At 46.3% G+C, this 272,334-nt stretch overlaps 5 protein-coding genes, 2 non-coding genes and 1 pseudogene across 11 annotated transcripts in view; 4 read left to right on the top strand and 4 right to left on the bottom strand.

The window, feature by feature from the left end:
• Positions 1-32,447: 32,447 nt before the first annotated feature.
• LOC138171472 (dihydroxyacetone phosphate acyltransferase pseudogene) lies at positions 32,448-41,302 on the bottom strand (annotated as a pseudogene).
• POLR1A (RNA polymerase I subunit A) lies at positions 39,562-123,616 on the bottom strand. Its single transcript, XM_069101069.1, has 34 exons — positions 123,368-123,616; positions 120,717-120,921; positions 118,690-118,839; positions 117,928-118,035; positions 117,739-117,824; positions 117,539-117,651; positions 114,601-114,693; positions 110,412-110,517; positions 109,985-110,168; positions 96,423-96,593; positions 96,182-96,304; positions 93,648-93,878; positions 89,814-90,068; positions 84,117-84,308; positions 75,560-75,709; positions 72,743-72,926; positions 71,924-72,006; positions 71,683-71,841; positions 69,354-69,452; positions 69,017-69,169; positions 68,140-68,222; positions 62,486-62,651; positions 61,052-61,273; positions 60,018-60,232; positions 57,902-58,069; positions 56,313-56,448; positions 55,620-55,777; positions 50,477-50,603; positions 49,481-49,591; positions 47,894-48,175; positions 46,794-46,994; positions 46,011-46,128; positions 42,079-42,243; positions 39,562-41,446 (listed from the first exon to the last, which is right to left on the bottom strand). The coding sequence occupies exons 1-34, from the start codon at positions 123,442-123,444 to the stop codon at positions 41,346-41,348; spliced, it is 5,175 nt and encodes a 1,724-aa protein (XP_068957170.1). The 5' UTR covers positions 123,445-123,616; the 3' UTR covers positions 39,562-41,345.
• A 225-nt stretch (positions 123,617-123,841) lies between these two features.
• PTCD3 (pentatricopeptide repeat domain 3) lies at positions 123,842-148,904 on the top strand. Its single transcript, XM_069101066.1, has 24 exons — positions 123,842-123,992; positions 125,777-125,829; positions 125,941-125,977; positions 128,555-128,600; positions 129,582-129,650; positions 130,415-130,519; positions 131,217-131,340; positions 134,047-134,162; positions 136,812-136,888; positions 137,627-137,714; positions 137,806-137,866; positions 138,089-138,171; positions 138,729-138,873; positions 139,941-139,991; positions 141,358-141,447; positions 142,775-142,803; positions 143,337-143,443; positions 144,104-144,182; positions 144,274-144,364; positions 145,888-145,973; positions 146,388-146,536; positions 147,667-147,708; positions 147,817-147,975; positions 148,726-148,904. Exons 1-24 carry the CDS (start codon positions 123,886-123,888, stop codon positions 148,805-148,807), a joined length of 2,076 nt encoding a protein of 691 aa, XP_068957167.1. The 5' UTR covers positions 123,842-123,885; the 3' UTR covers positions 148,808-148,904.
• Positions 145,534-145,663, top strand: LOC138171563 (small nucleolar RNA SNORD94). Its single transcript, XR_011170916.1, has one exon. It is a non-coding gene; the product is annotated as a small nucleolar RNA SNORD94 (small nucleolar RNA).
• On the top strand, positions 147,014-147,150 carry LOC138171565 (small nucleolar RNA SNORD94). Its single transcript, XR_011170918.1, has one exon. It is a non-coding gene; the product is annotated as a small nucleolar RNA SNORD94 (small nucleolar RNA).
• A 4,333-nt stretch (positions 148,905-153,237) lies between the features above and the next one.
• On the bottom strand, positions 153,238-199,366 carry IMMT (inner membrane mitochondrial protein). 2 transcript variants are annotated; one of them, XM_069101068.1, is made up of 15 exons: positions 199,114-199,366; positions 188,557-188,630; positions 185,008-185,194; positions 180,352-180,454; positions 178,744-178,845; positions 178,234-178,344; positions 175,252-175,388; positions 174,124-174,224; positions 167,638-167,776; positions 164,576-164,705; positions 157,661-157,675; positions 156,850-157,073; positions 155,943-156,074; positions 154,399-154,528; positions 153,238-154,164 (listed from the first exon to the last, which is right to left on the bottom strand). In XM_069101068.1, the coding sequence occupies exons 1-15, from the start codon at positions 199,156-199,158 to the stop codon at positions 153,554-153,556; spliced, it is 2,241 nt and encodes a 746-aa protein (XP_068957169.1). In that variant the 5' UTR covers positions 199,159-199,366; the 3' UTR covers positions 153,238-153,553. The 2 variants fall into 2 exon arrangements, with proteins under 2 accessions (XP_068957169.1, XP_068957168.1); XM_069101067.1 differs by lacking the exons at positions 153,238-154,164; positions 154,399-154,528; positions 155,943-156,074 and having other exon boundaries at positions 157,004-157,675; positions 178,744-178,872; positions 199,114-199,365.
• A 9,368-nt stretch (positions 199,367-208,734) lies between these two features.
• Positions 208,735-218,184, top strand: MRPL35 (mitochondrial ribosomal protein L35). The gene is made up of 4 exons (XM_069101065.1): positions 208,735-208,867; positions 210,943-211,132; positions 213,898-214,042; positions 217,199-218,184. Exons 1-4 carry the CDS (start codon positions 208,831-208,833, stop codon positions 217,385-217,387), a joined length of 561 nt encoding a protein of 186 aa, XP_068957166.1. The 5' UTR covers positions 208,735-208,830; the 3' UTR covers positions 217,388-218,184.
• Positions 218,185-224,439: 6,255 nt separating this feature from the next.
• Positions 224,440-272,334, bottom strand: part of REEP1 (receptor accessory protein 1) — a 146,069-nt gene continuing 98,174 nt past the window's right edge. Inside the window, exons 6-10 of one of the 4 annotated variants that reach the window (XM_069101061.1) lie at positions 267,494-267,544; positions 252,733-252,910; positions 243,378-243,413; positions 231,912-232,072; positions 224,440-225,106 (exon numbers count right to left, since the gene is read on the bottom strand). In XM_069101061.1, the coding sequence (XP_068957162.1) occupies positions 225,035-225,106; positions 231,912-232,072; positions 243,378-243,413; positions 252,733-252,910; positions 267,494-267,544 (498 nt within the window). In that variant the 3' untranslated portion in view covers positions 224,440-225,034. The remainder of the gene's footprint in view (positions 225,107-231,911; positions 232,073-243,377; positions 243,414-252,732; positions 252,911-267,493; positions 267,545-272,334) is intronic. The other 3 variants (XM_069101062.1, XM_069101063.1, XM_069101064.1) reach the window with 3 other exon arrangements.

Raw genomic sequence — 272,334 nt, 5'->3', positions numbered from 1 at the left:
AGACAGAGAGAGGGAGAGACAGAGACAGAGAGAGGGAGAGACAGAGACAGAGAGAGGGAGAGACAGAGAGAGGAGAGACAGAGACAGAGAGAGGGAGAGGGGGGAAGGGAGAGAGAAGGAGAGAGAGACAGAGAGAGAGAGAGAGAAGGAGAGAGACAGAGACAGAGAGACAGAGAGAGAGAGAGAGACAGAGAGACAGAGAGAAACAGAGACAGAGAAAGAGCCAGCTTCACTTTGGCTGGTCAGCCTAGGTCAGCAGCCTAGAAAAGTCTGTTTCTTTTCAACATGGTCAGCGGACAAGAAACAGAATGTTTCAAAGTCTGGAAATAGAGGCTTTCCCTTGTGCTTGCCTGGAAGTAGGCTGACCTAGCCTCCATATGAATGTATAGCAGACAAAATACTGTGCATGCTCAAAAGATGGCACTTCCATCAGCCAGGTCCTAGTCTCCATTTCCTCTATTGTTGTTCATCCTTCATTCTCAAAAAGGACCATGACATCAGGGAGGTGACGCCATGACATGCAAGTGAATTGGATTTAAGTGCAAAGTCACCAGCCTCACTCTCTTCTCTGGAGCCATCTGGGGCCAGTGGCCACATACAGATCAGGATGGCTGCAGATGGCCCTCACGTCCTCTATCACAGCTGCACTGAATTATACTTCAGAGACTTTTGGGTAGAGTGTGGAACTTGGAGTCCAGAAGATGTGAGTTCAAATCCCACCTCTTATTTTCTGTGTCATCCTAGAGAAGTCACATGGCAGCACACACAGCTTTCTCATCTGAAAAATGAGGGTCTAATTGGAGGAGATGGTTTCTAAGGACGCTTCTTGCCTTAAATCTATGTTTCTGGATGGATATGACTTGGTCAATGACAGAGACTGGGTGTGTCTGTTTCTAGAGCTATTGTACCTTAGAATTTTGACACCAGGGGCAAGTACCACCATCTTGAATGCAGAAGAAGTAGCACCAGAATGCTGGGGCAAGTCACTGCTGGGGAGACAGCCAAGCCAGAGGAGGGGGAGCAGAGCAGGGTGAGAGGGAAGAGTTTGTCTCAGCCTGCCAACTGACAGCTTCCTATTTCACATTGTTCTAGTTAACAAAGCTGCTGACGGACTGCAAGGACAACAGGGGCTGCCCTCTAAAATGACCATTCTCTAAATCTGGGACACTAGAGAAAAGCCCTAGTTGCCCCACCCTAAGATCACAGACCTAGAGCAAGAAGGCACCAAGAGGTCAGCAAGGTGGTGCAGTGGATAGAGTATTAGACCCGAAGTCAGGAAGACCTAAGTTCAAATTTGGCCTCAGACATTTACTAGTTGCATGACCCTGAGCAAGTCACTTAACCTATGTTTACCTCAGTTTCCTCATCTGTAAAATAAAGATAATAATAGCACTCAGTCCCCAGAGTTGTTGTGAGACTCAAATCATGACACAGAGAAAATATATGTTATTAAAAAAAAAAAAACTTTAAACACTATATAAATACTGTCTGTTGTTATTATCTGTCCCAGCCTTCCAATTTTTCAGATGAGGAAACAGAGGCTGAGAGAGGACAAATATACAAATATCATGTCCAACAGCTCTGGTATCAACTACATTCAGAGACCGGTTTATTGCTCATATGAAGCAATCCAATACAAAGTTGGCCCTCAAGAGATTCCGGACTAATGAGAGGTGTCAGGGTACACATCTTGAATGTTGGAGAGTCACCAATAAGGAGTCTGTTCCTTTAAATCTCTGTATTTCTCCAGCCTTTCTCTGTCTCAGTGGTATTTGGAAGAAGGTCATGTTCCAGGAAAATAAACAAAGACCTCAAAGAACCTCTTGGTTCCCATGATACTAACCAACCAAGGCAGACCTCAGGTTCTGGAGCCCCTCAACAAAGGAACACCCAGAAACCAATCAGAGAACCTAATTAATTGTACCAATACAACGTTAATGTGGGACTTGCATCATAAATCTGGTGTGTCCTTACCGAAAGAGCACTGAATTCACTGTCAAAGGATCTGGGTTCAAATCTCAGCTCCATCACTTGTAGAATGTTGAATTTTGGACAAGTCACAAGTCATTTCTCGGGCCTCAGTTTCTACATCTGTAAAGCTAGGATGTTGCAATTCTACATAAACAGTATCTGTGATTCTGTGGTTTTAAATCTGTGCTCCTGTGATCAAAGTTAGAAAGGACCCCCAAGGCCATCCAGGCTACCCCGCTCTTCAGCAAGAAGCCTTCTCTAAAATATAACCAGCAGCAGACATCCTTCCTCTGCCCAGAGTCCTCAAAGGATGTGGTCTAGTTCACCTTGGGGCACCTCTCACTGTGTTATGTTGAGTTAACATCTTTCCATCTTTTCCACAAGAATAATATGAGAGACTTTGCCAAATGCTCTGCCAAGACCTACATAAACAGCAACACCAGCAATTCCCTAATGTCTTTGGTTAGCAATCCTGTCAAAGGAGTGACATGTTGCAGTGAAAAAGGACCTCAGAGGTCATCAGGCTCACCCCCTCATTTTACAGTTGAGAAAATGGAGAAGTTTCCTGACTTGGCCAAGGTAGCATGTGCCAGTGCTGGAGATGAAGTCCTGTCCCCCTGTAATGAGAATGGGAATTTGAAGATCTTCCCTGCCCCTTAAGAGACTTAGGGGGGAATTTGAAGACCTCCCCTGCTTTGAAAGTAAACTCTGCCCCCTGATAGACTGAATGTAATCACATGGAGCCTGTGATGGAAGGAATTTCCTGAAGGATGCAGCAGAACCCCCAGGAAGCTTCCCTGCTGTGAAGATAAACTCTGACCCCTAATATGCTGAATGTAGTCACATGGAGCCTGTGGTGGCATGAGTTTGCTGAAGGGAAGCAGAACCCACAGGTAGCTGGTCAGAGCTAGCCAGAAGGTGGGAGAGAGAGGTTTGTGAGTAGATATTGATCTGGTATTGGTTTGTGGGAAGACTGAAGGATGCTGTGGCTCTCAATGTTATTATGGCTTCTGAATATCTTTGGTACTACGATGGAATCGGCTTACTGGTTTTGGGATTCAGTTTTCTGGTGTCTAAATAAATGCTTCAGTTCTATCCTCTCTCTGGAGAGTTTGGTATATTTTGTGATCAATCGTGCAATACTTATAGTCATGGTCTTTATTGTGATCATGGGCACTATAAATATTGCATTGGCACTACACCCCCTTCCTTCAGATACAATACATTTTCCCTGGCACAAGGCTGATAAGCTGGGCATAACCTGTTCTTGAGGCTACAAATTCTTGGTACAGACTGTGCTCCCATGGAACCCCCTGGCAATGGAGATGGGCTTACACCTACCTAGCTCTGAGGGAGACAGGGGATTTGCCAATGTCAATAGCGATATTAATACTACTACTTCTAAAAATAATGATAATTGGAATTTACATGGGTCCTTCATTTTGTGAAATCCTTTACCCAAAACAATCCTGTGAGGTAGGTATTATCATGATACATGTAGCTGCAAGTACTACTCCCAAGTTAGCTTGTGTGTGTATATGTAGATGTAGATATGTGTGTATATGTATATGTATTACATGTACATGTACATTTATACACATGTATGTTTCTACATGTTGTCTGAGAGAATGTAAGCTTATTTAGGAAGGAAACAAGCATTTATTAAGCACCTACTATATGCCAGGAACCACGTGAAGTGGGGTTTTTGTGGGGGGTTTTTTGGTTTTGGTTTGTTTGTTTGTTTTGCTTTTTGGAGGGCAGTTGGGGTTAAGAGACTTGCCCAAGGTCACATGGCTAGTTTTTGTGTTAAGTGTCTGAGGTCAGATTTGAACTTAGGTCCTCCTGACTCCAGGACTGGTGCTCTATTCACTGTGCCACCTAGCTGGCCTGTGAAGTGTTTTTAAAATGTGAGGTGGGTCCCCATTTTACAGTTAAGGAAACTGAGGCAAGTAGAGTTTAATAACTTGCCCAAAAGCATGCAGCTAGTCGTAAGCATCTGGGTCTCCAGGTTCAGGGCTTTATCTTGGGAGAGCTTACTCTACCTGCTTCTTTAGGGCAGGGACTGTTTCATTTTTGTTTTTATATACCCACTACTTAACATATTGCCTGTCATATAGTAGGCACTTAATAAATGCTCGTCAATTGACTCATGCCCATTTTACAGAGGAAGAAACTGAGGGCTGCAGAGATTAAACTGTTGTGCTGCCTCTTAGTAAGAAATTTACAGGACAGTCCCACTGCCTCCAGATCTTTGCTATTTGTCTGTCACAGTGAAAAAAGAACAAATACCCCCTCCAAAAATAAAAATACTCGGGTTCCAACATAGCAGAAAACTCTAATCTCATCAGTGCCTTGGGCAAGAGCAAGAGTCAGCTGCTCAGGCTGCCTCTCCTTGTATGTCGATGTAACGGAATATCCCAGGATCATGAAGACAGAGTAAGACAAGGAATATATATATTGCGAAGCCTGTATTGAAGAGATGTGAGGCAGAAAGAGCAGCACCAGAAGGTTCAGGGCTATGGGCTGAAATGGACTGGAAGACAGGCTGACAGAAGGGCATAAAGGGGTAAGCCATGGATTACCGGGTTACCGGGATAACAATAGCCCACATTTCTATAACGCTTTAAGGTTTGCAAAGCACTTTACAAATATCATTTCACTTTATCCTTCTAACAACCCTGGGAGAGAGATGCTACTAGTGTTCCCATTTTACAGATGAGGCGACTCAGGCAGCCTTGAAGTGACCTACCCAGGGTTGCCCATCTGGCAAGTGTCTGCAGCAGGATTTGATAAGGCCTTCCTGACTCCAGGACTAGTAATCTCTCCACTGCACCATCTAGCTACATGAATGTGTTAAATGGACATGTTAAGTTAAGGTGCATTAAATGTAAATAGTTATAAATCTGTAATACATAGGAGGTCTGTAGACCCAGGTCATATCACCCAACCCTTTTCATTTGAGCTAGATTAGAACCATGGTCTCCTGGACACCAGCACGCCAGACTAAAGCATTTCCCCCTCCTTTGAGAGGAGAGAGGCCAGGACAAAACCAGAGAGAACTGGGCTGTAGGAATATGTATCACATTCCTGGTGCTTCCCTAGATATCAGCCCAAACTGGCTCCTTGCAGCTCCCATTTGCCGTCTCTCACTCTGCTCATTGTGGCCAGAGACCCAGTTTTACACTTATCTGCATGGATTTGGCTGCAGTTCAAAGGGCTGAAGGAGGACAGGAAGCTCAGTGTTGAAGTAGGAATTCAGGAGGGGACTTCAGCAGGAGAGGCAGGATATGAGGGCATTGGCAAACTGACTATTTGACTCAACTTGTCTCCAAAAAGTTTCTGGTCTTTATGATAACTGGGTATGCTTCCTCCCACTCTCTGCTGACATACTGAACACCCATGGTGGTATTCACTCAGTAATGTGGGCCATAGTCATAATGATAACCATAGCTAGCAGTCTATCCCACTGAATGGTTTCCAAAGTGCTTTACATACGTTATCTCATTTGATCCCCTCAGAATTCTGGGAGGTAGGTGCTTGTATTATCCCTGTTTTACAGATGAGGAAACTGAGACTGGGAAGGCTTAGTTGCCTTGCCCAGAGTTACACAGCTAGTAAGTGTCTGAGGCAGGATTCTAAATGGGGTCATTCTGACTCTAAGTCTGGGGCTCAATTAATTGCGTTACCTGGTAAGTCTGTTCATTCAATCAATAATCAATAAACATTAATTAAGCATCTTCTACAGGCCAGACACTGTGTTAAGCATTGGAAGACAGAAACAAATCAGTGTCACTGCATGTCGTTGGAGACTTTCCCTCCTTCTCCTTCCAGCGGAGATGAGCATGTCACTGGTATGGAATATCCAGGTGAAGTGAGACAAAGGGAAGCCATAGACTTGGACTCTACTGCCCAAATGACTAGTGAAGTCATCTGAGCTTCTGAGAAATCTTAAGGCAGAACAGAAGAACTTTGACCACATAGTAAGAAGGCAGGACTCACTGGAAAAGACCCTGCTACTGGAAAAAGTAGGCAAAAAGAAGAGGGGACAGCAGAGGATGAGATGGATAGGTAATGTCATGGAAGCAACAGATATGAGCTTGGACAGGCTTTGGGAGACAGTGGAGCATAGAAGGGCCTGGTGTGCTATGTCCATGAGGTCACAAAGAGAAGCGGACATGACTGAATGATTGAACAACAACAGCCTGGAAGAACAGAGAGGTCTCAAGAAGAAACTGAGAAAATCAGGACCACTCTACGGTGTCTAGGTGGAGGCCTGGGAGAAGATTGGAATTGTCTCTTCTCATTCAAGGGAAGATCAGGAAATAGTTCCTTTTGCCTCTGGCTCTGAGGCCACTCAATCCCTTACCCAGTCTCAGGTGTTGTGTGTTGAAAAAGAAGAGGTTATCTCTTCTTAGACCTTTGATCAGAAAGTAAATGATCAAGACAGAAAGAGTAGACTGGGTAGGAACTTCTGGAAAGACATCATGTTGTGTGAAGGCTGAAGGGGCCAGGAGCTCTAGCCAGACTGGAAGGTCAGAGAAGCTGGGCCCTTGAGCACATGTAGCCCCCTCATTCAGAATCCTCCATCCTTCCATCAGATAGATTTTGGGGTGGCTTCTGCCTTGGACCTAGGTGCTAAATAGTGGCCAATGGGACCAGAGAAGGTGGAATAAGGCATATCCTGACTCCGTGGCAACAGATTGAATCTTGGCCCTCTCATGGCAAGTTTAATAAGTGGGGAAGGGTTACGGAATCACAGAATTTCAAGGTCAGAAGGAAGTCAGAAGGTCATTCACTCATTCAGTCTCATACCCAATATAACATACTTGAGGAGTTGCCATGATTAATTACTTGTTAATTGATTGATCATTCAGCCCTTGCTTGAAGGACCTGAGTGAGGGAGAACTTACTCCCTTCTGAGGCAACTTATTAGCCTTTTGGATAGCTCAAATTGTTAGGATGTTTTTCCTTATATGAAACCAAAATTTTTCTCTTTGAAATGTCCACATATTGGCCCAACAGAAAAAAATCAAATTCCTCTCCAATATGTCAGGTCTTCAAATATTTAGACATCCACCTCAAATCTTCTCCACTGTTAAACATCCCATTGCCTTCAAAAGATTCTCATATAGGGGCGGCCAGGTGGGTAAGAGTAAGAGCGCCGGCCCCGGAGTCAGGAGACCCGGGATCAGTTCTGGCCTCAGATACTTGGCACCCACACAAAATAACTGGCCGTGTAACCTTGAGCAAGTTACTTAACCCCAATTGCTTTTAAAAAAAAGAGAGATTCTCATATACCATAGACTCATTCTAACTGTCTTCCAGCTTCTCAGTCTCCTTCTTAATTGGGGCACCCAACACTGGACAAAATATTCCAGATTTGGGCTGACCAGGGCAGAGAAGAGCCAGACTGTATCCTCCTTATTCCCCTAATGGAACGGAGGTTTCCTGAGGGCAACAGTGACTTTGTACCATCAGCCCTTAGCATAGTGCCTGGCACCGAGGAGACATTTAATAAAAGTTTATTGAATAAATAAATGAAGGAAAACTATGCCTCTCTTAATCATACTAGCTATCTAGGCTGCCCATTATACTATTGACTCATATCACCATTTGTTTTGCCACTGCACCCCTAGGGATCATGGGACCTTTCCACCCACCTTGCTGCTGAAACCTTCTCTACATGTTGTCTTCCCCATTAGACCATGAAATTCGGGGCGGCTAGGTGGCACAGTGAATAGAGTACCGCCTCTGGAGTCAGGAGGACCTGAGTTCAAATCTGGCCTCAGACACTTAACACTTACTAGCCATGTGACCGTGGGCAAGTCACTTAACCCCAATTGCCCTCCAAAAAGTAAAAAAAAAAAAAAAAGAACGTGGGATTCTTGAGAGCAGGGGCTGCCATACTTTTCTGTTTCTATCTCCTTGGCTTAGGTACAGCACTTTGTACATATTAAGTACATAAGAAATGTCTCATTCATTCATTCATTCATTCATCCATTTGAGATTGAGTTTGCACTTTGATAAAACACCTACATTGTGTTCCAGCCTCAGTGGGGCATGGGCTTGCACCCTGATCAGAGAGGGGATGATGTGGAGGATTCTTTCCTTATTCCCCTCTCCTGAGAGACAGGCCTATAGAATTCCTTCGGGAAACAATTCCCTCCCAATTAATCTGTGTGTAAATCACACAGTAGGGAGAATCCTAACAGAAAGGCACAAAGCTTTAACAATCACCTCTTTATGAGAGTGATTTTCCAGGCCCAGATCAAAACTAGATAATTAAGAGAACTCTGCAGAGAAGCTACAGTGTTCAGGCACTATATTTCCTAAACCAAGAACTGGGACTCGGCATCTGACAAAGACTGTTTCCTTTGGAGGCACATATGCTTTTCTTGAAATGCATGTTTCATTTTGCCTTCATACAGAATTTCCAGTGGCAAATGCAGCATATGGGTCATTTCTTTATCTTCGCAGACGTCCATAAGAGGACTTCAGCTCCCTTTCAGACACTGAAGTTAATAAAGCATATGTATGTACAACATCTTTAATTTCACCCTATCAGAATTCTGGAAAACACAAAGGCACTTTCTGTTGATAGCTGCTTCCCCAAGGTCCCGCCCCAAGGACCCATTCTGGCTTCCAGTCATACAGAACCACCCTTAGGGTTGTTGTTGAGTCATTTTTTAGTTGTGTTCAACTCTTCATGACCCCACTTAGGGTTTTCTTGGCAAAGATGCTGGAGTGATTGGCCACTTCCTTTTCCAGTTCATTTTACAGATGAGGAAACTGAGGCAGGCAGTGTTGGGTGACTTGCCCAGGGTCACATAACTAGCAAGTGTCTGAGGTCAGATTTGAACTCAGGAAGATGAGTCTTGCCAACATTCTATCCACTGAGCCACCTAGCCTTCTCACCCTAAGGATTAGGAGTCACTTAAAAGGGTAATGAATTTCAGGCTACCCCCTAACATTCTCCTGGGTCCCACCTTCAACCAGAGGGTCCTATTCAGTTCTCCATCCATAAAGTACCACCTTCAGTAGCTCTTAGAAAAAAATAAACTTGGGATCACAGATTAAGAGTTGAAAGGGACCTTTAGAGTTTATTCCAATCTCATTTTATGAGGGAGGAAACTGAGGCCCAGGAAAACCATGAATTGCTTGAGATCACCCAATAGGTGGGATTTGAACTCAGCTCCTCTGACAGTCTTTCCACAGTACCATGCCACCCCTTCCTTGCTTTAGTATTGAAAAATTCAAGTAGGTCTTTTAGCACTGAACTACATGAATTGCTTCAAGTGTCTGTGAGTGGCCAGCTTAGCTCTACAAATACAGTACTCTCGCCAGCAAAGATTAGGGAGGGCCTCGTCAATCCCACTATAAATATATGCTGTGTGTGAAGTGGCACTTGGCATCATTTTCCTTCCCGAAAGCCGCCACTCCCTCAATGTGGCAGCAAACTGGATCGTTAAGTCAAACAAATCTGTCCTCCTTCTGCCCTTTGGATCCATCTTTGCATACATATGCATCTTTGTAGGAAGCCAATGGTTTTCAGCTAATAGTCACACACAGCAATCAGCACAGATGTGTGTGACTAGTTAAAAAAAAAATCCTCTTTTGTTGATGAGTCATGGCTGGCTCTCTGTGACCCCACTGGGGGCTTTCTTGGCAAAAATACTGGAGTGGTTTGTCATTTCCTTCTCCAGCTCATTTTACAGATGAGGAAACGGAGTCAAGCGGAATGACATGTCTTGCCCAGGGTCACACAGCTTGTATGTGTCTGAGGCCAGATTTGAACTCAGTAAGAGAAATCTTCCTTATTCCAGACCCAGCACTTTATTCACTACTTCACCTCGTTGACCCCTAATAAATATTTATACATTTCTGTATTAGAGATGTCACATTCCCCTTCTTGCCCACTTTGTGCTAGAAAAGTAGAATCAAACCAAATAATGCCCTTTGTCATTGTATCCTCTAGCAATATAGCTGTAGGACAGTACCATGTTCCACTTCTGTGAATGTAAAATATTCTGTACCCCCTTAGGATATGTAGCAATGACCTGCCATTCAAGAGATGATTTCAATGATGTTCTTCTAGATAGACTTTTGTTTTATCTAGATTAAGATTGAGAAGCTAATAAAAGGCAGTAAGTACCATGTCAGTAAGAATGTTGTTTTGGGGGATTAAAAAAAATCTCTTGAGGGGAAGGGGATGTTTTTATGGATTTTTGTTTTGTTTTTGTTTTGGAAACAGTGAGATGAAGGCTAACATATATAATTATGTTCAGAGACTGCAGCACCTGGGAAGGCTGTTACTGCTATTGATGCCTAGTAAACTGTCTTTGGTTACCTATCTCTCCATCCCTCTGTCTATACATATACATATATGTATGTGTATATATATTATAAAATTCAATTTTTGGAAAGTCTAGCGGTGATATATCATCTTTGGAAAAAGTATCCCACTTGTACTTTACTGAGTTGCCATTGTACAGAAATTAATGGCCATATTGTCTAGAAATGTTAAACTCATTTCCCCCCTATTTATACAGGGCTAACACACTGTATAAATGTGCAAGGTCTTATTTACATGAGCTTGATTACAGAAACTAATAAACTATTCCTTAAACAATGTAAAAAATAAATGTATGCTATACAATTTTGAAAGACTTGGGAATTCTGACCAGTAAAATAATCAGCCACAGTTCCAAGGGATTTATGATGAAAAACAGTCTACTCCCCTCCTCTTAGAGAATTAATGTATTCAGAGGGCAGATGGAGATGATTTTTCTTTTTTTTAAATTAAATCTTATGTTTATTTTTAGTTTACAACATTCATTGCCACAAGATTTTGAGTTACAACTTTTCTCCAAGTCTTTCCCCTACCCACCACCCCAAAACAGCAATCTCACTGTATACCCCCTCCCCGAATCTGCTCTCTCCTATATCCTCTCCCATTTCCCGTCCAACTTTCCAGTATGGCAAGATGGATCTCTATACCCCAGTGCCTGTATATCTTATTTCCCAGTTGCATGTAAAAAAAATATACATATATATTAAACATTTGATTTTAAAACTTTGGATTCCAGATTCTTTCCCTTCCTCCCTCATCACCCACCCTTACTGGGAAGATAAGCAATTCAATATAGGTTGTACATGTGTAGCTATGCAAAACATTTCCATAGTGGATATATTGTAAAAAAATTGACTATATTTCCCTCCATCCTATCCTGCCTCCCACTTGTTCTATTCTCTACTTTGACCCTGTCCCTTTTCAGAAGTGTGTGCTTCCAACTTTCCTCCTCCCAACCCCTCCCCTCCATAATCCCCTGTCTCATCCCTTCCCCCCCCTATTCTCCTGTAGGGTGAGATACCCTATTTAATGTATATTTCATTCCCTCACTAAGCCAAATTCAATGAGAGTAAGGTTGACCCATTCCCTTTTGCCTTCCTGTTCTTACCCTCCATTGTAACAGTTTTCCCTTGCCTCTTCTGTATGAGATAATTTACCCCATTCTGTCTCTCCTTATCTCCTCTCATTACATTCCTCTCTCACCTCTCAATTTCACCTTTTAAGTATCATACTTTCCTATTTAACTGGTCCTGTGCCCTCTGTCTATGTACACCTGTACACATATATACACACACTCATATATGTATTCATATGCGCATATTATACCCTCCTATATAGACATATGTATATATGTATACATATATATATATATATATACATTTATATTCCCTTCAACTATTCTCATACTGAGAAAAGTTTCATAAGTTAGAATGATCGTTTTTTCCCTGTAGGCATGTAAATAGTTCAACTTTGATAAGTTCCTTATGATTTCTTTTCCCTGTTTACCTTCTCATGCTTCTCTTGCTTCTTGTATCTGAATGTCAAATTTTCTATTCAACTCTGGTTTTTCCATCAAGAAAGCTTGAAAGTCCTCAATTTCATCGAATGACTATATTTTCCCCTGAAACATGATGTTCAGTTTTGCTGGGTAGGTGATTCTTGGTTTTAATCTCAGCTTCTTTGACCTCCAGTATATCATATTCCAAGCCCTTTGATCCCTCAGTGTAGAAGCTGCCAGATACTGTGTTATCCTGATTGTGTTTCCACAATATTCAAATTGTTTCTTCCTGGATGCTTGTAATATTTTCTCCTTGATCTTGGAACTTTGGAACCTGGCTATGATATTCCTAGGAGTTTTCTTTTGGGGATCTTTTTCAAGAGGTGATTGGTGGATTGTTTCAACCTCTATTTTGCCTTCTGGTTCTAAAATATCAGGGCAATTTTCCTTGAGAATTTCTTGAAGGAGGATTTCCAGGTTCCTTTTTTGATCATGGCTTTCAGGTAGTCCAATAATTTTTAAATTATCTCTCCTGGATCTATTTTCCAGGTCAGTGGTTTTTCCCATGAGATATTTCACATTGTCTTCTATTTTTTCATTTGTTTGGATCTGTTTAATAGTATCTTGATTTCTCATAAAGTCACTAGCTTCCATTTGCCCCAATCTAATTCTGAAGGATTGATTCTCTTCAGTGAGCTTTTAGGATTCTTTTTCCATCTGGTAAATTGAGTTTTTTAAGGCATTCTTCTCCTCATTGGCTTTTTGAGCCTCTTTTGCCATTTAAGTAAGCCTATTTTTTAAGGTGTTATTTTCTTCAGTCAGGTTCTTGAATCTATTTTCATGATTTTCTTGCATCATTCTCATTTCTCTTTCCAATTTTTCCTCCACTTCTCTTATTTGGTTTTCAAAATCCTTCTTACGCTCCTCTATGGCCTGTAACCAATTCATATTTTTCTTGGAAGCTTTTGGTGCAGGAGTTCTGACTTTATTGTCTTCCTCCTGTTCCATGCTTTGATCCTTTTTTTTCCCAAAAAAAGGAGTCCAAAGTCAAATTGCTGTGCTTGCTTTGCTTCCTTTGCTTGCTCATGTTGCCACTCAGTTACTTGACTTTTAAGCTTTTTGCCACAGTAGAACTCTGCTACCAGAGAGGAAAGCTTTGTCCCAAATCACTGGGGTTTTCTCAGCTGCCGGAGCTATTAGTTGGGTGCCCTCTCTGAAGCCTCCACATACTCTGGCTCACTGGTCACATACCCCAAGACCTCTACCCAAGACTGAGATCCAGATCCAAGCAGGTTAAAGCAAGAGTGATTACCCCTCAGAATGGTCGCATGGTCCCCCTACAATCTGCAGACCAGGAGCTCTGAAGCAGTCACGCGGCAGCTACGTGGCACAGCACCTCAGCTACTTCTCCCTCCAGGGGCAGAGGCCTGACCACACTCTCAGACTCTCTGTTCCCAAAGTCCACTGACCTCTCACTTTGTCTTTGGAATTTATGGGTTGATAATTCTGGAAACTGCCACAGCTGCTGGTGATCTACTCTCCAGGAGTCCCTCCAGGTCAGGTTGCCCTGGGGCTAAAACTGTGGACTCACAGGCCTGGGCTCGGCTCTCAGAGCGCAGGGATAGACCCTTCCTGCCTGGCTGCCAGGCTGTCTTCAGCTGGAGGTTTGTCACTTTGTGGGTTCTGTAGCCCTAAAGTTTGTTTAGAGTCATTTTTATAGGTATTTGAGGTGGTTATGGGGGGGAGCACAGGCAGTCTTCCTGCTTCTATGCTACCATCTTGGCTCCCCACCCCCATGATTTTTCTTTTTTGGACTTGGCCAATGTGGAAATTTGTTTTGTTCAACTGTATGTGCTTGTATTAGGGGGGTTGTTTTTCTTGATTTCTTAAACTGGAGAGAGGGGTTGTAGGTAAGAGGGAGAGAATGTGGATCTTCATGAAAATAAAACTAAATTTAAAAATCTGTAGATATGTTATGTATATGTTTTCTCCCCTAATAGATTATAAGTTCTCTGAAAGTCAAGACTATTTTTTCATCTTATGTTACTCTTATTTTTTAAAAATAATTTTATTCAATTTTTTCAATTTTCAGTAGAATTTTCTCCTTCCTTTTTCCTCCACTTCCTTTCCCCATTGAGAAGGCAAGAAAAACAAAACTTGTTACAAATATATATAGTCATGGAAAACAAATTCCCTCATTAACCATATTAAAAGAAAGAAAAGGAAGGAGGTATAATGGTACTGGAAATTTGAAGATCTTCCCTGCCCCTTGTATTTGCAATCAAACAGGTACTTAGCACCTTGTTCCAAGTTCATTATTGTGTCAAGTATTAAGACCCAGAACTTTTGAATCCCACAGTGGGATGGACTTTTTGACATAACAGGAAGGGGCAGAACAGGGAGGAACTAATACCACATATAAGGAGAAGCCCAAGCTGAGAGAGGTCAGAACTGCTGGGAGCGAGCATATGGAAGCTGGGCTGCTACTGCTGGAGAGAGAGAAGAGAACTGAGAACTGAACTGAGAAGAGAAATGAGAACTGAGGACTGAACTGAGAATTGAGAAGAACTGAGAAATGAGAAGAGAGGAGAATTGGGAGGAGGCATGGCTATGGTGTTGGTACTTTATCTGTCTGTTTTGATGTTACTTTGTCATATTGGTCTGCTGATAGTAGACGGTACTGTTGTTACAGAAGCCCTGGGACCTTGCTTCTGGTTTAGAAGCCCTGAAAGAGGATTTTCTTGTTGTATGTTTACAGAAATCCTGGAGGAGAGTCTTGCTGACGATTTCAGAGGTGCTGGGACCATACTGATGATTTGCATTGATTCCTCAGACCTTATTGTTGGGTCTATGTTGATTTCACAGGCAGAAAGTGAATTGATGAGGGTGCTGGCAATGTGCATGAATGTTATTGTGGCTTTGTTAAGCTTTGCATTCCCAGGAACAGAAACTGTGAAGGCCTTGAGGTGGACCAGATACTGTGAGCTTCAATATGGAACAGGAACTGCACAAGAAGCTGGACAAAGAACTGAGAGCTATCTGCCTTTGAATTCAGGTGTCAGTTGGATAGATTTGGGCAGGAGCTGGGACCATGGAAGAGGAACCATGGAAGCTGAGAGCCTGCCTCAAGTCAAGATGAAAAGACCTCTCCTTGGGTATTTAATGCAAACTGAGAAAATAATGACTCACTGTGGCCTAGGGGTGGAGAACTCTGACCTTTATATTTAGATGATTGAGTTAAGGACTTCTCCAATTAAGAGGAAAGATGACTTTTTTATTGAAGAGATTAAGACAATATGACCTAGGGGTGGAGGACTTTGACCTTTGTACTTTGTGTCAGTTAAGGAGGCTTGCCTCCTTAAGGATGATTGAATTAAAGGTTTATTAAATGATTGTGTTACTAAATGAATGTTATCTTCTGCTTAAAACTATGCAACAACTTTGGTGAAAACTATGTGGCCATTTTAGTGATGAGTTGTTAAGTTATAACATTGTGAATGCTGTACTTTGATTTCTGTGAATGTTTTGTCTTAGTTTGTTACTGAATAAATTGACAGTTCACTATACCATGTAATCAGAACCTTGAAAGCTGTTCACAACAGCAGTATTCTGGAAAGCTGCTTGTGCTTGGCTTTACAGGAGGGAGGGAGGGAGGGAGGGAGGAAGGAAGGAAGGAAGGAAGGAAGGAAGGAAGGAAGGAAGGAAGGAAGGAAGGAAGGAAGGGAGGGAGGGAGGGAGGGAGGGAGGGAGGGAAGGAGGGAAGGAAGGAAAGAGGGAAGGGAGGGAGGGAGGGAAGGAAAGAAATAAGGAAGGAAGGAAGGAAATAAGGAAGGAAGGAAGGAAAGAAAGGAAGGAGGAAAGGAAGGAATGAAATAAGGAAGGAAGGAAGGAAGGAAGGAAGGAAGGAAGGAAGGAAAGAAGGAAACATGTCTCAGCCTGTATTCTAAGTCCATCATCTCTCTTTCAGAAGATGGATAACGTGTTTCATCATGAGTCCTTTGGAACTGTCATTGGTCATTGTGTTAATGAGTTTCTAAGTCTCTCAAAGTTGTTTATCTTTACAATATTTTTATTATTGCATAGATTATTCTCTTAATTCTGCTCATTTCACTCTATATCAGGTCATACAAGTCTTCCCAGATTTTTCTGAAACCATCCCTTTCATCATTTCTTACAGCCTAATAGTATTCCATCACACCCCCACTCCAAATGTTCATGTGGACTATTTGTGCCCAACCTGTGGTAGAGCCCTCTGAGCTCATATTGGTCTGATCAAACACAGTCAGACACATGGTACCTTGACCCCGACACAATGATGTCATTTTGGTCCTCTTTAAGAATGAAGGACAGGGGCGGCCAGGTGGCTCAGCGAGTAAGAGCACCGGCCCCAGTGTCAGGATGACCTGGGGGATCGAATGCGGGCTCAGATACTTAGCACCACAACCAGAAATAACTGGCCGTGTAACCTTGAGCAAGTTATTTAACCCCAATTGCTTTAAAAAAAAAAAGAATGAAGGACAACAACCAACCATCACATTCATTATATATCATGACGTATGCCATTCCCCAATTGATGGGCATCCTCCCAGTTTCCAAGTCTTTGCAACCATGAGAAGAACTACTACAAATGTTTTTGTACGGATGGATCCTTCCCCTCTTTTATTTCTTCCTAGTAGTGGGGTCACTGAGTCAGAGATTACATAAACCTTTATAGCTTTGGGGGCATAGTTCCAAATTGCTTAACAGAATGCTTGGACCAATTCATGGTCCTCCACTGACAGTGCATTAAAGTACCTGTTTTTCCACAGCATCTCCCACATTTGTCATTTTCCTTTTTTGTCAAGTTAGCCAATCTGGTAGGTATGAGGTAGTGCCTCAGAGCTGTTTTAATTTGCATTTCTCTAAGTATTAGTGATTTAGAGTATGTTTTCATATGGCTATTGAAAGTTTGTATTTCTTTCTCTGAAACTATTTATTCACATCCTTTGACTATCAATTGAGGAATGGCTCTTATTCTCATAAATTTGACCCAGTTCATCTGTCTATTTTAGAAATGAGACCTTTATCACAGAAAACTTGCTGTAAAGATTTTCCCCCCTACATTCCTATTTCTCTTCTAATTTGTTGTTCGAAGTTTGTCAAAGGCCTGCACTTGAGGACCTAGAGGGCCACTGGTTCCTCACCCCTGCTATATTCTAATCATCAATGAATCAACAAGCATTTATTAAGCCCTTACCAGTGCCAGTCACTGTTTTAATCACTGTGGATACAAAGAAAGCCCCATCACCTCGAACCCCGATCTTCCTCTATCTACTATGCCCTCACCCCTATATAAAAGTATATTTTTCAGAGTGACATCATCTATAATTCCTCCACTCCCCCCCCCCCATATAAAACAATTTCAAATCCCTGCTCTCAAAAAAGTGCACGATCTCATGGGGACAACAATGTGCAACTGTCTGGATACATAGCAGATGTCTGGGGCAGATGAGGGCAGGGGCTGTTTCCCTTGTCTTTGTAGTTCCAGGGTCTGTATGTAGTAGGCACTTGATAAATGCTTGCCAATTGATTGATACCATAACATTCAGAAGTTGGAAAGCACCTTACGGACCATCTACTCTTGCCCCTTCTCCAGATCACTGAAGGGAGAAAGAGAAACAGGACCTGAACCCAGATTTCCTGATCCCCAACTATAGCCCTCTTTACACTGTATCAGCCAACATCAGGAATGATGCAGATAAGGGATCTGTTTCCCCCAAAGCACTTCATTATTCCTTTGAACACACTTCCTTCTCGGTCCTTTGCTTAGGCCCAAGATTTGCCTACATCAGGACAGTGGTTAGATTATTGTCTCTATTTAGGATGCAAATCCATCCCTCCCCACCCCCAAACCCCAGGACTGGAGGACCCAGTAAACCATTTGTTTCACATTCAAAATCCAGGTGCTGTGGCAGAGAAGGGTGGGGAGTGGGGGGGAGGATGGGCTCCATTCTCTTTGCCCCATGGAAAACAAGAAGGTGGGGCTGGAGACAGCAGGTCTGTGATTGTTTCATGGACTCAGATTCCCCTTGAAGAAGTCACTCTGGGTCTACGCTATTCCAGGTACCAGTAGCCCTCAACGTAAAACGAGAAATTAAGTCCCTAGCACAGAGCCTGGTAGAGGGTTGGGGCAGTTTCATAAATACATTCACCCAGCATCTGGTAATTCAGCTGAGCTCAGACAATAAGGCCCTCAGGGGACCCACTCAAATTACAATTGCAGCAGCTTTCTTTCTCCCTAAAATATAATTAACCTTCCCTAAAGTGGTAGCTAGAATCTCTGCTGGGAAAAAGAAAAAAAAAATCAGCCTCTGCCTCACCTTCTGTCCTCTACAGCCTTGAGGCGTAGATCTGGTTTCAAATCCTGCCTTTACACTTCCCCACCTGGCTGGCCACCTGAATGTCATGGTCACCAGAAACTCATCATTCTGCAAAATGAATTCCCCTCCCTTCCTCACACCTCCTCCAATCATTTCCCACCCCAGCTGCAGGGCCTCCTTATACACATAAACCAGGTACCCATTGTCTTCCCCCTATTGGGCTCCTTGAGAGCAGGGACTGTCTTATGCCTTTCATTGTGTCCTTTGGCACATAGGCACTTAAAAAATGTTTATAGACTGACTTTCACAGTGCCCTGTGGTTTGAAGGAACTGGGTATACCTCATCTCAAAAAGACTGAAGTGCGGTGGGTAGCTGTCTTCAAGGGTTTCAAAGGCTTTCAGGTAAAGGGATTAAGTTTTAGGGAAAAGAATAGACATTTGTTAATACAGGTTCTGTACTAAGTACTACACTAAGTGCTTCTACAAATACTACCTAATTTGATCTTGGAAGGTGTTGGTTGTCATTGTTCAGTCCTCTCAGGCCTGCCTAACACTTGCTAACCCCATATGAGGTATTCTTGGTAAAGATACTAGAGAGTGGTTTGCCATTTCCAACTCATTTTATAGATAAGGAAACTGAGGCAAACAGAGTTAAGTGACTTGCCCAGAATCATACAGCTAGGAAGTATCTGAGGTCAGATTTGAACTCAGGTCTTCCTGACTCCAGGCCTGACTATGGATACCTTGTGCCACCTGGCTTCACCCCTGGAAAACAGATGCTAATATTATCCTCACTTTACAGTTGAGGAAACTGAGGCAAACAGTGGTTAAGTGACTTTCCCAGGGTCACACAACAGATAAGCAGTTTCTGAGGCTGGATTTGAACTCAGGTCTCCTGAGTTTGTAGGCCCAGAACTCTGTCGATTACACCCATAGCTGCCTACAGATTTGAGACCACAGATTTAGAAGTGGGAGGGACATTAGAGCAATGAGTTGCAGCTTCAAAAAGGTAAAGTGAAACTTGGTGACAAGAGAAAGGCCCCCACTGTGGGAGCTGTCCCCAAGTGCCATGTGCCCCCTGGGAAGTACCAGGATCTCCCTCCTTAGAGTAAGCGAAGGCTGGGGCTGTTTGAGTCTGAGGTAGAGGAGGTTTCTTTGTATTTTCAGGTCTGAATCCTCTCCTTCCTCCTAGGAGAGAGGAAACCACCTAGAGACCACAACCTTGGGAGTCTCTAACCGTCATCCATTAGCAACCCAAGATTCAGGAGTCTGGGAGCTAAGGCCATACTGGGCTTCAGTCAGGCCATCACTGATGCTCTGGGGAGCAAGAAACAGAGGGCCTTTAGGAGCCAGTCCAGCAGTAACTAGATAAGGCCCCATTGGATAAAATGGTGCATTTGGCTTTTTATTGGGTGGGACCAATATTATGTGGAAACAGCATTAAATCTGATACCACTCTCCCAAATGACAGAGGAGGTCTAGAAGAGGGTGTGTCCCCAAGGTGGAAGGCTTCGGTTCTTGCTATAACTGAAGTAAACATCTCTTGTAAAAGTTAATTGATACTAAAAGGTTAAATGTAACTGGGGTACACCTTCCTCCAAGCATATCCAAAGGAAAGTGGATTTGGTTTATAGGATTTTAGTTTATAGAGATATGTGGGCAATGGTTAAGCGCTTTAGCTAGAAGACTTTTCTCCCTTTCCTACGACCCTTGTGGAATTCTCCTTAAATATGGCGGTGATTTCTGCTTTCCTCATACAGTCCTGGAGCTACCTTTTCTCAGTATATCTAATTGTCCTAAGTGACTGGTATAAACATTGTCATTAGTCACTGATGTTCTGGGGATATGGCTAGGACACCCATGGGAAGTCTGAAGCCCCCAAACCTTCAGAATTCACCAGAAATAAAAGAAAAAAACCCACCAGGCAAAGAACTGAAGCCCACATTTACTGGCTCATAAGTTGACTTTGGATAGGAGGGCCCAAGTCTTCTTCCCTCACAGCAGTGTCTAGTCAAAGGGCAGGAGGAAACTGAGCCCCCCCCCCCCAAACCCCTCCATCCCACTTCCAACCAATGACTCCATTCCAAGACCTTGGTTGGACTTCTCCTCTAGGTTGCCCACTGCTCAAATGTCAGACTTGTGAGCCAGTCTGCTAATTTATGCAAGCCCCACTAGATGTAACTAGTCTTCTCAACAAATCTCAATGTTACTTCCTTTGGACCATCATTTCATCAAATGGTTCTCACTCCTTTCAAATTAAGGACTTATCATACCCAGTTTAATGCCTTTTTCCTATTCAATAGAGATGTCCTCCCCCAAATTGAGGTAATTATTTTTCAGTCTGACTCTTTTTAAGACCCTGTCTGGGCTTTTCTTGGCAAAGATACTGGAGTGATTTGCCATTTCCTTCTCCAGCTCATTTTACAGATGAGGAAACTGAGGTAAACAGAATTAAGTGACTTCCCCAGAGTCACCCAGCTCGATTTGACTTCAGGCCCAGGGCTCTGTCCACTGCACCACCTAGCTTTGCCAGTTAAGGGAGTTACTTCCATTTGATTGATTCAGTCAAACCCCACCCCAGCTTAATGTTAGCTGTCCTTATTTAATCTACTAGAGTGTTTGTCAAACTCCTGGATATCCTTCTAATGACTTGGGGACATTCTGCCTTCCCCAATGCCTCACACTGAAGAATGGTTGGAAAAGTCTATGAGACACAGCTCACAATCAAATCTACTGATTAATATTCTTCCATACTTCCAAATAAATGATAATACAATCTAAGGAACAATTAACCTTCTACAAAGTGCTTTAAAAAAAAAAAAAGCCCTTCTAACAGTCCCCAAACAACAAAGAACAAGACAAAGGAAAGGAAAATCAGGCTCCCCTTCTCAGAGGGAAAACCTGGTTTCTACAGAGCTCAAGGGCACATCAAGATCTCCCCATAGGGATTAGGGACTTGAACTTTACTGAGTCACTCCCTTATCTTTCTAGGGAGAAAGCAAACAAAACTCTTCCAGGATTTCCTCAACAAATAAGGCCAAGGAAATCTGAAACTCAAGGGATTGCGGAACTGAGTGTTGTAAACTAAAAGTAAATAAATAAATTTTCTTTAAAAAAGAATAAAAGATAAACTCTTAAAAAAAATTGAATAAGGCCAACCAACTAGGGCCCGGACCAAATTCTAGATGTCCCTTCTTAGAAATTGTGGTGGTGTTTCTGCCACGCCCAACTCTTTGTGATCCCATTTGGGGGTTTTCTTAGCAAAGATAGTAGAGTGGTTTTCCATTTCCTTCTCCAGCTCGTTTTACAGATGAGGAAACTGAGGCAAACAGGGTTAAGTGACTTGCCCAGGGTCACACAGCTAGTAAGTGTCTGAGGCTGAAGTTGAACTCAGGAAGATGAGTCTTCTTGATTCTAAGCCCAGTATTCTATCCACTGTGCTCCCTAGCGGCCCTTTCTATAAATAGCACATCAAAATTTCACCAGAGGACCTTCTACCATAGACAATCCACTTGTTTTTGGTTCAATTTCCTCTGGGTTCTTATACCAAAGGGTAAAAGAATTGGAAATTCCTTACTGAGTTCTCCCTACTGCAAGGACATTCCAAACAGAATTTCTAACTCACCCCCTCTAGGGCAAGGAGATAAATTTAAAAACTATATGCTGATAGAAGCCTTCCAGGGGTGTGGGGTTCGCAGAAAGAGACAAAGCATCTAGGGTTGACCATTGGGTGTCTCTAAGCCATCAGACAAATCATATTCAACAGGCCTCCAGCGCATAAGGGATTCAGACAAACTGTGCAGATGCATGTCCCAATAAATGAGCAGCCTAGGACTGCTTAAGGGAAAAGAAGGGGGAAAATGAACATTATGAGCTAGGCACCAATCTCTCAGGGATGCAAAACCCATTCTTCACAAGTCAGCACAAAATGTTCATACTGGGTAAAGTAACACAGCATGTATTTACTTCTATAGAAGCATTCAAACAAGTAAAATGATCCAAAGAAACTGGTCCAAACAGAGGACTTTATTTCTGATCCTGGGGGTAATAGGGAGCCACCAATTTATTGAGAGGGAAGAGTATCATGATCAGGTTTATGAGGGAGTAAAATCGAAGTGTTTGGTATCAATGTGGAGGAGGATGGCTTGAAGTGGGGAGGGACTTGAAGCAGGAAGATCGGTTAGGAAGCTATTACAGTATCCCAGACAAGAGAGGAGGAGGGAGGGCTGGGCTAGTGTTGAAGGTGTGTGAACAGAGAGGAGGGGAACTATGATGAGGGGGAAAAATAAAAAGATTTGGCAGCTTGGACGGGTGATGGAGTCAAGGATGGAAGCTGGGTGAATGGAAAGGGAAGAAGGGTGTGGTAGGACTGCTTGTGATCCCTGTTACTGGGGAGGCTGGTGGACCACTTGAGCTGAGTCCTGAGGTGTAGTAGGGTTAAAGACTATCAGGTGTCCTCACTAAATCTGGGACCAGTCTAGTGAGACCCCCAGAGCAGGCAGGGCAGGAGGCTACCTAAAAAGGAACAAACAGACCCAGGTCAGAAACTATATTTTGCATTTTCAGTCTAGGTAAGATAGGAATACCCTATATGCAAAAACAAACAAACATAAAACAAGAAAAACAAAACAAAAAAACCCAAGAATAGAGAAGTCCAAAAGAGGGTGGGTCTTAGGGGAAAAATAATGTAGAGATTCATTCTTACTCATTCTGTGACTCACTCTGCTCCCCCCCAAATGGAAAGGGGCTCTTGCTAGTCACTGCTCTGCAGCACTGAGCCCACCCTCTGAATGGGTCCTAGGTGATCTGGGGGCAGGGGATGGGGAACCATGCGGGGTCTGGACTTTTCCCAATGGCACCTGCCCACTTATTGCTATGGGTGTTCCAATTAGGTCATGACTGCTTGGGGATCAGCTCATTAAGAGCAAAGATTGTAGAGGGAGTAAGAGGTGTTGGGACACAAGGGGAGGTGTGGTTAAGTTGGAGATGCACCAGTTGTGGCGAGGGTGGGGTGCCACCCATCTTCCCACTCTGTTATTAATCACACAGCCCTCGAGGAGGCCAGGCCACAGCTGCCTCTAGGGAATTCCCATTCTAGGAGATGAGCACCTGCAATTTGCAGACAAGGGTGCCTGTCTCTGAATGGCCACTACGATCTGCTCAAGGGGTGTATGGGAATTCAGGGACGAGCTACACATGGAGTGTGAGGGCTTGCCGAACAAACCCTTTTCAGGGCTGTTCATCTTGAGTGTCTGCCTTTCACCCAACTCTCACCTGTGGCTCCAAGAAGCTGCAGCGTGTACAGTGGCCATAACTGGGCAAAACTGTCCTAGCAGATGGGCTAAGCCAGGCCGAGGGTAACCAAGGGACCTAAAGCCCATTGGTGAGTTAGGGAGGTGTCTACCCCAAGCATGTGAAAACTCCCCCCAGTGCAACAGGTGGATGAGAACAATTTATTCCAACGACCGTGAAGGCAGCTGAAGCAGGTGCTGTGAACCCAGGGCCATAATCAATTGTCCTGACCTTTGTCAACAAGGCCACCAGACTTCAATGACTCAGAAAGAGAGAGTGAGGCTGATGACTTTGCACAATTCTGCCCACTTAGATCCAATTCACAAACAGGTAAAGATGTCACTGGTCTTCTTTGAAAACAAAGGGCAATGCCCAAGCGGAGAGAATCCTTTCGATTTATTCACACATCAAACAGAAAAGTAAAGTAAGTGACTGGCGATTATTAGTGCCCTGTTTATCCAGGAAAGTGCTGCTGAACCCAGAGGCTCTGAAGACTTGGGCTAGTTCCCAATGGGTAAGAGTGCATGGACCCAGTGGCTTGGTATGCTCTGGGAAGCCCTTCCAAACTCAGCCAGATCCAAGGATCAAACAATCTATCAATTGGAAAATATCACCCGCTATGTTCCAGGCACTGTGTGAAGGCAAAATAGTCCCTGGCCTCGAGAAGCTCATGTTCTACTCGGGAAGCAACAGATGCATCAATAATTAGACATGACATCTATAAGATGAATACATACGAGGTAAATCTTGAGGAGGAGACGACACTAGAGACTCAGACATCAAGAAAGGCTTTCTATAGAAGGGGCAACCTGCACAGAGGCTTGAGGGAAACGAAGGGCTTCCAAGAGAGTTATATGAGGAGGAAGTGTGTTCCAAGAACAGGGGACAGCTTGTGCAAACCCACAGGGACAAGAAGAAAAGACACACACATTTATGAAGTGTCTACTGTGTGTGGTATCGCTCTGAGCACCTCACAAATATTGTCTCATTTGATTCTCACAGTAGGGGCTATTATTATCCCCATTTTATAGATGAGGAAATGGAGGTTAAGTGACTTACCCAGGGTCACACACCTAGGAAGTGTCAGGGGCTGGATTTGAACTCAGGTCTATCCTGACTCTAGATCCACTGCACCCCCTCAAGTCAAGAGTGTTACTTCTGAGGAATAGGAATAAGGGCAGCTTGGCTAGACCCTAGTGTTTAGAAAGCTAGTGCTGTATAATAAGGTTGGAAAGGTAGGAAGGGGCTAGGCTGTGAATAGCTTTAAATGCCAAACAGAGGGGTTCATATTTGATCCATAGGGAGCCACTGGGGTTTAGTGAGTAGGAGTGATCTGCTTTCCTTCTGAGAGGAGCCCCAATGATGGGGGGGGGAATTGTATCAACCCTTTGTAGGCTACTATGCATTTTTATGTATTTTCTGAGATGTGAAATAAAGACTGTCCTTTACTGTTGCCTTGATGACTGCATGAGCTGCAGGGACCCTTTCCCTCCTCCCTGTGATGACCTGGAGATAAGCTAGACTCAAGATTTCCAATAGAAAACTCTAGACCACTCCAAGACTGAAGTTGATCCATTATAAGTCTAGACCCTGGAGTGCTGGCCCATGCGTGATTTGCACTGTGGTCCAATCACTTCATTTCACTCAAGCAGTCTATCTACAAGTATTTTTTAAGTACCCTACTACCTGCCAGGAAGAAGAGGAAATTGTGTCCCAGAGAAGGGATTCAAATCCCTGCCTTCTGTCTCCACATCCGAGACCCACAGCAGCTGGGCCTGGGGTGGCAAGGAAGCAGATCTCTGGCTTGAGAGATGAAAGGAAGTGCAGCCATTTCCACCAGCTGGAAATGCTGGATCTTTATACGCTGAACTCAAAGGATGTTCTTGTTAAGTTTGGGAGGAACAGAGGGCAGTGGCTTGTTGTGGAACCACACCACAGCTGGGGATGCACAAGGTGGTCTTGCCCCACTGTTTAACTGTTTCCCATGCAGGGTCCATAGAGCGATTCAGGAACAGCTGGGCTCCGATCCTTCACTCTCCCAATTCTCAGTTTCCCCCATTGTAAAATGGAGTAAGGATAGCTCTAGCACCTTCCCTGCAGGGTTGTTGTGAGTCCCAGATAGGACCATGTGTGCCAAAAGCTTTGCAAAAATTACAGCACCATATGATATGGCTATCGTTAGCCTTTTGGTGCAGTCTTTCCTCCCCTAGAGACCACAAGCTCCCAAGGAGAAGTCAGACCATATATTCCTCTTCTGGCTCTCACAGTTCCTAGCATTAGGGCCCAGCTCAGAAGGGGCACCAGGATGGGGTGACTGGAACTTTTACCCACAGGGCCGACACTGAGAGGGTGCCACCTAGGCTTCAGCAGCGAGAAACAAAGGAGTTAGCACCTTGTGATCGACATTAGTTCATTAAAATAGCAAGCTGCCTACTGGCTCCTCTCCCCTGTGGCTCCCCTGGCTCCTTTGCTCCCTCCAAGCATAACAAGGGCCTCTGGCATTCCATGCAACTTGGGTGTTTGTGCCAAAAAGAAAAAGAAAACAAATAAATAAGCAAAAACAAACAAAAAAAAATGCCGGCTAGTTATGGTTCTGGCTCAGCCTTTCAGAAGTCAGTGACTAAATACATTGTTGGGAGGGATTAAACTGAAGGAGAAGGGGATGGGGGTGGAATTGGGCAGTGAAGTAAGGTCCGGAGCTGGTAGTACATCTTGCATGGGGAAGGTTTTTCTCGGTCAAGTTGTAACCAAATATTCTTGTTCCATCAAGAGCTAGAGATAGGGTTTAAATTGCTGGGCAGTGTATATTTAGGCCAAAGATAAGGAGGCACTTCCTGAGGCTGGTGGCTGAAAGAGACTGAAAAACGCCCAGAGCTGGGTCTGGGGAGAGAGGGAAGGAGAAGGCCATTCACCAGGGGAGGGGGAGGGATGGTGTATTCTGGGAGGCAGCTGGCTGAATGAGCCAGTCTCTGAAAAGCCTTTCCAGCCTGAGGAAACTGTGGTCTGCTTTAGAGCCAGACCATCTAGGAGGACCCAGTGAGTCAGACTTCTGGGGTCCAGGGAAAACACCACATTCTGGGCCTCAGGCCAGAGATAGCATTGTGGGCTGTGAAAAATGATGGGGCGCCATCTACAAGCTGAAGGACTCCTTACCACCCCTTTCTCCTTTGCCCCCCTCTGCCTCCTTGACCATGCTCCCCGTTCCTGCCCCCCAAATAGTCATGGGGGAGCAGAGAACCTGAGCAAGGAAAGTCGTTGCATGGGTCTGTAGTGGGAAGATGACTAAAAAAAGAGAAAACACTTGAGCACATCCCCAGAAACTGCTGTCCCTGAATTAGGAGAGGTAATGTAATCCATTGGAAAGAATAAAATAACGGATATAGATGGAATTAGACGACCTGGTTCGAAGCCATTTCCTGTCCATTTGACCCTGGGAAGGTCAATTCAACTCTGGGTCTGAGCTGACTCATCTATGAAATAAGAGGATTGGATTCTATAAATTACAAAGGTCCAAAAAAGTGCCAACTCCACAGGCAGAGGATCTGGGTTCGAATGTTGGCTGCATCACTGACCTTTATTTCAACATGTCTTTGGTCCTATCACATCCAAAGGGGAGAGTGACTCAAGGCTCAAGACAGTGATTCAAATGGCAGGTGGCCAGGTGGCTGAATCAGAATGGGCTGAGCCAGGGCCCTGACGCCACCCCTTACCCTGACCTTGGAGAGGCTGAGAAGGAGGCAGGGGATTTGGGGGCAGTGCCATGCAAGGGGTGGCTGAGGCTTAGCTGGCACCAGCCCTTTGGATGAGCCTGGAGAGTGGGCTGGGGGAGGAGCGGGGCTCCCATCCCCATTCTTCCTCATCCCTTTCTCTCTCTCTAGGGAGAAATCCTATGTCCACATGAGTTATTAGTCACTTTGACTTCCTGCCTCCTCTGTTCCCAGGCTCCTCCTAAAGGGCAGCTAGCAGTTTGGAAGCATTGTTTCTTGTTGTTGTTTGCTGTTGTCCGGTCGTTTCAGTCCTGTCCAGCTCTTCGTGACCCCATTTGGGGTTTTCTTGGCAAAGCTACTGAAGCGGTTTGCCATTTCCATCTCCAGCTCGTTTTACAGATGAGGACACTGAGCAAAATGGTATTTAAGTGTCCGGGGTCACACTCCTAGTAAGTGCCTGAGGCTGGATTTGAACTTGGGTCTTCCTGACTCCAGGTCCAGCTCTCTGTCCACTGTGCCACCAGCACAAAAACATGAGATAAAAATATTGGTCAACATAAACCCAAGCTGTTTGTTGCATTTTACTTATTGCTTATGTATGTAGAAGGGGGAGGGTGGACAGAGACAAAGATAAAAACAGAGAGACAGAGACAGAAAGGGAGGGGAGAGAGAGACACAGAGAGAGAGAGAGACAGAGAGAGACACACAGAGAGAGAGAGAGAGAGAACATTAACTGTTTCAGGTATGAGATATTTGGTTCAGATGAAAAGGGTTAGACCTTAGGGCTAGAGATATTAGGGAAAGGGGGGGAACCAGTATTGGATGAGCCTGGCAAAAGAAACACCAGGCGGCAGAATAGCACATGGGAATAAGAAGACCTTGACTTGAGCCCCTCCTCCAGCACCTGCCACCCATGTGGCTGTAGGTAAGTCACTTAGCCTTCCTATGCCTCAGTTTCCACATCTGTAGTGGAAACTGTAACCCACAACTGAGTGGGTTAGCCTAAATGACCTCTGCGGTTCCCTCCTCCCCCCCCCCCCAATCCTAGATCTATGATCCAGTCAATCTGAAGCCCAGCTATCCCTAGCAGAGAGAGACTATTAAAAAGCCATGGGGCTAGCCCAGCAGAGATGGCCATTTGGCACACCGGGTTTGAAGAGACAAGTGATGATTGGCAGAGGAGGAGGGTGTGAAATGGCCAGGGAGCCTTCACGCCCTCAAAGGGCTGGGGCTGGGGGTGGGAGGTGATTTCCCTGGACATGATCTCAGGCCCTCAGGTCCTGCCATGCCGGACAGCTCAACCTCTCTTGCTCAACAGTGCCACCTGGTGGTCATGTTATAATTGTATACAATAAACTCTCCTGGATGATGTTAATCAGGTTTTTTAGGGATAGAAATCTGTAAGTCCAAGACGGAGGAATCTGAGAGCAGAGAGGGGATTTTGTGGATGTTATAAATAGAATTAGTCCTAAGCAAAAAAAAAAAAATGACATAGCTCCTGCCCTCAAGGAGCTTACAATCTAAAGGGAGGAGGTGAGAAACTGGTTATACAACACATGCATGGATAAGCAAATGCAAAACACGTGCAAAATAAATACTACATGATTTTAAGGAGTCAGGAGCATTCGTGACTGGAGGGATAAAGAAAGGATTCTCGAAAGAGGTGTCATCCCAGGTAAGTCTTGGCAGGAGCTCAGGGTTCCAAGAAGTGGGGGCAAGGTGGATGGGGAAGCATTCCAGGCACAGCCACACAGAAACAGATGAAATGTTACACATGGGGAACAACCCAGCAACATTTATTACTATGTGCCAGGTACAGCAAGCAGGCCAATTTGACTGGAGCATAGAGCACATGAAAAGTAGTAACTTGTAACTAGCCTGAAAAGCCTTCAAGTCAGATTGCAAGAATGATTCAATGGATGGATGGATGGACGGACGGATGGATGGATGGACGGACGGACGGACGGACGGACGGATGGATGGATGGATGGATGGAAATGCATTGTATTAAATACTCACTAGGTGCCAGGCAGAGTGCTAAACACCCAGGAAATAAAAAGAAGATGGTGCCTTCCCTCAATTTTTAAATACATTTTAATACAATTTTAATCTGAGACATTTTAATAGCAGACAGCACATGAAGTCGGGTAACCAGGGCTAGGCAAGGAGTAATGCTTTGGATAGAGAAGTCGGAGGGATAGCTGCAAAGTTGGGGGCGGGGGGACGAAGGGTACTCCAACAGCACCATGGCATGGAGACATCTTGGAAGTGGGAAAGGCTGAGACCAGGGTGACATAAAGTGAATGCTCGCCAATCACAGCCCAAGGTCAGGCTGGAAGGACACAGACATTTAAAAAATGGTGCTGTCCTTGTTCTTTAAGGAACTTACATTCTATTGGAGGGAAAGGGATTAAGAATGTGCGAGTATGAGAGATTTCAATTCAATAAACATTTATTAAATGCCTAAGCCAAGACCACAAAGAATGTATTTGTCTGGTGCCTGGCAAACTTAATTAAAAGAGCTTTAAACTAAAAGGCGTGGGGAGGGAGAAAATGGCTTAAGTTTAAATAACAATGTAGGGAGAAGAGTTGGTGAGGTAAATCCCAGGTCCCGGGGGTCATATTCAAGAAAGGAGTCTCTAGTAAAACCCCTCACCTCAAACATCTACACACAAGCAAGATGAAAGAGAGCCAATTCACCCTCAGAGGTATCATTGAGACTGGGTGGGATGAGACCCAGAACTTGAGTGTGGTTTGAGATGAGTATACTTAGTTCAAAAGCATAACAAGATAATTAAAAGAAAGCTGGAGTGGAATTACACACTAGGAAAGTATACTCACATGAGCAGATTCAATAACGGGGGGGGGGGATCATTTTGTCCTTAATAAAGATATAATAATAGATAATAAAATTATAACTAGTATTTATAATAAAAAATTAAAATATAACAAATGATAAAATAAAAATATTTAGGTGAAAAGCAATGGAGGAATAAATAAGCAATTTTTATCTTTGATTATACTATAGATTACCAAGGCATAAATAAGGAGATGAGTTTTAGAAACAGGTCCCAAGTTTAGCACGAGACAAATAGTGAGGGGCACTCCGGTTACCCTGATTTCTCTTGAAGCTAGCTCTCTTCTCTGCCAAACGCAGAGCACCTAATCATCTTTGGACCTGCCTTAAACAGTAGTTTCATGCTTGGAAAGGTAAAGAAACAAACCAATGAGAATTCTATTGTCGTGACGACTATGGGCTCACTCTCCCAGACCAAGGTCAGCGAAATAAAAATAACAATAGTAGCTAGCATTTATATAGTACCAACTATATGCCAGGCATAGGCTAAAAGTGTTTTACAAATATATTCTCAATTTATCTTCACAACAACCCTGGGAAACAGGTGCTGGTTTAATCTCCATTTTATAGTTGAGAATACTGAGGTAAATAGAGGCTAAGTGACTTGCCCAGGGTCACACAGCTAGTAAGTGTCTGAGGCTGGGTTTGAACTCAAGTCTTCATGACTGCAGGTCTAGCTCAGGGTTCTAGGAATCCCCTTGAGAGCTTGGAGTGACTCTGTTCTGGTGTGTTCTTCCCCCCTGTCAGTCATCAGTAATTAGCACCCCAGATCCATTTGACTAATTGACATCGATTAGCTTTTACAAGGGGGTACTTACTTCACAGATACAACAAGAATGAAAAATGCAAACACCTCCTCTTCATTCCTTCCTGTATCCCTGGAAGGGCTGACTCAGACTTAACAGTTTCTGTATTTGCCCCACCAAGATCATTTCCAAATGCCACATGGCTGGTGGGTTTTCTCCTGCTGCTGGGCTGGTCACCAGGGACTTCACTCCTCACTGTTTGTCTTCCAGTCAATCCCAGCATAGACTCCAGTACTCAGACTCCATCTTCTGTCTTCCTGAGGCTCACAAGGACATGACCATCTACAATCACCTTCGCCTAAAATAGGAAAAAGGCAAAGAACTGCTTCCCACTGGCCTCCAATGTGGGAGTGCCCAAATTTCTCCTCTTCCCTCTGTGTCTCTCTATCACACTAACAACAGCAAAGCAGGAAAGGCAGAAAGGAATGCCCCTGGCTGATGTTAGTACCTTTGGAAGATGCCCAGTTGTCTATTCAATCATCCAAATGACTTTGTTTTTTCAGATGACCAACCCCCTTTCCCTATCTTTCTTTTATTATTTAAACATTTTGTTTTCTAAGTTACCATTAATGAAGAAATCTGCAGAAACAGAACCGCCTATGTAAGAAGCTGAGAATTGGTATTGAAATAGTAGCTGTGTTCTGCTTTTCCAAATTTGTATCAAAAACATCATTGAGAAATGCTCAGGGAAGATGGTACGAATGTGATTTTTAGCATCAGAGTTCCAAGGCTCACACTATTACTTCAGCTGAACACTTTTTTCTCCTTTATTAGATACTTCCAAAGAAACTGAGTCAGAGGGATGGAAGGTCATATATTTTCTTTTGAATTTCTGCTTTGTTTTTAAATAGTCATTCTGCAACATTCTTCAATTGCAGGGAAAGGTTCAAGTCTTGCTGCCACTGATTTTCCTATGGGTGTTTTGGCACCCAGCATTTCTTCTAACGTTATGGTGACTTCATTGTTCACCTTCAAAGTATCCTCATCAGTTGCCTTGTTTTTTGATACCTCACCCAGTAAAATAAGAACTGCTAGTGAGTTTTTGTGCCCATCAGAAGAAAGCATTTAGGGGCGGCCAGGTAGCACAGCGAGTAAGAGCACTGGCCCCAGTGTCGGGATGACCTGGGGATCAAATCCGGGCTCAGATGCTTAGTACCACACCCAGAAATAACTGGCTGTGTAATCTTGAACAAGTTACTTAACCCCAATTGCTTTAAAAAAGAAGAAGAAGAAAGCAGTTGGTCAGAAAACACTGACAGTCTCCTGATTCAGGAAGATGGTAGGTCTAGTTTCTGAGTCCAGTTAAACACTGCTTCTCAGTAAAACACTCATTTTCTTCTTTCAGGAGATACTGACAAATTATCTGACAACCTTCCCCAAAGGGCTTAACAAATAATGCTAAAAAAACCAATACCACAATATCTCCTTTGTCTGTAACTAAAATGTCTTGTGGAGTCGCTTGAATGGTTTCATTTTTAATAAGCAGGTAACAGTCTTCTTCAAAGTCCTTCAGGGCATTCCCTGGAAAGAAGATGAATGTCTGAAAACACATCACGTAGAAAGTCATACATCTGTAGATGTTCTCTTTCCTGTCATGTGCAGTGCTATCACACAAAAGGACTGACAAAAATGTGAACCAGTTGATTCCTGTAGGCCACACCCATGAGCACAGTAATCTGCTGGAAAAGGAATCCTTCAGTGAGCTCTGGTTCTCCACTTTCCTCTTTCAGAACCAACTGATCCCTGATAAGATTGACAATGTTAGAGTGCAGAAAAAGGGAAAAATGTATAACTTGGTCAGCAGCTGTATTATCAGGCCAAATTAGAAATCCTCCAAAGGCCTGTGGCAAACCTTTCAGCCAGACAGTCTTTTCAACCAAAACATCAAAGTCCATCCTTGGTAAGCTCTGTAGGAATACAGTGGCTACAAGATTCCATGCATTCAGAACCATATTTTCAATTGCAGACATTTCGATTTGTACACAACATGATTGACAAATGCATGCATATCCTCAAATGTTTCCTGGGGGATGTGTCTGGGAATTATAGGGACCCTGAGTCATTTTCCCATTTGCCATGGATCTTGATGTATCTGTGAAGTTAATTATCCTTTGTAAAAGCTAACCAATGAAAATGAGTAGAACCAGGTGAACACTGTACACAATAACAGCCACAATGTGTGGTGACTGATTTTGATAGACTTGGCCCTTCTCAGCAATGCAAGGACCTAAAACAATTCCAAAGGACTCATAATGGAAGATGCCATCCATATCTAGAGAAAGAACTATGGAGTCTGAAAGCAGAGTGAAGCAGATTATTTTCTTTTTTGTTTTGTTTTTCCTTTTTCATGGTTTCTCTCATTTGTTATAATTCTTCCACTCAACATGACTAATGTGGAAATAGGAATGCTTAATAGGAATGTATATGTAGGCCCTATATCAGATTGCACGCCATCTTGGGGAGGAAGGAGAGGAGAGAGGGGGAGAAAATTTAAAACTTATGGAAGTGAATGTTGAAAATTAAAAACACATATATTTAAGCAATTGGGGTTAAGTAACTTGCTCAAGGTTACACCGCCAGTTATTTCTGGGTGTGGTGCTAAGTATCTGTGCCCAGATTCGATCCCCAGGTCATCCCAACACTGGGGCCGGTGCTCTTACTCACTGAACCACGTGGCCACCCCAAAAATTAAAAACATATTAATTTAAAAAAGAAAAAAAAGTTAATCGATGTTAGTCAAATAGAACTGGGATACTAATTACTGATGACTGACAGTGGAGAACACACCAGAATGCTTTTTCATGGACCCCACAACTTGTTTTCCAATTTGCCATGGATCAGAGAGATAAAGGCTCTCCAAAATACATGTGAATGCTTCTGTAAATTTTCAGTGGGTACCTTCCTTGCTTTCAATAGGCCAGCTGTTGATTCCTTGGGTTTAGGAATACCTAATAAAAGTTCATGTGCACATAGGGTTTCTTCTAATAGCCTATCATAACTGATGATCATTGGCACAAGGTAGTTGTCAAAAACTTATCTCTTAAAAAAAAAAGGTTCCATCATGATATTGAAAAGACCAAATTTGGGGATCACGGTTTTACACAGAAAGGCTTCTTGTTCCTTCAAGGGAAAATTAAGCTGGAGCATAACCACAGCATGTTTTTTCAGAGAACACAGTCCAATAATTTATTTCCATCAAATGTTTGCTGTTGCATGAAAAAGGCACATGACATTTGCAGCAGCTCACCCACCAATGTCATTCCCAGGAAGTCCATTCCTTCTGCACCAACAGGTACAGGTAAAATCAAAGGTTTATAAACAATATAACTTCTATGACTAGGCAGCAGAATGCCCAGATGCCCCTGGACAGCCCAATGTAGACTCTAAATATCCTCTTCATTCACACACACCTTGTTGATACCTTTAAACACTTTACTCAAACTAAAAGCAAAAAATACAATTTGCATCTGGGAACCATCTAATTTCTGATGATATCAGCAGACTCGTGTGTTTCCCTGGAAATCTGCTTGATGATATTCTGAACCCCCTCAGATTTGGGAACGGTGCATTTAATTTTATCTGGCTTGCAGGAGCAAAAAAACAGTGCCTGCCTTCAAGGAGTTTCCAGTCTAATGGGGGAGGCAACAAGCCAATAACTATGTCCCCATGAGATATAGACAGGATAAGCTGGAGATAATCAACAGAAGAAAGATACTAGCATTAAGGGGGACAGGGACTGTGTATCCCCTTTTCTCCCCCATATATTATTCTAGACCTGATTCTCATCACCAGGGAGGAAGTGGTGGTTGAGCTTATGTAGCAGCAAGCACCCCAGTGTCCCCAAGAACCTGGTGGCTGTCAGCACAGGTTCTTGAATCTGCTTTGCTAAAGGAAAGCAACTCAAAATGGGTTAACAAGCTTACTTTAATCAGTCAAATATGTATCATTTACCTAGTTCAGGGGGAAAAGGTCAGCACCCCAAACTTCAGAGTATACAGACAGAATTAGCAAGATAGAGAAACAGATCCAGCAGACAGGTTTCCAAACTGTCCAACCATTATATCCATACCAAATCACAGTTACCAGGGAGGGAAACATCAACATCTGGGTTTTTCAAAGCTGGGGAGGGGGGACTCTCAACGGCTGCCCAGAGTCTCCTCTGATCAAAGAACACAATGTTTCTCAAAGTGAGCCCCAAAGCAAAGCCTCCCATCAGGGCTTATATAGCCTTCTCCTGGCTCAGAGAATGTAACAACCTTCTGGACCCACTGCCCAATCACAAAGTATCTCCTGAGAAACAAGCCTCCCACCACAGGCTCCAGGTGCACTTAAGCCTAGGGGCAGGGAAGATCTTTAAATTTACATTCCCAGTACAGTTTAGCAGTGTGGCTGGCTTGAAGCAGGTGCTGAATAAGTGTTGATTGTTTAATTGCTGAAGAGGAGGCTGCTGTTTGTTTGTCCTTTGTTCCTGAAGAGGACCATGACATCAGGAAGGTGATGCCATGACTTGCAAGTGAATTGGATTTAAGTGAGGGAGGGCTGTGCAGAGGCACCAGCCTCACTTTCTCCTCCAGAGACATCTGGGTCCAGTGGCCAGATATAGATTACTGAGGTGGAAATGATGGGAACCTTGGGGGAAAGTGACCATTCCATCCTACAGTTTGAGAGAAGAAATCTGGGCAAGGGCTGACATGGTTTTAGGGATACCACAGAGGGTTTGGGGTGTTTCTTCCCTATTCCCCAACTGTCAATTAGATTTCAAAGGGTTCACAAGGAAGGACAGGCAGGATCCCACGGATGAAAATTCTCCTGGGGAAGTCAGTTGAGGAGAGACAGGCAACTCTGCTGAATAAAGCTCTGAGGACACATTCTAATGAAATAAGAGAACTTTATGAAGAGATCAAGGTGGGTTCACAGAGAACCCACCTGCCAACTCGGGTCTTACAAAATATGGAAGCAACTGAAGATGGAGCGGGACAAACACACAACTGTGACGGAACCCTCCTTTTTAAAAGAGTCAGGCCCAAGCTCCAAGTCAGAGAAGAGTGGGGGAAATACATCTAATTCCAAACTTTGCAGAGGTAGAGGGCTATGGGTGTGAAACATCCCATATATTGTCAGATGTGATCAGTTTGTCGACTGCTTCTGCTGAACGGCCTTTATTTCTCTTTTTAAAATCTTGGGGATGGCTCATGGAGTAGAGGATGTGGGAAGGATATATTCAGAAATAAAGGTGATATGAAAACAAAAGATGCCAACAGAAGTCACATAAAGAACAAGCAAACAGAAAGTACCAGAGTGTCTGGAGTGATAAAGCTTCAGAACGAGATAAGCCTGGCCAAGAAGCCTAAGGACAGGGGCCTGGGGTCTTGTTTTTAAAGCAGAGCCTGAGATACGCATAAGGGCATTGCTGGGAGATGGGGGGCAAGTGGTTCTATTCTGACTTTTGCTTATTTTTTGTTCTGGAAGGAGAATTGCTTTTGGACTAGAAAGAACCCAACCCAGTAATCATTCCATGAGATCCTGCCTCCCCCCTCCCTAGATCCCTTAAATCCCAACTCTCCTAAATTTCTTCCACCCCTAAAAGCCCTTCCTTCAGTCAGCAGACAGTCTGTCCACCTAAAGGGCAATGCAGTGAGCTACGCTTCTTGAGACACCCTCGCTGCCAGGGTTTTCCTCTCTGACACCAGCTCCCACTTACACTGCATAGACCTCCTTTGTACAATCTGTGCCTTTGTGTCTCCCCTATTAGAATGTGAGTTTCCTGAGGGCAGGGACTATTTTTTTTGAGGGGGGGGGGGAGGTGGAAATGTCTGTATTCCTCAGCACTTATCGATGTGCTTGGAACAGAGAAATAACAGCTATCATTTATGAGGACTTCAGGGTTTGCAAAAAATTACAGGTATTAATATTTGTAGTCATTTACAAATATCATTGGATCCTCACAGCAACCCTGGGACATAGGTTAGTATTATTTCTGTTATTATTCCCTATATCTTATTGCCATTACTATTACATTTTACAGTTGAGGAAACTGAGGCAGACAGAGGTTAAGTGACTTGCCCAGGGTCACACAGCTAGGAAGTATCTGAGGCTGGATTCAAACTCAGGTCTTCCTGACTCCAGGTCCAACACTCTCTCCCCTGCACCACCTACCTGCCTTAGAACTGCTTGTCAAATGCAGAGATGGGATGATCAATCATAAAGGCAGAGGCAGTATGCTTGGGACCTTCTTGCAAGCCTTTGACTCATGTGCGCTGCCTCTGTTCCCTGTTTTATTCTCCCTGCTTCCCCTTGTCTAGAACCTTGGACTCTGCCTGAGCCTCGGGCTCTGATGGGCCTCAACACCCTTTCCAGGACATCTATATAATGTCCCTGTGCCATGTGTGTGTGTGTGTGTGATCTAGTAAAGACTTAATCATTATTTAATTAATAATTAATTAATGCTGAATAAATGCCTTTTCATTCATTCCCCAAGTACAATTTCCTTGAGGGCAGGGGCTGTCTTGTATCCCCAGCTCCTAACACAGTGTCCAGCACATCGGTCAAGGCCTTAGGATGCAGAGTAGACAAATCTAAAGAATTCTTTCTTGGGCAGCTGGGACAGTGGTTAGAGCACTAAACCTGGAGTTGGTAAGCACCGAGTTCGAATCCAGTCTCCTACACTCAATAGCTGCATGACCTCAGCAAGTCATGAACCTTGTTTGGTTCAGTTTCCCCAACTGTAAAATGGAGACACTAATGGCAATAATAAATAGGGATAATATATCAATTATTAGATGATAATAACATAGCAACAATAACTTGTCTCCCAGAGATGTGAGCCTGAGCAGAGTGCCTGGAGCACCTGGTGTTTGCTCTCTCCTCCCCCTTTCTTAGAGGGCTCCCCCACTTACCTCTGTAAAAACCTTGTTTCCCTATGAATGCGTTCATCATGAAGCCCTCTTAGGGTCTCTGTCCCACCAAGAGATCTGCCCTGTCTTTAACAGTCTCTATCTATGGTTTCACTCATTGCTGCCTGCAAATTTGTCCAGTTTCTCCCTAATTCTTTTAAAAAAAACAAACCTTCATTTGAACCTACCTTACCCCCAGGTCCTATACCTCTCCTCCCTTTCATAAACTCCTAGAATTGTCTACACCTGTCACCTCCTCTTCCTCACCAAGCCCCCTCCTACCACTCCAGACTTCCTACACCTCATTTCCCAATGCATCAACCCAGGGACAGCAAGTCACACAAGACCCAGGCAAGACCTTCTGGCTGTCCCTTATGCCTGGGATGCTCTCCCTCCTCCTCTGATTACTGACCTTCCTGGCTTCCTTTAAGTCCCAACTACAATCCCACCTCCTACAGGAAGCCTTCCCTCTGTGAATGACCTCCTTATGGATCCTGAACATAGTCTGCTTTATTTCTAGATTGTCTCCTCCATTACACTGTAAGCTCCTGAGGGTTGAGACTATCCTTTGCCTGACACACAGTCAGTGCTTAATAAATGTCATTGAATATGGAATTCTCACTTCTCAACCTTTTATAGTCTGGCCTTTGACTTCATCACTCAACTGAAGCTATTACCAGTCAATGCCTTAACTGCCGGATCTAAGGCTTCTTCTCAGCCCTTATCCTTAACACAAACAGCAAGGTGGTCTAGCTGGCAGGACGAGTCTGAAGGTAAATCCAAAAAAGTGAAGTTAGATTGCAGAGGGCTTTAAATGTCAGGTTCCCAAAGGCAATAGGGAGACAGAGAAACTTCTTGAGTACAGGAATGAAATGGTCAGACTTCAGATGGAAAACGTAGCTGGCCTAAAGTCAAGAAAACTTGGTATCCCACAGTGCCTCAGACACTTTTAATAGCTGTGTGATCCTGGGCAAGTCAATTTTCCTCTGCCTGCCTCACCTGTAAAAATAGGGATCATAAAAGCACCTACCCTGCAGGGTTGCCGTGAACATCACACAGGACAGTAATTCTATAGCACTGAGCAGTGTCCAGCCCACAGGAACCACATAAATATTAGGGATTACTACCAATAAGTATGATGGTAAGCCCAATCGATGAAGAGCTTATGTTCTAGGAGGGGGAGCCACAGGGAAGTCATTGACATGTCCTTTCCAGAAATAACAGCAGAATCGATTACTGTTCTCAGAGCCAGGGCAGGGGCACGGCTGTGAAGGGTGGTGTGGGGCCAGGGGCATCTGTGCTGGCTACAAGCTCGTCCCGGGGGCTTTCAAAGCTAGGTGGATTAAATCACCCAGGGCATGGTCTCAAGGGGCCTGGGGGTCCAGCTGGGAAGAGGTGATCGCATTTGCCTATCTGTATAAATGCATCGTGCACCACCCCCAGTAAAGTATAAACTCTTGTCAGCTGGGACTGGTTCTGGCTTGAGCCTTTGAGTTTAGCATGTGTCACAGTGAGGATTAATGAGTGTTTGCTGAATTTAAACAATCTGAAAACGGATGGCCAGAAACAGTCAGAAATGCTGGGAGTGACATGGGCAGCCTCGAACTTCAAGCCGTGTGGAAGGCAGATCACTGAGGGGGGGTGGAACTAGAAGGCAAGGGTCTCAGAGGAGGACGCCACAAGAGTTCAGATCACAATGGAGGGGAAAATTGTGGCCCTGGCCTCAGTTCTTGCCAAAGTGGTCCCTTTAGCTTGGGACCTCCTCACTGGGGGTCCCCAAACTACTTTTTCAAAAAGATTTTGAGAACTATCCATTGGAAATGACATGTTTCCTTTGTAATTGTTTTTTATTTGATGCTTCTGAGGAAGGGCCCACAGGCTTCCCCAGACTGCCCAAGGGTCCTAGACCCCCAAATGCTTGAGCCCTTTAGCACAAGGCAAACATGGTTCTGATACTTATTCCTGTTAACTTCTCATGCTTGTCATGCCAGTGACAAGCATGTGAAGGACACACTTGGGGTCGACATCTCCCCCCTTGTCATGCCAGGGTTTGGAGCCTCAAGACAAGGAGGGAAACCCCCACCCCATGAGGCTTCTCAGGGTGATTACTCCGTCCAGGCCAGAATAACATGAGACCAAAAGAGAAAGCAAGCCTTTAGCCCAGGGGTGGGGAACCTGTCGCTTTTTAGGTCCAGAAGTGCAGCCTTTTGACTGAATCCTTAGGATCTGCTCTGTAAAATCTGGATTTTGTTAAGAGGCCTCACTTAAGGACCTAGAAGGTCACATGTATGAGTCCTAATGAACATCCCTATTCATAACCAACAGTCAGAGCCGATCTAGACCAAAGAAAAGGCAGTCAGGCTGGGGTGGGGGACATGTTTTGCTGTTTGAAACAATGACTGGAAGCAGGGAAATCCACAGTCCCCTCATTCAAATGCCCCAGCCAGGTGGACGAGATGTGACTGAACTGGTAGGGAAGGGAGTGGAGAAGGACACTCGTCTAGCTGGACCGCTGCCAGGCACACAGGTGACAATGAGGCAACGGTCCAAGACCCTCCCGGCAGTGGGGGCCTGGAAACCCTGAGTGGGACGCAGGACAAAGGTGCTCTAGCAGAAAACCAAAGCGCACAATGTGGAAAGCACCCTGAAGTGCCAGAGGTCCCTGGTGGTTCTCCCCCTCAGCCTGAGGCTGACCTCCCCCACCCAGGCCCCTCCCCTGCAGCCCGGCCCAGCCCCGGCGCCAGGCTGAGGCTGTGGCTTCAGACAGAGGGCAGGAAGCTGAGTCACTTGAGGGTCAGGGTTTTTTGAAGCCTGTGGTTTCATCTGCTCCGAAGGCCTCCTGGAATAACTGCTGTCACGGTCATTTCGTGGTCGGCAGATTCCATCCCTGCTGACTCAGAGCCCAGGCAAACACAGCCCGTGGATCGCAGTGTCCTTCCCTCTGCCCACATGCATGGTTTCCCCTCACCCCTTCCTGGACTCGGCATCAGCTGCTACTTGTGGATTCCAAAATCCAATCACTAAAAATACCAGGAGAGGCCACAGGCAAAGCGTGTGCCACTTCCAGGAAAGACAGGAGCATCTCCTCTGAGGAACGGGACACACTTTTCCCACCACTTCTGGCCCACAAGTTTATGGGCGTCCTCCACTCCCCCTTAGAGGCACAGCTCCTGCTCCCTGCCCCCATCACCCGCACTAAGCCACCCAGTATCTCTTAAGCTTAGGTTTATTCTGAATATCCTCACACATGGAGAGGGTGTGTGCCCCACAGAATGCAAGGTCTCTGAGTCCCCAGGGCCTAGCCCTGGCTGGGCCTGGCGGGCCCACAGCTGGTGCTTGGGATGCTCTGGGTGAGCACATGACCGACCCACGCTCATGTTTCTGGACAGAGTCAAGACAGCAGAGGTCAGAGTTTGCTCCACAGTAACACAGCAAACAGGTGGGAGAGCCTCCATCAGGCCAGCAGGAAGGTCATGACCGTGGCACCGGGCACCGGTCTTCCCAGAGTGCAGTCCAGGTGTCCTTCCCGTGAGGAGGTGAGGTGGGTCCTGCGTCCACGGGGCCTCCATCTTCCCAGGCCACCTGCGCACACCAAGCAGGAGGGAGCCACGGCTATCTCAGCGGCTGCTTGAGGTCGAACAGGCCTGTTCCTCCCTTGACCACCTTCCCAACCACCAGGCAGGCCGAAGGGGACCTCAGCTCATCGTGGGCACCTGGCACAAACAGAGGGGAGACACCAGTTAATCCTGTTTGTGGACAGGACCCACAGGGCAGATGCAATCTAAGTCATGATTCAGTCGGTGCTCCTGCCTGGCTTCCCATCCCAAATGAAGAGCTGGATCCCCTCATGCCCTTTTGGAATTTCCACCTAGGGTGGCTCTGCTGGACCCCAGGGAGATGCTGTGAAGTAGACCAAGGATGGAGAGTGTGGCCAAGCCTTGGGAGAAGGCCAGGCAAGGGAGTCACGGCCCAGGAGAGGCCACTGACTCCAGTCAGGAGAAATGTTCTCCGGGTGAGGTCCCTCCCACAGAAGACCCTGGGGGCAAGAGGCCACTGGGCATTTTAGGAATGGCCAAACAAGCCCCAAGATGTTCCCTGCCCTCTGGCGGGCACACCCGGCCCGACATCAACATGTTTCATAAAGATGAATGTCACCAGCAAGATTTTCCTCAGACAATCCCATTTCTGCTTCCTTCCCACCCTACCTGCCCAAAGGAAAATCTAACTCATTTTATTCACCACACAGCTGAGTGCAGCCCAGGAGACAGTTAGGAGCCAAGCCTGGCAGGACTCCAAGCAAAGGGCAGGGGAAGCCAGTGAACCCAGAGCCCCTCCAGCCACTGACCCATCATGGTCGCCTCCTTCAGGAACTTGAAGCTGGTCTCAAACGTCATCTGCTGCAGAGGGGAGGAGTTGGACTGAATGCCAAACCGGTTCAGAGGTTTGTAAACACCTTCAAAGCACATGTAATCAGCCACCAGGGAGAGGTGCCGAGGATCCACAGCTATGCCTGTGGGGAACGAAGAAAATGGGGAAAGGATTATCACAGAGACTGGAGATGGGGGGAAGGCTTAACAGGACATGGACCAATGGCAAGCAAGATGAACGCCCTCCTGGCTCTTCACTAATTCTCAGGGTTTGACCACACCAGGTGAAACACCTGGTCACACTCAGGTTCACAGCCCTTCGGTGGCTGGCTCTCCATGGCCTCTGGGGTGAAATGTGAACTCTCCAGAATGCTGTCCTCTCTGGAAGCAGAGTTCTACTGTGGCAAAAAGCTCAAAAGTCAAGTAATTGAGTGGCAACATGAGCAAGCAAAGGAAGCAAAGCAAGCACAGCAATCTGACTTTGGATTCCTTTTTTAGGGACAAAAAGGATCAAAACATGGAATGGGAGGAAGACAACAAAGTCAGAACTCTTGCACCAAAAGCTTCCAAGAAAAATATCAACTAGTTACAGGCCATAGAGGAGCTTAAGAAGGATTTTGAAAACCACATAGAAGTGGAGGAAAAATTGGGAAGAGAAATGAGAACAATGTAAGAAAATCATGAAAAGAAAGTCAACAGCCTGACTAAGGAAAATAACACCTTAAAAAATAGACTAACTCAAATGGCAAAAGAGGCTCAAAAAGGCAATGAGGAGAAGAATGCCTTAAAAAGCCAAATTTGCCAGATGGAAAAAGAATATCAAAAGCTCACTGAAGAGAATCATTCCTTCAGAATTAGATAGAAGGAAATGGAAGCTAATGACTTTATGAGAAATCAATATACTACTAAACAGATCCAAAAGAATGAAAAAAACAGAAGGCAATGTGAAATATCTCATGGGAAAAACCACTGACCTTGAAAAGAGATCCAGGAGAGATCACTTAAAAATTACTGGACTACCTGAAAGCCATGATCAAAAAGAGAACCTAGAAATCATCCTTCAAGAAATTCTCAAGGAAAACTGCCCTGATGATTTAGAACCAGAGGGAAAAATAGAGGTTGAAAGAATTCACTGGGGGTGGCTAGGTGGCACAGTGAATAGAGCACCAGCCCTGGAGTCAGGAAGACCTGAGTTCAAATCTAAGCTCAGACACTTAATACAAAACTAGCTGTGTGACCTTGGGCAAGTCACTTAACCCCAACTGCCCTACCTTCTCTCCTCTAAAAAAAAGCAATTAATTAATTTAAAAAAAAAATCACTGATCACCTCTTGAAAAAGATCCCAAAAGGAAAACTCCTAGGAATATTATAGCCAGGTTCCAGAGTTCCCAGATCAAGGAGAAAATATTACAAGCAGCCAAGAAGAAACAATTTGAATATTGTGGAAACACAATCAGGATAACACAGGATCTAGCAGCTTCTGCATTGAGGGATCAAAGGGCTTGGAATATGATATTCCAGAGGTCAAAAGAGCTGGGATTAAAACCAAGAATCACCTGCCCAGCAAAACTGAGCATCATGTTTCAGGGGAAAATATGGTCAGTCAATGAAATTGAGGACTTTCAAGCTTTCTTGGTGAAAAAATGAGAGTTGAATAGAAAACCTGACTTTCAAATACAAGAAGCAAGAGAAGCATGAGAAGGTAAACAGGGAAAAGAAATCATAAGAAACTTATCAAAGTTGAACTATTTACATCCCTACATGGAAAAATAATAATTGTAACTTATGAAACTTTTCTCAGTATGAGGATAGTTGAAGGGAAGATAAATGTGTGTATATATATATATACACATATATATATGTATACATATATGTCTACATAGGAGGGTATATGGGCATATGAATATATATGTGTATATATGTGTACAGGTATACATAGACAGAAGGTACAGGACCAATTGAATAGGAAGGGATGATACTTAAAAGGTGAAATTGAGAGGTGAGAGGGGAATATAATGAGAGATGGGGAGAGACAGAATGAGGTAAACTATCTCAAGGCAAGAGAAAACTGTTAAAATGGAGGGGAAGAACAGGAAGGCAAAAGAAAATGGGTCAACCTTACTCTCATTGAATTTACACCTGGGATATACTCTTTTTCCAAGATGTGAAATAGAAAGCAAAGGACAGGGCATGCAGTGAACAGCATCACAAGCACAGAAAATGGCTAAATATTAAGCGTCAGCAGCATGGGCATCATTTCACAACCCACTGGTGTTAAAGGTCAGATTTATCACAGCTTGGAAGAATGACACATGTGATAACAGAAGTTCCTTTCTTCAGTGATTCACTGAGGATTAACAGCTACAAAGTGGCAAACAGTGGTGCCCCTACCCACCCCAGGACGTCCTGCACAAGAGGACTACTCGAGGGGCGGCCAGGTAGCACAGTGAGTAAGAGCACCGGCTCCAGTGTCGGGATGACCTGGATCAAATCTGGGCTCAGATACTCAGCACCACACCCAGAAACACCTGGCCGTGTAACCTTGAGCAAGTTACTTAACCCCAATTGCTTAAAAAAAAAAAAAAAAAGGACTGCTCGAGGGTCAGGGGGCTCAGCAGATGTTTCTAGGGCATGCCATGATTGTGGCTGGACTGACCCCCAGGATACAGAAGGGCTGGTCTTCCCTCTCAAGGAGATCCCAGGGACCTCCAGACCATCTATTACAACCTGGCCTGGACAGGCAAAGGACAGTGGCCACAACATTCCCTACAGGCGTCATCCAGTCTTCATGTGAAGAGAAAGAGCCCAGCCCACTTGCTAGCGTGATCTTTCCCACTTAAGGACTGATCTCTAATCATTACCAAGTTCTTCACACTGAGTCCATCCAGTGCTCTTGGTTCTGCCGGTTGAGGCCAATAAGAATGAGAAGAAACTATCTTACGACAGCCCCATGGACACAAAAAAGCTCTCTCCTGCTCTGCCCCCCAATCTCCTGAGTCTCTGAAAGACCCTGGCCTGGTCATCAACATATGAAAAACCACCTGAATAAATTAATCAATCAATACTCATTGATTATGAAAATTTTAAGAACAATAATTCATATGGCCCAGGCATGACGTGTAGATGGATGGGCAACCAAGCAGCAGCTTTGCTGCTACAAAGACCCATCTTTGGGGTGGCACAGCGAGTAAGAGCACTGGCCCCAGAGTCAGGATGACCTGGGGATCAAATCCGAGCGCAGACACTTAGCACCCACCCAGAAACACCTGGCTGTGTAACCTTGAGCAAGTTACTTAACCCCGATTACTTAAAAAAAAAAAAACAAAACAAAGACCCATCTTTTATATGCTGATTTTCTAACTAATCCTATGGAAGGTTTACATCCATGTCCTGGTGATGCAGGGACACTGTGACCTCAGGAGACCGAAAGGCCGGGAGGCACAGTGGGCGAGAGCTGGCGACCATATCTCACCCATGACGATTCTGGGTAAGGACACATGCAGCCAGAGAAAAGATGGCCTGTCACACAGCACAAGGGAGGGGAGGAGATGGGCAGCCCTGGGGGCAGAGCACCCATGCAGGCTCAGAACCCTGAAAACTCTGGACTGAAGGGCACAGGGTGAAAGGTTATGGATGTGCTGCCATTTGTCCTGGGGGAGGGAGCACTATGAGACGATGGAGTCTCCTGGGGACAGTCCCAGAAAGACTGCCCTGGTGGCAGCCTGTCAAAGAGGCGCAAGGCAGGGAACTGGGGTTGCTGCAGACCCGCAGCACTGCCGCTCCTCCCAGGGCACTTCCATGTACCCAGAGTGACGAGCTCCCTTCACTGAGCTGGACAGGCAGCTCTCCACACCGCCATCCCCGCCTCCACGGCCCCACCGTGCACTTTTAGAGCAGGAAAGCCCCTCACCATACACAGCAAACACGTCTCTGATCTCCTTCTCAATCACCCGCAGAGCAGCCTCGATGCCATACGTGTTAGCCATGGCGTGGATATCATTGGAATAGAGACGGCGAAGGTCCAAGACCTACCGAGAGGAAGGAAGGAAGTTATCTGTTCAGAGCAACCAGCCTCAGAGACCCTGCCCTTGGACTCTGCAAGGTCATGAGGCCAGGGAGCGTGCCAGAGCCGGAGGGGCAAGGACTGGAAGGAACACACACAGCCCTCTCACTGTAAGCTAGCCAAGGCCCCAGAGGCTCATCCCCATTACAAGAGTAGCAACATGGTTCAATACCCAGAGGGCTGCTGCTTTTTTAACCTGTAAGAATGACTAGTCTCAAGGACAGCACAAGCCAGGCTCCCCGACAGAGGTGTTCCCAGCTCCCCACCACCCGCTAGGCCCCAGGCAGCAGGGCCTTGATCCCAGGGTCACCTCTGCTCTGGCTTCAGAGCGGCCCCGGGTGGTCCTGGGCTGAGCACATGCTGTGACCCTGGGTTTGGCCACTGAACTCACACAAATCACCCAAGCCAGTGCCCTTGCACCGGCAGCCACCCTTCCTTCTGGGGCTGGAAAGCTTTTAAAGAAGGGAGTCTTAGGGAGAAGCTGCTGGCTGGCTGCAGGGCCACCTGGGGACATCCTCGGGCCTGAGGCAGACCTGCAGCAGAGGCGCCTGGGGCTGGGTGGGGTTGGGGGACCCAGCACTGCTTGTGCCAGGGTCAGAAAGGGCAGCACAGGGTGGGAGCGTCACGTACATCTGCATACTTGAATAGCTCAGGCAGGTTGATGCCCTCTGTATTCAGAACGAGCTCCTTCTCCTGCTTTTTGTTGGTGGTATCATTGAGGAGGCAGCGGGTGATTCCCCTGGTCTCATAGACGACGGCACTGTGGGCCAAGGAGACCACCAGCGAGCACAGGTCAAAGTGCACCTTCATCAGCGGCAGCTTCATTGTTACCTGGAGAGAAGGCAGGCCCCAGGGGTGCACGATGAGGCCTCATGTTCAGACACGGCCTCTGTGCTGCTCGGGAAGTAGACTGTAGTCCTGGCTCAGGCTAAGAGGACTGGGGGGTGGAAGGAGAGGTGGGCAGGTGTGAGATGTCCAAGGGATAGTGGAGGGCGTAACCAAGGCCAGGCGAGCCAAGGGCCTGCCACTCAGCTGCAGCTGGTCCAGGGGAGCAGGGCGGGCACCCACTCCTGCTCCTGGTTCTGGGGTTTGGGAAGCCTGGGAGAGGAGATGCAGGCAGTGGACGGGGAGGCATCAAGATGGAACGCATGAGAGTGAGAGGCCTAAAGACCTCAGAGCAGGAAGCCTCTTCTAAGCAGCTAGCCAACCAGTCCCTTGCCTGGGGCTGTCCCCACTCGCCTTGCCCAGTGCACTCAGGATGCCCTGGCCTCCCATCCCACACTCCAGCCCCTGCTGCCCCAGCCCTCGCTACCTCTGTCCCTCCTCCCTCCCCAATCAGCTCAAAGGCCTCTCTCAAAGCGTCCCCCACATCCCTTTGTCACTGAAGGCTGTGGCCTTTCTGAGCCCTCTGGAGCAGCCGCACATCCCTCGCCCTGGACACTCTGCCTGCCTCTGCACAGCCCCTCTCTTTTCCTGCTCCCTAGGTGATTACACATCAGACCATCCAACGTATTTCTAACTGAACAGAAGAGGTCCTGGGTTTGAATCCTGCCTCTAGAGTTGACTCCCTGTGTTATCCTGGGCCAGTCACTTCCTCCTGGGTCTGAGTGGTTTGGACTGGATGGGCTCTGAGCCCACCTGGCTCTAGGGCTGGGACCACCGTTCGAGGTCTACCACAGAGCTCGGCCTGGGGTCTCTGTTCTGTCTTCCCCAGCCCCCAGCGCTCCTACCTCACACCACAGGCCCTCCTCCATGTCGAACGTGTAATCCTGGATGTACGAGTGGATGTTCTGTACGGCCTGGACCCTCCGCTCCACTTCTGCCCCAGAGCACCCGTGCCTGTGTGCACGCTTCTTGGTGGGCGCTGGTGAGGGAGGCTCTGAGCCCTGGCCACCCTCCCTGCCTGAGTGCCCTGGCTCAGGGCCTCCCCCTTCCGGGGGAGCGCCCTCCTCTCGCTCATTCTCCTCTTCATTCTCTTCTTCCTGCTCCTCCTCCTCACTCTCATAATCCACCTGAGTAAGAACAGAGGCCGGGAAGGGGGAGCTGAGGGAGGGGGTCCAGTGTGCGAGCCCCCACGCCCCAGGCCGGCAGACTGCCCAGCACCACGTGTGCCCAGCATGGCGTCTGAAGCACCGTCACCCTGCACCCCTGCAGGAGGCAGCTTACCCCCCGGGGGCTCTGCTCCTCCCATCCCCTAGCACTCCTCAGTACCTGGAGTGTCTCACCCCTGGGTTCTGAGGGCAGGGTCTCAGGCGCCCCCCAGCTCTGGGGCCCCAGGCCCGTCTCTGAAGCTGTTTCCTCACGTGTACAGTGGAGATAGCCCTCGCACCCCCTCCCAGGGCAGCTGTATGGAGAGCACTGAGCAGAGTCAAAGCCTGACACACTTCTCGCAAAAGCTCTACCCCGGGGGGACTGCAGGCAAGTCAGCCAAGATGGCCCCATGCTCCCCTGCACCAAGGTGACCCGTCCTCAGCTTCCTGTGGCCTGAGGGGACGCTGGCCTCTGGTTCCATCCCTCCCGGCAAGGGTCAGCCGTGCTCAGCCCCCAGGCTGGGGCGAGGGATGTGCGGCCTGTGTGCCTGGGCCGTGTCCTTTCTTCTCACACTGTCCATCAGCCCTCCCATGCTCCTGACAGATCAAAGGCCAGGCTGGGCAGACAGATCTACCATTTATACTGCTAGTGTGACCTTGCACAAGTCAGGCCAACAAGCATTTATTAAGCACCTACTATCTACATGCCAGGCACTGGGCTAAGCTCCGGGGATTCAGAGAAAGGCAAGCACAGTCCCTGCCCTCAGGCAGCTCCCGTCTAACGGGGAGACAACATGCAGACAACTCTGTACAAGAAGGTCATCTGGCTTTATGGGGCTCTGACTAAGCTTCCTGTCCATGGGGGGCTTTAACTGGGAACCGGAGGAGGTCAGGGAAGCCGGGGAGTAGACATCGTCCCAGGCCTGGGGGGGGGGGTCCCCCAGGAGGCCAATGATGCTGGATGGTGAAGGACATGGGGGCGACGTGGGCCTGCAGAGGGAGGAGGGGGCAAGGCCATGAAGGGCTCTGCAGGCCCCCCAGTGTTCACGGAGCGGGGGTGACTCCGTCAGATGTGTGCTTTTAGGGCGGTGGGTGGGACGGCTGATGGAGGACGACTCCCTGACCCTCCCTGGCCCCCGTTTGCTCCTCATCCGTATCATGAGGACCTATTTCCAACTAAAAGCCTAACAGCTGACAGGGCTGCCGCCCTCATGTCAGAGGACAAGAAAGCAGGGGCCCCGAGCGGCCGAGCCCCCTGCCCAGCAGGAGGGCTCCCAGGACCCTCACCTCCTCCTCCTGCTTCTTCTTCCACTTCTTATCTGTGGCATCAGTGTCTCCTTCGTCAGCATCATCATCGACGATCTGCTCTTGCCCTTCATTGTCACCGTCCCGATCCTCCTGCGGTGGGGGCAGGAACCTCTAAGACCAGCGCTGCCCCGGGCGGAGGGGCTCCCTCCTCAGCCCAGGGCCCCTTTTCCTTCCCCCCACCCACACACATCCCCTTGCATCAAGCACCCTCCAAAAAGCAATGCCCCTCCCCAACAGAATCTGGGGAGATGATATCTGCCCCCATAAAGGCTTCCAAGGCGCCCCTGGGCCAAGCCACATTCCCTGGGGATGACAGCCCAGCCCCTCTCCCAGCTGTCTGGGTGAGCCAGTGAACAAGCCCCCACACCAAATGAGGGCACTGACACCCTCCCTACACACTGCCACCCCCCGAGCTGGCACATCACCCTCTGGCCCAACCAACCCAAGCCCAGGCCTGACTGCGAAGAATGACCAAGGCAGGCCTCGGCCTTTCCCACCCGCCATGGCTCTCCCTCCCCGCCTCTACTGGAGTCCCTCCCAAAGCTCAGCTCATCTTGGCTGACCCTCCTGTTCGGTGTGCTCTCTGACCACCCCCCGAAGGCCTTTCATCTGTCTCTGCAGACACTGTTGATCTGATTAACTGTGTGAGCAGCTGTACTCCAGTAGCATGGAGGGTCTTTGAGAATGGGGACCATCCAGTACCCCAGTGACCAGCAGGGACCTGACACATAGGAGGCGCTGTCTGAGTGCCTATAGAGCAGGACTGAGCCTCCCCTCTCTCCCCTTTGGCCAGCCCTGCCTCGGACAGCTGGGGTTCTAGTCGCTCAGAATGTGGGGCAGGGATCAGGCCAGGAAAAGACCCCAGCTGAAGGCAGCTCCTCGTTCTGGCTGAGAGGAGATCCCCCAGATCTAACCACAGCCTTGCCTTGGAGGGCCCTCCACCTCCAGCTCCTCAGAGGGGCCCTGTCCACTCACCCGACTTCCTGGCATCTCCTCGCTGCTGTCCAGGTCCTGCTGAGTTGCCCTCCGAGTGCTCACAGCCTTGAAGGACGATGCCTTGCTGCTCTTCCTTTTGATGGCCTCCAGCAGGAGCTTGATGAACCTGAGGAGAGACCAGACAAGGGCCACCATCAGCACAGGCCCCTAGTCTTCTCTGCCTAAGAAGCCCCCAGCCATCTGATGAACAGTCAGCCTTAACCTGGAGTCTACAGTCAAGGAGGTCACATGCAGCTGTTAAGGGCCAGGCTGCCTGGGGCTCCTTGGGACCCCCTCGTCTCGCCAGTGCGGAGGGCCCCGTCAGGCCATCAGCAAGCTGCCCCTGAAAGCCTGTTCCGCATCACGTGGTAAGGGGCGGCGTGGCAAGGAGGCCTCTGCCCTTGGCCAGGCCCAGCCTCTGCTTGGGGAGCTCCACGGCGGCTCCTGAGTGTTGCACTTTTCCTCTCTGCTCCAGTCTAACTGGCTTTCTTGTCGCTCCTTATCCACCATGTCCAAACCTTCGTGCCAGCCATGCCCCTGGGCCTGGAACGTGCTCCCTCCCAGCGTAATCCCCCTTGCCCCACGCTCTGGGATCCCTCAGCTCTGGGTCACTTCCCCAGACGTCAGCCATCACTCAGCCACGTCCAGCTCTTCGTGACCCTACAGACCACAGCACAACAACGCTGTCCACACGGCTTTCTTGGCAAAGATACTGGAGGGGTTTGCCATTTCCTTCTCCACTGAACTGAGACAAACAAGGCTCAGTGACTTGCCCAGGGTCACAGAGCTAGTGAGAGTAGGATGCAAGCATCAGAAAAGCTCCGTGAGAAACAGCGCACGAAAGAGACGAGCCGAAGTCAGAGCACGCGTACGCGTGTGAGCGCGGTTATTCCTGGGGAAATGTGTCCGGAAACATGGTGGAGCACATGAGCATAAGACCAGCAGGGCAATGAGACCTTACTGATGGACTCTGACGCACACGCATCATACACTGAGACGGCCTGTCTACACACTTCACGGGACCATCTAAAGGGCAGTCTTCACAGGAGGCAGGGCAGGACTGGCTCTCGTCATGCAGAGATATATGCACACACACACACACTCTCTCTCTCTCTTTCTCTCTGATTAAACAAATTCCCAGGAGGCACAGCTGGTCTCTCTGATTAGCTGGACAGGCTTTCACTAGCCCACCCGACATGGCTGGGGCTGTGCTGGATGATGGGACAGAAGTAACCAGTGGCAGCACTTCTGAGCCCTGGAGGAAGGAAGGGACTGCAAGGGTGAGGCAGGGGTGGAGAGGGGGACAGGGTGGGAGACTCTGCGATTCCACTGAGAGGTTAATACTGGCAGAAGCCTGGGCCACACATGGAACACCATCAGCTATGTGAGGCTGATGACATGACCGGACCGAGGGGCTGCGAGCTCTCTCTTGGACAATCCGAGGAGGGCTCAAAGCCAGCAGTAGCCATGCCCAGTCATAGCTGGCACCCTCACAGGCTGGGCCCAGTGGGGCACAGAAGGAGCAGGAGGGCTGGCAGGAAAGAAGGACATGTAGTAACCGGCAGCCAGTGGGCAAGCGCCACGGCCCAGTAGAGTTCAATTAAGCTAAAATGGGGGCGAGCCCAAGAGCAGTCCTGGGTCGGGGAGAGATGGGGAGCCTTCTCACAGGACATGTGACGTCACAGCTGGGTCTGGAAGCAGGAGGCAGAGGAGGGGCGGTCTTCACGGTGGGCAGAGACAACAAGAGGAGGCGGGAAAGCCTGGCATGTGGGCAGCAGCAGACAGCATCACTTGGACAGGTTAGTTGGAGCTGCTAGGGGCAGGTAAGGAGGGGAGGCTTCTGGCTCCCTGGGGCACCCACAAAGGATCTCCATGCAGGCGAACGATAGGAAGCAGAGCTGTGTCTCAGGGAGATGACTCTGGCCATGATGTCCAGGAGGGACGAGAGGAAGGCACAACAGAGATCAGAGGAAGATCAGTTTAGAAACTCTTGCACAGGGACAGATGAGAGATTGTGGGAACCTGCCCTGGGAGAAGAGAAAAGGAAGAAGGAAAGCAGCAGATGGGAGGGTTGGGGGGATGGAGCTGGGGGGAGCTTGGTGCTGGAGATGCCAGTTGGAGGGCGGGGTGCAGCTGTCAAGCAGGCAGCTGGAAACGTGGGCCTAGAGTGAAGGTTCCAGGAGTCATCAGCACAGAGGAGGCAGCTGGAGTCAGAGTGGAGAGGGAGAAAGTGACTGGCAGAATACCTTGGGGACCCCACATTTAGGAGCAGAAAGAGAAAGTTCCAAGGGGGAAAGGGCCGGGGTCGGGGAACGGTGCTGACCATCAGGACCAAATGGAAGCTGAGGTCTGGATTTGGTGACCGGGAAGTTGCTGGTGCTTTAAGGGGAGCAGTGTTAACACCGATGTCAGAGAGCTGGGGGCCATGGTCAGGAGGCGGGGCATCCAAACCAGGAAGCTCCAGCGGAGAGTGTGGATCTGGAGCGGGAAGGGAGTGCTGAGGTGACTGCAGACGGGGAAGCTGAAGGGCATCGTGGCTCAGGGGCCAAACTCAGAGTCTGTAACCAAGCTCAGCCCTCTGCAGGCTGAACAAACAACATGCCTGCCACCTCTTGGGGTGACTGCTCACATACACGATGGTGCAGCTGTAGTTAGTAAAGCACAAGTTCATTTACAAGCCAAAAGAGGGCAAGTCCCAGGTCCTCAGAACAAATGATGAAAGAGGAAAGCCCCTCCCAAACAAGCAGCCAATCTCATCTGGGTTGGGGGGGGAGCTGCCATGGGCTGGGGCACCAAGGAAGGGCCCCTGGTTCTGGGGCCAACGCTGGCCTCTGACAACCCTTCCCCATGTGACTGGAGACAAGCCCCTTCAGCCAATGGGCCTCAGCTTCCTCCTCTACAAAATGGGAGGGAGAGAGGGCAGGACTGGATGGGCCCAAGTCCCGGCTCTAGACCTGGGACCCTGAGAACTACGTGGCTGGCCTGGGACTCAGGAAGACCCGTGGAACCTGCCCTTCTCTGTGACCTTGGGCAAGTCTGGGAACTCTCTAAGATGATCAGTAACAGGAGCAGCTCTTCTGCATCAGAGGAAGGAATGCCCATGCAGGCTACCACCTCCCTATGCAGATAAAATCACCTCCGGACCTGCCTGCCCCCACCCCACAGCCCCTAAAATTCCAGGCACTGTGTCAGGCACTGGGGATACAAAGGCAAAACTGAAAGTCCCTGCCCTCACGAGCAGAGAGGACATTCCCATTAGAAAGCAGGCACAGAGGAGACGGGCTTAACCTGCGGTGTCCCATCTTGGCCCCATCCCCTATCACAAAGAAAGACACAAGCCAAGCCTCGTGCACACCAAGGCCAGGACACCTGGGGCTGGTCGCCCTGTCTGAACCCCCAATGGGGAGCTGCCATCTCTCTGAGAGGACTGGTGAGTGCAAGCTTATGCAGAGAGGCAGCTGCCATAACTGGCCCCTCACGAACACCGTTCTGTTCTTAATACCCTTCTGTGCTTTCCATACTAGAGGAGAGCACTTGGTGGACAGTAAGCACTTAACAAGGGCAGGGCAACGGCCGGGGGGCAAGGGGACCCAAGTGCTTCTCTAGGGCGCCAGGATCTAGGAGGCACTTGCAAAATTGTCAGTCCTCCAACTGCCCCCCAAACAACTGAACTTAGCATCTGCTTAGCAAAAATAATTAGCTAAGGGTCTGAGCCTTCCTCTTGGCCCACCCTCCTTCCAGCCCCAAGCTCCCAAGTGAGCCCTCTCTGGCTCTCTACCCCCACTCCCCAGCAATGAATGAATGAACAAAAAAAGAGACAGTGTCACTTGGAAAGGTTAGCTGGAGCTGGGGACACACAAATGAAAGCTTGGAAAGCTTCAGGCAGGGTAAGTGGAGCCCCAAGTAAACAGGCATCAGAATGTCCTTTCCAGAAGCGACACTAATGTAATTATGGGTCGGGAACTGAGCAGAGGGTTCTGGGCAGGAAACTGATGACCGGAGCAGCCCTCCCACTCACATGGGCCCCACACGCAGCCAGCCCTCGGCTGCTCCTGGGAGCACTTAGCAAACCACACTTACTGAGGCCTGGCAGGAAACAGCCGAGCAGAGCTGATCAGAGGCTCTCCTAAACCCAGGTAGACAGAGACTCTGAGCCGGGCTGTGACCAGCTCCTCCAACAGCCAGGTCACTGTGCAAAGCTGATCCACACCCACCCCTGGGCCAAGAGAAGGAAGCCTATGCTCTCTCCCCGTTAGACAAACAGAACAGTCTTGGTCCTTCTTGCCAGGAACAGGCTGCTAGACTTCCCTTTAAATGACTGGCTTCAGGAGGTCCCAGAGCTGGGAGACTGGAACTTGAAGAACAAAACTCAGGAGTTCATGGTGAGGGTCAGAAAGCCACAGGCTCTCAATCTTCAAACAGGGGAAGGACTCTCCCATAGGCTAGTGATGTCTGCTTTGCTAACTGACCCCAAGGGACAGGATTAGAAATAAAGGTCAGAAGCCATAGGGAAGGAAGACTGGCCCTCCTGACGGGGCAGCTCGTACTCAGAGGTGCTTATGTTGGAGGGGTCCTACAACGTGGGGCACTCCAGAGGTGCCTCTGCCCTCCCCCAGCACTGTCACTCTGCGACGAGCTTGAGGACCGCAGCGATCACTGAATCCCACCCTTCGTTTTATACAGAGGAAACTGGGACCCAGGGTCGCACAGGTGTGACAGAGGCTCCCCCTCAGACTTCTGTTTCATCTCATTCGTCTTCCTCTGACACTGAGGGGGCAGCACGGGACAGGCCAGAGGGGCTGAGCTCGGACCCTGGCTCTGACACTTCCTAACTCCTCTCCTCCCCTCCCCACCTCTCACACCCCCCCGCCTCAAGATCACCTTCTGCATCCATGGCAGGCATCTCAGACATTCACTTTTTTACCTTTCTTTGTACCCTCAGTGCTTGGCCTGGTGCCAGGCATACAACAGGGGCTCAATAAATGCTTGCTGACTAACTCCTGAGTCACAGTTTCCTCATCTGTGAAATGGGAGTAACAATATTTGCATTATCTCCCTCACAGTCTGCAAATCTTCCAAGCCACATAAATGGGAGTTATTAATATAATTATAAAAGAAAAGCAAAACCAGCTAGAAATCTGACCTTGTTTCCACAAAATGCAGAATGTCCCCGGGCCGCAGGTACTTCTCCTGCTGGTAATACTTGTAGGGGAGGAAGTCAAAGTGAATGCAGTACACTCGGTATTTGTCTCTCTTTTCTGCCATGCACAAGGACTCCCGGACATCAACTTTCTGCAATACCTGCAGCCACATCGAAAGGAGGACACACGCTAGGGCAGGGCTCTGGAGGAACCACAGGCAGTGTGGCTGGTGGCCCGGGGCCAACCCCGACCACACCAGGAAGCCCTCCGGCCCTCCCTGTGCATGCACCCCCTGCGGCAAGCACCAAGCGCCACGTGCACCCCAGCAGCATCTGGGACCTGCACCACAGCTGAGCGGGAAGGGAAACCCTCTGTGAAGCAAGTCCATCCAGGAGGGGAGACAGGCGCAGGCCCTGGTCCGGTGGCTTCACCTGCCCCACCTCGGAAGGCGGGCTGGCTGCCCATGCTGCCGGGACAGCGCCTCCTGCCTCTGAAGCCAGCTCTCCAGCTGCTAAGGCCCTCCTTGCCTCCTGCCTGACCATAACCTGAGAAGCTGATACGCCCCCTAAGAACTCAGAGGCCGGGGCTGGTAGTGTGTGCCATGGTGTGAAACCCCAGGCCGCGTAGCCAACCTGTCAAGGTGTTCTCGCAGAGGATTGCGGAGAGCGGCGCCTAACCAGCCCCCAGGTAGGTACCTCGCCCAAGCACACTCTGGTCAGTTGCTTCTTCAGGCTCTTGACCCTCTTCAAGGCCCTCTTGGTGTTGAGCACAGGCACACGCATCATGGGTGTCTTGATGTTCGAGCTGGCCACCATGAGGATCTCCCTCAATCTGAAAGAGAGGGTGAGGGCTGGGCCTGAGCGCCCGGTGGGACACTGGCAGGACCTAGGGTGTCCCTTCTCAGGGAGTGCCCTGCTCCGCATCTTCTTTCAAAACTGCTTAAGCACCACCTCCTCCTCTGATCCTCATGCCCCCCCATAAATGTGGCCAGTGTTTACTCTGTACATAGTTGGTCAATATGCATTTATTAAAAACTCACTACAGTTCAGGCATTCTGCTAAGTGCTTGGGATATAACAGAGGCCCAAACAGCCGCTGCCCTCGAGTAGCTGACGTTCCAGTATGCTGGTACACATAAGCTGTCCACATATAGAGCAGAGGGAAGGTGGCCCAGCAGCAGAGGTGAGGGGGCAGAGAATTCTAGGCAGGGGATATGCGTAGGCCACCATTCCTGGATCACAGGGAGTGGGGTGTCAAGAAGGCTGGAGAGAGAGGAAGGGGTGATGTCAATAAAGCCTAGGAGTTCCTAGTTGATCCTAAGGGTAATGGAGGGGGGGAGGTGACCAGGTCAGGAGAAGACCCTGGCAGCTAAGGGAGGGGAGTGGGAGACTTACAGGGGAACATGTCTCCCCAGACTCTAAGCTTCTGGGGTGCAGATGCTGCTGCCTCCCCAGGGTCTAGCAGTGCTGGGAACATGGCAGGTGATAAGGAGAAGCTGTTCCCTGCCTGCCTGTGGCAGGTTCAAACGCATTGATCCTATGCCTCCACTCTCATCACCTTCACCTCCTTCAAGGCTCCTCTCAGACCCAGCTCCCCTCATCTGTCAGACACTGCTTTGTACTTGCTGAACTCTGTGCTGTTTGCCCAAAGGCAAGGTCACCTCCAGAGGAGGCTATACCATGGACAGGAGCTCTGGGTCACACGTCCATAGCTTAGATCCTATGCCAACAAGGGTAAGGACAACCCAGTCTATAAACATGAAAAAGCAGGCTTAGCCCCAGCTGACATCAGGTAACAACGTTCAGAATGACAAAGGCACCTCCCACCTCCTTCTGGTCAGAACAGGGCCCATGGATGCTGGGGGCCACCAGCCATCTCTGGCTGCACCTGGAGAGGGCTGTTAGAGGGTATGGCCCATACTGGTACTATTACCTCACCTCACAAAGGCCCTAGCGCACTGCTGTATTTAGCAGACAAAGAAGGAGAGGCCCACCCTCAGTCACACAGAATGAGAAAAACCAAAGAACCCCCCCCCCCCCCCTCTACCTCCACCCTGCAGAATTCCACTGGGCCTACGTCCCCGAGGATCCAAATGCAGACTGAAGTCATGGCAGCATGTGCCACAAAGTGGGGGTGTCCTAGGCCCCTCCAGGATACCATGTGGGGCCACAGGTCAGGTGATGGTACTCACAAGCTCCAAAAGGCTGGGGAGCCTCAGAGGGACCAAAGACCCCTCCCCTCCAGCTTCCTCTCATTCTCTTTGCTAAATGCCACCTGTCTCTCACCTCGGAATTCCCAGTGTCACATTCATCTCTCCTCTGCCAGCAAAGTGGAAAGTGTTCAAGGTCATCTGTGTGGAAGGCTCTCCAATGCTCTGGGCAGCCAGGAGGCCCACTGCTTCTCCTGGGTCACACAGTGCCCGCTGCCACTTCAGATGGAGCAAGGTCCTCAACCTGGGGCAGAAGGGATGTGGGCAGTCAGGAGATACATCTCAGAGGGTTCCCCACCCCCAGTCACAAGGATAGAGCCTTTCCTATACTGCGCCATGGGCATGAGATGGATCCTGTTTCCTCAGTAATCACAACCCTTCCTGCCTTCATTGTTACCCCCATGACACTCTCAGGCACCAAATCACTGAGGCTCTAGACACCGTGCCAGGACCTGCCTCAGAATCCCTCATTGCCTTCAAAGGTCAGCTCAAGGACTGCCTCCCACCTCCTGCAGGGGCCCTTCCTGATCTGCCCCTGACTAGACACTAGGGCCTCCCCACCTGAAGCACTACTTAGAAGAGCACATGTTGTCTCCTCTGATAAGAACAGAAGATTCCCTAGGGCAGGAGTTAGCTCACTTTTGAGCTGAGGGTAGGGACTTACTAGCCCTGGAAATCCTGCCCGTCATCCTGGGCCGTTTGTACAACTGTAAGCCACTCAGGAGATGCTGTCAATGTCTGCCTTCCCTGGAGCACCTAGTCTATCACCAGGGCTCAGGAACCAAAAGGTGGCTTCCCAGTTTTACTCACCTGGACACAACTCATTCACCTGGTAGGTGGTAAACCTGGGCAGGGGTTAGAGCTCAGGCTAAATGTACCAACCACAAAGGGTTTGCTGAATGCAAGAAAAGTAAGACAAAACCTGTCTGTCCTCTTAAGTTTAAACTAGTCTGGCCCAACACCTGAGAAGCAGTCAGCATACACAGTATCTTTATTACAACACTCTTAACGAGGAAAGAAAGTCCTCTGAGCACGTCAACTGGACAACACTTTGTCAAATTAGTTTCAGTGAACTAGTGTATAGAAAGTTAAAAAAAATGTAAAGAACTCATTTATAATCCAAATTTTTTCCTAGATCAGATTAGCTTTGTGCCCAACTGGCTAAAATAACTGAGGTCTGAAAACATCTGAATACACCTGAGAGACAAAAATGGAGTGGGGCTTAATCCTGCTGGATTTCTCTGCTTCAAAAAGAGTTGGCCCCAGGCCTCCCTGCAGAAGGCAGTTAATGGGTTCTTCTCAGAGCCAGCCATCTCTTCCTTGTTTCCAGGAAATGAGCTAGCTGCAAACTGAATGCCTCTGCTCCCTCTGGCCCTCCGGGAAGGATGAAGAAGCTGGGTGAAAAGGCCACGGGCCCCTCCAGATTCCCAGGAAGAAGAGAAAGGAGAAGCAAGGAGAGCAGGCTGTGGGCCTCACACTGCCAGTTGTGGCCTGGAAACCACTGCTCCTAATGCTCCATGCCAAGTCCCCAAACTGAATGTTCTTATATGATGAGCCGCTGGAGAGCTAATAGGGAGGGACTACAATAAAATAACGGTCAGTTATAACAGGCAGAGTGGATGCCGTTTTATGAGTGACAATCCCACAGTTCATCAGAAAGCCCTCTGGGCACACACGCTCGTGGAAGACCCCTTGACCATCTTGGGTCCATGCTGAGTTCATTACACTGTCAGCTCTCTGGGCCTCTCCAAATTCTCCGTGCCTGTTATCGGCCCCCAACACTGGACCTTTTCTGAAGGATGGCTTGGCCAGTGATGAACATGCTGCCTGAGTTCCTATGAGTTCCTTGTTTTTCAGCTGAGGAAAGTGAGGCCAAGGAAGGTGACATGGGCAAGTGACAACGGCAGCACGTGGCTTCCTGGGGTCAGAGCTTCAGGCCTCTGCTTGGTAACATTCCTGACTACACCCCAGTACTGGTCTCTAGTCTTAGACTGCAGGGGAACTCCCAGCTCCACTCGCTACTGTCTCCTCTGGATCCTTGTCCTCAGAGGCCTGACACAGAGGCCACCAGCTTCTTTGGACCCCAACTCTCTTGGATCTTCATGCAGAAAGACCCCATCATGTCCCTCACATACACCTTCCCTCTCTCCCCCCACCCTAGCCCCTCCCCTGATTCACTCCCAAACTGTTACCTATCAAAAGAAAGTTCTGATTTTTCATAGCTCCTCTCAGCCTGAGCTGCCCACTCATGGGCATAGGCATCAACCTGGCTTTCAAATGCTTCTGACACAGACGCAAAGTGGATATCTGGACGCCAGACGCACAGGCTGGGATCAGGGCAGGGGAGGGCTCTCTTCACATACTTTCTCTGGCTCTTCTCATCTAACTCAGACCACATTTCCAAAATCTGGAAGAGAGAAGAGATTATGAAGCCACCAACCAAACGGTGACCCCCAGGTACCACTGTTCGGAGAATCCACGGGCCCATCTCAATGCCCCTATCCTAGGCAGAGGATAAAAAGGCTGCGCAGTGGCACAGGGGCCTAGTGCAGAGTCTATACGCCTTCACTTACTGTGTGACAGGGAGCAAATTCCAGCATCCCTCTGGGCCACAATGCCTCCACTGGAAGAGTGGGATTAATCATATCTGCCCTCACTTCCTCTAGAGTTACTGTGAGTATCCCAGAACGGCAAAGTTGGGGGGGGGGGCCCTCAAAGGCCAAGTCTGCCCCACGCCTGAACAAGACTCCCGTCTGGAACGAGAACCCATAAGTATGTGTGTGTGCACACGCGCATGTGTGTGCATGTATGTGTGAGTGCACATGTGTGTGTGTGCGCATGCGTGCATGTGCCAAGCCAGCCTACCCCATCATCGGAAATCTCTTTCAGGAATTTTTTCCTTCCGATAGGAGGATATTAAATGAAAACCAGCAGTGTCACTCTAAAACTCTATAAACCTGAACTACTATTGCAATGATTTTTAAAATTAAGGTGATAATGTTGTTAGAGTTCATGAATGTCTCCCACACATGAGAGGCTGGAGGAGGACATGTGGAGTTCAAATCCCAGCTCTCATGCTTCAGGGCAGGATGCCTTCCCTGCGCCTCAGTTTCCTCATCTGTAAATGGGGGGGTGGGGTTGAGCCTGATGACCTCAGGTTTCTTCCACCCTAGAGCTGGCCAGTCTGTGTCTGAGGCCAGCTGAAGGCCCCACGGGGACTGCTTACCTTCTGTGCTTTGGGGTCCCGGCCATTCTGGCTCTCCCCGGTGAGGTTCAGGGCCTGGACAGCCGCCTGTACTTTCTGGGAATAGCTCAGAAAGGCCCCCTGTCTGGGACATGAGGGAGGATGCTTGGCGCGCCACTTCCTGAGGGCTTTGGAGTGCTGGTGGGCCTGCGCGGGGTCCATTTTGGATAAAACTTCATCCAGATGCTTTGATTTCCGTATTGCCTAGAAAAGTAAGTCCAATGAACCAAAATGTGATAACCCCTGGGTCCCTGCCCAATCTGGAGCCAGGAGGCAGGTGGGCCCAGCAGAGGGGCAGGGAAAGCATGGAAGTCATTCCTGGCCAGGCCTGAAGAGGGAAGAAGAGGAGCAAGGGGCAGTCCACAGCTCACCTGTAGGCAGCATGATCACCTGGGGAAAGTGCCTGACCCTGAGTCACCAGCCATGGCTGCTAGCCAGGTGCCCTGCCTGGAGTCCAGAGGGCCCCAGCTGAGCCTTGCGCCTTGGACAAGTCACTCAAATCAAGCAGCATTTATTAAGTGCCTCCTGTGTGCCGGGCGTGCCCTCAGGGAGCTCCCAGTCTAACAGGCAGACAACACAACAACCGTGTAGGAACAGGAGCAGATGCGATACTGGGGTGGGAAGGCAGAAGAGCAGAGAGCCAGGACGAGCTTCTTGCGCAAGCCTCAGGATTGTGGGCAAGGCCTGTGACAGAGCAAACGTCTACGAGACTGAGATACCTGGGCAAAGCACTCTACAAGGACGGTGCTGTCACTATTATGTCTGACAGAAAATGGGGATCAATACTGTTCTTCTTGCCTCAAAGAATTATCATGAAGATCAAGGGAAGGGAAAATCAGGGCAAAAGCATTTCTGCAGCACCTCCTACGAGCCAGGCTCTGTGCTTTAGAACTCACTCGATCCTCCCGACAACCCTGAAGGGCAGGTGCTGTCAGGATCCCCATGTATAGTGGAAGAAACTGAGGCTGGCAGAGGCTAAGTGACTTGTCCAGGGTCACACGGCGAGGACGTGCCTGAGACTGGATCTGACTCCAGGCCTGGAGCTCTATCCACCCCCCACCTAGCTGTCACATAGAGCTATGTCTGAATCTGGACAGATTTAGATCTCGAGAGATACAAAACAACACTCAGAAAAGTTTTGGGTGCCACATGCAGACACAGCGTGTGATTACTGCCACTGTTCTACGGCCCAGAGATGATGAGGCCACACAAGGGAGGATCCTGTATCTGGGCTCGACACCGGCTCTGGCGCTGCCCTGGGAGGCCGAGGGGCCTCACATACTCACTGAGGCCCTTCTAGCCCGAGGTGTGGGACGCTCTCAGTCAGTGTGTGTGGACCCACCTCCCTTTCCGGCTGAGAGGCTGCCTCCCTCTTCCACCATCGCAGACCCCAGATCGCCCTCCATCCCCAGGTACCTCGTAGTTGCTGAGGAGGAAAGGAAACTGCTTGGGCTGCAGGAACTGCGTCTTAGGGATGTCCAGCCCATCCTCCCCGTACAGGAACTGGACCACACTGCCGTCGCTGTCCCGCACAGTGAGGTCGTACTGAACCACCAGGCCTTCCAGGTGCTTGATGATGCACCTGCGAACAGAGGAGAGCTCAGGCCTGGGCAGCCGAGGCCCGAGGGAAGGGGAGGGGCGCACAGGGAGCAGAGCACGCCTGGGCTGCCAGGGGCTGCTGGGAAGGAGGCGGCTGTGTGCCTGCGGCACTGTGGCCCGGTCTGGAGAAGCTCAGAACCGGCTTGAGAAGTGAACAAGGAAGCCCTCAATTAGACGACGGAGGGGACGGTTTCAGGAAAACCTGGGAAGACTTGTATGGACTGATGAAGAACCAGAATTTGGAAAAGCCACAGAATTTGTGAGTGTATCATACATTAATTAGCTATATAAACCTGTAACTGTATATGAGCGCATGATCTGTTAATTTATAAATATACACCGCTTATAAAATAAAATATTGTAAAGAGAAACAAACAACTTGGAAAAGCTTAAGGATTCTCAATGACACAGTGACTCCCCCCATCCCAGAGGATTGATGTAAGCATGTCACCCACCTCCAGACAGCCATGAGCCTCGGGGAGGTACAGATAGAGGCACTTTGGGGGAGCTGACTGCTTTGCCTGACAAACAGACATACTTAATAACTAGGTTTGTGTTCTTTATTTCTCTCTCAACTGGGGGAGGGGGAGAAGAGGGCAGGAGAAACAGAAGGCAAAATTTTAATTAAAAAACCAAACCAGAGGCAGCTGGGTGGTGCAGTGAATTGAGCACTGGCCCTGGAGTCAGGAGGACCTGAGTTCAAATCTGGCTTCACACTTGACACTTACTAGCTGTGTGACCTTGGGCAAGTCACAACCCCAACTGCCCTGCCTTCCCCCCTCCAAAACCCCAAACCAGCCTCATCCTAGAGCATCTTTCCAATAGCATGAGACCCACAAGATGGCCCTTCTCCTAGCACAGGCCAAAACTGGACTGCCCGGCCAAGGCTGCAGGGCCCACACTGAACTCCAGAGTTCTCCTCGGAAGAGGGGAACAGGCCACAGAACCAAGAGCTGCAGCTGCCAGTGGCCAGATGTGCAGCTCCCCCCTCCCCCCTCCATCACAGCTGCTGAGGAAACTGACTGTCCTTTCATGCTTCTCCAGGGACCTATGTTCTCTGGATCAACAAGAGACTTGGGATACGGCAGGCATTTCTCAGCTCTGGTGAGCCCTGAACTTGTCCCATCTGGCTCTTACTAACCCATCTTAAGCAGATGAGGAATTCACATTGGAAAGGAAAATGCAGGCATTACCCTGTCCCAGATCCAGTGGTTTTTGCTCAGCCTGCATTTGCTGTCTGCTCTCGAGTGACTTGGGTAAACAGCCCTTTCTCTGGGAAACTCTGCCCTCCCCCAGCCTCAGACAGATTTGCTGGGGATCCCCTGGGGGTCTCAGACTCCTGTGGGTGTCATCTGTGGCCTTCTCTTCTCTTCCTTCTCCTGCCAACTGAGTCCTAAACTCTGCTGTTTTGGGCCTCTGCTATTCTCTCCCTGGAGGGCTCAAACTACTTGGGCACATTTCTATCTGACTATCCTCTCGTCATCTCAAACAATACCAAATTCACCCCGTCCTGGAAAACCACCCCCTCTGATATCCTTGTAGAACCAGCACTCTGTGGCTTCTCCCTCTCTGCTTCTTTCTCCATAACCCTCTCACTTCCCTTCTATTCCATTCCTAACCTTCTTCAGTTCTGCACAGAACCTGTGTCCTCACTGCCTCCCACACACCCAGGCTCTGTCCCTCCCATGCATGCTAGGTACCATGAGATGGCCCTTTCCAAACCACTGCTTCCACCCATCTCTCCTCTGTCCAAACCTTCAGTGACTCCCCTTTGCCTGACATTTAAGGCCTGCCCCAATCTCAGGTCCGGGGTGGATTAGAGAGGGGACAAAACAGTTCATAGATCACAGCATTTTTACAGCTGGAAGCAATCTTGGAGATGTTCCATGTCTAATGCCCTCGTGTTACAGAGAGGTTAAGTGACTTGGCTGCTATCTTGGAGTGAGTGTTTGTATTTCTAAGTGTTTAAGAAAATCTGGGTGTCTGTGAGTGAGCTGATCTGGGTGTGGGTCAGAACAGCAGCATGGGTGGGGATGAGGAGATTTTCCTGGAGGCAGGAAAACCAGTTAGCTATTGTGACATCCCCATGTAAAGAGGAGAGCGTGGAACAAGCCAAACAGCTGGAGAAGAGTGGGGCAGATGGAAGAGATGCCGAGTAAGTCTGCCAAATGACTGGGCAGAGGAGAGGGGCAGGAGGGGGCCAAAGGCAACAGCCCCTCTCCAACTGGAGATGGCAGCAAAGTGTTAGAAGAAGGTACAGGAGAGCTTGCCTGACCACCCCTAATCCCAAGGCACCTGTCTGCTGCCCACTCTCAGGGGTCACCCATCTGGCTCGGTGCACTAGGCCCAAAATACAATTAGCCCACCCACTGGGCCTATGGCTTGCCTATCCAACCAGACTACAAGGCCCATGGAGTCTAGTTTGGGAGTGTAAACAAAGACTTGGGACGGAGAACCGAAGGTTTATCAATAACAGCAAGCTCTGATGAAACACACTCTACACCTCCAGACAAAGAACTCCCAGACACAGACAGAAGAGAATTTTCTCTTTCTCTTAGGACATAGATAATGTGGACATTGGTTTTGCACACCCAAAAGTATCCCTAATGAGTTTTGAAGGATAGGAATTCTGGAAAGAGGGAGGGGGAGGCAGAGAATCTGAACTGAAAATGAAATACAACTGAATTTCAAAATTTAAAAATAAAATAAAAATAAGTAAAATGTTTAAAATGAAAAAGTAGGAGGGGCGGAGCCAAGATGGCAGAGTAAAAGCAGGAACCTGCTTGAGCTCTGGCTCCAACTACCTCAAAAACCTGTAAAAAAACGACTCTAAACAAATTTTGGAGCTACAGGACCCACAGTGACAGAGAGACAAATGTCCCACTAAAGGCAGCCCAGCAGGCAGACAGGAAGGGGCTATCGCACTGGGCTGGGAGCCGAGCACAGTCCCATGTGAGCCGCGGGGGTCCAGACTTGTGGCCCAGATGGGCAGCAGCAGACTGCAGGAGAGTAAATCACCAGCAGCTGTGGCAGCTTCATTCTTCTCAACCCATAAATGCCAAAGAGAAAGTAAAAGGTCAGTGTGGAACTCTGCTGGACCTGGGGGGGGGGACGGGACACTGAAGAGTGTGGTCTGGTTCCTACCCCCAAGGAGAGAGGTGGCTGCAGCTGCCACCTCATGGCTGCCTCCAGATCAGAGGGGGACCAAGTGACCATTCAGAGGATAATCACTCTTGCTTTGACCTGCTTGGATCTGGGGTTGCTGTCTCAGGTGGTGAAAAAACTCCTATGAATATTATAGCCAAATTCCTGAATTCCCAGGTCAAGCAGAAAAATATTACGAGCAGTCAAGAAGAAACAATTTGAGTATTGTGGAAACACAATCAGGATGAAACAAGATCTAGTAGCTTCTATATTAAGGGATCAAAGGGCTTGGAATATGATATTCTGGAGGTCAAAGGAGCTGGGATTAAAACCAAATATCACCTACCCAGAAAAACTGAGTATAATGCTTCAGGAGAAAATATGGACATTCAATGAAAAAGAGGACTTTTAAGCACTCTTGATGAAAAGACCAGAGCTGAATAGAAAATTTGACTTTCAGATAAGAGAAGCATGAGAAGATAAACAGGAAAAAATCATAAGGAACTTTAAAGTTGAACTATTTATATTCCTACATGGAAAAATGATCATTGTAACTCATGAGACTTTTCTCAGTATGAGGATAGTTGAAGGGAATATATATGTTTATATGGATACATATATATATGTATAGGAAGTTGTATGTGTGTATATGTGTGTGGGTTCATATGCATGTACATGTATACATAGACAGAGGGCACAGCATCAGTTGAATAGGAAAGGATGATATCTAAAAACTAAAATTAAGAGGCGAGAGGGGAATATATTGTGTGAAGGAGAAAGGGAGAGATAGATTAGGGCAAATTATCTCATATAAAAGAGGCAAGAGAAAACTGTTACAAATGGAGGGGAAGAGCAGGAAGGTGAAAGGGAATGGGTCAACCTTACTCTCACTGGATTTGGCTTAAGGAGGGAATAACATACACACTCAACTGGGTATTTTACACTACAGGAAAGTAGGGGGAAAGGGGATAAGAGGGGTGATGATAGAAGGGAGGACAGATTGGGGGAGAGGGTAGTTAGAAGCAAACACTTTTGAAAAAGGACAGGGTCAAAAGAGAAAATAGAATAAGTGGGGGGCAGGATAGGATGGAGGGAAATACAGTCAGTCTTTCACAATATAACTACTATGGAAATGTTTTGCATAACTACACATGTACAGCTTTTCTTCCCAGTGGGGGTAGGTGAGGAGGGAAGAAAGGAAAGAATCCGGAACTCAAAGTTTTAAAAACAAATGTTAAAAATATTGTTTTTTACATGCAACCAGGCAATAAGATATACAGGAAATGGGGTATAGAAATCCATCTTACCCTAGAAAGTTAGTGGGGGGGGAGGATGGTGGAGGATATAAGAGAGAACAGACTGGGGGAAGGGGCATTCAGTAGGCTCACTATCTTGGGGTGAAGGGTGGGGCAGAGACGGAGAAAATTTGTAACTCAAAATTGTGTAGGGGTGGCTAGGTGGCACATTGAATAGAGCACTGGCCCTGGAGTCAGGAGGACCTGAGTTCAAATCTGACTTAACACAAAATCTAGCCATGTGACCTTGGGTAAGTTACTTAACCCCAATTGCCCTCCTCCCCCCCTCCAAAAAGAAAAAAAAACTTGTGAAAATGAATGTTGAAAACTAAAAATAAATAAATAATCAAGTTCACCACACACACACAAAAAGTAAACAAAGAGGTAGGTGTTCAAAAGTGTGGGGCTCAGGCTTCTCCTTCCCTCCCCAGCAGACAAGGAGGAGGTCTCTTGAGAATGGAGGCAGGCCCAATACCACCCCCAGGGTGTGAGGCATCCCAGCTGAATGGAGACGCTTTTCTCTTTTTCCTGTTAACTCCTGACCTGTCCACACAACTACATCTCTGAGGGCACTGCAGACTTAAAACACACTGCGTTCCAGGGGCTCCACAAAAGGCAGAGTCTCACACATGGCCTAATTCTCAGGGTCCTCCTCCAAGGAGGGAAGCCATTTCCCATAACACATCGCATTGGTTCCCTAGGCATGAGGAGGACAAAGGGCTGAAGCCAGAGCCCTACCCACAAGGCCACATCCAAGAATCCAGCCAGGGCTCCCCGGGCTCCCCACAAGCAGGTCGCTCCTCCTTCTTCTAGCAGCAGGACTGAAGGCAGGCCAGCCAGCCAGGGCTTCAGCCTAAAGAGCAGCTAACCCTGAGGCAGAAGCCTGGAGAATGGTCACCAAGTGTGGGTGGGGGAGACGGTGCTGCCTTCTGACTCAGAGACTCAGTGAAATCCAGGGTTCTCCCCCAAAGTCCATGAATCAACTTTGTGATTCCCTCACAGGCAGAGGAGGTATCCCCTCTGTTCTCTCACCTCTGCAGGTATCCTGATCGACTTGTTTTGACAGCTGTATCTACCAGACCTTCTCTCCCAGCCATGCAGTGAAAAAAGAACTCCTATGAGAAAAGAAAGGTAACAGTTGGTCTCGAACATTACATGGCATCTTCCATGATCTCTAGACAGGGCCCACCCTACCGCTGACAGACGGCTGGCTAGAACCACAAAACAGGCTGTGGTCATGTAATGGAGCCAGGGGATCCAATCCTTGGCTCTGCTGGATCTAAGCGGACAGAGCTACAGGAAAAATAACTAGCCACCCAAAGTCCATGCCCACAAAGGGTAAAGGGGGAAATGACTCCCCTCCCTCAGCTTCATCCAGCCTGGGTCACAGGCAGAAGGTGAAAGGGTGACTGAAGCAGACCAAAGACAAACCTGTGCCTCCTTGAAAGCTCTGCTTTTCTTTCTGTATGGCTCAGTGGGAAGGGACTCCCACAGTCCCTTCCATGCCTCCCTTTTGATACTACCAGTCGGTAGGAACAGGGTGAGAGGGTGGTTTAGCCTGCTTCTCTAGTGATGACAGTGTTCATCACTACCAGGGACCCTTCCCTTAGATAACATTGTGCTGATGCATAGCCAAGCATGTTAAACAATCTGAGGGCTTTTCTCTTGACAATGGGGAAATGCATTCCCTTTGCCGGCCAGCATTTTAACCTGTCCCACCTGTTCACCAAGGGGACTTTAAACAAAGGGGCCACTAACATCTTGGGATCTTTTAGCTTACTGCTCAAACTTAGAAACCTCTAGCACATCCCCACCCAAGCAGGAAGTCACCCATTTTCAAAATAACCCTGCATGAAGATATGAAGAACAGGGCGCAGAGTCCCTGAAACAGAAACTTGAGAGCACCTACGGGAGGCTTGATGCCTGTGAGGAACCTGCCGGTGACGAAGCCTCCAGACCGTGGAGTGACTTCATAAGGCTCGAAGCAGGGCAGTGATTTCCCGGATGGCATCAGTGGGGGCCTTCTCCCTTCCAGCTCGATCTGACCGAGCAGACAGGAAATCTGTGGGGCACAAGAAAACCCCAGGGCGTGAGACATGCAACAGAGCCCAGGAGGGAAGACAAGGCCTTCCGAGAATTGTTGGGGACCCTCCAGTGTGTGGCTACAGACACAAGAGGCCTGTGCCGACGGAGATGTTGTCAATGTAGTGACAAAGTCTAAGCGCAGACAAGCCCCGGGGTCAGACCTGCATCGTGTTGACAGTCGATCCTTTGGCTCCTGACTGCACCATCATCTGCAGGTTGTTCTCAGGGAACCTTCTGTGGAGACCGAAGGGCATGCAGGCCTAGGCAGGGTAAAGACACAGTCAGGGCAACCCAAGAGGAACAGAGAAAGTGTAAGTCCCATGCCTGGCGCCAACCCTCCCAACCCATGCCGGGGGACACTGACCGCCTTCCCCCCAGCAAGCCTTCAACCAGAGCTACAAACAACAGAGCAAGCTGGGGTCTAGGACCGGGGTCTCCTCTGCCCTGCACTGGCCAAAAGTGGCCAAAGGAAAAGGGAGGAGAATAAAGAAGAGGACATTCAGAGGGAGGGCTCAGGGTACAGGGGGCCAGCCAGCCCTGGCTGCAAACCCATCCACTCCAAAGCATTTCCTCCACTCCCAAGACCACTGTGTTCCATCCTACTTAGTCACAGCCCTAGTTAGTGTGTGTGTGTGTGTGTGCGCATACAGAGATGTAGATATGTGTTTGTGTACAGATGTATGTGTCTGTGTGTGTATACACATACAGAAACAGATATGTTTGTGTATATATATATATATATATATATATATATGGATGTACACACACACCCCTAAGTATTTTAAGCTGTGTGTAATAAAGACAATAGAGAATAAGTATATGTTAACTGAAAAGCGAAGAGGGGAACAGAATCTGGGGAACATTGTACACAGCAACAGTAACACTGCAATGATCGGCTACGAATGACTTATCTATGCCCAGCAATACAGCAATCCAAGCCAGTTCCAAGGACCACCTCTTGAGAAAGAGCCGAAGAGTCAGAATGCAGATGGAAGCATGCTACTCTTTCTTTTTTTGGTAGCTTTTTCCCTTTTTGCTGTTTCTTCTTATACAACATAATTAATATGGAAACGTTTTACAGCATTACACATATACAACCTATATCAAATTGCCTGCCATTTTTGGAAGGGGGAAGGAGAAAAATTTGGAACTCAACATTTTTTAAAAAAATGAATGTTAAAAATTAAAAAAAAAATAGGGGTGGCTAGATGGCACAGTGAATAGAGCACCGGCCCTGGAGTCAGAAGGACCTGAGTTCAAATCCAGCTTCTGACACTTAACACAAAGACTAGCCCTGTGACGTCGGGCAAGTTGCTTACCCCCAATTGCCCTATAAAATACAACAACAAAAACAAAGACTAGGTATATCTGCACAGTGGCCTGGGAGCACAGTGCACAGGGAGAAGCTAGGAGGCCGACACCCTGGATCCCAGACTAATTCCCAGAATGCTAAATGAGGTCCTCCCTCGGCATCTTTCCCAAAGTGAAGGCACCAAGGAGGGCTTGTGCAGGAGCGTAGGCCCTTCCCCAGGGAAGAAGCAGAGACGTGAGGCCCTAGAAAACCAAAGAACAAAGCCAGGTGCAGATTTCAGGAGTCATTTGGAGGGCCAGCCGAGGAGGACACTGGATGTTCTGACAAGCACTGCGATCCCTGCCCATCGGCATCAGCTTTCCAAGGGGATGAGCATGTCTGCTCCTCTAGACAAAAGTCTCCCATACACAGCCTGAAATCCCTTTACTGGAAGAACTGGAAGCCTCTGAGACATGGGAAAGGAAGTCTGAAAGGGAGTTCTGGGGGGGAGGGTGACAAAGAAGAACTTGGATCACCTTATCCCAATGAGAGCCCCAGCCTGAAGCCCCTAAGACAGATGGTCTGAGGTCAGAGCTTCTCCCCCAGGGTGAGCTTGCCTCCGAGCCCAATGCTGCAGGACACGTCCCCTCTTCTCCTCTTCAGTCTCTCACCTGCCTGGCAAAGCAGCCTGAGAAACCCCTGAAGGGACAAGGCTGGGGGCAGGTGAAGCCAAGTGCCTTTGGTGGGCTGTGCAAGCCAAAAGCGTGGAAGCTCACCTCCCTGGCCCTACACAGGTATGCATTTATTCAGGCATCTGCTAATCAATTTGCCAAAATAACCCTCACAGACTGCACTTGAAATGAGATCAGCGAACAAAGACTTTCCCCACAGCTTCAAAAGAAGCAGACTTCTGGTCCTCCGAGGCTCAAGTCAGATGCCCTTCCTCCAGGAAGCCTGTCTGAGGCCTTATCTCCTTTCTCCTCCTCCTATCTCACAGATAAGCCTGGCAGAATGCAAGCAGGGGCTCTTTTGCCTTTGTGACCCCCGCTCCATCATGTGACTGGAACATAATAGGCCCCTAATAAATGTTGCAAATGGAGAAAACTCCTGAGTCTGGCAGGCCAAGCCGAGGGGCCCTGGGTGACACCATCCTGGCTATCCCTGGGGACCACAGTGGGTGATGAGGAGCCTGCACTAACCTTGTTAATCTCATTGCTGTAATGATTCACTTCTTCCTTGAACTTGAGATCGACCATGTTAAAGTCCCTCTGGTCTTTGCTGAGATGGGCATCTTGCCACTTTGTCTGGATGTCCTCGCACGACGCTGTGTCAGGGAGATTAAAGGCAGCCCTGACAGCCTGCAGACAGAGAAGCACATAGATCAGTCCCACACATGCAGAGAAAGGCCATGACCCCCTGCCTTCCGAAAGCCCGCCTTACTCGGGAGCCACAGTGAGATGACTCTTCTATGACCGCCCGCCTCTGGGTATCTGCCCGGGGTCTGACCAGAATGTCTTCCACGCCTATGGGAGAAGGTGGACAAAACAAGGGTGAGGGAGAGTGTGAATGAGGGGCCGGTCCAAGGGTACAGGAGCTGGCTTAAATGCTGGACACACACATAAGCCGATGAAACAGGTCCTGCTCTCAAGGGACGCACGTAACATGAGAAGAAACTGATAAAGGGGAGTAGGAAGCTAGGCCAATGGCAACCTCCTCATGCGCTTGCACAGATGGGACAGCCCCTGTCCCCTTCTGTGGGAGAGGGGCCGGATGCTAAGGAAGCAGGACGAGTGCCAGGGCACAGGAGAAACCGTCAGGCCTCAAAAAAGGCAAGCAGACTCCTGACCACACATTATCCACTGCATCTTCTGCCTCTGATACAAAACACTACTGAGGAGCAAACAAAACCTGCTGTGTTTGAAACATCATTTCTCAAGTTTGAAACTCCTGGGACCCCAGAGACCTTTAGGCCCCAAGTGAATTAAAGCAGAAGCAGCATCTCATTGGCTAGGAGAAGATCTGGGTCCCTCTTTGAGGTCAGTGTTAGGTGTCTCAGACTCTCTGGTCTGCCAGGATGGCCCACCCTGCACCCTCCTCCGAAGCGCTGGAGCCCATCTCTGCTTCTTGGCCTCTCCCCATGTGGACAGGCCAGAGAAGGAGAGTTCAAGCAGCCACCTCCCTCTGGAGCCACCACCACCTCCAGGTGAAGGGCCCACTTGGATAACCCAGGGTGGGCGTCCAGGGGCACTGGGGCCTTACCCAGGGTGAAGCCCTTGTAGAGCTGCAGGTAGGCTGTGAAGAGGCGAGCCAGGCACGTGAGGACTTGGCCACTTGTCTCCCCGCCATAGACTTCATAACAGCAGTGTACCAGGCCATAGGCAGAGCTGCCATAGTGGGCCTTGTCTAAGACCCCACACAGCAGCTCCCCTTCTCGGATGATGACCTACGAGGAAGAAAGCGGGGACAGCAACGGCCCCGCTGGTGACTATGTAGCATGATGCAGGAAACTCAAAAATGGAGGGGGGGACTCCTCCTCCCAGCCCCAAAGCACAGTTTCTGGGCCACTGAGAGGTCACCAATGCCAGTCTGGGTCAGGGGCGGGTCTTACACCCAGGCCCTCCCAATGCCAAGGCCACCTCTCTACCCACGATGCCAGAACTACCCCTAAGCTCTCATGTGCACCTCACCCATCCACCTGCCAGCATGGGCTTATGTGCACACACATACACACACACACACACACAAACACATGCACATACACATAAAATACATATACACTCACACACGCAGCACACACACAATACACTCACATATATGCATGTGTGCACTACAAATATACACGTGTACACACATATACGCACTCATACACATTCACATATGTACACGCACATGCACATACACATGTAAACTCTCACCCATATACACTCTCTCATATTCATACAGATATACTCACATGCACACACGCACACTCTCAGACACATACACACATGCGCACTCATATGCACATACATACACATACATGCACACTCTCACACATACGCACAGACTTGCACACACGCATACTCTCACACGCACACATGCAGACATGCACACACACGCATGAACACTCACATACACACTCACATGCAGACATGCATGCACACACTCATATGCAGACATGTACGCACATGCACACACATACACACTCTCACATACACATGCACACTTGCACACATATACACACACCCCACCTTCCCCCCAAACAACCACCACATCTATTGTGTGTGGACTTGTGTGTGAACATGTTGTCTCCCCAGAGAAAACAAAAGCCTCCTGAGGGGAGGGGTGGCTCCATTCTTATCTACATCTCCTGTGTCCATCTAGCACCCAGTAGGCTCTTAATAAATGGCTGCTGTGCTACCAGTCTCCTAATCAGAGAAACAATGGGCCAAAAGTGTAGAACAAGACGTGTATTTCCATACTTGGTGGCTAAGGTGTAGAGAATGCTGAGCCTGGAGTCCGGCAGGACCCGAGTTCAAAGCCTGCCTCAAGAGACTGACTCCCTAGCTGTGTGACCCTGGGCAGGTCACTGAACTGCTTGCTGTCTGCCTCACTTTCCTCAGCTGCTAAATGGGGATAAAAGTACTTACCTCACAGGTTGTTGTGAGCATCAGATAAGAGAATATCTGTAAATCACTCAGCACAGTGCCAGGCAGGTACTTACTAAACGTCTCGCTCCCTTCCCTCTTTCCTTTCCTTACAAGGACTCTATGTTCCTTTTTTTCATTTGGGAGGAGGGATTTGGAAAGTAGGGAAAAACAGTATTGCCAACAAAAGAAGCGTTAAGAAAGAAGAGAGTCACTGAAACTTTTTTAAAATGCAGAGAAGAAAATAGAAAGACATTCAGAGAAAAACAGACAAACCAAATGGCTTTGGGAACAACGCTGATTCTATCATGTTTTTTTTTTTAAAGGAAGCAGGGAATAATAGAGATTTACAGTCCCATGCCCAATCCCCTTTTCCTGATCTCCTTTGTATATGGGATACCTTTTCTGATGTTTGTTAAATTCAGAATAAAAAAACATAACCTTTAAAAATAAAAGTAGGGCAGCTAGATGGCACAGTGGATTAAGCAGCAGCCTTGGAGTCAGGAGACTTGAGTTCAAATCCAGCCTAAGTCACTTGACACATACTAGCTGTATGACCCTGGGCAAGTCACTTAACCCCAAATGCCTCAAAATAAACAGACAGATAAAAATAAATGCTTGTGGACTGAGTGACTGATACAGAACCCAAGCTGGTGGATATCTAATACAGGGAGGCTCTGGGTACATATGGATCTGGTATAAAATCCCACTGTAAAGCCTTTCACTATACACAGATTCCATTGCCTGGGTGCTAAATCCCATTTCCCAGCACCTTAGTACTGGACACTGCATCATCCTCATGAGGACCAGAAAACCCTGAGCAGGTCACTGGGAAACCCTCAGGGCTCCCAGCAACTCTCTATGGCTGTAAACTGCAGGACAGGAGCTGATCTACAGGGTTACAAGCTTCTTTACCAAGATTTTCCGTGACCAGTGAAATCCCAGGTCTGATAAACATACCCATGGTGGTTCTGATTCTGTTTGCTGACACAAACAGGGTAAGAGTTTGCCTTGACCTGAGGACTTCTTCCAGAGAACTACAATTCCTCAAGCTGAGAAGCTGAGGGGGAGTATGAGAGCCTAGCAGAGGGGTAAACAAGCCTACAAGACTCATGAGGTTCTCACTCTTTTGACACATTCTGCTTTGCCTCTTAACAGTATTGAGGAGCAGCTGTGCAAACAGGAGGACTTGATGGGGACCTGGAAGTCTGAAGGCCTGTTTTGTACATCTTCCTGTGGTACATTCAGAGGCAGCATGCTGGAGATACCAGCCAGGTTCCTTTGTATCTTAACACTCGACGCCAGCTTGGGCCCAAATTCTCCTTTTCCTCTCAGGAGTCACTGCCTGGTTTTGTCTGTGTCTGCCTGCCTGTCCTCTTTCATTCCTCATCAACCTGCTCCAGATGAGGCCCGCTCCTAGACCTGGAGAAACAAGAAGTCACAAACATACCTGGGACTCGCACATAGCATCCAAGCCACAGCCCGGTGCCGCTCGGGAACTCTGCTTCATCCAGGCTTTCCCGCTGATTTTTGCCTTCCCAATCAAATTCAAGGGGATGTGGTTCTCTGGGATTATGTTGATTAGCAACGTAGAGACCACCTGTAAAGAAGCAATGACAGCACAAATGTGTGAGGAAGCTTGGCAGCCCCTTTCCCACCTACCGAGGGCGATGAAATGGCTCCCCTCCCGCACGGTGCCAGTGTCCTCCACAGAACAGGGTCAGGTCACTGGCCTGCAGGGCCCACTCCAGGCACCTCACTCCCCACTCAGCCAGGCTCGCTTCTCATTTAAGTCATGTTCCAAGACACACGCATGGGGGAGAGATCAGAAACCAAAAGAGGACACGTCATACAACACGGCACAAGAGAGGCCAAGGCCTAGGGAAGCCTCATGTCTACACAGCACATTGTTGTTCGAGAAGAATCGGGAGCTACTAGATGTGGGAACAACAGAAACACAACAAAACCTGAAACAAATTATGTTTTGACAGACGGGAAACAGACTGTCGAGGATCTGGGAGTCTTTCCCAAGCCAGCTGTCTGTGTACAGCCAAGGCCAAGACTTGTGAGCGCAAAGACCAACGTTAATAAGGAACCAGAAGAACGGGCACGAGAAAAAGGCCTGGCATGCAGGTGAGCTCCACAGGAACCTATTAAAATGACGTTCTCACACCTGCCCCATGGGAAATAGGACAAACACTGGCACATTTTAACTATTTCTGAAAGAAATTTTAAGACTGCTGGGAAAGCTGGAAATCAGTCTGGCAGAAATTAGGTTGGGCCAACGTCTTGCACCACACATGACGAAGGTTTCAGATGCACATAGGACCTAGTTAAACAGTTGTATCATAAAAACATTTAAAAAGTAGGAAAAGAGATAATTTTTACAATTATGAATATGAAAAAAGGGTTTGGACCAAACAAGGGATGGAAAAGATCACAGGAGATAAAACAGATCATTTTAAATAGAATTTAAGAGAGAAAAGATTTTGTACAAACAAAATCAACAGAATAAAAAAGTAAACAGCAGGGGGCGGCTAGATGGCCCAGTGAATAGAGCACCGGCCCTGGAGTCAGGAGGACCTGAGCTCAAATCCGACCTCAGACACTTAACACACCAAAAAACTAGCCATGTGACCTTGGGCAAGTCACTTAACCCCAATTGCCCTACCTTACCCCCCAAAAAGCAAAAAAAAAAAAAAAAAAAAAAAACATAAAAAAAGTAAACAGCTAAACTAGGGTCAAAAAAAAGCCTTTTGAGTTCAATTTTTCTGACAAATGTCTAATATTTTAGGCATACATGGAATTAATACAAATATATTAGAACAAGAGCCATTCCTTGAGCAGTTCTCAAAAGAAAAAACACTAAAAATGTTCTAGATCATTAATAAGAGAAATAAAAATTTTAAGAACACTCCATATCCATCAGATCAAAGGCCTGATAATAAAAGGAAATCACTGCAGAAGGAGAGAAGGCCCAGAAATGCACCGCAGGGAAAGTGGCAAAATGACCCCACCATTCTGGACAGCAACTAGGAACCAGAGCCTGAAAGTTACTAAGCCATGCACACACCCTTTGACTCAGTGTTACCACTGTTAGGCTTACACTGCAAAAAGATCAAAGAAGGAGGGAAAGGTACACAGGTACAAAAATATTTATAGCAACTACTTTGTTTTAACAAAGATAGAACCAAAGTAGATGCCTATCAGTTGGGCAGGTGATTGGCTAAACAAATTACAGCATATAAATGTAGTGGAATCTTCCTGTGGCATATTAAATGACGCATGGGCCAGATTCAAAGAAAACTGAGAAGAGTCCCGAGAGATGCAGGATGAAGTGAGCACAGCACCACACAGGACGAACTGTGCAAGGCCTAAGAACACTGACAGATGCTCCAGAGTGAAGGGGGGTGAGCCCAGGAGCACGTCTGCCATCCATGATGCATTAAAAAAGAGCAGAAAGAGCTATTTCCAGCCTCTCTCCTGCCCCCCAAGCTTCATGAGGGTCGGTGAAGCCCCAGAGGGGAGATGCGTCATGTCCCATTTTTACTGGTATGAGGAAATGCTGGTGTTTGCAGATACCTGTCAAGTTCACAATAATAAAAAAGAAATTGAAATAAACGTAATCAATAGAACTGCTTCAGTCAGAAGGCGGACCCCAAGAGTCCACAAACAGCGTTAGTTTGCTGTTCTAGCCACACAGCAGCCAGGGCCACAAACGTCTAGCATTTAAACTCCTTTGGAAATCTGATGGAGGACAGAGGAAGATCATCAAAAGGATAGTGAGGAGCAAAGAAAGACTTGTGGAAAGAACATCTGGCAGGACACCCATCCCCGCTAAGCCACATCTTCCTGAGGGCACCTGAGGATGCAGCCAGAAGGAAAGAACCAACAAAAACCAGAAAAAGTGTCTACAAACGCTCCCATCAAGGGCAGTGGGGCCCCACACTGAGATTCTGACATCAGTCTCCACCCTTTGGTCCCGAACTCTGGTCACAAGGCTCAGGGAGATCCAGAATGGTTAAAGATTAGGAAAGTATAAGAGAATTCTCAAGTTCATGCACATAGAAGTCTAACACACACAATGACGGGATCAAGGATTTGAATGTCCCTGACAAGGTGAGCTTGAAGAGGGCATAGCCAAGAAAACTCTGCAGGCTATTTGAGGGAACATCGGTATGTGCGGTGAAGTCCCTTAGTACAACAGCAGAAGATGGGGAGGAGAGGGAGCCTGGGAGTCAGGTCCTGGGCTTGCTGAGGAAGGAGGAAAGTAAGTATGTGGGGGGGTACATGGATAAGAGCCACCAAGATCTGAACTGGGTGACAGTCAGGAAATCTGGAACCATGGAGGAACAAAGGTTGCTGAGGAGAGACTGGAGGTGACAATGGGGAGGAAGGAGAATCATGCCTGTCACCGAGAGTAGTGACTTAAGACCATAAGCGGTCCTGGGAAGGGTGGCCCGGAGTGAACAATCATCCAGACTGTGGGTCCCAGAGTCAGCCAGGGAGTGCCCAAGATGGAAGATCAAGGGAGGAGGAGGTCTAAAAGAAAAGGAAGGCTGCTGAGGACGGAGCAGGGTAGGGGGAGTGCCCAGCTGGGCCATGGTGGGGGGCTTCAAAGTCATCTCTTCAGGATGTGCTGTTTCACCTTGTGAGGCGATTCAGGCACCATCAGGCACCTGGACGAGCTGTGGGAGCCTCCAGGAGGCAGCACCCCCAAAGAGCCAGGAGGCAGCCTCCTAGATGACATCTCAGAAGACTTCCCCTGCCTCCTGGCCAGATCACATGCAAATGACCACAGCTCACAGAACTCAATTAGCAGCCCGAATAAAGCTGCCACCAGGCTTACAATAACACAGATGCTATGAACCCCACTTTACAGATGATGAAACTGAGTCCCAGAGACTGGCCTGCCCCATCACTGATACAGTAAACAGCAGTGTCGGCATCTGAACCCAGGTCCTTCCAACTCTAGCTCTGCCCTGCATTCATTAGCTAGAAAATGAGGACACTGACCCCAATCAGGGGCTCTTAATGCAGAGTTAGTGAACGGGCTTCAGGGGGTCCATGAACTTGAATGGGGAAAAACAGCACACCTTTTCTTCGTGAACCTTTAATATTCCTACTGCGACTATAGAAAACAAACATGAAACTGCCAACGAGGTAAGGATGCAGAAGATGATTAAGAACCCCTGGCCTCAGTGGCCAAGAAGGTCACTTCCCCATCTGTAGCCTATCATTCCAAGAGCTAGGCAGCGACCCCCTTCAGGAGCTCTGTCTGACTGTTACAGCCTTTAGATATGCCCAGGGGGCAGCATGGCTGTGTTCTTCAGTCACACTGAAGAAGGCTCTTCTTTCCCAAAGAGCCACAGAACAAGACAGGAATAGAGAGGGCCCTGAGTGAGGAACTCTGAGGAGCTGATCACCAATGCCTCTGAGGCCAGGACCACAATGGTTCAGGGTGTGCTCTGTAAGGCTGCATTTCACTGAAACACGAGGGGGGTGTGGACACGGCTTCCCTATCCAATGACAGACAGCCCCAACAAACCAGGGGGAAAGGCCCCCACTCATGTACACTTTCCTGAGAGACTAGAGGTGTCTGGAAAGGACTGGAGAGGGGGGAAGAACAAGACCTGAGAAGCCCCTGCTTGGGGAAGGAGACGAGGTGACTAGGGCCAGAAAGATGGGCAGGAAAGGCCCTAAATGCCAGGCCATCAAGTTGACCCCTTACCCCAAGGGCAAGAGGGAGCCACTGGGGGTAATCTGACCAGAGGGAGGGACAGGGTCAGATGTGTTTATTAGGAAAATGACCTGGATGGCAGCGAGAACAGATAGATCTGTGAGAAGAGACTGGGAAAAGGTAGAAAATGTAAACAGACCAGGAAATGGGAGTGAAAGGGAGAAAAGGGATATACGGTAAGAGACAACTGATGGATGTGGGGCAGGAGCCCAACAGCTGAGTGCCCCCTCCTTTCAATGGGGGTGGGTGGGTGTTTGACTCATTAGACTGGCTGAACTCATGCAGTCCCTGCCTGCCCAGAAGTGACCACAGGCATTGAGGGGGGCAGAGGAGAAGGAGGGAGGATGGGTATGAATCAGTGCGATGAGAACACAAACATACACGGCAGCAGGCAGCCCATACGACCAGAACCCCAGGGGAGGCCGCAGTGCACAGGACCCCCTCCTGCCCCGGGCGGAGGCTCCTTGAGGACCTGCCTCCCCAGTTCCGAGCACACTGTCTGACCCCGAGCAGGAGCTGACCAGCAGCTGACCAGGGGAGCTGAGGGGCTGGGAGGCTGAACAACATGACAGGGAGGACCAGGACAGGGGGATTAAGTAATGGCATGAAAGCAGCTGTGACTGTCCTTCCCCAAGCTGTGATCACCCTTCTCAAGACAAAGCTCGATTCCGACTCTCCAGACTTCCTGCCCTCTTCCCCACCCGCTCCGACCAGCTCCTGAGGGCAGGGACTGTCCTTAGGCTTCTGTGTATATTCTCAATGTGTGGCACAGTGCCTGACCCAGGCCACTCCACACCTCCCAGGCTCAGCGTCATCTACAAACAGCACAAGCCCACCCCTCACCACACAAGTCCCTGGCTCGTGAGAGGCCCTGTCCGACTCGTCCTTCCTCCCCCTGAACTTGGGACCCATTTGACCTCTGGAGCTGCACCCACATTCTGGACCTGCTGGCATGCACACAAGCTGAGCCCGGCTGTGAGAAGGCAGCTGAACTTGTGAGGCCTCGCTCAGACGCCGCCTGCTAGGTGCAGGCTCCCCTGACCCCCCATTATGGGCATGATATCTCACGCCTCTGGACCCAGGAGCGTTCTGTTTGTACCTGTGTGCAGGGGATCAAATGGCCACTTTCTTCCAGAACAAGCACTTCTGTACGCCTCTGAGAGTCTCCATTAAATCACCGATTATGCTGCTTTGACAGCCCCGGCCCCAGGCCTTGGTTTATATCTCTCTGTCTGCCTGTCTCTCTCTCCTCCATTAAATCACTGTTTTCTCACTGTAATGATAATGGCCTAGAACAGAGCTGAAGGGGAGCACGTGCCTTCCTCCACTGCAGAGACGCAGGGACTGAGGACAGGAATGTCCCACGCTGTCAGACAGTTGCCAGGCTCGTACACTCCTCCTCAGTGACCCAGTGGATGTGGGGCTGACAGCAAGTCTCCAAAGAAGGCCAGGAAACGATACGAGTAGCTGGAAGAACCAGGCAACCAGAGAAGAAAAGGGGGCAGGCTCCCACGCCAGAGCTGCTTTGGTGCGCCACACACCTCAGACTACGTGGAGGCCACAGATGCCACGATAGTGGCAGGAAGAATGCCAAGGGTGCAACGTGCATGGCTTTCCTGGGGAGCTCACTATGTGGAGGGCAAGCCTGGCTCCCTCACCGTCCTCCTCTAGACTGAAGATAACGTGCCCCAGAGAGAAGTGAGGCCCATGGCCAAGCCTGGAGGCTGCCTCAGGGGCTCAACCCAATGAAGGGGACGCAGGGAAGACCCACAACCAACAGCCACTTATTTATTCCCTGCCAAGGTCATGTGTGTTCACAGAAGCAAGACACGCTGCCTCCTTGCCCAGCATGGCCTCAGAGAGTATCCTGTACCTTACGTTCCAATGACAAAGCAAATATGAACTCACTATCCCCAGGCCTGGGCCTCTGAAGCAGCTTACATGCGGACAGTTCAGGCGTGGCAGAGCCAGGAAGGACACAACCACTCTGACATTGGGCTGAGCACCGGCTCTGGAGTCCCGAGATGAGGCTCACTCCCACTTAGGACAATTCCCACCCACGTGACATGGGGCATTTCATCATGCTGGGCCTTGGTTATCTTCTCCATAAAATGAGGGGGCTGGATGAGCTGGCCCGAGGATCCTGCCAGCCAGAAATCTCTGCTCTGCTGACATAATGAAGCACAATCCTCCCCACCCCCTTGGAGAAAAGGATTTCCTCAAATGATGGGATACTTCATCTTTGGCTGTGTACACAATACAAATCAAAGGATGGCTGAAATCACCAACTTCACAGCCAGAATGGGGCATCACGGTCCGACTCTCAGGGACAGTGCCTTGCAATCAGAAGGACCTGGCTGAGCCGTGCCCCTGCCCCTTCTCAGGAAGGCTGACTGACCTCGCAGCAGCCCCAGTGCTCTCAGCCAAAGTGCCAGATGAACTGGTGCTCTGTATCAGTGGGGGAAGTTTCCACACTGGGAGTGAAAGACCAACTGAAGAAGGTTTTAGAGGCAGCACTGCCAAGGACGGGCCTATGGCGCAGGGACTTCCTTTCCATGTACAAGGCAGAGGCAGGTCTGACTAGTGGGGGTGGATCTACCTACTCACTCGCGCCTGGGCATCAGGTGGTCCCCCCTGGGCTAATAAGAACAGAAGAACTCTTGGAATCCACCTCCTCAGGTGGCACACGCCCTGAGGCTGCCCTTGTGGTCTCATTCTCACTGAGGGGGCAGCAGCAGCTGCTTTAGGACATGGGACATTAAGCCATAGGAAACCAGCCTCGGGAGCTGAGAGAGCAGGGCCACCAGCCATGTGCTGCCTCGCCGGTGCTGGCCTTCCCAAGGGCAAGGCCATTCTTTCCAGCCAGAGTCTGGCTGCACCAGAGACATCCGCTTCCAGGCCAGAGGGCAGCGCTCTGCATGCAGCTTTAAAAGGCAAGCCATCCTTCCTGGCACAGGATTTCAACCATTACTAATGATGACAAAGACTGATGACTTCCAGTGGGAAAAGAAGAGCTGGGGAAACAGTAAACAAACTTCCCAGGGCTGGAACTTGCTTTTTAAGCAGAATCCTGTTTCAGGACCAGAAATTGCCCCATCTCCAAGGTCAAAGGGCTTGACCTGGCTGCAAAACTCCCCACTCTGACCCTTTACCCACACAAGGGCTCTGCCTCCCAAATCCTCCCACTAACTGCTAGCACTTACAGAGCCCCTACTGTGTGTCAGCAACTGTGCTAGGCACTTACAAAAATTATCATTCCTGTCCTCGTCAGCTCTGCTCAGCCCCACAACTAGTCCAACCTCCACCTGGGTTCTGACCCACTCCATAGTGCCCCAGAGAACCCCTGTGCGAAGGAGTGAGGCCACTCCTCAGCCTCTCTTCTCACTGCACACACAGACTGAGGAGGGCTGGGCCCACTCCATCGCTTCCACCACTGTCTCCAGATCACTCCTCTGTGGACCACCACCACCAGCCTCTCCTCTTCCAAGGCCTATTTACATCTTTGGTGCTACTGTCTGCTTGCCCTGATCCAGGTCACTCTCCCAACTTTCTCAGCCCAGTCTCCTGCTATCATCTCCAGAGACTCGTGCTGAAGCCCTTCCTGCCACCCAACCTCTTAATTCCTTAGTGCCAGGGGCCTTTTCCTCCTGTGCTGCATTTCAGGCACACGCCAGCAGGCCAGCACATTAGGCCTCACCAGCTCTCCAAGGTGCACCAGCTTCAGAATAACTCACCCTGAGACTGGGCCCAGCCCCCAGCCTCTTACCTTCCACCCTGCCCCCACCTCCACTCAGAGGGACAGTACGCTTTACCCTTCCTCAATCTATTTATCTTTGTAGATTAATATCCTATAGAAGAAATCACGTCAGGGCAGAAGAGACTGTAAAGAACAGCATTCTGAAGAAGGAAAAGAAGGAATCACTAAGGAAACGGCTGGGGCGGACCGGAAGGCTCAGTAATCAACTTAGAGCTTTTAAACGATAAATACGAAAGACAGTGGCGAGGAGGGTGAAGGACGACAAATACCAACGTGGGGCACCCTGTAAAATGGACCCAGCCTGGCCAGGAAGGCTGATGGGAAGAGAGAGAGGCATTCCCAGAAGGCTCGGGATGTGGGCATGACGCTGATGGGGAAGGAGACACGAGTCCGCCTGCTTAGCTTTCATCTTGTTTCTCAGTTGTTGGGGCTTTTCTGTTTGTTTTTGGTTTTTTCTGCCAAGGAGAACATTCTTGGACTGAAAAGGACAGAAGAATGGCTGATTTTTACCTGTTTTCCTGTCCACAGGGGGTAGGGCTTGAGAATGGCAGGAGGAAAGATTTTCACTCGTCCGATTTTGTCCGTCAGTCCTCGGTACACAAGCTCCATGTACTGCTCCCGTGTGAAGAAGCAGCTCCGGGTGGTCATCCTGGCACCAGAGACCATGTGATCCTGGATCAAGCCAGCCAATGGCTGGCCATCCTGACAGACCAAAGCACAGAGGGCAGGAGAAAGAGGAGAAGACACTTTTAGAGGCAAACTTAAATCTCTAATCATGCGTTTCAAGGCTCTCCAGCAAGCGTTTCTTCCAGGACACTCTATCCTGGACTAGTCTGTTCCCCTGCCCCCGCAAAAAATACCCTGTAGACTGCCCTGGCCCCACCAACTCATGTCCACGTTTGCTGTCAGCCCATCACTTCCCTGAAGGACCTTTTCTCCTCCATCAAACTGCCATGCCCAGCTCAGGGACTCTTGAGGGCTGTCCCACCGGTCTCACCAGGAAATACTCTACACACACTTGAAGATAAGCTGTGGCCACTGGCCATCAGACAAGCTGCAAGTGTCCACAGCATTTCCCATAGGTCAATCTCCTATTTACAGGAGCTCAGACTAGAAGCTCTCTGCGAGTGTGGGCTGTTCTATTCTTTGTATTTATAATCCCATGGCTGGCCTAGCAGGGTGCCTAGAATAGATCAGGTGCTTAATAAATGCTTGCTGATTGACACAGTCCCTTGAAAGAGAGGATGACAGCTCTCTGATGTCACTTCTCCACAGGGGTCATCACCATTCAAGGCTTATCATAGACCCTGGGGAAATGTAAGCTATCAGGCTCCAGATCCACCAATAAGCCAGCAGGCATTTATTAAGCACTCTGTGCTAGGCACCGGGGATACAAAGATTAAAAAAAAAAAGGGAAATTATTCCTGCCCTCAAGGAGCTAATGATCTATCCAGAGACAACACGTGGGTATGTAAGCACACGCAGAATAAATATGAGACACAAGGGAGTTAAATACAAGACAGCTGGGGGGGGGGGGGGGAGACAGGAAACAAGATACATCATAGAAACCTCAAGATGCAAACTTCATTTGATGCTTCCAACCTCAATCACTTCCTGATTCCTAATTAACTTAGTCATGACTCTGGTGTTTGCTTGTGGCAGTACATAAGGTATTTAAATGACTTCTAAAAATTAAAAACTGTGGCTGGAGTGACTAACATTTGTTAAAAAACAATTTGCACAAATGATTTTTTTGGATGGGCATTAGGATGGGTGGGTGGGGGCAGTTCAGATATCTAGAGATGGCATTTTTGTTATTTTTTAAAAACATGTTTATAATCATGTTTTATAAATGTGGAACTAATAACCACCATGCATGTGGTATATTAGGGTTTGCAAAGCAGTTTCCTCAGGGAGTAATAACACTCATACAGCTTAAAGATGAAGAGACTGTGGCACATACAGGGCAATCTTACTAAGAAGGGGAACGTCAGGGTGGGGAGCCTGCGGCCTCGAGGCCACATGTGGCGGCTTTCTAGGTCCTTGGGTGCGGCCTTTCGCAGAACAGATCCTTTTATGGAGGGGATTTGTTCTGTGAGGTCTAGAGTCTGTCCGAGGGCCGCACCTGAGGCCCTAGTGCACCACACATGGTCTCGAGGGCGCAGGCTCCCCCTGGACAATCTGTGGCCTATGGGCTCACGGCTCTGGAGCTGGCAGGGGCCTTGGATGCTCAGTGAGGAATATGAGAAGGCCTTGCAGGGAACCAAGAAAGAAGACTCGAGGGACCGTGGAAAGAGCAAGAAGCCAACGGAACCAGAAGCTGCGAGGAAACAATCATCAGCAAGCCCGGCCCCAGGAGAGGGGAGGGGAGCGGAGCCCGGGAGATGCTGCCAGACACAACTATTTTCTCACCATTTTTATTCTCTGCTGTAAGGGATGGCTCTCTGAGAGGGGGAGGAGAGTGATGCCTTGGGAAATGTAGACGATATAAAATATATACCTCCATATACATCAATAAAGCTATACATAAAATTAAAACACTGGCTCCACAAAAAATAGTCGACTTTTAAAGCCCTCTCTATACAGTGTCTACATGACTGCTGCAGAGCACCATGGGAGGCCATCACTTAACCTCTCACTCCCTGGATAAGCCATTTAATCCCTGTGGGCCTTGGTTTCTTCAATGATGAAGGGAGGGGTCTGGAATAGCTGCCCCTGAAGGCCCCTCCTGGCTCTCAAGCCTATGTTCCTAAGTGGCAGGTGGGAGGCTGGAACCCAGGACCCCACAGCACACTCACTGAGAACCACATAAGCAGACAGCAACCCCAAGGTCGAAAAAGCTTATTCATGTGACCCCTGAATCCTGGGGCCACAGGAACAGCACAATTCCAGCAGGGGAAAGGACATAGGTGTGAGGCCCTCCTGCCCAGATGAAGCCTCAGCTGTCTGTACGGGAGGAAGTACAAATTGCTAACAGAAGTAAGAGCTCAGATTGTGTGTTCTGAAAACCCGCTGCAGGGTCTTGTTAGGCAGGTCAAGTCAAGCTGGCATCCAACATTCTCCTGGTCATAGACCTTCTGCCAATAAGTGTGACTTCCCTCCTTCTTGTTGGGCCCCCCGGGTGGCAGCCAGGTAGCACAGCCGTGGCTTGGCAGTTACCTTAAGGGCCAAACTAAGTAATGCCAATCACTTGCAAACAATAATCAGGGCCCCTGGGAGGGACCCAGAAGGACCTACAGAAGATGCTGCCTGTCACAATTCCTGTATGAGACCAGAAAGATGCCTGAACCAAAGGCCAGGCAAGTCCACCTGCTCTCTGGTTTATGCTGCTGAACACAATGCTGGACAACTGTTACTATCAAAGTTCAAGATTAATCAGAAAAGAATTTTCTGGTCAAGCCAGTGTGCAACAGGGAACCTTCTTTGTGCTGTAACACCTTCCAAAGGGCCCCTTCAGTCCAGGGTCAGCCAAGGAGGCTGGACACTTGGCTCCCTTGGACACGGGACCCAGGCAGCTTACCCCCTGTCGAGAGAGAGACAGAGACAGAGAGAGAGTGTGGGGGGGGTGGGGGGAAGCATTGAGCTATGAAGCTCCTTCCAACTCCAAATCTAAGATTCTACATCTACCCCAGAGGCCCAAAGGAAGGTGGCCTCCTGACCATTAAGTGAACTGAATTGTTGTTTACCAAGTATTAAGTTGGAGGGTCTTCATATGACTCGTCTATTCAACAATGAGGCCCATGCTGGGGGTGAGGGGCACATCTTAGCTACATTCCATAGCCCCCAGGGCCCACCAACGGGGAGCTGACCTATGTCAGCCAGACTGAATTCACTGACCCAGAACGGACAAAGAACCACTGCCCCACAGAAAGAGAACAGCAATCCTGGGAATGGACACCACCAGGTGTTCTACTCTGCCTCTTTTTAAGAATGAGAGGCTTTATTCAATAAATGGAAAAGGAAAGACAAGTTGGGGTAGAGAAAAGGAGAAAGATTTAGAGAGAGAGAAAGAGAGGGAGGGGAATGAGGGAGAGAGGAAGAGAGAGAGAGAGGAAGGAGGAGAGACAAAGAGGGAGGGATGGGAAAGAGGGAGAGGAGGGGCAAATCCAAATTCTCATCTTTTTACCTACAATTATAGAATAAATACAGAGCCACCGGCCCCGTCCCTTGACAAAAAAAGGTTAATGAAAGTTTTACAGCATATGATGAACAGAACTCGCCTACACTTAGGTGTTGGTCTGCCACTTAACAGTCACTGAGCACCTACTATGTGCCATTCGGAGCTGGGGATACAGAAAGAGGCTACACAAGGGACTCATGGTCTGAGGAGGGAGACAGCACACAAACAGAGCTATACACAGAGCGACTAGGGAGTGATGGAGAGAAGGCAGGCTCCAAGGGGGCTGGCTGCTGAGGAAGCCAGAGACAGGAGGGCAGGAGTTCCAGAGAGTGTGCCTGGAGCCGGGAGAGGGAGACAGAGGGTCTGGCTCCTGGAATGGCCAGGAGGCCGAGCCCTGGATCTGAGCACAGGTGGGGCAGGGGAAGGCCTGGGGAACAGGCGGGCCTGAGCTCAGTCTGTGCTCATCCAGTGCTGACAGCTTTCTCCCCACTACCCCTGTGCCCTAACGGACCAGATGAGGAAGGGAGAGATTACTCTCCTGACCAGAGGAGGGAGCAAATTGAGTAACTCGTCCAGCGCTCTAGCAAACGACAGAGCTGGGGACTGGACTCAGGCCCCCAATCCCAGCCCAGCATCTGGTCCTGGACCACACCCCTTCAGCTCCCTAATCTCCTCCAGCCTCTGCTGAGCCCCGTCCTGGTGAATGCCTCATGTTTGTGGGCCCTGGGCCCCATGAACGTGGCTCTGGGGCCTGCTGGCTGGTTCGGCCAGAGGTGCCCACAAGGTGATCTCAGCTGTGCCTCCCAGTGCTCACAGGACCAAGCCTGCGAGCGATTCAGGGCCACAAAGGGTCCAGTCCCAAAGGCGTGGATAAGAAACACTCCCCACTCTGTCCATTTTTAGCTAGTTCTGAAGACTCATTCTTCTCTGCTGTCCAAGCTTCAGCTCATCTGACTTCCCCATGACCCTTCAAAGTCACAATGAAAAGGCTCTTTTCAGATGAAATAAGGCTATTTCCCAACCTAAATCTAAATGAGAGGGCTCATTCTATCATGTCCTCAAACCCTTTTTTAGAGTGTTTTTTTTTTCAGCTTTATTTTTTTTCCAATTACATATAAAAATAATTTTTAACCCTTGTTTTTTTTTTTTAATTTTGAGTTCCAAATTCTCTCAGACCCTTCTGTAAGAGACTACTCTTAAGGAGTCCTGGGTCACCCCTCCCAAGTTGCCTGATGGATACAGGGACAGAGCAAGGACTTGTCATAGCTTTTGAGAGACCTGGGGAGCTAAAGAGATTCTATGGAGATGGAGAGACCCGGTGAGCAGACATTCAGGACTGCCCGCCTCAGGGCAGGCTGGGGGCACACAGGGCGTGCCTTCTATTTGTACATAGAAATAAACATACACATGCATTTCTGTGTGTGTGTGTGCACACATGCTTGAACAGAACACCATACTGTTTACCTCAAGGTAGTGTCTTTAGCCCTTCTGGTGTAAGAAATCATGAAGGGTCCTTGCTCTGTGTTTCTATATATATATATGCCCATGTCTGCACACACGCGCACACACACACACATACACACGCACACACACATGCACACGGGCACACACACATGCACACACCCTCTGTACCACAAGTCTGAACAGAGAACAGTCCCTTGGTAGCTCTGAGGGGTTCTGAAGCTAGAGAAGAACAAAGACCAGAAGTAAGAAAAGTAAATCACGTAGTCATGCTATGTTCTTGGAGCTGCCCAGAGGAATGCCTGGTACCAAAGGTGGCTACCACTTCAGTCACTTTCAGGCTGTGTAATCCTGGACCAGTCACTTTCCCCCTGGGCCTAGTCTCTTTCTCTACAAGGAGGGAACTGGCTCAGGTGGCCTCCAAACTCCAAGCCCACCTTCACCACAAGCCCTTTCAGACCCCTTCCCGCCCTCCCACCCTGCCCCTCCTCATACGGCACCAAGCCTGCGTATAATTCCTGATGCACATGCTGCCTCTCATGAGGACAAGGACTGTCCACTTTATCCCTGGGTCTCCAGGGCCTGGCCCAGCGCCCATAACACCAATGTGCCTCAAGTTAACCTACCTTTGGCACCAGGTACTGCTCATCAGTAGAGGCCAGCACGCAGGCCTCGGCCCGGCCCAGCTCACTCTGGGGGAAGTGAGCATTCATTTCATCTCCATCAAAGTCGGCGTTGTACGCCTTGCAGTTGGCGTAGTGGAGGCGTAAGACTTTCTCTGAAGGCAGGATTCTGGCCCGGTGGGCCTGGATGGAGGGTCTGTGCAGGGTGGGCTGGCGGTTCAGTAGGAGCACATCACCATTCTTCACATGACGGCACACCTAAGTCAAATACAGAGAGTGTGACAGGGACAGGGCGACGTCTGCTGGCCTCTGTGGCTCAAGAAGTCTCCTGAACCATGCATCCCGCCGAGCAGACTTCTGTAAACTAAAATCCTTGGCACCCTCTCTTAATTTCTGTGTGTGCGCTTCAGAGCATTGTTGTTTAGTGGCCTCGGTGTGTCTGACTTGTCGTGAAGCCACACATGTATGACAGTCCGTGTATATCCTCACTCCCGCCTCTTGACCCTCCCAGCCCTTCCACACTGCCCTCTGGAACGTCCCTGCAGTCTAAATCTTGTCCTCCCTCGCTCCTTCCGTCCGCAGGCCCCACCTTGTGACAGCCTCCCTGGCCTCCCGTTCCAGCACTGGCTGCACCTTCACTCATTCCCCTCAAGCTCCCTGCTCCCCAGCACCATGGCCAGTTTCCTCCTCTTCCTCCATCATTCAGTGGCCTCTCCTCTGACAGGCTCCTCCTATCTGCCACTAATCAGAATCCTGGTAGCTGCTGTCTACAGATCCCTAAGTCACTCCCCATCCTGGCTTTTCATTTTTCTCACCTCTCCAACTCCTACCTTCATACTAGCAGACTTCAATAAACACAATAAATCTCCCTCAAATACCTTAACCTTTCAGGTCCTCAACCTATCCACCTCCCATGAGCTACTTACTCCTCCACCCTCGCTCAGTCACACACAAAGACAGTCAAACCTTGGTGGTCTCAAAAAGAGAAGAGCCTGCAGGGGAGTGGGTGAGGAGAGGGTAAAGGCTGAAAAGGGGAGGAAAGACGGGAGAGACAGGGTTTATTGTAGGCAGTACGGAAGCAGTGGGTAGACAGGGAGAGACTGAAGACAAGAGTAGGGATGATAAGCAGAAAGCAAGGTACCAGAGAGGATGGAATGGAATGGGATTCCTTGTACATATGGAAAGCCTGACCTTGGCAGAACCCAGGGGTAAAGTGGGGTAAGGAGGAGGGAGAAGAGGGAGCTCTCAGTGAGTGGCGTCAAATTTTTCAGTGACATATGAGGTAAGATTCAGTTGAAAGAGTATAGGCGGGCGGGGGGGGGGGGGGCGGTGTTCTAATTTCTTCCCATACTGAGGGCAAGTCCCCAGGATATGATCTAGGGATGAGAACACAGAATGAGAGGCACTGCTTCTGCCCACTAAGGAAGGCTAAAGCACAGGCAATCGAGTTCAGTGGATATAGGTCAGTGTCCGTGGACTGTTTTCTTTGGTCCACAGAGGCTGGGGGATACAATAGGTTATTTTCTGTGCCTGATTCAACTTTTCTTGGTTATTTTCAACCTCAGAAGCCAGCAGGCAGCTCTGAAAATCACCTTCCATAAAGGTCAGCCCTCTGTGCTCCCTGGAACTCCCCCACATGAATGACAAAATTAGCTAAAAATGTCCAGGTTTCCTAGGAGACTTGGACTCCACAAATTCCCATGAGCCCTGGCCAGGGTTTTGGAAGCTCAAGTGCGTCACTCGGCCTGAAGTGACCTAGAAGGTCTGGGTTCTTAGCTTCTCAGGATAGAAACTGCTCAGTACTGTGGCCCCAAACCACATATCTCATAAGCACTGCCTAGGAGCTTGCTTTCATGGAAACAGAGATAGAATCACAGCTACACAAACATTATAGGCAGCTGGGAATTACAATGGGAAAACACGTTGGCCAAATGGGCCTGCAGCTATAAAGCCCAACAGGAGTCAGAGATCATCGGGGCAAGGGTCAAAGTGCTCACAGCAGAGCAGTTCACAGGCTCCATGGCTGACCATCTGTGATGGGTCAGGGGGAAAAGGTGATGGGCCACTATTCCCTTTGTTTACTAAATTCCATTCCATATTCTGCCTATACAAAGGAACTAGCCCAACCAAGCCAAACATCAGAAGCTGCCATACATCCAGCCTTGCCAATTAACATCACTGATCCCCCAAAGAGCTTTAACCAGCTAAACCCCCGACTCTGCCCCATCCAGGGACATTCATATAGCAAAGAGGGATGAGACCTATGAGGCCCTCCCAGGTGAGGAAATGCAAGAGAAAACCTCTCAAACTTAGAGCGGTCTAGAGCAGGGATTGGATGGATCCCTGTTGGCCAGAAACACTGAGAAAACCACAAATTAACATTATCTGTGCTATACCATACTTTTCTTTACTCTCTTCAACATTTAACAATGATATTTAAGTCTGGTTCATTCTGTGCTAGAGAGAAGTAAGTCTAAGAGCTCTGGCCTAGAACACTGAGAGATTACAGAAGTTACAAAGGTCACAGAGCCTTGAATTCAGGCTTTCTTGACTTCAAAGCCGACTACCCATCTTCTAGGCCATGCCGCCTTTCACATTATATTGTTGTTTTTCAGTCCTTTCAGTCATGTCTAACTCTCTGTCCCCCTTTCAGAGTTTTCTTGGCAAAGATACTAGAGTGGCTTTCCATTTCCTTCTTCAGCTCATTTTATAGATGAGGAAATTGAGGCAAAGGCAAAATGACTTGCCCAAGGTCACAGAGCTAGGAAGTATCTGAGGGCAGATTTGAACTCAGGTCCTCTTGACCCAGGTCTGGCTCTCTATCAACTGGACCACCTAGCTGCCCTGTATGCCTTTCACAGAGGAGCTTTAATACATAATTGGTGTAACTGAACTGAACTGAACAGCTCCTGTCAGTCACACTGGGTGCCTCCATCACCAGCAACGTCAATCTGGCCCCTCCAGGACAAGTTCATCCCACTCCCTACATGCCAGGCTCTATGCTCAGTGCTAGACAGACAAAAGTAAACAGCAAATAGGCCCTGTCCTCAGGAAGCTCGTGTCCTCTATTCCCTTTCTCTGCTCCTACTCCCAGTTCCAACACTAGCCTGCAGCTTCCCTTATGGCTAAGCTCACTCCTCCCTCTAAGCCAGAAATTCTTTTTTTTTTTTTAAAGCAATTGGGGTTAAGTAACTTGCTCAAGGTTATACGGCCAGGTGTTTCTGGGTGGGTGCTAAGTGTCTGAGCCCGGATTCGATCCCAGGTCATCCCGACTCTGGGGCTGGTGCTCTTACTCACTGTAGCCAGAAATTCTTAAACTGGGAATCTGTGAACTTGTTTTTTCTTTTTTAATATTCTGATAACTGTGCTTCAACATGCTTGGATTCCTTTGTAATCCAACGTATTTCATCTTATGTATATAAGTATTTATTGAGCTTCCACAATGTGCCAGAGATGGTCTAGGCCCATGGAAAAAAGAAAAGCCAAGTACAACTGAGTGCCAAGTGTTATGGTGGTCCTGATCACAAGGGAGACAGGGGATGAGAAAAGGCAAACAATATGGGTGGTCCTAGAAAACTGGATGGAGGAGGTGGCAATGGAAGCGAGATGTGTCTGCATCGACTTTCTCCCCTCCCACCTGCCATACTAACTGAGTGTAAAAAGCACATCTCCCCTCCATCCCATAGATCACAGGGAGCTAGCTCCCCATGGAGCAACATGGCCAGGGAAAGACAAACCAAAGACCACACTGGTGTTTCAGCAGCAGCTTGCTAGTATGCCGACGACCCTGGAACCGAGGGGAGGTGTAAGGAAAGGCTGAGCTCAGACGGTACTTACCACTTTTGCTCCTTGGGGCTTGAGAGTGCCAGTGACAGGGGTGAGGAGCTGCTTGGCCACAGCCTCCCTCTGGCTCACATCAGTGGTGCTGAGAGCTGTGCGGCTGCCATCCTCATTGATGACCATCGAGGCTCCGGGGTGCACGTTGGGGCCATTGATGACCGCCTGCCTCAGCTCCTGGACGTTCCACGGAGTCACTGGTTGAGGGTAGGTCAGTTTTGTGGCAAACACCTGAAAATTGATACAAGACTTATGGCATTGGAAGAAAAGCTAAAAAAGCCTTCTTCACCTGCTCCCTCCCATCTCAGCTCCCTCCACCCCTGCACCTCACTGTGTGGATGGCAGACCTGTGGCTTCATTAGTACATGGAACATCCAGCTGAGGAAACCCCCTGCACCAATGCAAATTAGAGGCACCCTGGAGTGGTGGATGCAGCAGTGAACTCAAGTTTGGGAGACCTGGGCTCAGACCCTACCTCAGACACTTACTAGCTGTGCCCCATGGTAAATCAGCTCCTCTCTAGGTGCAGACAGGTGCTAATCTGCATTGGCAGAGCCCTTCCCTCTAGCAAGGAAGCCCAGTCCAGCCCAGTCCAGTCCAGTCCAGAGATGATCAAGGCTGCCAAGGTGCTGCATACTGCACTGGAACACCACCACAAGTGTGAGGGAGTTGCTGCAAGGACTGACCTCAATTGCTACATGGGGGAAACAGGCTCTTGGAGAGGAAGTGACTGGCCCAGGGTCACCGAGCCAGCATGAGCCGGAGGCTAACTTCACATCCAGAGTCTCAGCTACAATCCCACACATGAAGCTGAACCAAACCTGTCCTCTGGGATGCTCGGCATCATTCAAGTCCCTTGGGACGGTGTGCCAAGCTGGCCTGGGGCTGGCCTTGCTGCAGAGAGCAGCGGACCAGACTCAGGAAGGTTTCCCTGGGGCTCCCCACTGTCTCTTTACTCAGCTGTCCAGCACTGCCTACAGAGGATGCTTTTCCCCAGGGGTCTGACCAGCATGGGACCATGAATCCCTTGCTTAACTGTCCCAAGCTTCCCCCATGGAGCCTAAACATCCCCTGGAGAGACGAGGCAGCCGGCATCCAAGCAGCAATCTGAGGGCTTCAGCTCTGCTCATTATCAGCACTCCACAAGTCCCAGAGAGTAACCTCTCTGTGGAGAGAATTAAACTGTCGGCTCATTAGTAACCCAGAAGTACAGAGAAACCAAAGTCCAATGGCAGGCAGCTGTTAATGACTGATGTCACTAGCCTGACAAAGCATCTCTGAACAGAGAGCTAGCAGAAAGAGGAAACGGGGTAAGTGGATGCCTAGGGTGGCTCCTGGAAGGAGCTGAGGGGCCGCTCCTTTGTGCCTGCCTCAGGCCTCTCTGGCATAGGGTGCTGCCCTGGGAGGGCAGGTAAGGGGATCTGGGTTCAAATCCTATCTGTGGCATTTCCTACCTATGGGACCCTGGGTAAATCCCTTAACCTCCTCGGGTCTGTTTCCATATCTGCAAAATGGGGGGAGGGAGGGGAGTCAGACTAGATGGACTCTCGGCTCCTTTGGGCTCCAGATCTAGGTGCCTCTGATCCTCTCTGCGACCTTTGGAGGGTCATGTATCTGTTTCTTCATCTATAAAATAATGGGGTACAACTAGGGAATGAGCTGTGCGGCCTAGGGCAAGTGACTGCATCAAGAGGCTTCCACTGGTAAGACAGGAGGCCTGGAAGAGGCAACCTCAAGGATACCTTCCAGTTCTGCCCTCTAGGACCTGGAGAAGAACTGGGCCCAAGGCTCCGCTCCGTGATCAGTTTCCTCATCTCTAAAAGGGGTAGGGACTGACGCTACTGACCCCCCTCCAACAAGGTCACAGGGTTACTGTGAAGCCAGATGATAGAAAAGAGGGAACTCAATGCATCCCCCTGAAAGCATGTGCCCTCCGGACAGAGCCAGCACAACATGCTGGGTGCAAATAAGGAAACGCTTGGGGAAGCACCTACTCTGCACCAGAAGCTGGGAACACAAAGAGAGCCGTGCACAACACACCAGTTCTCTCCAGCTGGACCCTGGCACGTCTGGGCTCCGGCAGCAAAGTGAGTAATGATAACTGGTATTTATCAAGAGCACTGATGCTTGCAAAGCTTCTCACAACCACAATCTCGTCTGAGTGTAATCGTCCCACTTCATGGACGAGAAGGGCTCAGAGGGAGAGGGCCCTGCCCAGGCCACAAGGAGAGGAAGGGCTAGCAGCACACCAGGAGACCTGACTGCCAAGTCTGCACACCATCCCTCAGAGGTGACGCGGGACAGGCCGCCACACGCACAGGGAAGTCACCCTTCTGGGAGATGGTGAGTGGGCTGTGACCGAGGAGGAGCTAAGAGGGACGTCTCTGTCATAACTGGCCAAAAAGTCCTTGGATACAGACCCCCTGCACGGAAGTGGGCAGACACTCGGACTTCCACGGCCTACTGAGGTCCGCCGTCCCAGACCCTCTGCAAACGACTCCCACCCCTGGCTTGTAGCAGCCCCCTTGACTCACCATGGGGATCCCAATTTCATTGGTGTTAATGTACATGTCCGGGCAGATGACTGAGCGAGCGGCATAGTCAACACGCTTCCCCATCATGTGCTTCCGAAACAAGCCTTCCTTCTTCTCCAGGATCTTTTGTGGTAAAGGAAACAAAGGAAGCGAATGAGAACCGGGCAGCTGCCTCACTGTAGCTGGTCCTAGGTGGGCTCCTCCTCCTGCCTTGAGGTGGGGGAGAAGAGCTGCCACTCACCTGCCGGATGCCAGGGTACTTCTCTATCATCAGCTTGTCCATATCACTGTCAAACACAATATTGACATGGCTCTGGAGGCGGATCCAAATGCCATAAAGTTTTTCTGTGAGAGACTGGCCTGGTATCATGGCAAGAAAGGAGCGGTCCATTGGAACAGTAGACTCTGCCTCCTGGGGGGAACATCAAAGACAACAGGTGGGACCACAAGCCTGAGCCCCTAAGTCAGAGGACCTGGCCCCACCTTCCCCCACATACCAAGAGCCACAGCATAGCCCAGACTGTTCCAGCCTCCTAACATTAAAGTGAAGCTGGGAGATGAGCAGAATTTTAGAAAAGTGAGATATGACAGACTTCAGGAGAAAACTGAATGGGAACAGAAAGGAATATACCTTTTATTCAACTCTACATGGCACCTTCACAAAAACTGACCACGTTACAACATAAAAACCACACAACCAAATGCAGAAAAGCAGAAATATTATATGCATCCTTTTCAGACCATAGTGCAATAAAAAGTATATTCAATAAAAGGCTGTGGAAATATAGATTAAAAATTAATTGGAAACTAAATAATCTAATCATAAAGACTGAGTAGGTCAAAGAACAAATCACAGAAACGATCAATAATTTCATTAAAGAGAATGACAACAATGAGACAACATACCAAAATTTATGGGATGCAGCCAAAGCAGTACTTAGTACTCTAAGTTACATCAATAAAACAGAGAAAGAGGAGATTGATGAATTGGGCATACAGCTAAAAAAATACTAGAAAAAGAACAGATGAAAAATCCCCAATTAAACACTAAGTTGGAAACCCTGAAAACTAAAAGAAATTAATAAATTGAAAGCAAAAAACCACTTAACTAATAAATAAAAGTTGGAGCAGATTTTATGAAGAAAAAAAAAACAGAAAAACCACTGGTTAATTTGGTTTTTTTTTTTAAAGAAAGAAAACTAAATTATCAGTATCAAAAACGAAAAGGGTGAATTCCCAACCAATGAAGATGAAATTAAAACAATTACTAGGAGCTATTTTGCCCAATTATATGCCAATAAATTTGACAATCTAAGTGAAATGGATGAATACTTACAAAAATACAAATTGCCCAGATTAACAGAAAAGGAAATAGAATACTTAAATGACACCATCTTGGAAAAAGAAACTGAACAAGCCCTCACTCAATAAGTTCTCTCAGAAAAAAATCTCCAGGACCAGCTGGATTCACAAGTAAATTTTACCAAGCATTTAAAGAACAATTAATTCCAATACTATATAAACTATTAGAAAAATAAGTGAAAAAGGAGTTCTACCAAATTCTTTTTATGACTTAAATATGGTGCTAATACCAGGACGGACAAAAAAGCAAAAATAGAGAAAGAAAACTATAGACCAATTTCCCTAATGAATATTGATGCAAAAATTTAAAATAATATATAAGCAAAGAGATGATAGCAATGTATCACAAAGCTCATACATGATGACCAAGTGAGATTTATACCAGGAATGCAGGGCTGGTTTAATATTAGGAAATCGGCATAACTGACCACATCAATAACAAAACCAACTAAAGTCATATGATTATCTTAAGAGAAGCAGAAAAAAGCTTCTGTCGAAATACAATACCCATTCCTATTAAAAACACTAGAAAGTAGAGGAATGAATTGAACTTCCCTTAAGATGGGAAGTGGTGTCTATCTAAAACCATCAGCAAGCATTATCCGCAAGGGGATAAGCTAGAAGCCTTCCCATTAAGAGCAGGGGTAGAACAAGGATGCCCACTATCACCACTGTTATTATTCTTTCAGTATTATTCGGTATTATTTCACTAAAAGAAAGTGAATTAGAAAAGGTAACGAGGAAACTAAACTCTCACTCTTTGCGAACAATACGATGGTATACTTAGAGAATCTTAGAGAACAACTAAGTAACCAGTTGATATAATTAAAACAATTTTAGCAAAGTCACAGGATGTAAAATAAATCTACACAAATCATCAGCATTTCTATATTACCAACAAAGCTCAACAGCAAGAGATAGAGAGATTCCATTTAAAGTAACTGTAGATAATATAAAAAATTTGGGAGTCTACCTGCCTAGACAAACCCAGGAACTATATGAACATGATTACAGAAGACTTTTCAAACAAATAAAGTCAGATCTGAACAAATGGAAAAATTTTAATCACTCACAGGTAGGCTGAGTCAATATAATAAAAATGACAATTCTACCTAAATTAAATTATTTAGTGTCGTATCAATCAAATTAACAAAAAATTGTTTTACAGAGCTAGAAAAAATAACAACAAAATTAATCTGGAAGTAAAAAAGGCCAAGAATAGCCAGGGAATTAATGGAAAACAAAATGTGAAGGAAAGTGACCTAGCTATAACAAATCTCAAACTGTATTTTAAAGTGGTAATCATTAAAACAATCTGATACTGGCTAAGAAACGGAGTGGGGGATCAGTGGAATAGATTAGGTCCATAATACATAGTAATAAAAGACCATAGTAATTTAGTGTTTGATAAAGTCAAAAGACTCAAGCTTGAACTCATTTTTTTACAAAAATTGCTAAGATAACTGGAAAACAGTTCGACAAAAACTAGGTATAGCCCAATACCTCACAACATATACCAAGATAAGGTCAAAATGGATAAATGATTTAGATGTAAAGGGTTTATAAATACATTAGGGGAGCATGTAAAAATGTACCTGTCAGATTTATGTATAAGGGAAGAGTTAGTGATCAAACATGAGAAAGAGAGCGTTATGGGAAGTAAAACAGTTAATTTGGTTACAAAGGGCAGAGCCAAGATGGCAGAGTAGAAACAGGACTTCCCAGCGGCTCCAGCTTCTACATCTACCAATACGTGTAAAAAATGACTCTAAACAAACTTTAGAGCTACAGAACCCACAAAGTGACAGAGAGAAACAAATCTCCGCTGAAGGCAGCCTGGCAGGCCGGCAGGAAGGGTCTAGCACACCCAAGCTGGGAGCTGAGCCCAGCCCCGCTGTAAGCTGTGTGGTTTTGGCCCCAGGGCAGCCGCAACCAGGGCTGGAGCAGACTTTAGGAGAGTGAATCACCAAGAGCTGTGGCGATTTACAGACTTCTCAACCCATAAACGCCGAAGAGCAAGGAAGGTCAGTTGTGAACTCTGCTGGAGTGAAGAGGGGGTCCCAACTACTGCCCCATGGCTGCCTCAGAAGCCCCTGGCCTGCAGATTGTAGGGGGACCAAGTGACCATTCAGAGGGTAATCGCTCTTGCTTTGACCTGCTTGGATCTGGATTGTGGTCTTGGGTGGAGGTCCTGGGGTGTGTGGCCAGCAGATGCCAGGCTTGTGGGGGCTGCAGAGAGGTCACCCTCCTAATTGCTCCAGGAGCCGTGAAAACCCCAGCTATCTGGGACAGAGCTCTCTCCATTCTGAAAGCAGAGTTCTATCATGGCAAAGAGTTCAAAAGTCAAGTACCTGACTGGCAACATGAGCAAGCAGGGGAAATGCAATCCTACCACAGATTCCTTTTTGGGGACAAAAAGGATCAAAGCCTGGAAAGGGAGAAAGACAACAAAGTCAGAACTCCTGCATCAAACACTCCCAAGGAAAATATGAACTGGTTACAAACCAAGTCAAAATGGAGGAAAAATTGGGAAATGAGAATGATGCAAGAAAACCAAGAAAAGTGAGTCAACAGCCTGACTGAAGATAATTTTGATTACATGAAATTAGAAGGTTCTGTGTACAAACAAAACTCTGCAACCAAAATTAGGAGGAAAGCAGAAAACTCTGAAAACATTTTCACAGCAAGTTTTCTGGTAAAGACTTCATTTCTCAAATATATAAAGAACTGAGCCAAATTTATAAAAATAAGAACCATTCCCCAGTTAATATATGGTTAAAGGATATGAACAGGCAGTTTTCAGAAGAAATAATAGCTACAGTCACATGAAAAATGCTCTAAATCACCACTGACTAGAGAAATCCAATTTAAAACAATTCAGATATACCACCTCACATCTATCAAATAGGCAGAAAAGGAAAATGACAAATGATGGAAGGGATTTGAAAAAACTGGGACACTAATGAATTGTTGGTAGAGTTGTAAAAATAGGCTCAACATTCTAGAGAACAATTTGGAACTGGTTTATAAAACTGTGCAAACCCTTTGATCTAGCAGTAATACTACTAGGTTTATGTCCCAAAGAGATCATAGAAAAGGGAAAGACTTATCTGTGCAAAAATATTGATAGCAATTCTTTTTATGGTGGCAAAGAACTGGAAATTGAAGTGATGCCCATTCTTTGGGGAATGGCTGAACAAATTGTGGCACATGAAAATGAGGGAATACTATTGTGCTATAAGAAATGACAAGAAGGATAGTTTCAGAAAAACCTGAGAAGACTTATATGAACTGATGCAAAGTGAAATGAGCAGAGCCAGACTATTACACAGTAACATCCGTATTTTAAGGATGATAAACTGTGAAAGTTTATTCTATCTATTCTAATCAAAATGATCCAAGACAGTTACAATAGATTCATGATGAAAAAATCTCCAGAGAGAATTAATGAACTCTGAATGCAAATTGAAGCATATTTTTTTTACTTTATTTTTATTTTGTTTGTGTTTCCTTTTGCGATATGGCTAACATAGCAACGGTTTGCATGACTTCATATGTATGATCAACATGAAATTGCTTTTTCAAGGGTGGGAGGGACTAAGGAGGAAGAGAATTTGGAAATAAAAATTTTTTTCCTTTTTTTTTGAGAAGGTAAGGCAGGGCAATTGGGGTTAAGTGACTTGCCCAAGGTCACATAGCTAGTAAGGGTTAAGTGTCTGAGGTCACTTTTGAACTCAGGTCCTCCTAACTCCAGGGCTAGTACTCTAATCACTGCGCCACCTAGCTGCCCTGGAACTCAAAATTTTTTATAATTTTTGTTAAAAAAATTTTTTACATGTAATTAGGAAATATTTAACAAAATAAAAATAATTTTAAAAAATACTTTGAGTTCAAATCCTGCCTCAGCAGCTTACTAGCTCTGTGACCTGGGAGTCATTAAGACTGTGAACAGGGCTGGTTTTATTTGCTTTGGTTTAGCTTGCTTGTGTATCCTCAATGCTTCTCATGTGTCTAGTACACAGTAGGCACTTAATGAATGTTGTCTATCTGACCTTGGGCGAGTCACTTACCCTCTGTTGGGTTCCATTTTCTATGAAAGGGGGTGATAACAGCACCTGCCTCGAAGTGTTGTTGCAAGGATCAAATGAGATCCTATTTGGAAAGCATTTTGCAACCTTGAAGCTCTCTACAAATATGCTCAGATGTGGCTCCAGTATCAGCTGATTTTTCTCAAGCGCTTTTTACTAGAGACAAGGGAAGGCTCTGTGGGGGGAGGGAGGGGCTATCTAGAAATGACTGACCTAAAAAAGAAGCTTTGCACTCACCAACCTGATCAAGCACAAGACAAAGGCAGGCAGCCTGGAAAAAAAGAATGATTCTGGCCCAAACCTGGTAAATTAGAGAAAGCTTCGATCTAGGAGGAAACATAAGGACACGCAGAAAGGAAGTCTCTAAGGGAGCAAACACAAAGGTGGGTCTTAAGGCAGGAAAGGGCCACTTGTCTTTAGAAGACGGGGAGAGAACTGTCGTAAGGCCGGTAGAATACCCATAGCAGCCTCTATGAATACGCATGCGTATTTCCAGGGTAGACTCACAAAATATAAGAAGCTCTCTTCCTCAAAGCCAAACCAAAATATTTATTTGGGACATCATTAGGATACCAGGAGCTAAGATTTAACAAGGCACTTATCACTCACCCAGGAAGTGCTGACATCTTAAACCCTCTTTCTCTTAGGCCTCCCCACAAAAACAAGTTCCCCTAGACAAATTCCTCCCTCTGCCCATTCCCGGCTCACTTTTCTCTCTCTCTCTCTCCCCTTCCCCCTTCCTTGGGCAAGCTCCTCCCACACTGAGCTCCATGTGACTCAGACTCCATGTGTTAGGCCTATTAATGGCTGGGGAAGATCTTCCTAGTCTATTAATTTTACGACTATCATCCCATCTCTGCCACATGCCATTGTGTGACCTTGGACAGGTCACTGAAGTAACCAGACAAGGTGATCTGTGAGGCCCCTTCGGCTCCAAATCTGGCATCCAGTCCCAAGGTTAGGCCCCACAACCAAGCTTTTGTGATAGAATAAGTACAAAAACTGTACCAGTCCAACACAGATGTAATCACCTATCTTCCTCTTGCTTAAAGAAAAGGGTGGCAAGCAGTAACATGAATTCTGTGGGAGACACCGAGGTCTGGTCTACATGGTGTCGAAGCCCATGCCAGGCAAGGAAGCTGCTGTGTGAGACCAGGGCTTCATCCCCTTCAGACAGTTCAACCCTATGCCGCCCTCCAGCACCACCTAGTGATGCTGAGGACAAGGAGCTGGGCTGCTGGTCAGCAGCGTTACTCGATGAAATATGGGGGGAGACGATCCCTCAGGATCTGAGGCACAGTGGAAGGCAAAAGCCAGGGCCTAGTTAATGGAGACCTAGACATCTCAGCAGCAAGTGAAAGAATGCTCCCCGTTATTCACACAATCAGCAAATATTCACTAAGCACCTCCTGCCTCGTTGGGGAGAGTCTCAATGGGCTCTGTAGGGGAAGAAAGGGAGGAGGCAACAGGAAAGCTTTGAAAATCTCCTATCTGCCAGGAGTAATGTTAGCATGCCATTTGTTTTTTGGATAGGACCTATAAGTCTATGAGTACTGGGAGATCCCAGGAGAATTCCTTCTACCAATGCAGATAATTTACAGAGGTTAAGTGACTTGTCCAGGGTCCCACAGCCCATATATAGTAGAGGCAGCACTTGAATCCAGTACACAAGGGCACCATTTCTCTGTATAAAAGGGAAGGGATGTGGGGGTGGGGGGAGTATCAGGTTAGTGAAGGTGCTAAGAACCTTAATAGTAAGGGGAGCAAAACAGGCAAAATGAGGCGTCATCCAGTGACAGGCAACAGCAACAAGACTGCACCCTAACCCCGTCACCGATGGACCTGAGATGGGGGCGGGGGCAGTTACTGAAGAACAGAAAGAACCTCGGGTAAAAAGTGGGCTCTGCCCTTGCCAGTGAGGAGACAGAGGAAGGACAAGACCACAGGGCAGCCTGTGCTGGAGAATCTTCCTCAATGCCCCCTGTGCCCGTCACTGCCACGTCATTAAAATGTTCATCGTGGGCAGGGACACCTGGGCTTGTCAAGGGCTTTGCTCATTGCTGGGCTGGGGAGATGTAGCGCCTCATCTAACTGACATTAAGGAAGGAGGGTTTGACCTTTTTTTAAGTATCGTTCTAAAAGGATGTCTCACCAGACTTTGGCCAAATGAGAAGGACTTCACTGGGGAAACTTTGGATGTTACACAAACAGTATCCTCTTTTGCTTCTGTTTTCCCTACCAAAGGGAATGATCTTCAGACAGGGAAAGCCAGAATGAGATGGATTAACAGGGAATTAATTTAGGTTCGTGAGAATGCACCCTAGTTGCCATCCTCAATGATTTCAAGTCCTCAGCTTGAAAGAATTAGAAACAGATGTGAAAGCTGAAACATCGTTATGACCTCTAAAAAAAATCACAGAGAAATGCTGACAGACCAGAGATGGACAAATATAAAATTTTCAAAAAGGGGAATGAAGGGGGCGGCTAGGTGAATACAGCACAGGCCCTGGAGGCAGGAGAATCTGAGTTCAAATCCAGCCTCAGACACTTAACACAAAAACTAGCTGTATGACCTTGGGCAAGTCACTTAACCCCAACTGCCCTCCAAAAAGCAAAAAAAAAGGGGGGGGGGGATGAAGGGAATTACTCAAAGTGTAATCCAATGACCTTGATTTCACTTCAAGGCAAAATTATGTTACATAAATATTAAAGTACTGATTTATGAGCAATTAGAAAAATAAAGGGTGATCACAAGGAGGGTCAGACTCCTACTATGTGCCAGCCACTTGGTTAAGTGCTTTATGTCTCTTATTTGATCCTCACAACAACCTTGGGAAGTAGGTGCTACTACTATAACCACTTTACAGTTGAAAAAACTTGAGGCAGATAGAGGTTAAGTGACTTTCCAAGAATCACACACACATCTAGGAAGTGCCTGAGGCTGGATTTGAACTAAGGACTCCTGACTTCAGGCCCAGCAATTACAGGAACACCAAGAAAAAGCAACAGAATATGTTTATCAGAGAGGCTCTAGAGAAAGTCTTGCAGGCTATTCCTCTGGGTAAGATGGAGAGACACAGGCTAAGGAAGATGGCATGAGATGGTCAAATGACCAGATCCAATGAGTCAAGATTAGCAGATGCACGTCCACCTCAAAGAGCCCAGAGCTCTCAGTCCCTGTGTCACTAGTGACCCAGATAAAGGCACAGATGGAAAGCTTATCAAGTCTTTTGAACCTAAGGCTGAGGGGGATAGCAAACTCATTTGCTAATGGAAACAGGGACCCAGAAATCTGAGAGCCCAGAACAACAGGCAGATTCCAAGATGCAATTAAACAGCAGACATAAAGACTCACATTTACAAAAGACAGAATGAAGGAGGTGCTGCAGGACAACAGCTGGCATTTAACAGACTGATCAGACTTCAAACTCAGTGAGTCAAAAGTGAGAGGTGACAACCAACCCCCAAAGCCTCACATGATCTTCACACCACTAGGCCAAGGACCAGGGTAGGAACGCCCTCCACCAAGGCAGAACACAGCCCATCAGAGGGCCTGCTCAGGCTTAGAGCAAAGGCCTAGCTCCAGGCCCCTCAGGCAGCTAATGTCAGGGCGTCCTCATTCCACACCCAGCCCTCTTTCCCCTAAGCCAGGCTGCCTTCCCCAAGGCCACAAACCAGAGAAGGGATGGCCTGGCTGCCATCTGTGCTGGGAAACCACATCTAGAGAACTCTGCTCTGTTGTGGGAGTCACATTACGGGAAGGACGTTAGTCCGTTCAAAGCAGGGCAGCTGGCACCAGGAGCAGCCTGAGTGATAGAAAGGAGGAGGGTTAGGCTCAGCTTCAAGAATTACAGAGGCTGCCCCTGAGGAACTAGAACAGGCTTGTTCTGCTTGGCCTAAAGGACTGGACCTGGAACAGTGGGTGTGTGTTATAAAAAACCCCTGTCGGGGTGGCCGGGTGGTGCAGTGAATAGAGCACCGGCCCTGGAGTCAGGAGGCCCTGAGTTCAAATCCGGCCTCAGACACTTAACACACACACAAAACCCCAGCCATGTGACCCTCAGGCAAGTCACTTAACTCCAATTACCCTCCAAAAAGGCAAAAACAAAAACAAAACAACAACCAAAAAAACCCCACTGTTATCTCCAAAGCAGAATGTGCTACGTGTCCCCTGACAGCAGCAGCCAAGGCCTGGCCCACGCTCAACCAAGGCCTGCGGATGGGCCGAGGCATCCCTCTGGGGCAAGGTACTCAACGGACCTCACATCCCCAAAGGCTCTAGGAGGCCACAAAACAATGGGCTCCACCTAGTGGTAAGCTGGCGCCATAATAATTAAAATCCTTCAAGAACACTTGAAAGGTTCACCGAAATATGGTACCAATTTTGCTACTGCTTGTAGAACAAGAGAACATCGCTACTAAAAGGAATCTCAAGGATCACCAAATCTGAGAGTTCTTAATTGGTTCCACAGACCTTCCCTGCTGTGAGAGTCAATGGATACATTCAAGGGGGCCTGTGAACTTGGATGGCAAAAAAATGAAATAAACTTTAGATATCAAGAATTGCATCTTTAGCTGATACTGTAAGCAATACGGGAGAGCAAGGAATAGTTTACCTGTCAGATTTATGGAGAAGGGAAGAATTTATGTCCAAACAAGAGGTAGAGAGCGTTATGAAATGCAAACTGGATAATTTTGATTCCATTAAATTGGAAAGCATTTGTACAAATAAAGCCAATGTAACCAAAATTAGGAGGGAAGTGGAAAATTGTGAAAGAATTTTTACAACCAGTGTCTCTGATAAATGCCCCATTTCTAAAATATACAGAGAACTGAGTCAAATCTATAAGACTACAAGCCATTCCCCAACTGGTAATGGTCAAAGGATATGAACAGGCAGTTTTCAGAGGAAGAAATTAAAGATGTCTATAAGCATATGAAAAAATGCTCTAAATCACTACTGATTAGAGAAATGCAAATCAAAATAACTCTGAGGTACCACATCTCACGAGTCAGATTGGCTAAGATGACAAAACAGGAAAATGACAAATGCTGGAGAGGATGTGGAAAAATTGGAACACTAATGATTTCCTGGTAGAGTTGTGAACTGATCCAACCATTCTGGAGAATGATCTGGAACTATGCCTAAAGGGCTATATAAAAAGTGCATACCCTTTGATTCAGCAATACCACTTCTAGGGCTGTATCTCAAAGAGATCATAGAAGTGGGAAAAGGTCCTGTATGTACAAAAATATTTATAGCAGTTTTTTGTGGTGGCAAAGAATTGGAAATCAAGGGGATGCCCATCAATTGGGGAATGGCTGAACAAGCTGTGGTATATGAATGTAATGGAATACTATTGTGCTATAAGAAATGAGGGGCAGACAGACTTCATAACAACCTGGAGAGACTTATATAAACTGATGCTGAGTGAAGAGAGCAGAACCAGGAGAACTTTGTACACAATTACAGACACATCATATTTGTGATGACTAACTTTGATAGACCAGGCTCCTCTCAGAAATGCAAGGTTAGAAGACAACTCCAAAAGACTTGATGGAAATGGGTATCCATATACGGAGAAAGAACTACAGAGTCTGAATGCAGACCAAAGCAAACTACCTACTCTCTCTCTTTTGTGTTTTGTTTCATTCCTTCTTCTTACTGTTCATTCCACTGATTATAATTATTTTTTACAACTTGACTAATGGTTAATGCGAAGATATTTGTAGAACCTACATCAGATTGCATGCCACCACGGTAAACTAAAAGTAAACAAATAAATTAAAATTTCAAAAAAAAATTGCATCTTTATTTTCACTAACTTCTAACTGAAATTCAGCATTTCCTTCAACTAAGAGGTTTTTTTTAAGTCTGAAAAAGGGTCTGTAGGCTTCTCCAGACTGCTGAAGGGACCTAGACTAATCAAATTCCTAGTCTAACCCAGCCCCTAATTTTATAGATGAGGCCAACTACCACCGTGACCATACTCCTAACAATGTTATTGGGGAGGGAAAAAGATCAACACATGCAAAAAATTCCCTAGCAGTACTATTTATCACAGACATGCAGTGGAAATAGCACAGATGTATAATATTTGGGGAACAAGTGCTGAATGAAATGGAATAGGGTTATAGCATAAGAAATGATCTACCGTGTTTCCCCGATAATAAGACCTATCCCAAAAATAAGCCCTCCCCTTACTGTGTAAGATTCCTCTAAAATAAGCCCTCCCCCCAAAATAAGCCCTATTGAGATTGCTACTGTAGTGAAAGTGATCCCCTGCGCTACACGCTACATTATGGTACCCTCTGTATGCACCGCCCCCCCGCCCCGGGTGAAACGCACGCCGCGCTCCGAGCTGCATCCAATCAGAGCTGCAGCAGTGAGCGCGTCATCCTGTTCTTTATTGAATTCATTATTGAATAAAGGTACATTTTTTTGTTCACATTTACCTGTTTATTAAAATTGCTGTCAATGTTCATTAAAATAAGCCCTCCCCTGAAAATAAGTCCTCTGGTGTTTTTCTGTCCAAAAAAATAATAAGACAGTGTCTTGTTATCAGGGAAACACGGTACAAGAATACCCAGAAACATGGGAAAACTTGTATGAAATGATGCAGAACAGAGGAAAACATCAGAACCCAAAGAACAAGGGTATGGTGGAAAAAAATCACTGACTCCAGACTCAAAGGCCTTGATTCACATCTCAGTCCTATTGCTTACTAATTGTGTGACCTTGGGCGAGTCACTTCGCATCCTCCTCCACCCTTGGGCCTCAGTTTCCTAATTTGTAAAATTATAAGTTTGGACTCGATGGCCTCTAAAGCTCCTTCCAGCTCCAAACTTCAGTTGCTATGGCAGCATAAATGGACACAGCGTAAATAACAAAATGACAAACAGAAAGCATGCTCCAAGGGGACCCACCCACCCAGATGCTACTACCTTGGTAAGAGTTAATACTAACTTAAAATTTTAAAATTAAAAATCTACAAAAGACCCAAGTTTGGTTTTGTGTACTTTCACAATCTTTCTCTGGTTCATGTGAACATTTGTGTTTGCTGAGAGATGTTAAGAGCTTAATTTTTTTAAAGAAAAAAATTAAACTGATATCATTTGATCCTCCTGAGAGACCTTTGGCCTCCAGAAGAGAATCTGAATTGTGGCCACAGAAACTAAGGAAACCATCTGCTATGGCAAGGACGGTGTTTTAGCTGAACCTAGGACCTAGCCCAGTGTTTTTTGATTGGCAAATGGGAAGGAGGGAAGGGAGAGACAAAGGATGGAGAGGGAGGAAGGTCAGGATTAAAACACAAGTAACCAAATGTCCAGTGGAGTGATGATTTTTCACCATACCATGTTGATTTACATTATGAGAAAACGACTGTTAGAAAGCTGTTGAAATAAAAAAAAAAATTGAGGGCCTGGGCGGGCTGTCCTTTCCTTTGTGAAATGAAGGGGTTAGACAAGATGACCCCAATAGACCAAATGATAGTGAATATAAACAAGTTTCAGACTTTCACCTGTTATATAAATGTTAGTTGCGATTAGTATTATTTTATTCTCATGCAATGCAAAATCCTTGATTGTATGATCGACGGTAAATAGATTTCTGAATAGCTAATTTCTACTGAACTCAGGAAAGAAATTCTTAATTATTAAAATAAAATGGCAGGCAACGCCCTGGAGCCTCCCTCCCTCCCACCCAGGGACACTGTCTACACTGTCAGACTTAGTGCGGGGGCTGCTTTTGTGTGTCTTCTTTTTTCATTCTTTGCTATAAGAGAAGACTTCCTAGGTAGGGAAAGTGAGGCAGACTCTATCTGGGAATGAAGGTGATATAAAAACAAAAGATGCCAGGAAGCATTTTTGCTTTTTTCCAAAGGAAAAGTTGGTTGGTACTCTCCCTGAGCTCATGCAGGGCAAAGAAGTACCCCAGCCCCAGGGTCGGGGACAACATGGATTTAAAATGGACCCAATAATCCACACACTGGGTCATTATGGGATGCAGAGCTAGAAGAAATTTTCCAGGAGAATCTAGCCTAAACCCTGATTCTCTAAGCTGAGCAGAACGGGACTTGCCTTACCCAAGACAACACAGCTGGCCCTCACCCTGCACAGATGCTCCGTAAACATCAGTCCAAGTGAAATAGCAAGACTGGAACTGCAGCCACATCGTCTAACACTAGGCTCAACTCTTAGGCAAAGGTCCTCAAAGAGAGGAACAAGCAAAATTCAGGTCAGTTCCAGAGAAGGCCCCAACATCTTTCTCACTGCACAATGAACTTTTTTGTCCCGAATGTTCACTGGCCAAGCCCTGGGTTAGTCTTGAACACAGGCGTTGTCACAGTACCTCTGGGGAGCCATTCTGGATCTCCTTTCCCGTCACTTCCATCACCTCACTCGGCAGGGCCTGCTCTTGGGCCATCAGAGCCAGGAGCTTTCGGATCAGCACCACATCCTTCAAAACAGCCTGCAAGTTCACAGTCTGGCCGTTGGTATACATCTGGTCGCCCAGGCGGTTGACTGGGCGATACCTACAATGCGACACAAGGGTTAGCACACCAAGGAAGAAAAGCAGAAACTTCCCTCTCACTTTGTTACTGAAAAAGCAACTCACCTGCAGAGCCCTCCCCCACCCCCACAGTAACCGAGTCCAGAGGGGAAGAATCCTTTATTCTAACTCCCTGCTGACTTGCTGAATCATCCATCATCCCTCCTTCCAAGTGAGAGGGTATCATTCAATTCTCCTTCCAAGCTGTCCTGTCATTAGCTGTTACCTGGAAGGTGGCACCACTACCAGATCCAAAAAGAAGATGTGTGGATTGAACTTGGACTCTGGGCCAGTATCCTCTAATCCCGAGAAAAGGTAGTTCAGAAAGAAACCTGTGATTGAAAGCAAGTAAACTTGGTACAGCAAACAGACAAGCAGCAAAATGAAAAGAACCGTTCAGTAATCTCTACACAGGAGCCCAGTGAGGAAGGAGACTCTTGGTGGTAAATGAGCTTAACGGCCACACACTTAACCTCCCTGCTGTAACATAAGGAAAGGTGTCTACATCAAATCATCAATATGAATTTATAACAAGAGGAAATAAAAAGAACTATCAGAAACTACAATACAAATTAATATAGTAGGGACGGAACCAAGATGGCGGAGTAGAAGCAGGACCTCTGCGGGGCCCCGGCTTCCACCTTCCCCAAACCATGTAAGAAGGGGACTCTGAACAAACTTTGGAGCTGCAGAACCCACAAAATGACAGAGAAGCTAACCTCCCACTGAGGACAGCCTGGCAGGAATCGGCCAGCGCAGAGCTCTGGGAGTCCAGCCCAGGCACCCATGAGCTGAAGGTTTTAGCCCCAGGGAGGGCCAGGTCAGCAACAGCTGTGGCCATTTCCTGATTTATCAACACATAGATGTCAAGGACAAAGTGAGAGGTCAGTGCAGTGTGGACTTTGGGACCCAGTAAGTGGGAGTAAGTGGCTTTTGCCCCCAAGGCGAGAAGCCGCTGAGACGCTGGCACAGCCAGCCAGCACCACGTGGCAGCTTCAGCTCCTGGCCTGCAGAGTGTAGGGGGACCAAGCACCAGTCTGAGGGGTAATCACTCTTGCTTTAACCTGCTTGGATCTGGATTGCAGTCTAGGGTGGAGGTCCTGGAGTGTGTGTCCAGCTTGCCAGAGCGTGTGGAGGCCTCAGAGAGGGCACCCATCTAATACCTCCAGCAGCTGAGAAAACCCCAGCATTTGGGACAAAAGCTCCCATCTGGTGGCAGAGTCCTACTGTGGCAAAAAGCCCGGGGGTCAAGTCACTGAGGGGCAACATGACCAGGCAAAGGAAACAAAGCAGACAGAAGATTCCAACATTAGACTCCTATTTTGAGGACAAAAAGGAGCAAAGCATGAAACAGGAGGAAGACAGTGAAGTCAGAACTCCTGCACCAAAAGCTTCAAAGGAAAATACAAGCTGGTCACAGGCGATAGAGGACCTCAAGAAGCAAATAAGATAAGTGGAGGAAAAATTGGGAAGAGAAATTGAAACGATACAAGAAAATTACAAAATGAGAGTCAACAGCCTGACTGAGGAAAATAAAACCTTAAAAAATAAACTAACTCAATTGGCAAGAGAGGATCAAAAAGGCAACGAGGAGAAGAATTTCTTAAAAATCCGAATTTGCCATTTGGAAAAAGAATCTCAAAAGCTCATTGAGGAGAATCATTGCTTCAGAATTAGATTGGAACAACTGGAAGCTAATGACTTTATGAGAAATCAAGATGCTGTTAAACAGATCCAAACAAATGAAAGAATAGAAGGCAATGTGAAATATCTCAAGGGAAAAACCACTGACCTGGAAAATAGATCCAGGAGAGAGAATTTAAAAATTATTGGACTGCCTGAAAGCCATGATCAAAGTAAGAACCTAAAAATCATCCTCCAGGAAGTTCTCAAAGAAAACTTCCCTGATGTTTTAGAACCAGAGGGCAAAATAGAGGTTGAAAGAATCAACCGATCACCTCCTGAAAAAAATCCCAAAAAGAAAACTCCTAGGAATATTATAGCCAGGTTCCGGAATTCCCAGATTAAGGAGACAATATTACAAGCAGCCAGGAAGAAACAATTTGAATATTGTGGAAACACAATCAGGATTACCCAGAATCTGGCAGCTTCTACACTGTGGGATCAAAGGGCTTGGAATATGATATTCCGGAGGTCAAAGGAGCTGGGATTTAAAACCAAGAATCACCTACCCAGCAAAACTGAGTATCATGTTTCAGGGGAAAATACGGTCATTCAGTGGAATAGAGGACTTTCAAATTTATACAGTAACAAAAACTAAGAATTCGAAAGTAGCTGATAAGTAGTCCACAAAAAATGAAAAAAATTCTAAAACTAATAAAATAATGAAGATTTTATATCAACTTCAGAAAAAACCAAATAAACCATAAAGTGCCAAATTAAAAAAAAAAACTCAGACCAGAGAAATTTATAAGTGAATTCCATTAGACAATTAAAGAGCAAGTAATGTCTATGCCACAAAAATTATTCTCCAAGAGAATGAAAGCATTTACCAAAACTTTTTGGGTTCTGCTACCCAAACAAGGAAGAGACAAAATAGAAAAAGAAAGCTATAGTCCAATCATACTCATTAGTACTGATGTGAAAATTTTAAGTAAAACCATCACAAGAAGACTACAGCAATATAGTCAGAGAATAATTCACTATAACCAAGTTGGATTCATATGAGAAAAACAAGAATAGTTCCACATCAGGATTAACATGAGCAACATAAACAAGATATTAAAACCACAAAACTATTTCAACAAATGTAGAAAATTCTTTGACAGGACCCAAAACCCATTTAATATTCTGGAATCCTAAAAGAGTCTGTCTGATGTAATGTGAACCAGAGCTTTAAACTGGAAGTCTAATGATCAAAGGGCAAAATACTGGAGGTCTGTTTAAAACTGGAAATGTCCTATTCAATTAAGTGATCTTTTGTGTACGACTTCTGCCTTAAGTGATACTGAGAGCTGGACATGACCTTATGTGTCACCTAGTCCAATTCTTACTTTAAAATGAGGAAACTTGGGGTGGCTAGCTAGCACAGTGACTACAGCATCGGCCCTGGATTCAGGAGGACTTGAGTTCAAATCCAGCCTCAGACATTTAACACAAAAACTAGCTGTGTGACCTTGGGCGAGTCACTTAACCCAATTGCCCTCCAAAAAGCAAAAAATAAAATAAAATGAGGAAACTGAGGCCCAGAGACTGGAAGTGACTTGCCCAAGGTAACACAGTGACAGCTAGGATTTGAATTCAGGAATTCTCTCAGTCTAAAGTCAATGCTCTCACTCTGAACTGCCAATTAAAAGGCCTTTATCTCTCTTTTGTCTGCTTTTTCTTTGCTTCCATATTGGTCTCATTCATTCACTAGTTCTACAAAAGCATGTTAAGAGAAATTCTGTTAAGGAGGCACAGAAGAATAGAAGATAAGCCAAATAACAGAGTATAGCAGGGTTTTATAGTTTCTTTTGTCTTTTTTTTCCTGGAGGGCAGTTGGGGTTAAGTGACTTGCCCAAGGTCACACAGCTAGTTTTTGTGTTAAGTATCTGAGGCTGGATTTGAACTCAGGTCCTCCTGACTCCAAGGCCGGTGCTCTATTCACTGCGCCACCTAGCCGCCCCTTAAGGGTTTTATAGTTTCAAAGAAGTTTGGTAAACAGATATTAATAGCAGCACTGACAAATGACTTGGTAAGGACAATGTTATATCATGCAAGCTAAGTATATCTATATATCTCTCTCTATATATAGATATATATATATATATATATAGACATAGATATAGATATATATAAATGTTTTCTTTTTCTACATCTTTAATAGTCAACTGCTAATAATTCATCTCTAAGCACTTTTCCCAGAGTAATGGGAAGAGCAGCTACTGAGTTCCAATCCCAGCTCTGACCCTTACTGGTTATTTCATAGACAAGTCAAATATTTAACTTCTGCAGGCCTTGGTTTTCCCATCAATGAAATGGGGATAATGCTGCTTGCACAAACTTTACCTCAGAGTGATGTTGTAAGAAAAGCACCTCTCATGGAGCTAGAGAAACCCCGAGGTACTATTGAGAGCACAGCCTCCCAGAACACAGTGAGCCAGCTGCTTTGGCTGGTTCTGACTAGACCGCAGGCAGAGGATGGAAATAACCAAAGATGCTACTTACCCCAACTCGTACAAGGAATCACTTAGGCAGCTAGAGAAAATCACTGAGTACAAAACAGTTTCAAACAGCATGTTCCTCAAGGGCATGGCATTCAACTTGTCAGAAACATAATCACTGTGTAAATGTCCAGCTCGGGGTGATTCAACATGAGGGCCAGACCTCAGTAGAGGACAGCAATGGTCGCCGGTAAAGAAGCGAGCAAGAGAGCACACAGAACTTAAGGTTCCTCAGGTAGAGGACGTTACCTTCATTTTCCCACAGGGCCAAGACATGTTCTCGGGCAATGCTGGGGGTAAAGTAGCCCCTTCTCCCCAAATGGGCTTCATCAGTTTCTGGGACTGGAAAGAGAAAACCAAAAACAGACAATAAAATCAGTGCAAGGAGGCCTAGGGATGACAAGCCCTTACCTTTCTCTCTAAGTACAGCACCTCCCTCCTTGTCTCAAGCACACACATGCCACTGGGCCGTCCACAGGTTTAGTCCTTCCAAACACACTCCAACAGTGGCGCCCCAGCTGAGGGCCACTGGGCGATTCCCAAGGTGTCCATCTCATTAAATGACTCAAGACGATACAAAGCAAACACACCTTCTGTAGACTAAACAGATCTCATTTCATACATATCACACAAATATGCAAAAGGATTTGTGATCTCTTCAGCCTGGGAGCTGCCTCTACCCTTGCAGAGATCATAGCCTAGCACACACTACTACATAGCCTCCTGTCACGTCACTTCAACCAAGAGATACTAACAGGAAAACTAACAAGGGGTCCTCCAACTCAAAAAGGATGGCGCCTATGGTTCCTTTGCCCATGGTATACAGATACTGCAAATCAATCTGCACTAAACATCTGGCTTTAACCGCATTTCCCATTGTTTTCTTTATAAGGAAACAAGTGCTTTCTCTTGCCCCTTATTCTTCCATGTTAATGTCTTCCCAGTTTCAGATGGGATATGCCAGGATGTGGCTTCCAGAGAAATGCCCACCCATCCTCCTGGCAGCAAGGCATGCTTCCCTCCTCCTGGCACCAAAGTCCTTGGCACTGTCAAACAGTTCAACCTCATAAACTGACAGTTTATCAGTAAACAGACATCACCACCATCTTTGCCCCTGAACACTAACAACCATCCAACCTGTATCTGAAACCTTCCCTGTGTCGCTGCCCCAACAGAATGTGATGTCCCTGGGAGCAGGGATGGTCTGACTTTGCCATCTGTATCCCTCATGCTCACTATGATGCTTGGCACATAACGACTGCTTAATGAAGGCTCTCTTTATTTGTTCTTCTCCACAGAAGTCTAGTGCAGAGTCTATACAGATAAAAGGCGATTTCATGATCAGACATTGGCCCACAGGTCTTTATTCTGCTTAACCATCTTTTTTAGGACAGGGAGGGCTCTGCAGGCACATACGGGGCCTCTGGGAAGTGAGGTCAGTCACCCCACTCACAGACCAGGAACAGCAGGACAAACTAGGGCACAGTTAAAGTTTCCTGTGTCTGGAGACCTGTGAAATCCACCCCATGGCCTGAGACTATGCTGATGGGGACGGTGGCATTCATAGGCTTCAGTGTTGGGTGTTAGATCTTACACATGCACATGCTCATGCACACTTTGGGGGAGAGAGGTAGAGTAGGGGGTTCAGACTATGGTTCCACTGATTTTGGCAGTCCCCCCCATGCAGGTAACATTGCCCCATGATTTAAGAAGCTGATCCTACAGCCTTCCCACCTCATGATCATTCTCTTACCCTCTGCCATGAAATCTCATCCTGGACCTAGGAATAATGTACTGTCTTATAGCCTAGGGTCCTAAAAGGCGACTTGGCTGGGGTCACTGACCCAGGATGTGTCTGAGCTGGGATTTCACCCCAGAGGTTCACATTCTGTCCACCCCACCACTTCTCCACAAAAAACAAACATACAAACAAAAACCCCCACAAACCAAGAGATTCTGAAATGTCCAGCTCAGGGCAATTGAACATGAGGGGCAGATCTCAGTGGAGGACAGCAATGGTCACCGTTAAAGAAACTAGCAAGAGAGCGCACAGAACTTAAGGTTCCTCAGGTAGAGGACGTTACCTTCATTCATTTCAGAGATTCTCAAAACTATGAGGGATAGTCTTTCATACTCTGGCCAGAAACAGTGCAAAGGAGGAAGGAGAATGGGTGGAAATGTGTAAGGAAAGGCATCTGTGATACAGGACTCTGAACACTGCCAAGAAGCCAGTGAAGAGGGAAGACAACACACAAACTAAGAGCAAGTATCTAGAGCGAAATTTAAGGCCGGCAAAGCTCTCTGACACTTCTCTCTTCTGATCCTAGATCCAGAGCCGGCACAGGCCTCTCCATGGTCTTCAGGCTCATTCCCTCGTTTTACAGATGAAGAAGGTGAGGTAACCTGGATAAGCAGTGGAGGCAGGATCTGAACCCAGGTCTTCTAACCCCAGAGCCAAGCCCCTCTGTCACTGGATGGTATTTGGAAAAGCCCCAACATCACCCTGGTTATCAGGTTCACAGAGCTGCACACCATGTGCCCCACTCTGGGAAGAGGGCACTCACTCACCCTCTATGGGGGGAGGCGGGGGGCAGCAAGTGCAGCACACAGATGACAAGCATGGATTTGGGGTGGAGGGGGATGGTTCTGGCCAGCAACGAAGAGGAGACAGAGGAGATAACAGGGAGCTGAACCCCCAGACACATTCGATGTGCTCCCACTAGACAGCAGGGAGGAGTGAAAGGAGAAAGGAATCTTCAATTTGAACACGACCTCCAACCCTTCCTGGCGGGGTGAGCACTATGGAGAGCGAGAACCTGTCTGGGCCTCCACTGTCTCCCCATACCCGCCCTCCTCATGTTCTAGGGCTGAGAGAGCGCTCCTGAAACAGGCCAGCAGCAGCAGCCGCTGCCACCACTGGCATGCAGCCCCTTGTACAAGGCCCACAAACGCTGCATGGTCTCCTGACTCCTGAACATTTTGCTAATGCTTAGAGTCATCCCAAAATAAAACCGATTAAACAGAGAATTTTCCATCACTGGGGAGCATCAACAAGACTGATGCTTACTGCCAGCTCAGGGATACCTGGGGCTCGTCTTAAAAGTCTGCAAATGTGAAACTGTCCAAACAAAAGCTCCGTCAGGGGAGATGAAGCCCCTGCCCCTGTCAGAGCAGCCAGACACCTGACCTGCCGTCTTCTTGTCCTTGTCCTCTTCCCCACTGGCCTTTTTGTGAACCACAGCCGGGTAGATGACGGTCAGTTTGCTGTTGTGCTCCTTCCGAACCATTGACTTCCCAGCTCTGGGGAGAAAAAAGGAGAGCACCTTCAATGTTGGGCAATGAAGAGACTTACAATTGTGCAGACAGCCCAGCTGCCAGGCCACTTACTTGCAGTGGGGGCATCTCTTAGAAGACATGTGTGCCTTCCAGAAGTGGGCAATCAGCCTGCTCTTACTCTCACAAACATTCTTCACCTGTAACACATGAACAAGGCTGTCAGAAAGAGCCCTTTCTGAGGACCTCCTGCGTGGTGGGGCGGGTCTGGAGGGCCAGGCCCCACACGGGGCTGAGGCTCACCTGTGAGCCCTGGGCTCCCAGCAGGTTGTTTTCCAGGATGGCCCGAGTGTGCTGTTCTAATTCTTCCTGAATCTCAGGGATGGAAGCATTAGGGTTTTCTTCTAGAAACTGAAAAATAAAATGAAGACTAGTGACCCTCCTGGCCCCCGTGACAGGGCCCTTTCTACTACTCCACGAGCCTTCTAGAGGAACCACTCAGCATGCTTTTCCTTGGTCCCTCTGGACCAGGGCAGCACAGATGCTCACAAGAATGACCTTTTATACCATGAATGAGCACAGATGCGTCAAACCCACATGTCCCAGACTAAGAAGGGCAGAAAAACGTCAAGGGCTCTGGACTAGCCCTGTCTCTAGTGTCTGAAGAAGGGATGAAGAGAAAGCCTCACAGGCTTATTCTATGAATCCAAAGGTCTAACCATAAAGTGAAAAGACCCACAGCCTCCCTTAGTCTTCTTTGAAGCATTGGTTGGGACGTGAACAGTCAATATTTCAAAGTCTCAATAGGAAACAAAATGAAAGCAGGAAGAGTCTTTGTTCTACTTTGGTGGTCTGGTGTTCACATACCCATGAGTCACTTCTCACTGAAAGCTGAACTATCCTTTATTGACAGATTGGCAAACACAAGGGTGGGACACAACACACATTCCTACTTTCCTCCAGACCCAATCCCTCTCCCTTTCCCCAAAGTTTCCCCTGCAGTCCCTGCTCCTTCTCTAGCCTGGGATTTTCCTCTGACTTCTGTGACAGCCACACGACACCTACCCTGTTCAAGGTACTCTCAAGTTCATAGATTCCCTGAAGGGCCCCAACTTCAAGGACCCGCAGTTGGCAGTAGAGCAGGTGAACCACAGGCCGGGGACAGGTTAGCAGGTGGCAGTTTAGACAAGAGCCCCGGATCAACAGGAAGAGTTTCTGAAGAGAGAAGAATACTGTGTTAATGGGTCCACAGACAACACTAAAGGGTTAGCAGATGCTAGACACACATGTCTGGGTTTGCCAGACTGAATACTGAATTATTACCATGACCATGCCTGTCTCCAAAGAGAAGAGGAGACACCTTCTCATGCCAGAAAGGAGCTGGGGGACTCTGGGTGCACAGCACAGCCTGCATGTCAGACCTTGGTGGAGATTCTGGCTGCTCTGATGAATGACCTCCTTTTATTTTGTCTTTTACTACAAAGTATGGGTAGGGTATGGGGTGGGTGGGATCAGTGGGATACAGAATCAAAAGAGATTAATTTTGGGGCAACTAGGTGGTGCAATGAGTAGAGCACCGTCCCTAGAGTCAGGAGGACCTGAGTTCAAATCTGGATTCAGACACTTAACAATTACTAGCTGTGTGACCTTGGGCAAGTCACTTAACCTCAACTGCCCTGCCATCCCCTCTCAAAAAAAAAAAAAGATGAATTTTTAAAGCAAAGAGCAGATCACTTCCTCAGTGCGAGGGTACATTCGAGGTACCTCCTTGTGTCCCATCTTCTCTTCTTACAGATGAGATCACACAAGGGCCAGAAAGAGGGTTCTGACTACTCTCCTCTTACTTTAAATCCAGCACACCTTTCACCATGCTCAGATGTCTCCTGATGGCGTCAGAGTGAAAACCAAAGAGCCACAACAGTATTATACCCAATGATGACCAAGATTTGGCTGCAAAGGGACACCTGACTGACCCTTGACTGAGACTTAGATACTGTGTGACCCTAGGACAGTCACCTAGCTTGTTTGCCTCAGTTCCCTCATCTGTAACACAGGGATAATAATGGTACCCACTAATTACCTCCCAGGGTAACCATGAAGACCAAATGAGATAATGTGCATCTAACTCTTGGCAAACCTTAAAGTGCTACATCAACATTACTAGGACAGGATCCAGGTGGAAAGGGACTGGATCTGTGATTTCACTGGCATGTAGGGAACTCCCAGTGAGGAGACTCCCTCAACGGATGCAGAATAGCACCTTCTCTACAACTTAATCTTCAAGAGAGACCTAGAACACTAAAAGGTTCAGTTACTGGACCAGAGTCAACTTGAAATCAGGGCCTACGGGCTTCAAGGCCTGCCCTCAACAGCCTTCTGAGGCCAACGCCCCAAGAAGAGCAAACTTCAAAAAAAGGAAAATCCAATGAGGGTGTTCCCAGTGTGCTTTGTGCCAAAACACAACAGAAGCCTCCCTCCACGCCAATGACAGCAAGCAGACCATCAGCAACAACAGGGAAAGGCAAAGCCAGCAAACAGAGAATGCCAGCCACTTCTCCAACTACAGCTCTTGCCCTCCATTTGGCAGCTGAATAAAATCATGGAAGTTACCAAGGACGAAACACACTTTACGGGGTATCAGAAATTTAAGATGGAACCATTCAATGAGCATTTGCCAAGGACCTTCTATGTGCCAGGCAGTGAGGGGACAAGGCAGGACAGGCAGTCCTGCCCCAGGACCCTACATTCTACTGGGAGGAAATGGGAGAGAACGGGGTCAGCACAGTCTGCTCCCCTCCTCTGCTCGGACTGCTCCTTCCACAGAGGAGGAAGGCCTCTGAACAAAAACTGCCCAAGACATCTTCAATGCTATTTTTCCCAAGTGAATGGATTCAAACAAACTGACCAAGAGCTGGAAATGGATGAGAATCAGTTCCGTTATGGACAAAAACCCCAGGGAACTTTTACTCCACTGAGGATCTGACCCATTCTAAAGGATCCTTTAGCCCAAAAGGCTTTAGTGCTCAGCCAAGTCTACTGTTCCGTTGATGGCCTGCCCTGTAAAGCCTGAGAGCAGAGCTGGACATACATACATCAAAAAACAGGGGATTGTAGACAAGCAAGGGGAGCTCGATGTGGCCCAGGTGCCCAGGGCAGCTGCTAAAGTCCTGTACACAGGTAGAACAAGCTTCTTTGGAGTCTGCTGGTCCCAGGGATAAATCATACAGGCCGTTCACTGAGGGGTTCCCCACGCTGTCCACATAGCAAGGGTTTGTGATGGATTTGACACTCAGTTTCCTGAAGGGAAAGGAAAGACCAACATTTTCCAGGTCAGACGTGAAAGATGTTCTATGTATTATTTAAAATACAGAATGAACTTAATTAATCGTTACATTGTGTAAGTTAGTAGACCATCTGTAAGGGCCTACTCTTAGCCCCCTCCATGCCTCATTTTAAGGAAAATCATAACATACAAATTACAAAATCGGCAGCTGTCATTCATTCCACCACTATTTATTTTCCATATCCCACATGTTAGCTGCTGGGAAGGATACCAAGAATATAACTCAGGATGGTAGAACTGGGAAAAGAGTATTGGGTTAGGAGGACCTGAGTTCAAATTTTACCTAGACTACCTTCTAACTTGGGGCAGGCCATTTACCACCTCTGGGCCTCAGTTTCCTCAACTGCAAAAAGACAGTAGGATGCATACTAAATGGCTTCTGAAGTCCCTTCCAGTGCTACAGCCATAAATCTATGATGTTCCCAGTTTATAGCAGATTAAGACATCATTCTTTGCTTTGCCGAGATTCCAATGCATGGTGATTTTAAACAGAGCAAGCCCCAAGGCCAGCAAACTATGCTAAAATAATCTGCCTCTGACCAGGCCATGCCCCTGCTCAAAAGCTTCCAAGGGTGCTCTGCTGCCTACAGATTAAAACCCTCCTGGGCCTGGTAGGAAGGGCCTCCTATGCATACTTCCAGCCTCCTTTTTCACCACTCCCCTTTATGACTCCAGACTCTTCCCATCCCTACCTCCATCCCTCATCCCTATCATTACTGTAGCCTCAACACACAAGCGTGGGGGCCTCTTCCAAGGCCTCTCCCTTCCTCTCTGTCTCCCCCCCACCCTTTTCTCTCTATGGACATGGGCCCACAGGTAGAATGCAAGCTCGTAGGGAGTATTTCCTCCCCTCTGTACAACAGTAATAATAACCGCTAATAAGGAAATGGGGTTTTCAAGATTTTGCATTCTGCAACAACCCTGTGAATTTTGTTGTTTTTTTTTACAGATGGTAGGTGATTTAGACTTTGCTTTATAAATAGCATCATTCAATTCAACACACTCAAACGTAGGCCAAAGTTGCAAAGGGAACATTATTAATTGTGGGCAGGAAGTGACACCCGCAATCATTTTTCATACACATCTCTCTCCTCCCCATTTTCCTGTAAATGCCATTTGCAGAGGCTGACCTTTAGTCTGCATTCCCTGGGCCTGACCCCCACCTTGAAGGTGGGGCTGTTGCGATGTTGTTGATGAGAGCAAAGCGTGCCAGCCACGTTGAGAGCCAGAGGCCAGGGGCTCAGAATCCCAGCTCTGGCACTTACTCCCTGTGAGGACCAGACTGACCTGTCACTTGGCATCATGCTTCTTCAGCTGTGAAATGAGGGAGGGCGGCCTGGAAGGGGTCAGAAGAGCCCTCAGCCTACGATCCATCAATCATCACTTCAAAAGAGACAATTCACAAATGGCATCATCTAAAACAGACCCTTCTCTAGGGTCCTCGTTTTTAAAACCCTCTGCCAATGCATACTCCTTGTTGATGTGCGTTTTAGGAATGACACAGGGCTAAGAACGCTGGTGCCACTCTCGGGAGAAAAGGGTCAAACCCTGACTTGGCCCCTGCTGGAATCACGCCTCAGGACCCAGGAGAGTCTCAATAACCATCACCGCGCTCTGATGGGGAGACAGAGGCGGCCCGGCTCTGCCACAACCCCTGAGTCTGGCCCTGCAGGCATCATTCGGCCCTTTACAGATGAGGAAACTGAGTCCGGGCCCGCAGAAAGGGTCAGTTTGGAGGTGAGGGCTACTCCCATGACGCCGCCCTGACCCTCTGCGCACTTCATGGGACGTATTCCAGGACACGCGTGGGAAGCTTGCACGGACGTGCCCAGGGCCGGTGATTACTGCCGGATGCACTGGACGCTAAGTGGGGAGGGAAAGGACAAGGCAGAGTCGAGGGGAGCCCTGGCTGGGAACTTCCCATCGGGGTGTCCAGCTGCGGGTAACTGGCATTTTTTATTTCTCTAGAATAACTATTTCCAATCGATAGAAAGCTCTAGGGTTTGCGAGGTGCCCGCTTTCCTCACAGCCATCCTGGGAACGAGGGTCTGTATCTATGCCCATTTCACAGATGAGGAAACTGAGGCAGGCGGACAGATCCAGATCCAGCCACTTCGCCGGCTAGCTGTCCCCGAGGGAGAGATGTCTGGTAAGTTGTCCAGCCGGGTCAATCCGACCACAGCCCACGCGGCTGGCTAGCTCTGAGCCCACGTAGAGCGGTCCGCGCCGGCCGCACAGCCCCCCCCACCCCCAAGGCCGCCGAACTGCCGCTCCCAGGAGGCCACGCGCGGAGCCTAAGTCTGCCCCGGAGGACAGCGGCGCGCACAGCCTGCCGGGAGCCGTAGTTCCCCAGGTCCGCTTAGCCCGGGAACCGGCAACGTCCACCACCAAGCCTCTTACCGGAGCTCCTCGGCCGAGTACATCCCGAACGAAATGCCCCGGAGGCGCCGCCAGGGAACCTCCTTGGAGACCAGCATCTTCGTACCTCGCCCACGTTCTATCTGCCGAGACGGGCGGCCGCGGCGTTCCGACACCGACTCAAAACTACCTCAGCACCGCAAGCACCATGCGACTCAAACTACGCGTGCGCAAAAAGAAACGTGCCTAGGGGAGGAGCAAGTGGACTGTACTATTATTTTCCGGGGGGGGGGAAGAAAAATAATTTTTAGACCCTAACTCTCTGTACTAATTATCACAATATTTATACATACGGAGTTTGCTATGTATTAAACACATGTTTTGAGAACAGGTGAGCATAATATCCCTTGAAATTTGTAATGAAAAATTTAAAACTATGAACTTCCTTCCAGACTAACATTGAAAGCCTCCCCTATCTCTTCGCCCAGTGGTATGTCTCTCTCCACTTCCTCCTTTCCCTGCCATATTTCTTCCCAACCTGCTCTGCGCGCGGGCCCAAGATGGCAGCGGCTGCAGGGAGTCGTTTTTTGCGCGTAGGTTACTGTTTGTCCCAGCTGCCTTTGACCGGTAGACGAGCCGATGCACGGAGAAGAGTTACAGGAAACAGGTATGGGGCCCGCGAGGTAAAGTGGATCTCGGGGTCGGTTCGAACCTGTGGTGGGAAAGAGAAGAATAGATGACCCTCAGTCCTGGCTGCGAAAGCTCTGGGTTGCGCATGCGCGCCGGGACTTGGCACGTGGGTCGGGGAAGGCGACCTGGCGGTCTTGAAGGTTACGCTTTGGGAATCTCTTGGCTAGGATTTGAACCCAGGTCCTCTTGTTGTGGTGTGGAGTGTTTGGTAACCCCGAAATGTCAGGGTACAGGGCGAGTCCGCATGGGCGAATTACTGGTAAATCTTCAGTGAGATTGATTCACATAGACAAAAAAGACTGAGAAGGTCTGGGTGCGATTAAGGAGTGGGCTAGATACCAGATGCGTGGGTCCGGGTCGCATCGCCCAGACCCAGTGCGCTCCAGTCTCATCCTTGCTGGATATCCGCCTCTTCAGCGCAGCAGGCACTGTTGCATTTAAAGAAATAAGTATTTCAATTACTTACTAATTAAAATTAATTGCATTTCAATAAATAACGTATTTAAGCAGCTGCGGTGTACCAGGCGCTGTGCTGAGCTCTGGGACGTAAAAAGAGACAAAAGACCGTCCTGCCCTCGGTGTAGTTACTCATCCATCCCATCTTTTGTTTCCATCCTCCTGACCTTTTCTCCCCCCTCCCAGGACCGAGCCCAGCACAGAGTAGGGCCTAAGGCCTATTAGTTATTTATTAAATTGTTTATTATATTATTTTTATTAAGTTAATTATCAATTAAATTGTGAGCTCTTAACATTAATTTTGTTGACCTGGAAAGGGAAAAGATTCTGTCAAGGTCATCCCGAATTGACGGCCCTCTGGGCTGGGGAGGAGGAGGAGAAAAGACACCTTGTGAGATTGCCTTCCCTCCTCTGCCTCATGCTTGTATGTCACTGTTTGTGTGAGGTCTCCTCCAGCTGCCTGGAAAGACCTGGAGCAAGATCTGCACCCGGACCCTGCCTCTTTGTTACTGCCCTTGTGACCTGGGAGTCCCCAGGCCTCCCATTCTTTATCTGTAAAATGAGGGCAGTGACCTAGACAGAATGCTGGACTCTTAACTATGTGGCTGGGCAGCTTCTCCCAACCTCAGCTTCCTCATCTATAAAGTGGGATTAATAGCAATGCTGTGCCTATTTCATGGTGTTTTTGTGAGGATCAAAGGAGTAATATATGTAAAGTGTTTTACAAACCTTGAAGTACCATATAAATTTAAACTTTTAATTTTGGCCTCTGAGTTATCATCTAGCTTTAAATCTGAACTAAATAAATAGTATTTTCATCAATTTATTCACATCCCAAAAGTAAATTTGCCATTTTCACCCACTGATTAAGTCATTCTACTGTCATGTTAATAAGGCATTCTTTGGTTTTATTGTTAGTCTAATGAGATCACCTTTCCAAATTTTGAATAGCAAGATTTATGTCAGTCATGCTGATAACTCAGAACATGTGGGTTCTGTGACTACAGCACAAAATAAACTGAAGTCGGTGTGGTATGTACCAAGCTGTTTTAATAGAAGGGGCTTAGAAGAGCAGAGTTCTTGTCCAGGCTCTTCCATGTGGGAGAAGGTACTACTCCTTTCTGGGCATGTGGTGGGAGTGGGTCAGGGGGTGTGGATTAGAGACTTTGTTCAGGTCTGTTTGGGTACTAACATTCCAGGAGCTGAACAGTTCTGTTATCCACATTAACTTCAGACTGGAATATTTGGCATAGTTGAACTCAGTACTTGGGTGATGAACAGGTCAGCCTTGTGTCTTTTATACAGGCTTTATTCGGGAAGCACATCCCTCCCAGAAGCAGCAGGAGGTGATCTTCCAGGTATGATACCTTCAGTGTGCCAATGGCATAAATTTGGCTTTGAGCATTTTGAAATTGTAATTAGCTATTTTATTGAGAAAAATTAAACCACTGGTTTTCATTCTGTTTAAGGTTCTGAAGAAGTGGTCATTCCCAAGAGAAAAACTTGGTAAGTGATGGTATTATCTCAAAATAGTGATTATTCTAACTTGGAAGAAATGACAACATCATCTGTGGAATCAAATATGGTATCACCATTTGTGTAGTATTTGTTGCTCTGTGGTGATTTGCGTGATAAGAAATCAGAACAATTGGGTTCTGGTGCTGATCCTGATATTCATTGACCCAATGTTTCTCTGAAAATAAAGCGACTGGGCCACATCTTGCCATCTTGGGCACAGGAGGATGGCTGTACAATAAACCCAGTTTAAAATATCTTGAGAGGCCAGTTTTTTTCCGGGAATGTCCTAATGATTCAGGTTCCTTCTGGTCTTTCCAGGCCAGACCTGATGATATTCATTTGACCATCACCTGCCTTAGGATCCCTGTCTGTCTTCAAAACACAGGTTGAAGCATAAGCATCTTTCACTCTTACCTGGTAACATTAAAGTAGTACCAAGTTAAGCCCCAGCTGAGTGACCAGTGCTGTGCTTGGTCCTGTCAGCCTGTCAGATGGCATCCAGGCTAAGGTTTCATGAAAAAGATATGGTGGGCAGGAGGGTGTGGATTAGAATATGGATTGTTATAGCACAGTAGAAAGAGGAGTGGCTTTTAGAGCACAGTGACATGGGTTTGAATCCCAGCTCTGTAGCCTTGAGCCAATCACTTATATTTTCTGGGCCTTAGTTTACCATTTTGTAGATGAAATCCATACTGCTTGAACTACCTACCTTACAAGGTTATTGTGAGGTAAGCATTTTGTAAGCCTTGAAATGTGTGGTTACTGTTTTTGTTTTTATAAGGACCACAAGATCTTTTTATCTTACTTGAAGCTTAAACCTTCTATGTGTGTGTTGTCTCCCTGTTAGAATGTCTTAGATTTCCTTTTGTATCCCCAGCCTTAGTAAAGTGCTTTGCACACAGTAAACATATAATAAATGCTTTTTCCATTCATTCTTAAAGTCCTCGAAAGTCATGAGCAAAGCCATGGAGGTAGGAATTGGAGTGGGGGTGGTGGGGTGTGGACTAATGAAACTGAGCTGGCCAGAGAAAGTCAGTATGTTAGAAAAGGAAAGAAGTGAGATTAGATAGGTACAGTAGGGCCTATTGATGTCAAAAGTGAGGGCTTGTGACTTGGGGTCTTAGCATTTTTTTTAGGAGGGCAGTTGGGGTTAAGTGACTTGCCTGAGGTCACAGCTAGTTTTTGTGATAAGTGTCTGAGACCGGATTTGAACTCAGATCCTCCTGACTCCAGGGCCATTGCTCTATTCACTGCACCACCTAGCCGCCCAGATCTTAGCAATTTTGACCAATAAAATACCAGAGAAGTAATTTAGTTCAGTCCTTTGTTTTGCAGATCAAGAAGTTGAACCCTAGAGAGGCTGCAGCTTCCTCAGGGTCACAAACCATTACATGATGCTAGTGGGTTTGCTCTTAACCTTAGGAGTTGTGGGCTTCCAGGCAGTTATAATGAAGGCTGACTTCGGAAATGACTAATTTGTTAATGGAGTGGGATCGAGAAGGTTGGAGGCAGAGAGACTCATTAGGCTAGGGTTGCAGTAATCCATACCTTTCACTATCTGTCCCATCATTGGCTGCAAGCATATCCTTATGGCAACCTGAAAAAATGACCCGTTTGCTTTGATACTTGTGCTGAGAAAACACTTTTCAGTTCCCAAACTGAAACAACATAGAAGTGACTTTTCTTGAGAAAAGGATGATGAGATGTAATGAAAAGTTAGTAAACTGAGAGCTGATTTAAAGAAATAGAGTTTATCTATAATTATCTACATTTCTTAAACCTTCCTCTTAGCCTGGTGTCAAATTCGTAAACAGCTTCTTTAGGCTTACAGTTTGAAAGGGGATATCGAAGGAAATTAGAGTCAGATTTCATATCAAAAGCAAGGGCAGTTAGTTTAGTTTCTTCACCTGGTGAAATCACAGGTCTGATCCCTTTCCCTTTGTGTATGAGATTGCCGAGTCCATGTTTGGCAGAGAGGCAGTGGACAATGTCAGCTACCTTGCTTGATACGTTTATTTTGCTTGACTTGAACTTATTAGTTACAAGGGTAGTATAAGTCATTAATTCTGCTGTGCCTTAAGGTGCTTGCCAGCTCAGTTGAGGAAGGAAGTAATCATGTACCTCTCTATGTGTGTCTCACAATTTTTCCGGTATTAATAATAATGTAAAGCAGGTAGTACTCTTATCCCTATTTTACAGATGAGGTAACTGGGGCACAGAGTGGGTATGTGATTTCACCAGGGTTACACAGCTAAAAGAGAGTCTGAGGCAGGATTTACACTAAGTTCCTCCTGACTCTGGGTTCTATCCTCTCTGTTACCTAGTTTCCCACAGAAATTGTTTTTAGATTGTTGGTGGTTCCTTTCACTTACTGTGTACTCTGCCCTTTTTTGTCATGTATTGCTGCCAGATGAGATGTGACTAATTCAGAGAGTGGGTTTATACTGTGACCACTTCTGCCAAACGAATGGGAGCAGACCCAAGGCCAGACTCCCTTAGATCACTTGGTGAATGTACAAAACTTTCTTATGTCACATCTTTCCATGTTTAAATTCTTATTTTTAGGGATAAAGTAGCAGTTCTTCAAGCTCTGGCATCCACCATCAAGAGGGTGAGTAGTCTTTTTTGGATGCTTCATCTAGCTCACCGGTAATGTCTTTAGTAATAGTAAGATTTCCATTTCATGAGCTTATTTCCACGCAGTTATTATATCAGAATTCCCACAACTAATAGAGAATCAGTCCCTTTTCTAAAGCCCTTTCCCCTCATCAAGCCTGTGAGGTCAGTAATCAAAGGATCCTCATCCCCATTTCAGTGATGAGTGGCACTGGAATGTGGAGAAGTCAGGGTCTTTGTGCGTGGTCTTTGACAAGCTCTTGGGTTGGACCTTCCGAAGGAGCATCGCAGCAACTTGCTGCTTTGTACTTGTTGTGAAGTGGAATTGCCGAAACGTGATGATGAAAAGTTTTTTTGGACGAGGTTAATGCTTTATGTCCTCACATTAAAAATTCATAAACTAGGCGTCTTTTGAGTCTCACCCCAGAAAAAATACCTAATGTTCCAGACTAGCCTAGCCTAGTTCGGAACTAGTTCCACTGTGGAAATGCCCAGTGTTTCCCAACATAACAGAGTCTAGGCTTCCCTTGTTTCTCACATAGCGTCAAGAGCTACACTGTACCAGGGAAGCCAGGTCTGTTTTGAATTCCTGAGAAAGTTCATGCCCCAGACCCTGGAAGGGAAGGAATAGGAATCTGGTTTCCCAGGGAACCCCAGTACTTGTCCTATATTGAAGTTTCTTGGCCTCTCCAGTGAAGGAAAACATTTAGAGATTATATGCCATCTTTTCTTAACTGCTTGAATACAGTGCCTCAAAATGTGTCCTGACCTTGAGCTGTTCTTAATGCTTGGCTTAATGATTGCCAATTTTTAGGCCATACTCTCTGACTTTGCTTCTTATTGGGAATTTCCACTTTGTTGAGTCTTAAGCTCTCTTCTTTAAAGTATAGAGTAGTAAAAATTTCAGCATCTTCCTTCAGAGTGATTCTTTACCATCACCAGAATGATAAAGAAGCTTAAACTGTCTTCTCCCCAGGATCCCACTGCTGCACATTATACATTCCAGGATGATCCTTTCCTCACTCCAGTCACATCTTCAGAAGCCGTGAGTGTTTTCACTTATTATGAAGATTCTGATTGTATCCCAGTCCTTGGGGTGCTGACCGGGCTGTGGTATATACGAAGATTTGTCACTCAGCCTTATCTACGTGTATAGGTGCTGACTGGTAACATTCTAGATAATTGATTGATTTGGAAAGGTGTGAGAGGTAGAGGAAGTGGGGAAAGGGACTGAGCAAGAAGTCTTCTTCATGATCAGGTCAGCTCTCACAGGGTAAGAACATTGACTGAATACTGGACTATGTTTGGAGTCAGCTAGAAAGGAGGAATGGGGAAAGTGATGATTATAAGGTGGGGAGGATCAGTGTGTGTTAGTATCTTAATGCCAACATTACACTGATTTCTCACTATAGTTCCTAGTCTACCTCCCCAGTCTCCCCACTTCATCTGGAAAGCACTGAGTTTGTTTTGGGGTTCTTTTTCCTAAGGGGACAGACTGTGCTTTTTATCTATTTAACTTTTGGGGTTTTTTACTGTTTTTCTAGACAAGTCTTAAGAATTTGCCTTAACTTCAGAGAGATTAAAATGTGAATTTTAAATCCCACATGCAGATTTGTTTGGTTGAAACTTTGATGGGATAAGAATTACTTAAATAAAAATTAAGCTAAGCTAAAAATGTCTTCATTCTGCATTACAATCAAAGTGGTCCTGTATTTTTTTTCTATCCTGTGTTAATAATAATGAATGATAGAAAAAAGAAACTAAAAATGCAATTAATTTCTCCTTAATCTGCTTCCTTTTTTTATGCAGCATATGTTTTTATTGGCAAAGGCTTCTGGAAAGAATGCAGCGAAATATATTATTAACACGTATCCCAAATTTTTTGAGAAGGACATAGCTAACCCACATATACCAGTAAGTGGAGCTTGGTCATTTCCCACTCTAGATGAAGTATATTTTTAGGTTTTCTCTGAGGTAATCAACATTTGCCTAGCCATTGAGGGATAACCTTCTAAAAGCATTGTGTGACTTGGATAGCAGAGAGAACAGAAGAGAGATTCTTCCACCATTAAATACTTTATTCTCCTCTTTTGTATTAAGAAAAAACAAGAATGGAGAGAATCTGGAACTCAAAAGTTTTAAAAACAAATGTTAAATTGTTATTGCATGCAGCCAGGAAATAAAATATACGGGCAGTGGGGTATAGAAATCCATCCTGCTCTACGGGAAAGAAGGGGACGGGGAGGGATATATGAGAGGGCAGACTGGGGGAAGGAATAATCAGTGTGCTTGCCATTTTGGGGTGGGGGGTAGGGGAGAGATGGGGAGAAAATTTGGAACTCAAAATCTTGTGGAAATGCATGTTGGAAACTAAAAATAAATAAATTTTGGGGAAAAGAAAAAACAAGGGGTTAGTATGATTATAGGGATACATGGAGTAGTAAATAACAGTTACTTTTAGTAACTTCTCAAGAAATACGTGGACCTGAGGTCCTTTTCCAAGGTACTTGTCTGGTGGAGGAGAGGGGGAAGCATTGACAGTTCTTGGAGAACTGAATCCCCAGGCCTGACTGGACAGTTCTCTCCCTCCTAACATCTGGCCTGTTGTTAGTGCCTGATGCCTGAGTACTTGGACCCTCAGCTGGAGGAAATAAGTGAGGCTGCCCTCCAGGAGCGTATCCGGCTTCACAAAGTCAAAGCCTCTGTGGACATGTTTGACCAGCTCCTTCAAGCAGGTAACTTTTTAAACTGACCTCAGCTCTTAAGGAAATGGGCCCCAAGTTCCTCCTCCTGACCCTTCTCTCACCTGCTAAGTTAATGTACTGAGATGGTTTTCTGTAGAAGTCTGATTTCTCCTGTGAGACCTGCTTCTCCAGGGCACGGATTGGCTTTTGCCTTTCTTTGTAACCCTCGGTGCTTAGCATGATGCCTGGTACACAGGAAGCACTTAATGCTTAGTGACTGACTGAAAGGTAGCAGAACTACAGTAACAGACCTCCTGTGGTGTCACAAAGTGGCATTCCTGTGACCCGCGCTCTGGCAGTTTGCTTCATATGGTTCCAGAATGCCCTGTGTCCTGCAACATTTCTGGACAATTGGTCCTATTGTCTGGGTGGCTGAAAGGCTTTTTAAAAGTGAAGGTAGAATTCAAACAGAAAATCTCATCTGACTCTCCCTTGGCTGAGTGGACATTGTTAGCCAGCATGAAGAGGGACGATGGCTTTTGAAGGGGGAGAGAAAGAACTTGCCCTCAGATTCTTCTAGTCCTCGTTCTGTCTTTGTGACCCTAGATAAGTCGCTTAACTCTGGGCCTTAGTTTCCTTACTTGTAAAATCAAGAATAATAAGACTTCCCCTTCGTATCTTGGAGGATTACTTACAATGAATATCAAATGATTCTGTCGCTATCATAGATCTTAGGATTTAGAGCCAGAAAAAGCCTTAGAGAGCCCCCTTCTTTTACAGATAAGGAAACTAAGACCCAGAAAAATGAAGCCATTATTTTCACTACCCTTTTTTACGTCTAGAGCACTATTGTCCCTCCAGTTGCCCAGGTTTGCAGCCTTGGAAGCATTTTTCCACTAGTCCCTCTTCCTCCCCAATCTCTTCAGTTGCCAAACAGAAGTGTTCTTTGTATTTGTACCTATCGGTCCCAGTGGATTCATTTACCATCTTTGTACAAAGAGCCCCCAGATCCATGTGCCTCTCCTGAGCTCCGGGCCCCCTTTGCCAGCTACTGTCCATTTCCTCATCTGTGTCATGCAGGCATCCCAGCTCCTGGTGTTGACTTGAGCAATACTTAGCTCCTCTGTCCCCCCAGTCTGCATTTGGGGGGGGGGGGTCCCAAATCATTCCCAGACGCAGATTGAGCCAGATTAAAATGTAATTGGGAAACAGTGTGCACCCACCAGAATTCCTACGTACTGTTCAGAGGCTGCTGTTTCTGTTTGAGTTTGACGCCATTGGACTAGATGACCTCAGAATCCCTTTCAGTTTTGAAGTTACATGCCTTCATCCAAAATGGAATCTATTTACCTTCCCCCCAACCCAGTTCTCCTTTTAAGATGATGATGTCTGTTGTGGGCACTGCCATTCTTCCATATATTGAGTTCCTTTCCAGTTCCTCCCTCTCCCTTACTCCCCATACATTTCTCACGTGCCTTCCCTTCTCCACCCCTCAGCTGCTGACTTACTTCAGGCCTTCTCACCTTCCCCCAGCATTCTTATCAGCCTCTAGCCTATCCCCTGTTCTCTTCACCTCTGCCTCTTCCTTTAAAATGTGGCTCAGAAATCTACTTCACCAGGAAGTCTTTCCTGCTTCCCCAAATCCTGGTGCCCTCCATCCTTGGGTTTATTTTGCATATACTTGGATATTTTTTGTCTCCCCCATTAGACTCTAAGCTCCTCGAGAGTGATGATCATTTCATTCTTTGTATTATAGTAGGCTATTAATAAATGCTTGTTGGTGATTTGATTTTCTCTGAACTCATATCCCTAGACTGGGATCTCTGGGTTAAAGTCTATGGATGATTTTTAGTCACTCCAAATTGCTTTCCAGAATGGTCTGACGATTTGAGGGGTCCTTCAGTATATTAGTGAGCCTGTCTTTCTGCAATCCCCTCCAATGTTGTCTATGGGCATCTTTTGTCAGTTTTGCCAATGGGTTAAGTTTTGGGTGAATTCTTAGTTGTTTTATAGTAGATTAGTAGATTTCATGTGGTTACCATTTCATAATTCTTACTTTGAAAACTGTTCATTTGTATCCTTTGACTATTTAATTGCTGGAGATTAGTTCTTGGTCTTGTGTAATAATTCCATCTATGTCTGGGGTGCCTTTACCAGAGATAGGATTCCTTCTCTTATCCTGGGGGCTTTGATTTTGATCTTGCCTTTCAGTTAATGTAATCCAAATAGTCTGTTTGATCTTCCAGTTTCCTTTCTCCCTTCTTCATTTAAGAAATGCTCTCCCAGCCCTAGCTGCGTGGCTAGTTTTAGCCAATAATAATTGATATGCTTTTTGCACATCACTTGACAGATGTGTCCTTCTTGAGCCTCACAACAGCAGCTCTGTGAATGAGGCTCAGCACAGAATTGTGGGGGGGGCTCCTGTCTCAGAACATAGTTTGAGCTCTGGAGGGATGCTTTTCAGGGTCTTGTCTCTTCCCATCATTGCATGGCCTGCTTCTCGTTTGTGTCTTAGCTAGCACCATGCTGAATTGGAGTCAGAAAGACAAGTGTTCCAGTCCTTGCTCTGGGACGGATCATTTTGTGACCTGAATAAGTGGTTTTGGCCAGGCCTTCTGTAGGCTGGAGTGGCCGCAGCAGCTTCCCGGGCCTGTTGTTCCACGAACGTTAAAAGGCAGCATAGTCATTAGCACACCTGATTGGTAGCAAGGTGCTTGGGTCCTTTCTCCTTTCATGGCCCCTTTTGTTTGCTTCTAGGGACTTCTGTGTCTTTGGAAACAACAAACAGCCTCTTAGATGTGTTGTGTTATTATGGTGACCAAGAGCCCTCAAGAGAAGAGCAACCTCATCAAGTTGGTGAATCAGAAGAACTGGTAAAGACGAGCACATTGGGGGCTGGGCTAGCTTGGGGGATGCTGTTACCTGCAGTGAGGAAACCTCAGAAATGCTCCTAGTAACCATAGGAGTAAAGCCAGGATGCCGCTTCCCCCACACACAGCTTTTGTTAGTGGTAACAGTAAACTAAGAGAAAAGGCTGAAAAGAACAGACCAAATGAGCCCTTTTTGCTGATGAGCTGAAAGCTTACTCAGACAGTCACAGAATCAGCAAAGAAACTGGATGAGACAACTGATAGTTTTCATAAACTAAGATAATCTATAAAACCACAAAAACCAATAGTGTTTCTGTGTGTCCCTAATAAAATCTGTGAGAAAATAGAAAAGGAAATCTTTTTTCCTGTGAGAAAATAGAAAAGGAAATGCTTTTGCAGCATTTTGTAGTTATTCTGAGAGGCTACTATAAATGATACTTAAATATTACATGAGTACAATTGCAAATATTTCTTTGGAATTGCTTTTCGAATTTTTAAAAGTTTTTAAGTAGGGGCGGCCAAGTAGCACAGTGAGTAAGAGCACCGGCCCCAGTGTCCGGATGACTTGGGGATCAAATCCCGCTTCAGATACTTAGCACCACACCCAGAAATAACTAGCCGTGTAACCTTGAGCAAGTTACTTAACCCCAATTGCTTTAAAAAAAAAAAAGTTTTTAAGTAGGGGCGGCTAGGTGGCACAGTGAATAGAGCATGGGCCCTGGAGTCAGGTGGACCTGAGTTCAAATCTGGCCTCAGAACACTTAACATTCACTAGCCACATGACCTTGGGCAAGTCATTTAACCTCAATTGCCCTGCCTTCCCCCTTCCAAAAAGCAAAAAAAAAAGTTTTTAAGTAGCAGTGACTCCCTTCTCTGCTTAGTCTTTGAACTTAGCCATAAGGGGCTCAGGCTCTTACAGTGGCCCTAGGCTTGACTAGCTGGCCTGGTGAAGGCTTAGTTGGGCAGCTGTGTGAAGCAGGGCATCTTCTGACTGCAGGTTCTGATTCCATCTCTGTGATGAATTTGTCTCAGGGCTTTAGGTCACATTTCCTCCCTGTGCTTCAGTCTATATACAGGGTGTCCCAGAAGTCTTCATGCCATTTCAAGCATTTAAGGCTTTAGTCTGTAGTGAGACTTTTAGGACATCTTGTCTTTATAACCAGAAAAAGCCACTGTTTTCCCTTACCTTATATCACTGCTTTGAGCAATTGAGAATTTTTTTTAAGCTGTCCCAGCGTTAATTATAAGCTTTATACCCCTGAACAGTTGGCTTTTGACCAGCTTGTGCTGGTTACTCTGAAATAGGAGGCTTCCCTGCCTGCAGACTCCCTGTCACTGCCAGTGCCCTTGGGACTCAAGCAGTAAGGAAGTCCTCTTTCACTTTTTCCTTTTCTCCCCCCTCCAAAAAAAAAATAAATTGAACAAAGCAAAATATATCTCCCTCTCCCTAGAACTTTGTCTTAGCCTGGAGAGATTCCTTTGTCTTCTAAAGATGTAAATTGACTGATTCTAAATACAAACTTAGTTTAATCCTTTTACCTTGCTCTTGACCCTTGACTGAAATGGGGCCTGAGCTACATGAGAAATTGCAGTAGGTGGTAAAACAGGGTTTGTTTTGCATCTGTGACCCTGGGGAGGAGGGCTGCTTAGCGGTGGCGGCAGGTGAGGGCAGAGCTTTGGGCAGTTGGGCCTCTGCGACATGGATGCCAGACTGGTGCTGCGAGGCAGTCTGAGGCACGGAGGCCACTCCTCAGCTGGCCAGGCTACACTCTGCTTGTCTCCTGTCCTGGAGGTGTCTGCAGGGACATGCAGAGGCCATGCCTGGGTCACTGGTCTCATGTGGCCCTGCAGTGGCCTTTGCTGGCATATTTGCTTTGGCTTAGAACCTAGTTTGCAAATAGAAGATTGCATTATTTAAAATGTTAAATTCTCTTTTCTTTTGAAAGTAACAGAGCTTAAACAATCAGGAGATGAACTTGCCAGGTAGTTTGGGGCACAGAACTGATTCAGAGTCACTCTGCGGGAGCCAAGCTGTTGTCAGCTCAGACCTCCTCACACCCACCATCTTAGATATAGGCCTTCTGCCCTCCTGCCTCCCAGCCAACAAGCCAGAGCTTCTCTGTGCTCAGGACAGTCTTGGCCTTGGTAGCTTGCCCTCTGGGTGGCCAGCATTGCCAAAGCTCTGGGGTTTTCTGCCCCTTCCTCCTCCCTCCTTAATCCAGCATCTTTCTCTCCTTGCTAGCTTGACTGATTTGCAGTTTATCACTGATATTTATGACTGATTTGTCACTTATCTCTTGGTCAGCTCCATGAGAGTTAACCCAGTGGTGTGCATTAGCAGCTGGGACCCTTTTAGTTTGATAGTATGTTCAGAAAAGAAGACAACAGAGGGGTCATTTTATGACTCCTTTTCCCCCTTGTTTTGGGTTTTTTTCGCACTTTAACGGAATTCAACTTGAGATCACACTTTAAGATTTAGAAACATCTCTCACAACTTGTAGTGAAGGAAATACAGAAGTTTTGCACCCTCTTTACAGGCAAGGAAGTTTGAGGCCCAGCGTGGGTCTTGTACTCCCCCAACCCTGGGCCTGGGCTCCTCACCCTCCATGTTGGCTGTGACCCGCACTTTTATTTCTGGGGCGTCTGTTTCAGGAAGAAGCAGAAGAAAAGCCGGCATGGAAGGGGTCCAAACAAAAAGTGGCCGCATCACAGCCCAAGATTACCTGGAGGTGGGTGACTGCTCGTATGTGTGGAGACGACTGGAAACTTAGGGGATTGCTAAAGACCAGGAAAAGTGCTTTTGGTGTGCCTTTGGGAGCCTTTGCACTCTGCTGTAGGGTGCGCAGGTCTAAATAGAGGTCTGTGTTCACGGCTGAAGTGCCAGGTAGCCTTTTTTTTTTTTTAATGATGAACTTTAATTCCTCTCGTACTGTTGTCTTTGTTCTCTGTCTGTGACAAAGCAGCACCACTGGCTTCTCTAAAGCTCCCTCCCTTCGTCTGGGAGAGTTTGAGGCCTTTGTTCCAAACTGTGCTGTCCGCCATTTGCCATATGATCTCAGCCCCAAGCCAGGGCACGTTGGTGTCCCCCTGCAGCTGCGGCTTCTGGGTTAGCCAGTGAGAGCTTCGTTAGTGCCAGTCAGTGTGACACACGCTTCCTCCCCTTGGTCCTCATCCCTGCTCTCAGGCAGCTGCCGTGGGAAAACAGAAAGGGTACACATGGCATCATCTCCATTTGATGGGAAGCCACAGAATCACTTAGCTGATCACTGTCAGTGCTGGGATCCAAAGCCCAGCCCTGGTTCCCTTAGAGAGCTTCCTGCCCTTGCAGACCATGGGCCTGGCGTGAGGCCTCAGGGGCCAGAGTCATCAGGGAATGTGGGGGGAGGCCTTGGAGCATCAGTCCCACTGCTGTCCTGGGTCTGTTTGGGCCTGCTCAGCCTCTTTGTGTGATTTCTTCTTTAATCCAGAGCGAACAACAATGCAGAAAGAATTTTCAACCTCATGCCGGAGAAGAATGCGCACTCTTATTGCACCATGATCCGAGGAATGGCCAAGGTAGGCCTGGGGCCTCCCCTGTCCTCTACTCCCGAGGCTCCTGTCTCCTGTCTCCTGCTAACTGTCTCCCTTTTCTCATGCCCTTGTCTAGTATCACGCCTACGAGAAGGCCTTCAGCACGTACACAGACTTACTGAACAGCCGGCTCCAGGGTGAGTGCTGTGTCTCCAGCCCAGAAGCCTTTGCTAGAGAAGTGCTTGTCAGGCCCTGGGGGAGGGACTTGAGTGGGGCTGGAGGGGCTTCGGAGGAGCTCCCTCCTCAGCTGACATGTGGTCACAAGAAGACTGAGTCAGGCTGGAGCGCCTGAGCAAGGTGGCCCTCGGCTTCCTCCATCTCCCCCTCACCCCCATCATCTTGTTTTCTGCCTTTTGCAGCTGATGTTCATACCTTCAATGCCCTGATTGAAGCTTCTTTCTCAGTGAGAGACAGATTTGAAGATAAATGGAATCTTATATTGGTAAGTGTTTTATCTTCCACAGTTTGTGAAATACTGTAGGTGACTGGAAAATCCCATTTCGATTTCTTAAATTGTAATAATGATGAATTCCATTGCAAGTGAGGAAAAGCAGATGATGATGACAAAGTTGGGATGGTGATAGTAGAACAGGAATAACTCATGAACAAAGCAGTAAACTGTGACTCAGAAAACCTGAGTGTTTCCTCTCACCTTGAATGATGGAACATGTGCCATCCTGCACATGATGCCCTTCCTTGGGAAAGCCACATGAAGGGGGGGGTGGCACTGCAGCTGGCTACGGTAGCCTGTTGTGTTCTGATTGACTGGTGGAATGCTGACTTTGAGACATGCTCACTCAGCTGACTTGTAGTGTAAGTGAAAAGGGAATGCCCCAGGAAATGTAAAAGAGCAAAGTGAACCAAAATCCAGTTTTAATAAAGGAGGTTAATTTGGCTCCCTAGATTGTTAGAGTTATCACCCAGAGCAGTACGGATAATGCTTAAACATAAAACTCCACTCTCTCTCATTTGCAAACTTCTTGGCCTTTATTCCACTAGGATTTGTTGAGACAAATGGCTGAACAAAAGGTGAAACCAAATCTTCAAACATTTAACACCATTCTTCGGACCCTTAAGAAAATGGGTTCTTTTGGAAGAATTCCTGCTTTACAGACCCTATGTGAAATGAAAGCCCTCAAGATAGGTGAGTGGGAGTCCTGAAAGTTAACCCAGAGAGCCCAGGTTTGGGACATAGTGTTGACTTTGGTGGCCAGGTCTGGTTATGAAGTGGTCCCCTATGAAGTAGTGTGGTGTGGTGGGCTCTCTGGTGCCCTTGGCAGGACTCTGACTGGACTGCCTTGGTGGTGAGGGTTCCTCTTCAGGAGCTTTTTATACCAGTGAAATTGCAGGTCTAGTCTGGAAGAAACATGGCCACACGTCTCCCAGGGCCTGTCAGCTTCTGGAAGACCAGCCTCAGTGTGTGCATGTTTGTATTTTCAGGGTTCCTTGTGGCATTAGTGCTTCAAGAGCTAGAATGAGCAGGTTCATACATCTGGATCCCCAGAAATTCTGTGTTGTAGCAGATGGGGGCTCCTGGGTATGTGGGGATTGCTTAGAAATTCTCTGATCTGGAAGCTATAGTGACTTCTGTCTTGATCGGCTACTTTGGCCAGAACAGCATCTGCTTCTCTCATTGCACATAGAGCTCTTTGGGCCTGGCATTGACCCAGAGGAAGTGTCAGCCTAGCGTTGGTGTCCTCAGAAGAGAAGCCCCCCCCCCCCAGCTGTGCCTCCCTGATGTCATCCTGAATTGTGTCTGCTATCACACTACCCAGAAAGACTTGTGCTGTGCACAGAGCAGCTCAGCTGTTCCTTTTGTCCCTGTGAATTGCTGCTCAGAGTACTCATATTGAATAAAAACTCCTCCCCCAACTTTCCATTTAAAGACTAGAACCCTGTAACTGTACATACTTGTTTGTTAACAGTTAAGATGTACCTGTGCCTAGCTTCATGGTATGCTTAGTACAACCTAGACTTTGTGAATAGGAAGCAGTAAATACTGTGGAAAGAATACTAGACTGGAAGTGGAGAAGAGCCTCGGCCTTGAGTCTTCTCCCTCCCACTGACCCCCCTTGTGACTGGGTGAGTCACAAGACCTGCCACAGTCATCTGTGAGGAGAGCATTCTGTGAAATGTAAAGTGCCCTAGAAACGTCAGTTATTACAATTTAATTCTTTTTTCTTGTTTTTGTCCCCTTTTGGCAACTTTGAGAACCTTCACTTTCAACATATCACTATATACTTGAGATGTTTTACAAATCCGGTATGTACAACCTTATGGTATAATCTGTCTGTAAAAACTTTTTTTGTTTTTTGGAGGGGAGAAGGCAGGGTAATTGGGATAAGTGACTTGCCTAAGGTCACATGGCTAGTAATTAAGTGTCTGAGGCCAGATTTGAACTCAGGTCCTCTTGACTCCAGAGCTGGTACTGTATTCACTGCGCCACCTAGCCACCCCTGTAAAAACTTTTAAAATGCTATGAATATAATTAATTAAACAGACTCGGTGGCTTCTAAGCATGGGTTGCTTCTAGAGCAGTGTGTGATGTCAGACCATTGGCCATCGTGTGCATCCACTATTTGCATCATCTGTGTTGGGTCAGGGGGAGCTTTCTTCCTGTCTTTGACCTCTTAGGGTATGTGCGCAGTAATGAGATCACTGAGCCAAAAGTTGTGAATAGTTTCTTGACTTTACCTGTATATGAATTATAATATTAGATCTGCTATTAAAGTAACTTTTGTTCATGAAAGTTTTTCACTTTGCATTCCATAGAACACTACCTTGTGCTTTATGCGCCTTTGCAAAGTCTCACTCTCTTCCTGCTGCTCCTTTTTGATGCTGCCCAGAGCAATACCAGACTGTGTGGGGTTTAGTGCCATTGGGGTAAAGGGGGAAGCCCACTGTCGCTGCTTTAATTTGTTGCAGTTCTAGAAATACTTACAGCCATAGGACAAGGAAGAGAAATTGGGAGAATGAGCATAGGCAGAGAAGAAAGCAAATGACCCCTCATGGCAGAGGACATGACTGACTTAGAGAAGTCTAGAGAGTCAATGAAAAAATAACTTCAGTAAAGTAGGATCAGAACCCACAGAAATGATTACATTATTGTGCATTACTAGCACAATCAGGTATGAAGGAGATAAAAAAAGAAATCTTGTTCATGATAACTGCAGAGTATCTTAAGATATCGGGGAGCACAGATGCCAAACACACAAGAATCATAGGAACAGACCTACAGAACACTCCGTAGAATTAAAGATAGACCCAAATAACTGGAGAGAGATTAATTGCTCGTTGTTGAGCCATGCGAATGTGATAAAAATGACAGAATTACCTGGATTCAGTGCCTTACCAATTAACAGTACCATGTTAAATTTTAATTACACAAAAAACCCAAGCTGCATATTGAGGGAGGAAAAGACAAATGCCTAACAGAGGTCCAGTGTTTATATCCCATCTTTTTTTGTGTTTTCCTCTACATATTGGAATGCTTGGTTTTTTGTGTTAAGTTTGTATTTCTTCAGAATGAAAAAAGAACAAATAACATCCCATTTTAATTGGTGCCCTGAGGTTGGAGGGACCAGCCAGAGTTCTTGAAAGAAATTCTTATACTTCACTTACTCTGCAGGCCCAGCTGTGAAGATGTCCTCTAGTTATTTCTCTAACATCATCAGTGAGCTCCAGGGCAAGAAGCTGTGTGTACAGGACCTGGATGATGGTAAGTACATACATGTGTCAGGCTGACCTCCCTCTCTGTTTGCTTTCTCTCCCCACTTAGCGATGTTTGCAGCGAAGACTTCACTAGAGCATTTCATCTAAGGAAGTTCCATCAGGGTGGAATTACTTTTTTTTTTTATTTTAATTTTTAATACTTTTCAAATTTTGAGTTCCAGATTCTCTCCCTTCCCTGCCCACTGTGAAGGCAAACAATGATACCTGTTATATATCTGAAATTGCGCAAAGCCTTTTTCCATATTAATCATCGCAAAAAAAAAAACAAACAATAGCCAGAAAATTATATTTGCACAAGTCTGTCAGCTCTCTCTGGAGGCAGAGAGCATGTTTTCATCGTGAGTCCGTCGTGCATCATTAATCAGAGTGGCCAGGCCTTTCACAGTTGATCACCATTACAACATTGCTCTTACTTTGCACAAGGGTCTGCTGGTTCTGTTCACTTCACTTTGTATCAGTACATATAAGCCTTCCCAGGCTTTTCTGAAATAATCCCCCTTATCATCTCTTATAGCACAACACAATTGTGTCAGTCATTCTCTAATTAAGGAGCATCCCTTCGATCTTCTAATTCTTTGCTACCACAAAAAAAAAAAAAAGTTATTGTAAATATTTTTGTCCGTGTGGGTCCTTTTCCTTTTTCTTTGATCTCTTTGGGACACAGACCTGGTAGCGATGTTTCTGGGTAAAGGAGCATGTATGTGCACAGCTTTGTAGCCCTTTGGGCATCTTTCCAAACTTCTGTAGAATCGTTGGGCCAGTTCACAGATCCACTAGTTGTGCATTAAAGTACCTATTTTCCCTCATCCCCTCCAGCATTTGTCATTTCTGATAGGTGTGAGTTGTTTTAATTTACATTTCCCTATAATTAGTACTGATTTAGAGCATTTTTTTCCCTAGGACTATAGATGGCTTTAATTTCTTAGCACTGCCTGTTCATATCTTTTGACCGTTTATCATTTAGGGAATAGCTCTTATTTTTAAAAAGTTGGCTCAGTTCCCTGTATATTTGAGAGATGAGGCTTTTATCAAAGAAACTTGATAAGAATTTTTCATAGTGCTTCGTTGTCTATGGTTCCCTTTTAGCAAAATGCAGTTTTCATGATTATCTCCGTCAGGCCTCTTTTTGCTTTTGCTTTATCTCAGACCGTGATTACTGGGGAGGAATTGTTTTTAATAAGCTGAATTAAAATATCTTGCAGCTTGGGCTGCTCTTCAGTAGATTCCTCAGCATTTTTTGTTAAATAAAGATTGTAGAGGACATTTCATCTGTGCTGACCAGGGGTTAACACAAGCCCTACATTTCTTTTCAGACCAGTTTTTTTCATCTGCTATGAAGGTGGTAAGTACGTTTCTCACTAGTTTCCTGTTTCCAGACAAGACCCTGCTCTCCCTCAGACTCACACCCTTTCCTGCCCTTTGCTTCCATTCCATTGCTAGTTTTTCTTCCATACTTGTCTGTTTCAAATTCTGAGAGTCAGATTCTGGTGCATTGTCCCCCACTGGGCAAGCATTGGTTGGTACAGGGCCAGCTGTGCCCTGTCTGGAGAAGCTCAGCTCCAGACTGGCATCAGCAGGGCACTGTCAGCACTGGTGGGAGGGGCAGTGCCCTCCAGCAGAGGCCATCCTGCCTCCCCCAAGCTGGGGGTGCAGCAGCTGCTCTAGATCTAACAGCATTCTGCTGAGTGTGGTGCCTGGGGCCTGTCCCCTTCCTAACTGGCCGGGCTGCCCACCTGCCCTCCCTCTGCAGCCTTGGTGTTCGGCGTAGCTCTGGCGAGCTCTAGATTGGCCGGCGTTATAGACACGTGCCATCGGCCACAGCTGAGACGGACACTTGCCTGCAGCTCCGCGCTCATCACCCCTGCTCTGTTGCAGTGTGTCATGCTGAAAGACCTTGACCTTGCCTACCAAGTCCACAGCATCCTAAGGACAGGCGACAATTGGAAGCTGCTTGGGGATTCCTTTCAGAATTCGTTCTATTAGTAAGTGAGCATTGCTTCTTGTGTTTCCTTTATTCATGTGTTTGCCTCTGCTGCTAAGGCCCATGGGCTTGCAGGGCTAAAGCAGACTGTTGTAAGTCCTGCAGATGGGGTTGGGGCAGACACACTGTCCTCCTTGCCAAGAAGACAGAGCATGAAGGGGGGATTCAAAGGCACGGTGAAGGAATAGCCAGTGAGAGAGAAGCATGAAAAGCCTGCTGAGAATGCTCAGACCACGCCTGCGGTTGTTCTGTGTGTTTCTGGTTCTTTTAGGAAAGAGTTGGGCAGGCTGGAGCTGTTCAGAGGGTGGGCAGAGAGACTGCCTCATATGAGTGGTTAGCCTGGGACTGGTGGGGGGTGGGGAGAGGGCAGAGAGGCCACAAGTGTGGGAGTACGTGGATTCTCTCACCCCTGCAGGTCTTCCTTCGTGCAGAGGCTCTTTGGACCATTTCTTGGGGAGCTTGTAGAAGGCTTCCTGTACAGCAGCACAGCTTCTGGGCCTCCTCCCGGGCTTGGTAGTGAGCCCAGAGTACACCACACATGTGTCCCAGGTGGCGGGCAGGGACCTGGTAGCTTCAGGTGGCTGTTGTCACAGCTGGGGACCCCGAGCTCACATCCTGTAGCATTGAGCACCTAGAGAAGTGTGTTGTTTTCTTCCTACAGTCACCAGTTCTTCAGTTTGTTGTGCCTGATGGAGCAAGTGGACGTCACTTTGAAGTGGTACAAGGAGCTGATCCCTTCTGTAAGAGTGTCTCGTTGGTCATTTTTCACTCTGTCTTTACACATTCACATCCCACACTCATAGAACATGAAGGTGTGTTCCTCTTTCTCAGGTCTGCTTTCCTCACTCATACATCTTGATGAGTCTTCTCCGAGCCCTGGATGTGGGGAACCGATTAGAAATGATCCCTGAGATTTGGAAAGGTAAACAAGGCATGGGTGTTGTGCTGCGGCCTGTCCCCAGGCAGTGACCTGGGACCTGCAGTTTGCACTGCGTGAGCTCCTGGGGGCTGGCCTTCCTGGCCTGGCCTGAACAAAAACCAGCGGAGCCTCTGCTGCCTTGTCATTGATGAAGGGGAAGCTCGTCCTTCAGTTAGGATGTCTAGACACAGGGACCTAAAGAATTGTCTCCCTAGATGGGCATGTGTTACTGTGCGCCTGGCTCTCCTCCCTGCTCTCCAGCTGAGTGGTTGGGGAGCTGCAGGCTGCAGTGAGGCCTGGGATCTGACAGCTATCTTCAGAGAGCTGAAGTTTTGGATTGTTCTGTTTGGGCCTTGGGGCAGAGCCAGAAGCCCTTGGTAGAAGTTGCAGAAGGGCGGGTTTAGGCTTGATGTTGGGGAAGGCTGAGAGCTGCCCTCAGAGAGTAATAAGCTCCCCACTGGAAGCTGGGGGTGCTTGGCCAGAGTTCTGTGGGCACAATATATTGAGCTCCTCTGGGCTTGTCTTCTCCTAACGTGATAGGGTTGGGTTGGACGATGGCCCCGGGCTCTTCCAGGGTGACAGTCTTACTCTGATGCTCCCTGACCACCAAGAGTTACAGAAGTAACATGGCGGCTGTGTGGGACAGTGGGGAGAGCACCAGGCCAGAAGTCAGGAGGCCTGGGCTCAGATCTGGCCTGGACTAGCCCTGCTCTGCCTGCCTCAGCCTCAGCCTCAGCCACAAGAGAGGGGTGACAGTGACACCTCCGTCCCAGGCCAGTGATGGGCACTAAATAAATGTAGCTGTTGTTGGGCAGCTAGGTGGCACAGTAAAGCACTGGGCCTAGAGTCAGGAAAACTCATCTTTGTGAGCTCAGATCTGGCTTTGGGCACTAGCTATGTGACCCTGGGCAAGTCACTTAAGTTCATCCAGTTTGCCTCAAGTTTCCTCATCTGTAACATGAGCTGGAGAAGGAAATGGCAAAACATTCCAGTGTCTTTGCCCAGAAAACCCCCAGTGGGGTCACAGTCGGACACGACTGAAACAGCTGAACAACAGTATTGTCATTAGCATCGTTGATGCTGTCCTCACAAGCGTCTGGCAGTGTTACTGTATGAGGCTGGGGTCTTGGCTGTCGAGTCCATGGGAGGGCAGCCTGTGTGTTCTGTAGATGCAGGCTGTGATGATTGGCGCAGGGGTACGGACCTCAGCTGAATCATGGGAGCTGAATGTACGTATGGCTCTGCTGGGGGCCCAGTCCAGAACCGTTCTGCCAAGTGGTGCGGGCACATCGCCAGTGCTTGCATTCCTCGAGGAGCAAGGGGAGATTTGGGGCGTTTGGTTCTTTTCAGTTTTCCCCCATCCCTCCTTTTTTTTTCTGGAAACTTAAGAGGCCGGCTGTCAGACTGACCTTACTGCCTTGTGCCCTTTCCCACCTGAGAGTAGTGGTGCTGGGATTTTGCGGGTGACTGGTCAGTTCTCCCCGAGCAGTTGTTTTCATTTCTGCTTGTGTCTCTTTTGTTCCAAGATTGCAGAGAATCCGGTCTCTCCAAAAGGAATGATCTGAGGGAGGAAATCCTGGAGCTGATGGCCAGAGAGAAGCATCCCCCAGAGGTAGGGCAATGGCCAGCTGTGCCTTTCATCCTCTGCTTTAGCGTTCTGTGTCTCGTCATGGGCTGCCAGCTTAGCTTCCATCTTCTCTGCGTCAGGGACACACATGGCAGTGTTGAGCCCTGGGTGTCCATGTGTGAGGGCGGAGAAATCTGGACCTTGCTGTCCCCTAGGGAGTAACAGGAACAAGAGAAAGGAGATGGCCCAGGGTGTCTTGGGCCTTGAACTTTCCTGGCTGCAGAAGCACTTTGGGGAACATTTGTGAGATGCTGGCCTTAAAGCCAGTGGAGCCCACGGTTCAGGCAGCCTGTAATTGTTTTGTGCCTCAGTTTCTCCCTCTGTAAAGTGATTGTGAGATAGAAGGGCCGTCTTAGTGTGAGTTGTGTGGTGGTTGTGCTGATGACCGCTTATTCTCAGCTCCAGGGAGCGTTTGCCGACTGTGCTGCTGATATTAAATCTACATATGAAGATGAAGACAGGGGCAGGGTCTCGCCAGAGTGGCGCGTTGGCCCCATGAACTGTATTGCTCTCCTCCTCCTGAGAGGGGGCAGGACCCAGGAGGCCTGGTGAGTACAGCCCTGTCTGTCCAGCTGCTGGTCTTCTTTGTCCTGGAGGCACACCTTCCATCATCGTGTTTGGGGGCTTCTAAGGGTCTGAGATGCAGGTGTTGGGGGAGTACCATCTTTTTCAGAAAAATGGTCCCTTTGGTATAAGCACTTCTGCCAGAGAGAGGCATCCAACAGCTGACCTTTGTGTGTCTGTGACACATGTTGGATGTCATGGTTGCCTACCAGGGTTCCCCCCACTATGTCACCAAACAGTAGCCACATGTGACAGCTGGGGAGACCGAGGCTCAGGGCGGGGAGGGATTGGCCGCACAGGAATGCTGGGGCCCTTTGCACTGCCCTGTGGTGCCTCTCGTCCCCTGTTGTCTGTGTATGTCTGCATGTGCAGAGGGGAAGGGTCTGCTCGTTAGCCAGACTTTGGCGTGAAGGGCCGGTTAAGGCTGGTCTTAGACGAGCTCAGCAGGAGCTCCGTAGACGCAGGCTGTGATGATTGGCGCAGGGGTACGGACCTCAGCTGAATCATGGGAGCTGAATGTACGTGTGGCTCTGTCCTCCCGCATGTGGCAGGTCGATGGAGAGCACTTACATGAGACTGGTGCCTAATTCTGAGCCTCGTCCTACGAATGTCTCGTGCGGGCTGCAGCAGAGCCCAGGCTCTGCCTCGGTGGGCTCTAGCCGCAGGGTCCCCGGGTGCGCAGGAGCTGCTGCGAGCGGTGCCTTACAGAGGAAAGCGGGCCGCGAATCCTGGTGCACACTGACTCAGTTTCAAAGTGCTTGTTATCTGGCTTTTGGTGTCCTTGTCTACTGGGTGAAAGAGTTCCCAGTTTTGTCCCGATTGGATTGTGCTGCACGTTTGGCAGCTCTGATCTAGCCCAGGAGTAAGGATTGTTTCCTTCATTGTACTTGTTTCCCTGGTGCCTGCTGTAGAGGAGAGGCTTGATAAATGTTGGGTAATTCTTCAGTAAAGAAGCTATTCTGACTCAAAATAGAGTGCCCAGCCTGGCCACCTTTCTCTTCCCATCCCCATCTGTAAGTGTTGAAATACCACTGCAGACTCCTTAGGGACCCACCGGGCTGGGCCCTGGAAGGATATTCTAGCCCTGAAAGAACCCTATTCTTCTCTCAAACAGGCAAATATTGGAGAATTTCAACAAGCATAGCAGAATCCCCAGGTGAGTTCAGTGACCTGGCCAGACCTGTCCTCTAGGGATTTTCTGCCATCTCCAGTGGATGGGCCTGGCAGGCACGAAAACAGTTCACATCAAGCTTCTCTGTTTCAGAACTGAGCTGATGAATGAATTCATGAACAGTGCAAAGGAAAACCACAATTCTGGCCAGGCTGTGCAGTTGGTGAAGATGGCCCACGCTCTGAGCTTAGCCATTTGTGAGCCCCTCACCCAGAGGGTGCTGGCTGAATTTGACATCTCTGAGGAGCAGAAGTAAGGGCTCCCTTTCCTCTTGTTCCCCCAGGGCCAGCAAGTAGTTATTAAGCCCCTGCTGCAGGGAGCAAGTGTGTGGTGCCTGTTCTCAGGCTCTTAGCAGTTGAGGAGTGACCGTCCTGAGCACAGTCAGAACTCAAGATCAAGTCCCCTGGCTAGAGTGGAGGAGTGTGGACCTAGGCTCTTGTCCCCACCTCTGCTCTGACGCAGGAGTTTTGTGACTTTGTGAAGTTGTTAATGAACTGAATAGCTGAATTAGAGGGAGGGACTGACTCCTGGCCTCTTGTGTATGCATGGATAGATGCCTTGATTAGGACCGGGATTAGTGTAGAATCTTGGACTGAAATGAAACTGCCAGGGAGGCCCCTGGCTGTAATGGTGTAGGGCCTTCTACCCTGCTGACCTGCCATTAATGGCCCCTTGGTTATTCAGTTAATTTTTTAAATACAATTTTATTGATGTCTTATTTCTTATAACAGTTTCTCCCAATATCTCTCCTCTCCCTTCACATCATTTAATAAATAGTATTTTTTTTTTAAGATAAATTTTTAATTTTAAAAATCCAATTTTAATATGCACTTGAGTCAGCCTGGTATGCACAGGGTTCCAGTCTTAGCACTGTTCCTGACCATACAAAGTTCCCAGATCGCTGTGATTTGTCACCATATTTGAGGACAGCTCACACATAATTGGGGGTGATGAAAGCCCCCAGAAAAGAGAGTAAGAAACTGCTGGTTTTATTTCTTGCAGAAAAGCCCTGGAAGACTTCTCTGGGACAACCAGTGACAGTGACAGCAGCAGCAGCAGTGACAGTAGCAGCGACAGTGAATGAGGGTCAGCAGCACTTCCTGACCCTTAAAGCTCCGCTGGCTCCAGAGCTCAATCAGGTGGGGAGGGGTGCTCGGGAATAAAGGCCCATCCTGTGCCCAGCCTCTGTCTGACCCCCTGGAATGTCACTGCTGAAAGGAGCAGGGAGGGAGGAGAGGAGGAATGAAGCCTTTGTTAGTGTTCAGTGGTAAGGACGGGATGACCAGTGTTCAGTGACCGGTTCCTTCAGCTTTCACTTTCCAGAAGCTCTTGTGTCCATCGAGGCTGCCCAATTGCTAAAGTTAAGGCTGTGTGACAAACTGGTCATGAGTGTGTATGCGTTTCTTTGAAGTAGAAAGAAGATTCTGGGAGTCTGGCTGCATTAGTCAGCCTTCCTCAGGCTGTTTTGTTAGTAAATGTGAGTTCACTGTGTGTTCATCCCTAGAAAGCAAGGAAAGCTGTGAAATATAAGAGGAAATACACTAAAACTTTGCCTAATTGGACCAGCCTCCTCCCTCCTTGGGCTTCCCTGAAGGGACAGTGCTGGGGTTCCTCCCTTCACAGCTCCTTCACTGGAGGCCCCTCTGGAGACACTGTCCTGCCAAAGAAATGCCCACTTCCTCCCATCAGGGGTGACAGTGTATTGAAAGAATATTATGTAAGAACAGGGGGCTGGATTTTAAAATGACAGATTCTTAAAGGAAGTTGGACTAAATTTTTCCAGTAGTTATTTGTGACATTCCCCTGACATACACTAAGCCCCTTCTACTTCTCCGAGAAGACCAGCAGTCCATCAAATTGGTCACAACCTGACCTGTGCCCTTCTTTATAAATACTTGACCCCCACATCTTTCTTCACTTTCTGCTGTGCACATCTTACTCTGGATTTCAAGAAAGGAGCTGGATGGTGCCACAGTAGCACTGACCCAAATCTCAGTCCTCTCTATTATTCAGCACAGTTCCCTGGAGCCCCTTTGGGGTGCAGAGCCTCCTCAGAGATCCACAGCCACTCGCAATGAGTTTGGCAAGTGACAAAGTATAGAAAGATGAAGGGATGAAGAATTCATGGTGCCCAGATCACAAAAGGCTGTCTGGTGGGGCCTTTGGGTGGCAGTTATCTGGGTGTTTTTGGACAGGCAGTGCACCTGGGTCCAAAGCTGAACAAGAGGGAGGAGAGCTGGGAAATGGTGTGTTTTTAACCACGTAAGCTGGCCCCAACCCACAAACCCAGCTTTCCAAGGAAGGATGGGACTATAATCACCAAAGAACCAAAACAGTGGGTGACCCAGTGGGCCATGGAGGGACACGGTGGGTGTATGACTACATTTTACCAAAACTAATGCAAAAAAATTTGGGAAATAAATGTATCAAAAGAGTTGGGGTTACAAGAAGGAAGTTGAATGTTTTGCCAGAACCCTTATAATGTAGGGAAGGGAATAAGCATTTACTATATGCCTGCCACTGTGCTAATTTGATTAAAAGACCCATGGGAAGGCAGTATTTAATAGACCTTAGGTGGAGTCTTAATGGGAGGGCACAGATGATTGGCAGGCATGGATGGGTTGTGATCTGCACTGGTGGAGAGTGAGAGCCAGTGGACCGAGTCGCCATCACTAGAATCTTCGGTCTGTGTTGGCATCCCACTTTCTTCTACAAACATGAACGTTCTTAACTCAGAAGCAATACTGCTCCTCCCATCTAGCTGCTGATCCAGTCCTGAGGAATGGCCTTACACTCATCCTCCCCGCCATGTTAAGCAGCCTGTAATGTCTGCCACTTCCGTGCTTCCTCACCATCCAGTATCTCTTTGTAACTAAGTCCTGAATCACAGCTGCCTCCATTAGGCACCAAACCCAATAGCGTTTTTTCTGTCCTGGTGTGTTTCGGGTATTTGCAGTTATTAACCTCTCAGCCCTCGTAGAAACTTCTTCCCTTCATTCTCTTGTCTTCCTGGAGCTCTCAGAACTGTAGGGGAACTCAGGGTGTCCAGTCCAACCCACTCCCTAATCTACGGTTATCTGAAAAGGCTCACACTCAGGCTTTGCTTGACTTCCTCTAGGAGAGGGAGCCCACTCTCACAGGGTTCAGGAGAGATCTCCTTTGTTAAGAGTTTTCACATTTATCAAGCCAAAATTCTGTTTATAGCTTCTACTCACCACTCCCAAGTTTTGCTCTCTGGAGACAAGGAAAGCAATCCCCCTTCTTCGGACATGGCTCTTAACAAGTGTTAGAAGGGCCATTATGCCCCCATGCCCTGCCATCTCCCCACCCCCAAGCTAAACAGGCTAGTTCCTTCCGTCAAATCAACCATGGCAAGATCTTGACTTTTAGAAGAGAGAGTATTACAAAATACAATCTGAGTACAAAAGTATGTTTGCCACTGTCGTGGATTATCCAGCCAAAGCCTCCCAAAAAAGTGTCCTCTAGCCAGGGAGCTGCTCTGCATTCTGCCATTTTGTACCAGTTATAAGAAACTCAAGAATACTGGATGGACTGCTGTCTACACTGCTGGAGGGGGAGTCCCCGTGTCGGTGAGGTCACAGATCCAGGCCGCTGTGGATCCTGCTGGGATTCACCTGAGCAGTCGGTCACTTGCACATCTCTATCTCATCCACAAGGAGAGCATTACGAGATTATGTCAAATGGTCAATGAGAAATGTTATTTTGCTTGACGATACACATTTGTAACAAGGGTTTTGTTCTTGCTTTCTCGAGGGGCTAAGGAGGGAGTGAAGGCTGTTCTTTGAAAATGAAAAGCAATTTTTTAGAACAACTTTGCTAAATTCTTACTAAAATCCAGCTTAAAATATTGGTCTTGGAGAATAAATGCTAAAACATTTTCCTCTCTTCTTGGCAGAAAAGTGGGGGGCTAGGGAGCAGAATGGCAAACTGCTAAACAGTCATTCCATTGGTCAGTTTTGGCTAATCATTCAGGGAGTGGGGTATTGAGAATCAAGACATGAGTAAAACTTAAAAACAATTTTAAGAAACTACAGCTACAGTACTGCCCTGATATACCAGTCCATTCCTCCTAGGGAAAATGCAGTGAGGTCGACCCACTGAATGCCTTCTTCCTCCCCCACCCCCAAATGCAAAAATTTCCAAGGGGCTGCCTCTCAAAGTGGGGGAAGGATGCAGATATTTCATGCAAGCAAACCTCTTACCCATTTCTTTGAGCCATGGCTATGCAGACATACTTCAGCAAACCCAGGCTCCATGCTGTCTTCACCTTGGAAAGCTGTCAGGAAGGTGGGTCAAGCAGCTTGAACAGGTGATGATAGAGTGACCAAAAGCCTGGGAGACACTGCCCCAGTCACCCCAGAATTTCTCAAAGCAAAGGAAGCGGTAATGGTGGATCTAGAAAAGATCTTAAAATGTGGCCTAGGAAAGTGGTTACTGGATGGGAAATGCTGACTCTATATCCAGGGGTGAGCCTATTGGAGAAGGGGACCATGAAGCCCAGCAAGATTGGCACAGCCCCTGGGGACCCACAGGCCTTCACTGCCAGGCTCCTACTTCCCTGGTCCCTCCCCACAGTCTGGCTCAGATGCCTCATTGGCACCCCCGCAAAAGGAACTCAAATGCATTCAGTCCTTAAAAGGACATGTGCAAGAGACACAAGAAGGAATGTGTGCTGTTGTAGCCCCAAGATTGCAGAAAGGTCCTTCTTTCCCTTTGAATCTCTCCTGTCCTATGACGATACCCTGTGTGCAGAATCTTAGGAGCACTGACCTAGAGCAAAGGACCTTACCTTGGAATCAACCAGCCTGATCCCCTCACTTTACAGATGAGGAAACTAAGGCCAGGAGAGTCAGTGACCTAGCCAAAGTCATGCAGGCAATAAAGGGCAGAGTGGATTCAAACCCAGGTTCCCCATTTCCAAATCAGTATTTTTTCACCACGCGTTTCAGATCACAGGCCAACATCTCATTTTACAGGTAAGAAAACAGAATGACAAATTAAGTCACTTGCAAAACCTCATGCAGAGTCAATGGCAGAACAAACTTAAGCCTGGGTCTCAAAGCAGTTCTTCATGATAATGAGTTCAAGCCTTTAGGCCCCATGAATTCATGCACACGGTGAGGGGACTCCCATTCCAAGTGAGGTGGGTGGAATGATCAATGTTGAGGCCCTGAGTGATCCAGGATCATACAGCTGAGAAGAGCAGAGGCAGGCTTTGCACTCAGGACTGTGGCTACCAGGAATCCCCCTCAGCACTGATGGGCCTGTGCTTCTTAGATTCCCCAAGTGTGACTGCCCTCCTCCCCTTCCTGTGCCCAGGTAGGTGAATGCCTCTTGGGGCCTGGACTGTTAAGAGTGCCAGGAGGGATGGGATAAAGCACAGGACCCAGGATGCTCACATCACCACCTCCCTGTGTCTCCCCCTCCCCCAGCCCCAGTTCTCCACAGGAAGCCCAGACAGGCCATTTTGGGAAGAGTGACAAGCGCAACATGGCTGTTATCATTGTGTTTTATTCAGTTTGCTCCAAAGTGGCCAAATCAATAGTGGTCGGGATCACAAACATTATCTTGATTGGATCGAAAGCCCCATCTGTAAAACCCGAAAACGTCCAATGTTACACAAGATGTGAAAAGTGCCTGGAGTTGGCTGACATGATAGTGATCGGAAACAGGGAGGCCGCAGCAGACGGCAGGTGACAGGGGACAGTGGCCGCCCTCACCCCCGCCCCCAGGAGCCTTGCCGCAAACCTCCCAGGAGACGACAACTACTGCACGGAGAGCGCGACAAGCTGCGCCCAGACCTCTGCCCTCACTGCTGCACCTGGGTGGTCCCGATGCCCACGGCGCTGGCGTAAGCAGTCAGGATGTCCACCACCTGCTTCGTCTCGAGGGTCACGCGAGCCTCGTTCAGCCAGTCCTGGGCCACCCGGCGCGACTCCCCTTTCAGCTGGTTGACAAACTTGGCGGCGAGCTCGAGGTCGCCATGCTCCATGCTGTACGAGGCGTAGGACAGCAGTGTGAACGTGTTCAGGTCTTCCGGGATGAGCTTGGCCGGGGGTTTGAGCTGCTGAGGTTGGAAGATGAGAAGGGACTGCAGGTAGGAGAGGAAGTACTGGTACAGGCTGTTGCGGGTCTCGTCGATCATGGCCACCCTCCGTGCCAGCTTCTGCACATGCTGGAAGCGGGCTCTCAGGGCGTCCTCACTGTAGATACCGCGGCTCAGGGACTCGGCCGGGATGGCCGCGGTCAGGGCTTGGGTAAACTCGTTGTCTGAACAGTTGGCGCGGATGGCCTCCACCGCCGTGCCCAGCGGGATTGTGGGGCCGTCTGCCGAGGCTGTCTTCAGGCTGTACTTCAGGGCCTCGACCGAAAGCCAGAGCTGGTGGGCCTTGCGGGCCTCCTCCTCGGCCGACAAGTGACCTGCCAGGGAAAGCCGAGGAGAAGCCACGGTCGGCAAAGAGGGGCAGGGAGAGAGGCCTGCCTTCCATCTCCACCACAAAAGCACAGTCACACCCTTAAGGGCCCTTGGACCCCAGCGCTTCCTTCCACAGGGGAAGGCGCCCAGCCCAGGTCACAAGGTGAGCAGTAGTCAGAGACCGTGCCCCTGCTCGCCCCCCTCTCCCTCTGCCCTGCAGGCATGGCTGCACCACTCACTCTGGATGGCCTGCTCGATCCCCCGCAGCCGGGCGTAAGCTGTGTTTATGTCCAGGGTGAAGTTGTCCACCTGCTCCTGACTCAGACGCTTGAACTGCAGCTCCTGCTCCGCAAGCTTCTCAGACATGCCCTGAAACAAGTGCAGAAGAGCCCAACACGAGGGTGTCACCCCTCCCCCCACAGTGCAGGCGCTCAGGGACACCGTGTCCCCATGGGCCAGCAGGGCGAGGCTGGTGGCAGTGACAGACCAAGGGCCAGCCCCACACACGACGGGTGCTGTGAGTGGGAAAAAGGGAGGAGGGGATTCTGACCATGCTGCTGATGGGGGGTAGCAGCTGTGGCTCTGAGACAGGCTGGCCTGGCAGGGAAGCCCTGGCACCTGCCCCTCAGAGCCATTTTCTCCATCACCTCCTGACATCTTGGCCTCCAACCACACACCAAAAACCCAGCCCAAAGCATTGGCCTGCCCCACCAGTGGCACACTCTACTAGCAGCAGAGATTCTCTGGAGCTTTCAGGCCAAGAGCAGCCACATGGCCCAGTTAGGTGGAGTATGAGGCAAGATCTGAACTCGGGCCTTCTGCTGCCAAGCCCAAGCCTACCATGTACCTGTGAGCAGCACAGGGAAAGGGAGGCGGCGCTGACTTTGGCTCACGCCTCACTGAGCAGGAGAGGAAGTGACCAACACACGAGGTAAACAAGGCCAGTATTGACAGGCGTCCCCCACCTGCCCAAGCCCAGACGGTCAGAATGAGCACATCACACCCAGACCCTCAGTCACAGGGTCGGGAATACCGCGTTCTGCTCACGTGAGTGACAGTCTGGAAAAGTCACTCTGGCCCAAGGGGCGCAACACGGGTAGAGGTGAGGAGAGGGGCCCCCACCAGCATCCACCACATGAAGGGACCGTCTGCTAAGGACTGGCCAGAGAGGGCAAAAGCAAGCCCAGTGAGTGGGAGTTCAAGAGCAGGAGCCTTGGGCCAAGGATAAGGATTAACTCCAAGGAGGCCTGAGGATGGGCCCGGGGGTCTCCCAGCAGGACCTCAGGGTCAGGCTTGCTGTTCTACTAAAGACATAGCACGGGACTGGAATTACCAGAAGCACATTCAAAAGGGGGCACTGGCCTCTTTAAGTGACAATGCATTAAAAGTAAACCAGTAGGGGCGGCTAGATGGCCTAGTGAATAGAGCACCAGCCCTGGAGTCAGGAGGACCTGAGTTCAAATCAGGCCTCAGACACTTAACACAAAAACTAGCTGTGTGACCTTGGGCAGGTCACTTAACCCCAACTGCCCTCTAAAAAGCAAAAAAAAAAAGAAAAGAAACCAGTCAATCTCTGACTGCCCAGAACATTCCAGCCCTCATCTCTGCCAGTACACACCCAGTGGCATTAGAGAGGAGCCCGCTGACCATCCAGGGAGGACATGGGAGCAGTGTAGGGGCCCAGGAGCCCGCTGACCGTCCAGGGCAGGGGCCTAGGAGCTGCCGACTGTCCAGGGAGGACACAGGAGCAGCTCAGTGGCCCTGCCCTCCCCAGAGACATCACCTGTTCATATTCGTATTTGAGCTCCTGCTCCTGGATCCGAAGAACATCCCTCAGGTGGTCAGTGTGGGCAGCGGCCTGTCGGCGGAGCTGGGTCCTCATCTCTGATTCCATCATGTCTCGGACTTCTTCAACCTGTAAAAGCCCCATGGTGGGGGCCGCTCTTATCACAGATCTTTTAGGAAAAAGGATCCTGTGAGGAGCCACTACCCTCTCAGGCACAGGACAGACAGTACAATTCCTAAGGAGGTCAATGAACACTCCAGACCCGAGAGAAATAATCACAAAGGACTGGGATTGGATACGGCACAGAAGAGGTCCTAGCTCTCTGAAAGAAAAGGCAACCCCCCCAGCCCCATTAGGCTGTGAGTTGTCTCCTCACACCAGCAGTTTTCCACTGTGTGGGTGCCCTGACCTTACGGATGAGCGGTGATCCAAAAGTTTATTCTTTTAAGTAATCAGAGCATTAACATATTGCTTTAAGGTTTCCAAAGAACCTTTCGATGATCTCACTGGATTTTCATGATGAGTCACTTCTCAGTCATGTCCATGGATGGACATAATAATAATAATATTATTCTTCTTCCTATTTTACAGATGAGGAAACTGAGGCAAAGGTTATCTGTCTAGCCCGGAGTCCTACATCCAGAGTCTGATGTGATTCCTTGGCCACCAATTTAGGCCCTTCCTAAGGCTGATGTTCGTAAAGTTCATGGAACATTGGCATTACCCATTTCTAGAGAAAACGACCCCAGAGCCATTTTTTGAGCTAGTTGTATGTGTGTATCTCTATTTACAGGTATCTACATATCTACACACACGTGCACACACATACATACAGGCATGCACACACGCATGTGCACACATGCACACGCACGCACATACACGCACACGCACACCCCGCTCTTACTCTTCTGTCCTGCTCCAGCTGGATCTCGCTCCGGTGATGCTCTAAGGCTTTGGCCACTGCCGACTCAAACGTCTTCTCATCCTCCAGCTTCCGCTTTTCCAGGGCGGCCTCGATGTGCTGCTGTTCTCGGACCTTCTGCTCAGCCAGCTCTCTGTTTAGCTGGTCAATACGGCGATGGGCATGTGCAATGAGGGAGTTGAGATCATCAGTGGACAGTTGCTCGGCTAAACAAGGAAATTTAAAAATGGCCAATGGAAGATAAGCTTCACAACAAACAGTTATGGGGTTGCTAATGTCAGTTCTGAGGATCAGGCCCTAAGGGAAGGGTCTGGGCCTTGGGGTCCCCCACTTAAGCCACAAGCCTGTGGTGCTTCTTGGACAGGAATTCCAGCCCTTCCATCTTGGAGGCCTTTCTGGCTCCTTCTCCAAGAGCTCATGTTACACCTTCCCAGATACAAAGGTTTATTAACGGCAGCTGCCTTCATATGTTCTTTCATCAACACTGTTGATCAAAACCCCCAGGTCCACAGAGCCTTCCCTTCCCTCTTTCCACAGCCTTGAAGAAAACCCAAATTTCTCCCCTAAGTAAAAGCATCAAGGGACTTTGCTGCCACCCGGATGATTATGGGTATCTGAGAAGCAAGCTTAGCATGTGGCCCTCGTGAATTTCCAGAATATCCCAGTGAGACTTAGAATCAAGGCTGGACCCAAAAACAAAGTGAGCTTTTCCAGAGGTCCAAACTATCTATGAAAAGGTAATTTAAGACTTCAAACTAAGGTCTTTAAGGGCCCCAAACACTGAATTACTCACCTAAATCTGAGATCTCTGCAAAAGAAAGGAAAAATTTGAAAAATTAATGCATGTTCATTTCAATAAATTAACTATTAAACCTATGTAAAAGAGAAAAGGAAGTGCCCCTGGTGGGTGCTGCACCAAAACAATTCACAGACGAGCTGGCTTTTTAACATGTTTATTACATTATATCATTAAGCAGCTTTTAGCTAATTTTTTTATTAATGCAAAAATTACCTTTGTTAGAAGTTTGCCATTTGGATTGAGTTGTTTTAAATTTCAAATAACAGAAACACTGCTGTTTTTGTCAAAAAAAAAAAAATATTGACCTCTATATAAAAATGATTCTCAATTAGAGCTCTCTCATTTTGCTCCCTTAAGCAAGAAATGGGATGTTTAGAAAACAAAGTCCTCCAAGCTCACAGAGAATACCTTTCACCATAATTGTGGCTTCCTCATTTTCATTTTAAAATAGAATCAAGCGGGGTGGCTAGGTTGCACAGTGAATAGAGCACTGGCCTTGGAGTCAGGAGGACCTGAGTTCAAATCCTGCCTCAGACACTTAACACAAAACTAGCAGTGTGACCTTGGGTGAGTCATTTAACCCCAATTGCCCTGCCTTCCCCCCTCCAAAAAAACAAAAACAAAACAAAACAAAAAGCAATTACATTTAAAAAATAAAATAAAATAAATTGCATTTCAATTCAGTAAACCTACTATTTGTAGAAGTACACTAAGCTCCATACAAGGAGGAGTTGCCTAACTACTGATGGTTAACAGCCAGTGTGTATATCAGCACTGTAAAGTCTGCATGTCTCAGTCACATCATAAGTGCCCCCATCTGGGGTCTTCTTAGCAAACAGACTGCAGTAGTTTGCCATTTCCTTCTCCAGCTCATTTTACAGATGAGGAAACTGAGGCAAACAGGGTGAAGTGACTTGCCCAGGGTCACACAGTTAAGAAGTGTCTGAGGTCACATCAGAACCCAGGAAGAAGAGTCTACCTGACTCCAGGCCGGCGCTCTGAGCACTATGGCGCTGCCTACTGCCCTTACATACGTTATCTGATACAACAGTCCCGAGGGGTCGTTGCTGTTATAATCCCCATCTTACAGACAAGGAAGGAGGCTGGGAGAAGATTCCCTGACTGCTGAAGGTCACACAGCTGCTAAGTGAGGCAGAATCTGAACTCAGGTCTTTCTGGCTCCATCAGCTGCCCCTCTGTTCTTTCTTACACAGTAACGAGTTTTACTGATTCCTATTATGTGCAAGCAGTGGGTATTAATGAAGACAAGCTGCCTGCCCTCGGCTGCTATTTCATGAGACTGAGAACGACACCACCAAGATGACGTGATTCTTTAAGGACAGAGTCGATAATCTGCCTGACCATGCCGAACAGCAAACCCCTCGTCCCATTCGCCTTCACTGGGCCGGCCCTGACACCTTTACTCAGAAGGCCTGATGTGTCCCAGGCACCAGGATCAGGTTCAGGTTCTGATATTTAACAAACGGGTTTTTTTTCTATTATAGGGAAATGCAGACAGCCCGTGCCCACGCCCATGCCCTCTCTAGATTTCAGCTAGACATCTCTCAAGGATCAGCGTCCTTCCCTAGGCAGACCTGTGGGCACCGTCTCTCACCGTGTGCTGCTGACAGACTCCCATTCCTGCAGTGCCCCTGTGACCATCATCTCTTCTGCTTAATACTTTTCATGGCCTCTGACCACCCACAGAAACCAAACCCCCAAGACGCACCTTCACTGAGCATTTAAAGGTGCTGAGCAACTGTATTCCGGGGCAGGATGGAGAAAGAAATGGAAGCCGTGGTCCACGCCCGGCTTCTGAGCTAGCTGGAAAACAAAATGAAGGCTCTCTAGGGCTCCTCCACTCTGTCTCCTGATAACTTCCCCAGCTCCCAGGAGTCTGCTGCCCTCTAGCGTCCACGGGGACTGATTCCACATTTCTAGATGCAGCCCCACTCTCCCAGGGTTCCAGTCCCACATCACCAGCTCCCCACCGGACACTTCCAAGTGGGGGGCCCAGACAGTCAACTCACCACGTCCAAAACAGAGCTCACTGTCTTTTTCCCCTAGACCTTCCCTATCCCCTTCAACTCACACTGGGCATCAGCTGCCAAATCTTGCCATTTCTGCCTTTACAGAATCTCCCCATCTCCTCTTCCCCAGTCACACTGCCTCAGCTCTCTACAACTATCCCTGTGCCCATGGGCTGGGCTGCCCTGCCCCCACCTCCCCTGGCAGTGCCTTCTCTTCCTGGGGATGCACACAGATACCGCCTTCTGCACCAAGCCTCTCCAGACCCTCCACTAGTTCCTATCTACCCCCTCCCTTACTGAGGCAGCTATTAATCCTGTCCTCAGACTGCATCCACCCTTCCACACACTCGTTCCTCCCAGTAGAGAAGGGCCTTCAGTCCAGTGGGTGCTTGCAAATTATGTGCCAAGTGAGGAGTGCAGCCACACCTTCAGCTGGGTACTGAGGATTCCACAGCTTCTGTCTCAGACCCTCCTCCCCAGCCCCCTCCCAGGCTAACCCTAACTTGCCACCAGGCAGCATGAGCCCAATGGGTTCAGCAAGTAGAAGAAACAGGAAAGAGACAGAGATTTCCCCTCATCCCTCGTCCCCTCCCTCCTTTTCTAGACTCATGCGGTTTCAGGCCTGAGACCAGGGCCTCCTTCCTGGACCCTTCCAGGCCACAATCCTCTTCTCTCTCAGCAGCTTCTACTTATCAGCCACAAACAGTGTCATTTGGGAAATGCTTTCCTGAGATGGGGGGACACAAAAGTGGAGGGAGGAAGGGGATGCTTGTGTATCCATAAGCAGAAATGCTGGGGCCTCTGTGAGCAGCACAAGGGGCTCACAAGCAAGGGGAGCTGAGCAGGGAAGCCCTCACACCAGGCTTCTAGACTCACAGTCTCTAAGTGGGGGGAGGGCCGGAAGAACAGGGGACTGTTATTCAATGGCAGGGCCTTATCTTCCCCAACAAGACAGAATCCCAGAATTTCAAAGCAGGAAGAAACTTCAGGAATTCCCCACCATCACCCACCTTGGTCATCCATTGTCTGCCAGAAGACTCCAGATGGGGAGAAACCCACTACCCCCATCCCACTTCTGAACAGCTTTAATAGAAAATAAGCATCCTGAAGGCGGGGAGAATGTACTTCAGATGCTTTTCTATCACACTCCAATGAGGGACCATCCCTACATCCTCTGGGAGTGAGGGACAGAGCACTGGGCCCAAGAGTCAGGAAGAACTGAGCTCAAATGCAGCCGGAGACAATCACTGTGTGACCCTGGGCAAGTCATTCAGATTCTGCCTCAATTTCCTCAACCATAAAATGGGGATGATGACAACATTTACCTCCCAGGGCTCTTGTGAGGATCTGGTAAGATCATATTTATGAAGCACTTGGCATAATGCCTGGCATACAGTAGTCACTAGATAAATGCTTATTCCTTCACCCCCAAGGAGACGCTCATTATTTAACAGCTGTATATGTTCAGAGTATGTTAAAGCTTCATGGGCAAAGAGGCCGACTGCATCCCAGGCTCCTGGCTGCAGCTCACAGTGACGGGTCTTGGCCCAGCCGCAGGCCCTTGGCCTTCTTGCCTGGCCTAGATGAGAATCCGTTCAGCACAAACATAGAGGAAGCGGATGAAGCCCTCGGCCTCCTCCATGGTGCCAGCCTGCCCTCCCCGTTAGAGGGGAAGCTCTAGGAGGGCAGGAGAGGGCGGCGTTCTGGGGCCTTTCTCTGTGTGCCCAGTGAGGCATAAGCCTGAGCAGGCCCCATAAACGGCTTGACAGCCTAAGAGGAGAAGGGCTGAGGCAGGGCTGGCCGTCACATGGCCAACGACCAGCCCTGTGAAGCCAGGAGAGGAATCATCACACGGCTGACAACGCGGTGGTAAACGTTCCAAAGAGCATCTTTCTATGGCATGGAAGGACTGTGGCCTGCGCTGCTGGAGAGCGTCTACACCAGCTAAATTATGGAAGGATGAATTCCAGTTAAACAGATGACAGAAATACAAAGAATATGCCCAGCTCACGCACGACTGCACGAGACGGGGAGCCAGGAAGGCATCTTGCAGAAGGAAGCCCTGCACGAATGCATGAGCCCTAGCAACAGAAAAAGGGCCCCCAGCCCCTGCTCTTCAGAAGCTCAGGTCCTGATTGGGGGAGACAGCCCACGTGGGAGGCACCAGCTGGTGGCCCCACTGATAACCAACGCCAAGTCTGCTTCTGAGGGAGAGCCATGCACAAGGGTCAGGGAGGGCTTTCTGGACTGAGTCCCGATCACAGCTTTACATAGTACATGGTACATGAAGGTGATCCACACACAAGTCGAGCCGTGGGGGAAGGCAGGAGGGAGCACGAATGGCCAGTGACGTCTACGCCTCCTCTACAGCCCACACTCAATTTCAATTGTTCTAGACATCCTCAACCAGAGCATTAGCAGAGAACAAGCAGGCTTTTCTCCAAGGGATATTCAAAGCACCACTGCCATTTCACAGGTGACTGAAAGTGCTCACTTCCAGACGCCACTGTGCTCTCGGGGTCTCTCCTCTCTCTGTAGCCACAATCACAGAAACATCCCTGTTTAATGACTCTGGGATCACCAACCTTAGGGGAGGAGGCCCCGCAGCTGAAGTCCCGCAGGAGCTGCTGCCTACAGGTGACCCAGCGGTGACCACAGTGGTGACCGTGGCAGTGGCCCTATCCAGCCACAGGGCCTTGTGGAAGACAGCTGTCACCACTCAAAAAAGACTGGCCTGCCCAGCCACGACAAAAAGACAAAGCAGAGGGACAACGTGGGAGTGGATCTTTAGTCCTCAAGCTTATTTATGTATCAGGATGCAAACTGGGACCAACAATACAGAAGCGGGTCCACAGCTAAAGAACAAGGGGGAGCAGACTGGAGAGCCTTTAACTCTCTCAGGTTTCCTATGAAAGCAAAAACCCGTTTTATTTCATGGACTTTTACTGGTACCTTTTCTTTCTACATCCCCTACACTTCCCCCACACAAAGCCACCCCTTAAGGAAAATCTCTAAGAAATAAAAATCAGTAAAAGTGATCAATACATCAAGTGTGTGACATTGATCCAAACCCACGAATGCTCAAAAGGGAGGGAGACGGGTGTGCTTCTCTTTTCTTGGGGGCCACCTCTGTTCGTTTTAACTAAGAATTCAGCGCTGCTTGATACAACACTGTGTATGTTTTCTTGGTTCTGCTGACTTCACTCTCCATCTGTTCACTCAGCACTCTGTCTCTCCATGCTTCTCCAGATTCATCACACCCATCATTTTTGGCAGCACACTGATATTCCACTATATTCATGGACCATAATTTGTTAAGCCATTCCCCAAATGACCTTGTTTCCAAGTCTTTGCTATCACAGACAGGGCTGCTTCAAGTATTTTGGCAGGAATGGGAACTTTCTTTGTCAATGACTTCCTTGGAGTAAATGCCTGGCAACTGACAAAAGACCCATTAAGAAAAGCCCCAAATGAACCTGCATTGCTCTATGCCAGACAGACATGAAATACAACTGTCTCCAAACGATTAAAAATGCATGTTCCACATAAGGCGAGAGAAAAGTGCACAGCGTGTGTTAGCAGGCAGCGGTATATGATCAATGGGCTAGTCAGAGGAGGGCGAGGGAGGCCTCCGGGCCGCTGGTAGACTCCCAGGGACGAGAGTGCTCCAGGCCAGGGTCTACACCGCAGGAGGCCCCTGAGCCAAGATGACAGAGCCATCTGCGCATAATCAGGTGTGACAGCAGAGGACCCATGATGTCTACCTGGAAGAGACATCAAGTCTCACCCAGCCTCGTGAGAATCAATCATAAGGCTCTTGCAATGGCCCAGGTGAGGAGCCACCAAGGTTCAAACTAGGGTGGTGGCAGTGGAAATGGAGGAGAGGGCAGACAGAGGGCGATGCTACTGTGCCAGATGGGGCAGAGGGCACCAAGAAGGAAGCATGCTCCATGGCCCCCAGTCTTTCTAATGACTATACTTGACATAGATGGGGACGTCTGGGCCTCCTCTCCTTGCCCGAGGCTGACGCCATCCTCTACAAGACAGTCTTGGCGCGGGCCTAGGGCTTGTAAGCCTCTCTAATCAGCCTGACACCCACCAGCCAAAGGAGCCTTCCTGCTGAGGCATGTGTCTGGTGCCTTAGTCATTGTGAAACTGCTAATTCCTCCACCATCACACAAGGCCCTGCATCATCTGGCTCCAGTCTCAGCAACTTCTCCTCAGTCGCTTTGTGGGCTCCAGGCTCAAGTCCAAACCTCGCGGCTCCTTAAACTCCACACGCCCTCTCCTAGTCCTACTTCCTCTTAGGCTTGACCCCTCAGAACCCTAATCTTCCTCTTACGTGGAGCCTCCCATCTGTCTCTGTGGTTTAGCCCTCTTTTCTCCCTTGAATGAGCGCATATTTACTTGTCTCAAAAGCTCTTGGAGGGCAGGGAAGACGATTTCATTCTGGTCTCTGTATGCCTTAGTGCCCCGCATACAGAAGAGGCCTAATAAATAATCACTGGCCAGCTTCCAGGATATGCTTTGTCTCTGCCTCCTCTTCCGGTCTACGGTTACCTCATTTAGACCTCGTGGATGTGCTCCACACGCCCTAGTCTGGACCTTCCTTAGGGCAAACCTGTCTAGTAACTCTGATGGCCCTAGGCCTAGCACACCAAATCCCATGGCCCCCAACTCCCCAGTAAAGTGGCATTTGATAACAACAGGTCATTTGTTGTTCACTGAACTCATCACAAGGGGATCTTGACAACTGCTGGGAGCATCAGGGCCAAATCTGGCATTTAAGCAATGGGAATGACGGGACCCCAAAGCACACGGGTTCAATGCCACTACAACGCACTCGGAGAAAACACTCCAATTTGCTGGTCATACTTACTGAGTCCCTTCCAACCAGGAAGCACCTCTGGGGTGATACTGTTCAATTCCCTTTGGAACTCATCGCGGGCTTGGGCCACCAGCTCATGGTACTGAGCGACGACTTTGGCTTCAGACTGAGCTGCCTGGACCTGAACAAATGCAAGTGTCTCATGTTTAAAAAGAGCAAAGGGATAAATAACCCCACAGGGTTAACCCAAACAGAAGAATCAGTCAAGGGTTAACTAAGCACGCCCAACGCAGCAGGCCCCGGGGGAGACAACAAGACACAAACCCAGCAAGACAATCGCTGCTCACAAGGAGCGTCTGTGCTAGCAGGAGAGGGAAGGACTTACTTAGATACAGATTAAATGAGAAGAGGCCAAAAGGCAGATAAAAGGCACTGTGAAAGGGAGGGTATCAGCAGAGAAGGAACCAGAAGAGGCTTCGGGTAGGAAAAGAGGTATCTGAAGGAAGGAGGCAGGCCATGGCAGGCATGGAGGACTGAGGACGGAGTACCGATGCACCAGCATTTATTAATTGCTTCCTCTGTGTACCTACCAGGCATTGTGCAAAATGGTGTGGCCACAAGAAAAGGAAAGAAGGGTTGGCAGGGCCACAAAGTACAAAAACAGGTATAACAGAGACCATGAGATGGGGTGGGTGTGAGGGATGGGGGTGTGGAGGGCTTTAACAAAGGAGTTTATATTTAATTCTAGAAACCACTGAAATTTATTGAGTGGGGAAGGCCCATGGTCCAATATAAACTTAAGGAAAATGGCAGCAGTGTGGAGGGCAGATTGGAATGAGGAGAAACCTGAGGGAGGAAACCCAAATGGGAGGCTACTCCAAGAATTTAGGACAGAGGTGATGAGGACCTTAACTCATGTAGCAGCTGTGTGAGTGGAGACAAGGGGCTGGAAGGAGAGATGTGGTAGAGGCAGAAATAGCAAGATCTGACGACTAAGACTTGATAACACATATCCAGTCAGGAGAGCACCCAAATGGCAGCCAAAGGATGTCTGCACCTCCAACAGAAAGAAGAGAGTCTGGAAGAGGGGTGGGTTTGGGGGGAAAGAGAAGGAGCTCGGTTTGAGATGTCTCCAGAACATCTGGTCTGAAAAGTCCAACAGCAGCTGGTGATGCCGGATCACCAGGGAAGACAACAGGGGCTGGGCATGCAGACCTGGCCATCACTGACAAACAGGTGACCACTGAAGCCAGAGATGTTGAAGTTACTGAGAGAGAAATCATAGAAGGACGGTCCTAGGCCAGAGCCTTGGAGCACAACCACAACCAGCAGGCATAATGTGCATGATGAACCAGCAAGGAAGGCGGAGAAGGAGCAGTCAGATATGCAGGAGGAGAATGAGGAAAGAGGGCCGTCACCAAAGTCCAGACAGGAAAGCATCCAGGATGAGAGAGTGGCCAAGAGGGCCAAAGGCAGCAGAGATAAAAGATGACTGAACAGAGAAGGGCAGATTTGGCAATAAGGAGGTCTCCGGTCACTCTAGAGAGGTGGCACAGTCATGTGACGTGGTCAGAATCCAGACTGCAAGTGGCTGTGGGGTAAATAGATGAGAGGAATGAAAGTAGCCAGTGGAGACAAGTGGAGGCAGTTTTTCAAGAGGTTTGACTGAGAAAGGAAGGTGACAGCTAAGACCAGAGGTTAAGAGGGTGGTATTGCTTCAGTGAAGGCTTTTTGAAGCATGGGGAGCACTTGGACATGTTTGGAGGTAATGAGAAACCAGCGAGAGACAGAGCTTCAAGATTAGAGAGAAGGCAACACACTACAGAAGTCAGAAGGGGACGGGATGTGGAAGGCCGACTCTGGTAAGGAGAAGAGGTGCCTCATAGTCAGGCTAAGGGAAAGCAGCAGAGTGTGGGGGATGACTGATGCCAAAGGGTGTTTAGACAAAGAGGAGAAAAGGAAGCTCTCACTTGAATGGCCCCAGTTTTCTCAACAAAGAAATAGACAAAGTCCTTAGCTGAGTAGGGGGAGAGAAGGAAAGGTGTGGAAAGCTTGAACAGAAGAGAAAAGCACAGACAAGCTTTTGTGGAGCCCAGAACAGGGAATCAATTAGGAGAGAATCAAAAGGCTGCCTTGGATTGTCAGGCTACAGTGAAAGCTCAGGTGAAGCTTTAGAATGCGCATTATTGTGTAATTTCTTTCACTCCGTTCATCATCAGGCAAGTAGAAGTGAAGGAGGAAGATGACAGGAGTAATCCAAGCCTAGCAAGGCATGAACAGTCACAAGAAGAAGGGACAAAAGGTTCTGTGGGAAAGGACTGTGTCACGTTCCTATGGCTAACTGCACGGTCAGGAAGAGAAGTGAAGGTCTGAGAGCATGGAGAGGTACAGGGATTGGAGGTCTCAGTGAGGGAGACAAATCAACCAAACAGAGACGAAATTAATCCATCAAGAAGTATTTATTAAGTTCATTCTATGTGCCAGGAACTAAACTAGGCCCTTGTGATTCAAATAGAATGGCTGAAATCTAAACTCTGTCCTTTCTATCTTTTTGCCAGGTATTTTTCCCTCCATGACATTAAAAGGATTGTTTTAAACTAAATTCTACCCACTTCCACGTTCTCCAAGCCAAGAGGAACCAAACAACGTGGGCAACAAAAACGGGGAGTGGAAAGGAAATGAACTAGAGATCTCTCTGCATTGTCATTAACAGCAGAAAGCACCCCTTTATCTCATTAGGGAATGTCGGTCTCCTCAGTTAAATGACAGTCTACCCTGAACGCTGACCTGCTCATCGTGTAAAGCTATTCGGTGACCCCAGAATACAACTCCATACACAGAGCATGCAAGTTTTCCTGTCTTTTTGTTTTAATTTCACTAATGGTAATTCAGAGATCAGATAACCTTCCTTACTGGAGGAAACTTAAATCTATGTGCATCCAAAGGTTCTTTTTTAATCAGCAGCTTCACCTTGACTGGTTATTATGGCATAAAACTCTAGGCGAATGAAGGAAGCAGGTCAAACATACTTCGGCATCACAACCTTCTCCTGGAAGTCGCCAAAGGCATGGTCAAGCCCAGACAGCTGAGTGCCGTGAACAGTGAAAACTGACCTTTTTGACCACATTATCCAGGTCCACGATCATGTTCTGAAGATTCTCCTCTGCAGCAGATATGTGAGCCTGGGCCCCCGCGAGCTCAGTTCTTTTCTTGGAGTTCTCAATGATGCTCTTTGTTTTCTCTAACTCTTCTCTGAAAACATGAAAAAGAAACAGGGAACGTTTGTGTCGTGATGCACTGTAGTGTACTACAAAGGAATCTGCCACATGGCATGACAGATGATTTCTATGACACTCAGGGTAGAAACTGGAGTTGCCTGCCATCCGCCTATTAAGGTACAGGCAACTGTGGTCATTTATGGTCAGCTGAAAGAAGCCACAGCAACGATAACTGTCGCTTCTTTAAAACCAAAATCTACTTCATACCCCTCATCCTACATCCCCCTTCTATACATTAGAGAATGAAACAGGCCTGATGGCCTCTTCTATGAAGTACCTGCACACACCAAGAATACCTTATGAATGCCTGGAAGGCATTATTCAGGGTAGGCTGAATAAACACTGAATAACACTGACTGAAACATGAAAAGGAGTCAACAACTTGTCAAAGGAGGCACAAAAAAAAAGACTGAAGAAAATAATACCTTAAAAAACAGAATAGGCCAAATGGTTAAAAAAAAAAAAGTATATAATCCACTAAAGAGAAGAATGACTTAAAAAGCAGAACTGGTCAAATGGAAAAAGATATACAAAAATTCACTGAAGAAAAAAAACTCAATGAAAAGTAGAACTAGCCACATGGAAAAGGAGGTACAAAAGCTCAAAGAAGGAAATAATTGCTTAACAATTAGAACTGGGAAAGTGAAAGCTAATAACTCCACGTCAAGAAACAAAAAACAGAAGCAAAGGAATGAAAAAAATGGAAGAAAATGTAAAATATCTCATTGGGAAAAGTTAACTGGCCAGGAAAACAGACTGAGGAAAAGTTAGGGAGTTAAAAATTATTGGACTACCAGAAAACCATGATAAAAAAAAAAAAGACCCTAGACATCATCTTTCAAGAAATTATCAAGGAAAACTGTCCTGATATCCTAAGAAGGAGAGGGTAAAAAAAAATTTATGTATAAAGAATCCACCAATCACTTCCTGAAAGAAATCCCAAAATGAAAACTCCCATGAAGTCAAATTCCAGAGCTTCCAGATCAAGGAGAAAAGATTATAAGCAGACAGGAAAAAAAAAATTCAAACACTGTAGAGCCACAATCAAGATAACATAAGATTTAGAACTTCTACACTGAAGGATCAGAGGGCTTAGAATATGATATTCCAAAGGGCAAAGGAGCTAGAATTATAAATAAAAATCACCTACAAACAAAACTGAGTATACTCCATTAAGGGAAAAAAAATGGATATTTAATGAAATAAAATGAAGAGGTGAGAAAGAGGGATCCAATGGGAGAAGGGGGAAAGGGAGAGATAAAATGGGGTAAATTATCTTATATAAAAGAGCTACAAAAGAACTTTTACAGTGGAGGGGAAGACTGAGGGGGTGGGGGGGTGGGGGTGTAGCTTGAACCTTACTTTCATCAGAATTGGCTCAAAGAGGGAATAACATACACTCTCAGTTAGGTATGAAAATCTATCTTAACCTTACAGGGAAGTAGGAGGGGAAGGGGATGGGAGAAGCAGGGAAGGGGCTGACAGAAGGAAAGGTGGATTGGGAGAGGTGGTGGTCAGAAGCAAAACACTCTTAAGTAGGGTCAGGATGAAAGGAGAGAAAGAAAAATGAACAGAGAAAAACTAGGGTGGAAGGAAATATAATAGGTAGTAAGTACTCCTCTAACAATGGAAAAAAATTTACAGCAAGTTTCTCAGCTAAAGACTTCACTCCTCAAATATACAGAGAGCTAAGTTAAATTCATAAGAATACAAGTCATTTCCCAATTGATAGTCAAAGGTTACAAACACGCAATTTTCAAACAAAAAAAATCAAAGCTATCTATAGTTCTATGAAAAAATGCTCTAAATCACTACTGATTAAAGAACTGCAAATCGAATCTATGAAATGCTGCCCCGTATCTATCAGTCTGGCTAATATGCACAGAAAGAGAAAATGACAAATATTGGAGATGTGGGAAAACTGGAACACTAATGAACTGGGGTTTTTTTATTCTTGTTTGTTTTTCACTAATGAACTGCTAGTGAAGTTGTATACTGATTCAACCCTTCCTGAGAGCAATCTGGACCTGTGGTCAAAGACTATAAAACCACGTATACCCTTTGACCCAGAAATACCACTACTTAGATTTGTAGGCCAGAGAATTTTTTTTAAAAAAGGAAAAGGGGAAAAAAAAGACTTATATGTATAAAAAATATTTATAGCAGCTCTTGTGGTGGGAAAGAATTGGAAATTAAGGTGATAGCCATCAACTACAGAATGGCTAAACAAGTTGTGGTATATGACTGTGATGGAATACTACTGTGCTATAAGAAGTAATGAGCAGGGTGCATTCAGAAAAACCTGGAGAGACTTCCATGAACTAAAGCAAAGAGTGAGCAGAACCACAACACCACACACAATAATAGCAGTGCTGTAAAATGATCAACTGTGAAAGACTTAGCTACTCTCATCAAGACATTGATCCAAGACAATTACAAAGGATTTATGATAAAAAAAGATTATCACCCTCCAGAGAAAGAAATGATGAAATCTGAAAGCACATCAAAGTACACTTTTTTTTTTTACTATCTTTATTTTTCTTGGGGTTTTTTTTGGTCTGTTTTCTGTCACATCATGACTAATATGGAAATAGATTTTACATGACTGCACACATATAACCTATATCAAAATGTTTGTCTTCTCCATGGGGGAGGGAGAGAATTTTGCACTCAAAATTTTTAAAAATGGATGTTTAAAAATTGTTTTTACATGTACTTAGGGTAAAACTTTTTTTAAAAGAGTATGACTGAAAAGAACATTAGATAGCACTAAACCAAAACCTCAAAGTATTTAAATGTTTACAAATAAAGCAATTTCTGAAAGCAAATGGCACCACATAGCTACACATACATGGTATGAAGTTATATGGTTGGTTTTTAAAACACAACCCAACTTATATATCGAAATGACTTTGAAAAAGTGTTTTGCGCAACAACAACCTTCCAAGAGAGACTCCTAGGAACAGCCTTTTGAATGCTGACATTCAAGTGAATAGCAAGAAAGCTCCAACTCATTCCTCACCATGAAAAGAGGCAGCCTGTGCCTCTCAGGTCAGCAGGCAGTAGGAAATTCAAGCCGTGGATGCCAAGCTATTGTCAGTGAACTCTGAGAGACTGTGGAAGAATACCATAGGGCTGAAGGGTCAATGTTTTGATTTTCAAAGAAAGGGTAGGAGAATGAAGGCTACAAACTAGGCCAGTGAGCTTGCTCCAAGTCTAGAATATATTCTTAAAGGAATGATTAATGAACATCTATCAAAGAAGCAGTGATCACAAAGATGTCACACAGCTCCAGGTCAGACTTCTCTTTTTAACACAAGTCTCAGACTGGTAAATCAGTGGAATAAGAGAGCTAAGCATCAGCATCAAGTCAGTCACACAGCAGTTCTTATAAACGAGGTGATAAGATATACTAGTCTATACAGTACCGTTGGGGTATTTAGAACAGGCTGAATGAATGCACAACTCCGCCCCACACCCCCCTCCCCCGCCCCAGGGCTGTCCAGGGATCCCTAATTGTTAGCTGGACCGCTGCACATTTCTACTGATGATAAAAGCAAAAGTGACACGCTTGAAGGGAGCATATTATTTGCTCTCCTTTTGTTTTGTTTTGTTTCTTCTTTCTTGTGGTTCCTCCCATTGGTTCTGATTCTTTACATCATGCCTAATATGAAAATGTTTACTACGAATGCCTACATCAGACTGAATGCCATCTTGGGGAAGGGGAGAAAATGTGAAACTCAAAATCTTATGGAACTGAATGTTAGAAACTAAATGGCATGCTTAACAAATCTACAGGTGGAATGGTTACCAACGGGGTTAAAAGACAATTTACAAGCACAAAGGGGGCTAGATAGTTGTTCATTAGAACTGAGACTCTACCGGGTTGGTGGACCACAAGCTCCATGAATCTGTGGTATGACAGCAAAGTCAAAATATTTCATTCAATCCTAGGCTGCATAAAGGGACAGAGTATACAAGCTCAGGGAGATGAGCGACAGACCCACCATGTTCTGTTCTAGTCAGATCTGACCTTGTGGATTGTGTTCAATTCTGGGTCCTCTATGAAACAGGATATGGATAAGCTGGGAGGGAAAGGCTGAGGGTGAATAGCATAACTTTATGCCGTGAGGCTCTACTGAAGAGAATGGAGCCATTTAGCCTAAAAAAGACCCTTAGAGGGGTCAGGAGAGCTGTCTCCAAGCAAGGAATGATGGGCAAGAGGAAGAGGTTAACAGTTGTTCAGCCTGACCTAAGAGAGCAGAACCAGGAGTCATGTCAATTATAGGAAAAAGTTCAGCTGTATCTGAGGAAAGATTTCTAACTAGTAGATGTCCAAGAGTGGAAAAGCATTGCTTGGGGGGATGGTGGGTCCCTGTCATTAGAGGTCTTTAAATGACAACTGGATTTCTGCTCAACAGAAATACATGACATTACACTTACATTACTGTGATTCTAACTGGCTTCTGGGTCTAGTCTAGGGTGTTTTCTAGTCTCTGACAGCTCTCCAAAATTTTAACTCTGAATCCCAGAATGCCATTGGTACACCTTCATGCATCCCTAGCAATTCCAAAAGTGCTATGATGTAGCCAGATGGTAGCTGCCTACAGAGTTGGTTCCTCAGTCTGTGTATCTCATACAGGCATGACTGATGGACGGTTCACTGTGCCCAAGATTTCAAAGTTTTTCTCAATGACCCTAAGCTGAACACAACTGCAAAAACTTAGGGCCACTTTTCTCTTAATGATATTTGGCTAAACATTATAAAATACCACAATGTAAAAAGAACCAAAATTAGTAACCCAAAGGGCAAAGCCAAGATGCACAGAGGGTGAACATAATTCATCATATTACTTCACACAACTTGAACATCTGATTGCAAGGTTAATGAAATAGAAAGGTCTTCCCTGGCCATTGATAGGCTTAACACATGGAGCCTGGGTCACATGGAGCCCCGTGTGGAAGGAGCTTGCCCAAGAAGGAGAGAGAGCAGAGAGTAAGAGTAGAGAGAGAGAGAAGCAAGCTGTGAGTGGGTGGAGGGAGGAACTTGCTTAGGGGAACCTTTTTTTGTGGGGAGGCCCAACAGAAAAGAAGGCTTGGGATGTGGGCTCTCTCTGGATTAGTGATGAGTACCTTGTTAAATCTTACCTCCTGGTATCCTAACGATGTTCCAGATAAATATTTTGGTTTGGCTTTGAGGAAGAGAGCTTATTATATTTTGTGAGTCTACCCTGGAAATACACATGCACATTCATAGCGGTTGCTATGGGTATCACATTGGCATTATACACCGATACAGCTTCAAAGACAATGAGGATGCAACAAGAAAATGAGGATGCAAGACACACTGGTATCTCTGAGATGGCTAAAACAGAAAAAAAGTGGTCTCTGGATTACCTATGAAACACTTACAGAGGAACACAAAAATGCCTCACAAAGATTGTATCAAGGGAAAAGGACCCAGTGATAAAATCACAGATCCATGAAAATAAGTTTTGGGGCCTGTGTTGGTCTTGGAGCATAAGAAGTCTGAAATTAAAATCTTGCTGCAGACATTTACTAGCTGTGTGACCATTTGCCTCAGTTTTCCCATCAGTAAAATGAGCTGGAGAAGGAAATAACAAATTACTCCATTATCTTTGCCGATAAAACCCCAAATGGGGGTCATGAAGAGTCAGACATGACTGAAAACAACTGAACAACAACATGGTGTATAAATCAAGGAAGGCAGCACAATCTCGGGCCAGATTTGGATTCCTCACAGATGATGAGAATCAGAGGGCGTCTGTGGAAGTTTCACTGGTAGACAAACTGGTTTTCTCCAGGTTCATCATTAAGCCAGATGAACAGTCCATCATTTCTTACATTTTATAATGTGCATTCCCAAGCCATCGAAGTGGGAGACACCTTCAAGGCTCTACTTTGTCTTCCCAGCCACTGCACAATATCCCTGCAAGCGGGTCACGGTGCCCAGAAACACAGCTGAGTGTCTTAGGACAAGAAGCAGCTGGTACACTGCGCTTCTCAGTAAACAAATAGATGCCAATTTCTAGGATCCCAGTTAATTTTCAATAAAGTCCACATAAAATATACTGAATAAAAATAAATCTATTACATACAACTCTGATTGTCTAGTAGGCTCAAAAAGCTCCCACACCTGCCCACATGGTCAGAGAACAGCCATAGTAAATTTCAGCTTTATAATAGAACTGAGGAGCAATCCAAGGAAAACTTCAATTCCCTCATCTAAATTCCTCCATTAGGAGTTTCAGGCTGATTTCTTAGACTTATTTCCTCCATAATGAACGAATAATTAATTACTTGGCTTTCAGAAGGGCATCGGCAGCTTCGTCAACAGCCTTTCTGCGATCCTTCAAGGCATCTTCCACTGACCGCCACTGCATTGATTTTCCATTCGCGATCTAGAAAGCAAAATCTTTGTCATTAGGCAGATTTGAGCAAGAAGTAACAAGTGCCCAAATGGGCAAAGACACAAAAATGCTAAATGGTCTTGACTGAGTATGCAGCCATTTACTGATTCCAACCATCTAAGCACCCTCCTATAAGCACGGTAGGTATTTGACATAGGTAAGTATGCTGTAATCAGCACAGGCTGAGTCATAAATAAGATGTAGACCAAAAAAAAAAACACCCTTGGGAGTCAACCTCGTGATAAAAGGTTCTCCTTAGATCCCAGCCACAGTCCTTGGCCAAGCCCAAACAGGATGCTTCTCTAACTAGTCTGCCAGCATTCCATGGCACAGGCACAGAACCCCAGGGGCACCCTAATGCCAGAGCAGAAGCTACATGTTCCGTGCTTTGCAGCACTGTGCGTCCTTCCAGGCTTCCTTGTTGTAACTCCCTAACTATACCATGATCTAGGGATGAGGACAGCAGCTAAGATGTGTATAGAGTCCTTTTTCTTGCTCCAACATTCTTTTTAAAAAATGATTGCCTTTAAAAAAAATGGCCCTCTTTATCCTTAAAGGAAAACAATACCCATCAGGGTCCAAGAGCCACCTGGAGACATACTTCAATCAGGGGAAACTAAAACACCTTGGCCTAACAAAGGGGCGGCCCTGTGAAGAGACAAGAGCGCCATTCAATGCGTGTGTAACTGTAATTTCTAATTTCTAAGCAGTAAATTACAAAATGTTACGCATAAGTCATTGCAATGTAACAAGGAAGAATTTCTACAGCCAACCCTCTTAAAGAGATCATCAATCCATATCCACAAAGGTTCACTAAGTATCTATTCCATGGCAAGGTATGTTGTAATCGTACTTGCGCGGGCTATCATCAACACTGCAATGACATTAAATTTAACTTCAAAAAGGAAATGAGATGATTTCACCCAAGGTAAAGACAAGCGCTCAGCTGTCCTCGTGTTCAGAAAGAAGACAAACTTGTTGTCCAGTCTGTTAAATTTGAACCACAGCTCTGGCTTACCTCTGAACTGTCCATAGCTTTCTTCAACATGCTTGAGTGAGTGTCGATGGCCTGGACGGCGGCATTCTGGGCAGCTATTGCCTGCAGGGTGATCTGAGCTGTGTGGCTTAAAGAATCTTCCAAGTTTTTGGCCAGAGCTTGAAGAAACCCAGAGTTAAAATTGTCAGGATCCTCCCATCACAAGGAATGGATTTCTTTTCAATGACATAGTGACTTTTCTTCCCTCCCACACTAACTTGCCTAAAGGGCTTCCCTATGACAATATTTCTGGTCCTTATGAAGCTGTGACTTAGAAGACCAGAAATAATCCACATCACAGCTAACTAGAACTGGTGTCAACACAAATACCAAGCCTAAAGGCAAAAACAAAACAAAAATCTCACTATATATCCACCACCAAATGAAGACAGTTAATAAAAATGACAATTATTCAACCTAAGAGGAAAGAGATATCAGAATAAAAAAATGCATAAAAGGAGGAATAACCATCAAACTGAAGGTAGAAGAGAGGAGGAGTTCTTCCTACAAAGTTTCAAAGCAGAGACAGCTAAGGTAGGAAAAGATCCTATTGGTTTAGGATAGTTTTAGAGATAATGCCAAAGAATAAAAATGTCCCCCGATGCCCTAAGATGGCACCAGCTAAAAATGACCAATACTATTGCCAAATATTTTCTGCATGAAATGATATACAACAAGATAGTACATTCTGCCCACATACTGACTCATGACCTAAGTTAGCCCATATGAAAAGACCACCGGAGACAGGCCTAGAAAGTGAATGGGAAAAGACAGATAACACAAAAGATTAGGAACATTTATATTTCATCATTCATGTGCCATCATTATCAGGGGTCCTGAAAAACCCTGTGACTTACAAGTCTTGAGAGAGGATTTCAAGGCCTCTAAAGAGGAAAAACCTTGCCAAAAGTAATCATTAAGGGAACATGGAAAGAATGGAAGAATTCCCCAAAATGGGGGCTGATGAAGAACTTAAAGGAAGTCATGCTTAACTGAAATATAAACACCAGGAAAGCAGAAATTTAAACAAGCAGCGATCCTTTTAAAGAAAAAGATCGGTGATTTAAATTTAATATGGAAAATGTACAGGAGCCAGAACATGCCTAAGGAAAACAGTATTAGCTGACACTTATACAGCACCTGAAGGCCTATCAGACTTTAGATACACACTCTCTCATGTGAGTTTCACAACATCCCAATGAGGCACCCAAATTTTACAGGCAAGGAAACGGAGGGTGAGAAAGGTCAAGTGACCCGGCCATTGTCCCACAGCTGGCAAGCATCAGAACTCGCACCAAGGCTCTGTGTGCCAGGCCCCAGCCCTGCTCTCAGCCTACCAGAGGCAGTCTGCACCCAGGTCACTGCAGGGGTGAGCTTTCTCAAGGCCCCTCTCCCAGCCCACCTTTAGTCACACTCCCTGAATTACTTTGTACACAGACCCTTAACACTCCCCCCCCAGGAAAGAAGTGACAGCCCCCGCCACCCAGGACAGTCAGTGGCACAGAGTAAAGTGCTCACTAAATGATACTAATGATACTAAATGAGGGCCGAAGTGACTGGATCAAGCCCTAAAAGCAGAAACTTGTGTGATGGGCCACGAAAAGGCAATCTGAAGCAACATAAGCGTGAGCAGAGCTTGGTGACAGCTTCCTAAAAAAGAAAGAGCTGAAGCTCCAAAAGCTTCCAAAAGCCCCAGTGACACCTCCAGCGGCCAGACGGGCAGACTGGGCAGGAGGCAGGCTCGGGACAACAGGCCCTCCCTGAGGCTTTGACTCTAAATGAAAGAACCAAAGAGAGAAGGGGCTGCCAAGGGGAAGTTCTGGGCCCTAAGCTCTAGGCCTCCTAGTGACTCACCCAGTCTCCGAATGGGAGAGGGCAGTGTCAGAGGCAAATACCCTTCAACCGGGAAGCCTGGCAAACTCTAAAAAGCAGACACAGTCACTCCAAGAAGCCCCAGAGCCTCCCTTGAAGATCCCAGGAGCAACTTAAGAGGCAATAAGAAAAGCTGATCACGGTTTCACACGTTCTGTTTTAATAGGCAGGGAAGTGTGGAATGTACCTGGAGAGATATGCGTTAAAATTCTTTCCAAGTTTTCTCACTTAAAGGGGCCTCAGTCACTTGGAAAAGTCCCTCCTGTGGCAGCCCAGGGCCAAAGGCATGAAGGCCTGCAGGGTAGGGGGGCTACTGCTCCTCATTCCCATCCACAGGGAGTGATTATGGGTAAGTCCTTTACTCTCCAGGCCTCAGATCCTTGCACTGTTTCTTTCACAAGGTGGTTATGAGTCTCAAATTTAAAAGTGAAGGTAAGAGTGCTTGGTAAATGTGAGCTATCATCCCCATTAGCAACAACAACATTTCTGATCCCCAGCACTAAATGCTGTCCCAGGCACACAGAATCACAGATGCAGAGGTGGAAGTAGTCAGATGAGAATTCAAATCCAGCCTCAGACACTTATAAAAGCTGCAACATTGGGCAAGCCACTTCGCCACTGCCTGCCTCAGTTTCTTCATCTGTAAAATGGGCTAACAAGACCTCTCAGGGCTGTTGTGAGAATCAAACGAGATAAACATTTGTGCCAGGCACCTTACAGCATTCTATACCTGCTAGCTAGCCACAGTGATAGTGGCTTACAAGGCCCAATCCCTTCATTCTACGACTGAGGAAACTGAGGCAGGCGTCACATACGCCACCAGTGTGTCACAAACCCTCCCTGAATTTGAATTCAGCTCTCTGCCTGGCAGGCACTTTCCTGGGGATGAGGAGAGATGGTAAGAACAAGGAAAATGAGATGAAGATGCGTTAGAGCACCTGGCTGGCCACAGACTGCCTCACCGTCAACAACAAGCAGCCTCTTGCCACTCGGGGCAAGAAGGAAGCAAAGAGTCAGTGAAAGACGTCAGCCCTGGGCCAGGCAGCCACCAGAGAGGACCCCCCATACTTAGAGCGAGGCTTCTTCACATACACTGGATAGCTCTGTCCCGCTCCTCTGCTTCCTGCTGGGCCCAGTGAGCTGCAACCTCTTCTGAAACTTGCTCTGTTCTAGAAGACGAAGTTTCATGCCCATGTCTCTCCTCTTGCAACAGAACAGAAGGAACCACATTTCAATGCAGAACTGACACATGTGATGGGGCTTAAAACACCATGGTTTCTTACCTGCCAGGGCACAGGTCTGGCTAGCTATAGCAATGGGAGACTCTAGGACTCTGGGGGGAGGGAAGAGCTCTCTGACATCTGCCCAAGCCTGCTCCAGAGGCAGACATGGAAGGGCCCTGGCTGCTAACCCCCGCGATCTCAAGAAGATGTGCTCAGGATCAAGACACAAGTCTTCTCCAAAGGCCTTCTTGAAGAGGCCCAAATGCTTAAAAGCGACACAATTCAAAGAGGGCTGAGGTTAGCACCAACCCAATGTGTCTAGTACTCCATAAGCACACTAGAGTTTCCAAGAGACAAAATAAAAAAGCAATTGTACTACCTGAAATATAAGGCTTTTGTTTTCCTTCTAGCAGTTCAAGCGGAGGTACTTGGACAAAATTTTCACGCTGCTCATCAGGAGTTGGGGTAGTTGGGTGATCACCTGGTGCAAAAGTAATTGGAGTTGCTTCTGTAGGTGTTGCAAACAGATGTTAGCCAAGGCAAATTCATATCGACCTTGCTTGTCCCTCGATAATACACAGATATCTGCAACTATTCAAGATCAATACACTTGGCAAACATCTTCAACTACAGAGAATGTTTGAGCAGAACATCTGCACTCCAAGAACAGACAAATGCCCCTCACGGTGGATTCCTTCCCAGTGAAAAGAATGCTGGACAAACATGTCAAGTGGGCACAGCACCTGCACTGTCAGTGCTTAGCCAGCAGGGCCTGGAGGAAGACTGAATGAACAGCGCCAGTCACTCAGAGTCCCCAAGGGCAAGATGGAAAAAAAGAATGTGGAATGAGGAAGGTGGGGAAATGGAAAAACTGCCTGGAGAGATGAGAACAAGTGGGTGAAATGGTGGGAGAAGAAAGGAACACAGGAGCACATTGGAGCCCAAGGCTGGGAGGCCAATGGCAAGTTTGTGACACACCAGATTCTCTCCAATTCCATCCTGTCTGGCTGCAAATAAAGGAAGGTAGGGAAGATGATCAAAAAGAGGAATAAGGTTTGAAGAGGAAAGGACATAAGTCTAGGAGTTATAGGACAAATAGCAACACAAAGAAGACAGAAGAGTTAAGGAGAACCTTCTACCCCCAAGACTGCTTAGAAGACACGGACCCCATCAAGGACTGAAAATGGGGGAAGAAGCATTCGGAGATCTGTTTCGGAGGTGGGAACGTACATCCACAAAAGAAGCAGGTACCAGGAGAGGAATTGGAGGTGCACCAGTGAAGGCAGTTGTCAGGATGGAAGAAGCTAGGTTTACAAAAACAGGCAACATGAGAAAAGGAAGTTTTAGGACCTAAAACCACCTTTCAGTGTAAAATACACCCTAAAGGGACCTGACCCACTGTAAGCTTTGAGGAGAAGGAGCCTGAGGGTCACCCTGCCAAAGGACAGCTCCTGCACTCCTCGCCATTCTGATCATATGGCTAGAGTCTAGGAATCCAAGGATCTCAGGCTTCTTAGACACCGACAGCTTAACTGAGTCGATCTTCTCCACAAACTGAAGAAAGAGGGGCCAGGTGAGCACTGGCAGCAGGAGGAGCTGAGAGCTGAGGGCAGGCAGCTGGGCAGAAAATCAAATGGGTTCAAGAAAAAAAAGAAAAAGAAAAGGAAAAAGAAGAGCAGCTTCCTGGGGAAGGAAAGCAAGCAGAGGAGAGCGGTGCCAAGCTCTTGTGAGCCAGGCAGGCCCAGCAGCACTTGCTCTCCTCCTTCCGGGCCATCCAGACTTCACTTGAGAGCCTGGGGCCAGACATGAAATCCAAAGGATCATGAAAGGGTCTCCCCGGCCACTGTCAGGAGAAGAAACTTGTGGGGCCCAGCTACCTCTCCGACTCACGGAAGGGGCAATTTGCTTTTGGGTACAAAAACATCAAAGCTATCCATGTACTGATTTCTATGCTTAACTTTAAAATATCAGGATAAAATATAAGTACCTTCTTCAGCTGCAGGGCTTGGAGTGTCTCCCTTATGTTTTTGGAGTTTAGAATCTTTCATTACTTCTGACATACTAGAAATTTTTAGCGGACCAGGCTGAATCTTGGGAACAGAAAAAACAGTTCAGTTTCAGAAAATGTACAGAGTCCTGAAGTAGCATGCACAGCAATTTCCTACTGAAATAAACAACTTTGAGAAGAACAAGAAAAGTCAAACACACAATGACTACACGAAGGAAAGTGAATGAAAAATAACAAAAAAATCACGCAACTTTGAATGGCTAATGGCCTGCTTGCTTCCACTAGGAACATGAGCTCTGCTGTGACCCAGTGTCTTTGGGCCTTAGGGTCTTCCCATGGGAAATGAAGAGGCTGGACCCCATGACTTCTCAAGTCCCTCCCTAAATCCACAAGCACAGGATCCTTTTTGGGAAAGGGAAGGGAAAATATGAGCACAGAATACTCCAGATAACGTCAGTCAGGTTTCCATGGACTGGTTAGTTTGGCTGAACTGTTTTTTTTTCCTCTTCTTTATTCTTTGTTGTAAAAGGTGACTCTTTGGGAGAAGTAGGAGAGAGCTTTGGGAAATGGAGGTAATACAAAAACAAAAGATCATCAACAAAATTTATTTTAAAAAAGGTAAAATAGGGGCGGCCAGGTGGTGCAGTAAGTAAGAGCACCGGCCCCAGAGTCGGGATGACCCAGGATCAAATCCGGGCTCAGACACTTAGCACCCACCCAGAAACACCTGGCCATGTAACCTGGAGCAAGTTATTTAACCCCAATTGCTTAGGGGCGGCCAGGTGGCACAGTGAGTAAGAGCACCGGCCCCAGAGTCGGGATGACCTGGGATCGAATCTAGGCTCAGATACTTAGCACCACACCCAGAAATAACTGGCCGTGTAAGTTACTTAACCCTGATTGCTTAAAAAAGGTAAAATAAAAATATCAAATCTTTTAGGAAAAATTTTTTTTTAAAAGCCAGAAATACTAGCTGTAACAAGAAAAAAAAACCCATTAGTGTCTTTACTATCAATAACATACATACATTACAAAATGAGAACTCAGCTTAGACAGAAGGAGAAGCAATCTTATGTAGGCTACCTACTCTTCCTGACAAAGAGCAGCTTAACAGATTCAAAATGCAAAAAAGGACCCTATGTTACTGGACATGCCCCATGTAAAAATGGGCTTTTCTTGATTATTTGTTTGTTACAAAGGTTTTCTTTTACTGTTGTTGAAATGATTGGGGGGAGGGGAAATAAATGGCTGCTTATTGAAGAAAAATTAATTTAAAATATAAACCAAAAAAATTATCGTTAAATTATTTCAATTTTAGCTATAGGGTTTTTTTTTAATTCATGTTTCACAAGAAATTGATATTCAGTCACAGTTCCATCGTTCAGGAAATGAGCCACGTATGAATTATCCAAGGTCTTTCTCTCTCCCCTCTTCCGTTTGCTGCTCTATATGCAGTTTCTAATGTCAGAGCTATTCACTAGCACCTTCCGCAGCAGGCACACTGGAGAAGATGCTTATCAGGCCTTACACACATTTCTCTTTCCCTCTCCCCATCTGCTGGTGTCCGAACTGAACAATTTTAGCTCTTGGAGGACAGGGATTTGCATCCATTTGTAGTGCCTACAAGTGATCTGGACTTCTATATAGTAGGTGCTTAATAAATGTCTGCTATATTCAATTGCCTCAAATGGATATTGAATCATGATGTAATGAAAAGATGACTATACTTAGAGTCAAAAGAGTGAGGTTCAAGTACCAGCTATGGTCAAGTGACAACCTTTCTGAGGCTCATTTTTCTCATGAAAAATATGCATCTTGTGGGGATGTTGTAAGGTAAGTGTTAGGGACCATTTAAATGTGAGTAGCTGTTATTCCCATTATCAAACATCAGTGTTAGTTCTCTCATTTCAATTACTCAATAGTGACCAGGTACCCATTAATAAGGAGGAATGATACATAAAAAGTGGTGGTGTGGGAGCAAGGTCACAGGACAAGAGGCTGATATGTAAAGGAAGAGCACAGCAGATCTCCCCAAAGTCCTTTCCAGCTCAAATGACCAATAGTTTCTATGATTCCTGACCTAAGAATCTCATTTAGTGGAGAAGGGAACTAGCAGTGAAAAGGATCAGTGTCTCAGAGCTAGCATGGATGTGAGCATCTACCAAGGCTAACCTCCCCCTTCCTTTCTCCACTCCACCCCACTTCTGACTTAAAGTAGAAGAGGAAACAGGAGGCCAGAGGGCTACTTGCCCGAGGTCACAGAGCTACTCATGGATGTGGATCACAGCTGCTAAAGACATTGGCCCAGAGCAGCTGAGGCTTTGTCCAGTTGTCCCTGGGTGGACATGGAGCAGATCTGAGTTTGACACTTGGGTCTTGTAATTCCGAGGATAATGCCGTTTCCATCACTTAGAGGCCAGAGTTGGGATTAAGAACGTTGCTGCCTCCCCAAGGCCTGATCCTCCAGGCTCCTCTTCTCTCCACGATTCACTAAAAAGATCCCCATAGCATGTGCTTTTGCATTTATGATACTACTTTGTTTTTATAACATTCCACTGAGGAAAGAATCAGTGCTCTATGAAAAATAGCGTGGAAGCTATACACAGAGCTGACAGTAGCTGGGGCATGAGGGCATTAAGAGCCAGCACGAGGAGGTATCAACGGGAACTGAAAGGGAGGAGATGCAAGACGCACCGTCAAGGAGAGGATAGGACTTGGTGACTTGTGAAAAACTGGGGAAATGGTGAGGCTAGTCACACAATGGAAACAACAGCTAGCGGAGTCTGAAGTGATGCTGGGTCGCCCAAGTAAGCACGGCACATGAGGCCTGGCAGGTGTACACAAAGGAGGTGAGAGCAACAACCAAGATCCAGGAGAAACAGCACACAGAGCAGAGGATGGACCCACTTTCAACCTGATCTAGGCTCATCCTTTCCACCAGCCATTCCCTGGGGCCATGTACCTAAAAATAGAAAGGCAGCAGTGGGAGTGGGCTAGCCAAGGCCAGCCCAGCCCTCAGGACAGCTGAGCAACTAGGTCTCCAACTGTCATAAGCTCGGCTATTTTAAGCTGCTGCTAGTGGCCTATGAACCCACTAGAGGTCACAACGGGTCATAATATGAGCTCAGATTTATATAGTTCTTTAAGATTTCCAAATGCTTCAAGCAAACTATTTCACTGGATCCTCACAATAATCCTATGGTTATAATTCATATGTGGCTCATTTTCTGAATGATGGAATGGTGACTGAACATGAATATCTCATGAAACATGAATTTAAAATAGGTGCTGTTATTAGTATTAGTATTTCATTTGTACAGATGAGGAAAATGAGGCTCATGAAAATCACATGACTTTCCCAGGGTCACATAGGTAGTAAACACCCAAGACAAGATTTGAGGCCAGACCTTCCAGTCTCCAAATCTGAATGGGCTCTGCTGGGCTGCTTCTCTGCAGAGCAGGCATCGCCCAGTAAGGCCAGCTTCCAACAACCCAAGAAGTAGATGGGGATGCCCATCCCAGCATGAGAGAAGAGCCTACAGCTGTGCAGCATTCCGGGAATACGCCGTATTCCTTAAACATTTTACAGGAAGATTGTACAAAGAAATACAGAATGCTGATAAATACATTTTTTAAAGTGTTTGCTTTTTAATCTGGTGACAAAGGGGGCTGACATTATTGACAATAAGGTTTCAGAAGGATCTATGGATTAAGAAAGTAAACTACATAGTAGAGACCTGAAATTTCATGTACAACTCTTTTAATCTGTTCTACAACGTACATGACCAGGCTCACTTTATTTTGTGTGCGTTAGGCTCCAAATAAATTTTCAGAGTAATTTTTTAAATCGTATGCATTGTCTACTTGGAATACTCCCTTGTCTCCTTAATCCAGAGATGGAAGAATTGAGTGTATTTCTGGTTGTTTCTTTCACAAGATTCAATTCTCCCAACCCCACAATCACCTTCCCACACTGTAACAATTGTTATTGCATTTTCTTTAGCATGCTAAATAACTGTGGAATTTCAAATACAAACAACAGCATAGTAGAGCAGAAATAAAAGTGAAGTAAAAATCAGAAGAACAGGGTTTTTTTCCTCCTACTTCTGCATTAGCTCATTGATTGATACAAGATAATTAATAACATCTCATCTGTAAAATGAGAGGCCTGGGACTATGGAATCTGGAAGGTGCCTTTCCAGCTCTATGATTCTATGATTTATCAATAAAAACAGAAGCCTATTCAGAAAAATTAGGCTAATTCAAAGAGTCTTGGCAAACACAAATCTGTTATGAACAAAATTTTTCCTGTGAAAATCTCTTTAATGACATCTTAGCAATGTGGCCATAAACGACCAAAAACCATGAACTGTACAAGGAGCCACAAAAGGATCAGAAGCCAAATGCAGCCGCCCAGCCAAGGCTGGCCACACATTAACAACAAGCTACAGGAGAGGAGAAAGTGAAGGTGGAGACAGAGAGGCAGGCAGGCCACCTGTCTTGGCCTGTTTCTTAATTCATTTGGTTCTATCTTGTTAAACGTTAATGTTTTATGTAGGAGCTGACCCCTCATTCTGTTTATTTGCTCATGTTGATCATTGTTCATCTTATTAAAAATTTTTTTATTACTCTTACCGGCTTCTTTGGCAATGGTACTGCCTGGGGAGAACCAAGGACCATCTCAAAGACTTTGTCAGAAAAAGGGATGGTCTTTTCTATACTGTCTCGGAAACGTTGGTCCCACTTAGCATACAGAATAGTTCCACCAACACCACCACCAATAAACAAGAGGCCTGCTCCAGCAATTTTGCCTGCAGAAAGCCTAAGATAAAGAAATAGCAAATAGTTAATATTTAAAAGAAGGAGGTTCTGAATATTACTGGATAAAACAAAATACTTGAAATAATTAACATTTTCAGAATACTATTTTCTCCACTGCAACCATCTCCAAGTTCTCTAGCACCATTTTCCTATGATCAATTCAGAAACCGTGAATAATGAAATCCGTTATCTTCACCTTAATCCTGATACATTTAATGCTCTATGGCAGGGATCAGTTACCTGCTTAGCTCCCGAAGAATGGGGACAAGAAAATCCCAAGCTAACAAAGATGTGGTCATTTATGAACCTACTCCTTTCCTCCTGAGCAGAGAAGAGGTTGAGAGATTTGCTTTGAACCCTAAGGAGAGTCAATAAAATCAACTAAGCAGGGAATATTTTATAAGTTTCTCCCCACTTAACGATGCCTCTCCTCCTGTGGCTTAGGAGACAGCACTGGAAGCATTTCACGAGGGCCTGAAACCAGACCCGATGCCTGGTACACATCAACGGTATAATAGAGACTTTTTCACTGCTTTCTGTGTCAAGCAGCATGCTAGCCATCGTATTTGGAACCTGATTCATTACAGAATAAACTTTCTCATAAGGCAGGTCAATCTCAGAAGCCCACAAAGAAAGCTTAATTAGTAAAGAACCAAAAAAGCTTCAGTGGGAAGGAGATTTCTTCTAGAGTCAATCTGAGAGCACAGAACTTAGGCCATCACTGCAAGACTCCGGTAAGTATGTTGATCTAAAATAGGGAAAAAGTCTTTAGATAAAGATTATGTGTCCCCACGTACATACATACGTACACACGTGTACGTTCTCTCTCTCTCTCTTTCTCTCTCTCATTTTACAAGTAAAAGACTTTAACCAGCACAGTAATAATGATGATGACAGTGAGGGCTCCTACAGGTCAGGCGCTCTGCCAAGTTTGGCTCTATTGATATCTCGTTTGATTCTCACAATAACCCAGGGAGGTAGGGGCTAGTCTTATTACTATCCCCATTTTACAACTGAGGGAACTGAGGCAGAGCTTAAATGACTTGTCCAAAGTCATTAACAGATGGTCACATGTCTGAAGTCAGGTCTTCCTGAATCCTGGCCCAGAATTCTACTTGCTGTGCCACCTAGTCTGCCTCTGAAAATCTCCCTCTACCCTTCAGCAATATCTTCCCAGGTTTTTTCTCTACAAACTTACCCTAGTCTCCCCCATCCATCCAGAACCTTCCCCAGACTTTCTCATGCCTGCTGGCATCCCTTCTCCCCATCTTAGCTAAACAGGAGCAGGCTGTCCCCACCTGGGCCTCGCCCCTCTTCCCAGAGGCTTCCGACCTCACTGAAGTGGCTGAAACTCACTGACCTGCCCAATCCAACGGCCCTCCCTCAGTCCTCAACGCCTTTCTCCTCTCTGGACTGTCAGGAGTTTGCTCCTGCTCCATCTCCCCCACCGGTCTGACCTCTCATTCTCCTCAGCCAGGTTCCCAACTACATCACGCCCACTAATCATGAGCATCCCCCCCAAGGCTGTCCTGGGCCTTCGGGTCTCTTTTCTTTCTCTATTCTTTCACTTGGTGACTTCATCAACTCCCGTGGGTTCAACAATCAACTCATGGAATGACTTCCAGATTTCTATATCAAAACTTTGTTTTTCTCCTGGGCTTCAGTCCCATGTCACCAAGTACCTACTGGGTAATTAGAAATGGGTGTCCCATAGGCATATCATACTAAAATGTTCAAAACAGAACTTTCTCACCAAATCTACTGCCCTTCTGAATTTCCCTACTGTATACTATGGTGTCATACACAATGATGCCAAAGCACCATCATCTTGCCAATTAGATGTCCAAAGGGCAGAGGTGAGGAAAATCTCAATGTGAATCTGGACTCTTCACTCATCTCCCCCCCAGTCTGCTGGCCAATCTGGCGACTAATCATGTCACCCTTCTCACCTACATCCCTGTGTTCCTACTCACACAAGCCCCAAAACCACTCACCTGGACTGTCAGAGCCTTCAAACTGGTCTCCATTCCCATCCCTACTCCACAAAGTAATCACACCATGACTTTCTTCAAGCGTAGGTCTGACCACATCCCCTGACCAAGAGGCACTAAAAATGCCCTCTGCTCCCTTAAGGAACTCCTGTTTGGCAGGTGAAGCTCCTCCTGACCTGCCCCCTTTGCAGTCACCTTCCAGATACATGTCAGAGCTCAGAGACACCGGCCAGAAATCTCTCTCTGCTCACTTCTACCTCAGGGAAACCCTGCTTTGGGGCAGTTGGCTGGTGTAAGAGATGAGTGCTGGGTTGGGAGGCACAAAAGCCTGAGTTCAAATCCAGCCTCAAACCCATTAACCCTGAGCAGATCACTTAACCCTCACTTGCCTGAGGAACTTTATCTGCAAAATGGAGATAATAATGGCAGCCCCAAGCTCCCAAGGCTGTAGTGAAGATCACATGAGATAACAACTAGAAAGCACTTAGCACAGTGTCTGGCACACAGGAAGTACTATACAAATGGCAGCTATTACAATAATAAGAGTAAGAAATTCTATTATTATTATTTCCTTAAGACTCAACTAAATCGAGCAGCTAAGTGGCACAGTGAACAGGGCACCAGCCCTGGAGTGTGGAGGACCTGAGTTCAAATCCAGCCTCGGACACTTGACACTTATTAGCCGTGTGACCTTGAGCAAGTCACTTAACCCCAACTGCCCTGCCATCACCCCTCAAAAAGACAAAAAAAGACTCAACCAAATCTCCCCTTTCTAGCACAGGATTTCCTGAATCCTTCCCATCCTGCCCTCCCACACCCAGTACCTCATGCCTTCCCTCCACCCTCAATGCAGATTTTTTTAACTTGGACCCATGAACTTGTTTTGTTTTTTGATATTTTGAGAAGAGCATCTCAGTAACAGGTTCCTTTGTAATTCTTTTTTTTTTTTTTGGAGGGACAATTGGGGTTAAGTGACTTGCCCAAAGTCACATGGCTAGTTTTTGTGTTAAGTGTCTGAGGCAGGATTTGAACTCAGGTCCTCCATAAATGCTTGCTGAAGCAATTCTGATCAACACAATGACCAACCATGATTCTGGAGAAATCCCAAGGAATGATAGCTTGTGAGTGAGGCTGGATTAGAGGACAGCCTGAAGCTTACCCAGCCAAGGCAGGGACTTGTTCTGCTTGATGATGCATGATTTTAACAAGGGATTTTATTTCCGTTGGTTTCTCAATTGGGGGGAAGGGGAGGGAAAGAGAATGCAGATCTTAGTTTTTTAAAAAATAATATGTTATAAAACAAAAAGTTAATAAGGCATGCTGATTATTCATAATTGCAAACATTTGTAATGATGCATATTCATCTACATACCCAGAATTTCTTGTTGTAGAATATCTACGGCATGGTCTCAAGGGACGGAGTATAAATTTTCTGCAGAGGCAATTCTAAGGAGGAATAAGAACATACAGAATGAAAGCTAAATTTAAAATATACGTATTCTCAAGCTTATATATACCAGAAGCTTATCTCACAAATGTCTGCATTTCATAAAAATGAATCTTAAAAATTCAAATGATTTTCAATAATGAGTTTGACCCCAAACATCCCTATGAGAAAGAACATTTAGCTGAGATTTAGGAGGCAAGAGTTTCTAGGACCAGGCTGAGCAATCTTGGTCAAGACGCAGACAGAAGACAAGAGTTGGGGGCAGCTAGGTGGCACAGTGAATAAAGCACTGGCCCTAGAGTCAGGAGGACGTAAATTCAAATCCAGCCTCAGACACTTAACACTTATTAGCCATGTGACCTTGGGCAAGTCATTTAACCCCAATTGCCCTGCATTCCCTCCTCCAAAAAAAAAAAAAAGAAAACAAGAAATTGGAGACCTCTGATGGCACTACACCCAACCTGCAAACAGGCAAGTGGCATCCACTTTCCATGACCTCCTATGGCAGCCCACTCAGCTTCTTCATATTGATATGTGTATACATTTTTATTTATTAATACATTTTATTTAAACTTCTATCAGTCATTAAAAACAAATGTATTAATGTATCAAAGAGCTGAAACCAAGAATGCAGTCGTGAATACAGACATGTAACATTTGTTGTTCACTTATTCATTAAAAGAAACAAGCTGTATATATTAGCTTTACAAGGTAGTAACAAAGTCATCCAACTAATTTAAAATGGATTTTGTTGTTATTTGATGTCTTTCTTGGAGATGTCAAATTTCCTTTCTAAATGCTCACTGATCTTCCATTAATAAATTCTACATTTTTACCAGAAATCATGATCAAATTCATGATCCCACTTTTCTGAAAATTGGAACACTTGCCTTTCTCTAGTCCTAAGCATCACCTAAACTCTTCTAATCAAAGCAATCAAAAAAGGTTCAAATAAGTCCTGTCTTAGGGCTCTCAGACAAACGGGAAGTCAGGTAGGAAAGTATTATGACCATTCAGATTTATTCATACCTGTCAGCTTGGAATTTCTAACACTAATTTTCCCCAAAACAAAATTGAAGGCAGTGAAGATAAAGCATATTTCTTGGCTGAACTTTCAACATAGGAACACGAGAAAATTACTTTTATAAGTTCCAAGTGAATTTTTCCTAAATGTGCCATTTCACCAAGGGAAATTCTAAACTATCCTGTAAGCCTAGATCCTTGGATTTCTGGAATATCAGATTCCAACTTCTCAACTCCTTTACTTGGAGCTGATCCTCCTGTGGCTCCTCAGTAACTGAATTCTTACTTCTGGGTGGTTGTAGCACTTTTTCTTTGACATTGAAGTTCTGGATTTTGGCTAGATTGTTCTTGGGAGTTTTCATTTCAGGGCTTCTTATAAGAGATGACCTGTGCATTCTATTTCCACTTTGCCCTATTTCCAAGAGATCTCAGCAGTACTGAGATTCCTTGAAATATGACATCCAGGTTCTTTTTGATAGTCCAATGAGTCTTACATTTTTTTCTCCTCTTTTCAATCTGTTCCAACTCAGCAGTTTTTGCTAAGAGGCCCTTACATTTTTCTTCTATTTCTTTCAGTCTCTTGACTTTTTTTTGCTATTTTTGGTCTCATGGAGTCACTGGGCTTTTTTTTGGTCCATTCTACTTCACAGGAAGCTTGTCGTTTGGTTAAGGTTGGTACCTCTTGGGTCAAGCTCCTGATCCCCTTCCCAGTTCTCTCTTCCACAGCTTTCACTTCTTTCCCAATTTTTTCCTCAAGCATCTCGTTTCATTTATGAAAATATTTCTAACTTTTTTTTTTAATGCCTGGCATCATCTTCCCTAGAAATTGAGCTTGTGCCCAAGCTGTGTTTTCCTCCGGGGCACTGCTTGTAGATGTCATTTCTTCTCTCTGTCTGGAGCATCCCTGCCTATCATAAGAGCTCTTGATGGTAAAATCTTCTCATTCCTCATTCCTACCTTCTACTACCTCCTACCTTCAGACTTGATGTTGGAGCTGGGCTCTTCGTAAGGAGAAAAAGGAGGCAAAGTCTGGGGCTGTCCTGCGCATTAAATATCATGCTGTTCCAGGACAGGGTGGGGAACCTGTGGCCTTTTGACCACATGTGGCCCTCTATATCCTCAAGAGTAGCCCTTTGACTGAATCCCCGTAATAAAAGGATTTGTTCTGTAAAACTCAGACTGAGTCAAAAGGCCGTACCCAAGGACCTAGAAGGCCACATTGTGGCCTTGACACCACAGGTTGCCCACCTCTGTTCTAGGATCTCGGGGACAAACTGGGGACCTACAAGCTGTCATTGCTCCCAAAATATTCTGATCCAGGGCAAGATCTGATTCCTGCAAGTTCCTGACCTGGGTTTGGGTCTAAGCAACAGGTGACTGCTGCTGGACTCAGGCCCTATCAGCCAGCTGGAAATCTCTGTTGGATCCAAAAGATCAAACTACAGGCTCCCCTTTGGCTGGTGATTTAGGTCTGGTTGTTCCACATCTAAAGGCTGGGGAGCAGACTACAACTGAGTCCCTGCTTTGCTCCTGAGATCCAAGCCGTACCCCACCAACTACTTTCTGAACTTCCTCCTTTTAATTCACCACACTGGGCTTCTGGATCTGGGACGTGGCTTGGGTCGGGGAACACTCCAAAGCTGCCAGCCAGCACCTGTCTTGGTCCCAGCCTAGGACACCATCTCTCTCTGAGCAGGGTACTCCTGGCCTGCCTCAGGCCCCAGGGTCTGCAGACCTTTCTGTCCATCTCCCTAGGTCAACTTGTGATCAACAAATGGTTGACAATGTGACAGTTTCCAGATTTCTCTCTAAGAATTTAGTCTTCTAACTCCAAAAGGCTTATGATGGAAAATGCTATTCACATGCAGAAAAAGAACTAAGGAGTTTAAATGCAGACTGAAGCACACTATTTGCTCTTTTTTGATTCTTCTTTCTCGTGGTTCCCCCCATTGGTTCTAATTCTTCTTTACAATATTACTAATATGAAAATACGTTTAATGTGAATGTATATGTAGAGCCTAACTCAAATTGCATGCTGTCTTGGGGTGGGGGGAGGAGAGGGAGGGGTAGAAAATTCGGAACTCAAAAGCTTATGGAAGTGAATGTTGAAAATGAAAAATAATTTTTTCTTAATTTTTAAATTTTTAAAAAAATTCATTCAGTCTTGGTACATTTCTAGGTGTCTGAAGGAGTATTTGTGAGAGGAATTCACTATCCTGTTCCTGCTTGCTCTGCCCTTTTGGATTTTTAAATGAGAAGACAGATATCTAAGTTCCCTTCCAGCCCTAAATACCTATGATTGAATGAGATTGAATTTCAACAAAAACTAAGAACCTATTATGTGCAAAGCATATCAGGAGGCAGTACTGGGAATACAAAGATATATAAGGGATAATAAAGGTAAACATGTTCTCCCTCCTGTCCTTGCCCTGGCTTCAACTCGAATCCTATCCACGAGAGCTCTTCTTACAGCCTGCCTCAGCCTCTCAGTCCTGCCCAGGGCCTTCCTTCAGAGAGGAAATTCCACTTAACTGATTTCGTCTATATACCTGCTTATTTGCGCATTGTGTCCCCCATTAAAAATGTGATGCCCTTAAGTGCAGAGACTTTCTGCCTCTCTGCTTTCCCAGATATTAGCACAGTGCCCAGCGCACCATAAACACTACACAAATGTTTCTTGCCTGCCCTGAGTCAGTTATCATTTGCTGACAAGGTAAGTTTTAGGTGTGTGCTATGGCTAGAGCCCCCAGGACAGCTGTATCATTAAAGGGAGCACTTGTTTAATGTGACTCCCTCTAACACACGGCGCCATCACTGGCCTTGCTAGCATCTCAGGCCAGTCCTACTGCCATGACCTTTTGAAATAAGAGAATCGGACTCATGGAATATCAGAGTTGGAAGGCCCACAGAGCTCACCAGGCCCAAAAGCAGGCACTCGGAAATGCCCCGTTCTGCAAGAAGCCTCTCCTGACTGGGCGCACTGCTGCTGTGCTTCCACCTCTATTTCTGATTTCTCAGGTACATAGCTTGTTTGTACACAGCCGTCTGCACACTTCCTTCCCCATGAGACTGTGTACCCTTTCTTTGCATCCCTACCATCCAGCACAGTGGCCCAGCCCACAGCAGACACTTCATGACTGGGAGCTGCTGGAAGGCACAGAACATGCTTTTGCCTTTATTTGTATCCCTGGCACACAGTAAGCACTTAATAAATGCTTGCTTGTTGACTTAAGGGGGAAAAACTAGATAAAGTCCTTCATTTTTTTTTTGCTTTTTTGGAGGGCAATTGGGGCTAAGTGACTTGCCCAAGGTCACATAGCATGTGTGTGTGTGTGTTAAGTGTCTGAGGCCAGATTTGAACTGCAGTCCTGACTCCAGGGCCGGTGCTCTATTCACTGCGCCACCTAGCCGCCCCTCTTCATAATTTTTTGTAACCTTCAACTGATTATTATGAGTCCCTAGCCCTAGAGTGGCTGGTTGTGTCCTCTCAGCTCCAGGAGGACCACAACGACACCACTATGTTGGGGCTGAGGTACAGTGGGTCCAAATGAGGCTGATCAGACTGTAGGAGCTGGGAAGGCTCTATTTACAGGGCAGCCACAAAGAGTCCACATGAACTTCGGGAGTGGAGAGGGCTCTAAATTTGCACATTTCGTGTTTCTTTGGAGCTACTGCAATTCTGCTTTGCTCACAGAACCTAGATAAAAATTAGGGAAAAAAATCAGATAAATACGAAAGTTTCTAAGTTTATGGAAAATGTTTAAGTGTTACACAGATGTGGGACTTAACTATTATTTAATCTTCAAAACAGTTGCTATTGTAAATAAACCACGCTTTTTGCACTGATTTCACTCTGATCACTGGAATAGGATTCGTATCTTTAGTTAGGGCTACCACCAGAAAAATTATGTCTCAGTCATCCAGGCAAGAATCTCTGTGAATTACCAGGAAACTCCACTTGCTCTGGCAGGCCAGATCCCAGCTTTGGGTGGGTGGACACTGGATTCCCAGAGCCCTCATTATATCCATAACCCTTGCAGCTCTAGAACAGGGCAAACCCACCAACCTCTGCCAATGTTTGCTCCTGCTCATCCCATACTGAGTGGAGAATACAGAAACCGACTAGGACTGCAATTTGGTCAGGCAAACATGGCTACATGTATGGAATAACTGGATAATTTCATATAGCTTATAGGAAAAAAAAGCAGCAATGGGTATGTTTAGGTCAGTAAGTGCTATAAGCTAGGGAGGAAGGCAAGAGAGACAATATTAGTTAAGAATTATCTGAGAAGGTTGTTGACTAACTCCTCCCCAACCATCAGGTGTTCCTAGGAGTTACCTTTCATGTTTGCTCTAAACACATGTTTATAAACATTAAAGACAAAAGAATGTTCCGGTATTTAGGGGAAGGGGTAAGTATGGAAAAGGAGGAGGAGAAAGCAAATTCTAAGCTGATTAAGTTCAGTACAAGGATGCTAAGAGCTCTATAGGGCTGAGGACCCTAAGGCTATAGAGTCCCCTAACACTAAGGAATACTGATTAAGCATCTGTACAAGTGCCAGGGAAATTTAATTCAACAAGCATTTATTAAATGGAGATGGAGTTAGAAAGGAGGAATAAAAGTCAACTGGTCTCAGATCTCAGGAGGCCGGTGTCATTGCATCTCCGAATATGGAGTGAAGGTTTCAGGTTGAGAAGGCATGGAGGAAGAAAGCAACACATGTGCATGCTGCACAGAAAATAGATTGTTCACAATTTTGTTAGAATTTGGATTTGTTAGATTTAGAATTTGTTAGAATTAGAGAATGAAGAATTCCAGACTCTGAATAGAGGGATGACAGAATGAGGCTTAGAAAAATTCAGGTTAATGGGCCACTTTACCTAAATCAGGAAAGGGCCTGAAAACCAAGACACAGACTGAAAGCAGAATGAAGTCAGGAGGAGGTGATGGTAATATTTAGGGTGGTTAAGGGAGTGGGGGATGAGGAACATTACAAATAGTGAAGAGAGGAATCCACAATATACTAAGGAAGAATTGAAAGAAAAAAGGGCAGATCATAACCTCTCTACAACACTTAGTACAGCAGACCAGGGTCTCATTCTGGCTTTGGGGTCAAGGCTTCTGGCCAAACTAACTAGTGGAAAGATGTCCCAATTGACGGAAGTGGAAAATTTGGGAAAAGACATGGGATAGTAACTTAAAAGGGCAGCACAGTAAAATAAATCAAGATATTTCAGTTTCAAAAAATGGGATAGGCTTGTACCCGTTTAAAAGTAGAATCTGATGACTGGCAAAGAGAAAACAAAAATGTCAGACCTAGTGTGAAAACAAGGTTTCTCAAAAGCCGCATCTAAAACACAAAATAGGCTTCCAATGTGGAAGAAGGAAATCCCTATTGTTTTTGACACTGAAAATGAGAGAGACAGAGATACATGCTGGAGAGAAGAGGTAGGAGCAAAGAAGAGAACTCCTGGCACACAGCTGTAATTTACAATGACCAATATAAGAACTCTCACTCTCAGTGACACAGAAAGTCAGAACCACTCTCCTGTGTACAGGAAGACTAAGAAACTATCAGTCATTTAGTCATAAAAATCAGACTTTTTTTTTTTTCTTTTTGGAGGGAGGAAGGCAAGGCAATTGGCGTTAAGTGACTTACCCAAGGTCACATGGCAAGTAAAAAAAAAAAAATCATACAATTTTGAAGCTAGAAGGCACCACCATTTTGTCTACCCATTTTCATTTTGTAGATGAGGAAAATGAAACCCAAAAAAGTGATGCAGTGCCCAACATCTCATAGTTAGCTTAAGACAGAGGAGGCTGTGATTTTCCAAGAACACCAGACCTCTGGTTCTTTTCAGCAGAGGATGCTGGATGTGAGGTGAGTGTCCAAGGCTGAATTTGAACTCAGGAAGATGAATCTTGCTGGTTCCAAGCCCACTGCTCTATGCACTACGGCTCCACCTACCTGATCTAGTCCATACACCAGAAGAATTCACACATGATCAGTGACTGATTATCTAGCCTCTGCTTGAAGACCTCTGTACTAAAGGTCTCATATACAAGATATAAGAGGAAATGATTCCAAATGTATAAGACAAAGTACCATTCCCAAATACATAAATGGTCAAAGTATATGACTAAGCAGTTTTCAAAAAAAAAAAAATGCAAATGCAAACTATCAACAACCACATGAAAAATCACTAATTAAAGAATGCAAATTAACACAACTGGGAGGTTCCATTCATACCTATCCCCTGGTAAGGAAACAAAACAAAAGGACAAATGCTTGGAGGCAGCAGACTAATGCACTCACTGTTAGTGGAGCTGTGAATTGGGCTAATCATTCTAAAAGGCAATTCAGACCCAGCCCCAAAAGGTGCTGTTTGCCTTTTCTATGAGGGCCATGCTACTACCTATGCCCCAAAGAGAGCAAACAAAAAAGAAAAGAATTCTTATTTACAAAAATATCCATAGAATTTCTTTTCATAGTAGCCAAAAATTGGAAAATCAGTGAGCACCTACTCATCAGGGAATGACCAAAAAAATTATCGTCTATGAATGTAGTAGAATATCCTTGAGCCACAAGAATGGCAAAATGGGTACTTTCAAAGGAAACTGGGAAGAGTCGGATTTGAAAAGGAGGAGTTTGGTCTGGGTTGCCTTTTGATGATAGCTTTTGATGAATTTATGGGAGGACAAGAAGGAGAATCACACAGAATCAAGAGATGTGGATGGTAACAGGATACTATTATAAAATGACTCAAGAAATTTTTTTAAAACTTAATCATTTCTCTATACTGTAACAGAAAATCGTCAGGATCATTAAGTCCATATTTATATTAGAACGTCAACAGCCATAACCTGTCCACTGTTTCCTCCCACCCCACTCAAGTGAGGAAATAGTTATGGAAGTTCAGGGTGCCAAGATGGGGCCATGAACTCCAACATGCCAAGAGATCTATGTCAATTCACTGTTGTGAATATTTCTTTGAACAATGAAGAATTTCTTGATTAGGGGACAGGAATGCTCCCAGTGATAGCATGGGTGGCAGCAAATCTAACAGTAGGCATCAATTAAGTGGGTGGCCAGTTGCAACAATTCAAGGCACATGACTGGGCTACTAAACCTTGAGCTCCATTATTTAGTAGACTGCTGTCATGACATCACAGACAAGGGTTCTGAAAGGTGATAGTCAAAGTCCTCTCCGTAATGAGAATTTCAGTAGAATTTTAAAATTAAAATTTTTTAAAGTTGTATAAGCAACATTTACTAAATGACCAACTACATAAACTGTATGTTACAAAGAATGCAAAAAGCTAAACCTGAATATACACTAACTGAAAACATGAAAAAAGCAACAGTTTTTAAAAATTATACATAAGAAAAAATCAGAAGAGAACCAGGAATGAAACAGTATTAGAACATTTTATTTTTATAGGTTACTCTTAATGCACACCTTTTTAAACATATTGTCAATAACTGACTTTAGACTTTTATGGACCTTTTTGTAATTCTGTATTTGAACGTTTCTGTTGAAGGTTTCTAAGCTTAGAATAAATTTTACAAGTTAGTGGTCTAAAAGGGTAGGAAGAACAGTTAGGCTGATGGCTTGCTCAGCTCTGTCAAGACCAGGAACTTGGCTTCCAATAAGTCCATCCTCCAATCAAAGAGGGGCCCAGAGACCTTTTCCCAATACAGTAAAAGCCTTCTGGAGTAGTATTCTGGCCTGCCTCTGAGTCAGGAAGACAGGAATTCAAAACCTTCCAGTGACATATATCAGATGTGTGACTATGGGCACGTCCACTTCATCTCTCCCTGCCCAGGCACAGGGCATCTCTCTAGGACTAAAAGTTATATACAGCTAAATTCCCAGGTCTGCAAAAGACTGGAGTTTCTATACCAGGTCACCACCCTGATGAAATAAAAGTTCTGGCCAAAGACAAGAAACCTCACCAAGGAAAAAAATTAGGGTGAAGGTTTTGCCTATTAAGTTCCAAAAACAGGGTGTGTGCGCAGGCCTGGGAAGTGAGCAGTTGGAAGGAAATCCAAGAGCTGGCATCTGACAAGGATTTCTGGAGTCAGCTGCAAGGAGGAAAAGAGAAAAAAGAACAAAAAGGAAGCTGTTCTGACTACTCTCTCAGCAGTGCCCGGCCTCCCTGCCCCAAAACACCCAAACCAAATTAATTTCTGCCAGTTCCTTTGATTTAAGAGCACTGAAGGATAAAGGAAGCTATAAGTCTCAGCCAGGGCACAGTAGAAGGGAGAGAAGGAGGAGGACTAGGTAGGACCAACCGGACCTCAGAACCTGGCCGAGGAGCAGTCCTGGCCCCCCACGTCTCCTTCCCTGGTAACCAGAGCGTTGGCAGCTGAGCAGGAGACAGACGATCCTGAGAAGGGCCAGGCCTGGCTGTGGTACACGGCTCAGAGACAATTAAATGATCCCCACCGAGCAGCACCTGCCCACAAAGAGGGGCCATTTAACCAGCAGGTTCCAGAGCCATCCTCTCTGCGCACACGCCCCCGTGTACACTCCCTTTATGATGCTGGACCAGACCTTGCCTCGCAGCATTTTGTACAGGGTCTTCCCAAAGTCTTGGAGCAGTTTTGGCCGATTAGGGCTCACTAATTGAATTAACTAAAGCTTAATTGATAATCAGCTCTACTTGCAAAGCCCGAATTCTTGCCAGGCTCCTTGTGACCGTGGGCACGGGGCTCCCTGCCATCAGCCCTGGAAGGGTGTCCTGGCACAAGGTCACGACAACTGTCCCCCTCCCCCTTCTGCAAGGACCGCGAGACCTCCTATCTTTGGGGTTTCCCACTGGTTAGAAGCTCTAGGTAAGATCAGTAAGAAAAGGGCAGACCCCCGGCCCAGTAATAAACCGGGCAGAGAGAAGGGACTGGAAAGGCCAGTCGGCATTGCCAGATAGCCACCCTTGCTTCCGACAGCCCCCGAACTACCGCTTCCAGCAGCTTGTGCGGCCTCTCCCTCTCGCAAGCTAGGCTATGCAGCCGCCTCGGGAGCCCTGAAGCCTGCTGGGAACTGTAGTCCCCCGCTGTCCGCCTCACTCGGGGCTCCTGGGCCCGCCCCTCGACCTTCAGCCACTGGCTGAGGCCACCCGGGCACGCGGCGCACCAACCACCCCGGCGCCGGCAGGCCTCCATTGGCCTTTGTCAGAGAACGGCGATCGGGGATTGGCGGAGCGCCGCGAGACCCCGCCCCCTCTGCCGTCAGCCCGCCTGGCCGCCACCTTCTCCCTCTCCCCACCTAGCAGTCTCCCCTAATTCATTCTGCTCCGGGAGCTCTCCTCGAGTAACGGCCGACCGCGCCCCCCGAGCTCTCGCGAGGTCCCGGAGTGGGAGCCCGGGCCTCGAGAAGCGCGCTCCGCTCGGGCCTCTCCAGAGTCTTCCCTCCCCTCGCCTTCCGTTGGCGGCCCCGCGCGCTCCCCGCGCTCACCTGGGCAGCGGCGCTCACGCCCGTTAGCTGATAAACCCGCAACATCTCTTCGGGCCGGCGGGACGCGCGCGTGCGGGCGAGCTGCCGTGAGCACGGGAGGGCGTGCGTACGTGTTCCCCGGCCGCCCCCTCAGCGCCAAGCCCGACAGCACGCAGAAGAGGGGAAACCGGCGGAACCGCGCAAGCGCAAACGGCCCACTGCCCCGCCGCCCCGCCAGACTGACAGAGTCCGAAAGGGGCGGACTGGGGAAATGCTCTGATTGACTGCCTGCGTCAGCAAATAAGGATTCCGGCGGCCTAGAGGAGGATTGGTGGGATGGGGGAGGAGGCGGGGTGATTCAGAACCAGCCTCTTTGGTTGGGCCGGAGCCCCGTAGCTCTGGACGTAGGAGAGCGTCGGGGGGCGTGTCCCATAGGGCAGTTTCCAGCTTCCGGTTTCCGCTCTGGGGCTCCATAGTGAACCTCTGCAGTCGGAAACCTGAGTTTTAAGGGGAGTTAGTCGTTAGAGTCCGTGCTTGCTGTTCCTAGTTAGCTCTGGAGTGTGCGCTTTAGGGCGGCAGTTGTTAGTCATGACATTGACACTGGAATGGGCTCCCCCAAAATTGAGAATAGACTGAAATCCAGGCCACGCTCGTGGGGGCGCTGTGTACTCGGGAAGTAAAGCCGACAAGAGAAGCTTAAGGGCGGACTTGTTCAGTCTTTAATTATTCAGACGAGGGGAACGTGGCTGTCCGCCCTACATTCCCTGCTCTTGAGGGGCTCACGTTGTAATGAGAGAAACAATATGTAATTCAGCACACATATTCATATATAAACACATTAATTACATAACGTTAACGTTATGACTGTAATTCAGTATAACCAAGAGTCAGCCTGGCTTAGTGGGCAGGGTATTGCTCCCTCAATTAGCTTTGGAGACAACCAAACAAACCAGTATTTCAGTTTCCTCGTCTGTAAGATAGAGATTGGATTCATTGGTTTCCCTTTCGGATGTAAATCTTATGATCCAGCATCTCATCTGAGGCAAGCTTTGAACCTAGGTTTTGTTAAATCCAGATGCCACGCTCTTGTGTTTGTGTAAATGTTTCGCCGGTACAGAGTGAATTTCTTGACTGGAAGGAGAGATTGCTAGCACAATGCTTAGCACATAGTAGGTGCTTAACTTATATGTCTAATTGAGTGTAGAATTCTGCTTGCCTCCAAGGGAATAACGGGTGGAAGCTCTCCAGTGATAGAAGTTAGTTCAACGTAGGAAATTCATGAACCCTCGTCTCCACCTCTTAGAAGCAAAGGTCGCTTCCTACCTTAGGCTTTCCCAGATTACCTCCAACTGCTAGTGCCTCCACCACCTCCCCAAACCACAATTACCTTATAATTGTATTTTCTAACTTAACGTATATACTACGGTATCTCCTATTGGATGTAAAGTTTCTTGAGTGCGAGAACTTTAATTTTTTTTCTTTGTATTCTTATTGCCTAGTCTGTATTACTTGTTTAGTAAATGCCAATCTAACTAACAACACTGCCTGAAAGTGAAAGTCTCCTGACCTTGGAAGTGATCGATTGGAAAAACTTCAGTTCCCACATTAGTAAGAGATGTTGAGCCATATGATCTTCCAACAGTAAGAATAGCTCTCATTTGTACAGTGTTTTGAGGTTTGCAAAGCACTTTGCTCACAATGACCCTACGAGGTGTGTAGTACAAGAATTATAAACTTGTAGCACTTTGCTATAGCATGAACTGTAACATTTTTGAGTATATGTTTTGTATGTTTCAAGCAAAGTAAATTTCTAACCCATATTTTCTGCATGTCTTATCTGCCTTTTTAGGAGAGAACTACCCACAGGTTACCTAGTTGTAGGTAAAACCACACTCAGGAACAGCTGATGACCTTTACTGGAGCCCATAAAGGATTTTTTTTTTCAGATTAAAAGGAAAAGCACAGATACACTCTCATCCCTTTGAAGCCATGCATCATTAGTGCATAATTTAGATACATTAAATATTTATAAAAATCCGGCGTATAAAACAGTAAGAGTATAACATGTCCTTTCTGAATTTCAGATAATTTCAAATCTAACTAGATTAATCACAAAACAGTATCCTTCAAGAGAGGTAGTGATATTCTCTGGAAAAATCTGAGATAAAGTGATAAATGTTTTATGTTTTATGCTAAGGAAACATTTCCAATAAGTATTAAGCTCATTTTTTTTTTCATGAAGGATTTTTTAAATTAAATTTTATCTTAAATTGATTTTTAAAAGAAATTGTTCTTTTTCCCATAAAAAGTGTGATTAAATAATATAAATGAGGATGGGCATAAGATGCATAAAATAAAATCAATTATGCATTTATGACATGAACCATTTTGGGCCTCCCATCACCTGAGCAATGCCTAAAACCTATATTGGCCAATCAGGAGGAAGACATTTTGGTCCCCTCTTAACATAGCCTGTCAGAATGCTTTGTGTGCTCTGGCATAACAGACATGCTTTGCTTCACTCTCTGAGTGAAACCAAAATGCCCCTTCTTGTGTCAGCAACTACAAGGCCAAATGAAGCTGACCATGAGCATTCTTCTGTTTATGACTGTCCAGGGCAAGGCATCTTGAACTGGACATTATCTTGAATAATGGGACTTCTCTTATGTTTTATTATGTCAGTGGTAAAAAAAAAAACACAGACATCCTGGATCTGTAATTTCAGTTGACACATTGATATTCTCTTACCTTATTTTATTTATAACATATTCTGTTAAGAAATTTCTTTCTCACATTATGGTTAAACACATATGGAGACTATAATTTTGTGTTGACAGAGACAACCTGAGTTGATATTGCTCTAAGTGTATAAAGGGTTTCCTTCAGCTTGTTTACCTCTGAGTTCAGAATTATTTTCTGACTCCCTGCATGCATGATTCTCTGGCTTAGAGAGAATAAACAAGCACATTACAGCACATGTACAACCTGACTGGTCAATCCTTTGGTAAGGTGAACCCCATTCTGTTTGTTCTTGAACAAACCTTTGGTTAAGGGGAAAAGAATTCTGTTTGTTTCTTTCAACCAAATCTTTAGTAAATAGTTGACAATATACAAACAAGGATCATAATTGTGACTGTGGTACCTTATCCTGGCTTGGTGACCCCCATTTTCTTGAATATTAAATGCGCCATCCTATGTTTCCTAATGTGAAATTACCCCTTTAGTTCCTCTCTGCACTTGACTTTCCAGACAAATTAGCCTCCTGTTCCCCATTGTGACAAATAATTCATTTAGGCTGGAGAGGGGTGAAGATAAAAGTTAAGTTTATTAGAGAACTCAGTGGCCTGTGTCTTGTAAAATAGACACACCCTATAGAAACAAAAGCAAGCCTTAAAAATCTATGCCCACCACAAAGTCCCTCTCCTGTCTCCCTATTGACTGGGTAATACCGGGTATACAACTTTCCAATAAGCCTATTACACAGTTCCCCTTGATATGTTCTCCCTCCCACTATATGCATTGTATGACCATTAAAATGAACCTTTAGTCCTTCCAGAGGAGAAGTTAATATTCATAAGCTTATTACAAATGAGCATTCCAAACTAGACTTAACTTTTACTCTATTTAGCTGACTTCTAACTTCAAAACAAGATGAAACCATTTGTATTCTGCTTTGCCCCTTATCTTCTGTGTGAGACACAATTCCTTATGTCTCACATTCTTCTGATATTCTGAATTTATGGAAACAAATTTTTCCATTATATCTCTCAATTTCCCTCTTCTGATGGAAGATGATCTAGTAGTAATCTATGTTGATAATGTCCCTGTTTAAATGTCTCATCCTTAATAGCCATGGGCAGAGAAGTTCTCTTAAGTATACTGATTAACCTGATGAATGAAAATGTTTAATCAACATCTCCCACTGCTTTCTTTTACAATCAATTTATTTTCTTGCTCTTGCAAATCACAGAACACTTCTCAAAGTGAGCCCCAAATCAACATCTGGGTTTTTCAAAGGGGGGGGGGGCTCGCAACAACGGCTTCCCAGAGTGTCATCTGATCAAATCACAGAACACTTCTCAAAGTGAGCCCCAAAACAAAGCTACACATCAGGGCTTATATAGCCTTCTCCTGGCTCAGAGAATGTAACAATCTTATTGACCCACTGGCCAATCAAAAAGTATCTACTGAAAAACAAGCCTCCCACCCCAGGCTCCAGGTGCACTTTAGCCTAGGGGCAGGGAAGATCTTAAAAATTTACATTCCCATTACACACAGTGAGTAGAGCTCCAGCCCTGGAGTCAGGAGGAGCTGAGTTTGGATCCAGCTTCAGACACTTAACACACACACACACACAAACTAGCCGTGTGACCTTGGGCAAGTTACTTAACCCCAACTGCCCTCCAAAAAAAAAAAAAGAAGTGGAGTTCAACCTAGCCATCAACTGCAAGGGGTGAGCACAACCCAAATCAAGCAGCCCTGAGATGCATATGCTCGGGGCTTATATAGACAAAAGCTACAACATAACCGTTACCAAGGGGAAACTACAACTCAACAGTTCTTATGAGCAAGTGGGGAAAATACAGAAGCCAAAAGATAGCAATCACTTCATTGCCTAAAGACCCATTTGTTGCCCAACTGGAAAGTCCCCAAGTCTATTCTCAGAACCAGGGAGGAGGGGGCTATGGGTTCCAGGTGGTGGTTTTGGGCAGGTCAGGCTTTGCTGGCAGGTTCAGGCAAGTCTCCTAGGTGGGCTTTGTTTGGGCAAGTCTTCTAGGAAAACTTACCCAAGATGGGGAGAGATGGGGGATGTTCACAAAATGGTGGTAATAACAAAATGAGTCAACAGCTTGCTAAAGGAGACCCCCCAAAATTACTGAAGATATAACACTTTAAAAAATAGACTAACCCAAATGGCAAAAGAGGTCCAAAAAGTCAATGAGGAGAAGAATGTATTAAAAAGCAGAATTGGCCAAATGAAAAGGGAAGTCCAGAAACTCATTGAAGAAAATAATTCCTTCAAAATTAGAATAGAGCAAATGAAAGCTAATGACTTTATGAGAAATCAATAAATTATAAAACAGAACCAAAAGAATGGAAAAATAGAAGACAATGTGAAATATCTCATTGGAAAAACCACTGATCTGGAAAACATATCCAGGGGGGATAATTTAAAAATTATTAGACTACCTGAATGTCTTGATCAAAAAAAGAGCCCAGGTATCATCTTTCGAGAAATTATCAAGGAAAACTTCCCTGATATTCTAGAACCAGAAGGTAAAATAGAAATTGAAAGTATCCATTGATTGCCTCTTGAAAGAGAACCCAAAAGGAAAACTCCTAGTGTTGAGGTTTAGGCTTAGGGGTGCTTAGGACCCCAAATGCCGAAATGCCAGGTTTTGTCAAATGAATTCAACTCAAGCCTTCTCTCAGCCAAAGTAAAGAAAAGTTTATTAAAAATTCACCACAATAAGTAGACTCTTAAGGAGCCTGAGCATTTGTGATGCTTATATTGATAAGCAGGTCAGAACACCTTCATGGAGATAAGATGGATCTTATATACAGAAGCACTTGTGAGAGGATTTAGGGGCAGTCTAGTAGTTTGGAGGGACTAGAAGAAGGGTCCAGGATGGATCTTAAGGAAGAGCCTAGGGAGGATCTTGATGGGACTGAGGTCAGACTTCAAGAACCAAGAGAATGGAATTTTGATGGGATCAAGGGTAGGAAACAATAGGAGTTAACAGACAACGGACAGCTAGGCTAGGTTAAGGGTAACAGAGATTCAGTCATAGTGATAATGGAAGGCTTATGGCCTTAGGTGAATGTTAAATCCAGTGGGAAGATTCAAAGAGAGTTGAAGGGGGTTCCTAGAGCCTATACCCCATCACTAGGAATATTATAGTTAAATTCCAGAGTTTCCAGGTCAAGGAGAAAATATTGCAAGCAGCCAGAAAGAAACAATTTGAGTATTGTGGAAATATAATCAGGATAACATAAGATCTACAAGAAGGGATCAAAGGGCTTGGAATATGATATTCTGGAGGTCAGAGGAACTAGGATTAAAACCAAGAATCACCTACCCAGAAAAACTGAGTCTAATACTTCAGGGGAAAAATTGACACCCAATGAAATTAAGAACTTTCAAGCATTCTTGATGAAAAGACCAGAGTTGAATAGAAAATTTGACTTTCAAATGCAAGAATCAAGAGAAGCATGAAAAGGCTATATTGGTACTTCTCTGACTCCATCAAGCTCCAGGAAGCTCATTATTGGAATAGCCTTATCAATGGGTAAACTATGAATCCCAAATCTCCATTTAAAGAGAGATGTCAGCTCAGAAATCTACTCATTTCTAGTTTGTTTGCACCACCTTGAGATTTTTTAGACTGACTTCTCCACCATACATTCCCCACCCTCCTCTCAGCTTTTTTTTTTAATGTTTTGTCTTCCTCTAATAGTAAACTCCTTGAGCACAGAGACTGTCTTTTTTTTTTTAATTTGTATCCTGCAATACTTAGCACAGTGCCTGACTCATAGCAGGTGCTTAATAAAAGTTTATTAACTATCGACTGTGCCTGTACACCAAAGTATGATCACAGCCAGCAAAAATACCTCATGAATTGGTTTAGTTTGTCTGCATGAGCTGTCCTAAATTCAATCAGTGTTCATAAATCTGTCTGAACAAGGGGAATCTTCTAAGTACCAAGGAATATATTCCCCTTTCTAGAATGACAGAACATTGGAACTAGAAGGGATGTGAAAAAAAATAGAGTCAAAAAGTCCTGCTTTGTATATGGGAAGACTGAGACACAAAGAGGGCATGTGATTTTTTTTCAAGGTCACATGGCTAATCAATAATGAAACTTGGGCTTGAACCGAGGTCTCCAGATTGGATTGTCCACCACTTTTTATATTATTGGAATGCCTCATTATGGTCTTATATTGTTATGAAATAGAATTGTTGACAGGAAATAAAAAGAAATTGTAAAACTTATGTCTAAAATTGTTACCAGTAATTAGGTAGCTTATTGGAAAGACTGGGGTAAACCTGAGTATGGTATGACTTCAAAAAGTAAAACCACTCAAGAATAGAGTAATTATTATCTTATACAAAAGAGATACAAGAGGAAGAACCAATATGGAAAATTTAGATGGGGAGAGGGCTGTTAGTTCTGGAAAACTACTTTAATTGGGAATGGGTTTAAGAGAGGAAAATATATATACATCTAGAAGAATATAAAAAAGTCTTCTAAATTTAGAAAGAAATAAAACTCTATGGGGATAGGGAGGGGGGAGAGGGTAAAGGAGGGATCTTTAGAGAAGAGGGTGAAGGAATGGGTTAAAAGGGGGATATAGAGGGGTCTTCAGATTTAGGGGAACAGGAGGGTAAGGGAGAGAGCTTTAGAAGGGAGAAGGACAGAATAGGTCAGAGGGGTGTACAAAAGAGTGTTTAGATTTAGGGGAATGGGAGGATAAGGGAGGGATTGCTGGAGTGAGGGTAGGTTAAGGAATAGAAAGGCAACGTAGCAGGTAGAAGTAAAGTAGCAGAGTTGGAGATAAAGGAAAAAAGAGATACGTACGCATAAAAACAAGAGTGGGGGTAGAATCTCTTAGGGAAAGTATATGTTAATGTATGTATGTGTGGATATATTTACATGTATGTACATATCAATACCTATATATAAATATATCCATGCTCAATTGTAGACTTGGGGTGGCAGGTAGGAGGGAGGAAGGGGGAAAAAATCAAAGTAAAAAGTCTTCAACAGAGAACAAAGGAAAACCTACAAGGAAGTAAAGAAAAGGACAGCTTTCAACATATCACACAGTATTTAATATATAGACTTATTTTTTTTTTTTGCTTTTTGTAGGGCAATTGGGGTTGTGACTTGCCCAAAGTCATCCAGCTAGTAAGTGTGTCAAGTGTCTGAGGTTGGATTTGAACTCAGGTCCTCCTGACGCCAGGGCTGGTGCTCTATTCACTATGCCACCTAGCCACCCCTAGACTTTCTTAAAATGGTAAGTTATTGCAATATATAATCTTTTCTTCTTTTATATTTAAGTTTATAGTTTCTTTTTCTTTTCTTATTATGTGTTTAAGTTCTAGTATTTTCTAAAATAAAACATTTTTTAAAAAGAGCAAAAAATCAAATAAGAGAGTTAGAGGAAAAATTGGGGAAAGAAATGAGGCTAATGCAAGAAAATCATGGAAAAAGAGTCAATTGCTTGGTAAAAGAGGAAAGAGAAGAGATGGAAAAAGAAAGGCCATTTAGGAGTCTATTGAATTAGATTAGGCAAACGTTGAGAATGTGGTGAGCTGCATGAGTGGAGAAGAGGGGATGGATGTGAGAGAAGTAGAGACAGAATCAACAAAATTTGTCATCAATTGGATCTGGAGCACAGTGGAAGTGAGGAATAGAAATGCATGGCTGTTCTGCCTAAGAAAGGATACCTCAGTCTTTTATACCTAATTTAGCTTGTAACAACCTGGTCCCATTACATTTGCCCCTCCATAATTCTTTTTTCTTTGTTTTATTTTTAGTTTTTAATATTCATTTCCACGAGATTTTGAGTTCCAAATTTTCTCCCCATCTCTCCCCTACCCCCATCACAAGATCGCAAGTATACTGATTACCCCTTCCGCCAGTCTGCCCTCTCTTCTGTCACCTCCTATACCTCCCTTCCCCCCTTCCCCCTTACTTTCCCGTAGGGCAAGATGAATTTTCACACCCCACTGCCAGTATATCCCCCTCCATAATTCCTGACGATGCCTATTTGGCTCTCTGCCTAATTCTTGATACAGCTTCAAACCCATCAAGTTCACCAAGTGAACAATCTTCCTTAATTCCCAATGGTCTTGTCGTTCTCTCAGAAGGCCTGGCAAGACGGCAGTTTACCTAAAACTGTGATGCAAAAAATTGACCAACTCTCTCTGGATGTTTATTAGGTGATAGTTCAGACTTTGCATCTTATGCTCCTTCTTCCCTTAGCCCAGGAGCTTCTAGAACACTGATGCTTTAGGACAAATAAGACAGTATGACCTAGTGGACAAAGTGCTGGACCTGGGGTCGGGAAGACCCTAGTTGGTACCCTACCTCAGAAAAGTACCAACTGTGTCACCTGGAGTGACCCGCTCCTTCTCTCTGGGCCTCAGGTTCATAATCAATAAATTGGGTTAATGATAGCCCCGAGCTTAAAGTCAAGTGAGATCGTGTATTTCTGTACATTGGCTGCCCTTAAAGAGCCGTGTAAAGACCAGTAATTATCACAAGATATTTCCAGAGGCAAATTTAATAAAAGAAGTTGGAAGGATAGATGGAGCTTTGGACCGTTTACGTTCATAGGGCGTAGGAAGAACCCAAGGTCTCAGGAGTCAGACATCCTGAGTTGGAAGCTGGTGTCTGGACACTAAGTGAGGTCCTGAAACTGGGAAATCTCCAGCCCGTGTCAGTTTCCTCAGCTGCAAAAGGCGGGGGCAGGGCTGCACTGCCTCCAAGGGCCATTCCTGGTCTCCAGCCTATGTTTCCCTCTCCTGGCTTTCCCCCCTCCTCTCTCTTCTCTGCTCCTTTCCCCTCTCACCCTCTCCTTTACTGTCCTTCACTCCCTTCTCCCCTCCCCTGCTCCCTCCTTCTCCCTTCCGGTAGCACAGGCTCCACCCCCGCTCCCTCTCCTCCCTTGCCTTCTCCCCACCCCCTCGGTATTTTGGTCCTGAGTAGCCTCCGTAGGCGCAGCGGGAAGATGGCGGCGTCCACTTTGGCGGCACGGGCCGCTGCAGGTCAGTGAGAAGCCCCGGGCTCCGGGGTGGGAGCACCTTGCAGGATGTGTCGGGCCCCGCGGGTGCGGTGGGGGCGAGCAGGCCGGGCTGGGCCCCCCCAGAGTCACCCCGCTTCCCCAGGACCGGAGGCCCCCGTTTCATCGCCCCGCACCTTTGCGGAGCGGACCGCGTCCTCCACCCCTCCTCCGCATGCGCAGTTTGTGCCGGCTCCGTCTCCTCCCTCTTCCCCCCCCCCACGTTTTTAAAGGGGGCGGGATGGGGAGGAGGAAGCGTGATTATGTTTTCTGTATGAATCCTGCACCTGCCCAGAAAGATTGGAAGGGTAATTAGACACCCTCGTTTTACAGATGGAGAAACTGAGGCCAGGGAGACAGGAAGTGTCACGCAACCACGAAAGAGCTTATCGTGTGCAGGGCCTGGAGGCAGAGGGCCCAGAGGGCTCGGGTGGGAGCAGCCTCGAGTAGACCGTCCCATCCCCGGTGCCTGGAACACGTCACTGCACCTTCTAGAGCCCTTAGCTCCCTTCACACCCCACCCCCTGGCGCTCACTTTGTGCGTAGTTATACGTGACCATTTGGTTTCCCCGAATAGAATGTAAGCCTCTTGAGGGGAGGGACAGTTTCACTTTTTTGTTACCTTTTTTTTGCTTTTTTGGAGGGGGGAAGGCAGGGCAATTGGGGTTAAGTGACTTGCCCAAGGTCACACGGTTAGTAAGTGTTAAGTGTCTGAGGTGGGATTTGAACTCAGGTCCTCCTGACTCCAGAGCCTGTGCTCTATTCACTGGGTCACCTAACCGCCCCCACTTTGTAACTTTTGTATCTGGCACACAAGTTCATGATAAATGCTTTTTGGTTAATGGGGAGAATAATTCAGCAGAATGAACCAGACCACTGGCCACGTCCCAGGACAGATAACTTATTCCACACATTTGCACCCATCCTCTGACGTGGCCTCTATACTGCTTGGAGAGGAATACCTTTCAGTCGTGTGAATTGTCCTTGGTCTTCTAAGTTTCTCCCAATTCTTTATATTCATCATCTCTTCGATACTCTGTAGTGTGGGATGTCCCTAAGTCCCCAGGCTATGGGGACTCTTTGCTCCCCGTTCTTTGCAAGCACAAATGTGTGGAGCGACAGCACCTCCCTCCCAGGGTCGCAGTGCGGGTGAGATGAGGCCATACCTGTGCAGGCTTTGCCAGCTTTCAAGTGCTCCAGCATGGCAGCTTGTGTGATTACCCTGGCCTCCATCCTCGGGCTCCCTGGTACAGGTGTCCACCATGGCAGTGCTGGTATGCTGGGTTTGGCCAGGGCCTTGGGGGGCCATTCCAAATGGTTTTCCAGACTGAGTCACACAGTTCCATCAGCAGTGCTCTGGTGTCCTTGGTCACCGGCCTCTCCACCCATGGCCATTTCTAGGCTTGGTAACCAGGTAAGTGGGATAGCCTGAGCTTTGAGTCCGTATTTTTCTTATTTCGCCCTTTGGGGTGTTCTGTCACATGGTTGTTGGTAGTTTCATTTTTTCTTTGAAAACTTCTCAGTTCAAGGGGCAGGTAGCTATCGCTCCCCTCAGTAAAGACAAAGTTGTCTACAGCTGGATCTTTTCAAGAGGGCACTGAGCCATCCTGTGAAGCAGTGTGTTTCCTTACTGCGGTGTATGTGGATGGCACACTGGCCCTGGAGTCAGGAGGACCCGAGTTCAAATTTGGCCTCAGACACTTACTAGTGTTGGGACCCTGGGCAAGCCACTTAATTGCAATTGTCTGCAAAAAAATAAAAAAAGAAAGAAAGAAAACTGCCTGTTTATGTCCTTGGACCCCTTATCTATTGGGGAATGTTGCATTAATTCTCCAAGTTATGTTGTAGGCTGCTTAAGGTTAGTGACCATGCATCATATATTTCCTGTATTCTCCACTCTGCTAAATAACCATAGTAAGAACTCAGTAAACTTTAGTATGATGGCTCTTTGGCTGCTTCCCACTTTCTTGTAGCACTTGGCAATTTTGAGCCACAGTTTAACGTAAATACTTTGCACAGTATTATCTTGAGGATCACCTCTCTGTCTGTCTCTGTTCACAGGGATCATTCGACCGCTCAATATTTTGGTTTCATCGGCCCTCCAAAATTGCTCCAACTCCGTGCGTCTGATTTCCACGCTGTCTGCACGGCGGCTTAGCCATTTTCAAACACCACTTGTTTCTCCTGCTGCCAAACTAGTTCCACCTGTTAGAAGTCTTGCGTGTGGACACCCTTCAGCAATCCTTAGCAGGTACAGTCTATTTCAGGAAATATCAGTTAGTTAAGCAATAACTAAATCAGATAAGTAAAATTTTAAAAGAAAAAATAATTTAAAAAAGTAATGGGGGGACAGATAATGATTTTCTCTATTATTACCTGCATTGTGTTATTTTAGGCCTTTTCTTAGCATAGCATATGGAAACAGGGAGATGTCAGTCACAGAGCAAGATGCCCCTTCCAGGGCTGGGGCACGTGTTGTGGAGAGTGCAGGCGGTTGTGACACATGTTGTCTTCCCTTCAACACTGGTGCTAAAAGTGGACGGTTGACGAGGCCAGCTCATGGATGTTTGACACTTCACAAAATCATGATAGAGTCTCTTGTCCAACATCCCTGACAGTGGCTTATTTAACCTCTGGGGAAAGTCTCAGTGATGGGGATCCCACTGCCCTCCTAAACAAGCTTGTCTCCTTTTACACAGCTCTGGTTTTTAGGACATTTTTCTGGCCATCAAGCCATAATCTGCCTCTCTTGTCTTTTCTTCCCATTGTTCCTAGTACTGCCCTCTGGGGCTGAGCAGAGCAAGGCTCATCCCCTTGCACGTAAGCCCTTTAAACACTTGAAGACAGCTCTCACACCCTCCCTTCATTAAGCTCTCTCTTCTCTGGGCTAAACACCCCCAGCTTCTGTAACTAATGTTCTGGGTACACTGACCAGCCCTCTCTGATCACCCTCCTTCAGACACGATCCAGTCTGTCATTGTTGCCCAGAAGGGGGAGCCCCTACCTAAGGGCAGGGCCACCAAGACAGTCCAATCAGCTGAGGCTGCCACAAGGGAAGTCATTAGCAAGCATGCATTAAGTGCCTGCTGTATACCAGGCACTGTCCAGGGTGCTGAGGGTAGAAAGGCAGAGATAGAGGAGCTGCCCCCCATGCCTGGCCTGTGTGGTCTCTTGCTGAGCCTTACTCTGCTCACAGGAGCTGCGTTTCATTCACACTTCTCCCACCCCTGGGCAGCAGCTCATTTTGTGAGCCCTGTTGGATCGCCTCTTTTAGATGTGGTCTCCTGTTCCAGCCTGTCAAGATCTTTTTGGAACCTGACTTTCATGCGGGTTACCTATCACCCTCTTTGCTTTGTTATGCTTTCAACCAAGGCATTAATAAAAAATACAGAGCCCTAGAGGGCCCAGGGCAGATCCCAGGGCATTCTGCTGGAGAGCTGCCTCAAGTGGACATCAGTCCATTAACGGCTGCTCGGGTAGTCATTCCATCATCTGTCAGCTGTCGTCATCCAGTCATTCCATCCCGCCTGGATCCAACCACTTCCAACTCCACTTGCCTACACTGTCCATCCCAGATTGTCTCCATCTTATTCACAAGAATCCTTGAAAAAAATCAAGTTTCCTTTGCCAAAGCATTTCCTTGTTCCAGTCTAATAGCCTTGTCAAAGAAGAAAGTGAGGTCAGTCTGGCACATTGTTTATTGGTTGTTTTTTTTAACCAGTTCATTTCTTTTGATGCCAGAAGGCATCACGCATGGCCCATCTGAGACGGTGTGTCTTTGAAGCCATGCTGATTCTGAGTGATCATTGCTTTTCTTTCTAAATTAGATGCTCACTGCTTCATAATACAGTCTAGAATTTTGCCAGGAATCTAAATCAGGGTCACTGGTCTATAGGATGAAGGCTCCACTTGGTTCCTTTTATTAAAAATCAGTGCAGGATTGGCCCGGCTCTAGACCTCAGAACCTCTCTAGCTCTGCACAGGTTTTCAGACATCATGGACAAGGAGCTCAAAAATCTCTCACTTAACTTGGTTTCAAGGCCTTGTTAATTCTTTTTGTTCTTTCCTTCTAAATCTAAATAACCTAAAGATCATTTTCCTTAGTAAAGAAAAACCAGAAGCAAAAGACGTTGAGCAGTCCTACCCGGACGGTGATGCCGTTCCATTTTGGACCATCCTCCCACCCCAAACAGAGCTTCAAAAAATCCCCTTTGTCTTCATCGTTCTTTGCAGCTCATCTTCCATTGCCTATCGTCGTTTCTGTCTTCTGTAAGTCTTTCACAAAAAATTAGTAAGTTGGTTGGTGAATTTGCTGAACAGCAGCCTTGCTCTCTTTGGAGAGTTCTTTCTTCCTCATTGAAATTGTTTGTACCTAAGAATTCCATTTTTAAGAACTTTCCAGCTTTCTTAGTCAGGCTTTCAGTTCTACCTAACTTTTTTTCTGAACCCTGTGAGATGTATGCTCAAAATCTAGCATACATGTTATTCCCAGTTTTCCTCTTCTGTCATGTACTCTCAGGATGGAGTGACTATTTCCTCGAAAGGTTCCTGTCATTTTGATTTATGTGGCTGTTTCTACCTTCCTGATCAGAATCAGACCCTTTACCTTTTGAAGACTGCAGTTATTAAGGCAAGTCAGAAACGGAGCTGCATCAGTGCTTTTGCAGAGAGCGTGCCCCCCAGGTGTCTGGAGAGTGAGGCCCTTGTTATAGCCACGTTTGTGATCCCAGCTGGGAATGGTGAGAACCACTTGCCTGTTGATCCAGGACATGTGGTCATTATGACTGGAACAACAGAAGAGATGGGTTGGTCCGTCCATTCTCATCATCCCCCCTTGCTTTGGACGGTACACGTTGTGGATCGCGGGATTTGGGCACTTGAGACGGCTCCTCTGGGCCCACAGGTCACCGTGCAGCAGGGCCAGAAGTTCACTCTTGTGTCACATAAAGCACTTGCTCATCTTGTCGTTTGAAATGCTGGTGCAGTTGAAGGTGTTGGTTTTCTTTAATCTTGTAGTGTCACCCCTTTGCTCCCAGCCGTCCTACGACTGCCCGTCAGAACCTTAACATACTGTAGTCTAAGAAAAGGAAAACGGAAGTCTGTGAAAGCCGTGCTCTTCAGGTTCCTGCGCCTGCACTGTGGTCTTTGGGTGAGGAAGAAGGTGAGTGCCCCCCTCGTGCCTGCGTAGAGCAGCGTGCTCAGGCCGCGCCTGAGGCTGCTAAGAACGGAGGAGGCTGCCAGGCCCCGTCCACTCACTGTACAGATGAGGAAGTGGCGGCCACCTGCCTCACATTCCACAGAGGTGAGACTTGAACCCAGGGCCTCAGACCCAAGCCAGGGCTCTTTGTGCTGACAGTGTTAATGGAGAGACCGAGCACTCATTCCTCTTGAGTCTGGCCGTCCTTCCAGATGTATTTAATGCATGTTGCCTGTGTGTAAAGCACAGTTCCAGTCACTGCATACAGGCGTTTTAGAGAAGGTTTAGTCCCTGTCTTCCTGGGACTTTACTGGCTGGTGCAGTGTTTAGGCACAAGTGCACGGAGCTCCTCTAGCAGCCCGCCCTGTGGCTGTGACTGAACCTTTGGTCCCCAGAGCCAGCTGGGCCTATGGAAGGGTGGCAGGCTTACCGGGGCTCTGCCCACGGGGTCCCTCAGAGGCCAGTTTGATGTGGCCATAGCACATCATACCACATATCAGATGGGCAGGGCTTGTGTGTGCGCAGAGCACACACACACACAGAAACACATACACACACACAGACACACACACACACACACACACACCCTCTGTCCATCTAGGTCATTGTCACAGCTGAGCTTTTTCAGACCTTCTTTTGAAGTACAAGATGAGCAAAGTGACGAGTCCATAGGAACATCCTTTTTGGCTGTGGTTCTACCTGAAACCCCAGCTGCCTGCTGGGGAGGCCGAGGCTGCAGGGCCATGTGACCTGTGCTGGCCTTGAGCACATGCTGAGCCCTGGAGCAGGGCGTTGGCTGCCCTGTGGCCCAAGAAGGGGCCGACCAGCCCCGGCCAGAAGGTGCAGTCAGTTACAGCTTCCCTGCTGATGTGAGAGGGCCCAGGCCCTGCCTAGGCGTGCCTGAGTGAGAGAGGAGACCCATCAGCTTCTACACTGCCATAATGCAGCCTCCTCTCCTCCCCCAGCACCCCATTTCTTGTCCCTGTATCTGGACTGTGGTTCTTCTTCCTCCCTTCTCCCCTGAAGGACACCCCCTGCTCCCATCCCTCCTGCAGGGCTCCCCCCGCCGGCCCCCCCTCCCCCCACTATTGGTTGGTTGATTTGATTGTCTTGTGATGATCCTGCATGTCTACATATGTATGTTGTGTCCTTCCACGAGAAGCCCCTTGAGCAGCCCCTTTTGTTCTTGTCTTTGTACCCCCAGTGGGAGCGTGTATAAGTTCTTAACACACATTTTTGGGAATGAATGGAAACTGCAGAGCAGTGTGTAAATGTGAACTCAGTAATTACTGTTTAACTTGTTGTTCCCTTTGCTGACCTCTGCTTTTATAGTTAGTGACTTTAAGAAACCATTTCTTTGTATAAAAGTCCAGATTTAGGAAGGAGATTAGAAAGCCGATTCCCCTTAGTGCTGCAAGATTCTTTACAAAAGATTTGCCATAGGGTTGATTCATGTAAGTGCCAAACTTTTCTGAGTGCTGCAGTCAGAATATGCAATTTATGTACCTCCTGTCAGGTTCCTCAGGTACAAAGGCTTATATGAACTGACACAAGCCTTGGCCCACTTATTTTCCTCATTTATTTAGTATAAAAGTTCTTAGAACCCAGACATTGACTCAGCATCAGGCAAGGTTTGAGGGCATCAGCCACCCTCTTTGAGGCCAGTGCCATTGCCCAACACAGGGCCCCTCAAGGATATCGAATGCACTTGTCTGATTGGATTGGGAGAGAACTTCCAGGTTTGGGGTGGTAACGTCAGAGAGGTTTATCAGCCTTCCCTCCTGAGCCTGGGCTTCAGCATGTGGATTCCACAGCTTGTCGGGCAATGTTGAGTCCCAGGATAATTCTTTTGAAGTGGTCACATGATCCCCTCTTTGGGTTGATGGTTGCCAACGCCCCTTCCATCATGGCCCAACGAGCACTTGTTCTTAGTTAGCTTCGAGGTGGATGTCGTGTGTGGCCTTTTGCATTTAGCATGGGGAAGGGAAGCATTGACCCTTGTGGTCACCAGTTTTGGCCAAAGTATCTTTGGATCTGTATCCTTGCTCTTCACACACTAGAGCAGCTGATAGAACAGTAAGAATTTGGTGAAGCCACTTTGAAATTTCAGTTTTGATTCCCTTTTACCACTTGGAAGTTAAGCTACATTTTCCCATAAAGATCACTTTGGCCAACAGGGAGGGAGCTCCCCAGTTGTTGGAAAACCGCAGAGAAGAAGCAGAACTTCTTGGGGGCCACGCAGGCAGCACCCACTTGATACACCCCTTGTGCCCAGGCCTGGCAGCTCTCCCTCATGTCACCGCCCTGTTGTTTGTTTCCTGGCCTTCTGGCTCTATTCCCTCACCCTCTGACCCTGGCTTGTAACCCAGCCAAGCCAGTAGCATTTCCTAGTATTAGACATGTCTCAAAAAATTGTGTGTTGGGTTTGGTTTTTTCACTTCAACAAACATTTGTTAAGATCCTTCTGTGTGCCAGGTCCTGTACGCAACCTGGAAATACAGAAAACAGCAGCTGCCCTAAAGGAGCTTGGGCACTGTGCCGGAAAGTCACTCCCCTTTCAAGGCAGATCGAGAGAGGATGTTCTTCTAAGTAGCATTCACCTCCAAAAAGCTTGGAATAGGAGAATGCAGGGGAGTTGAGGGAGTGTCACATGCAGGACTCTACCATAGTCGGCATTCTGTTAGCCCAAGGTCTCCATTCATTGTTCCCTCTCTGATTCACCCCCGTGGCATGTGTAGGTCACAGGCAGGGACGCGATGATACTTCAGGATTCCTGAGCATCCGCTGGGTCGTCACAGACTGACTCGCTGTGCTACTTGGTGCTGGGTAGGGAGCTTATATGGGAGCCGTCCTCATTCCCTGACCATTCTCTGATTATTGTCAGTCAGTCGTATGTTTTGGTGTTGTGTGTGGTCCTAAAAAGTTAAGAGTTATCAGATGGGAAATAAAGAACAAAGCCCCAGACAGGAGAGCCCAGAGGGAAGACGAGCTGGGTGATGGCAGGCTGGGTCTTCCCATCACTTCTCCAGTCACTGCCTTTGCCATTTGGAAGTGGCTTTGTGAGCATGGAGTCGTGGATCATTGGGAGTCCATTTAAACGCCTTTGTCTTGTCTCAACAGGCCGGTTATAAGAAGAGGCTGTGGAAGAAGAAGCCTGCACGGAAAAAGCGTCTTCGGGAACAGGTGTTCTGCAACAAGACTCAGAGCAAACTGCTCGACAAGATGACCACGTCCTTCTGGAAGAGGCGGAACTGGTACATGGATGACCCCTTCCAGAAGTACCACGATCGCACCAACCTCAGAGTGTAGCCCTGAGCCACGGCCCTCCTTACAGAGATGAGTAAGGGCAGCAATGCAGAATGCCAGAATAAATCAGACAAATAACCAATGACTGTGTATTCATTATATGGGAACTTTAGCAGAATGTGATCTGTGTTAAATACATACGTACAGTCACCGTCTTGTTCTTGTTAACACCACATCATTATGTCTTTTCTTTTCTTCAGCAGTCATTTATCAAGGGTCTGCTAAGTACCAAGCACTGAGGGTCCAAAGACTGGATGAAAAGGCTCTGCCTTCCCTGGGCTAGGTGCTCATGAGGGGCAGCAACACGTGCCCAGGAAATGAAGGACAAAATATATAGATAGGCTTCCTGTAGGAGGCATCCTCTGAGCTGAACTCTGAAGGAAGCTAAGCATTCTCTAAGAGAGGAAGGAGAACATTCTAGACCTAGGGCACAGCCCGGGCAAAGGCACAGAGAGAGGAGATGGAATGTTGGGCACGGAACAGGAAGAAGGCCAGTTTGGCTGTGATGTAGAGCTCATGTGGAATGATGTGTAGGAAGCCTGGAAAGACAGGGCTTAAAAGAGCATGTGGTATTCTTTATTTTTTTCCAGATCAAGAAACTAAGGTATCACTATAAATGTGGTTTTGTTAATTCAGAACAAGAGGGAGGGTCAACACTTGGATTATAGAAGCTGAATTTTAAGATCTTCTCATTAAAGACCAACAGGGCATCTGATGAGCTGGGGAATTCTTTGGAGTTCCATCTGGGGCACAAAAACTCTGTAATTTTGAATAAACAATATTAACTTTGCTCCGTTTTACTAGCTTTTTGTCTGTCTTCATTGGACAGAGTTATGGAGGTAGGAAAGTGTGAAAGAAACAGCTGTTTGAATAGCTTTCTCCATTACCATTTAGAGGTTGGAATACATTTTTAAGAAAAAGAGCATTCTGAGTTTAAAGCCCTTCATCCATCTTCATTTTCTCATTCTCATATTCATTAGAATGCCTTTCTCATTTTCCCAGTGATATAGTGTACATTAGGGTGAGTGTGAAGGAGTGACACATAGTCACAGCAGGTTTGGGGCAGGTACCTAGCAGACCTTCAACACACACTTGCTGACTTGGGAATGTGCTTTGCAAGATTGGTGGGAAGGAGCTGTGCAGAGATCTTGTTTGGGGAGCCCTTTAAAAAATGTTGCTGGTAATGGCAGGAGGTGGGGAGGGATCTCATCACACAGGAACAGAGCTGAGTGGCAAGGTCCCAGAGGAGTCACCCGCCCATGCTAAAAGGGGGAGGTGAGAACCAAGACCACATGGACCAGACTGAAACTCTATGGAAGGTTAGACTGGGACAGACAAGTCTTTCAAACTAAGGGTTACTCAGTAAAAGTGGAGGGTAGTTTTGGCTTCCCCTCTTCCCCATCCAGAAGGTTGAGCATGGGCATGTCATTGAATAATGAAGATAGATCAGATGCTTTAAACTGGACAAGTCAAGATTTGAGGCATGGCGGTTGGGCCGGATGGATGGATTTCTTAAACACTTTGAATTCATCCCACTTCTGCATAACCACCAGGCTGCAATTTCCCATATGTTTTCTCTGCTGTATTTTCTTGTCTCCAACCACCCTCTCCTGCTGAGGAGGCAGTCAGGACTAGTCCAGGAAGAGGAAGAACATTCCAGTGTCATTACTGTTTCAAACCCAGAAGAATGGAAGATTGATAACAAAGATTTTGAGAGTACCTTTATTTTCCATTTGATTCAGGAAAAAATCGAGGCAGAAAATTGCCGATAAAAACCACTGTTATCTAGAGCAGTGGTCCCAAAGGGGAGTGCAAGCATGACAAGCTATCGGAATATGGACCAACCAGTGGGAAGATGGGTTGCCTCCCACTCTCCCTGCAATTACCAGTCATGGGGTATGTTTTCAGTGCAGGCCCTTCACCTTTGCCCATTAGTGCCCGACCTTCTTCCCCTGCTCTGTCCCCTCCCACCACTAGAGAAGACCCCTTTTCAAGCTCCCAACTTCCCCTCACACACCGAGTGTCAGATGTTTGGTGGGATTATAAAAACTTGACCCAGCTCCCTAGCTCACTCTGCCAGTTGTGTACTCCAAGGAAATAGCTGCTGGGTAAGATTTCACCTGCCTGGGTTTCATTTTCATTGGGAGGAATTAAGTTTCCAGCAATAAAATTCCCCTGTTGGCTAACTGAGTGGATCTGATTAATTGAATAATGAATAATTATCAGTTACGCTTTATAAAACATTCACTGTTTTCTAAAAAGTGAAATGATCATGCTTACTCATTCTAGCTTGTCACAGTACGAACAGCCACCTGTCAATTTGAAGATTGTGAAAATCTTCAGCAGGATACTTCTGGTTATGTTGAGGCAAAGTGCTTAGTCATTGTTGAACCAGAGAGATGTATTTTCCTTTTACCAAAACAGACAAATGTTCTGCATTGGCTGATCTTTTCTGTCATGGCAGCTGTCTCTGGGGCATATACTTTCTAATAGATAAAAATAATCTCAACCTGTCCCTTCAAAAGGGAGCATTTTAATGAGTGAGTAAGGAACTGCTTTTTGAAAGATGCTCATGCTGTAATGTGACCTTTTTTGAAACTGGATATTTGGAAATGTTTTCATCATTACGAGATTTTACTGCTGAAAACGTATTACTGTAAGACTTCATCTCTGCACATTTAAACCTAGAGACAGACTTCTAACCTGTTTTAAAATCTTCCAAATGAAGAGTTCCAGTGGATTTTCAATCCATTTATTAAAAATACAAAAATTCAACAGCTTCCAATAAGATTGCAAGGACATATGTTTGATGTCAGGGAAAATGGAATTTTTAAGGAAAGCCATGGTATAATTGTTGTTCAGTCATGTCTGACTCTTCACGACCCCATTTGGGGTTTTCTTGGCAAAGGTAATGGAGTGATTTTCTATTTCCCTCTCCAGCTCATTTTACAGATGAAGAAACTAAGGCAAACAGGGTTAAGTGACTTGCCCAGGGTCACACAGCCAGGGCATGTCTCAGGTCAGATTTGAACTCAGGAAGATGAGTCTTCCTGACCCCTGGCACTCCACTGCAGCACCACCTAGCCAATCAATAATTGTGTAATTAGTAGATGAAAAAAATAGTTTAGAAGCACCACCAAGGATGCAATCCTGTTTGTATTCATGTATTTTTGTAAGGAAACTTAATGTGGCTATGCTAGCCATTAAAACCAAGCCATGTATTTAGAGCTTGAAGGAAGCTACCTTATAGGCCAGAAAGTCCATTTTCCTCATTCTACACATTAGGTGACTTGTCCAGGGTCACACAGTCAGGAAGTATCTGAGGCCAGATTTGAACTCAAGTCTTTCTAGTTCCAAGACTGGCACTATTCACGACACTACTTAGTACACATAGATTTTGGAGGCTGGGTAATTCAGTTCTTTAATGACTACAACATTCAAGATTTCTTAGTTTTCCATCTATAGGGTATTTAAGTACTTAAATACATTTGGGTAGTGCCTTATTAAAAATGACAAACTTAAAGAATGATATTATGATGATTTTAATTTAATTTAATTAATTATGATTTTAAAAAATGATAAACTTGAAGTATGCAGGTGGTGCCATAGTGGATAGAATCAGAAAGATTCATCTTCCTGAGTTCACATCTGGCCTCAGACACATACTAGGTGTGAGACTGCACAAGTCACCCTCTTTTTGCCTCAGTTTCTTCCACTGTAAAGTGGGGATAATAGCCCCAATATTGTTTTCATACATGTCCAACTCTTTGTGACCCCTTTTGGGGTTTTCTTTTATTTTCAAATGCTTTATTAACTTCGGATTTACACCATTCATTTCCGCCAGATTTTGAGTTACAAATTTTCTCCCCGTTTTTCCCCTACCCACCCCCCCCAAATAGTCCCACAGGATATCCTTTTGGGGTTTTCTTGACCAAGATACTGGAGTGGTTTGCCATTTCCTTCTCCAGCTTATTTGACAAATAAGCAAATACATAAAACATTTATTTCCTCCCCTTTCCCCTGTTTCCCTGCCTCTTCCCAAATGTCATATCGAGACTCCTGTTACTTTGGCATTTGTCTGCTGTTATTTGGTTTTCTAAGCGCTTTCCCTTGTTACTTCATTTTCTCCATAAGATCACCCTCAGAAATGCAGAAGAGGAAGAAATGGGACAAAGGAATCACTTTGTAAGTCATTACAAAGCTGCAGTCTTTAGCCAATTTTTAGAGATGACCATTATATGTTAAGCCACTCAGCTTCTTAGTGGCCAAACTTTGGGCTTTTGACCCCTTCCCATCATCCACATACATCAGAGGGAAAAAAACCAATCAACTGTCCCTCATGCCCACCATGAAAAAAGAACTTTTTTTGTTTTTTTTAAAAGAAAAGGTTAAGACTTTATTTATTCAAGATGAATATATCAAGCAAGAAGTATAACAAAACAGCAGAACTTTCGCCTTTGGAATACTGTCATTGACATCGCTCCCGAGTGTTTGGTGTACTACTATTCTATGACAGATTTTTCTATGCTGATTACAAGAAGTCAACTATTATCAGTATGCACAGTTATAATCCTTAATCTATCAGCTGTTTCTCTGAGTGTGAATTGTGAGTGCATGAATAGTGAATGTCCTTTGCCATAACACTGTGCCAGGTAGAGAGCGGTGGGTACCTGAAGCTAAGACAGAAACAAACCCAATATAAGCCACAGCTGGGGTTGACCAGCATTCTATCACAAGGACAAGGACACTTTACAATGTATAAACACACATTTCAAAGACCAGCTGAAACTAGCTGGTGGCTTAGTTGAAGCCAGAAAGAAGCTGTGCTAATCTGCCTCTCCCATTTTATAAGGATTAGACCACTGCCCCTCCTCACCCACCCCCACCTCCCCACCCCCACCAAATAATACATGTGCCCAAGGGCTATGAAAAAATATAAGTCAATACATAACCATTACAGACCTTGGAGCTAGCATTTTGTAAACAGCCTGTGTCTGTAATTAAGCAAATTAAAAACATTGTCTTATTTGCAGACAGAGCACACCACTAAGCGTACATTTGGAGGCATTCACATTTCATGTCAGTCTATACACAAATATACAGCTTGTTGGATAAATACACATTTTGCCAGAGATATGAAAACTTCTCAGTTGTACAGTGAATGTCTGAGAGGAACCAACTCCCAGATTAACACTTGAAGGAAAATTGAAATAGTCAAGTTTACATTAAGACAGCAGCTTGGACACCTTTTCTTATTTTTACCTAGAACAAATAGTAATACAGCATATCTGAGAGTTCTTCAAACTTTTTTTTGGCATAATTGAGTGCAAATTTGTCAGTTTCTACTTGTCAAAATTTCCTGTTGCATAATAGTGAGGAAAAAAAAAAGCTTGCTCACAACAGGATTTTAATTTCTGCTAAAGTTTTTTTTGTTTGTTTTGTTTTTTTGGGGGGATTTTTTTTTTTTTTGCAAAAGAAAAAGAAATTGTATAACTTAAGCATGCAAGCTGGGCTCCTCAAAGTTTTTTTCTGGGCACATTCAATGATTCTGAATGTTTCCTGGTTGCTACCTAAAAGGGAAATATCTTTCTAAACCATAAAGAGTTTCTATTAATAACCTGCTCGGTACATTTGAGGGAAATCACATTTCTTTCCAATAACACATGGAAGTACTGTAACAAGGGGAAAATACTTTGCTTTCCTTTAAAAAAAAAAGCAACAATAGTGCTCAGGGTTTTCTCTTAACTTGTTTAGAAGCAGTTTTTTAATTTAAATTAAATTTAATTAATTTTTTTAAAGGATGCTATAAAATCAGTTGTAAAGGACCCAAGGGACAGATACTGGCAGACAATTTCAAGGACAGACATTTCTGAGCCTGCGGAAATCCAGCCTGTTCACCATCCCCCTAGACCCCCTGCTGCACCTTAACTATGTTAATAATGTAACAATCTTTAATAGAGCCTGGTTATATATTTCAGTTGACAGCAAGTTTTATGTGGTACATAGCAGTAACATGTGTTTTCTAGCCTACGGGACAGATTAAGGGCCAACACAGTCAGAGCTAAAGGATTGATTAACTGCATGCAGAATACACTTACATCTCGAAAGCACAAATACTCAATACAGCTTCTCCCTCTTCTTTCCTAATCTAGGGATGAAAACACTATCCTAACACTTAGACTAAAATGAAATCTAACCCAGATTCTCCTTTTTGGAAAAAAATTAGGCTCTCAATTCTATATGATGAATCTGGACTTCACTCTTTTCCCATGGGGTGAGTTCATAAGTTCATGAGAAGTGTCTCTTAAAAGCTACCACGCACAGATGAGAGCAATATTTAGAATTCAGTGGAAAGTCATAATCGTGTTTTCTAGGACCAAATTTTGCCACCAAAACTCTCCCCAAATTTTTCCTGCTCCTGTTATCACAGATAACTGCAAACATGTCTAAGAGGTATTGGAAAGCCTCTCTTTAAAAAAGTCAAAAATTCGATTCTAGCTTCTTTTCACACGATACTGATTTCATGAGCTCTTGTGACATGAGGTTTTTCACCCCTCTTATCTCTGGTGAGAAAGGTTTCAGCACGGGTTAATGCAGGGGAGGTGATGGGAAATCATTACTGTGACCTATAACTTTTCATCTGCTAAGCTCACTCTGTCTGAGTGCATCTAACATCCCTTCGAGGTAGGTGCATGGTCACATCCCCAGGAAGTTTTGCAGGGTGAAGGGTCCTGCCTTCAGTCACATCAAGTGTAATTGTCAAAGTCCTAGCCCTGAATCCAATACAGAGACCATGCCTCCTTTCACGCTGTCCTCATTGCTAGGTGTTCAGCTCACCGTTACATCTCAGGGGGACATCTGGGAAACTAAGGCTCACTGGGAGTGGAAAAGGAAAACTTTGCAGAGAGGGATGACCATCAGATCTCTCTTCATTCCATCTCTATTTTTTCTGTCCTCACTCATGTAGTGAAATACTTGCCAGACACCTGCTTGAGCTGTACCTGGAAGCTTTTACAAATTCTGTACAGGAACAAGAATTTCAGTGTGTTTGTTGCTTTAAAAAAAAAAACAAAACCTTGTTCTTTTCATTCAGTCTCTTTACATAACTGTGAGCCATTGTTGGCCCCTGGAAGTCTATTTATTTTAACCACAAACACCATAAAATATAAAATACATGATGACTGAAAGTATTCTTATCGAGGGGGGGATATTTTGTTTTAATTGGTATCATTTGCATTTATGGGAATAAAAACTAGGTAAACAACTGATAAATTACAAACTTATACCCCAAACATTTCTGTATTTCAGAAACATAGTAGAGATGATTTCTGCAATGATGCTTTTCTCACAAATTGATGACTACTGAGCTATGAAAACTCCCAACCTCAGGGGACTTAGAGGTCATTCCCTGCTATCCCACCCTTTGCCCCTTCTCCCATGAAAACTAATTTTAAGAAAAAGAGGAAGAGGAGAGAGAGAGAGAGAGAGAGAGAGAGAGAGAGAGAGAGAGAGAGAGAGAGGAAGGCCATGACTACAATGCTGTCCACTCAAAGCACACCCAGCTCCCAGATTTCTATGTTATTAAGTGAATAGCTCTTTAAGGCAGAGAAGAGGCGTGCTGTGGATCCCGGTGCTGTTGGCTCGACTCACTCACATGGTTTCAGTGGCAGGGGATGAGGTACATTTCTTCCTGAAGCGAGATCGAAGAATCCTAGGCGGTGCCTGTTGGGAAAACCAAAAAATGTCATTAATTCAATGGTTCAAGATGATGAAATGGCTTTGCATACCAGCAGAGGAAGTTTCTACACCAAGGAAATCCTTCCACATAGGAAATTGAAGATCCAGACACGAGTAATAATCAAAGGAATGAAATGCAACATGGCGGAGCAGATAGAGGGAAGGGTGGCCTCAGAACTAGGAAGTCCTGAATTCAAATTCCATCCCTGACACATTCGGGCTTTGTGGCCCTGTGCAAATCGCCAGGCAACTCTTCAGGATTTAAGAGTGGCTAGACTGCATCAGTGAAGGGAGTCTTTACACAGGGAAGTTCCTTGTGTAGATGAAATTGTAGTTCCAGAGCAGAGTCCCCCAAAATAAAAAAAATAAATGGTATTTCCAAGGGAAGGATGTTCTTGACCCACCATCCATGAGTCACAGGATGAAAGCTACCTTTCAACTTCTGTAGGAACCAAAGGCATGCATTTGTGGAGCATCTGGCCAGAAGTCATAGAATCTCAGAGTTGGAAGGTTCGTCATGGGTCACCTGGTCCAACTTACATATGAACAATAACACTAATAGCTACCATTCACATAGTACTTTAAGGTTTGCAGAGTGCTTTTAATATTATATCTTATTTGATTCTTACAACAATTGGATGGTGGGTGGTGTTTTTGCTCCCATTTTACAGATGGAGAAACCGAGGCAGGTAGAGGTTAAGTGATTTGCCCAGAGTCACACAGCTAGTAAGTATCTAAGGCTGGATTTGAATTCAGGTCTTCTGGCCTGCAGATCTAGCAGTGCCTTCTATGACGTTCTCAGTCAGTGGTGGCCATCTACTCTCTGCTTCAAGATGACCTTTGAGGAAGAGCCCACCACAGTGAGACGGGGCCATGCCACTTTTGGATAGCTCTAATTGTCATGAGTACGTCATTACAGATGGAACTCTGCCCTTTGGCAATTTCTACCCATGGTTACTGCTGGTTCTGCCCTTTGGGGACCAAACAGAGCAAGTGTCATCTGTTACCCATGACAGCCTACAAATACATAATGAAAATTTCTCCAGGCTGTGCCCCCACCCAATTCTTTCAGTTGATCCTTATATAGCAAGGTCTCGGGCCCTTCACTATCCTGTTAGCTGTCCAGCTTATCAATGTCCTTTCTAAACCATGGTGTCCAGAATGAATCTAATATCCTACATGGGGTCTGCCCAGGGCATGGGGCAGGAAGCTCTCCTCTTTTAACAACAACAATGGTTAACACTTATGTAGCATTTACTATATGCTAAGAGCTTTACAATGACATCTCTTGAGCCTCACAACTTGGGGAGGAAGGTGCTATTAGTACCCCCATTTTACAGATGAGGAAACTGAGGTAAATGGGTTAAATAAAGGGTGCCTGATATGTTTATGACCACAGACCAGAAACAATCCCATTCTCGAGTGCCTCACCAGTACAGAGAGAAGCCCCTTATCCTCTTCATGGAGCTCTTCCATGTCATCCTAAAGTCATTCTATAAACGCCAAGTCAGGGGTTGTAAAGCAAGACAGATTTTTTTTTTCCACTTTTGCCTTGGGGTTAGAGTCACACATAGACAAGATGGCATCTTAACCTTTCAGAATCTTTCCCTCTGGGAAAGAAAGTGCATACTTTCTGTGGGGTGTATTTCATGTCTCCACTACCAGGTAGCTCCAGACTCCGCCTGCTCTCAATAGTCCCTTAACAGGGCCAACAGTGACCATGTTCCTTTCTACAGGGAGGTGTTGGCTGACGCCCTAAGAAGTGGGGCAAGAATGAAGGACGAACAACAATAAATGAAAAATAGGAAGAATTCAGAGAAATTTGGGAAGGCTTGGCTGAGCAGATACAGAGCAAAAGGAGAACCAGGGGAACAACTTACCTGACAGCCACAATGACCAGTCAACCAACAAGCATTTTTTAAGGGCCTACTGTGTGCCAAGCACAGATCTAACTCCAAGCAACGAAACAGTCCCTATTCAATCTGAAACACTTAGGAACTCTGACCAGTGCAATTAGTGAATTCAAAAGACTGATAAAGCAATTGGCCACTTCCTCTCAGCAGAGAAGTGATCAACTCTAGGGGTGAAATGAACCATTTTCAGACATGATCAATTTATCGATTTGTATAACTTGACTCTACTCATCTGTTACAAGGGTGAGCTCTGTGGGAGAGGGGTCAAGAGTGAGTTAATAGGAAATCACAGATGCAAAAGAACATCAGTATGACATAAGAAATACACAAAGGAAAAGAAAAATTATTCGAAACGGGAGAGAAACAAATTGGATCATTTTATTCCCAAAGTCTTAACTTTAATATAAGCTTCTTTTAAAATAAACTATGTAACAAGAGTGTTCAGTTTCACACACAATCCTCCTTTTTGTGTGTATACTTGAATATTTGCATTTGTTGGTGATTAAGTTTGTAATTTTATAGGCCAGCAGAATTAAACAGAGAAATCTGTGTTTCAGGGTCATCTGAGGTGGTGCAATGGATAGAACCTGGGTCTGGAGTCAGGAAGCCTCACCTTCCTGAGTTCTAATCTGATCTCAGATACTTAAGCTGTGTGACCCTGGGCAAGTCACTTAACCCTGTTTGCCTCAGTTTCTTCATCTATAAAATGGGCTGGAAAAGGAAATGGCAAACCACTCCCACATCTCTGCCAAGAAAACCCCAAATGGGTCACGAAGAGTCGGACACAGCCAAAAAATGACTGAATCAACAACGAGGACATAATAGTCAGAGGCACAAGTTTAAATCCCAGGCTTGCTGATACCGCCCCCCCTCTCCCCACTGCCTTCCCTGCTCTGAATCCCCAACTTTGTTACATCCCCCAGAGGAGGTAGGGGAGGCATGCCTTCTGTTGTCAGATCTCAAGAATCTTGAGGGCAGCTGTTATGGAAGAAGACTGGGGGGAACAGAGGGGTCTCAGAAGTAAGGGCTGGGGGTAGCTAGGTGGCACAGTAAATGGAGCACCGGCCCTGGAGTCAGGAGGACCTGAGTTCAAATCCGGCCTTAGACACTCAACACAAAACTAGCCGTGTGACCTTGGGCAAGTCACTTAATCCCAATTGCCCTGCCTTGCCCCCTACAAAAAGAAAAAAAAAAGAAGTAAGGGCTGGTGCCTCTTCCAGGCTTCATAGATAATTTATCATTTTTTGATATCTTTGTTTCTATACCACCTTAATTTCCAAATATATTCTCCCTCCCCTACCCAACAAGACATCCCTTGAAGCAAAAAAGAGAGAAACGAAATGGTTTAGCAAAACACGCATCTACCAAGTCTGATGGTGTAAGTTGATTTCATCTTGAATGATAGTGGGCATTTCTGTCCACCCAGGGAGGTAGGGTGGTAGAATGGTTAGGGTGCTGGTCTCATGGAGACCTTGTCTTTGACACCTATGAGCTGTGTAACCAGAGGCAAGTGACCTCATTTTCCTCTGAGTCTCAATTTCCTCATCTTCAAATTGAGGATTAAGATCTACAGAGTTGATCATGAAGCTCAAATGAGAATATATATGTTGGTACATATCAGTATGTGTGTATATGTGCATGCACACATATGTACACATATACACACATATAGATATCTTTGCAAAATTTAAAGTACTAGCCTAAGCATCTGTGGAATGGGACTCTCCAAGCAGAACTACTGCGCATTAATCTTAAAGCATTATGGAAATGGGAGTTATTGTAATGACTGTGATATTTGTAGGTACCAGCCCCTAGTAAAACTATGGCCAAATGGCAGATCCAAAGTGGGAAAAAGGAGTTTCCATACTGAGACTTGGTTCAAATCCTGCTTCTGACTCATATTAGCTGGGTGACCATTTTTTGAGGTCTTGTAACCTTTCAGAGCCCAGAGGCCACTCTCTAAGACAATAAGTTATATGTACATGGCAGATCCACAATAGGGAAAAGGAGTTTTCATCCTGGGAGTTCCCAACATTGCAAAAATCACAAGTCTGGATCCTCCCTCACAAACCAACCAACCAACCCAAATAAAAACAATGAACTGTCTCCAAAAGTGGAAATCTATGTTCTTCCTGAACACTTCCAGGTGGGAGAAACTCAGTACGCCTTCAGAAAACCCATTCTCAACAATGTTTTCCCTTAACTAATGAAATTACAGGTTCAGCTGTTTCCACACTGCCCCCCCCCACCATTTTATTTTTATCAGCCATCCAGGAGCAGTTAATGCATTAACCTTCACTAAAGGGAAGAGCAAGGTCTATCCGGGTTGTACATGATGCCTATGATACATACTTGAAAACACATCCTCCCTTGACTTTCTAAAGCGCAAAACCACTCATTGTGTTGAGTACGATCCCAAGTGCCGACTCAGCATCCAGCAGGAGTCAGAACAGAGCAGACAAACTCATCTGGTATTTTTGTTATTAAACTAGCATCCTGCCACCCAGGTTTTCAAACAAGACATGACAAGTCATCGCTTTGGCTGTCACATCAGAATGAGGTCTGTTCTAGCTAATTAGGTTAAGATTTGAAACCTAGTCAAATGCGGATGCTTCAAGGTCTCTCACTATCCACAAGCCCTAAACCTTCTCTTGATTACTTCAGTTAAGAGGGACTGTGACCCAGCTGCCCTGCACAAACTGCTTCCCAAGGAGGAGAGTTAATCAGGGGCACTGCCAGCCCCCCTGAGCCCCAGCCTCACTGTAGATAAGAGCATGGGACCTGGAAGCCAAAGGATCTGGGTTCTGGTTCAGATACTTAACTACTTGCATGACTCTGGACAACTCATTTCAACTCTCTGGGTCTAAGTTTATTCATCTCTAAAAACAATAACAATAATAGTAATGGGGCAGGTAGGTGGGACAGTAGACAGTAGTCAGGAGGACTCATCTTCCTGAGTTCAAATCTGGTCTCAAGCACTTACTGGCTATGAGACCCTGGGCAAGTCACTTAACTCTGCCTCAGTTTCCTCATCTGTAAAATGAGCTGGAGAAGGAAATGACAAACCACTCCAGCATCTCTGCCAAGAAAACCCCAAATGGGGTCACAAGAGACTGACATGACTGAAAAATGGTTGAATGTCAGTAATAATAAATATTACCATTATTGTTGCTAATAATAATAACTATAGCACTTTCCTCATGGGATTTGTTGTAAGGATCAAACAAAAAGAGTTACATGTGGTAGGTACATGGGAAAAAGCCCTGTGTTTGGAGTCAGAGGGCCTGGGTTCAAATCTCTATCCTGCCATTTACTGAAAGTGTGACCTTAGGTAAGTGTTGTGCTATCTGTGTGACCCTAGGCAAGTCACTTTCCCTCTAAAGTAGGGTGGGGGGGGGTTGGTCTATACCAGGTTGTCTATACCCCCAACTTCCCCCTTCCCTCCCCCCACCACCACCTGAGCCCCTTTCAGGGGATTTGCACTATTTTCATCATAATAATGACATTTGCCTATTAAAAAAAGTATTAAAACACTCCTCCCTTTTCCAACTACGTATCTGTGTGAGGCCAGATTTTCTTCTTATACTTCAACCAAAAGAACACATCACAGCAAATTGGATGCAGAAGCAGCTAAGAAACTCCAACTGTCTTAAGCCAGACATTAAAGAGATTTGCAAAAAATATGTAAAATGATGCCACTTTTCTCCCAAAATTTTGTTCAGAAAAAGAGTTATTTTTCCATAAGACTATTCATTTGTTAGCATATAATGAATTTATTACTACTTTAAAGAGAATAAATGGATATTTAAAAATTTTGTCAGCTTTAATTTATTTTTTTTTGCCTTTTGGAGGAGGGAAGGTAGGGCAATTGGGGTTAAGTGACTTGCCCAAGGTCACATGGCTAGTTTTCTGTTAAGTGTCTGAGACCGGATTTGAACTCAGGTCCTCCTGACTCCACAGCAAGTGCTTGCTCTATTCACTGCGCTACCTAGCTCCCCTATCAGCTTTAATTTCTAATACAGTAAGTATTAATAACTATAACCCACAAAGACAAAGGCTATTTGGGGTCCTCAATAACATAAGAGTAGAAAGGGATTCTTAAGTATTTTTGAAGGGCCTAAGGCCAGAGTTTGAGAATTGCTGGTCTCTTCCAGCTCTAAATCAACAGTCCTGTTCATGTATGGAAGGAAAACCCTTTGTTAACAATAAAGTACTAGTATCAATTATTATCCCAACTAGAATGTAAGCTCTGTGAGGCCTGGGAATGGGTATTTTCTAAAACAAGGTGTCCTCTTGCCTAGAGTACTTAATCAGTCTCTGTTGGGTTGGGTTGTATGGGTGAGGGGGGACTCAAGGGCTGTGAATGTTTCCTCTATCCATTCAGTTTCTTAGTGCATAGGAAAACTGTGAAAGTCAGAGAGCTGGCCTGGAAGCCAGGAAGACACATATCTGACACATGGTGGCTGGGTGACCCTGGACAAGTCCCTCTTCATTCTCTAGGCAACCATCTAAGACTCTAAGTTAGAGAGAAAGGGCTGCCCTGCTCTCGTACAGTTTCCTCCAATTGGCAAACCCAGTCTCTTTCCCTATCCTTCTCCCTCCCTTCAGTAGGACCCTAGAAGAAAGTATGCACCTTCTGGAAACCACCCATGCAAGTCACTCTGAGACTAGTCACTAACCAGTCATTAAGCTCTGTGCAGAACTCTCTTGCAGAACCAACCAGTGATCTACATTGGAAATCACTGGTCTAGTTCCAAATTTAAAAAGGCCTGGTCAACCCATCAGGATCTTGGGCAAAGCACGTTCTACAACCATGATCTTGAAGCTCATTTGAGATACTTGTGGTCTCTCCCACTGAGACATTGGACACCAGGTACCTCCAGAGGTCTCTCCGTCTTCCGGGGAGCTTTAAACTTGTACATATAATCCAACAGGTCCTCCTCTTCCTCCTCGTCGGAGAATATTGATGGGTCCTTGTCCCGGTGTGGGTGCGGCTTCCATAACTTCACACCCCCCTCATTCACCTCTCCCTCAACCACTTAGAGTCCATTTAAAATCTAGCGGAGGAAGACAAAGTACAGTGAGGACAAGTCAAGTCAGCAGTGTCCTCATGCACAGAAGGAGTGAGACCACACGGTGTTAGACCACGCATTCCACACAATACTCCAGGCATGGTTAGAAGCTTGAAAAGACCATCAGACAGCCAGAGGTCATCAGAGCAGGGAACCTGGGAAACCGCTTGAATCCCCGCTCCCTCTCACTTTACAGACAAGGAAACTGACTCAGTTTCCTCCTCTGTAAATAACTTCTACAAGACAATAAAATGCCAACTCCTCAGCTTGGCATTTAAGTGACCCACTTATATTGTCACTCGACCTGGACATCCCATCTACCACCTCCGAGCTTTTGCATAGGGTGTCCCTTAGCTTCCTCCAAGGTTCATCTCCTACCTCCCATAGGAAGCATTTCCTGATCTCCCAAGTTACCCGTGGTTCATTTGCCTCCGATTATCATGTATTTGCGGTGTATGCGGTGCCTCCCTCAGTGGAATGGAAGCACCTTCAGGGCAGGGACTGTGCCTCAGTACTTTCCTTTTGGGTTTTTTATGTCCCCAGGGCCCAGCACAGTACCTGTACCCATTGCTGTGGAGTCATTTCAGCATCCCATTCTCTGTGACTCCATTTGGGGTTTTCCTTGGCAAAGATACTGGAGGGGTTTGCCATTTCCTTCTCCAGCTCATTTTGCAGATGAGGAAACTGAAGCAAAAAGGTTAAGTGACTTGCCCAGGGTCACACAGCTAGTACGTGTCTCAGATTAGATTTGAACTCAGGTCTTCCTGACAGGCACTCTATCCACTTAGCTACCTAGCTATCCACCTGACCCATAGTAGGCTTTTTTTTGCTTTTTTGGAGGGGCAATTGGGGTTAAGTGACTTGTCCAAAGTCACACAGCTAGTAAGTGTTAAGTGTCTGAGGTCAAATTTAAACTCAGGTCCTCCTGACTCCAGGGCCAGTGCACTATTCACTGCACCACCTAGCCGCCCCACCATAGTAGGCTCTTAATAAATGCTTGTTGAATTGAATTAAGTGACTTGCCCAAAAGTGATATGGGTTGGTGTTGGGCCATTCAGTGATCACATCATCCTTTTTTTGTGACCAAGATCTCCTTGCGATGTGAGTGATCTTTTATTTTTTTTTTTAAATTACTGTGGCTCCTCCTTTCCAGATATAATTGATATTCCATGCAAGAAAAATGGAAGTTTTCACTATCAGTGAACAAATTACCTGCTAAATCTACCGTTCAGTAAGTTTAACCCAATAAGCACTTATTAAGTGGAAAAAATCTCCAATGGTGGAATGGAGAAGGCATTGGCCTCCCAAGCCAAAGCTTGAGGGTTCAAGTCCAATCAAGGGTGATTGACTGAGAGAGGCAGCATGGCCTACAGCCCAGGGACTTAAGAGGAAGGAACACCTGGGTTTAAGTCCTGCCCCAGCTCATGTTATCGTAGGCAAGTGACCTATCTTGCCAGCCTGTTTTCTCATTTAAAGGTTCTATCTGGCCCCAAATCAATGACTGTGCTGGGAGGCATACAAAGAGAAACACCAAATGGCCTCTGCCCTCAACAAGCTTACATTCTATTAATCGATTTGCTGGGAAAGAAGCTTCTTTATGAGAAGAACCAAGGATTCAGCAGCCACATGAAGCTGATCTGGCCATGACTGGTATGTTTAATGGTTGACAGCCTTGATGCCTGACCAATTGATTTTAAGGAGCGCATTCCTGGGCTTCTGTTGAGTCCTGTATGACAAAAGTGACTCCATGAAAACTATTTTTCAACACTAGTTTGAGCATCAAAAATCATGGACCAGGGAAGGAAAGGGAGTGTCTTTTTGGAGCCTCCCAACTTACTGTCATATATGGGCAAATACAGTCAGCTAAGTGGTGAAAGTATCAGGCCTGGAGTCGGGAAGATTCCTCTTCCTGAGTTCAAATCCAGCCTCAGACACTTCCTAGCTGTGTGACCCTGGGCAAGTCACTTAACTCTGTTTATCTCAGTTTCCTTCTCTGTAAAATGATTGGGAGAAGGAAATGGCAAAATATTCTAGTATCTTTGCCAAGAAACCCTAAATGGGTTCACAGAGAGTCAGACATGACTGAACAATAATTTATGTCATATGAGCTGCCAGCATGTGCATTGGGCTCCTCAGAAGCAGAGGGGCACCGAGATGATGTTTTATCTGCTGATGTTATTTAAATGAAATGTTTAGGATACTAACTCCTGAAATATACATTTTGTTTTCTGTCATCACGGACGTTATTCAGTGGAAAGGGGGCTACATTTGTAATCGTAACCCAAGTTCAAAGTCCTTCTACCACTTACACCCTGCGCGACTTTGGCTCATCATTTAACCTCTATGTGCCTCCGTTTCCTCATCTGCCAAATGGGGAGGTTAGATCGGCCCCACTTCTAGGACCCTTTCATCTCTAAATCTGTGGTCCTGTGAATGATATCTTGGTAGCAATCCTCATTTTTCTGACCACCAGTAATGTGGAGTAAATTCCCCTACATCCTATATGTTATCTCTCTCTCTCTCTCTTGTGTGACAAAGTCTCCACCGCTGGAGTGTGGCGTGGTGTTAGGACTCACATCCTCTTTGTTGCGAGAGATGTTGCTACACTGTAGCAACACTAGCCAGCATTGACTAAGAGAAGGTCCCAGTAAGATTCTCCATTGGCTGTGTGCTGCTTTCTGTTGCTCTCCCAAGCGAAGCCAACAGGTGGCAGCATGAGAACACGATAGCGCCAGCCAAGTCCCCCTGGGGATGGACCGGAGGATCGTGGCAGCTGGGGAGTGCCCGGGGGGCCTAGACCCACTGGTGTCACCCAGCAGCTCGTCCTGGCCACTCCGCACTCACCTTTGGCTGCTCGCTTTCTCTAATTTTGATATTTTTCACTTGTCCTGGATGATTTGGGTGGAGAAACATTGGTTTACAGTCAACTTACTAGAGGTGTGACTTTGTCAAGTCACTTTACTAGGGAAGGAGGGAGGGAAGGAGGGACAGAGAGAAAGAGACAGAGACAGAGAGACAGACAGAGAGATAGAGAGACACAGAGGAGACAGAGACAGAGAGATGGAGAGACAGAGATACAGAGAAAGAGAGAGACAGAGAGAGAAGGGGAGAGAAGGAGGGAGGGAAAGAGAAGAGGAGGAGGAAGAGAGGGGAGAAGATGGAATGATGGAGAGAGAGAAAGAGGGAGGGACAGAAGAAGAAGAGGAGAGAGAAAGGAGGTAGTCAGGGAGAGAAAGAGGGAGAGATAGAAAGATGGAGAGAGAAGAGAGACAGAGAGAAACAGGGACAAAGGCATAGAGGAAGGAGGAAGAGGGGAGATAGAAAGACAACAAGAGAGAAAGGGAGAGAGAAAAGGAGGAAGAGAAAGAAATAAAGGGAGGAAAGGAGAGAGGGAAGATGGAAAATGGATAGGGGGAGAGAGAAAGAGAGAGAGAGGGAGAGAGAGAGAGAGAGAGAGAGAGAGAGAGAGAGAGAGAGAGAGAGAGAGAGAGAGAGAGAGAGAAGAGAGAGAGAGAAGGAGGAGAAGGAGAAGGAGCAGTAACTTAGTTCAACTGTTTCCTTTCACAGATGAGGAAATTGAGGCCTAAAGAGACGATAGAACTTGCCCAAAGTCACACAGTTAGTAAGTGGCCAACCCCGGACTTGAACTCAGGTCCCCAGCCTACAAATCAAGTGTGTACATGATACTATTATAAGATATAATCTAGAGACCCAAGCCCTGGATTAGTGACAGTGCCATCAGAGTCTAGAGGGGTCGCCCCCTCCCACCCCAAGCAACCTAAAATTTGGCTGTCTATACTCAAGTGTATCTGTTTTATACCTTCTGTTACTGTGAGCTCAGGAAAATTTTACCCTTGTTAGCAAACACGACAGCCAGACAAGCAAAAGGCCCCAAGCCCACCTTCCCTCTTCAGACGCAGTAACTCCCAGGGAAGCAAGCAGCTTGCTCACCTTGGCCTCCCCCCTCCCCCCCCCTTTACCCCCCCGCCCTGCCCCCCCCCCCCCCCCCAACATCCCCAAGTCAGCAAACACAATTCCATCCAAGACTAGTTAGTAAAAAACCAACCCCCACACACAATGCTAAGTGAGTCAAAGGAACCTCGTGCAAATCCAGAGCACTTACATCAAAGTCCCATAACATTTACATAGAGAAAAGAAAAGAACACAGTTAGAATAAATCACACACATGTATACACTTTAACATCAGGAGCTTCTCCCTTCCTATTGCGGGGCTGTGACTCAAGCGGAAAAAATTATCCAAGTAAAATCCATATAAATAAAAAGAAACCAACCCTTTTGAGGAGAAGGGTCGATTGATCTAATTTTAGATGCAGACATGTGTTCCAATTGCCTGCTTTATCAACCGACGAGAAGGAAAATGAAGTTATATTTAACAAATACGTAAAGGAATAACATATATTTCAGTTCTAAATAGTGTGTGGGGTGGAGGGAGGACTTGTCAGGAGAAAAAGGAAAATGAAAGGAAGACACAGGGTTACATACATAGTGAGATGCTGAGGCAGACAGGGAAATCAAGGCAGAGAGAAAGATGAAAGGCATAAGCAGGAGATAGGGCATCAAGAGAGGCAGGGTGAAGGAGATGTTCATGTATTAGTTCACAGTAAATTGTTCTTTTAATCCCTTATTGCACCTCAAACACTATGCCTCATCTCCCATCTCTAAGCCTTTTACAATGGCTGTGCCCTATGCCTGGAACGCTTTGTCTCCTCAGTTCTGCCTTCTGGTTTCTCTGGCATTCTCTAAGATTCAGTTCAGGTCCTATGTACTTCAAGAAGCCTTTCCTGGTTCCCTCCACCCCAGGTCCTAGTGCCTTCCCTCTGAGGTGACTTTTCACCTGCTCTGTATAGTTCTTGTGTTTTTGTTTTGTTGTTGTTTTTGCTTTTTTTTGGAGGGGGGAAGGTAGGGCAATTGGGGTTAAGTGACTTGCCCAAGGTCACACGGCTAGTTTTGTGTTAAGTGTCTGAGGTCACATTTGAACTCAGGCCCTCTTGACTCCAGGGCCAGTGCTCCATTCACAGCACCACCTAGACACCCCTCTGTATAGTTCTTGTATGTACCCAGTTGTCTCCCCCATTAGAATGTACTGTTCTTGAGGGTAAGGATCATGGCTCTGCCTTCTTTGTATCCCCAGTGCACAGTGCCTGGAACATAGTAAGTGCTTAATTACCTGTTGACTCTCTGACTCATCTGGGAAATGGGCAAATGAATTAGTTATTACATGTCATTACAATTTATTGCTTGTTACCAACGGTGTAAACTTTAGGGTTTCCCTACAGTTAGTGTACATAGGATGTCTGTATCATTAAAAGAGATCATTTCTTTAAGAGATAACTTTTTGTAACTCTCTCTAAGACAGTGTGCCAAGGTCCCCACTGGCTATGCCAGTTCACAGGTCGGTACTGTTACTATGACCTTTTGAAATAAGAGAATCAGAATCACCAAATGTTAGAGTTAAAAGGGCCATCAGAGCTCACAGAGCATCAAAGCATTCAGAGCTAAGAGGGATTGTGCATCATTACCATCTTCAACAAGCAATTATTAAATACTTACCATCTTCAACAAGCATTTATTAAGTACTTACTGTATATAAGGCACTGTGCTAATCACTAGGGAGACAAAGAAAGGGCAAAAACAGTCCCTGCCCTGGAGGAACATACAATCTAATGGAGGAAACAAGAAACAAAGAACTATACCAAACAAGATACATACAGAGTGAATGGGAGGTCTTCTCAGAAGGAAGACTCTAGCAGTGAGATGGACCAAGAAGGTCTCATGAATAAAGTAGGTTTGGACTGATCCTTGGGGGAAGCAAGAAAGCCAGGAGGTAGAAGTAAGGAGAGTGCTTTCCTGATGTGGGGACAGCCAAGGGAAACACCCAGAGTCAGGAGTGCTGTTTTTGAAGAGCAGTAAGGAGGCCAAAGTCATTGGAACCTAGAGTCCTAAGTGGGAAGTAAGGTAGAAGAAGACTGAAAAGATGGGAAGGAGCCGGGTTGTGGAGGGCCTTTTTCTTTATAAAGTCCTTCAAACTGATCTCAGGGGTCATTTGAATTTAATTAAACCGTTTATTAAGTGCCAACTATATGTGAGACATTTATTGTGCTAGCCACTGGGGATTAGATGTCAAAAAACCAAAAGTCAGTCCCTGCCCTCCCAAGGCTTACATTCTACAGGAGATATTACATTTATAAATTAAGTAAATGCAAGATAGTTTGAGCAGGAAGAGAGCACCAAAGCAAGCAGGGAGACCAGGAAAGGCTTCCCATGAGAAGGGGCACTTGAGCTGAGCCTTGAAGGAAGCTAAGCCTTTAAATAGGCAAAGGTGAGGAAACTGAGGCCAAAGAGGGGACCCTAGAAGTCATCTCATTGAATCCCCTCATTTTACAGGTAAGAAAACTGAAGCCAAGAGAGGTTAAACCACTTGTCCAAGGTAAAAAACAAAACAAAACAATAACAACAACAAAGGAAGGAAATAGCAAAGATGAGATTTGAACACAAATCTTATGACTTCAAATGCATTGCTCTTTCGCCTGCCCCCTGAGGCTCATTTGCATAGTTTGCCTACCAATACAAGAGCCCCTCTCAATCTCTCCAGCAGGGGGCAGACTTTAACCAAGAGGCACTATCCATAATAAGGCAGCTAGGAGGCTGAAGTGGATAGAGTGCTGGAGAGATACGAGCTCAAATCCTGCCCAGACATTTATTAATTGTCTAATTCTACGCAAGTCCCTTAAATCTCTGGTAGCTTCAGCTTCCTTATCTGTAAAAGGGGGATGATAATAGCACTTACTTCACAGGCTCAAATGAGATACTATATGGGATGTAAAGTGCTTTGTAAACTTTAAAATGCTATGTTGAATCCAGACCTTCTTCTTCTTATAGGGCCCCCTCCCACAGTGTTTCCCCTCTAAGGCTCCCAGCCAGAACTTGATCTGGGATCAATAGTCAATCACAAAAACAACCTGGTTTTACTCAGTCCTGCATTGGCTACGACAGTCTCCGATGCCAACGACCCATAGTACATGTGTGGAGTTACTCTGTGGCCCAAAGCTCCTCTTTATCACCCATCTATTCCCATGTCCATCACCTTGGCGGTCCTCAAGGCTTTATGTTGGATATGTCCAACATGTCGCCTTTGAGCAGACCCAGACAACACTCCTCAGTGTGACCAGAATCCAATGAAAATGTAGAGAGAGAAAGAATTGATAGCATCTGGAGACAGACCAAATCATACTATTTCACTTACTTTCTCTTCTTTCTTCCCTTCCTTCTTCCCTTCCTTCCTTCCTTCCTTCCTTCCTTCCTTCCTTCCTTCCTTCCTTCCTTCCTTCCTTCCTTCTTTCTTTCCTTCCTTTTCCTCCTTCATCTTTCCTTCCTTCCTTCCTTCCTTCTTTTCTTTCTTTCTCTTTTTCCTTTTTTTTCTTTCACAAAATGACCAATATGGAAATATTTTACATGACTGCACATGTATAACCTATATCAGATTTCTTATGGTCTCAGGAAGGAGGGAGGAGAGGGAGAGAAGGATGGAATTTGGAACTCAAAACTTTAAAAAGCAACAAAGAATGTTAAAAAATTGTTTTTATATGTAACTGGGGGAAAATAAAATAGTATTTCAGAAATGTAACTGGGAAATGTTTAACAAAATAAATAAAAATACAGTATAATGTAGATAATGCTAATTTGTGTTTTTCTAAGTTGATTTACAGCCAGTAGGGATCCTTAAGCACAGCTTAGTGGCTGAAGTTTCTATGAGTCTGACACCATTGCTCTAAGCAAATATATTTCCCTCAAGCATCTCATCATCCACCTCTCCACCTCTATAACTCCATTCCCACATTCTCCCCATTTTTGATCATCAGTTCTAGCCATCCTCTATTCCCCTCACCCTCCTAGAGTTTAGGAATTTCTACATGCATCAGGATACAGACCGAATTTCCAAACCAAGAGAACATCAAAGCTTCATTCAGTTCCAGGGGATGAGAGAGGAGGAAAAAGGGAAGAGGGAAGGGGGAAAGGAGAAGGGGCAGGGGAAGGGAAAGAGGAAAGAAGGTGAATCAGCTAAGATGGGAAACCAAAGTTCACTCCAGGAGCCCAGGCTCCAAACCCTATCCACGATGTTGTTCTAATCAAACCATCCTGGCTTCCCTGTTGAGAGAGGCAGTCCCTTTTAGTGGGGGCAGGAGGACACCAGGATGATGTCCTCTTCTGCTTGAGCCAGCCCTGCTTGTTGCAAACAACTGCTAATTCTACTGGCTGCCAGCTCTCCTGGCATCCCAACCACTCTAAGACCTAGGACATTACTTGTAATATATATTCAGGGTAGGGACCAGAAAAACTTAAAGTCAGAGCCGGAAGGCAGAAATGACCTAGAAAGGGAAGAGAAAAAGCTTGAGGGGAAGAGAAGAGAAGCTTTAAAAAAAATGACTGGTCTTCTTGGGCAAATGTTTTAACTCCTGACCTGCCTGGAGGCAAAGAAACAGACCAGTGGACATCTAAGGATCCTCCCAACCCCTCTTTGCTACCAGCTCTAGGAGCCTAAGATTTTAACAGATACACCAAGGAGAGTCACAAAACTTGAAACCTGGAAGTGACCTCAGTGGCAATCTAGACCAACCCATATACAAAATGTATATTGGACAAGTGGTTTTCGAATCTCTTTTTGAAGACCTTTAAGGAGGGGGAACCCCCCGCTTCTCCAGGCAACCCGTTACACCCTGGAGTAGTGAGGTGGTGCAGTGAATAGAGCACCAGCCTCGAGTCAGGAAGACCTGAGTTCAAATCTGGCCTCAGATACTTACTAGCTGTGTGATCCTGGGCAAGTCACTTCACCCTGTCTGCCTCAGTTTCCTCATCTATAAAATGAACTGGAGAAGGAAATGGCAAACCACTCCAGCATCTTTGCCAAGAAAATCCCCCATGGGGTCACAAAGAGTAGGACACGACTGAAAAAACAAAACCTCAACAGAACAATAAATGCTTGTTGAACCAAATATAGTCATAGCAGCACTTTTTGTGGTAGCAAATGGAAAAACAGCCCATTGGAGCAATCCTGTAAACAAATTTCAGGAGAATGTAATGGAATATCACTGTACCATAAAAGGTATAATGAATACAATGAATTCAGAAAAGCTGGGAAGAGGGAAACTGAGGCAGAGGGAAGAGACTAGGGAAGCAAGATACACAGCAACTACAACATTGTAAGCAGAAAGAACAAATAAAAAATAACTGAATACTGTGTGATTATAATCACCAAGCTCGAGGATGACAGCGATGACAGGGGCCAGCATTTACATAGCACTTTTAAGTTTGCAAAGAACTTTACAAATACCTCATTTGATTCTCACAATGACCCTGGGAGACAGGTACTATTATCATCTCCATTTCGTAGTCAAGGAAACTGAGGCAGACAAAGGCTCAATGACTTGTCCAAGGACCCACAGCTAATAAGCATCTGGGGCTGGATTTGAACTCAGTTCTTCCTGACTCCAAGTCCAACACTCTACGTGTGGTGCCACCTAGTTGTTTAGGCAAAGAGATATAAAAAGGCAATCCTTTCCCTTCTTTGCAGAGGTGGGGGACCACAGGTGTGGAATACTGCATCCAATATCAGACTTAGTTAATGTGCTGGTTAATTTCTTTTCTTTCTTTCTCTCTTTCTTTCTCTCTTTCTTTTTCTTTCTTTCTTTCTTTCTTTCTTTCTTTCTTTCTTTCTTTCTTTCTTTCTTTCTTTCTTTCTTTCTTTCTTTCTTTCTTTCTTTCTCTCTCCTGGTTAATTTCAATGAACTGTTTTCTCTCCCTCCCCCTTTCTTTTTTTCTTTGTTATAAGGGATAATTCTCTGGGTAGGGGAAAAGGCATATATTTAAAAATGAAACGTAAAATAAATGTACATATTATTAAATATTAAAAATAAATGCTTCTTGAATGAAAATCACTTATCCTTTCATCGATCCTAGGAAATTCTCTAAGGTTATAAGTCACTGATGGGTTACAGATCTGCATGGGTGGAGAGTTTCCAAGTGGGGAGTTCCTTGCATGGAATAAACTATAGGTCCAGACTCTCCTGGAATGCAAACTTGCGGCACACCTCTTAAACATAGCCACAGGCTGTCTTTGTTCGTTTGTTTTTTAAGGAGAAAGGATTTTATTGAGGATCAGAAAGCATGAGGATTTTCCTGAAAACGTACAGCTTGGTACACTCATACAAATCTATCAAAAAGTCTATCAATGGAGAAAGCAATTCTTCCCAGTAACCTGAAAGATCCAGGCCCCACGGTTTCTTGTCCACAGGCAGAATGCCACAGATTCTTAAACCACTAAGGAGAGGAGTGGGGAGGGGGTAGGTGGGGAAGGAGAGAGAGGGGAAAGCAGGGGACAAGAGGGAGGGGGTGGGAGAGGAGCAACCGACGGGAAAGTTGGGAGGTCTCTCTCTCCTTGGGAAGCCCACGCCCCAGAATTACGCGTCTGCAGCCTTCACTGCTCAGGCTGGCAACGTCACCAGCCTCACCCTTTCCTCCATCTGTTCTCATGCGGTCAAAGCCATCTCAAGCAGCTGAAGGATGCCAGTGAGTCCAGCTGTGGTACAAGGCTGGGAGAGGGAGGGGAGAAGAGGGGTGTGGGGGAGGAGAGAGAACAGGAAGCCAGGCGGCTGCTCGTTAGCACGGCAAATCACTGCTCCAAAGGGTTAGGGCCGCACGGCGAGCGTCTGGGCCGTGGCAGGGGGCGGGATGGAGAGGAGAACCCTGGGGTGTGGGCTGCATCTGCTGGGATGCTTCGCTGCTGATAGGTGGTCACAACTCACACTGGGCGTCCCAGAAGCAGAAGGACACTTGGTTTTGGGGTTCTCCAACCCCATTCAGAATGGAGGCTTTGCTCACAAATTGGGGCTCTAGCCCCACAGACTCCCAATGCCCACGCGGCTCTGGTGGCGTCAGTAGGGCTTGGAGAGCCCCAAGCCTCCTGCTTCCTCCAGCCACAGCCCCGCAAGACTTACCAGAGTACCCGTGCCCACCTCAGGGCGTTTTAGACACACAGGCAGCTCCCTCCCTGTAAGACTACCTCTGCCCCCTTTTCCAAGACTCAAAGGGCTAGAGATGGGGAGCTATGGAAGAACCAGGATTCCTCTTCCTCCCACAAAGCATAACACAAGAACCACACAGCTGAAAGGGGTCCAAAATTCCGGGTTAGAAACGTCACAGCCATCAGGCCACCACACAGCAGAGAGGATGGGACCCCGGGTCCCTCCCACTCACCTTTCCGGGTCCTGCATGAGGAGCAGCAAGTACACACTGCCGAGGAGACAGAACAAGTTGGCCGTCAGTGAAGCTCTGGGGGGAGAGGAGGGCACGAGACCCAGACAGAGGGGCAAAAGGGGACGATTTGGGGCCAAAAGACCTGGGTTTGAATCCTCCTACTCTTCATGAGGGATCTGGTGAGTCATTTAATCTTTGGGGGGGGGGACCTCAGTTTCCCCCGTAGAATGGGGGCATGAGAGAGACACAAGGGCACAGTGCCAAATGGTGTATCCTCCTTGAAATTCCACCCAAAGTGGTACAGAAATATGAGTTATAGAAACACTACCATCAGGGGCGGCCAGGTAGCACAGCGAGTAAGAGCACCGGCTCCAGTGTTGAGAAGACCTGGAGATCGAATCCCAGGCTCAGACATTTAGCACCCACCCAGAAACACCTGGCCGTGTAACCTTGAGCAAGTTACTTAACCCCAATTGCTTAGGGGCGGCCAGGTGGCTCAGCAAGTAAGAGCACAGCCTCCAGTGTCGGGATGACCTGGATCAAATCCGGGCTCAGATACTCAGCACCACACCCAGAAATAACTGGCCGTGTAACCTTGAGCAAGTTACTTAACCCCGATTGCTTTAAAAAAAAAAAAAAAGAAAGAAACACTACCATCTAATACCTCCAAAGCAGTCTCTGGGACCCTGTCCTCCTTCCTAGAAAATGAGAGGGTTGACTGAGAAGGTCTCTCGGGCTCTCAGAGGTCTATGAGCCTATAAATCTCTGAAGACAGACATTTGCCCAAAGGAACCTGGAAAGTTTTGGGAGGTAAGTGGCAGAAGGTCCAGAGGAGGGCAGCCAGGATGCCAAGGGGCCTTCAAGCCATAGGAGGAGCAGGTAAAAGAACCGGGGCAGGGGTGGTAACAGCCCAGAGCTCTGGAGAGAAAACTCTGGGTGGATGGATGGCAGGAAGGGGCAATCATGATTCTATCTTCAGGTATTTGAAGGGCTTCATATGAAAGAGATTCTACAGGTGAAGGTGGGAATAGTTGAAATGAAACCCTTTGGGACCCCAAGTCCTCTGGTGTTCCCCCCTCCCCTCCTCACACACACACATTTCTTTGCAGGCAGCTAGGTTATACATGGGATAGAGCATTGGATTTAGAGTCAGGAAGCCCTGAGTTCAAATCCAGATGTAAACACTCAGTAGCTGTGTGACCCTGGGCAAGTCATGTACCCTCTCAGTTTCTCAGTTTCTTCAACTGAAAAATGGAGATAATAGCACCTACCTCCCAGGGTAGTTGGGAGGATTAAATAACATTTGTAAAGTGCTTTGAAAACTGTAAAACACTATATAAATGCTGGCTCTTATTATTCTCTTGCTAAGCCTAGAATGGGCTCCCCCCTCTTCTACTGATGAATAGAGACCCAGAGAACTGAGTTGGCTTGATTTGAACCTTGAGTCTCTGTCTCTTAATTCTAGGGTTTTTGCTGCTACACTCTGTGCCCCCTCACCCCCAGGAAATTTGTACCCATGGGAATCACCAGTCATAGGTAACTGACATCCCATGCATTCTTCAAGGCCCAGTGCACATCCCACCTCTCCCGTGGAGCCTTCCAAGCCCATGAGCCCTTGCTGCCCTCGCCCTCCTCGGAACTCCCATAACACTCATCACTACACACAAATGGACACATAACTGGATGCCATTTTGTCTTCCTCCTTGATCCCAAAGTGTAAGCCCCATCACCCCAAAAGGATTGTAAGCTTCCAAGGGGCAGAGGCACAACCATCTTCCATTATATTTATATTCCTTTGAGGAGAAATACAATAGGGCTGCCCCAGAAGATGACCCCACTTCCAAGAAAACCCCAACCCCAACCTTGAATCCCATGTTCACCTACATGGTTTTGGTCAGACTTTTTCCTAAAGAGTCTCCAGCCTGGGCCAGTTGGGGGATGACCTAAGCCCTAAAACCTTTAACTAAGGGAAGACACAGCAGCAGGATGGTTCAGTAGGCTCCAAATCAGAGGATCTGGGCTCTAATCTAACCACCACAGTCACTAAGTACCTGGAGGACTGGAGGCAAGACCTTTCTAGGGCTTAGTTTGCTCATCTACAGAATGGGTTGGTTGTACTAGGTAGGTCTTATCCACCTCCAAGTCTCTGGTCTCATGACAACATCTTCTCCCCTACCCCAGAACTATCAAATGGAAGGGTAATTAAGTTTGCTTTGCTTACTTCCTGAGGACAGAATGAGGGGAAGGGACAGGGTCAGATTTAGACTCAGTGGAAGGAAAGGCTTGCTAATAATAACCACTCCAGGCCCGGGAGTTCCTAAGACAGTGCCCTGGGTCATCTTTACCATAGCTGACGTTTTCTTGGAGGTGGCTAGGGACTGTGGTGGGAAAGGGCAGGATGTAGCAACAGGCTGACTCAGGGGCCAGGCTCAGAGTCACACAGCCTTTAAACAGAAGCCACCTCCAGGAAAACATCAGCTATGGTAAAGACGACCCAGGGCTGAGCCCCAAATGGGAGAACTCAGCTCTGCAGCCTGGAGAGGCCCCTGGGAAATGGGGGTGTCCTAAGGGAGCCTGCCACCGGTGCTCATGATAATGAATGACAGGAATCATGCTAGATCACAGAGTCATGGCATCCCATATCATCCTTACAACAACCCTGAAAGTAGGTGTTCTAATTATCCCCATTTTATGGTAGAGGAGACTGATGGTCTAAGGCTGGATTTGAACTCAGATCCTCCTGACTCCAGGGTCGGTGCGCTATCCACTGTGCTACCCAGCTGCCCCCATCATGAATCACTTGTAATGAGCCATCAGCAGAACCTGGCAAGCACTGTCCTAGAACTCCTCCCTTGAGTGGAAGCAGCAGGAGCAGGAAGACACGGGAGAGAAAGACCGAAAATCCAAAGCCCAAGAGAGTTTCCAGAAGGCAGAGGCTGCTCTGAGAGCGGAGGGGAACAGGGCTCTTCAGTTACAAGCTGCTGTGTCTGCGTCTCTGACTTGCTCTTCTCTCTCAGCTGGAAGGATGAGTCAGGAGCAGGGCTGCTGGGTCGCTCAATACCATGTATGTCTAAAAACCACCTGAGGCCCATCCTCACACTCCCTCTTCCCCTCACTCCAAGACGCTGCCTGACAATGCCAGGGTTCTGGAACTGACTTAGCTCTCCTTTGCCCAGCTAGTCTCATCGCCTTGCCTCCTAGCATCCCCTTCCTTCCCATCTACCCCACCCTCAGAACAAAGAAGGAGTCCGGGGCCGTGGAAAGAGAGCTGAATTGGAAATCAAAGGACCTGGTGCAGATTCCAGTGTTGAAATTCACTATGTGCTGTCCGATCCCTGGGCCTCAGTTTCCTTCCCTGTAAAATGAGGGGATTGGACTAGATGACCTCTGTGGTCCTTTCTGAACTTGGATCAGTTGGTCCACATTTTGGGGAGCTCAGAGGAAGGAGACATCACTTCTAGTTGAGGGGATCAGGGAAGGTTTCTTGGAGCTGGGCCTTGAAGATCAGGAGAGCAGAGGCATCTGGAAAGCAAAGACTTCCCATGCTTTCTGCCCCCTTCTAGGATTTTGTTTTAACTCTATAATAGCTTTTCTGCCAGGAAGAGAATTCTTGCTTACCTCTTCCCAAAGCAGAGCCCTTCCTCCACTTTGCCAGCCCTTTCCTTTCCCCAAAGCTAACCTTGGACTTCATTTGCAGATAGAAAAAAGGGGAGGGTCTGGGGAGACCAGGGCTCTTTAAATCACTCATAAGCCCTGGTCTTCCCGATCCTTTCCAATCCCCTTGATAAAGAAAACTCACTCCAGTCTTCATCCCCAATACCACTAACAGATCTATACCCCCAAGAAATCAAAGAGCAAGAGGACCCATGTGTATGAAAATATTTATAGCAGTTCTTCTTTTAGTGGCAAAAACTGGTGGTGAAGGTAATGACTATTGATTGGAGAATGACTGAACAAATTATGTTATTGTGCCATAAGAAATTATGAAGGTGATGGATTCAGAGAAACCTGGGAAGACTTGTATGAACCAATGCAGAGTGAAGTAAGGAGAACCAAGAAAACCAGAACAGAACAGAATCATAACAAAAGTGGGAAGACAAACAGCTTTGAAGGTCTTGACTCTGCCCAGTGCAATGACTAACCATGGTGCCAGAGGATGGATGATGAAGCCTGTTGCCAAATTCCTAACAGAGAGACAGTGGACTCAGGGTGGGGGCAAGACACACATTTTTGGACATGGCCAGTGTGGGGAACTGATTTACTTGACCACACATATTTGTTGCAAAGGGTTTTATTTGTCTTTATTTCTTTTAAAATTTGCCTTGGAGAAGAGAGGAAGGAGAGACAATTTGTTGTTGTCATTGAGTCATTTCAGTAGTGTGTGTCCGACTCCATGACCCTATCTCGAGTTTTCCTGACAAAAATACTGGAGTGGTTTGCCATTTCCTTCTCCAGCTTATTTTACAGATGAGGAAACTGAGGCAAACAGAGTTAAGTGACTTGCCCAGGGCCCCACAGCTAGTAATATATACTTGTTAAATTAAAAATAAAATAAAATGGGGAAAAAAGCAATTTTGCACAGGGCTGACCCAACCTTCCCTAGCTTTCCTGCCAAATAATGTTATTGCCTGTTTGGTATGTGTAAGGAATGTTGGAGGAGGGGGAACAGGCTTGGCATTGATGGCATGGTGAAAAACCAGGTCTCTTTTGTTGGGCTGCTTTTTGGAGGCTCTGGAAGGAGGTCTTACAACTTAGAAGGAACTAAAAGTCATGAGATCACTACTGCTAGTGCTACTATTGCTACTACTACTATTACTACTGCTGCAATTACTACTACCACAACCACTACCACTACAATAATAATAAAGGTTTACCAAGTGAGTTACAAATATTATCTGGTTTTATTCTCACAATAACCCTGGGGAGGTAGGTGCTATTATTGCACCCATTTCAGAGATGAAGAAGATGAGGTAGACAAAGATTAAGTGACTTGCCTAAGGTCACACAGCTTGTAAGTGTCTGAGGCTGGATTTGAACTCAGGTCTTCCTGACTCCAGGACCATCCAGTGTGTCACCTAGCAACATCTGGAATCAGCCAACCCCCCTTCCCCCACACACACACTTTATAAGGGGGCATTATGCTGATGTGGAAGAGCCTTTTGAATGACCTGGGACATGTCCCTTAACCCTCATGGGCCAAAGTTTTCCTGAAGGGGTTGGATCAGATGGGCTGTAGCCCAAGACCTATGAGGACTCCAATTCTCTGACCGTCTCTGTGGCCCCTGCTCAGGGGCAGCCCAGTGCAAGAGCCCTCAGGGTCTCATCCCAACCCCTCAGATTTCCTCCCTGGTGAAGCCTGAGTGCCTGCTCCCAGCCCCAGCCTGTGGACACTGCCTGACAGTTCAGAGATGCTTTACTTTGGGCTGCTGCCACTACAAGCAATTCTGTCCTTGTATGGTCCCCCACCCCGAGAAAGTGGGACAGTTGCCACCAGCCGAGCTGAGAAAATTCCCAGGATGCCAGACTGCTCAGCAGAGCTCCAAAGGCATCTCTCCTCCATGCCTCTGGGAAGTTTCTTGGCATAGTGAGGCCAGTAAAGAACAGGACATACATAGTATGCTCTGGGTTCGAATCCCACATAAGATGCTTGCTATCGGAGTGACCTCTGGGCAACTCATCTAAATGCCAAATGCCTTGGTTTCCTCTTCTGTAAAATGAGGGTAATAATAGCACCTTCCATACAGACTTGCTGTGCCAGGACTAAATGAGATAATATTTGTAAAGAACTTTGAAAACTTTGAAGCACTCTAGAAATGATAACTATTATTTATTATTTTGTAAGCATTAGTGGGGGATTGAGAAGGTCTCTGTCTGCCTAGAAGTGATTAATTATTTTGATCATCTTTGGCTAGTGATGCAGTAGAGAGAGAGCCAGGCCTAGAATCAGAAAGGCCTGAGTTCAAATCCAGCCTCAGATACTTCCTAGCTGCGTGACTCTGGACAAGTCACTTAACCCTGATTTGCCTCAGTTTCCTCATCTGTAAATGGGGATAATAATAGCGCCTACCTCCCAGGGTTGTTGTGAGAATAACAAATGAGATAATAAATTGTAAAGCACTTAGCATGGAGCCCAGGACATAGTAAATTCTTTATAAATATTAGCTATTATTACTATCTGGAATAACACACCCATCCATTAATCAACAAACATCTGTTAAGGTATTTTTACTATGTACTGAGTAGTATGGTAGGTGCTGGGGGTAACGAAGACAAAATGTTAGAGCTGGGAGGGGCTTTGGGGTTAATCTCAACTGACTTAAAGGACCTGGGTTCTAATCCCACATCAAATATTGGCCATATGATTTTGGGCAAGTCACTTAACAATAAACAGTGAGGGGGTTGAACTCTAAGGTCTGTCCCACTTTAAAGTCTACAATCCTGTGATCTTATGAACCCACTTACATTTTACAGATAAGGAAACTGAGTCCTGGAGAGTTTAAATGACTTGCCTAGGGTCACACAACAAGTGAAAGATAAATCAGACTTCTCAGGAAGCTGGATGAGAGAGTCCTCCAGGGTCTGGACGAGGAAGAGGCTGAACTCTCAAGAGGCAGCTGGGTAGCCTGATGGATAGAACACTGAGTCCAGCAGCAGGGACATCCTGCTTCAGACCATTCCTGGCTGTGTGACCTTGGGCAAGTCCCTTAACTGCTCCAGGCCTCAGTTTCCCCACCCGTAAAGGGGGGCAGTAGTATGTAATAATGATAGCTAGCATTTTTGTAATGCTTTTGGGTTATATTACAACAATGTTACAACATGTTACAATTACATGTTCCAACAATGTTACAACAAACCTAGGGAGCAGGTGTTGCTGTTATTCCTGAGGCACAAAGAGATTCGGTGATTTGTCCAGGGTCGGATAGCGAGCAGGTTTTGAACTCAGAACTTCCAGACTCCCTGCCTAACACTCCATTCACTGTGTCAGCAATTGAGACTCCTCCACATGGTTGTTGGGAGGGTCAAAAGGGACATTAGCATCCTTAAAATGCTATAGAAATGCTAGCTATTTCTGCTGTTGTTCCTGTGTGGGCGCCAGTAATCTGCCAACAGCAACAAAAAGAGACATTTATTAAGCGCCTATTGGAAGGCTGTGTGTTTGGGGACATGAAGGTAAACCGTGTCCCAGTCTCCAGGCAGACAGTGATGCAATGGCTAGCATGCTGGGGTTGGAGTCAAGAAGACCTGAATTCAAATCCAGCCTCAGATATTTCCTAGCCGTGTGACCCTGGGTAGGTCACTTAACCTCTGTCTGCCTCAGTTTCATCATCTGTAAAATGGAGATGATAACTGTGCCTACCTCCCAGCGTTGCTGTGACAATCGCATTAATTACAAGTTAATATTTTAAAGTGCTTAGCACAGTGCCCAGCACACAGTAGATCCTATAGAAATGTTTATTCCCTTCCTTTGCCCTCAGGGAGAGGCTACTACTTGGGGCTACACATGCCCTATAGTAAATATGGACCTGAAAGACTGCACAGAAGATAGAGAGCTGGCCTTGGAGTCTAAGGGAACTGAGTTCAAGTCCTGCCGATAACACGACTGTGGCCAAGTCACTGTACCTCTTAATTCCCCTGGCAACTCTCTAAAACTGCAATTTGCCAGCTGATTGACAGTCTGCATGGGTGGAAGGAGTTTACACGCTAACAGGGGTGGGCCTTGAGGCCACATGTGACCTTCTAGGTCCTCGGGTGCGGCCTTTTGGCTGAGTCCATGTTTTACAGAACAAATCCTTTTATTAAGGGGATTCATTCTGGGAGGTTTGGATTCAGTCAGAGGGCTGCACTTGAGGACCTAGAGGGCCACATGTGGCCTCAAAGCCACAGGTTCCTCACCCCTGCACAAGGAGGTCCCTTCACAGTAGGTAAAATCACAATTTTTTTTTTTTGCCTTTTGGAGGGCAATTGGGGTTAAGTAACTTGCCCAAAGTTACATGGCTAGGGTTGTGTGTGTGTGTGCGTGCGCACGCGTTAAGTGTCTGAGGCCAGAACTGAACTCAGGTCCTCCTGACTTTGAGGGCCAGGGCTTTACTCACTGCGCCACCTAGCCGCCCCTGAAATCACATTTTCAGAACAAAAGCCAAACCGAAAAAAGAAATGTTTATATATGTGTGTGTGTATGTATTTACACATATACCGCTAAGAGTGAGGATTATTTATATAATATATATATATATGTATAGAGAGGAATATATACTTACAGAGAGAGAGGGAGGGAGGGAGGGAGAGAGAGACAGAGAGAGAAGGAGAGGGAGGGAGAGGGAGAAGGAGAGAGAGAGAGAGAGAGGAGGGAGAGAGAGAGAGAGAGAAGGAGGGAGAGGGGAGAGAAAGAGAAAGAGAGAGAGAGAGAGAGAGAGAGAGAGAGAGAGAGCTAAGTTACTGAGGACTTTGTCAGAGTAGAAGGATCAGAGAAGATTTCAAAGACTTAAGGGTTGTGTTCCAAAGAAAAGGAGACTCCCACAAGTGAAACCCTTTGTGGTGCCTCACTCCTCCTAATCCTAGTGCCTGATCTGATCCTTGGGGGAGGGGGCACACTAGGACCCCTCCCTCAGCATATTCTTCCTCACTGGAGTTGAAAACTGCATAAATTCCCACCATGAATGTCTTAGACACTTGGACACTTAGACAGATGGCTTAGACTCAGGTGGGCACATTGTCTCCAGAAGGTCCTGCTTAATCACCTGGGTATGGGCTCTCTGCCAACAGATGGAATCAGTTTATCAGATGAGCTGACATTTCCAGTATAGAGAAGATGTGATAGGGGGTAGATGAATTTCAGTTGGGATGGAGGGAAATGGGAAGAAGACTCTCTAGATGGGCAGTGAACAAGGGTACCGAGTCCCTGGGTGTCCAGCCCAAGGTGCTTGGAGTGGGTGCCCAGGGGGTGGATCTGGGATGCCAAAGTGAGGGAGGAGGATACAGAACCCCCTCACAGCCAGAGGCCAGCCTCACTTCTCAATCTCTCCTCTTCTGACCTCCCAACATCATCCAATCTGCTTTTATTTTATGTCAGAAGACAACCCCAGACCAAGACTCGGTCCTCTCTAGGCCACAGCATTTCCAGAGGAATTCCAGAAGTGATTTCCCTTCTAATGATGGTCCTTGCCTCCTCACTTTCCGAGTGAACTCCTCATCCTGGGTCCGTGTCATGTGGTTTATTTGGACAGCTAGCCCACTGTCTGGAGCCGAGTCAGGCTCTGGGCTTTGGACAGCTCCCTGTCCCCGGCTACCACTTTAATCTCCACCCAATGAGCGGAAGGAATGCATTTCAGGAGAGGAGAGGAAGAGTTCCACCTACCTGAACTTCCGGCACTTTCAGACGCACTTCTGGACATCTTGGGCTGGCCGTGTTTGCTGCTGGTCCGCACAGTTGCTGAGGGAGGGGCGCCGGAGGGAACGGGGGCCCCATCACCGCGGATGGTCGTGAGGTCTTGCATGCTGAAGCTCCGAAGCCTCTCAGATAAGGCACCTTGTCCCTTAATAAAGAAGCAAGAAGAGGGGAACAGTCAGGTGTCTGAGTAATGCAACCTACCTCGAAAGGGCTACAGGTCCTCAGTGCTACTGGTGATGAGGGATGACAGAGACCTCCCAGCGGGAAGAGAAGTTAGCTGAAGCAGAGACAACTCGAAACTCAAAATCTAACCCCCCAATTTTAACAATTAAAATAAAAAGGAGAGGGGCGGCTAGGTGGCGCAGTGAATAGGGCACTGGCCCTGGAGTCAGGAGGACCTGAGTTCCAATCTGGCCTCGGACACTTAACACAAAAACTAGCCGCGACCTTGGGCAAGTCACTTAACCCCAATTGCCCTCCAAAAAGCAAAAAAAGTAAAAATAAAAACAAAAAGGAGAGGCTCCCACAGATGGAAGGATTGAGAAGGTGGAGGGGAGTTGTGTAGCTTGTTTCTCTTTGTTTTCCACAAAATCTCAGACCCTTAGCATTGGGGGCGGGGGGCACAGTGCATCATCTAGTCCTGATTCTTACCAGAAAAAGAATACCCACAATGCCCTTCCCAACAAATGATCATCGCATCTTTGCTGGGAGACCTCCAATGAAGGAGAACTTTCGCACTCCTGAGACAGCCTGTGACTTATTATTGGACAATTCTAATTACAACAAATCCTCCAAGAATGGAAAAGAACCAGGGGAAATACAGAGCTCTAAGGGGACTCCAGGGAAGGAGAGGTAAAATAGGCACAGAGTTGTGAAGGGAGAAAAAAACTTGGAACTTACAACATTTTTTAAATGAATGGTAAAAATTACCTTTACACGTAACTAGGGAAAAATTAAATATTATTTAAAAATTTTTTTTGTTTTATTCAGTACTTTATTTGCCCTCAGTTATGTGTAAAGACAATTTTAAACATTTTTATTTTAAACTTTGAGTTCCAAATTCTCTCCCTTCCTCCTTCTCCCCCCCATTGAGAAGGCAAGCAATTTGATATGTTATACACATATAATCATGCAAAACTTTTCCATAATAGCCTTGTTGTAAAAGAAAACATAGACTAACACCCCACCCTCCATCACACACACACACACACACAAACCTCAAGAAAAATAAGGTAAAAAAAGTGTGCTTCAATCTGTATTCAGACCCCATCAGTTCCTCCTCTGGGGATGGAGAGCATTTTTCATCATAGCCCAGCAGAGTTGTCTTGGATCATTGTATGGCCAAGAATAGCTAAGTCATTCACAGCTGACCATCTTACAGCAATGCTATTATTCTGTACACTGTACATTTCACTTTGCATCAGTCCAAGTAAATCTCTCCAGGTTTTTCTGAGAACACCCTGCTCATCATTTCTTATAGCATGACAGAATCCTGTCATAATCCCATACCACACCTCATTCAGTCATTCCCCAACTGATGGACATCCCCTCAATTTCCAATTCTTCGCCACCAGAAGAGCTGCTATCAATATTTTTTTGTACATATAGGTCCTTTTCTTTTTTGTTTTTTATCTTTTTTGGGATATGGACCTAGTAGTGGCATTGTTAGGTGTGAGAACGATTTTCTAGCCCTTTGGGCATAGTTGCAAACTGCTCTACAAAATGAGAGGTTGAATGCCTTGCCTAGAGTCACACAGCCAGATGTGTCACAGATGGGACTCGAACCCAGATCTTCTTGGATCGAATGAGATAATATGCATAAAGCATTTGGCAGAATGCCTGGCACACAGTAGGTGCTTAATATATGTTTGTTCTTTCCCCTTTGAAGTCAGCCCTCTATCAAATGGAGAAATGAGCAGAATTAGTTCATCTTAGTCAAACCAGGTAAGATGAAAGAAAAGGGGCCTTTACCAATGAAAACAAGAGCTCAATATATCAGCAAGATAAAAGCTAAAAAGGAATTCCAACTTAGATAAGGTACTATGTGGTTGTTTGGTCATATCTGACTCTACATGACCCTATTTGGGGTATTCTTGGCAAAGATACTGGATATTTGCCATTTCCTTCTCCAGCCCATTTTACAGATGAGAAAACTGAGGCAAGCAGGCTTAAGAGACTTGCCCAGGATCACACAACTAGTAAGTGTGTGAGACTGGATTTGAACTCAGGTCTTCAGGACTCCAGGCCCAGCAATCTATGCACCATGGCACCACCTACTGGCCTTACTCTTATCCTCCCACTAGCAAGGGAATGAAAATTCCTCTCAGATCTCCTGAGGGAGATTAATTGTAAGACCAGAACCCAGGGCCCAAAGGAGGGGCAGCTGTAGAGGGGTCGCTATTTGCATCACTGCAGGGAGGAGTCATGTCAGTGAGACCACAGATACACCAAAAAGACGTGGCCAATTCAGAAGATAACCTGGGGGAATCAGGTGATTCTTAAAACTCCCTTCCCAACAATCCACGAGTGATTTAATATTTTTTTAAAAAGGGCAGCGAGGTGGTGCAGTGAATAGAGCACCGGCCCTGGAGTCAGAAGGACCTGAGTTCAAATCCAACCTCACACACCTGACATACTTACTAGCTGTGTGACCTTGGGCAAGTCATTTAACCCCAATTGCCTTGCCTTCCCCCCCCCCAAAAGAAAAAGACAATAACAACCATTAGCATTCACATAGCACTTTAAGGTTTGAAAAGCAGTTTACATATATGCAAATCTGATCCTCATGATGACTGTGTGAAGGAAGAGCTATTATCATCTTCCCCATTTTGCAGATGAATAGACTGAGGCTGGGAGCGATTCAGTGACCTGCCCAGGTTCACACAGTAAGTGACTGAAGCAGGATCTGAATTCAAGACTTCCTGATTCCAAGTCCATGACTCTCATCATTATGACTGAATTCATCTACAGTGCTAAGGTGAGGGGAGAGTAGTGTCCAATCCAACACATTCCCTGCCTTCAAAGAGCACCCACTGTAGTGGTGAGTCTTTCTTTGGACCAGATTAGTGACTTCAGGGGAACAGAGAATTCCTTATGAAGGCTCTCCTTCAACCTGTGCAGGGCAGCAATTTGGGGTCCCAGAGAATTGCCTTGAGCACTAAGGAGTGAAGACATTTACCCAGATACATGTCAGAGATGGGATTTGAACCTGTCTCTTCCCGACACCATGGTCAGCTGCACCATGCTACTCTCAAAGATAAGCACACAAGTCATTGGTGCCATGAACTTTTACCTGATGGCCTGCACCATCAGGGACTATTGGCAGAGATGGATGCCTCCTTCTCCATAGGGGCTGCTCCCCTCTTCAGGGGCTGGACTGAAATCAAGGTCAGTGCTCTGGGTGGTGGGGTGGGATAGAGAGGCCCCCTGCTACTCCAAGATTCCTGGGCTTAGAGTCCTGGTCTGTCTCCTTCAAGGCTTGAAAGGGAGTGGTAGTCAAAGTGAGGGTGATGGTTGGGTTTGACTATCACATGCCCCTCTTTTTCCTCCCTCAGAATGCTCTGCTGTCTTATGTTCAATCACTCGCTCAGTTTTGTACACCATCTATTATCCTCCAGTTGCTTAAAATGTTTAACAGGATACAGTCTAGGATTAGAGCATCAAGAGACTTTCCTCTAGTCTGACATTGATTCATTAATCGATCGATATTCCTTGGGGATTCTGGAACAAGCAATTACAAATACACTCAACTGTATTTTTCCTGCTCGTCCAAAGAACTTCATAAGACATTTGATTGAATACCCTGCTGAAATATACTATGTCCAGTGAATTTCTCTGATTTATCAGTCTAGTAACTCTTCCAGAAAAGGACATCAGCATAGCCTGACTTACGGACCCATAAGGGATCTTACTTGTTTTCTTGTCTAAATGTTTACAAACCATCTTTGAAAATATGTTCTGGAATTTTACTGGGTATCACTATCAAGCCAGTCCACAGTTTCTGGAATTGATCCTTTCTCCCCTTAAAAAAAAATACCCACAAAAAGGATATGCGGCATGCCTCCTAGAGAGGGGGCAGGGATGGTCTGGGTTAGAGTGGACAAGTGACTCTTTGGATTTCCCAAACCACTCTTGCATCAATTCCACCCCTCAGGTCACCATCTCCTGGGTTACTCCCAGAGCTATCATATGCTCCATGGTGCAGATGCTGGGACACGAGGCATAGGTTGGGTGGGCATGGGGGTTAGCCACAAGTGTTTATGAGAAACAAGGTTAGATGAGGTGGGTGCTATCTTTAACACAATAAAAGTTTAACACTTAGAAAAATGGATCCCAGTCTCATGCAGCTGAAATAAGGCAGGAGATGGGGATAATGACCATCAGTTATTCTCTATGCCCTATAATATGTTGATTTTTTCCCCCTCAGGACTCCAACCACCTGGACAAGTGACCAGGATAAAAAACAAACAAACCTTATTATACCTTGCAGTTTGGCTTTCACCTCTCCAGTCTCCTTGGAAGAAGGGGTTTGAGGAAAAGAGGCATGTCCTAGAACTGACACATATGTGCCATTTAGCTGGTAAGTGTCCAGGGTGAGATTTGAACTCAGGTCTTCTTGACTCCAAGTTCTGCACTCTCTCCCCTATACCAGACTGCCCCTCAGCATGGGAGAACCATTTCTGGACATTTGCTTATGTCACATTTTAGCTGCCATTCTCTCTGATCACCCCTCCACTACTACAGTACCCCGCCCCCTTCCCCAGATCTATTTCCATTTTCCTTAGGTGACTTCAGCACTTGACTTCCTAATTTGTCACTGTACTCCATTCTCTGACATAATTCTTGGTCTCTTCTATAATTATATTAAAGATCATTCAACGTATCTTTGGTTTTCTTTGACTTCACTGTCTGCTCCCACATCCGCTACCCACAGAGGTATATGGGACTGGACATTGGACTTGGAGGTGAGGAGATCTGGGTCCAAATCCCACTCCACGAGCAGTGTCTTCTCTGTTCCTCAGTTTCCTCACTTGTAAAATTAGGGGGTTTTAAGGTCTTTTCCAAGTTCTAAATCTGGGATCCAATGACCTCTTTCTGAGGTTTCCAGTTTTGTGCCCTCTTCTTTAAGCCATCACCTCTCTCATTTCCTCAACTGTATCCACTGAACCCATTCTTTGCCCTCCCCAAGCCCTCGGACCACTTAACCCATCCCGCCTCCCCCAGATGTCCAATTCCCAAAGGGTTTCCTCCCTGCTCTAAATCTCGGTTTGTCTACTCCACTCTCATCCTTTCCACCACTGAAACCTTTGGACGCTGGCTCTTTAGCTCCACTGCCCTGGCTGAGCCCAGTCTACTATAGCCTCTGCTTCTATCAGAAGATCCCACTGGGTGGTGCTAGAGGAAAATGGACCCAACTCATTCTTGGCCAACGAAGCCTCTACCTCTGCATCTCATGGTCCCAGTGGCTTTCCAGGTCCCTCCTTATCTGCTCACTCAGAGGAGGACTTCATCCTTTACTACGAGGCACATTGCATAGGGAAAGGAAAGGGGTACAAGTATTTATTAAGCCCCTACTATGTGCCAGGCATGGTGCCAAGTGCCCTACAAATGCTATTTCATTAAGACAGTGCTGGACTTGGAGACAAGAAGACCTAAGCTGGAATCCTGCCTCACTTAGAAGCTGTCTAAGCCTGGCTAAGCTGCTTGAGCTTCCACAGCCTCAGTTATCTCATCTATTAAATAGGGTGAGAATCAAATGAGATGATGTATATAATATACTTAGCAAACATTGAAACACTATATAAATGCTAGCTATTATTACTTTATTAAAATTTGAGGCTGAAATTGCAGCTAGGCGGAATAGTAGATGACTTAGAGTCAGGAAGTTGTTTGTTTCAGTCATGTCTGACTCTTGGTGACCCCATTTGGGGTTTTCTTAGCAAAGATCCTGGAGCAGTCTGCCATTTCCTTCTCCAGCTCATCTGACAGATGAGGAAACTGAGGCAATCAGGATTAAGTGACTTGCCCAGGATCACAGATTTACAAAGCATCTGAGGCAGGATATGAACTTGGGTCTTCCTAACTCCAGCCCCAGCACTCTATCCACTGGGCCATCTAGCCCAGGAAGAGCTGAGTTCAAATCTCATTCTAGCTCTGTGACCCTAGACAAGACATGTAATTTCTCTCAGCCTCAGTTTTCTCATCTGTAAACTAAGGGAGATAGAATCGAGAGCCTCTCGGGTTCTTTCCAGCCCTAAGTCTGTAACCCCAAGATCTCTGCTCTGACCGTTACCTCAATAGTGCAGAACTGCCTTTCTAACTGCCAGTTCAGAGGAGGACACATCATTCACCTTCTTGAAAACAAACAGCCCCCAATTCCATCTCTTCTTGCCCCCATAGAGACTGGACTCTCCTACTCACCACTGTCAGCCTCTCATACCTATCCCTTTCCCTTCAGTCTCTCCTGCTGTCAGCTCCCTTCTCTTTGCTTTCAAATATGTTCATGTCTTCCCCCATCCTTTCTGTAATACAAGTAATTAATCACAAACTTCACTTTAAACAGTAACAAGATCAATTAAATGAACATTTATAAATATTTACATTTTAAGAAACAACCACTCACATATAAACAGAACTCCTCATTTGTCCCTCCTTCCTTCCATATCCCTTTCCACGGTTTTGGGTCATTTGTATACACATTTTTCTTTTAATGGAGACATGTGCCATAATAGCTAGAGAGGCCACTCTGGTCAGGAAGTCCCCAGGTTCAAATCCTCCCTCTGACACATATGGACAGTGTGACCTTGGGCAACTTAACCTCTCAGTGACCCCAGCAACTCCATACATGGCAGATGAGGTGCCAACCTGCATCAGTGGAGGGGCTTTTCTCATCCTGGAGCCCCCTACACCAGTGAAACCACAGGCTTAGTCCCTAACCCATTTTCCTTTTCATAAGTCTCCTTTAAGTTGAAAATAAGACTTTCACTCAATCTTGATGCTTCTTCCTGACCACTGTTCAATTTCCTAGTCAAACTTCTGGAAAATATGCTCTTCTCCTAATGCCTCTTCTGGTGTGTTGTGTCAATCTGCTTCCCAATGTGTTCTGGGGTCATCCCTGGAGCTGCCCCTCTGTTACCACTCTGTGTCCCTATGAGGACACAAGTCCCCTGAGGCCAGGCACTGGCTTGGCTTGCCCATTTTTGAGCACAGTTCTTAGTACTTAAGAAGGAGATGCTTTCTCATTCATTCATTCATACACTCATTTCATTACCACTCAATCTCTCAACCCCACTGTCAGAGTTATAACCAGGAATTCCTATTTTAGAGAAAATTGAGTTGGAAGGGGTCACAATGTAATTCCAAACATAATGCTATTTAATTCTGCAATTAAACATTGGAAAAAAGACAATCAGCACCAACAAGGATATATATATATATGTATATACACACACACATATATATAATATTACATATTATAATATATACTATACATATATATGATCCCCATTTTACAGTTGAGGAAACTGAGGCAGGTAGCACTTACATGACTTGCCCAAGGTCACACATGTAATAACTATCTGAAGTTAGATTAATATACTATTATATATCCATATTACATATGTATATACAATTATATATGTACATATATAATTGTATGTTGTATATTGTACATATATGTATTTATATACAATTATATACACATATAATATTCATGTATAAATTAAACACATATATCTATAACTATGTATCAGTCGGCCAAAGGGAACCTTAAATACCGATGTCTGTTTGTCGATGGAACTTCCCTGCTCAAAATCCTCCCCAGGCTTCTAATTCTGTATTCCCTTCTCCTACCTCCACACCTTCACGAGAGCCCTCTCCCATAGTCTCCATATGGCCATCCAAATGTAGATGCCTCTGTATTTCTACCTGTGGAAACTCTTTTCCTTTAAGACCTTGCCCAGGTACCACCTGCCCCATGAAGCCTTTCTGTATTTTCCCCAGTCAGAAATGATTTCTCCTTCCTCTCATTTCTAACACTAGTTCTCTGGGGTTCTCCTAAGACCATGGGATCATAGAGTTAGAAGTAGCCACAGAGGCTAGCTAAAACCCAACCCCTCTCCGTTTTACAGATGAGAATCCATGGTCATTCCCTGGGTTTCCAGAAGGCTTCTAGTTTCTCTTTCCTTGTGCCTGCAGGGGCAGTTAAGTTCCTCAGAAAACAAGCCTTTGGAGTCAGTGTCCTTCCCAAGAGGCAGGGAAGGACACCCACCTGTCCTCCGGTCTCTGCTCTGACGGGGTTAGATTTTTTCCTGATATTAAGAATCAGCTGCTCCTTCTGGACACAAGCCTCCCTCTTTTCCTCTGGCAGGTCTGAGCAACAAAGCAACCTGAGACCGTGCAGGGATCCTGACCTGGGTTTTGGGCTTTGCTGATCTTTGCAAGATGTTAGCAGCATCGAATTCTCCTGGGGAGGGATCCAAGGGATTCCCATCTTTGGTTTTCTTCTTTTAAGACTTTCTAAGTTTTGCTGATCTCTGAGTCCCACCTCCAGCCTTACCGTCTCCTGGACTTTCATGGACCTTCAAGTTGCTAGCCTCTGAGGTGCCCATAATTTTCACATATTTGTTTAATTGAATTAGCTGTTATGTTTCCCATGTTTGCCCATTCCTTTTTATTCCCACTGTTACCATCACAGTGGGAACACTCATCACCTCCTACTTGGGTTACTGCAATAACTCCCTGGCAGTCACCTCTCACCTTCCCCCCAGTGCTCACATCCATTCTAAACACACTCATCAGACCAATGTTCCTGAAATATCACTTTCAGCCAATCACTCTCCTGCTCCAAAGTCTGCTGGGGCTCCCTATTACCTCGTCACTGGAGTCCGGATTGCTCTACTTGGTTCCTATCTAATCAATCTTGTTTTATGAAATTTTCAAACAGGAACCATCTAGCCCAGCTGGGCCACCCTCCTTTTGGTCACACTCATTCACCAGGCTCATTGCAGCCATCCCGTCTTCTCTCCTCTTCAGTCCCACCCATCAGGCTCTAAATCATGGCTCCCTCCCTCCAGGAACACAGACAATTACTGCACACATTGATCTTCTCTGAAATCCTATTGTCTTGTCTGTGTGGCACAATTAACATTTTATTATGTTTATCATTTGTCTCTATGGCCCAACTGAGGGCTTTACTGTATGCCTGAAGCCAGTCAACATGAATTTAGAGGCAGCTGGAGGCCTTAGAGGATAGAGGGCTGGCCTGGAGTCAGGAAGACCTGAGTTCAAATCCAGCCTCACGTACTTACTAGCCACGTGGTCAACTTAATCTCTGCTTTCCTCAGTTTCCTCAACTGTCAAATGAGGATAATAGCACCTGCTTTGCAGGGTTCTTGTGAGGATAAAATGAGATAATATTTGTAAAAAACAAAACCCAAATCCAAACACTTAACTCGATGCCTGGAACACAGTAGGTGATCTAGAAATGCTTACTCTCTTCCTCCTCCTAGCCGCTTCCCACATACAACAAGATCTATACAGGGTGAGAGGGAAGGCACTGATATTAAGAGAGAGTACAAACTTCTTTGAAGCAGCAAGGCAGCACAGTGGATCTCACTGGGCCTGAAGTCAGTGAGAACTGGGCGCAAATCTAGCTTCAAATACTTACTATATGTGTCACCTTGGGCAAGTCACTTAGTGCTGCCTGCCTCAGTTTCCTGCACTTTTAAAATGAGGATCATAAAAGCATCTCTCTGTTGTCAGGGATTCTATGAGATAATACTTGTGATACACTCAGCATAGTGCCTAGTTCACAGTAGGCACTATATAAATGTTACCTGTTATCATGGTCATTTATTAAGCGTTTAGTACGTGCCTGGCACAGTGTGAAGCAGTGGGGACACAGAGAAAGGCAAAAACAAGCATCCCCTCCCTCAAGGTGCCCCCATTCTAATGGGGGAGACAACATTTAAATTTTGTTCTTCTTCTGTCCTGTCTGACTCTCCATGACCCCATTTGGGGTTTTCTTGGCAAAGATACTGCAATGGTTTGCCATTTCCTTCTCCAGTCCATTTGACAGAGAAGGAAACTGAGGCATGTAGGGTTAAGTGACTTGCTCAGGGTCATATAGCTAGTAAGTCTCTAAGGCTGGATTTACACTCAGGTCTTCCTGACTCCTTTCCACTGCACCACCTAAGTCCCCCTGACATTTCAAGGCACATATTGAGCTGGAGGCCACTTATCCTTCAACCTCAATTATTCAGACCTCAACCAAGAAGAAGGAAGGAGAAAAAAGGCTTCCAAACAGTAAAGTTCTCTCATTCAAGGCACATTTACTTTTTCTTGACACACATTTTGAATAAGAGTGCTCACCTGTCTTTCTAGTCCACAGAGGATTAGAGGAGTTCTCTGATCTCTCTTGCATATTTATCATAACAATTTGTAAGAGGCAGCTGGCACAGGATTCCTTGGAGTTAAGAAGGCCTGGGTCCAAATCCCATCTTTGATACTCACTAGCTGTGTTAATAGTGTTAATTAACTTTGCTGAGCCTCTAAAACTATAAAATTATAGATGAGGTGGTTATCTCACACCAATTAAACAGTCAGTCGGTCAACAAGCATTTATGAAGCTCCTACTGTGTGCCAAGCACTCCTATAAGAGCTGTGTTCACAAAGAAAGGCAAAAGACAGCCCCTGTCCTCAGGGAGCTCACAGTCTAAGGGGGGGAGGGGAAGACAACAAATAAAGAACAAGATAGGTAAGGAGTAAACTGGGGCTGATGTCAGAGGAGAGGCTCTGAGTTAAGGAGGACTGGGAAGGGTTTCTGGGGTTTTAATGGGGAGGTGAAGGCAGCCTGGGAAGCCAGGAGGGGTGATGAGGAGGGAGAGCATTCCAGGCATGGGGGCAGTCAGGAAAAATGCCTGGAGTCAGGAGATGGAGGGAGAACGAGGTCACTGGATGCACAGAGCTTGGGGAGGGGAGCAAGCTGTAAGGAACCTGGAAAGGGGGGAGGGGGCCAGTTATAATGGGCACTGACTGTCCAACAAAGGATAGGAAGCAATAGGGAGCCATTGGCGGTTACTGAATGGGAGAGGGGTGGACACGGTCAGATCATCCTTCAAGGAAGACCCATTTGACAGCTGGGATGGATTTTTATGACTTGAGGAAGGGAGATTCACCAGCAAGATATTTCCATAGTTGAGGTATGAGGTGATGAGGGCCTGCCCCAGGGGGCTTAGCAGTGTCAGAGGAGAGAAGAAGCCATATATGAGAGATGTTATAAAGGTAGAAATGGCAGGACTTTAATACTGATCTTTGGGGGGGGGAGGGGATAAGAAGAATTCCAGGACCTGAGGGAACTGGGGGACTGGGAAGACGAAGGTGCTTTCCACAGTCATCGGGAAGATGGGTGGTAGGAGGTTTGGGGGAAAGATAATGAGTTTATTTTTCTGAAATGTTGAGTTTACAATGTCTGCTGGTCATCCAGGATGAGATGTCTAAAACATAGTTGGGAATGTGAGACGAGAGCTTAGGAGAGAGGTTAGGGCTGGACAAATAGATCTGAGAGTCATCTGCATAGAAATGGTAATTGAGACATCGTGGGAACTGATCAGATCATCAAGTGAAATAGTATAGAAGAAGGGAAAAGGGTCTAGTCCAAAGTCCAGGGGTACCGCCAATGTTAATGGGCATGATATGAATGGAGATCCAATAAAGGAGAGAGAGGAGAGGCAGGAGGAGAAGCAGGAGAGAGCAGCGTCCTTAAAACCTGGAGAGAAGAGATTCCCTATGAGAAGGTGATTAACAGTGTCAAAGGCTGCAGAGAGGTCAAGAAACATGAGGACCAAGGAAAGGTCATCAGATTTGGTGTTTAAGAGATTGCAGTGATTTCGGAGAGAATGGATCTGGTTGAAAGATGAAGTCAGAAGCCAGACTGTAATAACCCAAGAAAAGAATGAAAGTGGAGGCACCCATAATAGATGGTCCTCTCAAGGAGTTTGGCCACAAAAGGCACAAGAGATAGAGGAAGAGAGATGGTGGGGATGGAGGGATCAGAGGAGGGATTTCTGAGGATGGAGGAGACATGAACATGTTTATAGGCAGTAGGGAAGCAGTCAGTAGACAGTGAGTGATTGAAGACTCGGAGAGTATAGGGATACTACAGGAGGTAATCTGCTCAAGATGGGGTGGAATGGGATCTCTTGGGCTGATAGTAGAGAGGTTCACCCTGGCAAGGAAAAGGGCTACCTCTTCATACAAAACAAGAGTAAAAGGAAGAAATAGTAGCAGACGGCATCTGAGTGATGTGGATCGAGGACCAGAAAAGATGGACCTTCTGAGGTCCATGACATAGTTCTTTGGGCACATATCTTATTCACCTTGCTAGATTTCAGCCTCCTTGAAGGTCATTTTTAATTTTTTGTATCCTGAATTGTTTGTCCAGTTGAACGGAAACTAGTAGAGGAAAGAAGACTTCCAGCAACAAGAAGTGGCATCTGACCATCTGCCATTGAGAGGGAGGCAGAAATCTATACAAAACAGACACAAAAACTCACCAAAGAGAATAGTTTGGAGAAATTTGTAGTAGGAATAAATCTTCTTTCATACTTTAATAGTCAATGAAGACATCACTGGATTACAGCCCTCAATAACAGTCGTGCACCTAATAATGAGCTTGAATGATCATAGAGAAGTTACACTGGGTTTGGAAAGCTCTGGCCTTATTTAGGAGGACACCAAAGCATGGCATAATAATTGTCATATTCCTCTAACACTTTAAGGCTTGCAAAAACTTTATATACGCTTTCTCATTCAATCTTCACAACAACTCTTGTGAAATGAGTAGGTGTTAGTATTATTTATCTCATTTTATAGATGATAAAATTGAAACCAAGAAAAATTGAGTGACTTACCCAGGGTCACACAACTAGGAAGCTACTAAAAGCTCACATATTACATAGCATGTCAAGGCTTACAAAGTGCTATAAATAAATATATATGTATATAAATACATGTATGTATACATATCATCTCACAACAACAACAATAATAGTAATAATAGCAACAGCTAGCATTTATAAATTGCTTTAAGGCTGGCAAAGCTCTTTACAAACATCTCACTTTCTCTTCCCAGCAGCTCTGGGAGGGAGTACCATTTTTCTTTTTGCAACCTCCCCAGGGACGGAGCAGACCAAAGCCAATCCTTCTCCTACATGACAGTCCCTTGGATACCCAAAGACAACTCTCATGTCCTCACCATGTCTTCTCGAGGCTCAATGTCCCCCCTTCCTCCAACAGATCCTCCTATGATGAGGCCTCAAGTGTCTTCATCATTCTGACTGACCCTTCTGCACACTGTTCTGCAATCAAGAGCCTTCCTGAACTGGTAGAATGTAAGCCCCTTGAAGGCAGGGATTGTATTCACCTTTGTACCTGTATCCCTAGCACTTAGCACAGTGCTTGGCATACTGTTAGTGCTTAATTAATGCCATCACTCATTGAGTACTTATACAGACATAGCCACTGCCCACATCACCATTTCCCTTTTCTGGAACAGCAGACAGATGTTCAGTGACTTGCCCAAGGTTGCACGGCTAGCAAGTGGTAGAGGCAGAATTTTCATCCCAGTTCTGGCTCCAAGTCCATTCTTTTTACTACCCTCCACCCCTGGTCAGTGAACCCTCACCGTCCCTTTGTTATTGCTCAGTTGTTTCAGTCATGTCCATCCCAGCTGTGACCCCATTTGGGGTTTTCTTGGCAGAGATACTGGAGTGGTTTGCCATTTCCCTCTCCAGTTCAGGAAAACAGGGTGAAGTGGCTTGCTTAGAGTAACACAGCTAGTAAGTGTCTTAGGCCAGATTTGAACTCAGGAAGAAGAGTCTTCCTGATTCCAGGCCCAGGGCTCTATGCACTATGGAGACACCTAGCTGCCCAATAGTCCTTTATCAGCACTAAAATTCCATGATTTCTAGGAATGGAGAAGCAGGACAATGTGACAGACACAGCACTGCCTCTGACACTTCCTAGCTCTCTCAGCCTCAGTTTCCCCACTTGTTAATTGAAAGGTATAGAGTCAGTGGTCCATAAAGTTCCTTCTGGGTCTAAATCTGTAATCTGAGGATTCTCTCTAAATTTAGTCTGTGGCTGTGACTCAGAACCAGGAATGGTGACCGATGCAACTCATTGATGAAAATAATGGCAAAGGATCTTAGCAAGAAGAGTTATTAAAAACTAAACCCCCAGCATCGCCCCATTTCCCAAGGCAGATTGTAAAAAGAGGTTAGTGTTTCCTTCTCGAATTTCTTGATCATTCACCTGACTCTAGACCATGCTCTATGCTGGTACCCAGCATGCTCCAAATCCATGCTGGAGAGAGGCCAAGGCCTAGATTATAAAAGAAATGAGGTTTCCAAAGGCAAAGGGAAGAAGACTGAGAGTTTTTCCAAGGACAGAGCCAAGGGCCAAACTTAGTTCATTCATCAGGCATCAAACCCTTAAGAGTTAATCAGGTGTTAGATGCTACCAAACCAGTAGGTGGAGGGCTTTAGAGAGATGACCAGAAAGGTGTCCAGTTTTCTGTTCCCCAAATTCTGTTAAGACACACACACACTCACATGGGCATCAGGACAAGAGAGATGCCTTGTCCCGACTGAAGCCATGTGCTCAAGGACAGAGGCCACTGGCTAGGCTGAGTCAGTCTGGGGTTAGTCACACTTCTTCGTTAGGTTACCTGCCCTTCTCTGGGGTCCAAATATGAGACAAAATCAAACAGTCGAGCAACCTGACAGAGGGGAAAAGAAACAATCATTGGCATTGTTCCCACAAAATGGGGCTAGAAGGAGCCATGCTGACCTCATGACAAACATTTGAGTATTTATGAGCACACAGCCCTGTGGGAGATAAATAAAAAGGCCCTTCCCTTAAGAAGCTTATATTAGAAGGGGATACAGGCCTCATACAGTCATGAAATGTGACATAACAAAACGAGGCAGGGGGAAGAACACTGGCTTTGGAGTCAGGAGGACCAGGTTTGAATCCTAGGTCTTTCACTTACTGTCCATGGTGACCTTGAACATATCACTTAAAGTGGGTCTCAGTTTCCTTATTTGTAAAATAAAGATGTGGCATCTTCTGATGCAATGATTCTATAACTAATTAGTGTAATAAAGGTAGAAAGAAAGAAAGGTTATCATGGTCTAGACTGGCTAGAAAGATTTCTTGGAGGGGGCGGCCAGGTAGCACAGCAAGTAAGAGCACCGGCTCCAGTGTTGAGAAGACCTGGAGATCGAATCCCGGGCTCAGACACTTAGCACCCACCCAGAAACACCTGGCCATGTAACCTTGAGCAAGTTACTTAACCCCAATTGCTTAGGGGCAGCCAGGTGGCTCAGTGAGTAAGAGCACCGGCTCCAGTGTTGAGAAGACCTGGAGATCGAAGCCCGGGCTCAGACACTCAGCACCACACCCAGAAATCACTGGCCGTGTAACCTTGAGCAAGTTGCTTAACCCTGATTGCTTAAAAAAAAAATTAAAAAAAAAAAAGGAAAGATTTCTTGGAGAAGATGGCATAGGTGTTCACTAGGATTTGCATAGAGAAAGGTACTTTGGGGAAGGTGGCATGGTATGAGCAGAAAACAAAAAAGAAGAAGAAAAAGATAAAACATGTTCTAGATGACTGGGAAAGAGTTTGTTTAGGGGAGAAGCAGGTAACAGCATTGGGATTTTGGGGCCTTATCGTGAGGGGCCCTGAAGGTCAGGCTAAGCAGTTTGAACTTTAGCCTATGGGTAATGGGGAGTCATTGAAAACTTTGGAGCAGGGGAGTGATATGATCAAAATTGGGCTTTGGGCAGATATTGGTAAACAGGGTGGATTGGAATTGCTGGGTCTTGGAGGAAGAGAAGACAGTTAAAAGGCTGTTGTAGCAGTCTAGGCATAAGGAAATAAAGACCTGAACCATTTAAGGCTGGGCTCTCCCTATCTCTTCCAGGCTGGAAAGGCAGTGGCTACTCACCAACAGAACCTACCACTGACTGTCCTAGAACCTCTGACCTGCTCCTTTTCTGGCCTGGGCCAGCTTGACCTTCCTTAGGCATCTTGGCAGCCCCCATCCCTCCCAACCCAGAGAGCCAGACATAGTACAGACACCTAATTGGCTTGAGCCTGCTACAGCTCAGAACTCCTGAGCTCAAGAGATCCTTCAGCCACAGCCTCCCCAGTAGCTGGGATCACTTGGCTCTGCAAAGTTTAATCCAGGGAAGTTTCTTTTCAACAAGACTTTACTACATACTTACTATATGCTAGTCATTCAGCTAGGTGCTAGAGATAGAGATACAGGAATAAGTTTCTCCTTTTTTCAGCTTTCTGCTTTCTCTGTCCTCTTCCCATCTTGGTGCTGATTCTTTCCCTTTTTCTATGACCCTGTGTCACTGTGTTCCACCCCCTTCCATTACTCCTCAAATCTGTTCTCAGGAAAGGACTGGACAGCAGTCATTTACATCTGAATTTGCATTTCATCCTATCCGTTTCTCTTTCCATGGATATATCTGCCTTTTTAGCTATCTCTAGTGGTCATGTGAACAACTCTATTCGCCCATTAAAGGCATTTTAGGTACCAGTGACAAACCCAGGGAATGTGGTATGGGCAGGGGACCTTGTTACTTCTCTGAAATCAAAGAACATGTCTTAATCCAGTCTTCTTTCTTTTCTTTGTTTTTTTTTTGAGGGGTGAAGGCAAGGCATTTGGGGTTAAGGGACTTGCCCAAGGTCACACAGTTAGTGTCAAGTGTCTGAGGTCAAACTTGAACTCAGGTCCTCCTGACTCCAGGGCCAACACTCTATTCACTGCACCACCTAGCTGCTCCCGTACTCCAGTCATAAAGTGAGTATTTGAAAGAAGGGATGGAGGGAGACAAATTAAAATGGGCACTTTAAAAGAGAGCCATTGTATGGATAGGCAGTAAGGAAGAGAAATGAGCTAAAGAGGTCTCCAAGGTTGGAAGCCTGAGTCACTGAGAGATCCATGATCAAAGAATCAGAGAATTTGAGCTGGAAGGGATCTTGGAAGCCATGTAGTCTAACTTTGTGTTCTACAGTTCAGGCTGTGGAGGTCGAGGGAGTGACTTGTCCAAGGTCACACCTCCAGGGCTAGGCTCTGCCTCCAAATTCAATGGACAGATGATCAATAAACATTTATCAAGTGCCAGCTGTGACCAGGAACAGGACCCTCATTCTACTGTATCTTCATGGCTTTCTGCAGAAAGAGGGAATGTAAGCATAGTGGGTGAGAACATTGGAAAGATCGGGGCCAGATTGTGAAGGACCTTGGATGTCAAGCTACAGAGTGTGGCTGAATGGGGAGTGACTAGAGGCTTTGAAGAAAGAAGAAGATGAGAATATTTGGATTTGAGTGATTTTTAGACACTGCCAGAGCTCAGGCCCATCACTCCTGACAGGGTCACAGCAACTCAGTTTTAAAAGGAGCCTCAGGAGCCATCAAGGCCAGCCCACATCTAAGCAGGAATCCTTTCTATAATATTCCCAACAAGAGAATGTTTAACCTCTGCCTTAAGATTTTCAGTGAGGGGTGTCTTACTATTTATCCCCTGCCCCTAGGCAGACCATCTAATTGTTGGGAATTTTCTTGTACTACCAACTCTCAATTTGCCTCTTGGTAATGTCTACCCATGGTTCTCCAAGGTCTACCCTCTCGGGTCTTCAGACTCTGCCACACTGGTGAGGCTTTGGCTTCAAAATGGCACAGTGGGTAAAATTCAAGAGGCCCAAGAATTCCTAGGAGCCCCTGGGGAGCAATGTCATACATAGAGTGTGGCTGGTCAGAGAATTCAATCCAGCTTCAAGGAGAACAGAATGGCTTACTCAGGAGACTTTAGGAGAGTACAAGCTCCCATCATTCTTGCTTTAACACTGTGGCTGGGACAGTCAATGCTGAAAAAATGCTTGTTGTTTAACTGATTGATCTAGTCATGGGGAAATCAATGGAAAGGGCAGAGAGGAAAGAGATTGTGGTCAGAAAGAAGCATCACATTTGAGAAGGGAGAGCAATGGCCTGGGATGAGCTTTGTTGGTGCTGCTTTTCTTGATCTCTAGATTGGTTAGCTCTCTCTTTCCACTCCAAATCCCTCCCCCCCCCCCCCAATTGCTTTACACATATATTGTCTTTACTTATCTGTGATTTTATTATCATTCCCCACCCCCACCCAAAACACATCCCTCAGGTCTGGGATCATTTCAATTTTGGCTTAGTATTTAGCACCTTGCCAAATGCCTAGCAATTGAAAAATCAATTAATAAACATTAATTTAAGTGCCTACTGTGTGGCAGGTACTGTACTAAGCATTGGAGATACAAAAAAGGGCAAAAGAGAAACTTTGCCCTCAGGAAGCTTCCAATCTAACAAGCAAACATACATATAACCACACATGCATATGATGGGGTGCTTGGATCCTCCCCTCAAACTGCATCATATACACATACAGATATGTATGTATATATGTACACACACATACCATACAAACTATATACAAGATAAATAGGAAAGAATTAAAGGAAAACTCTGGAATTAAGAGGAATTAGGAAGGTTTCCTATAGAAGATGGGATTTTAGTAGACACTTAAAAGACACCAGGGAGGGGAGAAGGAAAAGCATTTCAGGCATGGGGAACAGCCAGAGAACATGCCCACAGCCTGGAGTTGGAGGGTCTTGTTAGCCGGGAGGTCAGTGTGTCCCTGGATCCAAGAATATGTGTGGGGGAGTAAGGCATAAGGAGACTAGAAAGGTAGGAGGGGCAGGCTGTGAAGGGCTTTGCATGCCAGAGAATTCTGTATTTGCTCCTGGAGGCAATAGAAGCCACTGGAGTTTACTGAGTAAGGGGGTAACATGACGGGACTTGAGCTTTTGGAAAATCATTTTAGTGGCTAAATGGAGGATGGATTGGAGTGGGGAGAGACTTGAGGCAGACCACCCCCTTCCCCTAAATCCCCCTCTCCCGAAAGCAGGTTATTACAATAGTCCAAGAGTGAGGTGATAGGGGCCTGTGGGGGGTGTGGTAGCAGTGTTGAAGGACAGATGAGTTAGTATTTAGGAGATGTCAGCAGATCTTCATAATAGCTTGGATATAGGCAGGGTGAGAGACAGTGGTAAGTCCTTAATAAATACTTATTAAGCTGAATTAAGTAGGGAGGGACTTCAGAGCAGGCAACGGAGACAAGGAAGGGACGGTGAGGTCGGTCGGCAAAGTCACCAGTGTGAACGTTATGGTTACTGAGGATGATGTCAGGGTATGGGGCTGAGGGGAAAACAGGATCTCACTGAGGATAGCAATGAGTCCGGAAAGCAGCAGCCCAGCTCCACACTGGAGGGAAGGGAACATCAGATTCCACCATTTCAGATTTCCAGAAGGAAACTCGGCCAGCTCCGGTCATTTCTGCATGTGCGATGTTGCTGAAATGGCATTAGGAAGTGTCTGGGCCAGTTATAAGCAACAGAAATGGATAATGAGGATCGTAACAATTCCTATTTGTAGACATCGACTATGTCTCGGGCAGCTGGAT

Source organism: Petaurus breviceps, unplaced genomic scaffold (genome assembly GCF_028583685.1).
Source record: "Petaurus breviceps papuanus isolate PSGF00001 unplaced genomic scaffold, PetGlider_PUasm1.0 446, whole genome shotgun sequence".
NCBI lineage: Eukaryota > Metazoa > Chordata > Mammalia > Diprotodontia > Petauridae > Petaurus > Petaurus breviceps.
Note: the sequence above shows the minus strand (reverse complement) of the source record. Positions and strands in the feature narration are given on the sequence as shown.

Coding starts and splice junctions, on each gene's coding strand:
- POLR1A (XM_069101069.1), bottom strand. CDS start 123,444: ATGCTGGTCTCCAAGGAGGTTCCCTGGCGGCGCCTCCGGGGCATTTCG. Junction 96,594..109,984: donor TCCAGAATGGCTCCCCAGAG/GTACTGTGACAA, acceptor TGTTCCCCCCAG/GAGGCAGAGTCTACTGTTCC. Junction 61,274..62,485: donor TCCTCCTCAGCAACTACGAG/GTACCTGGGGAT, acceptor TTACTTTTCTAG/GCAATACGGAAATCAAAGCA.
- PTCD3 (XM_069101066.1), top strand. CDS start 123,886: ATGGCAGCGGCTGCAGGGAGTCGTTTTTTGCGCGTAGGTTACTGTTTG. Junction 125,978..128,554: donor ATTCCCAAGAGAAAAACTTG/GTAAGTGATGGT, acceptor TCTTATTTTTAG/GGATAAAGTAGCAGTTCTTC. Junction 138,874..139,940: donor AATGAAAGCCCTCAAGATAG/GTGAGTGGGAGT, acceptor GGCAACTTTGAG/AACCTTCACTTTCAACATAT.
- IMMT (XM_069101068.1), bottom strand. CDS start 199,158: ATGTTGCGGGTTTATCAGCTAACGGGCGTGAGCGCCGCTGCCCAG. Junction 188,631..199,113: donor GCGTGAGCGCCGCTGCCCAG/GTGAGCGCGGGG, acceptor ATTCCTCCTTAG/AATTGCCTCTGCAGAAAATT. Junction 167,777..174,123: donor GATGCCCTTCTGAAAGCCAA/GTAATTAATTAT, acceptor TCATGTTTTCAG/AGAAGAGTTAGAGAAAACAA.
- MRPL35 (XM_069101065.1), top strand. CDS start 208,831: ATGGCGGCGTCCACTTTGGCGGCACGGGCCGCTGCAG. Junction 208,868..210,942: donor GGCGGCACGGGCCGCTGCAG/GTCAGTGAGAAG, acceptor CTCTGTTCACAG/GGATCATTCGACCGCTCAAT. Junction 211,133..213,897: donor CCTTCAGCAATCCTTAGCAG/GTACAGTCTATT, acceptor TTAATCTTGTAG/TGTCACCCCTTTGCTCCCAG.